The following is a 229,455-nucleotide window of genomic DNA, read 5'->3' as shown; positions in this document are numbered from 1 at the left end:
TTCCCCCTTCCTTTGCAGGACTCCCCAGCGCGGAGCACAGGGCAGCACCTGGACACGCACACCGGTTTTCCTTTACTGCGGGTGACACTTTGCCCATTTCATCTCTGGCGCTTGGGTAAATGGGGGACAGCAGCTGCGGTGGCTCTGTCTCTGCAGGCCAACACCACCCACTTCGCTCACCCTTTACGGCCCTGTCACAGAGCAAGGGCTGAGTGTAAAAGAGCTGAAAGGGACATGCAAATAGGTACAGCTGGAAAGGGTTGCACAGAGCTCACAGCCCCACTCAGGCTGCCAGCAGGGCAGGCTCCAGCAAGCAGCTGCTTGGGGCAGCCAAAGGAGAGGGGCGTCAAGTCCGGGTCTTCGGCGGCAGGTGCCTCACTCCCTCTCAGAGCGAAGGATCAGCAGCCGAATTACCGCCAGAGACTGAAGCGGCAGCAATAGAGATGCAGATTGCAATCATGGCCTTTTTTTTTTTTTGCTGCTTGGGGCAGCAAAAACCCTGGAGCTGGTCCTGGCTGCCAGTGCCTGTTGCTCTACACACTAAGGCCATGTCTACATCTAAAATTTTGCAGCGCTGGTTGTTACAGCTGTATTAGTACAGCTGTATAGGGCCAGCGCTGCAGAGTGGCCACACTTACAGCAACCAGCGCTGCAAGTGGTGTTAGATGTGGCCACACTGCAGCGCTGTTGGGCGGCTTCAAGGGGGGTTCCAGGAACGCGAGAGCAAACCGGGAAAGGAGACCAGCTTCGCAGCGGTTTGCTCTCGCGTTCCCCGAACCACCCTGCAAACCGCAGGGAAGGAGACCTGCTTGCTCGGGGTTCCGGGAACGCGAGAGCAAACCGGGAAAGGAGACCAGCTTCGCCGCGGTTTGCTCTCGCGTTCCCGGAGCCACCCTGCAAACCGCAGGGAAGGAGACCTGCTTGCTCGGGGTTCCGGGAACGCGAGAGCAAACCGGGAAAGGAGACCAGCTTCGCCGCGGTTTGCTCTCTCGTTCCCGGGGCCACCCTGCAAACCGCAGGGAAGGAGACCTGCTTGCTCGGGGTTCCGGGAATGAGAGAGCAAACCGGGAAAGGAGACCAGCTTCGCCGCGGTTTGCTCTCTCGTTCCCGGAGCCACCCTGCAAACCGCAGGGAAAGAGACCTGCTTGCTCGGGGTTCCGGGAACGAGAGAGCAAACCGGGAAAGGAGACCAGCTTCGCCGCGGTTTGCTCTCTCGTTCCCGGAGCCACCCTGCAAACCGCAGGGAAGGAGACCTGCTTGCTCGGGGTTCCGGGAACGAGAGAGCAAACCGGGAAAGGAGACCAGCTTGATTACCAGAGGCTTCCTCCTTCCACGGAGGTCAAGAAAAGCGCTGGTAAGTGTCTACATTGGATTACCAGCGCTGGATCACCAGCGCTGGATCCTCTACACCCGAGACAAAACGGGAGTACGGCCAGCGCTGCAAACAGGGAGTTGCAGCGCTGGTGATGCCCTGCAGATGTGTACACCTTCAAAGTTGCAGCGCTGTAACTCCCTCACCAGCGCTGCAACTTTCTGATGTAGACAAGCCCTAAGGCTGGATTTGCTCTGTACTTGGATGGGTGACTTTTCAAGCCATACTTTAAATGCTTCCTGTTGACAATTCAGTGGATGTCACCCTGATTTACTACAGAATCAGTAGCCCTGCCTGAGGTTAGAAGGCACTGTGCTGTCTTTTACATGAGATATATCACACAGGTCCTCATTATTTGTGGCTATTACAATTGTTGGCCAAACTGAAAGATAGATTATTACACTCTGCCACCTAAATTCCCCTTTCTTTTTTCTGTGCTAAGTTGTGTGGGTTGCTTGAGATGTTAGAAAGCTGCCATTTCACTGGTAGGTCAAATAATTGCTATACAACATATATGGATTGTGAAGTGCTTTAGAACAAGAGGTGCAGAGAAGCAACTACAAATTGAACTCCAGAGTTAGCTCCCACCAGTACAGGCTATTGCACATTACTGGCGATTGCTAGAGGCAAGGGACTTAACCTGATATGCCAATAGATAAGTGCAGCATAACAAATGCTATATATTCCTAAATGCATCATGGTACTGTAATACATCTCTGACTGCACTCTTAACAATAGAGGCAGATATCAGGTCTCTATTGTTAGATATGCTTTGCAGTGAGTCATTCCAGTAGCAAACAAGTTAGTTATCACACTGTGTACAAATTGCTTTATTATTTTTAATAAAGATTAAGTATTTTGTGAATGACTTCCACTTGAGTGCTCTGTGATTCATGTTTTATTGCTTAAATTAAAAGCAAAAGAGGGGCTATATTGGCCCTTATCCATTATGAGCCAGGTAGTCAAAGGAGCAGCAGTCCTGCATATGAATACAAGCAGCTACAATTCAGCCAGCAGTAGTGCTTTTGTCCACTAGCCAATATAAAATTACAAGCCATCGACTAGTGGTCCCTAACCTTTTTCAGATGACGAGCCAGAGGACCGTGGTGGCAGATGAGCATCTGCTGAAATGCTGCTGACAAGTGGCATCATGCAGAGGCATTGCCTTTTGGTGGCGATGCTTCTGGATGACGCTGTTTGTCTGCAGCAAGCAGCATCATCCAGAGGCATCGCCACCGAAATTTCAGCAGATTCTTGTCTGCCAGCCAGTATGCGGGTACACTTAGACATCCTGGTGGGCACTATGGTGCCCTTGGGCACCAAGTTGGGGACCCCTGCCATAGACAGTATCGAGGCTGTCACATATTAGGACTTCAATGATGAATGTTTGGTTAGGTTTTTGTTGTTTTTTTTGTAAAAAAGGCCTTGCACTTGAGAATCTGTACTCGACTTTTAGTGGCACACAAGAATTACAAAAGATCAGGGGAAGATGAAAGGTTACACTGTGAACTGGATTAAGGAAACTATAAAAGATAACAGAATAAAAGTAATTTATTTAATGTGACAAGAAGTAAAAATATATTAGGATTTTTGTAAGTATGTCAATTACCTACTGTGCATTTTTGATGTTGAATAAAGGCTTTATCCTTCTTAGATTTTCAATAACAGCTTTATAGCATTTTTCATCTGAGGATCTCAAAGTGCTTCACAATTTATGAATTCATTAGGCAGATAAATAGATAAAGTAAATGACTTGCCAAAGGTCACACAACATGTCAGTAGCATATCCAGGGATAGAAACCAGGGGGGAAATCCTGATCCCATTGAAATCAATGGCAAAACTCCCATTTAATTCAGTGGGTCCAGGATTTCACCCCATGTGCCTGATGACCAATTGCCTGGTCTTGCCCCTAGACCAACATTATTAATTTACATGCATGCCTGAGGTGCACATTTCATTGCTAGATTGAGGCCCCTTGGAAACTCAAGCCATTCCTAATTTCAGAGCTACCTGATACATGAGAGGAAAAAATAATTTAGTGTAAAAAAACCTCAGCAAATTCTAACATGCACATAACTAATTTGTTCTGTACAAACACAACTAATCAATACAGCCATGAACAGTCCAACTATGGCAACAATATCCATCAAACCAAATGACTAACGTACAGATTTATCATTTTCTCGGTGGAAGAGAAATAATGCGCTTCCATGAGAGTACTGGAGAATGTCTCCCACTTTAAAATATCTTGTCCGTAACTTGATATTTAGCTGTGACAGATGCCTGGATTTCACCTTGGTATTTATTTGGCACCAGGAAACCATTATCCTGTGAAAACATTTTATCATGTTAACATTATCTTTTAATTATTATTTCTTTTCATGTTGACTTCTTATGCACATTAGTTCATTCATATCTCCCTTTTATTTCTTATTAATGACTTTAATGTTTAGTGCTAATTAGGATTTGTTTTATTGGCTACATATGTAATTAATATTTAACTGTTCTATTTTCATATAAATTAGCTTTCAAAATTAAATTAAGAACAAATTTACACTTAGGCGACTTTTTTTAATTTATTGAATTCTGTATGTTTTTTCTTTATATACTGTTTGCTGTTAATCATGCTCATCTGAACTACATCTTTACACAGACACCTTCCACGCTTCTCAAAGCTGAAAGTTTTACTTAGTTCTCAACTTTTTCCAAAAAGTTACCTGGTGAAGGAATATCTTCCACAAATTCTGCTTAGCTATGAAATTCATTGGTTTTAGTTTTTCCTTCTGCTCTGCTCCATTCCACAGTGGTCTGCATAGCTTTTTTTTTTAAATCCCTAGAATTATCCACCAGCAGATTTGATAGCATAGAGAGGTCCTGGCAACAGTTCCCTCTTCTTTTGGTCTATCGCTTGTGGCTATAACAGTGGCATTTCTAACAGTACATACAGATCCAGTGGAGGTGGGGCAGCAGCTCTTTTGAACCACTCTAAGAACAGAACCCTCCATGAAGATGCAATTTCATACCTGCTCAGACTTGCTGGAAGTTGGTTCTTTTTAGCTTTAGCAAGGGTATGAGAGGTGGTCAATAAATACATTAACCTTGAAAAAGACAGACATTGTTAAACAAACTCCTCGGTTAGGAAGTTTTGCAATGAAGTTAACAATTCTCTACATTTCAATATGTATTTGTACTTCAGGAATTTTTTAATTATGCATTATTTGTATTGCAGTAATGCCTAGGAGTCCCAGTCATGGATCAGGCCCCATTGTGCTAGGCACTGTACAACCACACACTGTACAAAATATGGTCCCTGCTCTAAAGAGCTTACAATCTAAAGCCTCAAACACTTATGCACAAATTAACTTTACTACCACGAGTAGCCCTGTTGAAGTAAGTGGGACTATTCATGGTAGCATAACAACAACATATGTAAGTGTTTGCAGGACTGAGGCCTAAATTGTAATGAGTTCTTTTCATGTATGAAGGGAATAACTTACTGTTTAAGTAGCCCAAAATATATATCCATAGGAAATGGACTATGCAAGGATCACAGACAATGGACTTTTGGATTTCCTCCAGGCTTCAATATTCCTCTCTAAATAGAATTTAAGACAAGAGAAGTGGGAAACTACAAAGGAAGGCAAGTATAATCTCCAGTTTACACATAAGAAAAGTAAGCTACAAATAAATTAAGCTAATAAGCAATTCAGAGGCAGAGCTGGGAACATAATCTAGATCTCCTGTCTTCTAGGAGAACTGTATATACTTAGAAATAGAAACATAATGAACAGCACTGTCTGTAAAGCACTTTGGGATCCTGCAGGAAGGAGGGTGCCAGATACATGCTAAAAACAAGCAAACAGATGAATTGCAACCCAATTTGCACAGTATTCTGATGTAATTTGTCAAACTGATGTCTCTACCATCCATTCAGTTCTGCTTCTCTTGAGACACAGTGCAAGTTGAATAGTTTTGGATCACACTAGTAAAACATGGTAAAGGACTTCATTAATTACAATGTACTTGAAGGCACAGGCATATATCATGGTTGTCATCAATAACCATCAGCCTGTCTGTTCTCAAGGTTTGGTCAGTTAAACATGCTTTCAAGTCAGTAATCTAGGAAATAACTCATTTCATACTGTAAATCACAAAAGACATTAGAAGGAACAGAGGAATTATTTTGCTCACTTATGACCCCAACATTGCCAGTGTAGGCATACTCCTGTATTTGCACGGAGCCTTATCAAAGTCATTTCAGATTATATGTCTTGACTTCATCTATTGACTTCAAGGAAGCTTTGTATAAGCACAGGGGTCTATTTGCATAGATTCACTTGCATGATCTGAAATACCATTGTGATGGGATGCCTGCCCCACACTGGGCTCTATGGGGTTAATATAGCTCTTGGGAGACTGCACAGGAGGTGGCCAAAAAGAGAGAGGTTGCGAGGAACAGCCAATCTGGGCTGGCCTATATAAGAAGGGCTTCCGACTCAGGGCACAGCAGCTCCAGTTACTCCCTGGAGCTTGAGGAGGGAGGTGGATTAGCTGCGTTGCAGGCTTATAGCAGCAAGCACCCTGAACAGAGCAGTGCTGCAGGCAGAGACCCTGGGAACTAAAGGCAGCTCCTGGTGAGTTGCAGGGATTTGTAGACTGCAGCCCTGAGGCAAGGGCAAAGAATTCTGGGGCTGTGGGAAAGTGGCCTAGGGAAATCTACTGAGGAGTCGGAGGGGGTTCTGCAAGCAGTGACCATCTACAGAGTCCCTGGGCCAGGACCCAGAATAATGGATGAGTCTGGGTACTGCCACTCACTGCTGAGGAAGTGGCTGGACTAAGGGACTGTGACATTCCCTGGAAGGGGAGAGCACAGAGTGCAGTACAGGCAGAGGGCTGTATCATGAAGAGGACATTGCAGTCCTGGGAGTGATATGGGTCCCTGGAGCAGAAGTGATGGTTGCAAGATGCCACCAGAAGAGGGCACAGTGGCTAGCAAAGCTGATTCCTGGGACATCCAGTGGGAGGTGCTGCAGTGGCGAGTCCCATCCTACCATAACCATCAAAAACAATCTTCTTGTTCCTGCAGATAGAGAAAATGACTAAAATTATGCATTGTAAGAGAGATAGCACGAGTTATGACCTCCCAAAAATATAAGGATGGCCCTGCCAATATCAAATCCATTCACTCTATCCATCCAACCTCCATATTATAATAGGATATAATTATACCAGTATACTTTGATTTAACAACAATGGCATTGGAAGACCAAAATCTTTCTTGGGAGACAACATGCTTTTGAAAGCTTAATGAGTTCTATGAGAAATCATCAGCCTCTCAAACTCTCATAGTTTTAAAGTGTGGTCCTCTGGGTTTTCAGTTAGGTGCATTAAGAGGGGTTTCAACTTCATTTGAAATATCCAGGTGACTGTGTCTGAGACAGTGGTTTGATCTGTTATGACAAATTCTATAGCCTTCTGACATTTGGAACGATGTATCTCATAAACACTAATACCTACTAAAAACTATTCTTCTGTGTCACCTTCCCAACAGCCCACAAATTTTATATTTTGGAGCAACTGGGCAATCTCATAGCAGTGTCAAATTAAGAATTGTTGCAAGTGTGTAATTATTTTCACCCATTATCTCTTTTCCAGCTGGAATTTGTCTAAATTGTGTTACTTTGAATGTCTCCGAAATGCATACACAACACACAAAAAACTTCCTGCATCTACCCTGATTTCTTTAATTTTTTTTCTCACCTTTGCTTTCCAAGTTTATTCCCTCCCCTCCCCCATTCATATCATGGCTTCCCATCAGCCCAACCTTCAGTTGAGTGACAGTATGAAAATATGAAACTATTCTTGGTGGTTAGGCCTTCCTAGAATTAGAGTAAATGGTTTACCTGTCAGCCTCCAAGTAACATGCCTGCATTAGGAATCCACTGTCAGAAATGACCGTTGGATTAAACAACACCTACTGGATACAGCAGCTTATATTCATCCATCAAAACCCCATAGCAGAGCTGGGAGGTACACTAGGTAAGCACTGAAACACTCATTTTACATGAAAGAACTAAGTCAGAGAGCAGTCAAGTGTGTTATCGAAGTCACACAGCAAGCAAGTCTGTGGCAGATCCAGGAACAGAACCTAGGATTCATGGTTTCCAATTTCATTCTCTGAACACTAGATAATGCTGTCACAGTTCAGAGTAACTGCACCTGTACATTCCCTCCATCATCCAGCAAGGGCATCTACCGTGAGGCTTCTACCTCCCCAGCTGTAACCTCTCATAGGCAGAGACACTCATCTCTCTTCCTCCTGACCGGGTTAATTCCAGGCTGCACAATTCCTTGACAACACTGAATTCCCCAGCAAGATAGACTGCCTTTTCCTCAGTGGCTATAAAGAGTATAATTACCCACAGAGTTAAGTTACAACACAGCCCTTTCTGGGCAAGCATATTTATTCTAAAGACATATAAACAATAAAAACCTATAAGCATGCTAATTAGCTTATCAGAGAGATCACAGTAACTCGAATGAGCTCTGGCCTGTGAATAGTCCTTCAAACCACATGCAGGTGTTTTTCTTAGTTACAAGTTCACAACATCTTTTGCTCAGAACAAGAAGTTTAGTTCCTCTTTTATACAGCCTAAGTCTTTGATCTGGGAATAGGTAATTCATAGACCAGTGGTTCTCAAACTGTTGGTTGGGACCCCACAGCAGGTTGACACCCCATTTTAATGGCATCACCAGTCCTGGCATTGGACTTGCTGGGGCCCAGGACCGAAGCCTGAGCCCAAGCCTGATGGCTTCAGCCCTGTGTGGCAGAGCTCAGGTTACAGGTCCCCCACGCAGGGGAGTGGGGCTCGGGCTTCATGCCCCGCCCCCCCCAGGTGGTGGGGCTTGGCAGGCTCAGGCTTCGGCCCCCTCCACCCAGGGTAGTGGGACTCAGGTGGGCTCAGGCTTCAGTCCCTCCTCCTGCCATTGTGTAGTAATTTTTATTGTCAGAAAGGAGTCACAGAGCAATGAAGTTTGAGAACCCCCATCATAGACAGTGGGTTTCTCCTCAGGACGTGGCTTCAAAAGTTTGGGTCCAGGTGTCATAAACAGATAGCTAAGGGTTAATGTCTCTTTCACCTGGAAAGAAGTAACCTGAAGCACCTGACCAGAAGACCAATCAGGAAACAGGATTTTTTCAACTCAGGGTGGAGGGAAGTTTGTGTCTGAGTTCTTTGTCTTCTGGCTGTATGCTCTCTCGGATGAGAAGTGATTTCTATTTCCTGCTTTCTAATCTTCTGTTTCCCAATTGTAAGTACCAAAGATCAGATAGGGATTTATATGTTCTTTTGTATTTACATGTCTATAGTTGCTGGAGTGCTTTGAATTGTATTCTTTTTGAATAAGGCTGTTTATTCATATTTCTTTTAAGCAATTGACCCTGTATTTGTCACCTTAATACAGAGAGACCATTTGTATGTATTTTTCTTTCTTTTTTTATATAAAGCTCTCTTTTAAGACCTGTTGGAGTTTTTCTTTAGTGAGGAACTCCAGGGAATTGAGTCTGCAGCTCACCAGGGAATTGGTGGGAGGAAGAAGTCAGGGGGAGATGTGTGTGTGTTAGATTTACTAGCCTGACTTTGCATTCCCTCTGGGTGAAGAGGGAAGTGCTTTTGTTTCCAGGACTGGAATTAGAGAGAGTGGACTCCCTCTGCTTAGATTCACGGAGGTTGCTTCTGTGTATCTCTCCAGGAGCACCTGGAGGGGGGGAAGGGAAAAGATTTATTTCCCTTTGTGTGAGACTCAAGGGATTTGGGTCTTGGGGTCCCCAGGGAAGGTTTTTGGGGGGACCAGAGTGCCCCAAAACACTAATTTTTTGGGTGGTGGCAGCAGTACAAGGTCCAAGCTGGTAACTAAGCTTGGAGGTTTTCATGCTAACCCTCATATCTTGGACACTAAGGTCCAAATCTGGGACTAGGTTATTGACACCAGGAGTGGAAATTTGTATTCACTAGGAAATCCACACAACCAAAAGTTCATTCTTGTCTGGCCTATTGTTTAGAAAAGAGTCCTAACATAACATTTAAAAAGTGTTATTAAAAAGTTCGTAGCATTTCCTGTGATTTATACTAGCCATGTCTTCCCCTTAAACAAGTTACATACGACTCTACAATAAAACAAACATTTCCCTTTTTAATACATGAACGCCTATGATTCTTAAACATAACCCAATAAGGTTTGTCCAGGATATTGAAGGAAATTGTCATATCTGTCACAAACATTACCAGATTGCAGTACAAAAACTGGAAATGGAGTGATCTCAATAGACTTTATCATGCCCCTGAAACAGGTGCAGATCTCCTTTATAAAGGAAGGGGTCTAGTTAGCTGAAAAGCCTCATTTCCTTTCCTATGGGCATAGAGGAAGGTGCTTTTCAGATCTTTGTGTGGAATACTTGGGATTGGCCCTTTTTAAATTATGAGGTGTAAGAAACAGTCACAGGCTCAGGAGTTGTGTGTCCTTGAGCTCTATCAAAGGGAATTTATTGTAAAATCATCATAAATCTAGATTCTGGGATCAGATTTTTCATAGAGATAACTATGTATAAAACAGATGAAACATCTGTATAGTAAATAAATATGCTATAAGTAATATAGGGGATAAAATAGCTTTTAAGGCAATATGAAGAAAGCAATGGGTTTTTAGATTACAATAGGATATTTTTTCCATAAAGCTTTTTCATAGCACATCATTACATGAATTTCCAAAGAAGCTTTAATTAAGCTTTTAAAGAGCAACATCTTGGAAAACCATACTACTTTAATCTCTTTGATCCTGAAAGCTTTTATCTATTATGTGATGACATGATTGAGATCAGAAACCTATTTCTATGGCGTATAGAAAATGTAAATTTATTTATTTATTTCTATAATCCAGCCAGCCAGAAGATGATCTGTTTTATATAGCTCAGAAGCTGCTGTAGATTTCATACCTTAGTATTGCACACAGCTACCAGAAATGCATCGTTTGGATGCTTCTCAAAGACATCATTACTCTTCTCATAGTCTCATCTTTACTTACAAGTAGCCTAAATCTGCCTCCCTTGTTGACATTCATCTAGCCTGAAATCTTTATTTTTAAAACAATACAGCTTGATAGCACTACCTATCATTTTATGGCTTCAGGTTAGACCTCATTCTTCTTTTGAAAACTGCACTATTTCAACAAAATTTAGAATATACAAATCTCTGCTAGGGTTTATCTAAAACAGAACTATAGCCCATTTAGATTCCCTAAGATTAAGTCTCTGCTAAAGCCCCTGAGGAGACCATCTGATGAAGACAGAGTCATAAGATTTGAATTATTGCTCTACACTGTGTGACAAAGTTCCTCCTCTACCTTGGTGGGTCCTGTGCTTATTGGCAGATTTGCTCACCTCAGTGATCTTCCCCACAGTCTGGATCAACTCCTCCTGTGTCTGATCAGGAGTTGGAAGGTTTGGGGGGAACCCAGGCCCGCCTTCTACTCCAGGTTCCAGCCCAGGGCCCTATGAATTTGCAGCTGTCTATAGTGCCTCTTGTAACAGCTGTGTGACAGCTGCACCTCCCTGGGCTACTTCCCCAAGGCCTCCTCCAAACACCTTCTTTATCCTCACCACAGGACCTTCTTCCTGGTGTCTGATAACGCTTGTACTCCTTAGTCCTCCAGCAGCACACCCTCTCACTCTCAGCTCCTTGTGTCTCTTGCTCCCAGCACCTCACACACACTTCCTCTCCTCTAGTTCCTTCCCATCTGACTGGAGAGAGCTCCTTTTAAAACCCAGGTGTCCTGATTAGCCTGCCTTGATTGGCTGCAGGTGTTCTAATCAGCCTGTCTGCCTTAATTGGTTCTAGCAAGTTCCTGACTACTCTAGTGCAGACCCTGCTCTAGTCACTCAGGGAACAGAAAACTACTCACCTAGTGACCAGAATATTTGCCCTCTACCAGACTCCTGTATCCCACTGGCCTGAGTCTATCACAACTGTAAATCTCTGTTGAAAGCGAGACAGCTAAAATTGCTTCTAGTGGAATTAAATTCTTTCCAAATGAGCACAAGTTTTCAAATCAAGTGTTAATTTGCAAGTCACTTTACAAGCATGACTAGCTAGTTAATGAGGTGGTGGTATGCAAAGAAGGGAAATGGAATGAGTTTAATAAGACAAAATACATACACACACATGTGTAACCTCTGATTTATCTGTCTTCATATAGATATACATGGTCAAACCTATTTAGAAATTTATATATGTTTCTAAGGGAAAGTCAGTATCAGTCACAGTGCGATACTGCAGTCTCTAAAGCATTTTGGTATTTATTAGAATGAAAGACATGTACAGTGTACTTTTTTTACTTTTCAGACACAGAAGATGCAAAAAATAATACACAGTCAGATAAACTCAGTTAAAGTGAAATTTGCTCCACTCTTACCTCATAGTGCCTTTGCTAATGGTGAGCTATGTAATTTCTTTATTATGCATACAGAATAGGAAAAAGCTGGTGAATTAAATAAAATGCAACTTTTGTCTCCTATGTAAAATAGCTTCCTATTACTTCCTGTGCTATACATTAAAACTTAGGTGATTGATATACAGCAGGCATTGAAAATATGGTAAAATTTTGGTAAAATATTCAAAAAGGACTACTGTTTCTTAATCCAAAAGATAAGGATTAAATTCTATATTCCAGAATTCCCTTTTTCCATATAGCTTCAGATGCATTTTGTATTCAGACGGAAGTCACATACATCACACCCTTTGATCTAATCTTGGAAAAAATAAAGGGAAATGAACTTTTACAGTGCACTTCCAGCACCACCAAGAAGTGGTTTAGTAGAACCCCAATTGTATCAAACTGTGGGGAAAAAGAGATTCATTCAAATGTTTAGCCCAAACATTTTCTGAGAAAAGATTAACATGAACCACTGGAAAGATATCTAGGTACACATTACACATTTCCATGCAGTACAACATTCTCTAGAAGGGATACTACATCCCTTAAAAGATTACACTCGAAGGTCTGAGGACACTCAGGCTTATGTTGGGGAGGATATGGCTCATACATTTCAAACCAATGTAAGAATCCTATCTGAAATGTAGAAGTAACATATTAAGGCTACATGGTTGTAAAGTATAAGGCAGAATTATACATAGCAATTACTTTACTGATTTAAAGTAAACCCAATGAAAACCCAATTCAAAAAGAACACTGAGGTGCATGAATTTTCTACTACCAGCATCTCAGATAACATTTGCAATGAAAATAAGTGGTTCAGGAAAGAATATGAAGTGCTGATGAAAACGAACACAACCACACAAAGTATACACATGAAATATTTTCAGATCCATTAACGATTTATTGAAAATTGTTATTAACTTATCTTTAGATTTATAAAAATGCACCCTTCAGAATATCTCAGGGAGATGTACAGCTATTTATGCAGAAACAATATCAACATTTAATCGAGCAGTCAACATAAACAAATAAACTAGCCCATGATTGTACAGCAATATATCACATTCCATTTGGCAAAAGCCTGTGTAAACAGATGGGGTTCATACCATGTGCTAAAAGTCACCACTCTTCATAGAATCATAGACTTTAAAGTCAGAAATGACCATTTTGATCATCTAGTCTGATCTCCTGCACAATGCAGGCCACAGAATCTCACTCACCCACTCCTGTATCAAACCTATGTTTGAGCCATTGAAGTCCTCAAATCATGGTTTAAAGACTTCAAGGTGCAGAGAATCTTCCAGCAAGTGACCTGTGCCCCACGCGGTACAGGAAGCCGAAAACCCTCCTTCCTGATCCCAAATATGGTGATCAGCTAAACCCTGAGCATGTTGGCAAGACTCACCAGCCAGACACCCAGGAAAGAATTCTCTGTAGTAACTCAGATGCCACCCCATCTAACATCCCATCACAAGCCATTGAGCATATTTACCACTAGTAGCCAAAGACTAATTAATTGCCAAAATTAGGCTATCCCATTATACCATCCCCTCCATAAACTTATCAAGCTTAGTCTTGAAGCCAGATATGTCTTTTGCCCCCACTACTCCCCTTGGAAGGCTGTTCCAGAACTTCACTCCTCTGATGGTTAGAAACCTTCATCTAATTTCAAGTCTAAACTTCCTGAGAGCCAGTTTATATCCATTTGTTCTTGTGTCTACATTGGTACTGAGCTTAAATAATGCCTCTACCTCCCTGGTATTTATTTCTATGATATATTTATAGAGAGCAAACATATCTCCTCTCAGCCTTCTTTTGGTTAGGCTAAACAAGCCAAGCTCCTTTCATATGACAGGTTTTCTGTTCCTCAGATCATCCTAGTAACCCTTCTCTGAACCTGTTCCAGTTCGAACTCATCCTTCTTAAACATGGGAGACCAGAACTGCACACAGTATTCCAGATGAGGTCTCACCAGTGCCTTCTATATCGGTACTAACACTTCCTTATCTCTACTGGAAATAATTTGCCTGATGCATCCCAAGACCGCATTAGCTTTTTTCACAGCCATATCACATTGGCAGCTCATAGTCATCCTGTGATCAACCAATACTCTGAGGTCCTTCTCCTCCTCTCTTACTTCCAACTGATGCCTCCCCAGTTTATAACAATAGTTCTTGTTGTTAATCCCTAAATGCATGACCTTGCACTTTTCACTATTAAATTTCATCCTATTACTATTACTCCAGTTTACAAGTTCATCCAGATCTTCCTGTATGACATCCCAATCCTTCTCTGTATTGGCAATACCTTCCAGCTTTGTGTCATCTGCAGACTTTATTAGCACATTCTCACTTTTTGTGCCAAGGTGAGTAATAAAAAGATTAAATAAGATTCATCCCAAAACCAATCCCTGAGGAACTCCACTAGTAACCTCCCTCCAGCCTGACAGTTCACCTTGAGTGTTTCAGACCAGTAAAGGAAATTAATTCCAGAGTCAAAAATATTCCAGTTGAATTTCCCTATCAGCAGCCCACAGACATTTTAATCTAGGCATTGTTAGCTTGAACACATCAGCTGATCTCAGCTGTTGTGGCACAGCTTGGAGAGAGGTCAGCTCTCACGTAACTAGAACTTACTTCATATGAGGCATTATAGATTAATACCAACACTTTGAATTGAACCTCAAAACAACTAGGTAGCCACTGTGTAGTCAGTGGTTCCCTGCAATCAGCTCTAAGTAAATGCACCAATCATAGCTTCAGAGGTTAGCCCATTAAACTACAGAGGTGGCAAAAGTCTGAGAGAGTCAACTATGCTAACATGATTGAGAGAGTCAACTATGCTAACATGGATGCAGCTGTTATACCAAACTTTCAAGGATGTGCAATGCCTTGTATAATTTCTTTCATTGACCTGCTTTCATATGAGAATACTACAGAGTTTCAGTCCTTATTAAAGAACCTGAGGACCATGCCTATTGTGGTGAAAAAAGTGGAACTGTTTAAGAATATTTCAGAATTACATTCTTGAACAGTACTTGGCAGCCTTTTTATAGGTGGACTTTGATACTACTGGCCATGCGGTTTTGGCATTCTGCTTGCAGTCTTTGGCTGGAGTAGACAGGAGCATTCTTGAGTGATGGCTACAAGTTACATGAGATACACCCAAGAGGCTGTTAGGGAAGCTAGGGATCAGAAAGGCATACAGAAGCCATGGTAATAGGGAGAGGCACTGGTGTAGTAGCTACTACATTCCTCTATACAGCTTTAGCTTCAGAATCAAACCACACTGCAGAGCAAACTGTTCATACCACACACCAGGATCTGGGCTATGATCTCCGTGCCTCTGTTCCTCATCAGTAAAAATGAAACCTCATAGGGGTACTGTGAGGATAAATGTGTTAATGTTTGTAAAGGACTCAAATACTACAGTGATGAGAGTCTCATGAAAACTTAGATTTGGTGCACTCTCATGCAATCCAAAGTCAAAATATTTGCTCTTTGGAAGTATTTTGATGAGATAAGGAGGCTTTTCTAGTTTCCATCCAGGGGAATAGAAATTCACTACAGACAGGGAAATTCCCCCTCTCCACACTATGATCAATCTGAACGTTATTAAATAAATAAATAAAAACCCACGTTTTCCAAATATCCCAGCAAAATCTTTCTTATTGCTCAGAGGAAGGAACGGCTTATTTCATCTTAATTTTTATTCCACAGGAAATTATTTTAACAAAGACATGTGCTGATCACAGAACATGAAAGTAATACACACTCTGCATTTCTGAGGTTAATAGGCTGCGCATCATCTGAAGTACGTCAATGACCAGCAATTAGCACCCACAAATTTAGTTACCGTGATTACACCAATTCTTGTATTAACACTTGTTTAATTGCAGCTTACATCATCTTGATTAGCGGCCTGTGGTGTTTTAAGGTATCAGCAGGGGATGGATGACTTAGCTCTGTCACCTACAGGAAAGCTGAAAAATACCAGTTGGTAATACAGTTCAGCTCGCTGCCTGCTGACCCTCTGTGTTCCATAGGCTTCCATTCCTCTTCCCCACCTGCCTTCTTCTCTCTGATCCACAGGGCAGTGATAACAGTATCTATTGCTGTCTCAGAGTTAGCCATTAATTTGTGCTTACCCTATAAAGGATTAACTTCATTGTGACTAAGGGCTGCCAAATCAGATTGCAATATACACTTTATTCTCCTCCTGTGCTACTGTCACAGTGGTTCTTAGACAGAGTAGAATCAATTCATCCTTTGTGTGTGCTAGCTGGTGTCACAGAAACACAGGATGCTGCTAGGAAGTCCAGTGGGTGGGAAAGTTGCAGTGACACCAAGTATCTACACCCCCAAACTTGCTAGGTGAACTGTCAGGCCAGGACCATACAAAATGTGGTGTACCCAGACGTATGCTGATGCAGAGCATTTTCCAGGCAGTTTCCACCAATGGGCTCCTATGGGTGCTCAACAGCAAGCTGGCTATGCAGATACTGCCTACTCTCTCCCTAGTCTAATTCTCTTCCATGCACCTTCTTCCACTAACGCAGCTCGTGTTGTCTGTGACAGTGGAAATGGATCAAGCCCAGTTGCTGGAGGACCCATGAGATTGACTCAGTCTGCACAAGGTCACTAGACTTGTTCCAAATCAATCAGAATTAGTGCCACTCCCTCCTGTGTCCCACGCTCAGGTTCACCCCACGGGTTAGTCTCCCACTTATTCTATCCACACTGAATGCCAGACACAAAGGTTTTGGGAAGTATATTGGTTTGTTTGTTCCTTTTAGCAATCCTAAATAACCAACCATGCCTCTGGGGCTGCTGCGTGGAAGGCATAAAACACAACCTAACATGGGCCTATTTGTCCAGAGGTAAATTCCCTTCTCAACCCCTAAAAAAGGCATTATGGCTAAGCCCATAGCATATCCAGAGATCCACCCAGGAAACTATTCACAGTAAGAGTAAGATGGGTGGGTGCAACTCTGTGGGAGCCAAACAGCCTCCTGGTCTCAGACATGGCCCTTTATCTTCAGAGGGGACTGATGCAGGCACCAATCAGCTCCCAAGACACACACCCCCACCTCATACTGACCAATCACACACTTACTCAGGGAGACACAGCCCTAAATAATGCCCCTACTTTCATGCATGTTCTCCTCCTGCCTATAAGGATGAAAGGAAAGGGGGACAGTGGGTGACCTCCCTGCTGGCTGGCATAAAGGATGCAATATAGAAGCCTCCCATCCTTAACTGCTCATCAGGACCCCAGGGACTGTCTATCCCCTACCAATCTGACCAACTCAGCCGCTCCACTGTGATGGGGGAAGGATGGGGCAACTTATTGATTTTGACACTTTTCAGACTTTGCTTGAGAACCTTGGAAGACCTGTACCATAACTAAGGCCATAAGTAAATCACAATTTTACGGACTGAAATAAGAAATAAGCACAACACTAATTTTTCTGAAAGTAGAGAGGCAGAAGCACAAATGCCCACTTCTGTCTTCTCACACACAGTTTTGGATTTATTGAGCTAATTTGACTGCTTGCAATGAGCAAGGGGTGGCATCTCACCACATAGTACTAACCATCTGGCCCAGGCCACCACTACTGCTTCCTGTCTGGCCGGCCAGCCGTGAGAGAGGCAGCGTTGACAATGCATGGCAATTACGAAACGTGCCCTAGCCCACCCCACGGCAGACCCTTGCAGGTCCAGGGGAGACATCTCAGGAACTGAGCCTTGGATCCACTGCTTGGAGGATGAGCAGGTCTGCAAGGGGGCCCTGCCCAGCAGAGGGTCAGGAGGGTAAAGGGGGCTCTGCCCAGTAGGGAGTTGGATCCTAGTCTCACCCTTATCCCCCTGCCAGGGCAGGGCCCCCTCACACACAAGCTTGTGTTCCAAACAGTAGATAGCAGTCTGAGCTCCTGGGGTGTCTTGCCTGGGCCTGCCTGGAGAAGCTGGTGGTGGGCCAGCCTGGGGCTCCTAATTGCTGTATATTGTCAGTGCCACCCCACTCTCCCTGCTGGTCGGCCAGTCAGGAAGCAGCAGTGGTGGCCAGACCCCACCTGATGAGACACTCTCACCTGCTCCAGCCTCCTACTCCCCAAGATGGGACTGGCTCATCACCTATCCAACCAGTGCTCATATATGCAACTGGCTCACTAAAACCCAATGAGCAGCCGCAACCTCAGCAGGGAGGTGAAATCTTGAGGAAAAATCACAGCAGTTCAGGGTGTGGATTTGGGAGACTGTTCATATCCTGTGAAGTTCCAACACCTACCCTTGATGCTTCCATGATTTTCCTTAACGGGGCCTTACCAATAACACCACACAATTGTGTAACCTGAGCTGCAGCTCTCCTGCCTCCCAAGTGAAGCAGCAGAGAACACTGAGCTTAAATTTTCAGCTGTAAAAACAACCACCCTCACCCCAGCTTTTTATATTTAAATATCTGAGGCTGTTTTTGTACATTTTTTGTACATTGTAGATTGGGGCCACTGTGTGAGAAATAGCAACTTACGAGTTTTCTGCTTTACAATTCACATTCCATATTTTAAAAAATGTTGAAGTGATTTTCTCTGAAAATGTCAGAAAAAGCTCACAGTAAATGCTGAGACAAGAACAGATCATGCTCTCACTATCTTATGCTGTATGTATTTTAGGCAGGGCTGGTAGCACCACCTATTATTAAGATTGTCCGACACTTCCAATTGTAAGACTCTGTTTTCATTTGTTTATAACTTTGCCAAATTAACCATTTGCGATTAAATTTTCCATGGCAGATGTTTGCCTCAGGCTGAAGAATTTTCTAAATCTGTATCTCTATATAGTTAATGTGAGCCAAAACAAGTCAGCTGCTTCTAGGAATGACACTAATGAAAAATGTCATTTTGCCCATGTTACAAAATTCTGGCCGTCTTTCCTTTGAAAAGCTCTAGTGCCCCCCATGCTTTGAAGCACTGACTTGAAATGTGGCAGGGGTAGCCTTTGTGTCAGGGATGGGCCTTTTGCCCTCCCTGTGAAAATCCACTAAAATTTGACCAAGTTATAAACCTTTGAAAAATTGCAGCTCAAAAATGCTGAGCAGAGAGTTACTAGAACTTTACAGTTTAATTCCCCAGAGGCACAGGTAAACTTAATTCTGGCGCGCGTGGGCTTTTTATTAAGAGGTTGAGTTTTGGTGGCTGTCATGGGGTAAGATACTATTTATTTATTATGTAGACATCAGTTCAAAACAAGAGCAATTTCCATTCAACAGTCTAACCCTCTTACAAAACATAAAAAAAACCAAATTCCCCTCCCCACCAAACAAACCTGACCCACACCAAAACCTACCTTCCAGAGTAGCCCAGGCAAACAGATGCACCTTGCAATATATTTTGTTCTTGTCAGAGGCGACAAAGGTTTTGGATAAGCACCCACTTTCATTTTTTAATAAATCTAAATAATTAAATAAATATAACCTGAATGACACTGGAGCAAGACTGTCATAGAATATTTTTATCTCATTGTAAAGAATCATTCATTTATTACAAGCCCAACATCCTCCTGAGGACATCACAATTCCATATGCTGTATTTTGTATTTAAATTTCTGATTTAGCTGACAAATGTAAATCACAAGTAACTACAAACAAACTCCCTAGTGATTACAAAACTGTGGCGTCTGAAGAGAACAGGTTATTCTAGCTGCTTCAGCTTTAAGTAATGTTTAATGTTTTCCCAGATCTGTCTTTTCCGGATGGTACAATATGTTTTGGACTTGTTTTGTGCTAATTCTTTCCCTTATCTCAAGACGCTCATGCTGAGCTGGTGTTGGGTGGAGGGAGATGGTTCTTTCAGTACAAATATAAGACTTTGGAGATACCTCCCATTGTTGAGTTTCCAGTTCAGTAGATCCAGAGACTGTTCCTTATACACATACAGCCAAATTTCAGAGGTTTGCAATGCAGATTGGCCTGCTGAACTGTGAGAGGTCTGCAGCTGGATTTTGTATAAGACTTACAGACTTTACCGATAAATCAGCCTCTTTATGTTAAAGTAAAGCTATTACAGGTGGGAATTAAACTCTTAGTCCTGGTCTACCATATGAATTTAGGTTGAATTTACCAGTGTTAGATCAATTTAATCCTGCACCCGTCCACACGATGAAGCCATTTTTGTAGACTTAAAGGGCTCTTCAAATCTATTTCTGTACTCCTCCCCGACAGGATTAGCACTGTAATTGGCCCTGCTGGGTCAAATTTGGGATAGTGTGGACGCAATTCGACGGTATTGGCCTCCGGGAGCTATCCCAGACTGCTCCACTGTGACCGCTCTGGACAGCACTCTCAATGCAGATGCACTGGACAGGTAGACAGGAAAAGCCCTGCAAACTTTTGAATTTCATCTCCTGTTTGGCCAGCATTTAGAGCTGATCAGCACAGGTGACCATGGAGTCCCAGAATTGCAAAAGAGCTCCAGCATGGACCGAATGGGAGGTACTGATCTGATCGCTGTATGGGGAGATGAATCCGTGCTATCCGAACTCCTCCAAGGGCATGAAGGACAGAGGTTATAACAGAGACCCACAGCAGTGCCACGTAAAGCCTCCCAAAGAACCAGAGAGGCAAACGGCCACTCCGGGTCAGAGCCCCAGATATGCTGCTTCTATGATGAGCTGCATGCCATTCTAAGGGATGCCCCTACAACTACCCCACCCCTATGCTTCCCTCCTCCCCCACCACTCTCGGGCTACTTTGGGAGTTATCCCCCCATTTGTGTGACAAATTAATAAAGAATGCATGAATTTGAAACAATGACTTTATTGCCTCTGCAAGCGGAGATCAAAGTGGGGGGTGAGGGAGGTTGGATTACAGGGAAGTAGAGTGAACCAAGGGGACGGGTTTTCATCAAGGAGAAACAAACAGAACTTTCACACCATAGCCTGGCCAGTCATGAAACTGGTTTTCAAAGCTTCTTTGATGCACAGCGTGCTCTGCTGTGCTCTTCTAACCGCCCTGGTGCCTGTCTGCGCATAATCACCGGCCAGGCGATTTGCCTCAACCTCCCACTCTGCCATAAACATCTTCCCCCTTACTCTCACAGATATTGTGGAGCACACAGCAAGCAGTAATAACGATGGGAATACTGGTTTCACTGAGGTCTAACCAAATCAGTAAACTGCTCCAGCAAGCTTTTAAACATCCAAAGGCACATTTTAACACCATTATGCACTTGCTCAGCCTATAGTTGAACTGCTCCTTACTACTGCCTGGGCTTCATGAGCCATGGAAGCAAGAGGTAGGCTGGATCAGGTGTGACTGCACGGTGGTAGTGATTGGGAGAGCAGCCTGAGGCAGAAGCCTCCAGCTGGCATGATATTCCAGGCAGGACTGAATCTCGATTAGACGAAATTTGAAGAAAAGAATGACCTGGAGTCATTCCCATTTTTGTCCAGGCACCCCCCGACCGATCTCACCGAGGCCGGCCAGGAGAACCCATGTCTGCCTGGACGCCCCCGACCAACCTTACCAAGGTTGGCAAGAAGCACCCATGGGACGACAATGACAGTAAGCAGTCGTATTGTACTGTCTTCCATCCGCAAGGCAAGGCAAGGGAATGTTGCTGTGTAGCACTGCAGTACCACATCTGCCAGCAGCACTCAGGAAACATACAGTGACAGTGAGCTGAGCGGGCTTCATGCTTGCCATGGTATGTCGTCTGCACGGGTAACCCAGGAAAAAAGGCGAGAAACAATTTTTTGCCATTGCTTTCATGGAGGGAGGGAATGGGGCCTGATGACATGTACCCAGAACCACCCATGACAATGTTTTTGCCCCATCAGGCATTGGGAGCTCAACCCAGAATTCCAATGGGCGGTTGAGACTGCAGGAACTGTGGGATAGCTACCACAGTGCAATGCTCCAAAAGTCGACGCTAGCCTCGGTACTGTGGATGCATACCGCCGACAATGCACTTAGTGGGGACACACACAATCGACTGTATCAAATCGATTTTCAAAAAATCAATTTCTATTAAAATCCACCTAATTTCATAGTGTAGATGTACCCTTAGAATCTTTTATTGGAATTTTACCCGAGTAAGGTCTATAGGTCTAGGCCCTTTAGGCTCAAATTCATCCCTGGGCTGGTGAATTCTGAAGGCCAAATTTGCAAGGGTATTTAGGTTCTTAAAGATGCAGATAGTAGGATTTACAAAAGTGCCAATTAGGCACTTAATTCCCTTTGAAGTCAATGGAAGTTAGGCTCCTAACCCAGGTGCTTTTGAAAATCTCACTAGGTGCAGGGCCAGATTAAGATAGGGCTTTAGAGGCTGCAGCCCGGGGCCCCGGCTCAAGGGGGGGCCCCACAAAAAAAGTCATAGGCAGCAATCTCTGGGCTGCTAAAAGGTGTGCTCAGGCAGGCTGCCTGCATACTGTGGCCCCACGCCGCTCCTGGAAGCGGCTGGCTGCTGGCACATCTCTGCAGCCCTTGGCAGGGTGGGGGAGGCGGCTCTGCATGCTGCCCCGCTCGCAGCACTCATAGACTCATAGACTAATAGGTCAGAAGGGACCAATCTGATCATCTAGTCTGACCTCCTGCACAAGGCAGGCCACAGAACCCCACCCATCCAATTTTATAACAACCCCTATCCCAGGATCGAGTTATTGAAATCTTCAAAACTGGTTTGAAGACCTCAAGCTGCAGAGAAACCACCAGCAAGCGACCCGTGCCCCACGCTGCAGGGGAAGGCGAAAAACCTCCAGGGCCCCTGCCAATCCGCCCTGGAGGAAAATTCCTTCCCGACCCCAAATATGGCGATCAGCTAAACCCTGAGCATGTGGGCAAGACTCACCAGCCAGCGCCCAAGAAGGAATTCTCTGCAGTAACTCAGTTCCCATGTCATCCAACATCTCCCCGCAGATCATTGAGCAGACCTATCTGGTGGTAATCCAAGATCAATTGCCCAAATTAACAATCCTATCATAACATCCCCTCCATATACTTATCAAGCTTTGTCTTAAAGCCAGGAAAGTCTTTTGCCCCGACTACTTCCCTCGGAAGGCTGTTCCAGAACTTCACTCCCCTAATGGTTAGAAACCTTCGTCTAATTTCAAGTCTAAACTTCCTAATGTCCAGTTTATACCCATTCGTCCTCGTGCCTACATTAGTACTAAACTTAAATAATTCCTCTCCCTCCCTAACGTTAACCCCCCTGATATATTTATATAGAGCAAGCATATCCCCCCGCAGCCTTCTTTTGGCCAGGCTAAACAAGCCAAGCTCTTTGAGTCTCCTTTCATAAGGCAGTTTTTCCATTCCTCGGATCATCCTTGTAGCCCGTCTCTGAACCTGTTCCAGTTTGAATTCATCCTTCTTGTACATGGGACACCAGAACTGCACACAGTATTCCAGATGGGGTCTCACCAACGCCTTGTATAACGGTACTAACACCTCCTTATCCTTGCAGGAAATACCCCGCCTGATGCATCCCAAAATCGCATTCGCTTTTTTAACAGCCGTATCACATTGGCGACTCATAGTCATCCTGCTATCAACCAGCACCCCAAGGTCCTTCTCCTCCTCCGTCGCTTCCAACTGATGCGCCCCCAACGTATATCCAAAATTCTTATTATTAGTTCCTAAATGCATAACCTTGCACTTTTCACTATTGTATTTCATCCTGTTCCTATTACTCCAGTTAACAAGGTGGTTCAGATCTTCCTGAATAGTATCCCTGTCCTTCTCCGTGTTAGCAATACCCCCCAGCTTCGTGTCATCCGCAAACTTTATTAGCACATTCCCGCTCTTTGTGCCAAGGTCAGTAATAAAAAGGTTAAATAAGATCGGTCCCAAAACCGATCCTTGAGGGACTCCACTAGTGACCTCCTTCCAGCCTGACAATTCACCTTTCAATACGACCCTCTGGAGTCTCCCCTTTAACCAGTTCCTTATCCAACTAACAACTTTCGTATTCATTCCCATCTTTTGCAATTTGACTAACAGTTCCCCGTGCAGAACCGTGTCGAACGCCTTACTGAAATCTAGGTAAATTATATCTACCGCATTTCCTTTATCTAAGTAATCCGTCACCTTCTCAAAGAAGGAGATCAGATTGGTTTGGCACGATCTACCTTTAGTAAATCCGTGTTGCAATTCGTCCCAATTACCATTGACCTCTATGTCCTTGACTACTTTCTCCCTTAAAATTTTTTCCAAGACCTTGCATACTACAGACGTCAAGCTAACAGGCCTATAATTACCCGGATCACTTTTATTCCCTTTCTTAAAAATAGGAACTACATTAGCAATCCTCCAATCATACGGCACAACCCCCGAGTTTACCGACTGCTTAAAAATTTTCGCTAACGGGCTCGCAATTTCACGTGCCAGTTCCTTTAATATCCTCGGATGGAGATTGTCCGGGCCCTCCGACTTCGTCCCATCGAGCTGTTCAAGTACGGCCTCTACCTCAGTTGCGGTAATATCCACTTCCATATCCACATTCCCGTTTATCATCCCTCCATCATCCCAAGGTTCACTAGTCTTATTAAAAACTGAAGCAAAGTACTTGTTTAGATGTTGGGCCATGCCTAGGTTATCCTTGATCTCCATTCCATCCTCAGTGTATAGCGGCCCCACTTCTTCTTTCTTTGTTTTCTTCTTATTTATGTGGCTGTAGAACCTTTTACTATTGGTTTTGATTCCCTTTGCAAGGTCCAGTTCAATGCGGCTTTTAGCCTTCCTCACTTTATCCCTACACGTTCTGACCTCACCAAGGTAGCTTTCCTTGCTGATCCTGCCTTTCTTCCACTCCCTGTAAGTTGTCTGCTTTTGTCTAATCCCCTCTCTGAGTTGTTTGCTCATCCAGTTTGGCCTACGACTCCTGCCCATGGTTTTTTTCCGCTTTCTTGGGATGCAGGCTTCCGACAGTCTCCGCAGCTGCGACTTAAAGTAATTCCAGGCCTCCTCCGCATTCAAATCCACTAATTCCTCCATCCAATCCACTTCCCTAACTAATTTCCTTAACTCTTTAAAATTAGCCCTCGAGAAGTCAAAAACCCTAATCCCAGATCTACATTTGTTTATCCTTCCATCTAGTTTGAACTGAATCAGCTCATGATCACTCGAACCAAGTTTGTCCCCTACCACCATTTCTTCTACGAGGTCCTCACTGCTCACCAACACCAAATCTAAAATGGCATCTCCTCTCGTAGGTACTTCAACTACTTGATGAAGAAATCCATCCGCTACCACATCCAGAAAAATCTGACCCCTATTATTCTTGCAAGTACTCGTCCTCCAGTCTATATCCGGAAAGTTGAAGTCCCCCATAATCACACATTTCCCCTTTGTGTTTACTTCATTAAAGACATTAAAGAGGTCTCTATCCATATCCCAATCAGATCCCGGCGGTCTGTAACACACGCCAAGCACTATCTCAGGGGAAGCTCTAGTTGCTTTTTTACCCAATGTGATTTTCGCCCAGACAGACTCCGTCTTATCCATTCCATCGCTTCTTATTTCGCTACAGTTAATGTCATCATTGATGTACAAGGCTACTCCACCACCTTTGCCTTTCTTTCTGTCTTTCCTAAACAGCACATAGCCTTCAATACCCGTGCTCCAGTCATGAGTACTATTCCACCAGGTTTCAGTTATCCCTATAATATCCGGTTTCACTTCCTGCACTAGTAACCCCAGTTCCTCCATCTTGTTACCTAGACTCCTCGCATTAGTGTACAGGCCTTTTAATTTTTGGCGTTTTGCATCAGTGACATTCTTTCCCCCGTCGTGCAGAGACCTTTTACCACCAGCATCACCCGCTACTCTGGTTTCTCCACTATTCCTCCTTGGATCAAATCTTGGGACCACAAGGGTATCCCCTCTCACTTTGTTTACTTTTCTTTCCAGGTTACATTCCGGCGTGGAGATCTCCCGAACATCTCCCAACCATCTCCCCCAACTTCCTAGTTTAAAGCTCTCTTGATGAGGTCGGCGAGCCTCCATCCTAGAATTCTATTTCCCTCCTTGCTTAGATGAAGTCCATCCTGAGCGAACAGTCGTCTATCCGTAAACGCTTCCCAGTGACCGTACATCCCAAAGCCCTCCTTATAACACCACTCCCTAAGCCATCTGTTGATCGCCATAATCTTGTCACTCCTTCGTCGCCCCGCTCTAGGAACCGGCAGAATCCCACTGAAGATCACCTGAGCCTCGATGTCTTTGAGCCTCTTCCCCAGTCTGGCATAGTCCTCCTTGATACAGTCCAGCGAGTAACTAGCCGTATCATTCGTTCCCACATGAAGGATAATCAACGGATTCTTTCCCGCTCCCGCTAAGATCGTATTCAGCCTCAGGTCCACATCCTGTATCTTAGCCCCTGGCAGACAGCACACCCTTCTGTTCTCCCGATCAGGTCTAGTTACAGGCCTATCCACTCTTCTCAGTAAAGAGTCTCCAATCACGTAAACTTGCCTTTTCCTGGGCGACAGTGCGATTCTGCGGTCTATCCCCCACAGCAGGTGGTCGCAATTCCTTACGATTTGTATTCGCCTTCACAGTCCTCCTAGGGCTCACACTTGGTGTCGCCTCCATCGACTCTTCCCCTCTTTCTGCAGGACTAGCTGCTCGCCTCTTCTTCCTCGCCCTTTGTCCTTCAGCAGCCTGCTGTGCTCCATCTTCATTTCCCAACTCAGCAAACCTGTTCCTGAGTTCTATGTCTCCATCACTGGCCCGTCTTTTCCTCTGCCTGGTTCTCCTAGTCACATGCTGCCACCGTCCACTTTCCTCACCCAGCAGCCCCTCCTCAGAGTCCTTTGGTCTTGCTTCTATCCGCTCGTCTGAGCTTGTCCCCTGCGCCTCATCATGTCTGTGTTCCATCAACTGCTCAAATCCCCTTCTAAACTCAGCCAGAGTTTCCACTTGCATCTCCAGTCCTCTGACCTTTTCCTCCAGCAGCTCTATCAGGCGGCACTTCATGCAGGTGAAACTCCTTTCAGGTGCTCCCTCTAGGACCATGTACATGCCGCAGCTACCGCATCCAGTCATCCTCAGTGTGTCTGCACCTGCTACCTCTGCCTCCATCGTAGCGCTCCAACTGTGTGCCTGGCAATCCACGCCTCACACCACTCTGCAGGCCACCAACGAGGGTTGGGCTGCTCGCAGACCCCTGCCTCTTCCCTGGTCTGCCTTCCTGGTTCCTCTGCCTTGGTCTCCCCTGAAACCTCCCCCTGGAAACTCCCACTGAAACTCCCCTGTTAGCCGCTCTGTTCACCGCCTCCTGTGCCGCTGCAGCTGACTGTGCCGCTGCCTGAGTGCCTGGCTCCTTATATAGGACCCCTAATCAGGTAAGCCCCGCCCCCAACTCAGGGCTCAGCCTCGCTCCCAGCACACAGCCCCTAGCACCCCCTCCTGGCCGGAGCCTGCACTTTGCACCCCCTCCTCCAATTCAACCCTCTGCCCCAGGTCAGAATTCCCCTCCTGCACCAACCCCCTGCCCCAGGTCAGAATCCCCCTCCTGCACCCAAATTCCCTCCCAGACCCCACATTCCCTCCTGCATCAAACACCCTCCCAGGAAAAAGACTTGTATACAGGGGCTCCACAAAATCTAATAGCACTGGGCCCCCAGGAGAGCTAATCTTTAGCTACCTAAATTCCTTTGTAAATCTGTCAGTGCAGCTCCAGTGCATGTTAATAAAGTCCTGAGGACATCCCTAGCTTGTGTCTCAGCTGCACTGGCTCCTACAGGCTGGAGAAACCCAAAGCACTGGAATGCACCAACCATGTCTCTCCTTACCTTGGGCTGCCCCTAGAATTCCTCCTGTGCCAGTGGCTCTTGCAAGGGGTGGTCACAAGCTTGCTGTCCTGGCTCTGTGCTCACTGGGGAGGCTCCCTGAATTGGGAGTATTCCCCTGATGCGGCTTGGCAGCCACTTTTCCTTGGCATAACCAGTGCAAAGTGGCCACAGCACAGGGGTGAATCCTCCCTTCAGTCTTTCAACTATTTTGAAGTGTCCTCTTGAATATTGTAACCTAGAGGGTTAACCCACAATGTAAAAAGAAAAGAACTTTAACCCTCCCTTAAAGGAGAGTTGCAAAGGATTTTTTTTAACTTGGGCTTATGATCCTGTTTCTGATGCATAATGAAGGCATGAGCTTATTTCTGCTTGTGTTTTGTTTTTGTCAGGAAAAATATTATATAAAAATTAGTTATTTTTTAAATTTAAAAAAGGGAAACATTTTTAAAAACTGGAGCTGTATGTTTGCTTCAGATACCATCTTGGAAAAGGTGACTTGTTTGGCTAAAAGATGTCTTGCAGCATTGTTTTTTTTCATTAGCCTATGCAACCCTGGTTCTGCAATGAGCTATGTGCAGGTGTCTGTCAGGCAGACCTCAGCATAGGACTGACACTTGTATTTGCATATTTCTTCTAATACCAAGCCATATCTCTGGCTCACAAGGGTGCCTCATTTTACAATCTTAGCTCTGGTTCTAGTAAAGGATATAATCTGGAATGCAGCAATTCACTGAGCTACTCACATTATATAAAGTTAGTCATGTGCATAAATCTTTGCAGGATTAGTGCCTTGAATTTTATTTATACAATTTTTAAAAAATTTGGAAAATTATTGGGAAAATGTTAATAAAGGTTTTTTTGCAGTATTGATGTAGCATGTTGGTCCTAGGATATATGAGAGACAAGGTCGGTAAGGTAATATCTTTTATTGGACCAACTTTTTTGGAGAAAGAGACAGCTTTCAAGCTCCACAGAACTGAAGAAGAGCTCTGTGACGCTCAAAAGCCTGTCTCCTTCACCAACAGAAGTTAAAAGATTCACACAACTTATCTCTCTAGTAAATAATTTTGTTATTTTAAAGACCATTTTTAAATTGTAGGGAAATCTTATCCGTTACTGAGTTGTTTTATTTAAAATGTATCCTTTACTAGAAATAGATCTAGAATTGTGGAATGGGAGACTGAGATATAGCATGGTATTCAAATTATTATGCAAATTTTACCAGTTTAAAAATACAAGCCTGGAACCTGCATTGAGCTCTGCATCCCAGCTAATCCCTGAAGTTGCCCAGTGCAAGATTAGGGTCACACAAGTTAATGGGGGAAAAAAATCTATAAGGAGCCAAACAAGGCATCTTTTTAACACAAGCCACTCAATTCAATGAGGCTGCTCACAGTATATTAAGTTAACAATGCGTAGGATCTGTGCTGGAAAAAAAACAAACACAAAGTAAAAAAGAATATGTTCAGAAATGGATCAAATAAAGCAAATTTCAAACTGTGCAGACTACAATATGGATATTTTAGTCTTTATTTTTTAAATGGTGGAATTTTAAAGTTAAAACATTGATGAATATTCAATTATTTATAAAGAAAAATCTCATTTGTGTTCCACTTTTAGCCAAGTACTTTTTCAAGTTGAAAGGGTCGTTTGATTGTAATTAAGCCAAATGTTACTGAATAATTCACTCCTTTTTTTTTTCTTCCTTCAGCCTGTTACATCAATTAATTTGGGCCCAGAGGCTCAAACATTCATATAAATAACAAATCTTTATTCAAATAATAGTCAATCAAAGGCTGGGAGCTGTTAGAGCAGTGAATTATGAACAAAGAGACTATATTTGTCAAATAAAAACTAATAAATGAAAAATAAATTTTTCGTCAAATGATTTTCCACAAAACCAGGCCTACATAAAACATAGCTTCCACTGGAATTTTGTTAGATTTCATTTTATGGTTACAGAGATAAAATTGTCATTCTTGTAATTAATTTACAACGTTAATGCACATACAACATGGAGAAAGTAATTCATAAAGAGATTCCAAGTGCTGGACAGTAGCTTTGAAATCTTTTCTTTCTCAATGAATTGTCAGATACTCACTTATATAAGGCAACTTTGCACTTCTAGGGCTCCTTTAATCTGAAGGACTCAAAGAGCTTTCTAGACATTGGGTGGAACATTAAATCTGTAAGCTATGCTAATATTGGGCCAATTCATGAGGTTAGTCCCACCAAAGTGAAAATCATTGCAACTTGCATGAGAAAGTCAATGACAGAATTTGGTCTATTGTTATTAGAGACAGGCCAACATCAGATACTTAAGTGCAAATCCCTTTGAAAAAACATTGTTTAGGGGTATGAAAACAAAAGGCTCCATCTTAGATTCAGCCATTATTCCAGATTCCTTTTAATAGTCCAGTTTCTTGTTAGCCAGTGATGCTTTCTTTGGGTAGAAATTATATCAAAACTAAATTTAAAGTCAAACTCAGTTTATTCATTGTGGTTATAATATTTTTCTCTCTAACATTTCAGGTAAAATTTCAGGTCTGTATGGTCACTTGCTTTTGCATTTGGTAATCTGTATTATCTAGCTTGCCTGAGTATTTGAAAGTGGACACCTCTTCTCATACAGAAGTCTTCCTATGCCTCTAATTATTTCCATTGCTTATCTCTAGACCATGTTCCATTTCTGTTCTCTCTCCTGAGAGATAGGATGACCAGAACTAAGCACAGAATTCAAGATGTGGGTATGCCATTAAAAGCAGCAAAGAATCCTGTGGCACCTTATAGACTAACAGACGTTTTGGAGCATGAGCTTTCGTGGGTGAATACCCACTTCCTCAGATGCATGTATGCCATTAACTTTTCTATAATGACATTATAATATTCTAAGCATTTTCTATTCCATTCTTTACATATGATAACAGTTCATTTGTATGTTGATTCCTGCTAGGCACTGAGCAGATGTTTTCATTGAACTGACTACAATGATGCTCTTTTTTCTAATTACATATAATTTAGACCATAGCACTGTGTAGGAGTTCAGATGTTTCCTTCTAATATGCACTATTTTACATTTGTCAAATACTGAATTTCATAAATCATCATGATGCCCATTTGCTTAGTTTTGTTTCTCTGAAGTTCTCACAGGCTCCCCTCATACTGATGTACCCTAATTTAGTCATCTGCAAATGTTGCCAACCTCATTGTTCTATCCCCCCCATGCCTCCTCTCTTCCAGATTATAACGAATACATTCAACACGAAGCATACTACAGACCCTTGGGACAACCCGACATTAGCGTCCTGCCATGTTGAAAACTGACAGCCTGTTGACTTAGGCCTGGTGTACACTACAAAGTTAGAGCAATTTAAGTTGCCTTGCATCTACTTATTTATGCATGTGCCTACATTCAAATTTGTTTCTTACCCAAGCACCCCATTACTACCCAAGGTAGTAAAACCACCTCCCCAAAAGGCATTGAGCCATGGTTGACGCAGCATGAACTGCACTGCCCAGGGTCACAGAGACCCCAAACTCCTTAAAATACAGCATGTATTTTTAAAATGCTTTTCCCCAACTTCCCAGCTTGGAGAGCACATCTAGCAGCTCTCCCTTATTGTGTGCAGCTGCCCAACACACCAGGATGGTGACACACTCCAGACGCACTCTCTCCTGGAAGAGACAGGAAGTATTGGATCTCCTGGGACTGTGGGAGAAGACACTGTTCAGGCACAGCTGCAAAGCAGATGTAGAAAAGTGGACATTGTCAAAAAGATTGCACAGGGGATGCAGGCAAAAGGGTATGACAGGGAGCAGCAGCAGTACTGAGTGAAAGCGAAGGAACTGCATCAAGCATAACACTAGGCCAGGGAGGCCAACAGTTGATCTGATGCTGAGCCACAGACCTGCTGCTTTTCTGATGAGCTGCATGTCACATTTGACAGAGACCCCACCCGCACCCTGCAGGTCACCCTGGATACCTTGGTGGAGCCAGAGTCAGAGACCCCTGCTGTGAACAGTGAGGAGGAGGGATATGCCGCACAGGGTCCAGCTATGCCATGAGTCAGGACATGTTCAAGACTCTGCCACTGTCTATCCAGTCCTGTTAGTCAAGTAAAGGCGAGCCTGATTCCAGGGAAAGAACCTTAGGCATAATTAATAGTTTCAGTGAAAGATAGCATAATGGTTATAAATGTACAGCAAAACACAATAATTCATTGTATTATATGTCTAAATGCACTTCACTACACAGTTTCTACCAGCCCACAAACATTCAGGGCCAAAGTGCAGCCAAGCACAGTACATTAATATGGCTGACCATTAAAAGGCCCTTTCAAAGCCTCCCACAACCACATAGCTCCATGCTGGGCTCTTGTCATTGCTCTTGTGTCCGACTGTTCGAATTGAGCAGTCAGCCACTCTGCCTCCACCTCCATCATCCTCCCCAGTGGCAACTTTTCCACCTTAGCTTCATGTATATTACACAGCACACAACAGACAGCTATAACCACTGGGATATTTTTCTGACTGAGATCCAATCTTGTAGAAACACCACCAGCTTCCCTTCAATCTACCAAAAGCACATTCAACCATTATTCTGCACCTGTTGAGTCTGTAGCTGAATCTTTCCTTAGTGCTGTTCAAGTGGCCAGTGTATGGCTTCCTGAGCCAGGGGAGCACAGGGTAGGCTGGGTCTCCCAGGATCTCTATTGGCATTTCAATATTGCCAGTGGTAATCTGCTGGTCAGGAAAACAGGTCCATGGTTCCAGCCCTCGACCAGCCTTGTGTTCTTAAAGAAGTAAGCATCACGCATCTTCCCTGACCAGCCTACCTTGATACTGGTGAAGTGTTCCTGGTGATACATCAGTGCTTGCATAATCACAGAAAAACAGACCTTGTGACAAAGTGGACTGGTGCCAAAATAGAGATATGTATGCCCGTACCATCCATCACCCCACTCACTTCAGGAACCTCCTGGCTGTAAATCCACTCACTATGTCCTGTACGTTGCTGAGAGTCACAGTCTTGCGTAACAGGACACGATTAATGGCCCTACGCACTTACATGATAATGGCCCACAGAGTGGATTTTCCAACTCCAAAATAATTTCCTACTGACTGATGATAATTCAGCAAACTTTCTGCATGAGATTCACTTCTCAGCTAACAATGCAGCTGTCATTCTGCTATGTGTGCTCTGGAGGGCTGGGGTGAGCTTGGCATACATACCCAGGAATGCGGCCTTTCACATCCGAAAGTTCTGCAGCCACTGCTGCTAGTCCCAAACCTGCATTATGATGCAATCTCACGAGTTAGTGCTAATTTCTCCGGTCCAAAAGTGCTACTCCAGCATTTGATGCTGCTCTGTGAACACAACCACCAACTGTGAACTGTTTTTTCCTGTGTTCCTCACCAATCTGTCCTCAAAGAAATCATCATGTCTGCCACTGTTGTGGTTCTTCCTGTGGCTCTAATAATACTGGAGAATTGGGCATCCTCTATTTGCAACATTCAAGAAAACTCTACAGAATTGTGTGGGCTCCAAGCTTCTCTTGGAAATGGTGGACGCTGAACTGTGCTGCATGGGATCTTAAAAAGACAACAAATCATGGGATAGGGATGGCATTATGGGATGGAGCAAATTCCTTGATGGGCACTTGACTTCTAGCTCCCAGTGTTCCCTATACAGCTCATACTATGCCACAACACACTGCAAAAGCATCCTTGAATGCACTGTGCTGTTTGGTGGTGCATGGTACACTGGGATATCTATTCACCGTGCACCACACTTTGCATTGACACAAGCGCTTCTAGTGACCATGTGAAGTGCTGACATAGTCAAGTATGTACACATCCTAGCGATATACTAACTGCGTCAGTATATGCCAACATAACTTGTGCCAACCACAGTTTGTAGTGTAGACATGATCTCACTGGTATTTTATCTGTATGACAGTAACTGCATTGGCAGGGGAAATGCAGAATGACTGTCTCAGCTCTAACCCAGAAAGACCAACTCTGTGGGTGGTCTGACCTCTTAGTGGGGCCAAGCAAGTTCTGACTTTTATGGGAATTGTGAAAAACAGACCACTGATTTTATGTAATTTCAGGCAATTTAGTTTGGAAATTATAGCCTATACTTAAAGATGCTGAAAATACCTTAACACAAAAAAGATGAAACTATCTCCAGATTGCTCTACTTACTGCTTCATGTGCTATTTATGGAATCATTGAACTATTAAAAGACTCTTAAGGAGATTTTCTCTGAAGTTGTTATTAAAGGCTCCTTGGTAGGTAGCTGGGTGACCTTCGGAGCCTCAAAAGCCCTTTAAGGTATTTAATTTTGACAGGCCTGCAAACAGAATTTAGAGCCAATCAAGCTTGAAAGTAGAAGCTGACCCAAGTGAAATAAACTTGTAGATGCATTTCATTCATATTGTTTACTGTAGCTATTATCAGAGCTGGCAAGGAATGAGTCCTTGTCAAATTCATTTCATTCATTCTGGCCCCTGTAGAATTTCTCAAGGAAATATTTAGCATTTTGATACAAAAAGATGAGTATGCATTTCTTTAAGGGAAATATATACTTTAGGTCAAATTTATCACATGGAAAATTGTCTCTTGTCTAAAGCTGGACCCAAGCTGCAAAATTAAGATCTCAGTTTCAAATGGCCTGAAGTTTATCCATTATAATATTATATCCATTATAATATTATTATTGATAATAACTATAATTACTGTAGCACTTAGGTGCCCCAGTCATAGGCCAGGACTCCACTGTGCTAGTGCTGTACAAACAGAACAAAAAGATGGTCTCTCCCCCCAAAGATTTATAATCTAAAGTTATTGAGGCAAGCTGCAAAATCCAACTGTGTTCCAAGCTGGCATTTTCTCTCAAGGATTATCTCTACTTAAGACCATGCTGATATTCACTTACAACTAATATTGGTGATATCTGTTCCATGTTTATATCTTGAGAATTGATTTCTGTGGGAGCTGCAGGTGCTCAGCACCTTTCCAAAGTTGGCACTTTATTTGCAAAGAACTGTAAATCCGAACAAATACTAGAATGCTCATTGCTGCTATAAACCACCAGACATGGCACAGCTACTGTTAGGAGAAATTAAACTGTATCATTGCCCGAACATGAGCTATCTACACCTACTCTCCTTACAAAAACTCTTGTACAATATTTAAAACACTCAGGTGTATTTAGCTAAGTCCGATTCTCCCATCTCATCCCCTAACAAAGTCTAGCTTCTGTTCACAGGGTTCCACTAACAAAATGGCAAACATGAAAATTGAGTATAACTTATGTCTATCTCCATTTTATTTCTTCCATAAGAAGCAAAAGTTACATTCATCCTGTTCCCTTTTTTTTCTTTTGTCAAGAAGTTGCTAGGTGTCCCTTGCCTACCATCGAGCCCTATAAAAGTCAGCAGTTTAATCTCTGCATTCTGATGACACTGGAGATACTAATAAAGTGAACCTGAAATGTTTTATAAACATCAGCAGAACCTTTAGAGTATGGCTAATGTTTAAAATACATTTTACTTTAGGGTAACAGATCAGTGTGTGAAGAATTGGTATGGGTTTGAAAATTTTGTTATTAATATGAATTTTTTAAAATATGCTAACCAACATTCGCTAAACAAATGTGCCTTTGTTGTTTAAATTTCACACCAAAGAAGAGCTGAGAGAATAATGCAAAACTATTCATGAATATTCACTCAGTATTTAAATGAGTGTCCCTCAGCTATGATAGCATGGTCTTTTGTGTTTAATTTCCAAGAACATTTTGAAAGACTGAGTTTTACTGGCACAGATGTCTGCATAAAGTTAACACGAGATTTCAGTGGTTATAATATCAACATTTTAACAATTCCATACCTTCCTCGGTTTAGCCCAGTTGTGCTTTGCATAAGTCACAAGGCTGTTCGGAAAAGGTGTGTCTTTTCCATTAAGTCTTCAGTATATATCTTTTCCATCATGACTCCATCTCATATTCTGAAGTATTACAGTTTGTAAAGATGTGTCAGCAGGGGTATTTACACAAACCACTGTTTGCACAGAAAATTTCATAGAAAAATATCTACCACAATGCATAGTTACTTAAAAGGAGCATTCTCTGCTTCAATTAGGGTAAGATTTTCAAAAATGACATCAATGAGGGTTAGAAGTCTAGGCTCTTTTGAAAATTAACACTAGGCACTTATCTGAATCTAAATACCTTTACAAATCTGGCCCTAAGCGATTTAGAAACCTAAGTTTTATTTAAGTCCATAAAACTTAGGAGTCCTAATACCTAACTCACATTCAAAAATGGAATTTAAGTGTCTCAATTACTTAGGTCCACCTTCTCCAAAGGTAATTGGGTGCCTAAGTCCCACCGGAATGAGACATCTAAATATCTTTGATCTGGGCCTCACATCCTTTTGAAAATTTTGCCTTTAGGCCCAAAATTTAGGTTTTGTATTTTTTAAAAAGTGTTTTGTAAAATCTAGACTAAATAAAAATGTTTATGACATTGTAAAATGTCAGTTAAAACAGCTGTAAACGTAAATATCCCCCAAAGCGAAAACAACCAACCAGGAGTGGCTCTAGGCACCAGCTAAGCAAGAAGGTGCTTGGGGAGGCAAAATATATGGGGTGGCATAATGCTGGGGCCCCAGTTCAAACCTGAGGCAGCATCCTGGGCTGGATCCTGACTGCCCCGGGGGGTGCTAACTGGCCTGTTGCTCTGTCACCGGAGTGTAGCAGGGCAGGGTGCCTGCTAAGTGGGGAGCCTATCCCTGTCACTCTCCTGCAGGCAGCAGCCACCCTCCCTCAGGCAAGAGCTGGTAGCATGGTCCTGTCCCAGCTGCAGAGGACAGGCAGAACATGGAGCTTGGGCAGCCGCCGCCCAGGAGGGGAGGGCGGTGGGTGGCGGGGATAAGCCAACAAGGAGCGGCCCACCCGGGCCCCATGTTCCTCCCAACCTCTGCAGCCTGGGGAGGGCCACGCTACTGGCTCCCACCTGAGGAGGGGGGGATGGCCACTGCAGGAGCCAGTAGTGCGACTCTGCCCTGGCTACACAGGATGGGCGGAACATGAGGCCCAGGCTGGCCGCTCCTCCTCGGCTTGTCCCTGCCCCCTCCTCCCCTCTGCTCTGCCTCCTGCCAGGGGAGGGGAGAGGGGAGTGGAGCGGCAGCCCGGGCTAAACCGAACTCGTGCCGGTGCCAAGGCGAACACTGAGGATGAGCAGGGCTGGGATCCAGCAGCAGTCCCAACCCCCGGCTGTTGGAGTGGCGGCGAAGGGAGATCTTGGCCCACACCTGCAGCAAGGTAAGAGTTGGGCTGGGCAGGAGGGTCCCCAGGACCCCTGGGAAGCTTCTGCCTGCTGAAGTCTCAGAGGCTGCCACCTCCCTCCCCAGCCCTGCACAGCGCGCCGGTGCCTGGAGTCTCCTTCTGACTCCTCCCCCTGCAGGGGGCAAGCGACCTGGCAGAGAGGGGCAGCATCTATCCAGCAAGCCCAGCACCTCTTCCTTGGCTCCTCCAGCCCCAGAGCTCTCTCCATTGCATGCCCCTCAGGCTGCCAGCTGGGCGGCCTCAGCGCTGGAAAACACCAGGAGGGCTGGGTCTAGTGTGTATCTGAGCTTGTGGGAAGCTCTCTTACCCCAATGACTAGCGCCTTACCTATGACAAGTACAGTAGTGCAATAGGAACGTGATGTGAAAAATATTGTGTCACATTGTGACACAGTCACTCAAATCATGATTACATGTATGTACTGTGCTGCCCTATCGGCGCCATTTGCATTAATTTCCGTTTTGCATTGGTGCCAGTGGTTATAGGGCTAAAATGCGGGGACAAAAACAAAAATGACTTTCCGGTGTTGCTTACCGGCAACACAGAGAGAAATGGCAAAAAGAATTAGAAAAAACTATCTCGTACTTCAAAAAACTATTCAAAAAAAGTCAACAATCAAGGAGAAAGCTCTAAGCAATGATGAAGACCAGTCGAACCAGATTACCTTTATCAACTGATAAAGACGAACAACAATCTGACCAAAGATTATCTTCGCTAACTGATAAAGACGAACAATCACAATCCATCCAAAGATTTAGTACTTCAGCTGAAGAGTCCAGAAATGAAGAATTGTTATCCAAATCTAAAACTGAAGAACAATTATTGGAAGGTGGAGAGACATAGGGTCGGATCCAAGTACACGGCCGACAATAATTACTGATGCAATGCAAATGATTATTGTGAAAAAAGATCCTTCAAAACTAGATCCTACATTTGAATATCCATTTAATGAGTTGAATCATCGATTTATGCCATTCAGTATGAAGAAAAAAATGGAAAATGGGGAACAAATTAGTAGATTGTAGTTAGTGTATTCACAGACCAAAGATGTAGTTTTTTGTTTTTGCTGCAAACTGTTCTGTAACTTGGACATTCTTCTGGCAACTGCAGGTTTTAATGACAGGCAAAATTTGCATCAGCATTTGAAAACATGAAACATAAAAAAATCATTTACGCTCATTGACAAATTGGATTGAGCTGTCAAACAGACTACGTTCTGGTACAACAACTGATGCAGTACAGCAACGTCAACAAAATTCAGAAATTCTACATTGGCAAACTGTGTTGGAATGTTTACTGACAATCATTAATTTCCTAGCCGAACAGTGCCTTGCATTCCATGGATCCTCAGATATTTTATATGAGAATAACAATGGAAATTTCTTAAAATTGGTTGTTATTGCCAAATTTGATAATGTTATGGCTGAGCATGTACAAAGAGTGAAAGATGGAGAGATTCATACCCATTTTTTGGGTAAAAATACACAAAATGAGATAATAGTATTAATTTTTAATGGAGCGTGTAATGAAATTTTATTGAATTTGAAACATGCCAAATATTACTCAATTATAGTTGATTTTACTCAAGATCTGAGCAAAACTGAGCAAATGTGAATAGTTTTACGATTTCTGAAATTGATGAAAATGCAGAAGTGAAAATTTGTGAACACTTTCTATAATTTATACCAGTGAACAAAACTACTGGGAATGCCCTCACAGATGTAATTCTACAGAGATTGGAACACTATGGAATACCTTTGGAAATTATGCATGGCCAAGGGTACGATAGCGGCTCAAACATGCAAGGACGACATGCGGGTGTACAGCAAAGTACACTGAATTTAAACAATCGAGCTTTTTTCATTCCTTGCATTGCGCATTCGCTCTGTCTGGTTGTTAGTGATGCTGCCAAATCATCTAAAGATGCCGTTTCATATTTTACCACAGTGCAAGCAATTTACAACTTTTTTAGTGCTTCCACACACTGCTGGGCAGTCTTGAAGAAGCATCTTGAACAAAACCTCACACTTAAACTTCTAAGTCAAACTAGAGGGGAAAGCAGGATAGACATTATTAGACCATTCCGATATTCATCAGGAGAGATTTACAATGCACTATTTAAAATAAGCCAGGACTTGTCATATGATCCTTCATTTCAACATGAAGCTGAAAAAGTGGCTCAGAACATGATGCAGTTTCAATTTTCATGTTGCACAGTTATTTGGCATAATATTCTAAATCAAATTAATTTGACCAGCAAAGTTATGCAGAACATAACCACAGACATATCCGAGGCAAAGACAATTTTGAACAGAATGCTGGAATATTTAACAAATTCTGTTCAGATGAAGGATTTGAAGAAATTGTCAAAGAAGCAACAACAATAGCAGAAGATCTTGATTTTGAACCAACGTTTGCACCTCAACAATTCATTTGTCCTCAAAAAAAAAACACAAGACAGTTTTATTATGAGGCTCATGATGATCCTATTCTTGATCCAAATGAAAGGTTTAAAATTTAATGTTTCTATTGCGTTTTGGATGCAGATATAACTTCCATTGAAGAAAGATTGTCAGTTGCATGGTCACTGTGAAACTTCTGAATTTTTATATGATATTGGAAATATTAAAAATCAGTTTTCCAAATAAGACCTCATGAAGCACTGCCAAGACCTACATTTAGTGCTTCGTGCTGATATCACTGCTGACACTGATGCAGTAGAATTGTATGATGAATTAATAGCTTTATCTGAGCTAATAAGTTCTACAACATCTCCTCTAGAAGTATTAGAATTTATAGCAAGAAATGATTTTTTCACTCCAAACACTGCTATAGCATTACACATTCTTTTAACATTACCAGTATCAGTGGCTTCTGGTGAGCGCAGTTTCTCAAAACTGAAATTACTAAAAAATTTGAAGTCCACCATGTCTCAAAATCATTAGTCAGGACTTGCATTAATTTCAATTTAAAGTACTATTGCAAAAAAAATTAGACTTCACTGACTTATTAAAAGACCACACAAGTATAAATACCAGAAAAATTCAGTTCATATACATTTTTAATTTATGAGAAACTGGAAGACACTAATGTTTTTCATTACAGTGTATAGTTGAACTCAAATTGTTCGTAATTGTGTTTTTGTTAAAATTAAATGACTACACAAATATAAAAACCAGAAAAATTCAGTTAATATAAATTCTTTTAATTTATGAGAAACTGGAAGACACTAACATTTTTCATTAGTGTATAGTTGAACCCAAATTGTTTGTAATTGTGATTTTGTTAAAATTAAATGTTAAAATTACACTAGTAGGAAATTGTTTTATTTCACTAACTACAAATTCTGTTTTAATTTTTTTAAAATTTTAAACAGTCAAAACAAAACTGCAAAGTGTAAACGGTTAAAAGCAAAAAAAAAAAAAAAAGCGGGGGCTGGAGCCAATATTCTTTTGCTTGGGGCAGCAAAAAAACCTAGAGCTGGCCCTGCAAACAACAGCATCAGGCTACTGTATCAAAACCAGAAAATGAAACTGCCTAGAAACCCTGGTGAAATGAACATTTCTATTTTTATTGTCTAGTTGAATGCAATAATAAAACTAGCAGCATAACAGAGGTGAAAAGCAAATCAAGTTTAAAAATTACATTCCAGTTTAGTAATCTCTGGTGTTATTTCAATAAGAGATAAGGGACAGTTCAAATTTTTTTTTTATCATGTCTCTGCTCCTTTCAGATTCTATGGGTATGAAATGAGCGATTTTGTGTTTTTATAGGTTTCTTCCCATTCTAATATTTTAATGCACTCTAATTATTAATTTTTATTTTGTACAACAGTGTATTATTATTGTATACAGGACCCAAAATGTTCTAGAAGAAGGATGACCTTGTGGTTAATGCACCAGACCAGGACTGAGGAGATATGAGTTAATTTCCGAGCTCTCCCCCAGACCTGCTGTGAAACCTTGGACGAGTTGTTTAATTTCACTGTGTTTCAGTTCCTCATCTGCAAAATGGGGATAATAATGCTTCCATAACTGCTGTGAGAACAAATTCATTAAAATGTTTCTGACGCATGCAGATTTTATGGTGATGGGGCTACAAAAAAGAAAGATACTTTTACCAAACAGAACACTTCAGTCCTTGCCTTTAAAAGTTTACAATCTACAGTGAATCTGTGTCATTGGTATTCTTTTGTAAGCTGTTTTATGTCATTGATTCACAAACTTTTTGTACTGCAGGCAATTTTTTTGACAGACCACTTCATGACTATATGCTTTCCTGATCCTGAATGTACACCTTCCCTGCTGTAACCTGACTGGCAGCTTGGTTACATGAAAGCAACATTAAAACAGAATTAAGGAAACAAAAGAGAGATTGGCACTTTCATGCAATGGATGCATAAAAGTAATACAACAACTTCTTCCCCATATTGTACCTATGCTTTTCATTTCTGTTCCCTGGGTACAGGGATTTTTGGTGCCAAATAAGTCCTGGCTGCTCGCTTTTTTCACTGCTCTAATTTCTCCAGTTCCTTTTGCAGTATGGTTCTCTCATCCTGTCTGTGGCCTACCCCTACAATTTTGTTGTCCTCCACAAATGTAATCACAGTTAGATTTACCCCAAAAAAACACTGGCTGAAAAAAGACACAAAGCAGTTACACAGGGTACAACATTTTTTTTTTAAAGTTACTCAAGAAAGCATCTAGAAATCCTGGGTTTCAACTCCCAAAATGGACTCCTTAAATGATGGTGCACTCCTTACCACTGGGAAGCAGGTCTGTGGAACATGTAAAAATGCTATACTTATCACCAAGGGATCACACACCATAATTTTCAAACCATTGTTCTGTCAACGCAATGTTATATAATATAGGAGTAAACTATATAATGTGTTCAAGCTGTTAACATTTACTAGTTATCTTATGATAACTTAGACCCTAGAGCTGCAATGAGAACTGTGGTGGCAGATTCCTGTGTTCAGCTGAAGACTACAACTTCAAGTGGCAATTCTTCAACAAAAAAACTTCAAAAACAGACTCCAACGAGAAACTGTAGAACTGGAATTAATTTGCAAACTGGACACCATCAATTTAGGCCTGTATAAGGACTGAGAGTGGCTGGGTCACTACTAAAAGTAATTTTCCCTCCCTTGGTATTCATCCCTTCTTGTCAACTGTTGAGAATAGGCCACTTCCATCTTAATTGAATTGGCTCATTAGCACTGATCCCCCACTTGGTAAGGCAACTCATCTTTTCATGTGCTATAATATATATTCTGCTTACAGTATTTTTCACTCCATGCATCTGATGAAGTGGGTTTTAGCCCATGAAAGCTTATGCCCAAATAAATTTGTTAGTCTCTAAGGTGCCACAAGGACTCCTCATTGTTTTTTCTGATACAGACGAACACGGCTACCACGCTGAAACATCTTGACTTCAGTGTGCCTAAGTGCAAATGCCCAGGTCTACCTACACCATTCTCATTGTAGGACTTGAGCATTAGTTTTCACTACTACGCTATATACTGATATATATTGATAATTAGTTAGAAAAGAGGGGAAAAAGTGCATAAAGGGCATATTTGTCACTTTCCCAGCTCATCAAGCTATCATGTTGAGTTTATTATATTAGACTTTTTACACCTTCATTTGACTATTGAAGAATTTTGAGAACATCCCCTCAGGCTTGCAGAGATCTAATGATGGATCGACTGCAGCTATAAAACTGAGCACTGTGGTTAATTCTACCTAGCTTTTCCCAACAGGTATCTCTGCAAGGTGCTAGAGTGAAATAAATAAATCCTCATACATAAGGGATGAAGTGGATAAAAATTTAAATTATAGCATGCAGTTAATGTTAATAAGGAATGTAAATTTAGATTTACATTGGGTTTACTTTGTTTTAAATTATCCAGAAAGGAACATTCTTGATTAGCAAATCAATAAGATAGGGGCCTAATCTGCCATTCTTTGCACAGCCAAATTTCCCATTGATACCAGTGGAAGTCCTGCGTGAGTGCAAAGTATGGTGAATTAGGTCCCAAAACTTCTCTCTTTTTAATTCTATATTCTTGTCATATCAATCCATTTCACTTGCAAGAATTTCCCAGATGATGTAAAACCTTCTCAAATTATTCAGGATGTGTGTCATAATGCTGAAACTATAAAACAGGATATTATCAGATAAAAACAGATGTTTTTCACTTTCAAGTTTATCTACCTTTCCAGTGTAAATGTTACAGCTATTAAAACAGGTTGTTTATAGCTGTCCCTTTTCAAACTGTTTGGCCTTGTGCCTGTCAATGCAGATAATAGTTCACATTAATGAGCCATTCATTGAATGAATGAGTGAATGAAAGTCTCACAAGAAAGAAAGCGATTTCAAAAGACAGATATTAACATAGGAATGAGATTTTTTCCCCTTAAATCTACATAATGGAAGCTGATGAACGCCTAGGAATTCCTTACACGTTGACTGTAATTAACATTAATACATACTTACGTAAGTAGGCATATGAATTACACATTACAGTTAGTGGCATGTACACACTGGAAATTTTTAATAGGCAAATCAGGTCTGGCAATCTTGAGTCTTTCAAGTTTAACAAGAGCTGGAACTGTTTTGTTCAATCATACTTCCTAACCACCTGCATTGCACAGAATACTGCACAAAATTATATAACTAATTACTCTTACCTTTCTGAACCTACATAATTCTTCTGATTTCACGTATCTTGGCACATTCACTTGGCACTGGCAATGATCCCACAACTGTTTACAAAGTTCTTTTATTTCCATACTGGGACTGTCGGACTTTAAGAATAATGTGCCTCCATATACTAGCAATCTGTGCCTAAAATTTCAGGCTTGAAATTATTTCCATGACTTGTTTTTTAATTCTAACAAAACATTCATAACAAAATATAGCACATTGTTCAGATAGAATGGACTGAATATTAATTGTCTTATTCACATAACTAATTCCACTGATTTCAAAACTGCCTTACCATAAATGGGACTATGAGCGTGGGTAAGGCAAGTAGAATTTGGCCCAATATACAATATAGAGCAATACATACAAAACAGGCATGGTAGGGTAACACTAAGTCCCACTACTTAAGGATGTGCTTACAAAGTCCTTTGCTGGATGGGGAAATTTGCCAAATTTCAACTACAAAAACCTCAGGCTCTAGAGAGGGGGGAGGGGAGGAAGACTATGGCAAAACTGACTAAACCATTTTAAATCAAGCTTAAAAAAATAATTGTTCCTCATGAAGAGACTAAGCCTGTAAAATGTCAGCTTGAAAAGGTAAAACTCCAACCAAGTTATAAGCAACTGAAAGCTGGGAGTTATAATAAAAAGTGCTGGGCAAATGGAATATAGTTGGGAGAGCTCAGGACAGGTTACACGGTGTGCCTGTATAAATATTGTGGGGGAGATTCTGTGCTGCACCAAAACTCGTAGCCCAGGGGGAAGGGAACAGTATGATATCTTTAAGTCACCTTAACCACCTTCCCAATCCTGCGGTGCTCCAGACCTCTGGCATACAGCCCTGGAAGCTGTTCTAAGTTATAGCTGTCTCAGAGGGCTGCTTTATGGGTCAGCGCATTAATTAGCATCTCTGCAGGTAGCTGTAGCCCCACCTGCTCCCACCACATATGCTATAGACTTGCAAAGAGATCCCTCAAAGGCAGTCTTATGGCTGTCTTACTAAGCTGGGGAGATCCTCCCATAGCTGGAAGCAGGTCTTTTAGGGTCCCTCAGAGCTGCTCCAATGCTTTTACACAGCTAAAAGGGGCTGCAGAGGGAGTGAGAATCTCAATGTACACATACATCTATATAAACATTGGATTTTAAAACAAAATCTTCTACCATATTCTTGAAACCTTTTGTATTTGTCCTATAGACATCTATGTTCACAGACAGTGAATTTTAGGGCTGCACACTAGAATACTCATGGAAAGTGAACTTTAAATTTGCTTTCTGTGGGCACACCCATACTCACATGATGATAGGAGCTAAGTTCTTCCAGGCCGCGATTCAGGACAGCACTTAGCACATACTTAATAGGAGCTGAACACATGTTTAAAATTAAACATGTGCTTAGGTGTTTGGCTGAATAATGATGCTTTCCTGAATGAATCAGGGTTTCCGCGACGGAACAGAAACATAAATATAGTGCAATTTGTGATCAATCACACAACTAAGCAAGACAGCTAGCTATTTTGGATTTCAAATATTAAGCTATAAATAACCTTCACAAATCATTTCATAGACTATTTTATGATTAAATTTGAGAAAACAACACTCTAGTCTCAGGAATCCTGTGAACAATGAAAAAGGTAAACATTTTCTTATATATTATTTGTTATGACTATTCAATCAACTTAGTAATAGTGTAAATAATGGGAAGGAAGAATTTTAGTCCACTAATTGTTTTGCTATTTTTTACTCTTTACTCATCTATGCTCTGTGTTGCCACTCTTCAAGAAAAAGCATGCGGCTTGATAGTGATCTTTACCACATTATGCACTACATGGGCACATTGTATGACTACTCTTACAAGAAAACTAATTCTGACCCATACCTCACATTATAAATCCACTCAGTTTGTCCAGACTTTCACATAATAGAGAGGGGATAAGAGCTGAAGAAACTAGTTGTACCATTGACTGATCATTTATGTTCACTGCACATATTAGTTTTAGTATACATATAAGGGAAATTGCAAGTACAGAGCCGAGCCTGTTATCCGTACTTACGCAAACAGACAACTTCACTGGAAATACTCATGGCTTACAAATACACACATGCTTAACTTTAAGCACATGCACAAGTCTTCAGAAGCAGAGTTTATATGTCACATCAGCCTTTAAAATATTTAAAATATTTTTAAATATAATATATTTTTTTAAAAGACCGAAACCAGGGTGTCAAAAAGGTGAGTATGCAACTTAGATTTAAAATAAGAATGTCCCTTAATAGAACATTCCTCTAGCGAGGGACGAGGTGAACAAATGCATGATATTGAGAGAATGCAAATAGAAGAACAGGGAGGGGACAATAATAAATCATCAAAGGAACACAACAATCTGGTTGGGGTATACACCAGTATTAAGGGCCTTTAATAAGACAGATTGGAAATGCCTAAATATTAAACATGACATTCAAAATCTGATATTTAAATGTATCAGCAACCAGTGAAGGTGGAAATATGGAGGACAATGAGAAATTATCCTAGCTGAATGGTTCTGAACGGACTGGAGGTTATGGATCCAAGAATGTAAAAGAATATTTCACTTTCCTAATGGGGATATTCTGTAATCAATGGATGAACTAGGTTTTTAATACTACTACTTTGCACTTACATAGTACTTTTAATTTTTTTGGCACCTTCTAAGTATTGTTTATTGACTGATTTAGCAACCCAGCTAGACTACTAGTTGAGAGTCACAATGAACAGCTTCCCCATACATTCCATGCTGGAACCACACCTCCCATTTTAACTTCCAATTTGAAATAAACACTTGATTTAACATTATTTTAAACATACATGTGGATACAAATATACTCTACATAAATAAACATCAATCCTGAAAACAGAGTCCCATTCTTCCATGACCTCCATATACCTGCTTAAATTACTCAATAAACCATAGTATACTTGAAGATACCAGAATACCTTCCCCCACCCCCAAAAGGATATAGTACTATTTTTGTGGACTTTTACTGGAACAGGGAAAAACAAGACTAGATTTAAGTAGGTTGCCAGGCTCCTAAATTCCATGGGAATCAATGGAAATTAGAATCCTAAATTCTTTTGTGAATCTGGGCTCCAGTTCCTATCCTTGGCCATAATGTACCCAGACGAATCTCATGCGCAGAGAGATGAAGGAAGAGGTCACAATATCCCCTTTATACTCATGCAAAATAATGGGTATAACTGGAGCCCAAGCACAGCAATAGCTACCTCCACCCACCTGCTAGGGTGTGAGCCCCCAAAGTTGATAAGGAGAAGGTGGTGCCATTGCTCATTTCCCCTTAGTACTAGTTAGCAGAGGTAGCCTGTACACAAGAGGAGTATGCTGCACCATCTCACATGCTTCGAAGCTCCAGGAGGCTGAATTACAGAGGCAGAATTCCTCCTGGAGCTCTCCTTTGGAATGAAGCAAAACAAGCCTTCTGTTGGAAAACATAATTTATTCACTGAATTGCACTGGCTTCATATTCAGATATTTAGCAGTTATATTTCAAATCTGGATGCTGGGGCTTTATTGGACGTGAAAGGATTTGAGCAAATGTCTGAATATGCAATGAATGTCATTAAGAACAAGCTTCACGCAGAGCACCCATAGTCTTTGGAAGCAGGCTGCTGGCATGATGAATTCCACTCTATTTTGGTCTCAACAAGCCTCGCTCTGGCAGCATCCTCTTCTCGAGATTGGCAAGCCCCCTTTTTATGACATATTCTCCCGTGGTGTAATTACACTGAGATCAGTGGAGTTACACCAGGGATGAATCTGGTCAATTATGAGATTAAACTTTGCCAGCCTGTAGTAGGAATTGCAGCTACCTTTGATACAGCTATGAACATCTTTTAAGCCAAAAGGATACCATTCAGTATTTCTGGAAAAAATGTACTCTCCACACATATTATTGAACGGGAATATCCTCACTAGCACAGTCTGGGTTTCACACTGAGCTTCAGATATGTTAGCAAGTTTTCTGAGCCAACTGTTTGACCTAAACATTATATTAAACATATTATGGGAAACAGATCTTACAAACATCATCTTCCAGAATGAGCAGTCATTACCTGCTACCTTGTTGTTCCTCGTGTGCTGATTCAGAGACACACACACAACTAGCAAGTTATTTTGCCTTAACATTGCTGAGGTTACCATTAAGGTTTTGAACTAGAGTAAAACATTGGATAAAGCAGGGGTGCATATTTGCTTTTGTGTATCTGTTGGCAATAGAAGCAAAATCCTCATGAAGCGCTGGCATAGTAGCATTAGTGGTATATGCAACACGAAGTTTGAGAGGAATGCACATCTTTTCCTTTATTTCAAGGGTTCTCAAACAGAGGGTCAGGACTCGGGGTGGGGGGGAGGAGTCGCAAACTGTCAGTCTCCATCCCAAACCCCGCTTTGCCTACAGCATTTATAATGGTGTTAATATATAAAAAAAATTTTAATTGATGGGAGGTCGCAATCAGAGGCTTGCTATGTGAAAGGGGTCACCAATAAAAAAGTTTCAGGATCACTGCTTTATTTACATGCTTTTCAGGTTTTGGGTGGATGTGGTGTGTCCTGACGCAACCTTAACTGTCACTGCATATAACTTTGTTTGTTAAATTATAGAAACATGGAAAAATAATCCTATATTATTTAATGTTTGGGCAGTCAGAACAAGGTAGGGAATCAGGACTTCTGGATTCCTTAATGTTCTGCTGCTGACTCACTAGGACATTAGTAAATTATTTAAATTCCTCTCTGCTTCAATTTCCCCACCTGTAAAACTCAGATAATATCACCTTCCTACCTCTTAAGATTCTGGACAGGGCCACCTCCAGGGTTTTTCCTGCCCCAAACGGTGAAAAAAAAAAAGAAAAAAAGCTGCGCTCGCCATTGGAGGCAGCTCCACCGCGACACTTTCTTCTTCGGTGGCAGGTCCTTCCCTCCCAGAGGGACTGAGTGAACCACCGCCGAATTGCTGCCGAAGAGCCTGACGTGCTGCCCCTTCCCCTTGGCCGCCCCAAGCACCTGCTTGCTGAGTTGGTGCCTGGAGCCAGCCCTGCTTCTGGAATGTCTTTTTCAGAAAAATTGTTTCTCAAAATTAATAGAGATCTCTAATGGCCCAAATCTGGGTAGTGATAATTCCTCTTTTCCCATTGATTCAGTGCAAGGAGTTTCTTAAAGGCCATAATGAGTGCCAAAGGACTAATTCTACTATATAGAAATGTGAATCGACACAGATGTGAAGACTAACATTGTGATAGATATGGATAAATGTGAAAAAAATATCCCCGTGTAGTGTGACAAAATGGGACATGAATGACTGTGTGCATTGCGTTCAGAGTAAATAGCTGTGGGATTATCCTGCCACAGAGGACACAAGGGTGGGTTTGGAGGCTTAATCAAAGCTTGTAAAATGCTTTTGAGATCTACAGATGAAACTATTATTAAGAGGGGAGGCAGCATGGCCCAAACTACATCAGGAAACCTGGGCTCTGCTCCCATCCGTTTCAAAGACACACTTGTGGGTGACCCTGAGCAAGTCACTTTGGGCCTTCAAGGACTTCTGGGCACTTAGAACTCCAAATGAAGTCAACCAGAGCTGCAGGTACTCACTGCCTTTGTAAAAAAAACCAGATGCTCTGTGTCTGAGCCAGGACCGGCGCTAGGGGTTTGAGCGCCCTAGGTGGACAGCAATTTCGCCGCCCCGCACGCTGATCCCGCGGCTCCGGTGGTGCTGCCGCAATGGTGCCTGTGGAGGGTCCGGTGCTCCGCGGCTCCAGTGGAGCTGCCACAGTGGTGCCTGCGGGTGGTCCACCGGAGCCCCGCGAGGGCCGACTGTCCGCAGGCACGACTGCGGCAGCTCCACCAGAGCCACGGAGCACCGGACCCTCCGCAGGCACCACTGCAGCAGCTTCACCAGAGCTGCCTGCCGCCCCCTCCAGCAAAATGCCTCCCACCAATTATTCTGGCGCCCTAGGCAATTGCCTAGGCTGCCTAAATGGTAGCGCTGGCCCTGGTCTGAGCTTCCCCCACTAAAGTGGCACTGTGCTCACACACCGCAATTATTATGCAAAAAACCCAGGGACACCTGTCCCACTCCTAATTTAGGCCACCCCTAGATTTCCTTCCATTCCTCACTGGGATATTGCATCCAGCCTTCAAGGTTGGAAAGGTCCAACCTCCTGTGTTCCAGGAGCACCTGAAAGTGAAACAAAAACTGCCTGGTGCTGCAGGGGGTCACAGGGACTCGCTGGGGGCTGCCATGTGACAGTCTCTTTGCAGCAGCACTTGCTGCTGCTCTCCCCGCCTGCGGCTGAGCGCCCTCCCCTGAGGCACACGGCCCCTCCCCACAGCCTCAGGCCCGGTTTCCACTTCCCCGGCCGCTGACGTCCCTCGAATAGCAGCACAAGGCGGGTGATTGTGATTCTGGCGAGCTGTTCGGAGCCTCATGCAGGCGCCGCGGCCACTCCGGCGCCTCTTGGTCCCGGTGCAGCTGGCCCACACGCCGCCTGCCAGCAAGCGTTTTGCCCAGGGCTCGGCCACTTTGTAGCTGGAGGCCCGGAGACCTTTCCCCGGTTGGGGGCCTCGCATCCCGCTTGACCCCGCCGCCCCCGGGACGCAGGGAGAGACTGAGCCCCCTCCCTACCTGCAGCCGTCCCCGGTGCCCCGGGCGCGGGCAGGGAGAATGGCCCCACTCGCTGCCCCTTCGCCCTGGGCGCTGCTGCTGCTCCTACTGCTGCCGCCGCCCTTCTCCGTGGCCTCCAAGCTGAACATCCCCAAAGTGCTGCTGCCCTTCACCCGGAGCACCAGGATCAACTTCACCCTGGAAGCCAGCGAGGGCTGCTACCGCTGGTGAGTGAGCGCGGAGGCAGCCTACCCGGGCGCCCCTCTACTCTGGGGCTGCCCGTGGCGCAGGTGTGGCGCGGGCGGCGCCCGCAGGAGCCGGCCCGGAGCAGCACGTGGGGCTGGGAGCCCGGACTGCAGCCGCACGAGGGGCCTGGCAGCCTGCGGCCTCGTTCGTCCCTTTGTCTGCAGCCGCCTGCCTGGCTCTGGCCGGGCACCCCCGAGGGAAGCGTCCGCGCGCTCTCCCAATGGGGCGGCCTGGCTCTGCAGCTATTAACGCGGCTTCCGGTGGCCCCTGAGAGCTGCCGAGCCTGGGCCTGAGAGCGTCGCGCCGCTGCACCTTGCGCTCCAGCACGCCCAGGGCGGGTGAGACCTGGGCCCTGCATGCTGGCGGGGCTGAGAGGAGCGGCTGGGTCCTTGGGGAGGCTGGGCTGGGGCTGAGCGTGGTGTGAAATTTCAGCTTTGTTTGCACTGCCCTAAGGCTGGGCCCGAAGAGCCGCAGATACCAGCTCTGCCACGCGTGTTTGCACAGGGCCAGGCCTTGCTGCCCAGGGGCCCCGGTACAGGTGGGAGAAGGGCTGAGAAATCCTGGTGTATTGTAGGCAAGGCCTCAACGTGCTTACAGTGTAGTAAATGGATGTGACGGGTACGGAGTGCAATAAAAATGAGCGAGTGCAATGCAGGATAGGGGGAGGAAGAACTAAGAAAGGGGGTTGCTTGTATGCACCCTTGGATGGCACCATTGACATTTTCATATGTAAAAGCTACATCAGATATGCTCGCAAAGCAACCAGTAGTGATTTTTTTCTGATGATTTGAAAGTGTTCAGTAGCTTTTGGCTTTGAATGATACCTTTTTTTTTTTTTTTTAATTTAAAGCATACATTCATTATATTCATATTTTAACTTGGCACTTTGTCACTTAATAGTGAGAATCCAATATATGCATTGGCTAGCTCCTCCAAGGATAGCACATATGCTACATATTTTGGGAACACCAGCGATTCTCCCATCCTGTCAACACTGGGCACTCACCTGCTTTTGGGAAAATCCATAAGAGCCTGATCGTATGTAGTTTGAAAAACAAACCTCACAGTTTTCTACCATCTGCATGAAAAATTCCACACCCACCCATCACCAGATCCACAGAGGAAGTTAGGAGTTCAAATAGCTTTGTGGATCTAGATGTTGAATTCTGGGCAAGAAAAAAAGCCAAGAAAGTTTTGTATATCTAGCTGGATGAGGAATTTTTAGGTACAGAGGAATACATATGCACACTCTGCATGTGAGGTGGCTTTGTACCTATCACCAACTCATATGAGGGCATGGTAGTAAGGGTGGAGGCGAAAACTTAAGACATCTGTCCAAATACTGAGTCAGATTCACCCCTGGTTTTCTTCATTAGGGTTTATGCCAGAAACAAACCATGAGATGTAACAGCTAACCCCTTTCTCAGTCCCTCCATCAAAAAATCTAAAAATTAGACAATACCTCACTGTCATGGCTGATTTAGACAATATGCTGAGTATATAACCTCAGGAGAGACTGGATCAAAGAGGAACACTGGGTCAGATTGTTCTAAAAGGTAAAAGATGCCCCGTGTGAATAATTGTACTGGCCTCTGGTCAAGACATCAGAGTAAGGATAGAGGATATAATCAAACACTGCATGGGTGTCCTTCTTGCTGACTCCAACCCAGTCGCATTTCTGCTTTGGGAAGCCTTCTTGTTCACACGAAGCAACAGAGAAGTTAGCTAATAGGTTGGACATGTTGAACTCAGTGGGACTGCTTGCTGAATAAAGGAACACATACATGCAAGTGCTTGCAGATTCAGAGCCATGGTGTTTCATAACGATGCTAATATCGTCATGCTAAACAATGTTTAAGTAACACATCTCTCATTTGCAGTAGCAGTGAATGTGAGATGTACAGCTAAAGAAATGTTGATATTCCAAGTTTGTTCATGATTACATCTGCCCTTGTGCCACTTACACGTTTGTAGCAGATTTTTGTTGTTAAATTTGTGGTTGAAAACAATTAAAACTCATCCCAGTAGAATATATTTTTCCTTTGTATCAATGCATTTAAGCTGTCACTCTGACTTTTATGTACTTGTATATTTGCCTTGATATTAAATATTTGAGAGGCTGGTCATAAACCTTTAATATGGATACTTATAAGTTTGAGTCCCACTCCTCCCCTAGTCAGGAAGAACAGTAATCAGAGTTGCATCAAAAGTTTATTTTAATCCTAAACTGCATGTGTAGAAAAGAAAGAGGAAGCAAGTTATTAGGTACAGCCATTTTTAAATTTAAACAATAGTTCGCTGTTTGCTATGGAGCTGTTTAGTGATTGCAAATGTATTCTACAGATATGTTCTTACCATATGTTTTTAAAGTAAGCATAAAGTAAGTAAGCTGGAGTCTGTGCAGAATCAGTTTACCAGTCAGTTTGGCTCATAAAAAGAAAAAAAGTCAAAAATTAGGGATGTAAAATATTTAATGCTTACTGGTTAACCGTTTGTTTTACCGTTAACCCACCCTAACCACTAACCCCCAGCCATGCCAACCAGAGCAGCTCCAGACCCTCTCCCTTTAATCAGTTAACCAGTTAAATGATATAATTTTAATTGTTTAAACGGTTAACTTTTAAAACGATATTTACATCCGTGTCACAGATGTATCACAAAGGTACTGGGTTTGCATAGGCAATATATCTTCATTATTTCTAGTAAATATGTGAAAAATAGTAGCGAACATTCTCTCTCTCTCTCTCTCTCTCTCTCATATATTGATTAGTTTATAGGAAAAAATAATGATCAACTTTCTCTGCATCAGTCATCCATTCAGAATGTCAGTTTCTCTGTTCTGCATGATTAAAAGCTTGCAGTGGTAGTTAACGTTAATTAAGAGATGTGTGAATCAGATATTGATCACAGTGGAATTGTACCCTTACGCAGTATGGCCTAGTGCAAAGGAGACTGGACTAGGTAAAACCTGGGTTCTGTTCCCAGCTCTCCCACTGGCATTCTGGATGACCTTGGGCATGTCATCTCACCACTCTGTGCCTCAGTTTCCCCAGATGGAAAGGGGGTTGTTGATGCTGATCTCATTTTGTACGGCACTTTGAGATCTACTAATGAAAAGCACTGTATAAGAGCTAGGTTTTATTATTATTTGAAGGAGAAAGGCTCTAGATCTGGCATCAATTTAGACTTACTAAGGTGTGCCTTCATTTTCAGCCTTTGTGATATTAATCTATCTTAACTTCTCTCTTGCAGAGCAACAGGCAGGATGTGGGTGCCAGTCTGTGTATATCCATAAATCTTTTGGAGGAAGTAGCAGCTCTCTGTGAGGGGCTGAATATAAGTGATGAAGATGATTTAGCAAAACTGAAAATGTTTAGTTAATTGCATTGATTAATCCTTCTTTCCTGTCTCACAACCACCTGCCAAAAAGCCAGTCTTTAACTAGAATGCACTAGGAGGAGACCTAATATGAGGGCAGATTGTTGCACATCTGCTTATTACCAGGTTCTCCTCTGAAGCATCTGGTTCTGCCCATTGTGAGAGAGAGAAAACTGAACTGGATAGACCTGGGTTCTGGTCCAGTCTGACAATTCTTATGTTTAACTCCACGTTTGCTTCCACCCAAACCTTTCCATAAATATGCTGGTTGGAATTGCATATGCAAGAAAAAACAAAGGATCAGAATTACAAGATACAGGCACATGTGTCTGAAGGGAGGATTGAGATTGTGTAATGTGGAACAGTGCTACCAGATGTCAGAGGTAGCATAGTATAAATATTTAGTGCATTGCATCATTTTTGTCATTTCTACTCTGCAAAGATACAAAAAGCAGATAAGGGTGGCATTTGAATTTCTCCTCTTTCTAGAAGAGAAGAAACTTACATAGACTAGGAATGCATTCTAGATTATCAGATAGGTTATGGGAAATGCTTCTCTTCTGTGATGGTGAGGAGGTGTGAGAAGTCTTGTCTAGTTACTTTTTTCTTGTGCTTGTAAAGTTCCCTGGGTTTTCTCTTTCCACACCTTCAGATCTCCTGCATCAGGAGGACTTTCCTTCTGACATGTGAGTTCTGGATGGGGATTCTTCCAGAGCTTGTTGTTGTTCTAGGAAACGGAACATGGGAGAGAGGACATAATGCATTCTGCTTCCCTCCTCTGCTCATAATGATTGCAAGCTCTACTTCTGTAGCACATCCTGTCCAGGGAGTGGGGGGACTGATTTAAGTCTCAAGTTCTGGTACTTCTGTGGTAGAATAAATACCATTAGATTAAAGCATCTACCTGTTTCTTTTCTTCTTCATTCTTTTCCCAACTTCTCCATTCTCCTCTCTGAGCTCTCATCTCCGACGTCTTGCCATTGGCCTGTGACCCAGTCAAGAATTCTGCTGCAGATTTTGAGAGATTTTTTTTCTTAGTTTCTGAGGAGTCTGCTTCTTTTATCTGATGATAAACATTCAATCTGTTATAAACATCTGCATGATTTTTTTTCTTGTGTAATTTTACATGTTGTTTGATGATAGAAATTGGAAAAGTTCCAACGATACACTAATAAACTGCAGAAGTTTTACAGTGTACTACGAATGAAGACCTGTTTATATACTGATTTTTAAAAAAGGGGCCAAGGAGGGAATGAATCCTTTCTAGGATGAACCCTAACCCAGTGGCTCTCAGACTGAGGTCCATGCTAATTATCTGTTTGGGAGTGTGGTCTGGTAACATGTTGATGACTGTCCTTGCTTCTGGCTGCTAAATTTGATTAAAAGCCTGTCAAAGTATTTTATATAATTGGTTATGTTACCTGTCTATGTAAACAATTGCTGTGGTTGCCCCAGCAATGTAATGTAAATGGAAGGGGAGATGTCGCATGAGAAAATCTCTCAAACATATTTTAGTCCATGCTATGAAAATGTTTTGAGTACCCCTGAAATAGGCTGCTTCTTTCATGGTTCTCTCTTTGATCCCGGATCTGCTGACAGTTATGCACATGCATAACTCTCTTTACATGCACAGTTCCACTGAGTCGAAGTTAAACACACACATCTTTGTTGATAGGATTTGGTCCTTAGTTTGCAAAATGAAAGTTTGTCTTACATATGTCAGGAATTTCAAAGAAATGTTTGTTATAAGTAATAATTTAAGGGATATTTAACATGAGATAGAATATTGATTAACTGAGGATGGTGAGAGTTCTGACACTTCTGATCAGTTGGCCTCTGCCCCTATATGTCACTTTCTAGCTGGGGGATTACTCTTCTGAAGAGTTACTCTCATTGGAGTATAGAATTTATAACTTTTACTTTTGTTTACATCTTTGAAGATCTTGGTAGGATAACTGAGGTACCTAATGCTACGTTTTCTAGTTTGACTACATTAATGTAGTTTAATAATTTATCCTACTTTTCTGTTCTTTTAACATGAGGTATTTTGATACATAGAAGTGATTAACCATAATTGCAAAACGAGTTGTCTAGATGTTAATACACACATTTACTGTACTAAATAAATTCTCCTTTTCACATAATTACATAGAATTTCAGAACAGGGTCAATATGTACAAAATTATCTTTAATCTTAGCCTGAAAGGATACCTCTGTCAAATGAGATACATGCCAAACTTTGACCTCTGATACATGGTTTGATAGTTTGTAGCAGCTCTCTGAGAAGACATCACTGTTACATGCAAAATCCACCTACGAAACAGTTGCGTAACTCTGCTGTATGGCTGTAGATGATGCTTTCTGTGTGAAAAATTCAAGATAGGATGTTAGATTAAAACCAGTTCTTTGAAACACGCTCCCTTGAGGGTATAAATGTTGACCATTCGGTGCAGGGATCCTAAATTGCAGATCTAAGTAGATTTATTGGTTAATTGTTCAAAGTTAAATGTAGTCTTTCATATCAACCCTATGTAAATTGGTCTTTTGATGATGTCTTATCACGATCAGTGGTTCTCTTTTTTGAAGAACACCTTATTAATGCTCCTAGTACGATATTCCCAAGCATGGGGTGGGATCTGAGTTACTACAGTAAATATTTTCCAGGGTGTCTGGCTGGTGAGTCTTGCCCACATGCTCAGGCTTTAGCTGATTGCCATATTTGGGGTCGGGAAGGAATTTTTTCCCAGGGCAGACTGGCAGAGGCCCTGGGGTTTTTTTTGCCTTCTTCTGTAGCAGGGGGCACGGGTCACTTGCTGGAGGGTTCTCTGCACCTTCAAGTCTTTAAACCATGGTTTGAGGACTGCAGTGGCTCAGACATAGGATAGGGGTTTATTACAGGAGTGAGTGGGTGAGATTCTGTGGCCTGTATTGTGCAGGAGGTCGGACTAGACAATCATAATGGTCCCTTCTGACCTTAAAGTGTATGAAATTCAAAGTCCAAATATTCATGATTTGGCTTTTTTTAATTGTGGGTTCTTTTTATTTGCCATCTGTCTTTTAAGCATTTGGGTTAATCTTTTCAAGCTTTTCTCTGAAACCAGAAATGCTAGAAACTTACCATTGATATGCATTTTTTTAAAGATGAAAGCTCAGATTCTCACATAATTAAATGATTGCTAAAGCTGGGGTTTCAAGAAAAGCACAAAATATTAGGAGTCCCATAAGAAAATTATGAGAGATGACAAGACGACAAGTGTAGCTTTAAATATACTTCTAACTTTTCAGGATTCCAGTGCTTTATTGCGGTATAACTGTTGCTGTAGCAGCAAAGAATAATTTTTGTAAATGAAGTTTTGATCTAGATTTGTGATGGGTCTAGGTATAAACATCATATACAATATTGGTAACCTTTTGCAAAACACAGTACCTACAGAGAAATGAAGACAAAACTTAATTTAAAAAATGTTCCAAATTGATGGTTACTTCCTAATCATACCAGGGGGAAGGGAAGCATTCTGAAGCAGTGGTTTTAAAATAGCAGTGCTTGCTGGCTGAACTCTGTACCACACAATTACAAAACCTCCTTACATTGTAAATTATTGTGTGGAATTTATATTTATGTCCACATGTGGCATATAAATATGCTTACATTCTTGGGACACACTCATTTCTGCATCTGTTTTGTAGAAATGGCTTGCATCACAACAAAGACCTCTACAAAGTTGACTGGTAATGAAGTATTGCTGTCTTAAGTCTTAAGACAGATGACGGGTCTGATCCAGTGCCCATTAGAGATGGTGGAAAGTTTCTGTTGACTTCAGTGGGAGTCAAATTGGGTCCTAAAGACTTAGAGGAAGATTGTTTTAATAATGCTGAAATAATAACAGAGGATGGAAAACTTATCCAGACACCCCCTATGTAGAAATAGACTAAAATTGTTAGCTGATGACTGTTACAAAAGATGGGCTACATCCTGATGAGAGCCCAGTTACTGGAGTTCTACCTAGGTACTGTCACTGAACTCTGCTTAGGGTTCATTCTTTCATTCCCACTGGCAAGTGGGCATTTGATAAACTTGAAGTCTTTCTGCCCCTTACCATGATTCCAAATAGTTGCAGTAAAATTGACCAGAGTCTTGTTCATACTCTTAGAAAAGAAGACTAGGAGAATTATTATTACTATTATTCCCTAAATAGAAAGCTTAAATGACTTCAGTAGGTGTTGAAAGCACTCTGCACCTTTCAGGTTCATGCCCTTTTTTGTGTCAGGTTCCGTCATTTGTTCTTGAAGCACATTCATATCTCTGCTGCTGTACAAATAATCTTTTACAATTTTTGTCCATGATAAGAAAAAGAAATGTAGAATGAACATATGATGCATTTAAAAATTGTAAATTAAATACAATGGATGGGTCACTAGAGCATTAAATTAAAGGAATGAGCAGGGCTGGCCAAATTAATTATACCTCCTGTTGAGCATTGTGCTGTTCAGAGCACATCTGACAAGATAAACATGCTCGTTACATGGTTAACTTGGCCATGCTTGTATGTACAGTGCAACCTACCTTCTCTCCAATTACTGGTGAGAAGCGTAAGAAATAATAGCGTATCAAGGGCCAGTCCCAAGACAAGAACCCAGGAGTCTTGGTTCCAATTCCACAGTCAGTCCCTAACTCCCTAAGCTGAACTGCCTTCCAGCAAAGTCACTGAATCTGTTATCTCAATTGAAAAATGTGGGTGATAATAATTTATACTTTTCACTTGCATGGTGCTTTTACATCCCTACATCTCAAATCACTTCACAAAAATGGATAGAAACCATTATCCCCATTTTATAGTTAATCTTACTGAGTATAGAACATTAAAGCAATTTGCATGAGAGTCTCTATGGTCTAGCAGATAAGATACGGGTCTACCACCTCAGGGCAGTGCTCTCTTCCAAAAACAGTTTTACATAATTCTTCAAGCTTTGCAGAAACCTTTGCTTTTTGAGTAATCTGGCAATTTTTAGGGCAAGCTGATTTTCCAGGCCAAAATTATAGAGAACAAAGAGAGCACTTTCTACTGTAGTTGGTTGCATGCTTTACTATGGAGAGTTTATTTCAGAGGTTGACAACCTTTGGCACGCATCCCATCAGGGTAATCCACAGGCCGGCCGTGAGATGTTTTGTTTACGTTGACCATCCGCAGGCACGGTCCCCCGCAGCTCCCAGTGGCTGTGGTTCACTGTTCCCAGCCAATGGGAGCTGCGGGAAGCGGTGGACCACAGGGATGTGCTGGCCGCCTGTTCCTGAAGCTCCCATTGGCTGGGAACAGCGAACCACGGCTATGGGGAGCTGCGGGGGCCTTGCCTGCGGATGGTCAACATAAACAAAATGTCTTGCAGTCGGCCTGCAGGTTACCCTGATGGGCCGTGTGCCAAAGGTTGCTCACCCCTGGTTTTTTGCTTCCCCACATAAGGTGTGTATGCCCTTTTAAAGGTGTAGCGAGGATGTAGCTCATTCATCACCTAACGTGGGCCTGGTTGTACTTTGTGAAAAGAATGGATGGTTGTCTGTGGCAGTAAGATGTCCCGTGATTCTTTATTATAGGATTGCTGTAGGGAACATACGTTTACTAATGTGTCTAGAGCAATAAAAATCCTGGATTCAGTGCCGCTGTTGCAGTAATTACCCTGCAAAGTTTGTTTTCTTGTTCCTTATTGCAGGGTGTTCCCGGTTTTGGTATTATACGTTTATCTCACTGTTTGTACTGAGACCACCCAGCACATATGCATAGGTTTAAAATAATATATTTTAAAAAAGCATTAAACACAAAAACAGTCCAGTCAGAACAGCCAAGGATTACTATTTGGTTCTGTATTTTAGAGGTCTGCCAATCTCACCCCTCATCTTCTTTCTTTCTCCCATCCCAGAAGGTTGTGCCTGGAACAGCCCTACCTTTGTTCTCCATTGGGAACCTTGCAAGGGCCACTGAGTGTCCTTCTCCTTGCTTTGTTGATCAGGACACTCTGGTTACGTTTATCTTTCCTTCCTTTTTTTTTCCTCCCCCACTGCCCCTTCAATCATTATGCCCACCTTCCTTTCAAGACCTTTGCAGGGTGAAAGCTATAAATTCTTTTCTGGATTGGAGGGGTTAATTTTTCCCAACTCTTGGCAAACCTGTTTACTTGAAGTGAAGGTTTGAATGTGAAGGAGCCTTCTTCTGAATCCGTGATTTTTGGGGGGCGGGGGAATGAGGAAAGAGGGAATCACCACAATGGCTGGCATCGCACCAAGCTGAACAGCCATGCAATGTTCTCAGACTTGGGTGCTCCCAAGTTACAGTAGCATGAGTTCTCTCCAGGGATGCAGCCATACGTTGACTCTCCTTTTAATGATTTATACGGTCAAACTGTCATAAACAGATGGTTAAGGGTTAGTGTCTCTTTTACCTGTAAAGGGTTAAGAAGCTTAGTTAACCTGGCTGACACCTGACCAGAGGACCAATAGGAGGACAAGATACTTTCAAATCTTGGTGGAGGGAAGTCTTTGTTTGTGCTTTTTGTTTGGTTCGTTGTTCGCTCTTAGGGCTAAGAGGGACCAGACATACACCCAGACTTTCCCAATCTTTCTGAATCAGTCTTTCATGTGTCAAAATTGTAAGTAATAGCCAGGCAAGGCGGATTAGTCTTATGTTTGTTTTCTTAACTTGTAAATGTGTCTTTTTGCTGGCAGGATTTTTACCTCTGTTTGCTGTAACTTTGAATCTCAGGCTGGGGGGGCGGGTCCCTCTAGTCTATATGAATCCGAGTACCTTCTAAAGCATTTTGCATCCTGATTTTACAGAGATAATTTTTACCTTTTCTTTCTTCAGTTAAAAGCTTTCTTTTTAAGAACCTGATTGATTTTTCCTTGTTTTAGAATCCAAGGGATTGAGTCTAAACTCACCAGGGATTGGTGAGGGGGAAAGGAGAGGGGATGGTTTATTCCTCCTTGTTTTAAGATCCAAGGAGTTTAGATCTGTGTAAGCCTCTCAAGGCAACCCAGGGAGAGGAGAGTCTGGAGGGAAAAGGAGGGGGATGGTTAATTTCTCCTTGTTTTAAGACCCAAGGGGTTTGGGTCTTGGGTTCCCCAGGGAAGGTTTTGGGGGAACAGAAGTGTGCCAGACACAGACTTCTGGCTGGTGTCAGTGTACCAAATTTAAGCTAGTAATTAAGCTTAAAAGTGATCATTCACGTCCCCACTTCTTGAACCCTAAAGTTCAAAGTGGGGAAAAAACCTTGACACAAACCTTAATCTGTTTTGTTTGCATTCTAATATTTGGATTATCTAGTGATTTAAAAAATATATTAACTAGAGTAGATGGCTAACATGCCTGTAGCCTTTCTGTCTGTACTCACTTTAGCTTGTTACATGAACTTTTCAGCAGTTATAATAAAATACTTTTTGGCCACCTGTCCATGGCAGTTACTTCTGTTATCTTTCCCTTTTTTTAAATTCCAGCCAGTATTTCCAATTTGGTTGGATCAAAAACTGTTTCTTTGTGGAGAATTAACAAATTTCCTTTACCATGAATAGGTTGCTATTCATAACTGCTTGGGAATGGGCTTATCTCTTTTAGAATTTGTAAAGTTGCCTGGGAAATCTATGAGAACAGCAGCTGTAGCAGAGGAATGCCACTTTTTCAGAACAGCAAAGTGATGGTTATTGTAAAGCTTTTCTGAACACCAGGGAAGGTTCAATAGTATCTAGACAAAGTTAGGCTAACAACAGCAGGAAGGGGGGAAGTTTTGTGAAGAATCTCTGGGTGTCTGGCTGTGCGAGAACCTGGCTATTCATGTCTTTAACAAACCTAACATCCCTGTATTCTGCCTCCATTGAATATAGATTTAATGGCAAACTGGGATCCTGTTCTAATGCACATCCATCCCATACACTTTATTTATACATTTATGTAATAGCTACATACACACACCTCAAAACCCTAATTATTCATTTCAATTTTAGGTCAAGACGAGGAGAAAAGGTCCAAAATATCAGTTCAGTGAACTTACAAGGAAGCAATATATCAAATAATTGCCTGCATTTAGGAGATGCATGATGTTAATTTTGCTAATCACAATCCCAAATGTCTAGGAGAATGATTTTAATTCAACAGCTAAAATTCTGAAGCAAAACCCATTATGCTTTGGGGAATGTACATCTTGTTTGGTTATATTCTACCTAGTAAAGATAGAAGCAGAACAATCCACCAAATTAAATCACATTTTAGTTAGAGCAGTGTCCTGTAATACTCAGTGAAGGCCAAATCATGTGGGACTTACTGAGATTAAAACCCCATGGTAGGTTTTGCGTCAGAAAAAAAAAATGATAAAGATCTTTTGGCTTTAACAATGTGATAGATTTGATTTCAATTTACATTCTAGACTGGGTATGGCTACATTTGGAATTTCAAAGCGCTGCCGCGGCAGCGCTGCAGGAGCGCTTTGAAGTGTGAGTGTAGTCACAGCGGCAGCGCTGGGAGAGAGCTCTCCCAGCACTGCATGTAAACCACATCCCTTACGGGTGTAGCTCCCAGCGCTGCTGCCCTGATTACACTGACACTTTACAGCGCTGTATCTTGCAGCGCTCAGGGGGGTGTTTTTTCACACCCCAGTTGCAGCGCTGTAAAGTGTGAGTGTAGCCAAGCTTTGGTGTTCAAAAGCAGTCGCTGGTGGCTTAACTCCATTCCCATTACTGTCCATAGGTGGGCCAACCCACAGCCCTTCTGAAAACCCCACTCTGAGCAAAAGCTTCACAGCTGGCTACTCTCACTGTGTCAATCTGTTGCATTAGCCTGTAAAACATAGGATGGGATGGAAATCTGTTTGATGCTCTTTTTCTCAGTACAATGAGAATTGGCCTAAGAGAGGATAGAGTAGAGTAAAAAGGAGAGAGAATTGTCCTTCCCTGTACATTTAAATACTCATGCAAATAGAGAAATTCTGTTCCATCGTGAGGAGGACAAGGCTATGCTTCAGCTTGAACATCTTACGATTCCCTGGGAATCTATTTGGAACCATAATTTGCTGATACGGATAAAGTTGCTTCTGTGTTGTTTTGGCTGCTGTGTAGTCAGTTTGGCATATAAACAGTAAATTGTGTCCTGAGAATCACTGTGAATATAGCACCAAACATATTGTTCAGTCAAGTCTTATCAAACTGTTGAAAGGCTTTACATGCCATTTGATGGTACTGTTTCCATCTGGCTACATGTCTATAAATGTTTCTAAGTCAAGTCCTGAAACATTAGATAAGCTGATAATTATTTATCTTCAGAGAGACTTTTTTTTTTGCTAATTAGGTATTCTGTGGTACTTAAACTGTGCAGTCTGAACTTATCTATAAATTGATGCAAGCGTATTCACCAGATTATATGCTAAAGTGATGGAGAAAGAAGTATGTTTGCCAACACTTGAAAATGGATTATTAACAGCATTAAATATGGTTAGATATATTCACCCATGATACTCACTTATTTTGCTCCTCTGCCATGGCAGAGAGTTGTATATTATTCCTGTAATTTTGCAGTATTTGCTTAGGGACAAATTTAGGGCCCAATCCCGTCCCATTGACACTGATGCGAGTTTTGTTACTGACAGCAATGGGGACAAGATTGGGTCTGTAAAGCCTGAAACTTAAAAAGTTGAACGTAATGGGGTAGAAAGTACTGAAGTCAATGGGAATGCTGTGCAGTCACCTGAAAGTAGAATTTGGCTCAAAATGTAGGATTAAAACAAATGTTGGGACATAAATTACATATTTCTTTTGTTTTGCCCTCCCTCTTTGTTATTCTGCTTCTTCCCACCAGCACCACCCAAGCATTGCTTTTACTGCTAGACGCTATTAGCAGTTTTAGTATGTAATTCAAGAAGTCCTACCAGGTACATGTTGGTAGAATGTGGTGTTGAAATATTAGTAGCTCTTCTAGTATCTAATTACTGACATGCTGTCCCAGGAATTAAAAACGCGCCAGTAGTTAGGCTGTAGAATAAATTGTGGAGGTATGTGTTGCTTTCTGAAATAGTGAATTATTTACTGTCTATATCACAAAACTAAAATTAGGTCTGTGGAGGGAAGAGCATAACAGAGTACAAGACACTACTGTACCAACGTTTATTCAATTAATGTCTTATTCATCCAACCTATAATTATTACACCCTATTTATGGGCAAATATAGATGGGATTCTTATTAGTGAATACTAAAGTATAATAAAAACATTTTCTCTATTAGGACTTGACTTTCACAGTTTTAAGTACATAAGCTTAATTGTTTTCTGTTTATTTTCAGACTAAGACATTTTATCAGTTCTTAAACTGCCCATAAATAACTGCTGATAGCTGTTTGTTGTGGTTTGGTGCTTGTGTGTGCGTGGTTTGTTCTTTTGTTTTTTGAATAGGCCAAATCCTGATACTTGTTTCAGAAATATCAGTGACAGTTGCACCCCATTCTTTAAATCTAGTCCTTACTTGGGAAAAACATCTGTTGGAGGCATATTCATTAATACATTTACTTCAGTGGTGGTCATTTTGCCTGAGGAAAGCAGGGTTTGGTCAACAGATATGCAAAACCCTGTAAATCCCCACAAAAATGTATTTTCATGTGCAGTTCATATAATTGCAAACCAAGTACTTGTGTACTTCACAGATCCAGTACTTTACTCATACCTTTAGATTGTAAGCTGCTTAAAGTCTTTTTGTCGTGTGTTTATTCAGTGTCTGCTGTGGTGGAAATCTGATCCACACCTAAGGTTCTGAGGTGCAGTTCAATACAAACTGTGTACAGTGGTTACATGTCCATTTCTACAGTTACACATGTTGTGTAGTTTTGAAAATGTATTTGTAAACCTTATTGGTCCTGAAACTGATTTGTTGTTACATATTTCATTTGAGGAGCCCAACTGTAAGAATTGCAATCTCTTGAACTTCCATTGATCCTGCTTGGAGTTGATGGTGTTGAGTACGTTGTAAGGCTGGGTTCAATATTAAGATGGTGATTTTTGTTGTTTAATGTTGCAAAGGGATGAATAATCATTTATTCTACTTAATAGAACAAAGGTGGTTGTGTGTTCTCCTTGACTGGGTAGCTAACCGAAAGAAAACTGCAAGTTTGTAAAATGCAATATGGTGGTAATGTGTTTATAATAGGCATTAATTAATCACAAAGAAAGGGGCTATTTTCTTGATTTGGTTAATATCAAATGTGTGCAAGCCTCAGCTTTGGAGAGAGTTGATGAAAATCAAAACATTTCTGTTTCAGGTGATTTCCCATAGATCATTGCTTTGTGAAACTTTTCTAAAAATTGCCATTATTTGGAAATAATTCCAAAAAGAAGGTCAGTTCTTCGGCTGGTATAAATCAGTGTAGCTTTGCTGTTTCCACCAGCTCTGGCTCTCATCCATAGTTTTGATTTATTGTTTTTTATTTTTTAAGAAAACCCAATAGCCAATCAACTGCGCTTTCATCATCACCGTGAAGTAGCCTTAGAGAAATCCAGAATGGTTCTAGCTGTGACTCCACCGCCAACTCCGCTTCCATTCAGGCCCTTACAACATTTAAGAAATTAAAAATGTGGGCCCCAGGCCTGCAGTGAATTCAGTGTGGACCCAGGGGCTTGCTGGTGCAGAACTCACTACAGGATTGGGGTCTTGCTTTTTAAAGAAACACAATTTTGAGCAAAAATGGGATTGGTCAAATAATTTATAACGGTTCAAACAGCTGTGTAGATTTAAATAGCACCAAATCGTATTACACAAGCTTCTAAATCTAAACTGTATTGCATACATTAACTAGACATTATATCACATTTGAATTTCTTAATTAGAAAAATGTTATTCATCACTTTTACTATTAATGGGCTCTGCCATAGCAAATCTATTGATAATTGTAACATTTTGTAATTGGAAAAAACCTGAGTTATCATCCATACCTTCGCCATGGAAGATGCCAATTTTGATTGCAAGTGATAAATAGCATGTATCTTATGACTGGTTTCAGAGTGTAGCCATGTTAGTCTGTATCAGCAAAAAGAACGAGGAGTACTTGTGGCACCTTAGAGACTAACAAATTTATTTTGGGCATAAGCTTTTGTGGGCTAAAACCTACTTCATCACATCACTGTAATTGATAGATTTAATCTTAGGTTGCACTTCCTGTTCACATTTTATCTTACTGTCTCTGCTTCTAAGTTGTTAAAGCACAAGAGGAGGGATTTTTTGGCTTAGTAAATGCATAGGATTTTTTTTTTAAGCAAAATGATTGGCATAAGCTGGTGTTCTTATGCTGCAGTAAGGGGTATATGTGTTAATCAGTAGAAGCAGTAGGCTTAGGGCCTATTTTTTCCCAGAAGTGCTGACCAGCCTCAACTCTGGTTGAAATCCCTGATAGATGTGGGCACTCTGCATGTGGAAAAGTCAGTCCCATAGCTTATAATATGAAGACAGAGATTTTACATATGATAATAATGGTGGTGGTTTAGATAAAAAGGTTACTGTCGCTTTTAAATAAGAGTCTCTGCATTTTCCATGATAACTGGCTAACACTGCAGTAACTTTCAGTGATATTCTTGTAGGTCTTCCACAAGGCCAGAAGTTGCCAGCATAGAACCTGCAGATCAAGATGAACGCCAGTGTTCACAAAAGGCTGTTGTCCAGGCACGTTCATCGCAGCCAACACGTCTGACAAGTATCATTTTTGCTGAAGATATATGTAAGTTTTCAACTTTTTTTTGTTTGGGTTAAAAAAATTGTACAATACTGCAGGTTTATGAGCCCTATGACATCTTTAAGGGATACACACATATACACATACATTTATATGTAACAAACATCCATTGATATGTGCATTTTATTTATAAGCTTATAGGTAGAAAAGACCACATGAACCCTGTTCTGCAGAGGTCTAAAGTCAATGTGGGTAAGGCATCTGAAACCTTCAAGGGTGGGTGTAGGTGTATCTGAAACTCTCACAAATCTGGGGATTCCTAAAAGTGAATGTTTCAATTTGAATTTTACATAATTCAGTTTCAGATATTTGGGATTTGGAAAATTTGAGTTTACTTTCATGCCTTACGTCAGTGCAGGGTACCGTCTACTTGTCTACTTTTAGAAAGAAAGATATGCAAAGTAGATGAGTTAATAGACATGTATTTGTAACATAATCATTGTATAATAAATTGGTTACATTATATTGCATTTTTCATTCCAAAGGAATCTAGGGTGTTTTGTGAATGATACGTGTAGGGGGCCTTTACCCACTTCTGTCACTGAATTGGGTCCGGGGAGCTGCTATTCTGAACCAGCCACACTATACAAACATTTTCTGGACAGGAAATAAAGCAGATTTTCTTCACTGACAATATGGTGGGCATAGTAAATCCTATACCGGGATGGGCAAACTACAGATCATGGGCCACATCTGGCCTGCAGGACTGTCCTGCCTGGCCCAGGAGGCTAGCCCCTGGCCCCTCCCCTGCTGTCCTCCCTCCCCTGCAGCCTCAGCTTGCTTGCTCTTCTGCGAGTGTAATGCTCTGGGCGGCGGGGCTGTGAGCTCCTGGGGCAGCGAGCTCCTGGGGCAGCACAGCTGCAGAGCCCGGCCTGACCCAGTCTCTGTGCTGCATCGTGGTGGCAGTGGCAGCATGGCCCGGCTCCAGCTGGGTGGCGTGGCTATAGTGCCGCCAGCCACCGGTGCTCCAGGCAGTGTGGTAAGGGAGCATAGGGGGTTGGTTAGAGGGCAGGGGAGTTAGGGGTGCTGGTCAGAGGGCAGGGGTGTCAGTAGGAGTCGGGGGGGAATAGGGGGTTGAATGGGGTCAGGCATCCCGGAGTAGGGCAGTCAGGAAGAAGGGAGTGTTGGATGGAGTGGCAGAGGTTCTGGAGGCAATTGGGACAGGGAAAAGGGGTGGTTGGATGGAGTCCCCGGAGGGGGGATGTCAAGAATGAGAGGAAGGGTTGGATGGGGTGGGGGGGATACAAAGGCAGTCAGGGGACAGGGAGCCGGGGTGTGTGGTTGGGGCAGGGGTCCCAGAGACGCTGTCAGGGATCCGGGGGCATTGGATGGGGCAGGAGTCTCAGGGGGGCAGATAGGAGGTGGGGGCCAGCCCATGACCCCCTCCCCTAACCGGCCCTCCATACAATTTACGAAACCCAATGTGGCCCTCAGGCCAAAAAGTTTTCCTGTCGCTGTCCTATAGAAACACTTTTATTTTGAGCTTAAGAGGGAGGAGCTACTTCTCTTGTCTTCAGGACCTAGTTTGTTTTTCAATAGCATTCAGGATCTGGTTTCCATCCCCTGAATGGTAAAGCTTTATTCTGCCCCTAGTTTAGATCTGCCAGCTGGTTAAGATGTACTTTATCTTATTTGCTTAATCATTTTGGTGATGATCATGCTCAGTGCTACTGACTTAATGTTTTCTATTGTTTCTTTAAGTGACTGGTCAAGTGCTTCGTTGTGATGCTATAGTTGACATAATTCACGGCATCCAAATTGTGTCCACGACAAGAGAACTTTATCTTGAAGATTCACCGCTGAAGCTGAAAATTCAGGCTTTGGATTCTGAAGGTCAGAGGCTTACTATTAAGATGTGAAAGTTTTAGTGAAGTCGTGTGTGTGTGTGTGTGTGTGTGTGTGTGTAGTGTACTCTGCTCAGACTTTACCTAGGACAGGACTGGATGTTGGAGCCCAACCCAGACAATGCATAGGAGAATTGTCCTGTTGGCACACAGATACTAACCTATTATAATATTTGTGGTTAAGTATAAGAGGGCTGACAAAGAAATCCCAAACTTCCAAATGTGCCAATTGGACACTGTTTTGTATCTGACAATTCCTGTTTAATTTTTTATGGGTTGCCCAGGAATCAACTTTAGTGTTAATGGCATTTTCAAATATCAGAATCCCAAATAAACATATTTACATGTAAAAGCTCTAACTTCAGGAAAAGGGGGCGAGAGAAACAAAAAGCAGGAGGTAATAATATTTGCACTGCTGAAATGTCACATCAGTATTTGGCTGGTCTGGTCAGGGCTGCAAGGAAGATTGAAGCAGTAGCGATACAAGTCTGTGAACTGCTCTGTAGATTCTACAGGGTTTTGCTAAGCTGAGGCAAGGAGGATGCATTTTTAAGGCAAACCTGTAAAAAGACATTTTATTTAAGGTCAAACAAGTTTAATATGTCTTTTGTTCACACTTTTGTCCCTGTTGCAGCCACCAACTGCTGGGATTCATATCCCTCAAACTAATATAATCTAGAATTTTTTTTAATAGTTGTTTCCATCATCATAGTGTCTGACCCACTGGAGTCAGTAAGAGTCTTTTCAGTGACTTCAGTGGAAGATGGATTGGGTCCATCGTATCTAAGAGGAAGAGGAAACCTCTGCTTGCCGTAGCGTATGTAATAATCTGAGTGCCTTCAGGAACTTCAGACCTTGCTTCAGCAGCTAAATTCTACAGACAAAACAAAAGGTTTTAAAAATACTTAGTGAATAAAAAAGGCCAGATGATTTAAACAGCAGTAGAAGCTTGATGTTTATAATTTGGATACTAGAGGCTTAAACCACATATATCTACTTACAAATCATAAAAGCCAGGCTCTATACTGCGAAATATCAATAGGTAGAACTGTTAAACTTCTTACTGTATTTGTAATTCCAGAACCTTGGCTTGGTGTTTCTGTAGACTCTCAAACATACTCAGCTGACAAATTTGCTTTGGGAGCCATCCAAGTTAAAGTTTGAACAGAAGCTGTGGTTTAAAACCCACAAAGAGCAGTATAATCTAAATTGCTGGAACAAGATGTTCACTAGGAGCCTAAGCTTAAACTTTCAAGCTTAAAGTAATGGAAACAGTGATTGCTCGGCAGCTCTGAAAATCACTTTTTTGTAAGTGATTAACTTTAGGAACTCAACTGAAAGAATTTTGCTGGAGACTTTTAAACTGCTATGGTCTTCTCTTACAATACTTTCTACACATTCATCTCCTTTTGCAAACATTTTTCCTATACTAACAAGTGACCAAGTTTTGGAACATGAACAGAATTATTGAAGACAGTCTTTATGTTTCAGAGGTGCTCTCTTGTCATCTAAGAAAACTGAATAAATGACTTTTAGAGAGTAAATTATCAATTATTTGGCATACAAGAGGAGCAAAAATAAAGGGAAAAATAAACTTGTAATTGGTGAATAGTTGAACACTGCAAAGGGCCTGTGGCTGGCTTTTACTTTGGACTTCTGCACATATACATGGTGATATTTGGTAGATTTTGTAGTAACTTGTATATTATTTCACGTACACACATAATGGAAAGTTAGGGTATTTTTAAAAATGATGTCTTTGTTTCAGACTGACAATATACTGTGCCTCATTATTGCATCTTGTATGAAAGATCAGGTCATGCTTTACTGTGAAGCTCTGGTCCTGTGACAAAGGATGCTGTAAATAGCAGTACCTAGATATATAGTTCACAGCGGTGCTTCCCCTTACACATCCTTTTTTGGAGTTTTATCATGCACTTAACATCCTAATGTATTGTGTGCAAATTACTTTTGTTAGTGCCAGTAAAAAAAAGCAGAAGACACTTTAAACATGCACATTAAGTATGGTCTAACATGTATTTTTTCTGATGACACCAGTTATCGTGTGCTATGTAAAAAAGCATTTAGCACTTTACCCAAATAGTTTTGCATCATTGCTGAAAATATTTAGGACAATAGTTACACCATGGGGAAGTTGGCCTCATGAGTGTATGAAGAAGGGAGACGATATTCAACCAATCTTTGATACTATGAGCCAAATTAGTCTTGGTGTAAACTCAGTTATTCATTATCTCAAAATAGCTCTATATCAAGGCACTCTGTAAACATGGAGAATGTTAATGTTAAAGCCGTTATGTAAACATTTAAAAAAAGTAATCACAAAATTACTGTGCGTGTACATGTCTTCATAGCTTCTAGGCTTGATTCATTATTATACAGCGTAAAATGAATCAAAATTCTGATTCACAAGTTCTGGACAAAACTTTCTACCAAATATTTTAGAAAAGTAAAGTTATTTTGTTATGCTTGTTGTGAATTATGGAGATTTAAATACAGTGAAAGCTTGTTAAATGCTTGAAGTTCCAGTTGTTGGTGAAAGAGCAGAACTCTTAAGATTAAATTCCATCTCAACATTTTAAAAGTACCATAACATTTTTTACATTGTTTAGACAAATTAATAAATGGGACATAGCTTAGTTCACATGATTCGTCTGGAGTTCAAGAATAGTTGTTTACATTTGTAAGTATTTGTAGGACTAAGCCAAACCTGCAATTCAATGGGATTCTTATCTGGGTAGGGCCTGTGGGATCAGGACCCAAAGTAATTTCATATATAGGATTCCAAAAAGTTGCTGATACCATTGGGGCTCCTTAGTGATATATGTGAATTTCAGCAACTTAAAATAGTGGTTTGTCCTAGAAATGATGAGTGGCTCTTGACTTAGAGCACCACTAGCAGGAATCACTGTAAAATATATGTTACACCTATTTTAGTAACCCTTGGTTCTGATTCTGTGTTTTGGTCCACATGGCTGGTAACTGTGCTGTGTCTATTATAACTTTCTGATCTATGTTAATCACTATGTTGCAGTACAATTGGAACATTATTTCTTGTAATGACTTACTACTTACGTAGTGCGCTACATCAGTATATCTTTAGATTAAGTCCCTGAATTGCTGTGTTAAAGATTGCCTGTATTCTCCATGATGAGCTAAATACAAAAATTCAAGTCAAAAGTAATTTAAAGAGAGAAGAAGATTTGAAATTGGATTTTCTTATAAAACAAAACAACAATTTGCTGTTTATCACCAAACTGAGGTGTATTGAGAAACTTCCTGTCACAGTTCCCTATTCTTGAAGGCTCTCAGTACCATCTGACAAGATGATATATGTATAGTCCATTGAAAATAATAATTTTTATATTGAGGTTGTATGTTATTTTGTGGCCTAATCTGGGAATTGGGAAACTCCAGTCTTACCATAGCTCAGTGTACCAAAGAATTGGTGGGGCTGTTGCTTTAGAACTGCTGTCATAGAATTGTTAGCAAGAGCAGGATGGGGAAATAATCCCAATGTATCTAAAATGACTTTTTAAACTCCTGTCCAAACTTAATTTTTATTTGATTGCTCAGTGTTTTCTTGGCGTAAACTTTGTATAAGGATTAATGGAGGCTAATCAACTCATAGTGGGACTAAAGTACTTTCAGTTTCTAACAGGCAGGATGAAATTTAATATATTATGCCACTCCTTTAAAATTATACTTTGGGCTAAATCCTGCTACTAACTAAAGTCCAAATGGAGTTTTTCTATTGACTCCAGCGAGACTAAGATAAGACTTGCTAACATTTATTTACCTTGGATAACTCATATGCTCCAGAAGCCCTGTCCCCTTTGTCCCAGCAGGGATTTCATTGTGCTTCTGCTGAGTGTTTGCTGTGGCATTGTTCAGACATCTCTGCACTGGTACAATGTGCTTTTCTTTCCTTGCCCTGCTTGCATCTTTAGTTTGAGCAAGAATGAGGGAAGACTTGTCTTAGCTTTGCAAAGCTAAAACATCTGTTATGAGAACAGCTAATTTAGCTCTGTGCATCTTAAATAAAATATCCTCAAGCAGTTTGAAACATGCTGCCCCTGTAATAGACTGAGTTAAAGTAGTTTTAGAATGGAAGAATAGAAAGTTCCTTTTTAGAGTCACAATCTTGTTCATACAGGATACAAAGCAATTTTTATCTGTATAGTACAGATGCTCCCTGACTTATGCAAGTGTTCCATTCCAGAACGCCTTGCGTAACTCAAATTTTGTGTAAGTTGAAAACGTATACCCGACCATTTCGCGCAAAAACAAAACCCCCAAAAAACAACCACTACCTACCTCCTATCTCTAGCTTACAGAACTTTTTCCGTAAGTGTGGATTTGCGTAACCCGGGGAGGTGTCTGTATATATTTGGGAGGGAAAATATGTTTTGAATTGTATTACCACTGTTACAACATTTCTGTGGTTTAGATGATGCCATAAGCCTTTAGCTATAGGAACTTGGCAGTGAAGTTGCAGTGGTCATTATAATTGCCAATGAAAATAAGAGAGGAAAACAAAGAATATAAATGAAAATAAATTATTAATAATAATAAAAATACTAGCACAATACAAGGCTTCAGCCCTGCACACATGAATGTCAATGGGAGCTTAGTAATTGATTTCAGCGGGTGCAGCATCTCTCCCAAAGATTGTGAGATCTTTCTAAAAGACTTTCAGATTCAGCATGTGACAATTATCTGGCTCCAGTATGTTTATTCCATTTATAATCCTTTAATATCTGTTATTTCACATGTTGCAATGACTCAGGGCTTGCCTACACTTACCGGGGGGTCGACCAGCGGCGATGGATGCATCGGTGGTCGATTTAGCGGGTCTAGTCAAGACCCGCTAAATTGACCGCAAATTGCACTCACATTGACTTCTGTATTCCATCAGATCGAGAAGAGAAGGGGGAGTCAATGGGAGAGCATTTCCTGTCAACATTGCTTAGTGTGGACCCCGTGGTAAGTAGATCTAAGCTATGTCGATTTGAGTTACGCAAGTCACGTTACTCAAATTGTGTAGCTCAGATTGAATTTCCCTTGTAGTGTAGACAAGACCTAAGATCTAGCCCTCCCCCCCCCAAGTGAATAACTTGAACTGTCTGTATTACAGGTAAATCCATTTCAGGTTTTAAAAAGTCATATTGAATATATATGGAAAGTGCATTTCATTAAAGTGTGGATCCCAAATTCTCCAAAGAGTATCTCAGATCCACATGTCTCAAAGTTCTAGATTATGCGCTTGGCTCTCTGAGTTATCTGAAAGGTGTATAAAATTATATATAGGTTGTTAGTTCTTTACTGATATGTCTGAAGTGTCTCTTGTATGTGGTTTGTTTCCACTAGAATGTGAAATATATGGTACTTAGGAGATATGACTGTGACGTACACATGTTATAAAAGAGATTTGCCATTGACTTGAGGCATAGTTGGATCTGGCCTTCTGCAAATAGCTCAGGTGAAGGACTTAACCCTCTCCTTTTTTGCCAAACCACTGAGTTGTTCAAGGACTTGTATATCTGGCCTAACATACCATTAGGGAGTCAGCAACACTTTGTTATGGAGTCTGTTAGCACCCTATGATGCAAAAATGTTTCTAATTTAAGCGGCACACATATACTTTGGGATTGGAATCCATCCTGCATGTGAAAATGAGTTTGAGATAAATTATATTGTGATGCTTTCAACATTCAAACAAAGATGTCTCATATCCATATGCAACATGGCCCAAAGAAAGTGGGAGTTTCGCTGCTTACCAGGAATGGGGCCATTGTCACATCTGACTTTTGTAATAACCTGTATTGAAGGATGCATGTGTCCTATTGGTATCCAAAAAGTAGTCATGGAATCTATTCAAGGTTTAGATGGTTCTTGTTTTGAAGGGGGAAGGATGTAATTTGCTTATTCCAGCAGTGTCTTATTAAAAATTCAGCCAGTTAATTCCCTTTTCTCCAGAGCAGACATGCTGGTACACTTAGTGTGACCAGAAAATATAAATGTGTAGTTGAGCAGTGAGGGTGTATGATAATACCTTTATATACGTACTGGGATCCAAAGCATTCCAAGTGTCATATGTTGGGCATAAAGTGGAACAATTGCATTTTACCACAGACATTTATGGTTGCTACAGGCTACTGGGGCCATTGTCTGCAGATGGCGTTCTTACGCTTTTTGGATATGTCGCAAGAATGCCACAAGACATTCCGATGAGCTCCATACTACAGCTGGCTTGTAACATCCAGGATAAAGCTCCACCAACTGAGGAGTGGAGGCGGCCCAGAGGCAGAGTCCTTATTACGGGGGCACATCAGGTCTGTTCCAGTGTTGGACTCTTAGACCATCGAGCCCTTGCGGCTGCACAGGAACAGACCCAATGGTGAATGATTGTTACGGCCGACCATTCGGCTAAGCATTGAAGAAGAAGATCCAAAGCAGCACATCAAACCATCAATTGTAAACAATTCTCAATTCTATTTTGATTCTCCAAACCTTCCAGTTATCTGGCTTAACCCCCCCCCCTCGCTTTTTAACTTTAATGAAGAGCTGTCTTGTTTGAATGATTTTTGCAAATTTAGATGCTTCTGCTTCTGTTCATTGATATTTCTTGTTTGTTTGTTTCCAAGCAGCAGGAAGACTTCTGTCATTTTGAATTTTGTTACATAATTATTAATTTGATTTATAGGAAACACTTTTAGTACATTGGCAGGGTTAGCCTTTGACTGGACGATAGTAAAGGATACGGAGGCTGATGGCTTCTCAGATTCCCACAATGCATTGCGGTAAGCACAATTTACATTATTCTCAAGGGCCCCAGGTTTAGTCATGTTCTTAAAGTTAGGCATGAAAAAAAGTACCTTGTTGAATCTGGGTCTATAAACTGAAGTGATAATATCCAAAGTATCGTGTACAGGTTCATTGTTTTAGATTTCTAACTACTGCAACTGCCAATCCACAATTCTGGGCGTTTTCACACCCATTTAAAATTTGCAATAATAAAAATATAATTGATGATGTTCAGAAGCTGCGCATATAGTTCTAAACCACCAATAAAAAAATAACAATAGCCTAACTATGCCAGAGCTGGCCCCTCCCCAAACAACTGGGGAAAACAATAAGATATTAGTGCTGCAATTGATACGTAAGGATGTGGAGGTGACTGCAGAGGTCAGAGGTTAGCCTCTCATTTGGAAGTTGGGGCTATGGCCAATTCAGTACTTGGCCACTCTGCTGAGACTGACAACAAGGTGGCCAAAGTTTGGTTGAGGTGTTGTTGACTCTCGACGCCATTTACAAGGAACTGTACTGAGAAACAAATTTTCATTTTTTAAAAAGTTTTGATAAGCTTTTTGAAGCTTTCAGAGCAGGGTATTTAGCATTCTAATGGAAGATGTAGCAGATTTAGCCTCGCACCATTTTGAAAATCCAAACCACTGTGTCTTGCCTGGCACTTACAATCTGTAGGAGCCCTGCACACCACACTGGGACCTATGGTCCAATTGACTTACGAATCATAGATCATTAGGGTTGGAAGGGACCTCAGGAGATCATCTAGTCCAACCCCCTGCTCAAAGCAGGACCAATCCTCTTAGACCCTTCAGCTGTGGAGTGCATCTGCACAGCACTGCTCTCCAGCCCCATCCACGGGGTGGGCAAATTTGTTGGCCTGAGGGCTGCATCCGGTTTCCAAAATTGTATGGGGGCTGGTTAAGGGAGGCTGTGCCTCTCCAAACAGCCAGGCATGGCCCGGCCTCCGATCTGACCTCCTCCCTCCCCGCTCCCTGTCCCCTGATGGCCCCCCACCAGGACTCTTGCCCCATCCACACACCCCCACTCTCTGTCCCCTGACAGCCCCGGGACCCCCCACCACCCTGTTCAACCCCCCCCCTTCCTGATTGCCCCACTGAGACCCTTGCCTCATCCAACCACCCCTTCTCCCTGTCCCGTGACTTCCTCCGGAACCCCTGCCCCTGACTGCCCCCTGCCACCCCATCTAACCCCCTCTCTCCTTCCTGACTACCCACCCCCAAGATCCCTGCTCCCATTCAAACCCCTGTTGCCCCTGTTACCCGCCCTCTGACTGCCCTGACCCCTATCCATACCGCTGCCCCCTGACCACCACCCTGAACTCTCCTGCCCTCTGTCCAACCCCTCCTGCTCCCTGCCCCCTTACCGCACTGCCTGGAGCACCGGTGGCTGGCAGCACTACAGCCTCACCGCCCAGAGTAGCAGGACAGGCAGCTGCGCCGCCCAGCTGGAGCCAGCCATGCCACCGCGCATTACATTGCACCAGGTCAAGCCGCGGCTCTGCATCTGCATTGCACCAGGAGCTCGCTCCACCGTCCAGAACATTGTGCTGGAGGCGGGGCGAGCTGCGGCTGCAGGGGAGAGGGAGCAGCAGGGGAGGAGCCAGGGCCGAGCCTCCTGGGGCAGGAGCTCAGGGGCTGGGCAGAAGGGTCCTGTGGGCCATAGTTTGCCCACCTCTGGTCTAGCCCAAACTCTGAACTCCAGTAGAAACTTCCATCCAAAGGTCTTAGTGTTTTGCAACTTCTTAATCAATTAAGCCTTGTAACACCTCTGGAAGGTAGGGAAATACTATTATCTGTGTTTAACAGATGGGAAACTAAGACACAGCTAGGTTAAGTTCTTGCACAACATCATATTGAGAGCTTGTGACAGGGATAGGAATACTCCTAGCTTCCTGTGCTTACCCACCAACAGTCTTCCCCTCGCTTGTAGGTACTGCATAAGCTTTCACTGTACCTACTTTAGTATTCTGTCGATTTCCTTTGACTGAGAGGAGTTACGCTACAGGGATTTCAGTTTCCACTCTTATTAAAGTCATCAACTTTGAAGGCTACCCAGCATTGTTGTATCTGGTATATTTTTCATATTAGGTTCCCAACGTCCTGGTTTAGCCTTTATATTGATACTGACTGACTGGTAATAGGCCTTCAGCAAAGCAGGATTATTTTGTCTAATAGAACTCTGCTAGTATCCATCATAGTAAATGCTACAATGAGTGTTTGCTTTGCTTGATATGAGTGTCAGCTCCAGAAATGCCTGCCTGACATACTTTTGAGTTTCTGGTCATACCAGAAGCATATAAAACACTAAATCAATTTTCTTTCCTATCAAGCAGTTCCTACACACTAGCCAAGTAGAACATTAAACCGCTATTCTTGTAATATATAATCGGGATGCTAAGACACAATAGATTCATACTCAAGTGCCAGTATTTCCATTTACTTAAGAAAATAATATCCAGCAAAACTTAGTTAATAAAGAAGTGAATCAAAGCGTGAGGCAGAGGAGATAGGAAAGTATATTGTGCTTTAAGAGTCCTGCTCATTAATGTGAAATATCTGTGGTGTTGTGTCTGTAGTGCTCTGTTATATTGGGTGTTGTTTTTTTTTAATAGTAAACCAGTGTAATTTCTCTGATCAAACCTGTGTTGTTGTTTTTTCTGCCAGTATTTCCCCTGGGTTTTGCCTGTAATGGCAGAATATGCCTTTTTAGCAGCTAATATGGATAGAAACTCTTTCCGCACTAATGTGTGTGTTTTGTTTTATTTGTTTTTTTAAATGGTGCAGCTTTTGTGTGTAGACAAGCCCTGAATCATTTAGGTACTTTTGAAAATCCAACCCAGCTCTTGGAAAGACATCCCACCTTGATTTAAAAACTCCAAGGGATGGAGAATCTGCCATACTTTTAACATATAATATTTTAAATAAAGTGGTGGTGTTAACCCCTCTCCCCCTCCCCACTCCCAAAAAAGAGTTTTGAAGCAAGAAATGCAGAGTTTAAGGCTGTTTTTTAAAGAAACCCGAGGGAGTTAAGTTGCTGAACTCCCATTGAAATTTAGTGGTGCCTAACATCATTCAGCTCCTTGAAAAATTTCATCCTAAGTTTTGTTTTTGGTGTTTTTTTGCAAGCAGCCTTCAAAATTCGAACTTGTTATCAACACCTACCCAAATCCTGTCCATTTTCTCGTAATTACTATACCTCATCTAAATTTCCAACAGAGATTACAAAATACATAATTTATATACTGCACATACACACATAATCAGCACTTCCTATCCACTTCACATCAAACACCTTTCTAGTTCACTTGAGCCAAACACCATAATGTTTGTGATTAAGAGAACAGAACCTCAGTGCCTTTCCCATTTACCATACCTCACTGATCTAGAGAGTCCTCTATACGCAAACTGGAAACATCATTGGAGATACCTCGTCCATTTTTCCTGTATATCTCTAAGAAGGACCTGCCTTCTATACATAGGCTTCAGATGCACTTTTATCCCAGTCACTACACAAATTAGCCACAGAAGCCAGAGTACCACAGTGTCAGAGCACACAGATATATTGTGCACTATATGTTCATTGCAGAATACAGTGTGAAGTCTGAATTATCTTGGTACTGAGTACAATTATGCCTGAGAGTCACAGTACAGGTTAGAAAAGGGACCTGCACATAGATATTACAGCCATCTATGTTTTCCAGTGCTACACAAGCCCATACAGCACCCATAAAATCTTAATTTAACATTGATGTGTTCAGGAATATAAGTGAAAATTGAGCCTCTCCTTCCTGGCTTAAGATAAGCACCTTACATGTGTTGTGGGCATTTGTGCTAGAAGTAGACAATACTGTAGTTCTGACCTGGGTTAGCTTACATTATTCATGACTCTTGTCTCATAAAGTTCTGTTCACTTTTCAGTATACTCAAATTCTTAGAATCTACCTACATACCACCTTCCTATATATCAGAGATGGAAAAAGTTGCCAAACAAGGAGACACCGTTCTGGTGTCTGGAATGAAAACAGGGAGTTCCAAATTAAAAGCAAGAATACAGGAATCTGTTTATAAGGTAAGAAATTCACACGGTTCATTTATTTTTTGTTTTCATGGCAGAACTTCCCTGGAGCCACATTAATTTTCCCTCCCATATTACTACATACCCCACTCCAACATCTCTTCCTTTATCAGCTACTGTAGCATTGCCCCCCGTTACCAATGGGTAGATTATGTGGCTTTTCCTGAGGTGGTTGCCAATACTACTCCATTGATTTTTGCCTAGCACTCGGGATGAATAGTGCAGTTATCCTGTTGAATGAGCTCCCCAGATGATGTGGGTCCCAAAGCTAGTTTCTAAACCTGACTCGGTGACATGATGGTGTAGATATCTTGTTCCTGTGTTATTTAGTTTGTTTTACAAAGGAATGCACTCCAAATTCACAATTTCTTTTCCTTCTCTTCGATCGGTAGCTCTTCAGGGCCGAGACTGCCTTTCACTCTGTTTATATGGCACCTAGTGCAGTGGGGCTCTCATTTCTCTAATCACTGTTGTAAGACAAATACTTAATAACATGAACTTATTGTGGTGTTGTGCAAGCCAGAAATAAGACAGTTTACTTTTGAAATCCCAGATTATACAAGGCTCCCAGTTATAAAAACAGCTGTTTGCTTGTAAACTGGGCAAACTTCTACTGGAAGTTGAGAAGTGATTATGAAAAAAAAATGGCATCTTGGGATTCCAAGTTTATTGTCTTTGAATCAGAGCATAATGACACTTGGATATTTGCACAGTGCTTTGACATCATGCATTTTTAAATAAGTGCTGCTACTATTAATTTTTGTTTATTAATATCCTGGGATAACATCTGCCAGATTCTGGCCTTCACTTAATGCTGTGCAGCTTTGTGTAGCTCAACAGGGCCTTGATTCAGGAAGACACCTAAACATGTGTATCTTTAAGCATGCAAGTTGTCAGTCTGACTCAAGTGGGGGACACACAGTTAGGTACCTTGCTGAATTGGAGCCTAGATCTACTACTGCTATCAGATAGAAGCATTCCCACTGCTCGATGATTATCAGCATTCATTGTGGAATGAGATTTTGCCCTCTGTCTCCCTGTTAACAAATATTAAGGATTTGTCTGATGGATTTTTCTATGCTGCGCATTGTGTTGAATTGAGACCACTCCCTCAGTTCCTTGCATCGTACCAATCCTCATTTTGTAATCAATTCTACCTCATTAGCTTTCAGTCTCAGAAAGCAGTGAGATCAAATGCTAATAAACAAGTGTGTTTAACTATAGCATTGGCCTTTTTCACAGCTGTCCTATTGATTTATTCTATTCATTTCTTTGTAATCCACAGTAACTTGTTTTCATTTTAACCTAGTAATGAAATTGTCCTTTCTGTTAGTATAATCTACTTAACAGACATTTATTTTTTATTTTATTTTTTTAAGGGTTAGTTCTTACAGGAATGTTTTGCATGTTATTAGTATTTTAAATTTTGCAATATTTAAGAAATAAATGTTGACTTAAAGTATTTTTAAAAAATCCATCCAGTATCTGTATGCAGTTACTTAATATGTTGCCAGTTTCTCTATTAAACAAAATATATTGGTTTACATTTTTCAGGTATTGGATAAATAATCTACGTTCTCTGAAAATATTATTTAAAAGTACAAAAATAGTGCATTTTAAAGGCGTTATTTTGGTTTCAGTGATGCAATTGAAAAGTAATTCTGCTCTACTCCTTGCAATTACTCCAGATTCACATTATTACTGATGAGATCAGAGTATGGCCCGATATTAGTAATGTTTATTTTTGCTGTGGTTCTTAGCCAGTTGTAGTTGTTTTTGTTTTTTGTCTTTGTATTTATTTTTTTCTGCATTGGTTCTGGCATCATTCTATGAATGTTGATTGAAATAATAGTATGAAATAATAGTATCCTGCTCAGAACTTTATATGACTTGCATTATTACTATTGTCCTTAAATCTTTCACTGCTGCCAGACCACACGTGTTTTCAGTGCAACATCCCTCAAGCAAATAGAATAGAACAGAATTTGGTTTTGTGTAGTGTATTGCATATTCCTAATTTTATAAACAAAGGAGTTACACACAAATACCATAGCAATTTTAGAAGACATGTCAAGCAAAGGTACGTTGGACCACCCTGACAAAAATGCATTTCCAGATCTCAGATTATCCGTTGTGTGCTTGCCTCCAAAAATTGTATTCTCCACAAGATTAAGTTGAGCAGATGCTCTCCACCCCATCCTTCTGTAGCATTGCTGAACAGTGTATAATTTGGAATTGCTTCTTTGTTTGAGCTGCTGCAGGGACAAGCTTTTTGCATCTGCAGCTATTGCAGAGTGTGACAGGCAGTCAACAAATTCTAAAGGGCCACAGAATTTGTGGGCTGTGCTATGATGCAGAACATAATTTATGGCTGAATTCTTGCATTGAAATCCTGACTCCACTGAAGTCAGTAGCAAAACTCCTATTGACTTTTGTGGGCCCAGGATATCACCCAGATTCTTGGCGTTTGTCCCACTATCCAGGACAGTAAACCTGAAAGTTGGAAGAAATAGAGAGCACTAAGTTTTGCAGCTTCAGTATATTCGCTGCTGTGTGACCACTTTTATTTTTTATAAACACTTTTTGGCATGTCTTTGGGATATAACGGCAAATATAAATGACTTGCATAAAAAGGAAAGGATATAAGAGAGATCCGTCTATACATAAGTAAATTAAATTCCCTGTTAATAAAAAAATCCAAGAATTCCCTGTTACCCTGCACCTTCTTATTTTTTTCCTATTAAGAATAAACCAAAATATGAACAAACTTTCAGTGCACCAAGCCTCCTAAGTTGTTCTACCTGGATATGCAAAAGACCATAAGGAGAGAGCATCTGATCATAAGGGGAAGCATGATTTAGTGACTGAAAGCACACATGATTCATGAACTCTTCACTATGTATATTTTCCTGGCTGCAGCAGTGTGGACTAATTACTTATACACTCTATGTCTCAGTTGTCCTATGTGTGAAATGGCATTAGTATTCTGTTGTTGAGTTGTGAAGTTTATTAATGTCAGTAAAGAATTTTAAGGTTCTTGATTGAAAAATGCTATACATTTTAAATTATTATTTGCTAATTGAGATTTTTATTCACTTCTGGGTGTAACCACTATTTAGTAGACTTTTCTACTCAGTCGGTTCTCAGAGCGCTTAAAACCATGCCATAGCTAATTGGATTGAGCTGGAGGTCAGGGCCGGTGTTATTAACCTGGAAACTTTTCTTCTAGTAGTAGTGGCTATGCCAATGCACTCTGCAGCACTGATGGCACCAGTTTGTGCAAGGGATAGCTGGCAAATTACAGAGCAAGTTAATTTGTGGCAAGCCAGGGTGAATCTATAGCACACCAGCTCTCTGTGAATCAAGTTCCATGTGGACAACGCTGCGGCGCACTGAAAGTTAATGTAACACGTTAAAGCCAAGCCACACTCCAGGACTTTCAGTGCACTGTAGCAGTGTCCACACAGGATGTTACTGCATCTCAAGATGATGTGCTATAGAGTCACTCTCTGGCTTGCTGCACAGTAACTCACCCTGTAGCCTCTCACATGGCAATACATGTTACTTTACCAGTAAATTAAAACTGGCCTCTTTCAAGCTTCCTTGAGTATGTAACAGCAATTTCCTCCCCAAAGCCTCACTTTTCTGCACCTCTCCACCCTCAAGAAATGTAATTAGAACTGCAGGCTTTAACAATATGTAACGTTTTTAATCTAAGCCATAGATTGGAATATACATGGGGGGGATTTTAAACATGTGATGAGGTTAAAATTTTTTCCCAGTGCTTAAAAAATGGAGAATCCACTCTTAAGTCTATCTGGTAAATATGTAAATGCCAGTTCTTCATAAAAGTATTTTGCATCTGATACACCCAAATGTCTCCTCTGAAGCATTTCAAAACTGTCATGCAATTAAATAAGTTAAATGTTTGCTGCACTGTAGTGTAAAAAGAAAAACACTTGTAGCAAATACCTACTAAGCTTGTCCTATTCTGGGAAGTCATGTTAAAAAAAAATCTGTAACAATTTGGTATGATGCATGGTACAGTACAGACTTTTGGAGTGCTGCTACATGTAATCTGCTTGGACACTTATAAAAATGCTCCCTGCACAGCACAAACAGATACAAATGTTTAGGATACACTTACCTTTTTTCCAGTGTTGCAGAAGACATGTACATTCTTTCACTGAAATCCAGTCTTTTTCTGTCTAGTCATGTGATCTTCTTAGCCATCAATATTTATTAAATGGTACACTTCAAACAAGCCAAAAGCCCTAGAAGTGTGCCAGCATTAAGGCTTTTCAAGTTACAAAATTTTGTGAATGATTGATTGTGGAAAGCTTAATGAAAACACTGGTTGATCTTAAATAAGAGGTGTACAAGTACTATTGTAATGATGAGAGAGAAATGATTGTGACCAAAATATTTTGATTACCTTGTCCTTAACACCCTGGCCAGTTTTATATATTTATTTATTTTGCTTGTCTTCTTTCATGGTCAAATATTCCTCATCTCTGCGTATCTGAGACCTCATTTTTGTATTCATCACTTGACATTTTCCACATTAATCATTAAGTTAACTGTTGATTGGTTTGACCCTGCTCAGATATCTTCAGATGTCTCATTTTGCTTATCTCCTTTAGCATCCATTGCTGATGGTGCAAGTGAAGCTGTGCTTCTGTGCACCACTATGTGCTTTGAGTTCTATTGCCATTAGAAAAGTGGTGGTATTAAACTGTTCTTCAGGACAGAAATAACTTTAATACATATTTTTTATTTGTGGATTATGAAGCTATTTTTCAGTGAGTGCGTTGGTTACTTTAAAATGTGGCTTTTGTTTTTTCTTTTAACCAATAGAATGTATATCCAGCAGAAGTCAGGTTGCTTATTTTGGAAAACATTCTTCTAAATCCAGCTTATGATATCTACCTGCTAGTAGGAACATCACTTCAATATAAAGTTCAGAAAATAAGACAAGGCAAGATTACAGGTTTGTCTTCCTCCATTTTTCGTAATATTCCACATTCCGTGTGAATTTTTCACCTATGAGTAGAAAATTAAAATATTGTGTGTACTGATAAGGAAATGGTCTTAAATTCACCTTAGATTGTTAAACTTTCATAATCAAAATTATGATGAAATTTCCTTTATCTCCTCCCCCCTTTTCTCTCATCATGCAAACACTAATGCATATGCTTATCTTCTATGTAGGACTAGTCCTATTAAGGATTAGTCATATGCATAAATTTGAGCACATGCATAACAGTTTGCAAGTTTGGGATCCAGGTCTGTATTATTCAAACATGTTCATCTGTTTTTCATATTGGGGAAACATTTGAATTTTTAGTGCATTTGTTTTCCACAAAAAGGCCTCATTCACTTTGTGAAATGCCTGATTTAGATGTTACTCCATTTTCTTGGCAAATTAGTATGAAAATTGGAGAAGAGTTGAACTAGCTGCATACCAGTTTCAGAGAATGGGAGATTTATTTATAAGATAAAGGTACAAGTACAAGAAACTTGCAATATTGTTGATGGGAGTTATTTTAAGAAATCAGATATGAAATAATGTATTCACTTAGACCTACTTCAGCTCTCTAGCTGGCAGTATGGGATGCAGCGGTATGGATTTCAGTTGCTCATGTAAAAAGTTCCCTTTGCCAAGACCAGAAATTGGTCTGATTTCATTCTCCTTTAAGCAGGAAGGCAATTTTAGTTGGAGTCTTCAGCAATGGGAAAAAATTATTATTTTATTCATCTAGCTTAGATTATGCTTCATGCCTGGGTGTAGAAAATGCATTTTCTACAAAACTATTTAAAGCACCAATTTAACATGTGCTAGGCATCAAATAAAAAGTTAATCAGTAGTAATTAACAGGGTCCAAACAGTGACACATCAGCTTGTGTTGTTTTATGTGTCTTCTTGCTTCATGTACAGAATTAATGATGCCTTCAGATCACTATGAACTGCAGCTTCAGAACAACATCCTTGGCCCTGAGGGAGACCCAGCTCGGCCTGTTGCCAAGCTGGATCAGGCAACATCAACAGTAACTGCATTGCAGCAGGGACAAATTAACCTAGTGCTGGGGCACAAAAATATCCTTTCTATGAGGTGCTCAATGCCTGATGTCAAGAGGCAGATTTTCCACTCTCTGCCACACCAGGATAAAACTATTCATGCTTTGCCCAGTGGTCTGAAAATCAGCACTAGCTGACAGAGGTTTAGAAAGCAACATTGCTGTGAGTTCAGTCACACCACTATCTCCAGATATGTTGACATACTCCTAGAAATTAGGTCTTTAGGGCTGGAAAAGATCCATTAAATTATCTTGCCTGTTACCTTAGTGGGAAGGAGAAGGAGGGTCCGTGTGTGTGTGTGTTCATAGAATCGTAGACTTTAAGGTCAAAAGGGACCATTATGATCATCTAGTCTGACCTCTTGCACAATGCAGGCCACAGAATCTCACGCACCCACTCCTGTAACAAACCCTTAACCTATATCTGAGCCACTAAAGTCTTCAAATCACGATTTAAAGACTTCAAGGGGCAGAGAATCCTCCAGCAAGTAACCCGTGCTCCATGCTACAGAGGAAGGCGAAAAACCCCCAGGGCCTCTGCCAATCTGCCCTGGGGGAAAATTCCTTCCCGACCCCAAATATGGCGATCAGCTAAACCCTGAGCATGTGGGCAAGACTCACCAGCCAGACACTCAGGGCATATTTACTGTTAATAGTCAAAGATAAATTAATTGCCAAAATTAGGCTATCCCATCATACAATCCACTTCATAAACTTATCAAGCTTAGTCTTGAAGCCAGATACGTCTTTTGCCTCCACTACTCCCCTTGGCAGACTGTTTGTTTCAGAACTTCTAATGGTTAGAAACCTTTGTCTAATTTCAAATCTAAACTTCCTGATGGCCAGTTTATATCAATTTGTTCTTGTGTCTACATTGGTACTGAGCTTAAGTAATTCCTCTCCCTCCCTGGAATTTATTCCTCTGCTGTATTTATAGAGGGCAATCATATCTCTCATATAGCCCCAACACCTGGGCTCCCCCGAAGGCTCACGAAGATGGGGCCTGGGGACAATCCTGAGGCCTTCCTCATCACATTTGAGTGGGTGGCCACCGTTGCACACTGGCCAGAAGGACACTGGGCTACCCTGCTAGCCCCTTATTTAATGGGGCCAGCCCAGAAATGCTCACTCTCTTAAGGGAGCTAGCATTTTTTTGTCCTTCTTTTCAGGAACATGGAGTCAGTTTTAAATAGCCATGAAAGCAGTCCCAGCCAAAAGTTAGTTTTAATGTTCTTTCAAAGCCTTTTAGTTCCTTGACTGAGACTGCAGGTATTCGCATGCAAGGTGCTTCCAGATTACCAAACAGCACTATCTATGTTGTGGATCCTGGATATTTAGGTTAGTATTTGCTGTTATTCTTCAGAGTGTTTATTTCTTTAACAAATTCTCAAACTGTATACCTGTATTAATGCCTCTCTGCAGTATTGTTGCATATGGTATCTGAGGGTACATCTACTCTACAGGATTATTCTGATTTTATATAAACCGGTTTTGTACAACAGATCGTATAAAGTCGAGTGCACGCGGCCACACAAAGCACAATAATTCGGTGGTGTGCGTCTATATACCAAGGCTAGCGTCGATTTCTGGAGTGTTGTACTGTGGGTAGCTATCCTGTAGCTATCCCATAGTTCCCGCAGTCTCCCCTCCCATTGGAATTCTGGATTGAGATCCCAATGAACAATGGTGCAAAAACAGTGTCATGGGTGATTCTGGGTAAATGTCTTCACTCATTCCTTCCTCTGTGAAAGCAACGGCAGACCATCATTTCACGCCCTTTTTCGCTGAATTGCCCTGGCAGACGCCATAGCATGGCAACCATGGAGCCCGTTTTGCCTTTTGTCACTGTCACCGTATATGTACTGGATGCCGCTGACAGAGGCAATACTGCAGCGCTACACAGCAGCATTCATTTGCCTTTGCAAGATAGCAGAGATGGTTACCAGTCGTTCTGTACCGACTGCTGTGCTATTGTAAATTGACGATGAGATGACGGTTATCAGTTGTTCTGTACCATCTGCTGCTGTCATGGGTGCTCCTGGCTGACCTTCGCTGAGGTTGGCCGGGGGCGCAAAGACAAAAATGGGAATGACTCCCTGGGTCATTCCCTCCTTTATGTTGTATCTAAAAATAGAGTCAGTCCTGCTTAGAATATGGGGCAAGTATTCTAGAGAACCAGTGTACCAGAGAGCACAGCCGCTCCGTGTCAGATCTCGCAGAAATGATGAGCTGCATGCCATTCTAGGGGATGCCCCTGCAACAACCCCACCCGTTGCTTCCCTCCACCCTTAGCCCTCCTGGGCTACCGTTGCAGTGTCCCCCCATTTGTGTGATGAAATAATAAAGAATGCAGGAATAAGAAACACTGACTTTTTAGTGAGATAAAATGAGGAGGAGGCAGCCTCCAGCTGCTATGATAGTCCAGGCAGTACAGAATCTTTTCTTTAGACATGAAAGGGCGGGGGCTGACAGAGCTCAGCCCCCAGTTGCTATGATGAAGACGGTTACCAGCCGTTCTGTACCATCTGCCGGGAATAACCAGGAGTCATTCCTATTTTTACCCAGGCGCCCCTGGCCGACCTCACCTGAGGCCAGCCAGGAGCACTCACAGGATCATAAGGACGGCTACCATCCTTCTGCACTGTACCGTCTGTCACCGGGAAGGGGAAGGGAGAGGATGCTTCTGTTCAGTGCCTCAGCACCCCGTCTACCAGCAGCATGTAGTGGACATAGGGTGACATTGAAAAAAGTCAAGAAACTATTTTTTTTCCTTTTCTTTCACGGGGGAGGGGGAGGGAGGGGTAAATTGATGAGATATAGCCTGAACCACCCTCGGACAATGTGTTTGACCCTACAGGCATTGGGAGCTCAGCCAAGAATGCAAATAATTTTCGGGGACTGTGGAATAGCTGGAGTCCTCAGTCTCTCCTCCCTTTGTCCATGAGCGTCCATTTGATTCTTTGACTTTCCGTTACGCTTGTCACACAGCACTGTGCTGTGGACTCTGTATCATAGCCTGGAGATTTTTTCAAATGCTTTGGCATTTCGTCTTCTGTAACGAAGCTATGATGGAACAGATTTGTCTCCCCATACAGCGATCAGATCCAGTATCTCCCGTACAGTCCATACTGGAGCAATTTTTGGATTTGGGACTGCATCGCCACCCGTGCTGATCAGAGCTCCACGCTGGGCAAACAGGAAATGCAATTCAAAAGTTCATGGGGCTTTTCCTGTCTACCTGGCCAGTGCATCTGAGTTCAGATTGCTTTCCAGAGCGGTCACAGTGGTGCACTGTGGGATACCGCCCGGAGACCAATACCGTTGATTTGCGGCCACACTAACCCTAATCCGACATGGCAATACCAATTTCAGCGCTACTCCCCTCGTCAGGGAGGAGTACAGAAACCGGTTTTAAGAGCCCTTTATTTCGATATAAAGGGCCTCGTTTTGTGGATGGGTGCAGGGTTAAATCGGTTTAATGCTACTAAAATCAGTTTAAATGCATAGTGTAGACCAGGCCCAAGTCCCTGTACCTGCTCACCTGTATAAATTATAGTATAGTAGAAATGTCTTTTTAATAAGAAAATGTTTCATATTAAGCTATTTTGTTTCCCCACCATTAGTCTTTAGCAATTAAAGCACATCTTTAAATTTTATGAACCAAAATGTTTGTGAATATATGATACATAATAATTCATCACATAGCTGACCTTCTGGTCTATGCTGTTGAATGTTTTCTGTTTTACAGGATTTACAATTCATCCTGGTGATAGATGGGTCCTAGAAACCGGCAGACTTTATGAAATTACAATAGAAGCATATGACAAATCAAGTAATAAGGTGTATTTATCTGATGTAAGTGCAGTGTTGGTGTATGTTTCTATTCTGTGTTACTAGACGTTATGTGTCTAGCAAATCTGTAAAAATTTTTGTGCAATTAGCTAAGCAGCCCTTTACTTACACAGACTTGGAAAGTTATAAATTTTTTGTTGTAAAAAACACATGCTGGGTAGCTCCGTCGGGACACATCTTAGCACCTGTGACAGAAAAATTGAGAGAATATTGGCGGGTGTGCTGCATCTCTGCAAGTTTTATGATAGAATGAAACTTCCAAACCAATGCAGCCAGTAAGGATGAGCACCAAGTGTAGTTAGCAGACATTTTCAAGCTATTAAATCTTTTTTTGAACATCTTGTGAAAGGTGTTTCTTCTCTAGTTTTATGGAGTACATTTACGTGATTACACAGATGTAGCTGCCAGTGTAGACGCAACATATATCGACAAGAGGAGTTTTTCTTCCAGAGTAGGAGGAACACCACCATAAGTACATCAGTTACACCAACACAAGCACTCTTCTGTCGGCATAGCTGTGTATGCACTGGGGGGGAGGGTGGTTGTTGGCATAGTTATGTTGTTCAGGGTGTGGTGTTTTCACACCCCATACCACATAGCTACACCGCTGTAAGTTTTAACCCAAATTATGAAGAAATTTGTTGTTAGGGAAATAATTCATTTATTTCCTTGTATATTAAGGATGACAAAATAGAGAAATTATAAATTGGAGGTTGTAAAATCTGTTTAGCGGTAGAAGTAGTAATGTCCTTTCCTGCAACATTAGAGGTTGTTTTTGATGGAAATAAATTCTCTTAAATTATGATGATAGAAGTGTTTTTGGATGCTAGTACTCTGTCGCACAGGAAACCAATAAGATGATCTTGATGCACTGGATGATGTCTTTCTTAAAGGTGGGGAGGAACCCTCTTATATACCTGAATTTCAGATAAGCTTGTTAGAACTATATATAGTTATACAATGTAACTGTATAACATTTGTTTACATTATTTATATGTTAACATTTTCAAACTTCCGTACCTCAGGTTAGGCATCTGAATCCATATTAATTCACCTACATGAGTGATCTATTTTGGAAGCTGTCTGCTCAGCGCATCTGAAAACCTTTTTTAGCTTTCTAATCTCAAGCACCTAAACTTGGAAATTTTAGCTTAATCTTATTGATTTGTCTGAGAGCAAGGCTGGATATTAGAGGATTTGTTTGTTTGTGAGTTGACCATATTATGTGTAGTGTGACTTTTTTTCTGGTTGGATTTTCTGATTATTTTTTTTTTAACAAAATAATATTTTTTGCTGTCCTGAAATGTATTCCTCAATGTTGTTAATCCCTGGCAGTACATAAGCAATATATTTTAATTTCAGAATATCAGAATTAATACAGAATTGTCTGAAGAATATTTTGAGAGTTTGAAATCCTCTCTGAATGGATCATATCACTATGTGAAAGCAATAAAGAAGGGTCAAACTATTATCGATGCTGCTTTAACATCTGTAGTAGATCAGGTATGTCTTACTAAAAAATGTTCTCGTTTGCTCATATGCTTACAAAAATTATCAAGTACACCCACATCAGAATCTTTTTATTGGTACACTCCTCTGAGAGCAAAAATAGGAATTAAATGACTAAGCCGCACAAAAATAAGAACATATATAAAAGGACGAGGGGGCAGAGCCTGAATTTCTTTCTTGAGCAAAATGCTCGACAGTTGTTTTTGTTCTGTGTTTGTACAGTGCCTAACACAATGGGGTTCTGCTCTGTAGGTGGGACTCCTGAATGCTACAAAAATAGAAAGAATGAATAATAGATGTTTTGCCTGAGTAAGGGTTGCAAGATTGATTCCTAGCAGTGTGCCATTTACCTCTTGTTTAGAGTGATTGAAATGCACTGCTTTGAATTTCTTCCCTAGTAGCTACCCAGAATGCATGCGCATGTCTTGTAGCAGGGTGCTGACTAAGGGCCCAGTCACATACTCTGAGTAAATGTCAAGGCTTACTACTGTGTGTAGGGAAATTCTGACTCACTATGCCATGTCCTGGCCCTGCTTTGCATAACATTAAATTTGGGGACACTTTCTGTCATTTGGTAAGTAATCATTAAAAGCTCGAAAGAAGACCTGCCAAATGTACCAGCTTACAAGCCTCTTAAAATGAATATTGATTAAACTTTTCTGCTACCTGGCCACTCATCGTGGCTGCCAAGTATGCAGTCATCAGGGCACTTCAGTTTGGAAGGGTTCCTCCCCATTCAGCGATTTGGTTTTATGTCTGAAACTTGACAGGGTTCAAATACTGAGACACATTTGTTCTCAAATCTCTTCCTAGCTGCTCCTTGAAAGTGATGAACCAATTCTACCCTCTGCTTCAGGCAGTCGGCCTCTCTGTCAGCTTCTCTGAAAAGGCCTCCCCAAGGTCTGCGAGACTTGCAGTGCTTTCAGAACCCCAGCAGGAGTAACAGCAGGGGGAATTACATCTTCATTGGGAATCATAGTCATGGAAGGCTCTTGATGGCAACTTAACAGCCATTTTCAGAGTATGGTATTAAGAATCCCTTCCTTGGGCATAGATGCATTATTCTCCACCAACAATCTGCCCCTTTCCCACTGAACAGACTGTAGTAGGTAGGGGCTGAGCAGAGTATGAAGAAGGGTTATGAAGCACAGGGGTGGAGTGGAGAAGGGATAAGTGGGCTCCTTGTTACTTAATTTGCCAGTAAATTCCATGTTCATCTATGGCTCCAGAGTAATTACAGTGGTAATATTTATCTAATATAGAGTAGGCATTGTTCCAATGAGTTGCTAATTTGCTCACAGGAAGTGCAGAGCTAATAGTAAAAAAAAAATGGTGCTACATATATCCTTTTGTGTGTGTGTGTGTTTCCTCAGTAACCTATTTATTTATAAATACAGAATTTTCTTTTAACAAGTGCTATGAATGTCATTTATAATTGTACATGCTGTTACTTATTATAGGATGGAGGTGTTCATACATTGCCTGTACCTGTACGAAACCAGCAAGAAGTTGAAATTTATGTTCCCATTATCCTTTCACCGAGCATTTTGACATTTCCATGGCAGCCAAAGGCAGGAGCCTATCAGTACACAATAAAGGTATGCTAAGGAACTCATAAATGCAGGAAGTGTCACTCTGGCAGATTCAGTGAGGCCAGTAGTTGTTTGTGGAATCTGCTGCTACATATTAACTCTGGATGCTGCAGACATGTTCACATTAAAAGTCAGTTTGGTGGAATTTCACTGGAGTTCAGTTGCACTGACTGGTAACTGCTTTAAAAAGAGTTGCACCTCTGTTATTTTTGTCTCTTGTCGGTATCTTTTAAAGTAAAGCATAACCACAAAAAATCCAAACTTAATGATAATTGAGTGTGACAGATTTCAGGCAATGAGAGAGGCACTTAATTTATTGCAAATAGGTTCCCTGAATTAGTTGGCATAGTGACTGCCAAGAAGCCATCTTAAGATGAGCGAGCAGCTCCCTAGAGCATTGATGTTGGCATCCTTTGTTCCCTGCCTGTCTCCCTAGCTGTACCAATAGCATGGTTATTGGAAGGCAAAGGCCACAGCTATCTTTATAGTAGATTCAACAACAGTGTTTTTTTTAATTCTCCTCTTTCTTGTGCTCCTCCTGTCCTTCTCATGCTGCCATGCTTGCCAAAGCACTCTATTAAACCAAACCATCTTTCGAATGTGCTCCACTGGAACCTTTTTTGTATACTGCTTAAAAATCAAAATTTGAACCCTTGAGGTGGTCACTAAATGAAGATTTCCGAACACATTTGGCCTCAAAAATATTACATGTGCAGTTCCTGTCTGTCCACTTGGCATATGTGTGCGCTGAGATATGAGTCTTTTCTCTGATCAAACTGTCCAGGAAGAGATACGAAGCAGCCTACATATGGTAAAACAAGAGATTTGAATGGCTTATTTTTGCACTTCGTACAGGGCCAAATTCTGCTCTTCCACAGTGTTGTAAATCTGAAATGACACCATTGACTTCATTGGCTTCAACTGGATTTTCACCTATGAGAGGCCAGAATTCAACTCATACTCAGTTATCCTATACATAACCATGTAAAAATGCGCAGCACTGTTGCACATTTCAGTTACATTGCTGTAACTCAAGTTAGTTGTCCCCGATGGAGAGTTGAGCATTTAGCACATGCTCTTTCAAAATGTTCCTTTGTTTCTTCTTTTAATCTATTTTTTGTGTCATGGTGGTGGTTAGCACTGTATAAAATGTCCAACTGGTTACATTGATTTTCATAAAAAATAAATCTTTAGATGGTCTGCTTTTGTTTCCTTAAATTGTAAAATGGGTCTTCTGAAAAATTTTACCTAATCTACATTTACAGCAGCACTGTATTAATTTAGATGGAATAAAGGGGCCCAGAGTCACAGAGATTGCAATGACCCTAACTGTCCGACAGTAAACAAGGTTTGGGGTTTGATGTACAGAGACCTCAGCCTGCTTGGTACCATAGTAAACATGCCATGACAAATCATTGTTAACAATTTATTGAAAATACAGAAAAGAAGGAGGGGGGAAGGTTTTGAAATGTGAAGCATTTGAAATGTAAAATATTGAAAACAGCTTTCATTTTAAGCATACCCCATGTTCCCTTTCCCTTTAGCTGGAGAAAGTTGTTGTCGTCGTCTTCTTTTTCCTTTATGCAGCTATTTCTGGTGAGAGTCACGGTGGCAGCCTGGAGAGTAGGGAGGACCAGACCTCCTTTTCCTCCACAACAGGTTCCAGCTCCTCCTGGGGGGATTCTACAACGTTCCCAGGCCACTCAGGAGATATAATCCCTCCAGCGTGTCCTGGGTTGACCTCAGGGCCTCTGCCCAGTGGGACTTGCCTAGCAGATTTCCAGTGGAAGCCCCTGAGGGGGCATCCTTATTAGTGCTCGAATACCTCAGCTGGCTCCGCTTGTTCCAGAGGAGTAGCAGCTCTATTCCAAGCTCCTCCCGTATAGCCGATCTCCTCACCCTATCTCGAAGAGTAAGCCCAGCTACTGTGCGGAGAAACCTCATTTCCACCACTTGTATCCGCAATCTCGTCCTTTCGGCCATTATTCAAAGTTCACGACCATAGATGAGGATGAGGACGTAGATTGACCTGTAAACAGAGAGCTTGGATGAGAACTCAGCTCCCACTTCACCATCACGGAGAAGTACAGCGCGCGCATTGCTGCTGCACCAATCCACTGGTTGATCTCACATTCCCGTTTGCCATCACTCATGAACAAGACCCCTAGATACTTGAACTTATCCACTAGGGGAAGGTGCTCCCCTCTCATCTGGAGAGAGCAGTTAACTTTCTTCCGGGAGAGGATCATGATCTCTGATTTTGGAGGTGCTGATTCTCATCCCAACCCTTTCATACTCAGCAGCGAAACGTTCGAGTGAGCATCTGAGATCAAAGTCTGAAGAAGCAAGGACATTAGCTGCAAACAGCAGAGATGCCACCTCTTGAGTCCCTCTACCAGATGCACTCCACAGCTTGGCTGCGCCTTGATATCCTGTCCATGAAAATCATGAAGAGCAGTGGAGACGATGCATTCTTGGTGGAGTCCAACGCCCACCTTGCATGAACTCGACTTAATTCCAAAAATATGAGCGCAACTCTCCCTCCGAGAATAGAGGGACCAGATAACACGCAAAAGCGGGACTGACACCTCATGCTCCCACAGCACTTCCCACAAGACATCTCATGGAACGTGGTCATATTCTTTCTCCAGGTCTACAAAACAAAGATAAACTGGATTAGCAAATTCCTATGACCCCTCAAGTATCTGCAAGAGAGCAAAGAGCTTGTCCATTGTTCCACAGCCCGGATGGAATCCATATTGTTCCTCCTGAATCTGAGATTCAACTAATGGGTGTAATCTCCTCTCCAGCACCCTGGCATAGGCTTTGCCAGGGAGGCTGAGGAGTGTGATCCCCCTATAGTTGTAACACACGCTCTGGTCTCCTTTCTTAAAGATTGGGACCACCGCTGTGGTTTGCCAGTCCGGAGCATCTTCCATGCAACATTGAACAGGCGCATTAACCATGACAGCCCAACATTGTCTAGTGATTTCAGCATCTCCAGGCGAATATTGTCCACCCCTGCTACCTTATCACTACGAAGGCACTTTACCGCCTTAACAACCTCAGCATAAGAAATAGATCCGACCTCACCAGAGGTGTCTGGTGCTGCCTTCTGGAGGGGGAGCATGTCCATCGAATTGAGTTCCTTAAAGTGCTCCTTCCACCTCTCGACAATCTCCTTAATCGAAGTCAGTGTTTCACCACCCTTACTGAGTACAGACTTGGCAACGTCCTGCTGACCCCTTTTAAAGCGACAAATGGTTTGCCAGAACACCTTTGAGGCTATCTGGAAGTCATTATCCAAGGTCTCTCTAAACTCCTCCCAAGCCTGGGCTTTGGCTTCAACAACCACCCCAGCTGCAGCACTCTTAGCCAGCCAGTACCTCTCAGCCATATCAGGAGTCTTGTTCGTGAGCATTGCTCGGCAGGCCGCCTCCTTTGACTTGTTGGCTTCCCTCACAACTGGAGTCCATCAGCGGACCAACTGCCTTCAGGCCACAGCTTTTCATAGCTGCCTCAACGATTGAGGTCCTGAACAAGATCCTCTTGGACTCAGTGCCCAAAACCTCACCTAGAATGCAAAAGAGGTTCTTCTCCTGAAAGTATTTAGAAAGGAAAAAACACATTTGACAGTTTTAGATGGTATTAAGGATGGTAATAACTGCCCTTTTGGGGAAAAAGACGTTAGTTGAGATGGGCTGCTGTTATTGCTGTTGTGTTTAAAGCGCTGTTTCCTAAGTCAAAATAAGAAAATACACAAAAAGGGAGAGAAAAGAACAGCAAAGACAGAAAATGCAGCTTCTGTCTCTGATGTTAACTCTCACTTCTGATCTTACTGCTGGAAAAACACAGACATAGCACATGGTCTTATCAGCCACTCCAAGACCTGGCAAACTTGTTACTAGCATTGGACTGTTTAAGACATTGCTTTGAGCTGCCTCTTTCTGGTCACATGTGTACAGCAGTGTTGCAAAATATGCAGTCTTGCCGGCTAAGCCAGACTCTTATTAGACAGAAGGAAAAAGGCGAGAGATAGGAAAGAGAAGAAATAAGTTAGGGAAGGAAAAGGGCACATTTTAGGGGGGAGGAGACACAGTTTGTCATCCCAAGTGGTCATCTCTCAGGATTAGAATGAAGAAGATCCTGGGTCTCAGGAGATGGTGAGGGTGGCAGCCAGGATAGCGAAACTCACTCCAGGAAGCAATTTTTCTCCCAAAATCTCTTTCTTTAAGAACCTCAAAAGGAAGTGATGGGTGGAACTACCCAAACCCTCGGTATTTTGTCCATCAGTTAGACCTAATTTCAGACACAGGTATTTTGATTAATTGATTTCCAGTCCTCTGCTTCTCATGTTTACCAGTCACAATCTTAACACAGTCCTTGTATTATAACAGGAAGCCTTTTTTTCTTTTTACTAATTCAGTCTTTCTATCTTGCTTTGCCCATCAATGCTTGTTGTAATAGGCTATTGTGACATTTCATGAACTTTCCCTTCTCATGGCTGCCCTCACAAGTAGGGCAAATATGTATGCTTAATTATTACAACAGCAGTTAGTGCTCAGTTACAATTGGTTATTAATTACAGTAGACAGATTATTACTGCCATTCTTGTTTTCAGATTAGTCTCCACCTCTTGCTTAGTGGGTTTCAGATCAAGCCCTTTTAAGTCAATGAATAAACTCCCAGAGATTTTGGTGGGCTTTGGACTAGTCCCAAAGTTTGTTTAATCTCTGAAAAGTGTTTCTGCATCATGGGGGTTCCATGTTTATTTTATGTCACTGATTTCTTGATTTCTAAACTAGCTCTGAATACATGTAAAAAGAGAGTTTAAACATCTTTTTACTTTACTTACTTTAGAAAAACCAAGTGTCAGCTCTACAAAGCTAGGAATCTGAAAGTCAAGTTGTGTTCTTTCTGGCTTGTGCATCATCAGTCATCAATAATACAAATTGTGCAGGGTGGGCCCAGTTAACAAGTCCATGGATGATGTACAAGTCAGGATAGAATCCAGTTTATTTTCCCTGAGCTGTTCAGTAGTAACCAGTGTAAACTGTAGCAACACTTCTTTTTTGTTTGCCTGGTAAGAAGATGCATACACATAAGAAGGTAACATTTTTACAGTCAGTCTTCTGACTATTTTAAATGAAGTTCTGTTTATCCAGATAGACCTAATGTCTCCAAAGCATTTTGAATAAATAATTCTGCATTATCCTAAGGAATCTGAGCTTTCATCCTTCTCGACTGAGCCTATTTACCCTAGTCCCAGTCCAGCTGCTGCCTATTTGGCCAGTAGTTTTTTCATTTTTTTTCTGATGATTTTCTGTTAATGGGCCATGCAGAAGCCCATGAGAGAAAAGGAACTACCATATTAAATCGCCTCCTCTTTGATTCTTTGGGTAGAGTCTAATTGCATGTGTCTCAGCTGTTCCTCTTCTTAGACCTATGATTACTGCCCACATGAACCTTGTTTTTCATTGTACTTTGTTTATATTAGTTGAATCATGAAATTGTTTATAGAAAATGTTTACTATGCTACAGAAATTAACCCCCACATAATTTGAAGCTTCTTGCCGTAGGACATTATTCTCATTATGGAACATTGTCTCACAGGTCGACCATAGCATGTGGAGAGGGGCAGCTGGGTGATAGAGAAAAATATGTTTGTTTTTTTTTAAATGCAAATTATTCTCAGTACCTTTTGATGTGTAGCATGATGTTGCCACAAGATTTATTTTTTAACTTACCATAATGCTGTTTAAAAACTATGAATTCTATAGCAATGGTTTTCTTTGTATAAGAATGTTACAGATTGAGAATGACAGTGTTACTTCTGATGGGGCAAACTCAATGGTTCTTGACTTAGTGTGAGTGTGAAATTTCAGCAGATAGTATTCTGCTTTGATTTCAATAAGCTATAGAGTTACCATACTATTGAATGGGCAAGGTCATTCATCTTTCTTGCAACACAGACAGTAAGACTGAAAAATAAGTTGTTCCTCCTCACTCCACTAAACTAAAGTAAAGTTAAAGTCCTGGCAATTTATCTTAAAATCCTTCATGAACTGGAGAGGTCTGATTCTTGGGAATGGTCCCCTTTGACTTGAATATCTAGGTTTGGCAATGATTGAGTCCTTAGAGAGCCTGGCTGAGGATGTAACCTACACAGTGTACAGGCCTCTGAATTGCCCAGTGTAAGTGTGGGCAATCTGCATTGCTACCTATCACTCACTCCCTGATGGATAAATTCCTGGAGCAATATGTGTGCCAGATGTACAGATACAGAAACATCTGCTAACATACTGTTCAGGCTAAATATAAAGATGCAATGGCAGCAAAAAATCAATTTTTGTTTCCTTTTCTCTGCCCTCTTCTTTTGTTTTTTAGACTACTCGACAATTCCCGTTGGTAGAAGCCAATTGCCATAGTACAGTAGGTTAGCTGCACTGAGACCTAAAAACGTCCACTTGACTGTCTTTGGCTTTCAGCAACAGAAAATTAATCGGAGTTCTGAAAAATACAGCAATCACACACGCTGGGCCTCCGTTGTGCTGACTTGTGAAATGATATGCTGACTGCAAGTGCTATTAATCACAGGGATCTTTGAGCTTTAGAATTTTGAAGCAGTGGTAGAGAGAGGCATTTAGGTTAGCAGCAGTGATGAGCAAAATGAATATGTGTGAATAAATCTGAAATTGAATGAAGGGCAGGAATCTGCTAATCCCTGGCCTTGCTGATTTAAACTGTTGGGGCCTCAGTTTCATTGTATTTCAGTGCTAGCATTCTTAACTCTACGCAATGTGGCTAGCATTTTACGTACTATGTCTGAAGTTTTAGTAGATGGTAACCAAGAGAACAGGGAACCATATTAATACAAATTAAATATTTTTTCCTTCATGTTTTAGGCGCACGGTGGAAGTGGAAATTTCAGTTGGTCCTATTCTAACCAGGCTGTTGCTACAGTAACAGTCAAAGGAGTCATGACAACTGGAAATGATATTGGTGTCAGTGTTATACAGGCAAATGATGTTCAGAACCCACTGCACTATGGAGAAATGAAGGTAAACACTATTTTCTCTGGTCTCTTCTGAATTTGGCTTAGCAGCAGTAGAGAAGGCAGGGAGAGCTGTCAGTCAAGGAGCAGAGTGTCTCTTAAACCACAACTCCTGGTCACATGTCCCACAGAATTCTGCATCCATGCCCTGCAGCAGGCAAGCTGAGTCAGAGCTCACGCTACTAGGGGCTTCTCTCAGATTATCTCTTTAATTACTATTTTAATGTCAGTCCCAGCGATGAAATGTAGCCTGTCCCTTTACCTCCTCTTCTAGGGAAGGCTTTTCCCAGTTGAATTCTTTATGTTAAAAAAGTAACAAATACTCACTTGCTGCAGGCCAAGCAATCAGCCTGATAACCTAAGTAAAAACACTGTTGCCCTACCAGAAACAGTTAGTTTGTTTTTCCCTTATGCTGAATGATAGAAGACACCATCCAGGTGGATGGGCATTTCTCAGCAAGGATAGAAAGCCAGAATTTTACAAAATCCCACGTGACAAACCTAGTTGAGCTCCAGATCCCAAAACAAGCCAAAAATGTGTTTAGAAAAGACACCATGATTCCTTCAGTGGGTTATTGCTTCAGAAGGATACAGGAGACAAAAAAAATATACCTGAGTCAGGAGGCATTTGGAAGCATTGGCCACCTTTCTGCAAACCCACACCCACTCTTACTGCTTTTATAGAATAATTATTGCTTGTGGTAGTGACCTAGTGGGGAAAAATCTAGGAACAAGCATCGCAATCTACCTACAAGAAAATCTCTTGTGACAAGAAGTGGGGGAGCAGAAAAGTCCCTACTTGAGGCTTATGATTGAGCTCCATGAATTTAAATACTTTTTCCTAGCATTTTTGCAGCTTTGGAGGTTTTCAGTTGGGGGAACTTACATTGTGCCTTGTTCCTTAATGGAGAACTGGCCAATGCCTTTAAGTAATCCTGAACAAAAAATGGTAGAAAATAAATTTAATGGATAAAGCCTATTTTTTTATTTTATTAATTTATTTTACAAAAGAGAAGGCAGTAGCCCCAATTGTTCTGGTCAGATTCTAACTTTGATAACTGCATTCTGCCTACTTCAAAAACGGTGTTATTTTTCACTGTATTCGACTGTTGTGTAGCATTCATGATGCTCTTAGGAATACAGGCAGCCTCAATATAGCATGGCATGTAAGTATGTGCTTAACTTTTTAAGTATCAGAGGGTAGCCGTGTTAGTCTGGATCTGTAAAAGCAGCAAAGAATCCTGTGGCACCTTATAGACTAACAGACGTTTTGGAGCATGAGCTTTCGTGGGTGAATACCCACTTCCTCAGATGCATGTAATGGAAATATCCAGGGGCAGGTATATATATGTGTGCTAGCAAGCAAGCTAGAGATAACGAGGTCAGTTCAATCAGGGAGGATGAGGCCCTGTTCTAGCAGTTGAGGTGTGAAAACCAAGAGAGGAGAAACTGGTTCTGTAATTGGCAAGCCATTCACAGTCTTTGTTCAATCCTGAGCTGATGGTGTCAAATTTGCAGATGAACTGAAGCTCAGCAGTTTCTCTTTGAAGTCTGGTCCTGAAGTTTTTTTGCTGCAGGATGGCCACCTTAAGGTCTGCTATAGTGTGGCCAGGGAGGTTGAAGTGCTCTCCTACAGGTTTTTGTATATTGCCATTCCTAATGTCTGATTTGTGTCCATTTATCCTTTTTAAGATGGATTGGGGCCAAAAAGGGCATACCCTTGTCTTTATCAGCATTAGTGAAATGCAGCCTCTGAAGCATGAGCATGGCCCGAATGCAAGCTTTTGAAAAAGGCAGAGTAGAAGTACAACTTTAAAAAGCTGAGCATTGTAGAGAGAACCTGAATTGAGGGGTAAAAGCTTGCTCCTAAACTCCAGCAGTGGAAGTAAGAGATGGTGATTGAGAGCTGCAAATTTGTTTGTGATTTATTTGACTATTTTGAGACCTGGAGCAGGTATGTTTGTGTACAATATGGTCATAAATAGAGAACTTCTCACCTGGAATATGCTTATTTATGCCAAGCAATGAGAGACCCAGTCTGGCAAGCAACTTTTCACCCTTACATCAAACTGAGAGCCTTGTTAAAAAAAAAAATTGCTATCCATCTCCAAGAAAAGGTGGCAGTTGAGTTCGGAATGGTAGAAAATAAATTTAATGGATAAAGCCTATTTTTTTATTTTATTAATTTATTTAGTTTACTTAGTTGAGTTCGGAAGAGCATTTGTAGACTTGGAAGAATGCACCTGCATAACTGGTGCATGGATATAATTTAGCAGCTGATGTGGAGCAAACTGACTGAATTAAAATTACAGACACTAATGACTCAAAATGCCTAATCGCTTTTATGACTTCCCTTATTCAGCATAGCTAAAATCCTTCAGGTTCCACATTGTACCCTTGTTTGCTTCAGAGCTCCTTCTGGCAAGAGTGTGAGAGAGTATGTGTTTGTCAAACTCTCTAGTACTGTCCCGTAATGAAAAGAGAGCTATTTAAGCAGCCAGACTTTTGTTTAATATGACTGTGTTGGGGAAAAATCTTTTGAAACAAAACTTGCTGGGTCAAAGTGCATCTGCAACATCTTTGCAGGGTGCAGCAGCTTGCTTTTAATGTATTTTAAGTTAACTACATCAATTCTACAAAATGTAGTTTAAATGGACATTAAGTATAGTGTTTAAATGTGTAAACTGTGATGATCTGGCTGTTAAACCAGTGTTAATGCAAGATGGAAGCTACTTTACAATCTTTCTGTGATACTGTGCCCATATTGTCTGTGTCCCAAAGATGTCACTTTTTAGCAATATGACAGTTGCCTTCAAGAGGTTCAGAAATGATGTTTTTAATTAAAACTCTATTTCCAAATACAATTCAAAGTTTATAGACGATAATAACTCAAAAAAATGCTTCTTACCATGCAAGCTTTTAGAGCAATAGATTGAGCAAATTGAGCATCGTGTGAAGGTACTGAATATCTCTGGGAACATGTTAAACATTATGTGTTCTGTTTGGAATAAATTGAAGTGTTTGGGGTAGGAGCTTTATCTGCTGACCTTGATAAGCAAGTTATAATAATAGTCATTTATGTTCCATGAGGATTGCAGTTTTAACACCATACCATATGGTCTAACAATTTACCCTGAAGCTTTTGGCAGATGGTTTAAAAAGTTAAAGATGCTGCAAATGAAAAGCTTTGATCACAGCAACGGTTATGAAGTGTTACAATCTGTCTGTGATGGTTTCTTTAACATTAGCAAGAAGGTAACAAATCGGAGTAACAAACAAATACCATTCACGGGCCTGCTCTTCTACACTTCAGATAATGTCTTTAAACATTCTATTAATCATTTCAGACCATCTAGAGTCCTAGGATCTGATGCTGCCTCTCCTACTTACACACGTAACCCTTTTGAGGTCAGAGGTGCTTCTCACATCATGCATCTGACGAAGTGGGTGTTCACCCACGAAAGCTTATGCTTCAGTACGTCTGTTAGTCTATAAGGTGCCACAGGACTCTTTGTCCCCTCTCATGTAAGGATTACCTGCATAAATAAAAGTTTTGTCATTTTACTTACTGAGATTTTCGCTATTGTACCAAAAAACCCCAAACTATACCAAGCGCTGAGCATCCTTGACAATCTCTTATAAATACACTATTGAAAAAAGGCTCCTTTAATTAGAGTCTATTAACTAGTTATAGAAAAAAATAATATAAACCCCCACCAGCATTTCCCTCATACAGTACTGCCATCTTCTTTCTTGATTCAAAGCCCATTGAAACTGGTTGAAAGACTCCCAATGACTTCAATGGGATTGGCTCAGGTCCTTATACCAGTGGAACTTCAGCTCAGGAACTTCCTCTGTCGGAATCTGTGGTAGTGTCTTAATGGGGGGGAAAGGTCCAACATTTTAAAATAATCCCAGAATAAAATAGGCAGCAGATTATAGAGTGCATAAAAATAGGTGCAGGTTTCAATGCACTCATGAAAAGATCTCGTCTGTCAGAGCATTAAAATTTTAGGGAACACTTCTAGTCACTCTTTCGCACCTTTCCCTGGCAGTTATGGGTAACAGCATTGTTGGGGCTCTGGACAGTTGTTTCTAGCCCTCATCTCTCAGAGGGAAACTGACTGTGGTGAGGTGCCCTTGAGAGGGGTTTTTTTGGGGGAACACGTAATTACTGAGTCTTAAACTTTCTTTCTAGTTCCTTATGTAGCTGTGTCTTACCTTATTGTTTTTTCTTGTCTCTCTCAGGTATATGTAACTGAACCTAGTGGCATGGAGTTCACGCCATGTCAAGTTGAAGCACGTGTGGGTCAGATACTGGAGCTGCCCTTGAAGATTAATGGCCTAGTGAATATTGAAACCAGTGAGATGATCACACTGAGCGATTGTTCACATTTCGACTTAGTCGTGGAGGTAGAAAACCGCGGCGTCTTCAAACCGCTCCAAGGTGATAAAAAAAAAACAACAAAACCCTATGTATTCAGTTCAGGTTACAAGACAAATAGAGATGTTACAAATATAAATCATTCACCTACTTGTAATGGCCTGTTTTAGTGGATTCATGGCAGATTACTAGAGAGATGTCCAACTGCATATACAGAGACCACAGTAGTCCAGCGTTTCTGTATATTGAAGATGACTATTTTTTAATGGAATAGCATTTTTATTTCTTTCTTTTAGCATTTAAGGATACCAAAATATCTCGCAACAAATAAGCCGAATACACTGAGGAATGTTCAGACTTGCATACACGCTGCTCTACCCCAAACCTTTCCACTGTTTTTTCGAAGTCCATGCTGTAACAGACCTGATGGTTTCCTCACCAGAGATAACCAATTATGTGAGGTTTTGGGGAGTCACACTGGCTGATGTGAAGATACCAAACTCTTTCACTTATTATACCATGCCCAAATTTGCATAAAGTTCCCTTTTCAGTTCTATTAAGCCATTCACTCATCTGATTGTTTGCTTGTTTTCTGGGAGAAATGGGGGACGAGGATATTAATTTCTTAAATTCCATTCACTGCAATCATTGAAGCAGGGCCAAAGGACTGTCCTTCTGAAGCTTACCGTTTTAAGCAGTGCATTTCCTCAGGTGCTTCCCCAGCTGTTTCTGCCATTATAGCACTTGTCTGACCAGAATATGGAATGTGCAAGCTCTTCTAAATTTGCCATTTATGAATCCTTCTGCACTAACAGGCTGAGCAACTTTGTTGTCATCTGGTGTCTGCTGGATCAGATTACCTTGCACTCACAATCCTTTGTTAGCCTGCTTCTTGTTATTTAGTTCTTCCTTGTGTTGTATTATTGAGCCAGCCAAAGCAGTTATTGTTAGACTTACAGCGTCTGCTTGCTGAAGAGGCAGCTCTTTTAAATGTCATTCTACTTAGTTTGTATATGTACCTTATTTGCCATTGTTCTGTTTAAAAAAAAAAATCCAGTCAAACCCAAAAAAAGAGAGAGAAGAAAAGAAAACCCCACAAAACACCTGGGTCAGCAAACAGGCACGTGCCATGAAACTGACAACTTAATTTCCCCTAGATAAAACTTAGAACTTGATCATTAACTGGAACGTAGGTAATACATCATGCTCTGTGCAGTAAAGATTGTTTTAACCATGCATTTTATTTTGGCTTAATTACAAGCCAGTTTCAATTTAGAACAGCAAGGGAAAAATACTCTGCTAAAAAAAGAGCAAATTATATTACTCTGTATCCCAAAGAGAATACTGATGTCCTTTTAGAAAAATTTGGAAGAAAAAGAAGTTTAATAAGTTTGTATGTTTCATAAGGTGACTGTTTTGAGACTAATGACAATACATTATTCAGTAGAGATATAGGTATTGCATTTCCTCCATGCAGTCACTGAAATTATCTGTACATATTCCCTGTATATTTCTAGCACCAACGTAATACTGTCAAGAAAGCTATATTAAAATCTGTATTAAAATGTCTCGCTTATTCTCCCCAAATGTTTACTTTTTATTTGTTTGGGTTTTTTTTGACAGGGAGACTTCAGCCAAGTTCTGATTTTTGCAGTGGAGTCAGAGTGAAAGCTGAGGCTCAAGGATACACAACACTTGTTGTTAGTTACGCTCATGGTCATGTCCACCTTAGTGCTAGCATCACCATTGCTGCCTACCTACCACTAAAAGTAAGCCTGTAGTAAGATACTCTCTCTAACTGATGCTCTTAAAACAGTCTACTCTTGGAAAATTCATTTAAATTTTAACTGAGATTTGATGTTATGTGCTAATATATGAAAATGAGAGAGTCCATTGACTGGGGACATCCCAATTCAGGTAATCATGTCTCTTAAGCATGTGCTTAAGTACCAGTGGCTTAAGTACTTTTCTGAATCAGGGCCAATACTTACTGCAAGCAGTTTGATTTCTGTACCACAACTTACCTGATGTCTTAAGATGTTTCTTGGCCAAATCAGTGCCCAAAGACAAACAAAGGACTTGGTAGAATTCTGTAGTGGGTTAGTGCACTGTATTTTTGTTTCTCCCTTAGTTCAGAAATGAAAGTGAGTTTCGTGCTATCTGAAAACAATCACAGATAGACAGGACTGAAGAAAAGACATAGGACTAGAATAGCAGGGGATACTGTCAGCATGAGTGTGAATTTGCTGGAAGAGTGATGCATATAAGAACACGTAAGAACAGCCATACTGGGTCAGACCAAAGGTCCCTCTAGCCCAGTATCCTCTCTTCTGACAGTGGCCAATGCCAGGTGCCCCAGATGGAATGAATATAACAGGTAATCAAGTGATCCATCCCCTGTCACCCATTCGCAGCTTCTGGCAAACAGAAGCTAGGGACATTTCATGTGAGAGTAGGAGAACTTGGATGAACATGCTGTTCAGACTATCCCTGTTTTTAGCTAGTTTTGCTAGTCTCTAACTTTCATGAATCCTGTACTAAATTTTCCCAGGGTTATCTTCACTTCAAAAAGGAAATATAATAACCACAGTAATGAAGCAAAGGCAGTGTATTGCAGATCTCAGTAATTTAAAATCCTGGGAGATGAAGGTGCTATTAGGTGAATTAAATGGCAAAAGTATGCTGCTAGATGATAACACACAGTACAAGGTTGAAATTGAATCTTTCTGAAATCATATTCATTTTGGAGAAAAATATTTTAACTGTTGAATTAATTAGTTACTCATCAGTAAACTTTGAAGTGGTGGGAGGTTCAAAGCCTTCCTTGTATCTAACTGTCTGTTTAAAATGATTAATGATTGGCCTAATAAGCTAGTAATGAGACCAGTCACAATTGCATGGCCACAGCAGCAGGTAGAAGCAAGTGTAGCCTATTACCCCTGTAGTCAAAGCACACAAAACTATTATTTGTCATAAAAGGCAGAGTCTGGTGGCCTGTGTAGTCTGTGGAACTGAGTATTTTTTTCCTTGCAAACAATTAAAATGTGTTTCACCATTGGACAGGTTACAAAGTGAAATAAGAACCTCATTTAAAGGACAGTGTTCACAAGTCCAAGGAATGATTAAGAAGCATAGGACAGTGTGTCAGCTTCATGACTAGATACCAACAACTGAATCCGCAGAGGCTACCACTACTGCATGTCAGGATAGTAGTGTTTCAGAATCTGGAATAAATAAATTTGCATACGTCTAACGATGATTTCACATTCTGTCCAAGAGTTTTTTCTGCAGCATTGATCAGAGTAAAAGAAATCCTGTTTCACCAGTATGGAACTAAAACACTAATTTTGTATTTATGAACAAGGGCAAGTTCTGTCCAACAGTCTGAAAGTGGGAATCAATTTGGAAATACACAGTAGTCACTCTTAACCTAGTATACTTGACTAACATAGTTAAAATAAAATAAATAAATAAAATAAGAGCCTGTTTGCTTCTCTGTCCCACTCCCATCCCCTGAACTCTACTTCGCCTCTGCCAATAATCATTCCATCATCTTAATTACTAGCTATATTTATTGCAGTTTTACTTTTATAAAGTATTCTAAATTCAGCTCTGAGTACTACATAAAAAAATCTAACTCAATACAGTTTTATAGGGCAGAGATGCTGTACATTTTCAGTTCTTTATGAACTAGGTAAGCTGTTGTGTGTCTGAAGATTGAACACAGCATAGATAGTAAATTCAGAAGATTAAATTAACATGCAAGAGTTTATAAAAGTGAATATAGGTATTGTATTAACAAGGGGATGTGGAGTCCATTCGACTGGGGAAAAAAAAATATGAATTGCATCAGTTGAAGAGTGAGTGTTTCATTTCTTGGTGGTGTTAAAATACACAGATTGAGATTACAAAATGGAATGCATCAGGTTTGGGAAAATTAAATATAGCCTTTAACAGAAGACATAAATGGATTCCATATCAGATCAAAGAGGTCTTTTGAAAAAAGAGGAGATCCTTGCACATCTTTCAGATAGGAGGATGTTGAGCTATCCAGAACAGAATAAAAGATTTTCTCTCCCACTGAGTTAAGATATTATCTATTCATTAGAAGTATTACAGATATGACATCAGTGCATCCCATCTGGGAGCAACAAGGGTATATGGAAGGGGGAGGATAGATTACTTTAGGGATTACTCTGTTATCTTTTCGTTGTTGGCCAGTGCTTAGATAGCACAGTGACAGGAACTTTAGAAAGACCTTAGAACTGTGGTTTTCAAACAGTGATCTATAGTACCCTTCCTTGTTGTTGCCATCTGAAGAATGAAATAGTTTTGTGTATAAAAATGAGGGGTGAGACACTGGGAGGAGTTGCCTTGCATTAGAATGTCTCTTATGAGGTGGTCCATAGAGCGAAAAAGTGGAAGAATCCCTGCAATAAGAAGACAAATAGTTAGGCGCCAAGGACAGGGCAAAAGCACATGAATGAATAAACTTTACAGTTCTGGCAGCATGTGGATGTCTGTGCAATGAGAATAACCTATGAGGGTTGAGTGAAAATTAGTCTGTGCCCAGCATTTATAACTATGTTCCTCCAAGCAGCATACATGAATTTTCACAGAAAGAATTGAGTCATCCTATGTCCAGATCAGTGTTGGTCTGTCTTACTAACAGGTTGTGGAATACTTGAAACAGATGATTCTTTGTATATTAAAAATGTCAAACCAATTTCCGTGTTGATTTCCACTGCAGGCAATGTCAACGAGATGGGCTAGGATTTAAATCAGTGCAGAATTTGTTCCAGTATTCCTGTAGCGTTTTGAAGTGAGACCTTTGTTTCATTTAGTAGGGTAAATAAAGTCAGGGTATAAAATGCAGGTTCTGAAGAACAGCTGTACCTGGGAGATTAATCAACTCGAAGGGTTTCAAAAGATAGAGAGTACAGTCTGGCCCTATTTAAATCAATGAGAATATTGCCATTTACTTCAATGGGAACAGGATTTTACTCAGAATTTCTTCCTTCTGGAGTAACTCAGTTAACATAAGAAGGAGAGATTGGAGAATTATCATCAATAGAAGGAAAAAGAGGGTTCCTAAGGCACTGTGGTCATAGCCCTAATGAGCAAAGTTTACTTTTAATTGTTGGTAATCATTTTAGTACTGCTGCATTCTGAATTAACCATATATATAACAGTTTTGGTAGAACAGATCATCGGCTAAACAGAAATGATAATCAAACGGCTCTTCCACTGAGAATGAGAAAATTTTCACATAAAGTATGGTCACCTGATAGATTTCAGTATCATTCATATATATATATATAAAAATAAAATGCTGAAATCTGTGTATATATATGTATATGTATGTATGTTATGGTGTATATGAATGAGTGTAACTTTTGTTCATTTCCAGACTATAGATCCTTCTTCTGTTGCCTTGGTAACTTTGGGTTCTTCCAAAGAAATGTTGTTTGAAGGTGGACCAAGACCATGGGTACAAGAACCTTCAAAATTCTTTAGGAACATCACTGCTGAAGACACAGAAAGTATTGGTTTATCTTTATTTGGGCCTCCGACATCTCGGAATCATTTCCAGCACTGGGTTAGAGTATCTTGCAAAACCCTGGGAGAACAAGTAAGTGGCAGAAGTTTTTATGTTGTTCTCTGTCAAATCCTGGGCAGAGTAATTGAGAAGAGAAAGCAGATTGATGTATGATAAAGTACAGCCTCCAGATGATTAACAGCTTTTGTAATGAGCCAGTATGGAACTTGAATAAGTACATGGCTGCCTATTGCTTATGAACTCTGTTCCGTGTGGTGTCAGTCAAAAGTGAAGCATTTTTTAAATTGTTATAAAGAGGATTACAATGGCTTTATTGTAGTATGAAGCCAGTTCATAGTAACTGTATATCATGGAAGGTATTAAAACAGATACATTCAACAGCAGCTATAAGGATTTATTTACCATAAATAAGATAATTGCAAAAGGTTATTTTAAGAAGAGACTTAACGCTTTAGTCTAACTTGCAATACTGGATCAAACTAATTCTTGGTGTAGCTCCATTGACCTGAATAAATATCAATAAGGGGGCCCCAGGTTCTCTCCATGGTGTACCAGTCTGGTATGCCACTTATCCAGTCACTTATGGGAAGGTGTCCAGCTCTAATGCTCAAAGATTGAGTACACACACAGCCAAGATCCATTAGCGCTTGTTTCTGCAATATGGAGTAGAAGTGAATTCCCCTGCCTGCAGACGCTGTTCAGTTTGTATATTGCCTTGCCATTGTCTACATTTTGACCAGTTATCTAATCATCTTCCAAGGGCTATTAACTACCCATGTAGTTGGCTTCCCAAAATGTATACTGCACAAAACCCAATTGAATCTAGCAGGCCTAGTCCAAAAGAAACAGTTTCTTGCTGTTATCCCCTCCCATTGGGAACTTCTGTAAGAAAATACACCTCTAGCCTGATATAACGCGACCTGATATAATGCAGGTTCACATACAACACGGTAAAGCTCTGACATTTTGCTCTGAGCAGCATGTTAAGGGTGCCAGGCCAGGTTGTGGACGAGGGGTTCGATAAGAGGCAGAGGGTCTCGGGGGCAGTCAGGGGTTCCCCCGCCCCAGGGTCTGGGGGGGCAGGAGCTGTGGGCGGGCACTTTTGGGGGCCCTGCAGTCCCCGAGTGGCCTGGGGGATTAGTGGGGGGTGGGGGGCCGTGGGAGCAGCCCTCTCTGCTTCCCTTGCCTCGGCCTCAGCCATGTTGCTTGGGGGAGGGGGATTGGGGGGAAGGGATCCACCCCCACACTCCACAGCAGCGGTGGAAGCAGAGCAGCCCAGCCCCAGCCTGCTCCACTCTGCCAGCTCCCAGCCGCAGCGTTCCGCTTCCCGCCAATGGTGAGTACAGGGGACGTCCTTTCCCCAGCCTCCATGCACTCACCGACAGCGGGAAGCGGAGCAGCCCAGCCCCAGCCAGCTCCACTCTGCCAATTCCCAACCGTGGCACTCCACTTCCCACCGCAGGTGAGTGCAGGACCTTTCCCCAGCTGGTGCAAGGAAACTGGAGCGGGCTGGGGCTGCGTTGCTCTGTCGCTGATTCGTGGTGTGTGTGTGAGGGGGGAACCTTTCCCCAACCTCCCCGCACTCACCGGCAGCAGGAAGCAGAGCGCCGCGGCTGGGAGCTGGCGGAGTGGATCGGACTGGCTCTGGGCTGCTTCGCTTCCCACCGCTGCCAGTGAGTGCCTGTTGGGGAGGGGGAGTGGGAGTGAGAGGATAGGGGTCGGAGCAGTCTTGGGGCAGGGGGGTGGCGTAGGGGGTTAGGTCCTGGGGGTGATTGGGGTGGGGAGTCTTTGGTGGGGGCGGTCAGGGAACAAGGAATGGGAGGGGCAAAGCAAGTTTGATATAATGTGGTCTCCCCTATAACACGGTGAGATATTTTTTGTCTCCCGAGGACTGCGTTATATCGGGGTAGAGGTATATAATTTGGAACCTTCATGATACAGAAATGGTCTAATTTAAATGGCATTTTAATAATTCTCACCAATAGCTGATAGGGATTGTTCATAGGCAGCCAAGAAGGGGAAAATCCAAGGTGCCTGCCCTTAATTCAGTCTGATATTATCATCTGAGAGAGAGCTATAGGGAAAAAATGAAAAAAAACATGCCGTTTTTGAAGCTGCTGAAGTGGCTACAGGACCTCCAGCCCAGTTCCCTGTTGGCTTCCTTTCCCTCTTATGAGTGACCCCAGATGACTGTCTTTATAAGCTCTGAAAGACGCCTTCTTGTCAGTTTGGTGAGATAGTAATAACTATGAAAAGGGACTGAGAATTTGTGCTTTGGTAATGGTCTGGAACAGCGTTTAAAATGTATTCTTTTCACTTGTCTGTCTGTGGTATAGAATGTGATTGGGGCATGAACTCATGAGCCCTTCATATCATATATTATTTATTCTGTCTCGATACCAGAAAATAACTGAGATGCTTCAAGCAGGATAGTTATACCTGTAAAATATGCTTGCACTCCGTTGTTCTTTGCTTTCATCTACCTTACTGACTTTCCCAAATGTCATACAGGTGATTTCCTTAACAGTTGGAAATAAGCCCACAGTTACCAACCCTTTTCCAGCCATCGAACCTGCCGTTGTGAAATTTATCTGCGCAGCCCCTTCCCGACTCACTTTGACTCCTATTTATGCAAATCCTCAGCTTGACCTCTCCTGCCCTTTGCTGCAACAAAACAAGCAAATGGTAAGTCTTATAATGACCCAGGAGCGATCCACTCATTTCACCTCTAAAAGGCAAATTGTGCCTCCATGTGGCAGTATCCCAAAACAGGCGTGCTCACAGGCTGCAAGAGCAGCAATAATGAGCACCTATGTTCTGACTGACCAGCACTAGTTCCAACTCCACCTGTGCTAGGAACAAGAATAATCAGAATGTAGGGGTATTAAAGGGATTGTTTGAGTGTGTGTATAGGGGCCAAACCAGGTAATAGGATGTGTGTGCAAAAGCATGTGGGTCATGTCCTCTGACCTCCAAGTGGCCCTGTCAGAGAGCCTGTAGAGTGATGTCTCCTAGGATTTTATGATAAGGACAGAGGAGCTCCTCCCTTGTATGTACTCTCTGCTATGCATGAGTTTCTTGCAAAATTTGATTCTGTTCTGTTTCCTTTTTCTGACCTCCCAGTTGTTCTTGGTGTGTATTTGATAACATCCTTGTTTTGTATTTTTTGTGTGAAAACTTAATGTAAACAAAATGCAGGTCTGCTACCCTGTTTATCTGACTTTAAACAAAAATATGTCTTTAACAACTCTTTCTGGGTGCAACAGTTGTTCCTCATATCCTTTGATTCTAATCTGGATAGTCCACGTTTATTGTATCGATAGAGCCAGATTTTAAAATGCTTGCGAGTACGCACATGCGCCTAACTTGTATAGGTGCAACTCTTTGTTTGTGTACAAATATCTACGTGTGCATGAATTAGTGTGGGAGAGAGTGTTGTGCATTGAATTTGGGCGTATGTATCAAGTGCATGCTTGAAAATCTGGCCCAGAATACATAGGCAGTGTTTATTTGATGGTTATGCCTATGTTAAGGAGATATGACTCCATCATCCAAATGAGTAAAACTTTTTGTGCTCCCCTGCTAGCATGTGACATTCATGGCATCCTAGCATCAGCATTCATAAGTACAAAACATTTTAGTTTCACAAAATTAGAAGTCTTGCCTTTATGTGTAACTTTATATATTTTCTTTGTTGTCTTTTTTAATGTCTTGAGGTAGATATTTTGACATGTTGTTAAAACAGTTTTGGGTTGAACTGTTGTCACAAACTCCTCAGGCATCAGACTTGAAGTTTATGATATCATTAGTAGCCCTTTGAAAGATTTATAACCCTGAAATGCATCTTGTGTGTAATAACAAGTTAATATCTCCAGACCTCTTTCATTTTTCAGAATCCAGAGACTGCTCAAGTGTTTTATAGGTAGACTCATTGGCACACAAAAAAAAGTTGAAGTACAATCTACTATGGCTTTTCATTGGTGGCTGGTTTACCATTACTTTTTTTATGAAATGTTCTAATGACAAAACTTTATCTTAAAAATCTCATGGAACTGAACAAGGTGATGTCTTTGTTTGAAAGTTGCCATTCTGCTGCATGTAACTGTTTTTCAGGGATCAAAGGGATCCTAGCATTTCTCCAGTTTCCAGTCCAATCTTTTTTTTCCTTTGCAGGTTCCTGTTTCAAACTATCGCAATCCTGTATTGGACTTGGCTGCTTTTGACCAGCAGGGGCGTAAATTTGATAATTTCAGTTCCCTTGGTATTAACTGGGAATCAACAAAAGTTTCCTTAGCCAACATTGAGCCCAGTATGCCGATGGAGCTGTCTCTAAAAGAGGATGGAAGTGGTCAGAAGAAAATGCATGGTACAGATCAGTTAAGATTATGCACTGTGTTGTTTGGAGGAAGACTGGGTGAATTACAATTAGTGATGTTTATGCTAGTGCCAAGAAAATAAAAGTTCCATAATCTGACCTGCAAAACATTCAATCACCTTTAATTTTTTAAAGCTTGTTTTCTAACCGGATGTGAATTTTTTCCAAGAGAAATCTACATGTAAAAAAAAATATCCTTGGCTGTTTAAAAATCTATAAAAGAAAATGGAAAAGATGTTGAGCATTAATTTTAAATGGCCATAAGCTTCCCTCTCCTTCTGCCCCGCAGCTTGATTAATATGACTTCATTGGGAATGCTTTAAGCTGAAATTTAGTAAACAGCTCTTCCTGTTGTAAATCTGCCACTTTGTTTTTTTTTCAGGCTTGCAAACTGTTCTAGTTCATCGTGAGTCTGGAACAACTGCCGTCTCCGCTACTGCGACAGGATACCAGCAGTCTCATCTCAGTGCAGCTAAAGTGAATATACCGGTACTTTGAAGTATAATTTACTCTCTGCTTTTCCCATAGTGCCCTAATGAGGATTGCCCTATATATTCATTTCCTTGCTGCATTATGCTTAATTAGTTTTAAAATAGTAAGATAACCCTTTATCAGAATCTTCACGAGACAGAACCACATCAATCTATTTGTATAGTGTCCCTAGTTGTTTTATTTTTTTTATTCTTAGTTATTTACCTACCTTAAATATAACCGTTTCTTTTTTTCACAGTCTGGATAAGAGGATCATAAAGAATTTTCATACTTTATTTCACTTAATTTTCTTTGATTCAGGGTTTTTTATGGATTGATGAAGCTTTGTCGGGTTGTCCTTCACTAAAGCAAGCATTTGCTTGATACAACTGTCATTGGGGAAACGACTGTATTTAGGATTTAGTTGCAAAATAGAGCAGAAAGTTTCAGCCTTTACAACTCTGACACATTGATGATTGTCAGACTGTATCTCTGTAGTTCGACTTGACTTGCATCTGTTAGAGCAGTGAGGTTATTATTTGTATAGTACCAGCCATGTGCTAGCTAGGGGATGCATATAGATATATAAAAAGCCATAGTACCAGCCTTGAAATGCTTAACTAAGTAGACATTTTATAAACACGGGAGAGGGTGGCAGCAAAAAGCAGTCTCAATAAACGGTGAAGTCTGATTCAAATTAGTGACCTAATTTTTGAAAAATATATTTTTTTAAACTGGAGAAGGGAGGGTTATGAGCATTTCCTTGTGGGACAGCTAGGACTTGTACACAGCAAGTTACTAATTTACAAAAACCAAATCCAAACAAGCCAAAAAACCCTGCATCACATATCGTTTATCTTGGAGATCTAATTACTTGTGTAAAATAGAATAAACAGCGTTAGGACTTTCTGAAAATGTTTTTCCAAGTGGTTCTTTGAAAACTCTGCTAGGGTCGTAGGTGTATGTAGGATTCAAGCAAAGTGCAGAATTTATTGCCTGGGAGACTGAAATTATCTTAGCTTATAACATACATTTGGACAGCAGTCATGTGAATTCCTCCCTGCTTTGTCAGTATGCGCCAGCCCTGCTCTGGAGGTGAGATCCTGTAGGAGTGGGAGGATAATCAGGATTGCCATTCAGTCCTTGGCTCTGCACTGAGATTGCCAGCAAGGATCCCAATTCGTTCCAGTTGGGAAGTTGTTTTGTATCATGTGGGCATGTGCCCAACTAGGAATTAGACTGAAACCGACTCTTGGATGCCATCCATAATGATTCATTTTGTTCATGATTATGCAGAACTAGATTTAAATTGACATAGAGGGTGAATGGGTCTGTCTCTTTTTCCCCTGACCTATTCAGTCCCTCTTCTATAACTCCTGTAAGGAAAGTGGAATGTAATAGGAACATCAGTACCCTGGAATTAGTATATAATCCTTCAAATTCTACCTTATTTTAAGACAGACAAATAACAATTGCTGTATATTTTATCATTTCAACACCAAACATCAGGTAGGCAGTCCGAGAGATGGACAGATACCTAGAAATAGTGATTTTGTATAATTTTTCTTCGAGTTTGGAAAATGCTACATTTCCCCCCAAAAAATATGCAGGACTGATTTCTTGTGCTATCCTTTCCATAAAACACCCACACAAAATGACTTCACACACCTCTGAGGTACCAGGTTTTGGCTTCCATTCATTTTAAATTCCAGATGTGAGAGAAACTTGTATTTTGCCAAAGCAAAGATTGGTTACACAGCCAGTTTCTGGTATCCAGACCCATACATCAGTAATTTAAAGGACAGAAAATACTGATTTGTTTGCTCATTCCTGTTGCAGCATGAACATTATGGTAAAGAAAGCTGGCACTTTTTGTTTTGTTTTTTTTAATTTGTTTTTTCTTAAAAACAAAAAAACTCAAAACAAATATCTTGTTAATAGCTATGCTAGTTAAGATGTCTTGACTGCCTGTCCTCTCTTTAAGTAAAGCACCCAAGTGTTTCATTGTGGATGACATCCCTCTCTATATTGAGCAAAATAATTTAACGAATTGGGTTGAATGGGGATATAATACTAACTTCCCCTGAAAAGGCTGCTCTGAATTTTTCCTGCTTAACATAATGTCATTGGGATCAAATGATTAAACCAGATTCTATAGCACAATTTTGTATAGTGGTTATGTACTTGCGAGTAATTGTGGGTTGATTTTATTTTATTTGTTGATTTTTGTGGATAACTTGTGTGTAATTCTGAAAAGGAAATGTGGAAGGACAAGAAAGACTGAAAGCCTATAGTCAGAATCCTATCTGAACTTGTAACATCAGGGCCTCCAAAATGTCTCTGGTGATCTAATAAACCCTACACATGTATGTCAGTCATCATAAATTAATCCTTCCAAGCTGCTAATGTACAGGCCTGTGCTCCTTGTCTTGCATTTTGGGGCATAAGCAGAACAATGCAGCATTCATTGTGTACCTCTGCATACATAACAGATAAGCAACTCCATTGTACCTTGATCATTGGAGATGTTCTGTTACCTAATCTCCACTTCCGTTGTCCATTTACGTATCTTGGTAATCCATCCTTCCCTACATAGAGGAGTAACTGACGCGCCTTTGGCTTTTAATTGCATGCTACCCCAGTTGATCAATAATCTGCATTATTCCTTTCAGTATGAACCTCTTATCCCTGTGTCTGCCACCATTGAGCTGATACTTGTAGAAGATGTGAAAGTGAATCCTAGTGATGTTACAATCTACAATCATCCTGATGTCAAGGTAAAGAATCTTCTTACTAATTATTTTAATTTGTATCTGAGGGAGGTGGAGTGTCACAAATGCTCGGAGAGTACGTGTTTTACGGTTTTGGCAATGTACTAAAAAGATGTAATCCCGCATGCTTTTCCTTTTTGCAGGCAGAGCTGCTCATCAAAGAGGGTTCTGGGTATTTTTTCATCAACACTAGTATTATAAATGTTGTAAAAGTGGCTTATCAAGAAGCTCAAGGCATTGCTTTGGTGAGTAGAATAATGCTTCTGTGTATTTATTTTAATGATCTGAGTATGTTAATCTCAGTGTTGCCTTTTTGGTATGATGAGAGATAACAGCTTGTTATGATTCATAATAAATTGTATTGTTAACAAATTATAAAGAGAAGGGAAGCACTTACTAAGAGATTGTAAAAATCCTTTGATTTTCTTTCCTGTTGGTGCCTTTCCATTTTCTATTATCACACCACATTTGACAGCAAGATCTAGTGAGTAGTTTCTTGCACTCTTTACTGTCAAGATCTCTGTCGTCCATCCTTTTGGTTAGGAAACAGCAGGGAAGTTTACTTAGTTTTGCATGGCAAGGACATAAGAAAAGACTTGACACTAACATTTGACAGTAAATGCTCTTTCTAGATGAAGTGTTTTCTTGTAATTGTCTCTGATTGTAGAAGATTTTCCAGGTATTTTATTCGTGCTGATTTGTTTTTGTTATCATAATAAGTCTCTTCCTACAATATAAATGACTTATCCAGTACAAGCATTTTTGTCCTTTAAAACAAACAAAGTAAATTTGTCAGATTTAAATATTTATAGTTGCTGTTTAAAATCTGTTCTTCCTTTTTATAGAGCTGTTCTGAGACTTCTGTAGTGCTGTTCGTTGAGGTCTAAAGCTGAGATTTTCAGATATTCTCGGTACAGGCCCAACTCTGCTCTCGTGGAAGTCAATGACAGTTTGAGTGGTTTTGTAAATCCCAGCCTAAATGCTTCACAGATAAATGAGATCTTCATGGAGAGGTCCAGAGTTGAATTTCATGAGTGTTTTGTGCTTCTTCTTTCCGTGGTAAAACAGTCTGTGTCATGCTACATTTTGCCCATGATCTAGAAATTATTCAAGTGTTACTAAAACCAGTATTAGGTCCTGATTCAGTGAACACTCATGCAGGTGCTTCATTTCAGTACCATGAGTAGTGCCATTGATTTAAATGGAATTACTCCTGGTAGTAAAGTTAAGCATGTGCAGCGGCAGTCAAAAAAGCGAACAGAATGCTGGGAATAATTAAGAAAGGGATAGATAATAGGACAGAAAATACCGTGTTGCCTCTATATAAATCCATGGTATTGCCTACATCTTGAATACTGTGTACACATGTGGTCGCCCCGTCTCAAAAAAGATTGGGATTGGGAAAGGTTCAGAAAAGGGCAACAAAAATGCTTAGGGGTATGGTATGGCTTCCGTATGAGGAAAGATTGATAAAACTGGGACTTTTCAGCTTGGAAAATAGACGACTAAGGGGAGATATGATTGCGATCTATAAAATCATGACTGATGTAGAGAAAGTAGATAAGGAAGTATTGTTTACTACTTCTCATCACACAAGAACTAGTCACCAAATGAAATTAATAGGCAGCAAGTTTAAAACAAATAAAAGAAAGTATTTCTTCACACAATGCACAGTCAGCCTATGGAACTCCTTGCCAGAGCATGTTTTGAAGGCCAAGACCACAACAGGATTCAAAAAAGAACTAGATACATTCATGGAGGATAGGTCCATCAATGGCTATTAGCCAGGATGGGCAGGAATGGTGTCCCTAGCCTCTGTTTGTTTGCCAGAAGCTGGGAATGAGCGACAGAGGATGGATCACTTGATGATTACCTATTCTGTTCATTCCCTCTGGGGCACCTGGCACTGGCCACTGTCGGAAGACAGGATACTGGGCTAGATGAACCATTGGTCTGACCCAGCATAGCCATTCTTATGTTCTTATGTGTATAAGTGTTTGCAGGATTGGGGACTATCTCCTGAATGGCAGCATCTTCTTTCAGGGTACTTACAGGGGTCTGCAGGCAGTTGGTACATCGTGAGGGAAAATATGCCACTCTCCATTTACTTTATTATGTCAAGAATTATCCATTCAGTTTTTTAATCTGAAAATGGGAGTACAATAAATTATAACTGTATAATGCACCATGCTAGAGATACAAATGTATATTTTAAAAGGAGCAGAAGGTAGACTTGGATAACAGTAGAGAAATGCAGTTATAAATGCATTTCAACAACTTGCTTTTATTGTAATAATGAAACAAGCTACATGGCAGAGATCCTACCCTTATTTCAACACATATTGCTATAACTCTAACAGTCTGCATCTTTTTCCACGCTCTGTCAGTCCAGCTTCCTGTTATGATTTTCATTGTGTACGTCCATAAATCAGTGTTAATGTGCCTTTGGAAAGAACACATTCAGAATTACAAATGCAAATTGGTTGGATCCCTTCCTATTCTCCTAAATATTTGTATGAAATAAATATATATATTAATTGAGTGATGATAACTTGTCATAATTCCTGGCTGTTGCTCTGATGAGTTGGTCTGGATTTTTGCAGCAGATTACATGTTTGGCCCTGTAACACCGGGTCTCTTCCTCTACCCCACTTGCTGCAGCACCCTGCTGTCTCCACAATGCACTGTGAGCCTCCTGGATGTAGCACCCGTGGCTTTTTATTTACATACAGTTCCCACCACCAGTGATTCTATTTACAGGTCTTACTCTCCTCCTCCTCCTTTACAGGGAGTCTACCTGCCGTGCCTCTGGCTGTTCTCTTCTCCCCCTCCTCTGGCTGCCAGCCAGCCTTTATGGCTCTTGAGCCTGCAGGCCCACAGGTGCAGCCCGTTCAGAGGCCAGGCACCAGGCTTCTCCCCAGCCCCAATCCATTTAACCTGATTGGGGCTGTCTGAGCAGGGGCTAATTAGCTGCCTCTGCAGCAGTACCCTGCTACAGGCCCTTTTCAAGGAAGAATTAACTGTCTTTTCTTCCTTAATCTCTTACACAGGGATGATGACAATGCTCTCACCACCTCTAGTCAGATTTCTTTGTTCCCTTTCTCTCAAAGAGATCTTTAAATGACTTCCTCTGTTTTCAAGTCCTCAACACTTAGCATGTCCCCAAGGTTCTTCTTTGAGTATGTGTCAGTGTGGATCCCACTGGCGATGTGCGTCCACATGGGATTCAATTTTGTTTTGATGGGGTGCCACTGAAGCCATACTTGTGCTCTGTGTCTCTTCATGTTCCCATATAAGGGCATAAAGAGTGGGGCAGCTGCAGCCGTCCTTCAGTTTCCTCTTCCTGCCTTTGGCAGTGTGGCTGAACCTTCACATGGTGGCTGGCTCTGGTGCCAAGCTCAGGAGATCAGAGCTCTGATCATTATTTGACTGATGCAGCTGGTACTCCTCATTCCATTATCCAGCAGGGATACTTCTTGCCCTACAGCGGGAGCTGCCCTGATGCACACCCTGCAATGACGGTCGTTCTTCGAGATATTGTCATCAGAACATGACTTCCACCACTCTCCTTCCATCCCCACTTCTCAGCAGTATGGGCTGCGAATTGAGGAAACTAGGGCAGGGTCATTCCACCGTCTCTTCATAACCGCAATCGGGAACGTGAAGAGGCACAGGGTGGCCCTGAGGGACAGTGGTTTTCAAAAGAATCCAGTTCTACACGTGAGAAGCAGGTGCTTACCCAGAGTGGGATCAACACTGACTACAACTTCTCAAAGAACTCCAGTTACTGTACGGCAGTGGTTCTCAAACTGTTGTACTGGTGACCCCTTTCACACAGCAGGCCTCTGAGTGTGACCCCACCTCCCTCTTATAAATTAAAAACACATTTTTATATATTTAACACTATTATAAATGCTGGAGGCAAAGCGGGGTTTGGGATGGAGGCTGTCACCTCACGACCCCCCCCCATGTAATAATCTCGCGACCCCCTGAGGGGTCCCAACCCCCAGTTTGAGATCCCCTGCATAGGGTAAGTAACTTCCTTCTGCAGGGACTGTTGAAAGTCAGTGGACCTTGGAACCATTACATAAGGTTAAAGAGACTCATGAGGGAAGTCAGCACATGCCTCAGTATGAGTGAGACTAGAGGCTACAAATCAATATTTGGGTTGTGCAAATTTAAATTGCCACCATTGGTGGAGTAAATAGACAAATTATGATACATCATATAGGTTTGTTGTTTTGAGGAAGGGGTGGGGACGTGGTATATAGATTACAAATGCAAGCCTGAATGAGGTTTGTAAACTTTGCCAATAGTAGAAATTTGTTCTCAAATACTTTTAAGCCCAAATGAGTAATTTTGCAGAACTGTACTCATAAATACACAGAGATCTTGCAAAACTAAAGTTGCTGCACCCTGATTAAGAACACAGGCCACATAATATAAACTCCACTTGTGCTCATTTGCATGCTAATACCCTGAATGCCCTTGCAGCTCAGAGAAACTGTCCATTCTCAAGAGGTTTGAATGAAAACCACTGAAATTAGCTGAGTTGTTACCATAACCAAAATGTTGTTACATCTAACATCCCTACTTGAATAAGCAGCACTCATATAGGAATGGTCAAACAGACAGTCAGTTAATCTTAGTGACAAGATAAAGGTTTATATCTTTATACTAGACTTCAGGAAGCAGTAACCGCAAAGGATTCTAAGGTGATAAAAATATCTATAGTAAACTCTCCTATCATTAAAGTGTTCTGAAAACACAAAATTGTTCAGAAATAACACATATAAAAGATCAGTTCATTACAGCAGTGATATTATAATATTTGTTTTAGGTTAGCAAAGATGTTTGTAAAATCTTCAAATTCTTCTAGTAATGCTAAGGGAGAAAGCTGTAATATTTTCTAACTTCAAAAGGATAACAGATGGAAAAGGTCTGTTTAAGTATCAGGCCCACTTTCTACAGGGTTTGATATATTGGTAGTCACACAGAAGAAAATGCATTAAGTATTACTCTGCAGCTATGCTTGATTTCATCCATTGATGATACATTTGAATTAGGTGTTATCTGCAATGAACAATAATATATATGCATCATATTTTTATTGGGGAGAGGGGAGGAATGTTAATGCCATGACTTAACATGCAGAATTCTTTGTAAATGTCAACAAATTCAACAAAAAACTAATAGAATTAATTGAATATTAGGGATATCAGAGATGATTGTTCTTCATTGGTGGTGGTGTGTATTGATAAAAACATCTCTGTATTGCTGTAGAAAAAGGGAGTTTGCAATACTTTCACAGGGAGGCTGTCAGATAGAGGGGAAAAAAGTTTGTTATTCTAAGAAGCAGAATTTGTTTTTGAAGTTTATGCAGTTGGTCTCGGTTCTTACAGTCTCTTCAGTCAGCTCTCCCATGTGGCTACAGGAATACTATGTCTGATGTGTTCATATGAACTTCATTTCATCTTGGAATGGTAAACTTTAGGGGTGAGCAGTGAGGAGGCCTTGTGAAATAGATGAAACAAGATCTGTTCTATGAGTAGTGTCCCTGTGGGTGCTCCACTTCAGGTGCACAAATACATCTTGAGCCCTTGATTGGAGATTTTCCATTAGCAATGTCCATTCGGTCTGCAGAGGTGCTCTATACAGCCTTATGCCACATTCTGAGGGTATATAGTGTTGTGCAGGCTAACCGCTCTCAGTTCCGTCTCTGCCACCTTGGCCTGAGACAGAGCTCTAGTGTGTCCAGCTCGTGCATGCCTCAGCCTATTTTATAGTCGTTGTTTTAATTAGTTTAGTGTTTCTAGTTAGTGTTAATTGTTGTTAGGATAGAATTAGATAGTTGTGGGAGGTTTCCATTTTTCCTCTCCTCATTTTATTTCTTCCCCATTTCCCCATTATTTGGCCTGGCTGGGCATGCCTGGCTCACGAGGTTTCAAATGCTGGTGCTCTTTTTGGGAGGCTATCCCAATCAGTGACGGCCATTCTAAGTATACCTGTTGCTTGGGAGAGTCAGATCTCCCAAAAGTGTACCTTTTTTTCCTGGCTCTAAAATCTAGAGTTCAGAAGATTCAGGAGACCAAACAGCTGATGGAGTACTCCCTTAAACCTGCTTCTGAGTCAGGTCATGAGACCACCTCCCTGCCCCATATGTTGGCCTCCAGGCAGAGCCAGGATCTCTTCTACTTTGGCTAAGATCTTGCCTAAAAAGGTCTCAGGGAAGGCTTCAAAGAAGAGTGGCTGTCCCCCACCACAAGGAGCTAGCAAGTCCTGCTCTCTGTTGGGTCTATGGCATCGGAAGCCTTGACCTCTCGACTTGGTACCAGCAGAACATGGAGATCCTTAAGCACTTTGGAGAAACATGGTGCTGGTGGGGCCTTGATACCATCTGCCTCCAGATCAGGACTGTCTATTTCAGACTTACCAATAGTGTCTTCCCATTCAGCTCCATCTGTACTGACAAAATCAAAGCACCTGCCTTTGTCCCCAGTGCCTGTGTACTCCAAACCAGTGGTACAGCCCAAGTCAACTGCTGAGTTGGTACCGACCCACTTGCTACTGCAGGAATTCCATTACTCTGGGGACTTGTCAGTGTTAGATGAGCTGGAATCCTGCCTGCTTATCAGTACCAATTACTCTCTTTACCATGACCCTGGTCTCCAAATTACCAGTGCTTCCCAGTACTGCAGGATTCACCTTTCTTTTCTCCTGGGACACCTCATTGGAGCATGTTGAGGAGGATGAAGGAGACATTCAGTCTTGTCCTTGTCAGTGTGGGGTTCTCCTTCACATTATTATAGGAACTCATACTTTGACAAAGACCTTTGCCCACATTTGTCATGGTGGGATCACTCCTGGGTACTAGCCCCTCTCCTTTGTGGTCCTCCCCAGTGGCCATACTGGAATCTTGGGCAGCATATCTGCAACAATTTGCCACACCTCCAGCTCCACTGGTCCAGGAAACTAGAGCAAACAGTCTCCTTAACCAAAGACCCAACATAAGGAGACCTTTGAGGAACAGGAGGCTAGGGCAAACAGGGGCTACATCTCAAACCCCTATTTCATCTTCATCTCAATTTTAATAAATTCCAGGACCCTGTGAAGAGAGTGGCAGATTCCCTTCAGGTTAAAAACTCACATCATGCGCTCCTGACTCCATTTTGCAGTCAGCGACCCCCAGCTGGGTTGCCCTACCCTTTAATGAAGTGCTCCTGGATCCGTCAAAGACAGTGTGGCAAACTCCTGCCATCAAACCACCAACTTGTAAATGGACAGATAAGAACTATTACGTCCCCGTCCCCCCCCCCGGACTCTGAATTTTTGTTCTCCCACGCCCCACCTAATTCCCTAGTGGTGGATGCTGTAAACGAGCATTGTAGACAGCACTATGCCAGGTCTGCTCCTTTTATGACAAGGACCAGAGAAGGGTAGACCTTTTTGGATGGAAGGTCTGCTCATCCACAACCCTCCAATTTCGGATCACAATCAATCAGTCAGTCATGGCCAACAAGGACTATACAAATGAAAACAAGTTTGCATCCTTTATTGAACATCTTCCACAGGAGTATAGAGAATTTACAAGCCATCATTAAAGACAGTAATCTTTTAGCCAGAACCTCTCTCCAAGCATCCTTGGATGCCACAGATGCTGCCACTACATCAGGGGTGGGCAAACCACAGCCCTTCTGGGCTTTGGATCCAGGCCACAGGATTGCCCCCATGGCCCCGCGGGCCCTGCGCTGCTCTCAGCAGCGGCCGGCCCAATGTCCCTGCAGCCCCCGGGCCCTTGCCTCCAGGCACTGCCCCCTACAGCTTCCATTGGCCGGGTAAGGGGAACTGCGGCCAATGGGAGCTTTGGGGGAGGTACCTGGAGGTACAGCAAGGGCAGTGCACGCGGAGCCCTCTCTCCTGGGACCGCAGCACTTCCTGAAGCAGCACGGGGCTTGGGACAGGGCAGGAGTACAGGGAGCCTGCCCTGGCCCTGTTGTGCGCCACTGCCACTCCACCCCCTAACTCCCTGCCATAAGACCCTGTCTGCACCGCACACCCCTCCTGCACCCCAACTCCCTGCCCTGAGCCCTCTGCAGCACCCCTGTGCACCCTCTTGCACCCCAACTCCCTGCCCTGAGCCCTCTGCAGCACCCCTGTGCACCCTCTTGCACCCCAACCCACTTCCCTGAGCCCCCTAGTAAATTCTGCACCCCTCCTGCTCCAACCCCCTTCCCTGAACCCCCTGCTGTACCTCAAACCACTCCTGCACCCCTGCCCTGAGCCCCCCTCCTGCACTCCACTCCTCTGCTGTATCCCAACCCCCTGCCCTGAGCCCCCTCATACACCCTACACCCTCCTCTGCCCCAGTCCCTTGCCCTGAGCCCCTTCCTGCACACCGCATCCCCTCCCACATCCCACACTCCCTCCAGCACCCCAACCACCTGACCTGGCCCTGCATACAATTTCCCCACCCAGATGTGGCCCTCAGCCCAAAAGTTTGCCCATCCCTGCACTAGATCCATCCCCTCAGCAGTTTTCGTGCCCAAGGCATTGTGGCTCCAGTTGTTGGGTTTTGTGAAAGAGGAGTTCAGAATAGGTCCCAGGATCTCCTGTTTGATGGTCAGAAGCTCTTCTCAGGAATTATGAAAAAGTCCCTGCACACGCAAGACTGCAGGGCCATGTTGATATCTCTGGGAATATACAACCCTATAAGCAAGAGGAGATTTAGCAGGTCTCAAACTCCCCACAGATCACACCTAGTTCACTTCTCTGGTTTTCACAAAACCACCCTGTGATGTTGCACTCCATATGTTTATGGAAATATTCTTATGAGTATGAATATAATGTAACTGGAATATGCTTTATGCAAAAGGTCTCTTGTAAGGTATCATTACAAAGCTTATAATCTACTGAGTGTGCTCATCCTGTTTGTATGAATGTATCATTCTTGTGTCTAAAACTAGAAATATGAAGTATTACTCTGAGGTCCTATTGCAGTTATGCAAAGTGTGAGCCATTAATGGTGGCTTAGGATCTTGATGGCTCCCATTAACTGGAACAATTGCAAATGGTTCTGTTTACTTATAAGCCTTCCTGTATTCGTGGATGCTGTCCTGTGAGACTTCATTACTCATTGGCTATGTGAACAGTGTCACGTGATACTGCAATACATCTTAAACCTGATACTTTTCCATTTAGAAGGAAAGGTGAGAACCCAGAGAGAGACACAGTATTCCCGCCTTGTGCCAAAGCTATAAAAGGGGGTGGAAAAGAACAAAGGGGGCAGCAGTCATGAGAAATCCCCTAGTTACCACCTGAGCTGGAACTAACAAGGACTGTACCAGGGGAAAGGATTGGGCCCAGACTAAGAAGGAGTCTAGTCTGTGAAAGAAGCTTATTGGAACATCTCTGAGGGTGAGGTTTACCTGTATTCAGTTTCTTAATGTATTATGCATGTTTTTGCTTTATTTTCCTTGATAACTTACTTTGTTCTGTCTGTTATTGCTTGGAACCCCTTAAATCCTACTTTTTATTCTAAATAAAATCCTTTTTTTGTTTGTTGTTGAACCTAGAGTAAGTGATTAATACCTGGGAGAGCAAACAGCTATGCATATCTATCAATCACTGTTATAGAAGGTGGACAATTTATGAGTTTACCCTGTATACATTTTTACAGAGTAAAACGGATTTATTTGGGGTTTGGATTCCATTGGGAGCTGGTCATCTGGGTGCTGGAGCTAGGAGTACCTGCTGGGTGGTTTTCAGTTAAAGCCTGCATCTTTGGGGACGTGGTTCAGACCCTGGGTCTGTGTTGCAGCAGACTAATGTGTCTGGCTCAACAGAGCAGGGTTCTGGAGTCCCAAGCTGGCAGAGAAAATGGGCTCAGAGGTAGTTGCAGCATGTAAGGTGACAGTCACAAGGAGGTCTCTGTGACTTACTTGTCACTTACCCAATCTGCTAGAAAAAGACAGAGAATCCAGAGTAAACGAGCTTCCTTCCCTCCTTCAGCTAGCACCCAATCATAATCAAAACAGCAATTTTGACATATTGGTCAAGGGTTCAACTCCTCCCTTATCTTTAGTTTGTGAGCTGCAACCGTTTGGCCACCTCCCAACTTTTAGAGCAGTGATTCTCAAACTTTTGTACTGGCGACCCCTTTCACACAACAGGACCCCTCCCCTCACAGGGAGAAAGTATTTTACTTAAAATATTGTTTTGTACCAAAGAAGGATGGAGCCTGATCTTACATCTAAAACAACTAAACAAATTTACAAAGTCTCAGAAGCTCCAGATGGTGACTCTGGCAGCTATAATCCCTTCTCTAGAGGCAGGAGATTGGTTTTTGGCCCTCAGCCTACAAGTTATGGTTCCCCTCCAGGTGAAGAACTTCCTGGATTGGTGGAAAGATCAATGCAATGTCTGTGCAAGCATCCTTTCATTCGCTCCAACAATAACTGTGACAATGGAAGCATCACTGTTAGAGTGGGGAGCACATCTCAACATGCTCACAGCCCAGTGCCGATGGTCATCTTGGGAAACCACTCTGCATATCAACTTGTTGGAACTCAGGGCAGTCAAGAATGGCTGTCTTCAGTTCCTTCTCCTCGTTAAGGGCAAATCTGTCAGAATGATGATGGTCAATATGGCTTGCATGTTCTATATCAACAAACAGGAAGGAGCAAGATCCCCTCCCTCTGTGCCGAAGCTAAAAAGTTATGGAACTTGTGTGTAGCCCATCAGATTCAGATCTCAGCCATTGACGTTCCTGGATTCCAGAATGTCACAGCCGATATGCTCAGCAGGCGCTTCTCCCAAGACTACAAATGAGAGTTGGATGATCAGATCCTGCATGGGATATCCCAGAGATTGTTACTTCTATCGATGCACCTATTCCTCACTTCCAGCAACAGGTTAAACTGAGTCTATATTTTTAAAGGGTAAAATGTTTGATGTATTTAAAAAACACACTACCAGCTGTCCTTCCCCTCTGTTCTGAAATGTTCTTGTTGGATGTTCAGATAGGGCAGTTTACCCACGCAGCCCGATATACCCTGGGAGTGCAACATGAGATTGTATAGAGCAAATGTGCAGGCCAAATGAACACTGCTAACAGAAAATCTCTGCTCAAGGCCTCCAGAAGTGCATGCGTGGCTGAATGGAGCACCCATAGGGGGGCACATCTTGAACCATAGTTACTGCATGAAATAAGTAACCTTTTGTTTTAACTACTTGTATGATTAAAAATACTTGTTTTGTTAAAATACATCAGACGTTTTACCTGTTAAAAATATAGACTTAGTTCAATATGCCTGCTCTACTTCTGTGAAAAATCCATATTTCTGGATTTTCTTTCGTTTCCGGTTGCAGAACTAGCAGAATGCACTCCAGTCTTCCTAGGAAGGTGGCATTCACCAGTCTGAAATGTCAGAGTGGCTGTACTGAATATCAGTAGGGCAGGACCACGTGGAATAGTCTAATGATGCCATATAAAGTACTTTTGTAAATTAAATTCAACTTAAAAAGCTACCTGGTAATTATTGTCTTTATTTAAACATGGAATTCTTTTGCATAATGTGAAGCAAACTTAGTCAAGTGCAGTCACAATGGGAAAAATGACAGCATTTCCAACCTCAATTACAACGTAGCTCCCGTGATGATGTAAGGTAACATTCTGAATACTGTAGGTGCCGTGCTACTGATTTGAAAGTTAGTCTTCCTTCCCTCTCCACCCCAAGAAAAGTGTTTATTGCTGCAGATGATTTGTGGTTTTGGTTTTTTTTGTCCTCCTCATAGCATGGACCCCAAGCCATCCTCCACACGAGGGCTCATTACTGAAATTGTTACCAGAAGCCATTTACACTACCTCAGCAATAGGAGATTGCTTACATAAATTTTGCAGCTTTACTTTTGCTTCAGTGGGTAAAATATCTGTCTGCCTGATCCTTTGAGATAAAGAAACTTGTTTATGTCCAAGGATTCAGGGTCCAACCTGATCTTTACTATAAGGAAAATAAGTTTTGTCCTCAAGAAAACACAAATTAAAATAAAAAAAATGCATCAACTAATACTCTTTTCTTTTCGCATTTTAGGTGTATCCTTTATTTCCAGGAACCTTAACGCTAATGATTCATGACTTGTGTCTGACCTTCCCTGCTCCAGCTAACGCTGAAATCTATGTATCTGATATACAAGAACTGTACGTCCGAGTTGTTGACAAGGTTCGTATTTTTCCAACAGCCAGTATTGTTGACTGTCTCAGAATGTCATTGGCTTTTGTGCTCATTCCTAATGTAAGGCTGAGGTACACGAGAGGTAGCATGGTGTGGTAGTTACAGTGGGGGTTCTGTTCCCGTCTCTGCCACTGACCAGCTGTGTGACCTTGAACAGGTCACTTCACTCCTCTGGACCAGAGTTTCCACTCCCAAGCTTGCCTGTGTAGATTGTAAGCACATCAGGGCAGAAGCCAATTCTTACTATGTATCTGCCTAGCCCATAGCTCAATTGATCCATGATCAATTGGTGCTTCTAGGCATTACCATAATACAAATGATTATGAATAAAAATACATGAATACTTCTGGAAAAATATTAATTCACATCGTCTTGTTTTTCTGAGAGTTTGGGAGAGTGATTCATGCACTAATATATTTTTTCAAGGTACTCTTTCATGTCAGATAAAAAGCATTATCTTATACAAAATTAAGTGTTGATATTTCTGGATGTTTCAGCTGGCATGGGCATAATTCAAACACCTGAATTCATTCATTTCGCTTGACACTAATGATGCCTGGCAGTGAGGGCTGCTTAACACTAGAACCTCAGGGTCCAGTCTTAAATTTTTATTAGAGTATTAAAAGTTTATTATACATTACAGTAAAAAGACATTTATGCCAATAAATAAGAATGATGATTGAATATACCTTTTCATATACCTTTTCAAGGAAAAAGTCAATGATCGTGAATATATATTGCAGGTGGAGATTGGGAAAACCGTTAAAGCTTATGTTAGAGTATTGGATGACTCAAGGAAACCTTTTCTGGCTAAATATTTCACCGTCATGGATTTAAAACTGAGGGCAGCATCGCAGATTGTGTCGCTGGTGTAAGTTGATTCATGGTAATTTTTTCATTAATTTCTAAGCAATTCCCTAATAGGGAGAAGAAGAAAAAGTAATATTGTAGAAGTATTTTCTTACTATTTGAATGAATTTGAAGGGTGATGTTTTTAAAAAGGCCTCCATGCAGCCTCCGTGTTATTACTCCCAATCAATTGCAGGCAGAAAAGTTTACATAGTTTTTTTTTTAATTTGTCTAGAAAGAAGTCTCTCTCTGTGGGGCCTGGCTATGCTTAAGGTCCAAGTTCAGCTGAGTGCATGAGCATTTATTTAATTCCCATTCACTTTTCAGATTCAGGGCCTTAGTCGTGCGCAGTAGTACTTCATTCCATTCTGAGCATCACAAGAGCAGAGAATGTGTAAACAGTGTGAAGTGAATAAATGCCTGTCTGGAGATCAGTATGAGAGTATCCAACTCATTGTATTGTGTTTGTTACTGAGTCTCTAGAAATGACAGAACTGTATCATCTAGAAGCCCTTTATATTTTCTAAGTTGGAAATAGATGAAGGGTTAAGAACTAGTATCAGTGGAAACAGAAGCCTTCTGTACTCTGTTAGTTAGGGTTCAGGTGTCAGTGACGTATCCTTACGTGCACTGTGCTATCAGTGCTTCGTCCTGGATGTAAAGGTACGCCAGCTTCAGGCAGTTAAGAAGTCAATATTCCTGCTGCTCCATAGTGAACTGAAATCCCTACATATTATTCTGCGTAGGACTTTGTCACCTAAAACTCCTTGAGATGATAAATGAACCCCTTGTGCACTAAGTCACCCTTTTATTAATGTAATTCATTCAATGACCTCCCTAATTTAATGTGTTTTTCTTTTACTCCAGTCCTCTCGATGAAGCTCTTGATGACCATACTGCTGCTTTTCTAGTTCACGGCACGGTCATAGGTCAAACCAGCCTTACAGCAACAGTTGCTGATAAAAATGGACAAGAAATCAATTCTGCTCCCCAACAGATTGAAGTAAATAACTTCATTTCTAATTGTATGTTATCTGAAATACTCGTTATGGTGGGGCCGGAGTGGTATGAAAACAGTAATTTGGCACTGTCAAGCCTGATTCCCCACTCTGGCACGTCGAGTGCAGAAGGTGGGGCCCGCAAGGATTCTAAAAATTAATACTGGCCACTCCAGACTTGTATTAAACTCCCAGGGTTACAACTTCTCTCTGACCTTGGATGGGTAGATGCTGCTATCACCCAAGTGCAAAAAACCTCTTTGGAAACCCAGAAAGGCGCACTTGGGAATTCCTTCAACCCTCAATCCCTTTCAACCCCCTTCGGGGAGCAGCTGAGAAAGAAAACAAAGGAAATCAGCTGTTGCCACTAGCTAATTAAACAACATATGCACAAACCTCTTAAGGGACAAAAATTCAATCCTGGTCTTTAAAAAAAGGTAAATTTTATTAAAAACATAAAGAAAGAAAATACATTTGGTACTTAGGCTTTTTGCTAGATTTTTAAAAAAACAATTAAAAGGATTAAGCATCAAGATAGCTCTCTTGAGGTCCAGCTTAACGGTTACAAGCAAAACAAAAGCACCTGGTGTTAGCACAGAGGAGTCCACAAACCATAAAGATATACAAGAGATAAACCTAATTGCTTCTTCCTAGACATTTCCTGATCTACTTATCTGGGGTTTCAAATGAGTAGTTTCTAGGTATGATCTGGTGATTTTTCATACCTGGCCCAAAGCTTTTTACATCATAGTTCCAGCCCTTTCTCTGCTCTCTGGGAGAATAACACAGACATAAAGTGAAAGGTTTTTTTCCCCAATTTAAAAAAGTTCTAGCCTTCCCATTGGTTCCTTTGGTCAGCTACCCATTCCCTTCCTTTTACCTATGTAGGGATACTTTTTAACCCTTTCCAGGTAAAGCAAGTAGAGAATAACCACCAAGACGGATTTATAGCTGACTAGCTGGCTGGGTGTCCATAAAAGGGAGGTAACCCCCACACACACATGCCCACCCCCTTCCATTTATATCAGGCACAGTCTCCATTTTTTTTCCTGTAAAATACCTGAAAAAAAAATTTTATTTCCAAAAAGAATGTGTCCAAACACTAATCTCCTACAGCATTTGAGAAGTGTAGTAGTACTTCTCCGCAAACATAGCTATGGGCCTGGGTTAACAGTGCTTTCCAGAGGCTTAGTTTGCTCAGGCTAACCAAGTTGCCGCACAAACCTGTATATGCTGTTCAGGGGCATAATTCATCGTACCCAGAGAGTGGTGAGAACACAAATGTTTGTGCTTTCATTTCTAGGTCTTTCCTCCATTTAGGCTATTGCCAAGAAAAGTTACCCTGATCATAGGAGCAGTGATTCAGGTGAGGTATTTTTACATTTGTTCCACTGTAATTCCTGTTTGAGAAGTTGTTATAATACATTATTAGAGAAGTGCTAACTGCTTTGCTTCCATGATGCTATCTTAATTATTTATTTTTTTATTTTTTTATTTGTGGATGTTGATATTTAGCTTGGTATCATAGCTACATTCAGACTAGAACTCCTCTCCAGCACAGAGGCCAGTTGAATATCTTCAGCCTTGACCACTTTTTTGTTTTAGCATGTACTCAGAACAGTATTTTGATATTTATCTCACTTGAATGAAAAGCCAGCCCTCCCAGGATGAGTTGTGGTGTTCAGTAAACCTGTCACCAACATAAAACTGACAGCTGTGGGCTAAGTATGCAAAGCCAGGCACAGAGCAGAGTCACACCACCTGCAAGGAATGCAGGGAGGCAGAATTGCTCCTTAAATTCCCTGGCATGGGGATGCAGCATGTGTGCTGCAACAACCCTTTATGCGTGTAGCTTCTTGTCCCCATTTCCAGCTTCCCATGCCCCGGTCCTGCTCCATGTGCTGATATGTGGGGTAGATGGGGGTCTGGGTGCTGCTGGGGGAGTACAGATGCCCACCCATTTGTCCTCATGTAGTCTGTGCAAAGAAAGGAAGTGGTGAGTAGCCACCCCCTCTGTTGTGCAACCCTGGCCCTGTGCAAATATTAACTAGAGCAGAACTGTGATGGATGCAATCTGTTGATGAGCGCTGGTCTCTGTATAACTACAGATTACTTCAGAAGGAGGCCCTCAACCTCAGTCCAACATAATTTTCTCCATCAGTGACGAGAGGATTGCATCAGTGAACAGCACTGGCCTTGTAAGAGGAGAGGCAGTTGGAAATGGGACAGTAACTGGAGTGGTTCACGCTGTGGATGCAGAGACTGGGCAAATTGTGGTGGTGTCGCAGGTAACACTTTATCATCTCGTGTCACAGAACCAGTTAATGTTGATCTTGGGTTAGTACACGGACTGTGTCCAAAATCAAAAATAAAATCTTGTCACAATAACTTCACTAGTTCCATTGGGATAAAAATAGCAATTTCAAACTCCCCAGATTATGATTTAGTGCATTCGCTTTGGAACGTGAGAAATATCTTCAAAGATCCTTAAATTGTGCATCTGACCACCTGAAAGTTCAATTCTGCACAAAACCCAGGACGATCTCATTACATTTGTAAAAGCAGCAGAGAGTCCTGTGGCACCTTATAGACTAACAGAGGTATTAGAGCATGAGCTTTCGTGGGTGAATACCCACTTCTTCGGATGCTTTCGTGGGTGAATACCCACTTCATCGGCATGCCCTCTGATACTCATTACACTTGACATCTATAGGCTTGACTGGTAAAACTGCTGAAAGAATCCGTCCAGGCCAGCCCCACCACAGTAACAAAGATTGAGACTGCTCATACCTAGAAGTTAACTCATGGTTGCCTAGAAGGATGGGGTTTTTTTGTTTTGTTTTTTTTCATTGAGGTCCATGGCTTCCTTAGATAACAGGTCACCTTCTGGAGTATCTCAATCAGCTGCTAAGTTTGTGGGGAGTGAAGCAAGGCCAGAGTTAGTCCTCTGCTGTAGTCTATGCCATGCTGCCAGGTACAGGCCATGAAACTCAGGAACTGCTCCTGTTGGTGCCAGTAATGAGGGCAGTTGCTAAGCCTGGAGACAGGAGCAGGTAGACAGGTAGAGGCCTGCTTCTAAAGCAAAAAAAGTGCAACATTCTCTAAGGTGCTGCACATGAGACTCATAGCTCTTTGTCTTTGTGTTTGCCTGAGGTAGGGTTTGGGCAACTACTGCACAGTGGAGCCCTTTGGCCTTCTTGAGGGGCACATGGAGATTCCCAGGTGAGGCAAGCAATGGAGACAGATCAGAATTTTGTTAAAAGTATTTGCTGTGTCTGTAACTCAGGAACAGCAGTGTCTGCCTGTGGCTTCTGGAAGGCAGCAGATTGAACTAGGCAGCCAAATCTCCTACCTTGTGACCACCAGGTCTACTCCTGTCACCAGAACTGCACTTCAGTGATAAAACTCTGGAAATGACAGGAGATGTAGAGAAGAGAAATCACCAAGTTTTACATCTATCTCCCTCTCATTCTTATTCTTTCCTCTTCTCTCTCTTGTTCTTCAGTCCACCCTTCTCCCCCTAGTTCTCTTCCTCCTATTTTTCCATTTTGTGATTTTCTGGCTCCCTTACTGTCTTGCACTGTTACTCTCCCCATCTGGAATCACTCACTTCTCTTTCTCCTGGAGACCCCATCTTCTCCTTCTTAGTCCTGCTAGTCATCAACTCTGTAGTCTTGAGCAAAGACTATTTATTTTTTAAGTGGTGCTGTTAGGGTGCTATGCACATCACAGATATGTTGGAAGACATGGGCTCTTGCCCTGGTAGTTTACAATCTATCTTGCTATCAAATTGCCATAATTCAGTTTGATTGTCAATGTTTATATTGGTCTTCTGCAATAGACACATCCTCTACAGATTAGACTTCAGTACAGTAGATAAATAAACACATTCCATATTTTATCTAAGCTGAAATTAAACAGCAATCTCCAGACTACATCCATTTAAAACACCACTCCATTCTCATCAGGGTGCCTTTTAAATTAAGCAACAACTAATATGTATGTGTGACTTTGTTTTTCCCCTTCTGCCATAATGTTTTTTTCAGTCTGAGAACGTAAATCCTCTCATGTTGTTAGGGCTTTACTCAGCTGGATTTTGATGTGTCCTTTTATGGACAGGCATTCTGTACTGAGTTGACTTTGATTTGACATTGGATTTATAGTGTATTGATTTATGTCAAGTCTGTGGTTTCATCTGTTGTGTCAGAGGATTTCAGTTAAACTGCACGGATTTTTTTTCCCTTCAATTTTTTTCTGCAAATTTGTTTGTTTGATTTTTTACAGGGAGAATAAAAGAAAACAAACAAGTCATTACAGTTCATTACAGTGGTGTGGCAGGAGGGAGGGGAGAGCAGTTGGTTGGTTTTTACACTTCCATTTTAATCAGGGTCACACAAACAGAAAAATCTACAAAATCAATCATTTTGATTTCTTATTGCAAAGAGACATTTCTGTCACTCTGTCTTTTTAAAAACAATTGTCTTCTTTTAAACTTGGTGCAAGAGGCTTGGACGAGACACATGCCAGTGAGACCCACTTGTTATGGGGAGAAGCGTAATCATTGTTTCCCTTTGTCACCAACTGCATCATAAAACCAGGTTTCAGAGTAGCAGCCTTGTTAGTCTGCATTCACAAACAGAACAAGAGTACTTGTGGCATCTTAGAGACTAACAAATTTATTTGAGCATACTTCATTTGCTCAAACAAATTTATTAGTCTCTAAGGTGCCACAAGTAGTCCTGTTCTTTTATCATAAAACCAGGTGTTTTAAAGCTTGTTATCTCTGCTTGAAGTCAGCGGTTCCAGTCTTTCAGGTAACAAGATCAGTTCCCTGGACAAAGATCCTGGCTGTGCCCGTCAGTGCCCACTGCCTCCCATTTGTACCTTAGGCTGGTCCAACCCTAGCCTGGCAATTTTGAGGCAGCTGGGGTGGATCCAGGCAGCGGTTCATTACAAAGGCCCTGATCCTGCACAGAGCTTTGTGCAGACAGAAGGCTCTGCTGTGTGAACCTCAGTGTAGCCTACAGTAATCAAGGGCAAGTCTGAAGTCCCTGCTTTGATACGTGTAGTGTGGAAACTTGTCATCTAGCTGATACTAAAAATCTAGTTCACCAAAGTCATTAAATGAAATGATCTGCCTCCTACAGAGCTTTTTTTCCTTTTAGGATAAAGTGGAAGTCGAAGTAGTACGACTTGTGGCTGTTAGAATCCGTGCACCCATTACACGAATGAAAACCGGTACACAGGTTAGAGGAATTATCCTTAAGAGTTCTTTCTCTCCCACTCTTTTTGTTTTATTTTGATATTTAATTTTCAAAGGAAATGTGCTAATGAGCATTACAAAGAAAAAGTAAATAGTTTAGTTGGAAAGCATTTTCACATCAACCAACCAAAGTTCTAAGCTTGATCTTGTGGAATAAAACATTAACTCGTGATTTTTTTAAATTAATTAAATGATGATGCAAACTCTCCTTCACTCCTTGGTGTTATTCTGGGCATCTTCCTATTTAACCTAATCAGACACTATTTGTGCCACAATAAAGCATATGCTGTTACACCAGTGGTGGGCAAACTACGGCTTGGGGGCCACATCTGGCACTCCAGATGTTTTAATCCAGCCCTAGAGCTCCCACCAGGAAGCAGGGTCCAGGGCTTGACCCACTCTGGCACTCCAGCTGGGGAGTGGGGCAAGTCGAGGTCTTGCCCCACTCTGCATGGCTCCAGGAAACTGTGGCATGTCCCCTCTCCAGTTTCTACGCGTACAGGGCACACTGGGGGCTCCATGCGCTGCCCCTGCCTGCGGACAGGGCAGCGCGCAGGGCCGCCTGGCTGCACCTCCACGTGGGAGCCGGAGAATGGACATGCCACTGTATCTGGGAGCTGCTTGAGGTAAGCGCTGCCCAGAGCCTGCCTCCTTGACCCCCTCCCGTGCCCGAACCCCCTGCCCCAGCCCTGATCCCCCTCCCGCCCTCCAAACCCCTCGATCCCAGCCCAGAGCACCCTCCTGCACCACCAACTCCTCCGCCTCACCCAGAGCCTGCACACTGAGCCGGACCTCCAGCCCTCCTGCACCCCATCCCCCTCTTTCATGAGCATTCATGGCCCGACATACAATTTCCAAACCCAGATGTGGCTCTCGGGCCAAAAAGTTTGCCCACCCCTTTCTTACACTCATGCTGCTGCTGCTTCTTTTAATGCTGGCTGCTCCTTTAAGACAGTGTTTCTCCAACCGCAAGGAGACTCTGACCTCTTTCAAGAGAGGATCACGCAAATAGGGTGCAAACAAGAAGAAAAGGAATTCTATTTCTGTTCTTGCTTTGGACTTACTAGAGCCAGAACTCAATATAGAACCAAAAATTAGCAATCTGCCATGTTGGCATGACCACCAGGGAATCTTTTCATTTGGAGATGGGTTGTCTGGTCTATCCTCCTTTCAGGAAAATATGTAGTATGTCCAGTCTGGCTCTAATATTTCAAAATATGGGACCTCAACCAATTGCTTTGAGAGACTATTTCAGTCTTAGTTATGTCACTGTTAGGAAGCTGTTTCAGATATTTAGTCTAAATCATTTCCTAATTTCATCCCATTAAGCCTAGTTACGTACTTGTACCAGGTTAAATAATTACTCTCCTTGCTTGGTATTTGCACCTTTTGGATATTTATTATGTGTATATTATGTTGTCACAAACTGGGGGCAGGGGAGAAGGAGCGGGTTGGCACAAACAGCCAACCAGCACAGAAGAGAGAATGCCTAGTCAAAACAGTAGAGAATGTAAGAATGTGTACGATGCTTCAGTCGTTAAGGGGGCCACATAGGATGAGTGACTCCTCCATGTGACCAGCTGCTGAGGGTTCTGATTAAATGAATTCAGCACTTAGTTGTGGTAGGGCCTCTTACAAAAGGGAGTGGTTTAAAGATTTTTGATGCAAAAGGATATGCCATTGTGAGATTTCTGTACATGAGATCACTTTTAGAAGGTGCCCTTGGTAACCCAATATTTTAAAAAGTATTATTTCTAGAGTAATAAAACTCTTCAGTTGGCTTGGGCATTTTGTGTTGAGTTACTATGTTCCTTCCTTATTTGTATAACTAATTTCTGCCCCAAAGTTTCACCTTTTTCAATCAAAGCTCCGTTTGTCTGCTTTCAGATGCCAGTTTATGTGATGGGCATCACCAGTAATCAGACCCCTTTTTCATTTGGCAATGCATTGCCAGGGTTAACGTTTCACTGGTCTGTCACCAAGAGAGATATCCTGGACATCAAGACAAGACACAATGAGGTAAATTCTACTGTAGGCCCAGAAATGGTTAGAGGCGTGGGTGCATGCGTGCACCCCATTTTTTTGTGATGCTTAAACTTCCCCGGGATGGGAATTGAGATCCACTGCCTCCATTTGCTCAAAAGGAGGGTACCCACATCAGGCACAAAGATGGAATTCCTTTCTTGTCAACTCCAGTTAATGAGTATTTTCTATTTCAGGCTTCTCTTCAGCTTCCATCAAAATATAATTTTGCTATGGATGTTTATGGCAGAGCAAAGGGAAGAACAGGGCTGAAGGTCGTTGTGAAAGCCCTTGATCCTACTGCTGAACAGTTTCACAGTCTGGCAGGAGAGCTGTCAGATGAAATCCAAATTCAGGTAAAATGTTCTGGTCGGCTTGTCTCATTTTAAACAAGAAACTACAGTTTTAATCAATATTACAGGTCTGAATTAAATACTTTAGAGCAAGGAATGCAGATGTAAAGATGCAGTTGCAGTCTAAGCCCCACTCTAGATATTGGTGCTTAGGTGGCATCTCCCACTACTAAGAGAGAAGTTACCCATCTGTTAATTTGGGGTTAAGTGTTGGGCATTCCTTCCCTGATGGTGTCTGAATGTTATTTTGTTGAATTTTCTTTTTAGATGGGGCAGTACTGGAAGTTGGCTATGGTATTAAGGAAAAGTAGCCTTTAACATGCTATGGAAGTGGCTCTTTCAGACTACATATCAGTGGCCCCATTAAGATACAGTATAGATTAATTTTGTGTAGTGGTGATGCACAATTACTGCAAGTCATATAATGGTTTCTTCAGGTCTTCAGTGCCATTTTACCGGTGTGGTCCGATCTCAGTAACACAGATTTAGAAGGGTTTTCTTGATAGTAACCTAGATCCATATCATGCCTACTAGATCCACTCAGAGAAAGAATTTCACCTCCACCACCCTGGGGTCCACAAAGGTGGCATTTGGGGGACAAAATCCAGCTCTCAGTGGGCCAATGTGGGGAGAACATCTCCACCGCCTGGATTTTACCACAGGTGGGAATGATCTGAGCAATACATATTAAAAATAACGTGATGGAAATTTCAGTATTATCTTTTGAAACAGTGAGTAAAGTCATTGTTGCTGTGAGTCAGGAATAAATGTGGGGAGAATCCAGTGAAGAAATGTTAGAGAAGTGTACCATTTAGTCAAATGTGTAGGCTCACTGTGAAGAGAAATGAACATTATTCAAGAAATGAGACACCCAGCATTTACCCCCCTCCTCACAAGCTGTTATGTTGAAAAGCCAGCTGTGCCTGGCTTTTGACAAGAGAGACTGAATCTTCCCAAGTTTTAAAATGTAAACACCGCAGTTGCCTATTATTAAAAATCATAATTTTAAAAGTTCCTTTAAAATTACAGCCTTTGCATTTTCACCTTTGCTCCTAAGTGACAATACTTCAGATGTGTACAGTGTATTGTTACAGATAAGTTACGAACAGCAACAGTTTGTGAATTTTTTTTTCCTCAGTTTATAGCAGGAAAACATTTCAACCCTGTTTTTGCAGATATGCATGTGATTAACATTACCTTTTAAGTAGGCCCATTAAAGCCACATGATTAAAGTTATTCACATGCATAAGTGATTGCAGGATTCTGCCCTTATTACAGAAATATGTTTTACATCATATTAAAGCATAAGGTGGTGCAAGATTTAACACAATCTTTATCTACAAGTTCTTCTTCGAGTGATTGCTCACATCCATTCCAGTTAGGTGTGCGCGCCGTGCGTGCACGTTCGTCGGAAACTTTTTACCCTAGCAACTCCAGTGGGCCAGCAGGTCGCCCCCTGGAGTGGCGCCGCCATGGCGCCCAATATATATCCCTGCCGGCCCGCCCGCTCCTCAGTTCCTTCTTACCGCCGTGTCGGTCGTTGGAACTGTGGAGCGCGGCGTGGCTGTCCTCCACGTCCCTAGCTCTCCTAGTTCTCTATCGTTTATCTATCGTTCATCTCTAGTCCATTATAGTTGTTAATTAGTTGGTTAAGTAGATAGTTAAGTTAAGTAGTTGTTAAGTAGTTCTTCGCCGGGGGCTTGGCCCTTCCCGGCACCCGGCGCCAGGCTCATGCCTGTTTCGCCGGGCTTCAAGCAGTGTGCGGCCTGCAAGAAGCCCATGCCTACCAGCGATCCCCACGAAGCGTGCCTGAAGTGCCTCGGGGAATCGCACAGATCTGACAAGTGCCGCATCTGTAAGGCTTTTAAGCCAAGGACAAAGAAGGAGAGGGATCAAAGGCTCCGGACTCTCCTCATGGAGGCGGCACTTGACCCGACGGCTTCGCAGGCCGTGATCTCGGCGCCGGCACCGGATCGCACCGGCACTGAGAAGACTCCCCGGCACCGGCCCTCTCCGGCACCGGAGTCAGAACCAAGGCCGTCGAAGTCCAATACTCCGGCCAGGCAGACCCGGCTAGAGCGCCCGGCCTCGACATCGGCCGCGGCGCCGCCGGCACCGTCGACTCCGGGCCCAGCGGGTCCGTCGAGTCCGGTACCGCCGAGCTCCCCCATGAGATCTGGGGTTGAGATACTGGTCCCATCCACATCGGAGACCTTCGCCTCGGCTCGGGACCTCATAGCCCTGACTGAGCCCACTCGGCTGCCACCCCCGGTACCTCCGGTGCGGGTTGTGTCCAGAGGCAAGCCCATGATGTCGGCACCGCCCAGAAGATCTCGTTCACAATCCAGGTCCCGACGTCTTGGGCGCTCCAGATCCCGCCGCCGCTCGCAGTCCCGGCACCGCTCCCCTCAGCGGTACCGGTCGCACTCGCGGCACCGGTCGACATCGAGACGATCGCGGTCAGGTTCCAGTCGCCGAGACCGGCACCGCGATTCTAGGAGCAGGTCCCGACGCTACTCGCCGCACCGGTCGACCTCCCGGCACCGAGCCGGTGGCAGGTCCCGGTCCCGATCGACCTCCCGGCACCGAGCCGGTGGCAGGTCTCGGTCGACCTCCCGGCACCGAGCCGGTGGCAGGTCCCGGCACCGAAGCGGCGCCCGGTACCGATCAGGATCCCGGCACCGCGACAGAACTCGGTCCCGATCCAGATCCCGGCACCGTTATGACTCCCGGCACCGGTCCCCGGCACCGAGACGATCCTCCGTGCCGGCCCGCGCAGACCCTTACCATCCAGGGTCGGCCCCTCCATGGCCCTCTAGACAGCCGTCCGTATCCTCCCAGACGGACAGCGGGTATGCGCTGGGCACCGACCGGCAGACGGCGCTGTTCGGTGATCCGCCGCTGCAGGACCAAGGCCCTCAACAGTGGGGATTCTGGACACCCTGGGCATACCATCAGGCCCAGGGCCCCCAGCAGCTCCCTGCTAGGCCGGCGACTGCGGAGCGTAGGGCTCCTGAAGCCTCGTTGTCTCGCCCCCCTCCCTCCCCAGAAGGGGAGGAAGGGTCCAAGCAGCAAGACTCCGCTGTGGCTCCTGAGGCAGAGGCGAGGGCTGAGGAAGACCCTCAGTTAGACACTCTCGTGCCTGGGGTCTCCTCATCCTCCTCCCCGGATGAGGCGGTGGCGGGTACCTCCTCCAACAGTCCCCCCCCGCTGGATCTCAGGGCGCACCAAGACCTCCTCAGGCGATTGGCTCAAAATCTGAGTCTGCAGGCAGAGGAGGTCTCGGAGATAGAGGATCCAATTGTAACCATCCTCTCTTCTGATGCTCCCACCAGGGTCGCCCTGCCCTTCATACGGACCATCCAGGCCAATGCCAACACCATCTGGCAGTCCCCGGCCTCCATCCCTCCGACAGCGAAAGGCGTCGAGAGGAAGTACATGGCCCCTTCTAGGGGATACGAATATCTCCATGTACACCCGACTCCGGGTTCACTGGTGGTGCAATCAGTGAACGATAGGGAGCGTCACGGCCAGGAGGCTCCAGCCCCCAAATCCAGAGAAGCCAGGCGGATGGACCTCCTTGGCCATAAGGTGTATTCGGCTGGGGCGCTGCAGCTCAGGGTCTCCAACCAGCAGGCCCTGCTGAGCAGATATGCCTTTAATTCCTGGGTGGCAGTGGACAAATTTAAGGAGCTGCTGCCACAGGATGCTCGCCAAGAGTTTACGGCCATCTTGGACGAAGGCAAGAAGGTCGCACGCACGGCCTTACAAGCCTCCTTGGACGCTGTGGACTCGGCTGCCCGTACCCTCGCGTCAGGAGTTACGATGCGTCGCATCTCCTGGCTGCAGGTTTCCGGCCTTCCGCCGGAGCTCCAACATACTATACAGGACCTTCCTTTCGAAGGCCAGGGCCTGTTTTCTGACAAGACAGACCCCAGATTCAAGAGTCTGAAAGACAACCGGGTCATTATGCGGTCCCTCGGGATGCACACCCCCGTGACGCAGCGTAGACCCTTTAGGTCGCAGCAACAGCAACAACAACGCAGGCCGTTTTCCCAGTTCCGCCAGCGGCAGGACCTTTACAGGCACCGCGGCAGGAACGGAAGGCGCAGGCAGTCGGGGAACCAAGGGGGGCAGAACCAAGGCTCCTCAAAGCCCCCGCCGGGACCTAAGCCTTCATTTTGAAGGTGCGCCCGAGGGCGCAGTAACAGTTTCCCCTATGGATCCTTCCCCCCCGTTTTCCAACCGCCTTTCGTTTTTCCTCCCGGCGTGGTCCCAAATAACATCGGACCGCTGGGTCTTAAGCATGGTGCAGACGGGATACCGCCTTCAGTTTGTTTCATTTCCTCCTTCCCGCCCTCCTTCCTCGTCCCTCTTCAGGGACCCCTCTCATGAGCAATTCCTTTGGCAGGAGGTGCAGACGCTCCTCAGCAAAGGAGCTATAGAGGCGGTTCCGGAAAACGAGAAAGGCAAGGGGTTTTATTCCCACTACTTTCTGATCCCCAAGGCCAAGGGGGGCCTCAGGCCTATCCTCGACCTGCGAGAGCTCAACAAATACCTCATAAAGTTGAAGTTCCGCATGGTATCCCTGGGGACCATTATTCCATCCCTGGATCCGGGAGACTGGTACGCCGCCCTCGACATGCAGGACGCGTATTTCCACATTGCCATTTGGCCGCGCCACAGACGCTTTCTCCGCTTCGTTGTGGGGGCTCTTCATTATCAATTTGCAGTCCTCCCATTTGGCCTGTCCACGGCCCCGAGGGTGTTTACAAAGTGCATGGCAGTTGTCGTGGCGCATCTTCGGCGCAACCGTGTCCACGTGTTCCCTTATCTGGACGACTGGTTGATTCGGGGCACGTCGGAACAACAAGTCAACAGCCATGTCCGCGTGATCACCGGCATGTTTGCAAGTCTGGGCCTCTTGATAAACGCAGACAAGTCCACCCTGAGGCCCACTCAGAAGGTGGAATTTATCGGGGCCGTCCTGGATGCCACTGTGGGCAGGGCCTCGCTGCTCCTGCAACGGTTCCAGACCATGGTGGCGATCGTTCAACGTTTGTGGTCAGCCCCATTGACGTCAGTGAGGACATGTCTAACCCTGCTAGGCCACATGGCGGCTTGCACCTTTGTAACCGACTACGCTCGGCTCCGCATGAGGCCTCTCCAGCTGTGGCTTATCAGTCATTACAGGCCGGCAAGGCAACCGTTAGACATGCTAGTCACAATCCCCCAGAAGGTCTTAGATTCTCTCGGCTGGTGGCTAGACCAGTCCGTATTATGTGCGGGTCTTCCCTTCCACCCCTCTCAGCCCTCGGTATCCCTGACAACGGATGCCTCAGATCTAGGCTGGGGTGCCCACCTAGGGACCCTGTGGACACAGGGCCTGTGGTCCCAGGAGGAGGTGGGGCTACACATCAACATGCGGGAGTTGAGAGCGGTCCGCCTTGCTTGTCAAGCGTTCTGTCATCAGCTTCAGGGTCGTTGTGTCGCCGTGTTCACGGACAACACGACGACCATGTACTATATCAACAAGCAGGGCGGCACCAGGTCCTCCTCCCTGTGCCTCGAGGCGATACGACTCTGGGACTTTTGCGTAGCCCACTCCATTCACCTCAGAGCTTCTTTCCTCCCTGGAGTACGGAACACGCTGGCGGATCGATTGAGCAGATCCTTCCTGTCACACGAGTGGTCCCTTCGCCCGGACGTCGCTCTCTCCATTTTCCGGAGGTGGGGTTATCCCCGGGTGGACCTCTTCGCGTCCAAGGGGAACAGGAAGTGCCAAGCGTTCTGCTCCTTTCAGGGCAGGGAGCCGGGTTCGATAGCGGATGCCTTCCTCATCCAGTGGTCGACCCACCTGTACTATGCGTTTCCCTCGTTCCCTCTGGTCCACAAGGTCCTCCTGAAGGTGCGCAGAGACAGGGCTCTCGTGATCATGGTGGCCCCAGCATGGCCCAGGCAACACTGGTACACGATGCTGCTGGACTTGGCCGTAGCCGGCCCAGTTCCCCTGCCCCTTCATCCGGACCTGATTACCCAGGACCACGGGACCCTCTGTCACCCAGACCTGCAGTCGCTGCACCTGGCGGCGTGGCTCCTGCGTGGCTGACTGGTTCCGAGCTGCGCTGCTCCACGCCTGTGAGAGAGGTGCTCTTGAGCAGCAGGAAACCGTCCACAAGAGCCACATATTCGGCGAAATGGAAACGCTTCTCCTCTTGGTGCGTAGAGAGAAATCTCCGCCCTATGGAAGTTTCGGTAACCGAAATCTTAGACTATGTTTGGTCCCTCAAAGGGCAAGGTCTGGCCTTATCGTCGTTGCGAGTCCACCTAGCAGCTATCTCCACCTTTCACCCGGGTGCGGACGGTCGCTCCGTTTTTTCTCACCCGACGGTGTCGAGATTCCTTAAAGGGCTGGAACGTTTATTCCCTAACGTCCGTCCCCCTGCTCCAACCTGGGATCTTAACCTGGTGTTGTCCCGGCTCATGGGGCCCCCCTTTGAGCCGTTAGCTACTTGCTCCCTGCTTTACCTCTCTTGGAAGACTGCCTTTCTAGTAGCTATCACCTCAGCTAGACGGGTGTCGGAGCTCCGAGCTCTTGTGGTAGACCCCCCATATACGGTCTTCCACAAAGACAAGGTGCAGCTGAGACCACCCCCTGCCTTTCTACCCAAGGTGGTCTCAGCCTTCCACGTCAACCAAGAGATTTTCCTCCCGGTTTTTTTCCCGAAACCTCACTCTTCGGGCAGGGAGCAGCAGCTCCACTCGCTGGATGTCCGTAGGGCTCTCGCGTTCTACATAGAGAGGACCAAACCCTTCCGAAAATCCCCCCAGCTTTTCGTGGCGGTAGCGGACCGTATGAAAGGGCTTCCTATCTCCTCCCAGAGGGTATCCTCTTGGGTTACGTCCTGTATCAGGACCTGTTATGACTTGGCCCATGTCCCTGCGGGCCGTGTGACTGCGCATTCTACCAGGGCGCAGGCGTCGTCGCTGGCTTTCCTCGCCCGTGTGCCCACCCAGGAAATCTGTCGGGCAGCGACCTGGTCATCGGTCCACACCTTTGCTTCCCACTACGCCCTGGTCCAGCAGTCAAGGGAGGATGCGGCCTTCGGAACTGCAGTGCTCCGTGCCGCGACTTCTCACTCCGACCCCACCGCCTAGGTATGGCTTGGGAGTCACCTAACTGGAATGGATGTGAGCAATCACTCGAAGAAGAAAAGACGGTTACTCACCTTTGTAACTGTTGTTCTTCGAGATGTGTTGCTCACATCCATTCCACACCCGCCCTCCTTCCCCACTGTCGGAGTAGCCGGCAAGAAGGAACTGAGGAGCGGGCGGGCCGGCAGGGATATATATTGGGCGCCATGGCGGCGCCACTCCAGGGAGCGACCTGCCGGCCCACTGGAGTTGCTAGGGTAAAAAGTTTCCGACGAACGTGCACGCGCGGCGCGCACACCTAACTGGAATGGATGTGAGCAACACATCTCGAAGAACAACAGTTACAAAGGTGAGTAACCGTCTTTTACTATGCTTATCATTCTTAAATCTTGGCATATATTGTGGATCGTGGGCTGGCATTATTTGCCTATGGGTTTAGTGGTTAATTATGTCACCATAATCAAATTTAAAATCTCGGAGATGGGTGTAGAAAGCTATTAATATTTTAATACTGGCCTTTTTTTTTTTAAAAGGTCATTTGAGGTCTTGAGTCTAGGGCAGTGTCAGACTTATTATTGAAGTGATGTTGTTGATAATAGAGTTGGAAGTTTCATGAGTCAATTGTAATTTCTTAGCTGTATTCTTGATATTCATTGTTAGCAGCACCCTGAAATTCAAATGGTGCATTTCAAGGTCTTTAAATTGCAAACCAGTTGAATGGAAAAATAAAAAATTGTTCCTCTCTTTAGAATGAATGACTATTCTGTACAGTGGCTTACATTTTTATTCTTTAACACCACAAACTGAGTGTAATGAACACTACAAAGTATCATTCAAAAACGAGCATATTGGCAACTTCCCTCTTTAGTGATTCTTTTTTCCCCCTTGCCTGTGTAAGGGCTAAATACTGCTAACCTTAATCAAGCAGGAAGACCCAACCCTGCGAAGTGCCTTCCACTTCCTCAGAAATGCTGAGCACCCTCAGCTTTCATCATTTTTAATGAGAGCTGGGGACTCTCTGGGTCATGTGGCTGCAAGTACTACTGATTAGGATAAATATCCTACTCTGTTCTGTAAATACATTCACCTTTTTGTCCTATGATGGTTTGAGGCTCCCTGTCCCTTGCATAAAACCATCAGTTTTCACACACTATGATCCGTAGACCCCATAGGATTTGCTGATAGTCTCCAGATCTGGCTGGTGACTTGGTGCTGGCTCCTTCTCCTTGTTCCAGCTACTAAATCGCATGAAAATACCATTAAAAAGGCAGCAGAGACTTCCCCCAGTACCAGCAGGGGTCTCAGATCACCTCTACCCCTCCCCCCAGCAGTCCTGTCCCGCTGCCCAAGTTTTGGTCACAGTGGGTATTTTTAGTAAAAGTCATGGACAGGTCACAGACCTGTAAATTTTTGTTTACGACCTGTGACCTATCCATAACTTTTACTAAAAATGCCCATGACTAAAACATAGCCTTATGTATAATACACGTGCATATGTGTATACAATAAACTTACAAATGAATTGCTCCACATCTACAGACTTTCTAGCATGACATCATGTCCTTGTACTGAGAAACAATTGGGAAATACAACATATATGCTTATAGAAGTGCATTTTTTTACAAGAATAATGGGGACAAAATATACTATGTAGCATAAGTTAGAACCTCCATATGTGATATTTAATCTTGTGTGTCTTTGATTTTTCCACTACTTCATATAATAGAAATATTTAAAATCTGCTTTAAATTTTAATTTTTCAAAAGACTTTTTTAACACCTTATTGCAAATTCCTTCTAATGAATTTTATCTAAAACACAAAGCTGGGGAAACACAGAGGCAGACAATACTCTCTGCAGAGATCTAATCCATCCACAATAAATTGAGAAGCCATATTATTTCTCCTCATCTACATAAATAAAAATCTCCCACTTCAAAGGGAAACAGAGAGTTTATGTATTAAACAGATTAAAAAGGTGATTTTTATTTTCATTGCAATTTGTTCTGTTTGCCTTGATAACATTTTTTTCTTCAACTGTACATCTTTTCAGTATGCCATACATAGAATCATAGAAATCCTAGAAATGTAGGACTGGAAGAAACCTTGAGAGATGATTTAATCCAGCCTCCCTTGCTAGGCAGGACCAAGTAAAGCTAGACCATCCCTGACAGTTGTTTGTTCAAACTGTTCTTAAAAACCTCCAGTGATGGGAATTCCACAACCTTCCTTGGAAGTCTGTTCCAGAAATCAACTATTCTTATAATTAGAAAGTTTTTCCTAATATCTGACCTAAATCGCTGTTACTGCAGAATAAGCGAGTTACTTCTTGTCCTACATTTGGTGACATGGAGAACAATTGATCACAGTCCTCTTTGTGACAGACCGTAACACATGAGGACTATTATCAGGTCCCCCGTTCTGTTCTTAAGACCAAACATGCCCATGGGTTTCTTTTAAAACATTTCCTCTCAAGTCAGATTTTCTAAACCTTTTATCACTTCTGTTGTTCTCATCTGGACTGTCTCACATTTATTCACATCATTCCTAAACTAGTGAACAACTTGTTAATCCTGTATATTAAAATATAGTTAAGGGATTATCACTACGAAGCTCAAAACAGTTGTTCTTATGTCCCTCTTTTGTGTTCCTTTTCTTAATTTTGTTTTGGAAGAGGAGAAATAAATAGAAGTAAATGTTCTTCAGTAGCTAGTCGCTCGTAGAAATAAACAAGGCTAATTTTTATTTTCCAGGTATTTGATAAACTACTTCTAGTTACTCCACAAGTAGATGCAGAGCAAATCTTAATGTCACCTAACTCATTTATTAAACTTCAAACAAACAGGTAAGTAGTAATTTTTTACAGTGGGCCTATGTGTCAGCAATTTATTGTAGCTGTAAATTATAATTCTTGATATTTAAAATAACTTTTTTTTGTCTGTTTCGTTAAAAAAAAAACCAAGTCTCCCTGTACATTCTTATATTGAAGGATTTATCTTTATCTCTACGTTTGTTTTCTATCCAATCTTGTGCTTGTCTTTCCTTAGTTAGAAAGCTATACCTACACAGTTGTATAGGTCTGAGAACTTTTAGGTCTTGGTTTTAAGAGGTGCTGAGAATCTGTAGATGACTTTAACTTGAGTTGTGGGTACTCAGCACTTCTGAAAACCAGCTCCTTGATGTTCTTCTGACTGAGAGGCTGAGACTAGATTGTGAGACCAGAAAGTGTTTTACCTAAAGATCACAACTTAAATCCACTGATTTTTGGTAATGTTTTTATTTACTGAACTTTCATGTCACCATAGTAAAATCTGCATTTTGTTTCTTAAAAATAATAAATATTTATTTTTGTCTCTTGAGATTTTTTTACATGTCACGGTTACTTAAAATGATTGTATTTTGAGAAGTAGCAGTGTAAAAAATGTCTTGTCATTCCAGATGTATTATTTCTTAATGATTTCCAGCTCTAGTTTGTACAGAGTACAACTAAGAAAAGGCTATTTTTTTGTCCCAGCCAGGCTTGATCTGCAAGTCTGGTTCATGTATTATCACTAGTAAAACTCTGGTCTTGGTTACATATCTGTAACTCTGTCTTCAATAGGATTACAGAGGTGTAACTGGGGGTGGGTAGGGGGTGGAGACAGCAGGACAGGATTTTGCCATTTGGAACTTAGTTAATAGCTCTCATGATGGCTTGTGAGTCTGAAAAGAAACCTGCTTTCACTCCCAATTGCTAACACTGGCTATACAGAGCTATTGGGATTGAAAAAAGCAGAAACATTTTTCCTGCCAAAGTCAGGGAATGGATCTGCTAAATAAGGAGGTGCCATTTTTATATTGTCACTTTTCAAAGAATTGTTCTTTAAACTTATTTCAGGCTTGATATAGTTTGTCTTAGTGGCTGAAAATTTCAAGCCCAGTGCTAGAAAGGGGCAGCTACTTTCCACAGGGGTTTTACCCATGGGGTCAGGACAAATGGTGTTTGCACCACTGCTTTCTCCAGGGGAGGAAAGCTTTAAAATTTGACTATGTCTCCATTGGCTGCATCATCCTTTGGCTGCCTGAGGCATGATGCATTGAATTCATTCATGTGTCTTAATGGTGAATACATTAATCAAAATCCAGTCCTGGTGCTGTAAACACCATGCAATAAAGGATCTCCTCCACTCCACCCCAAAAAACCCCAGCAGAGCTAACATACTTGAACAATCCCATGAGTTTAATTGTAATCCTTGTTTTCCCTCCCCAAGCTTCCCTCTGTTACTCTCATATTATCAGCTGTGGTGCTATTTCTGACACCTAGCGTATTGTTTCTAAACCTCATATCCTTGCTCATACTGAATAGTACCTTACTCAACATATAGCACTATTGGAGATGAGACTCCTCATGACATAAAGTGAGCAAGAGTATCATAATCTGCCATTTAGCCTATAAGTTATCGGGGCAAGGACGGTGTGTCTTGTTCTGGAAATGGTCTGGCACACTTGGTATGGTCAATAAATTAAAATAATCCTTATGGCTCCCTGGCCTCTCCTCTTAAGGCTTTTTGTGATTACTCTGAGCAGTTGAGGGCCCAACCAATGGAGAATAATTTGCATGCTCCTTTTCACTGTACACGTCCCACAATGGTCAGACCATTCCCACTATCCTGGGATATTCCTGTCACAGTTCAGGGCAACTGCACATGTATTCTCCCCTCGTGGTCCCCCAAAGGAATCTTATCTAGGCTCCTGACTCCTCAGCCTTCATCTCTTTTGGGTAGAGACCCTCATCTCTCTCCTTCCTCCTGACTGGGAGTTTTCCAGACTCCACTGTTCCTTCCTTACACAAGGATATTGCCAGCAAACGAAACTGCCGAACCAGGCCAGCGTCTGTGCTTGGCTTTCTTGCCAAAGGCTTTGAACAGCGAAATTGACCGCAGGTACATGTTACCACACAGCTCTTTCTAAGCAAGCACATTTATTCTTAAAGTGAAAACGTTACAGAGTAGACATATAAAAACAATAAAAGAACCTACAGACATGCTAAAAGCTTACCACAGTTCATCCATCAGTCTTAGGGGGCCATACTAGATCAAGTCTTTCCAACTCTTCTGCAAATATCGAGGCTCCCCTTGGACAGAAAGTTCTGACTGTTGACTGAATCAGAAAGAAGGCTTTGAGTCAGTTTAAACTCAGGCTGTTTATCCAAAAGTCCTTTTGTCTGTTGGCCTCAGGAGAATCTAGTTTGAACTCGTATATGTAAGCCTCTCTGGAAAGTGATACCTCGGGGAGGGGCTGAGGAGGGAGATATAGCAACCAGGCTGATTCCCTTTAATCACCGCTCACAGCTTCAGCTCCTAGAGGAGTTGTGGTAGTCCTTCTGCGTGAAGAATGACATAATCATACACAAACCATTCATTTAAAACAATGGACCCTAAAGATGCTCTGTGGGGTTGCAATATCTGTCACATCTCCCCGAGAGAGGTTACATACAATCCCAGCCCACAATAACACACAAACTAAGGCCTTTCAAGGAGAGTGCTGGAAGTTGCCATATTTGTCACAATGCCACCAGAAACAGTTTATCCTGTGGTGTAATCCAGCCTGGCACCTTCACTATTTGACCAGCCATGAAGGGCCATCGGGATACAGTTTCCGTGTTGGGTTCCACAGAAGGAAAATGCTGTATTCTCAGCTGAATGGGAAAGTGCATGGGAGTGGGGAGAGAGAAGAGAAGGTTGTTTATATGTATGGTAGAACATGTGTAAGTGGTTCTTTAAAATATCCAATGAGTCAGAATGCCTGCTAATTAGAGTTTATACGTTTGCTCACTTTACTTATTAATATGCTAATACCATGGAGTGTTTTATTCCAAAAATTAACCTTGTGTACAAACAATTTCCAGGAAACTAATGAGAACTACTTAGTCATGTTCCTGTCTTTATCTTTATCTTTAATACCGGTGTTGACCCTGGTAGACTAATCTGCTACTGAATACTGATGACGGAAAATGTCTGTGAAAGCCACATGCTGTACCCTTATACACTAATATTCTGAATGAAGTTCACATCAGTGAATTATGACACTGTAAGGTAGTGGACAGCAAGTGGATTTTAATATGTGCCCAAGCATAGATAAGACTTCTTCCAGGAAGGCTTGAATCAGGATCTGAACAGTTGAATCTTAGATTAGATTACAGCACTTTGTGGCTTTATAGCAAAAACACGGTAAATGCACATATCAATAGCACTAGTTTACGCTTGCTTTAAATAAATCTGGTTGTAAATGTAGATTTTGTTTTTTAAAGCTTTCTGTTTTTGCTTTATCAAGGGACAGAGTAGCTTCCCTGAGTTACCATGTCCTGGATGGGCCCAATAAAGTTCCCGTTGTACAGATTGATGAGAGAGGCTTTCTGAACTCGGGGTCCTTGATAGGATCATCAACAATTGAAATAATTTCCCAGGAGCCATTTGGAATCAACCAGACCATTGTAGTTGCTGTTAAGGTAGTATTTTTCTCTTTATCTTCACTAGGGTCAGAATACAATTAAGGCTAATGCTGTTCCATCCGTTAAAAACATACGCTCCTATGACACCAACTGAGTAAAGTTAATTTCGCCTTTAAATTCTGCGAAGTATAAAATGCACAGCTAAATGGACAGTTCAGTGTTCTTTTTAACAAGGTGTTGGAGTACCAGTTTGGTGGCGTAATGAAGTTTTAAAATGTGCATCTCCTCACATCAGAGAATTCTCATCTGTAGCACAGTTCACCAAAAATGTGCCTGTGGATTGCATGTACACGTGTAAGCTAGAAAAATATTGTCCTAAAAAAAAATCTCTTCAGAAATGTTTTCTTTTAGACACATTTGATACTCTGTAGCTACTGACATCTATCATAGGTGGTTCATGTCTCAAGGAGAGGAAAGGGATAAAGCCAGCTAGAGTGATTAATACAGTGTCAGCTACAAGGTGACTAACAATGGTGTTTGAATTTTCAGCATGTCTGTGTTGTGCAGAAATCTCATTATCTATCTTCAGCTTCCAAGTACTGTAGCTCTTAACAGACTCTTTCTACAGGGAATCAAAACAGGAGAGTGACTACCCTCAGGTTCAAATTTAGCTGCTGTCCAATGTACTTAGTAAGCTGGGCAAGAAGCTTGTCCAATGTTGGTGCATGTTGCTTGTAGTGCTAAAGTTCTCGGAAGTGCCTTCACTTCAGAGAAGGCACAAAAGTTATAGTAGGAACCAGCAGCGAAGGGATTATTAAATTGTCACCCTGATTAATGCTCTTTCATATGATTATCATTATTAAATTACATGGACTTCTGCTTGGGTATAATCATGCATGTTTCTGTTTCACCACTTTGGGCACTGATGGCTCATCTGTATGTCCTGCACAGTCTAAACCAAAGTAATACGGAAGAGTGTATGAGTACTTTCCACATCCCTCAGGCCATAGCTTGCTTCCCCCTCCCTAGTACTTAGCCTAGACTCTGCTGGGTCCTGATCCAGTGTTCGTTATAACCACGGAAAAGACTCCTGTTGATTTTCTTGGGAGCTGGATCAGATACCCTGGCCTGCATGTTGGGGTGGTGGAGCCACGCTCTCTCCAGTCATTTATTCATTCTGTCTGTTCATGGAACCAGCAAACTGCAGGACTGAGGATTTAAGACTGTAAGCTCTTTGGGGTAGGGGCTGTCTTTTTATTTCACATCCATACAGCTTCTGCCGTGACCTGTCTACTTATCTTAGGTACTTATTTGGCCCTGTTGCCATCTGAACACCTCATATCTTGGCTGTCTTTGTCCTCACAATGTCCCTATGAAGTAGAAAAATTATATTAGCCGCATTTTACAAATGGGGAATTGAGGCACAGAGAAACCAGGTGACTTGTCCAAGATCACAAAGGGAGGCAGAGCAGGACATGAACCCCGGTCTCCTGAGTCACAGTAGGCTAATCCTCTAATCACTGGACCTTCCTTCCTCTGTCTAGCTGTATATACCAATCTGAGTATTTTGGCAGTCTTTGCTCAGGAGAGGCTGTATTACTGAAACAGCAGGAGGCAATGAAAGTAAGGAGTGATGTACTATACCAGAGCTTTGTGAGGAGGTAAACTCAGCACTTGCTCACATGCCGTCTGGGCTCTAGTCAACCCAAACATCAAAACATTAATGCTAGAAATATTCAGAAAGCTGAGATGTTCTTAAAAAATAAATAGCTGCTTTCATCAATATTAGATTTAGCAGTTGTCTCTTGCAGACCGTGTTTTGAGACTGTTAAGTAAAACAGGCTTGAAAGTCTCTCATGGAAATGGCATTTTTGTTATCTTGTTACATCAGTTAGTTGGGCAGATGGCCTTATGCACTGATGTTTTAGCTTATTACATCAGCTAGTGGAGCAGACAGCTGTACATACTGATATTTTAGCTACAGTTTTCAGACTCACCAAAGATGCAGTTTCCTTGAGGCCAAAGCCGTTCTTTCCTTTTCAAGTTTTGACATGTACATTTTGAGATAAAATGTAAAACTCTGTTATCTGAGCCTCTTGGCTCAGAAGAAAAGTATCCTTGAGGGAGGCATTTAAAGTACTGTTCTTTATACAGTTGAAGTTTTTTTTTTTCTTCCTTTATCCTTCCATTGTTTATTTTCCAAAAGCTGTATCAGAGAAAACTCACATTGTCCCTTTACTTTTGATAGCTTGCCTAGATAAGTCAAACAGGTTTTCCTTTTATTAATTAATAGTGGAACTACATTTCCACAACAAAACATTTGTGAATTCATCATCGTAAGAACGATTCCCTGCAGGTAAGTGTTGCTGCAAAAATTGTCTTTATTTTTGCACAAACGCTTGTTTCTTTAAACAGCTTGAAGAATGGGAGCAGGGATTGCAAACCCATTCTGTTTTTCTTGGGCAGGGAGCCATTAAACCAGCAGAATGCAGCTTGCTGACCAATCTGGTCTTAACAGATGCAAGGTAGGCCCAAGCAGTCAAGCCATAGGACAGTTTATTTCAGAGTGGCCTGATCCCTTCTGCAACATGGGCATTCCCTTTGAATGTCCTGACTGAGATTCTGTGCTGTGCCTCTTAGAGATGCAATACAGAACTCGCAGCCCAGTGGAAGTTATGTAGCTAAAGTGGCTTAGTCCTGGGCAACTCCTGCAGCACCAATATAATAGACACAACCCAAGGGAGCTGTCTGAATTGCAGCAGCCTCTCCCTGGCTGCCCATAATCTCCACAGTGCTGGAGCCACACCCCCCTATAGCAGGTCTTGAGAGGTGGCCATTGGAGGGCAGCCTTACAGCTGTCTTCCACTGTTCCTGCACTGGGGGAAATCTTCCCCCTGCCAGATCTTGGGCTTTTAGAGTCCCTTTATGCCTGGGGTAGAGGTACTGAAGCAGATGTTAGAATCTCATCCCTGGTTTATATGTAGCTCATGCACCACTCACCCAGGGGCTGATCTTTGGGACTGTATAATCTTTGTATATCCACCTTGCCTGGGGAGAAGCCTGCAGGTTATTAGTTGAGTTGTGTATCTGTTGAGTTTTCTGGTTTTGTTTTACAGGATAAACACATTGTCTCTGTAATTTTGTGCATTTGTTACATGTCATTATTGCTTCTCCGCTCCTGGTGCTATACGAGCAGGAGATGCTTTGCAAGGACTTTATGAAACATAATAAATCCTGTCTGAAATTAAATGCTCCATCTCTCAATTCTGTTGTAATGTCCAGACTAAAAATATGTGTGATTCATAAAGAACTCTTCACATATCTGTGTCTGAAAATTATTTAAATAGCTTTATTTAATAGGTACCCCATAGTCAAGGGAAAAAAGCACTTTACAGAATATCATCTTTTATTAATGTCATATAGGTGTCTCCTGTTTCCTACCTGAGAATCTCCATTAGTCCTGTTCTGCACACTCAAAACAAAGAGGCTCTGTTGGCTCTACCATTGGGTGTGACATTAACCTTCACAGTCCATTTCCATGATAACTCTGGAGATACCTTCCATTCGCACAATTCTGTGCTAAACCTTGCAACCAACAGGTAAGTGTCTACATCATAGTGTTAATTATAGGGGCAGCAAAGAAATGTAAAAGACATTGTATTATACCAGTCATGATAACTGCCCAGGGGGTAAAGCTATGTCAGCAAGAGTGTGCTGTACTTCTGGTGGCAGATTGGGATCACAGGCTTGGGATCATTGATTGACTCCTGAAGTATGTAGAGCCTTCAGAGTTGCCAGAAAAAAGGGCACCAGTTAGTCACCAGTATTGACCTGACAAAATGAAGTCATGCCTAGGCAGAGGGTCAGTGGGAATGGGGGGTGTATGGGTGTATATGCTTCCAATGATTCTGAATCATTAAGTTGTACACATTGTTGGCTTATGTAACAAGTTGATCTTATTAGTGTTGGCCTTACCCTTCCTCTCCTTCCTCCCTCCTGCCGTTTGTCACACTCATTGCAGCTTGTCTTAAACTTAGGGAATTTGGAGTGGGGACTGTGTCTTCAGATATGTTTGTACAGTCTTTAGTACAATGGGGATGCGATCCTGACTGCAGCTTTTGGGCACCACCAGGATACAATAAAAAAATCACATTTGGTCAGTGGGATGTTCATCAAATTCCCCAACGATTACTGCACAAAGTTTGTCTTCCACAGAATTCCTTGTGTAAATGCTTGGGTGAGAGTCATGAGGAAAAGAGAGATATGGGTTGGGTTTTTTTTAAAGCTATCTTGTCTTTCCCCCACTCATATAGATATATCTTGGTATTAGTATGGTCAGGGGAGGCTGCAGGCCCCAGCACGCAAAGCGCATGCTTGAGCGGTATGCTATGGGGGGCGCTCTGCCGGTGCCGCGAGGGTGGCAGGCTGGCTGCCTCCGGCAGCTTGCCTGCGGAGGCTCCGCTGATCCCGCAGCTTCGGTGGACCTCCCACAGGCATGCCTGCTGTGCTTGGGGCAGCAAAGTCCCTAGAGCCGCCCCTGAGCATGGTCAGGAGTGTGCAGTGTTGGGGAGAGTGCATATCTCAGTAGCAGTTTGAAGATACTGACCTAGTAGAGTTAACAAATTTTGGCTGACCAGCTGTATTTAGTGCTAGACCCATTCATAGAGTTTCATTTTATTCCTCCTTTCCTCTGTGCAAAAGTGAAAGTAGAGGCAGGCAAAAAAGGAGTCAGGCAAAGTGAGAAGTTTTTTAAAAACTGAATAAATACCTATCAGACAGGAGGAGAGTAAAGGGAATAGCAGAATTTTCTGAAAACCAAAGCATTTTTTTCCTTTTATTTACAGAGATGATTTTGTGCAGATTGGGAAAGGAACCACGAACAACACATTTGTAATTCGAACTGTAAATGTAGGCTTGACTTTGCTTATGGTTTGGGATACAGAGCACAGTGGAATTGCAGATTATGTCCCTCTTCCTGTGCAACATGCCATTTTCCCAGAGCTCAGAGACATGGTAGTAGGTGATGTCGTCTGTTTTAGTACTACACTGATAAATCAAGAAGGTAAGAAACACTAGCTGTTTAAATGCATTTCAATGCTGGCTCTGAATTACCATGGAAACTTTGTAGTGCTATGCATTGTGACAGTCTAGGGAAACTAAATACATTATTTATGATGATGATCAGAATCAAATGACACTCGATATTCTTTTGAACACCACAAATAAGTTTGATCAACTGCAGCTTTCAAAAATTTCACTTGTGTTGAGCTCTTGGGCATCAAACATCTGCAGTTTCCAATTCAATTGTTCCTAAAATATAAAACATTCTGGAAAAGGCTTAGTTAAAAAAATGAACAGGGATAATACTACAAAGACACAGTCTTGAGGCCTTTACTCAATCCTTTAATTAGTTCTTTGGCCTTAATGGGATTTTTACAAGAGTGGAATTTCTGCTGGTGTAACTGAGAGCAGAATGTGACTCTGAGGCAAGGACCTCAGAATCTAGCCCCCACACATCGGATAGCATAGCTGATAATATGCGCACACGCACACAGAGTGGTGAGAATTGGTGCATATAATGGTGGGTACCTATTGTTACAGGGTCAGGCCAGATGGCTACAGAAGAGTGATAGAAGGCAGATATATTAGCCCTAGGTTAAGTAGGTCCCCTTTCCCTGGGTAAGGTAACAGAGAAGGTTCCAGAACAATCAGGAATTTTCTGGAAACAAGGCAGACAGGCTGATTAGAACATCTGCAGCCAGTCAAGAAGCTGCTAGAATCAATTAAGGCAGGCTAATCAGCACACCTGGGTTTAAAAAGGACCTCACTTCAGTTTGTGATGTGTGTGTGAGGAGCTGGGAACAAGAGGTGCAAGGAGCTGAGAGTGAGAGAGTGTGCTGCTGGAGGATTGAGGAGTACAAGAGTTATCAGACACCAGGAGGAAGGTCCTGTGGTGAGGATAAAGAAGGTGTTTGGAGGAGGCCATGGGGAAGTAGCCCAGGGAGTTGTAGCTGTCATGCAGCTGTTACAGGAGGCACTATAGACAGCTGCAATCCACAGGGCCCTGGGCTGGAACCCAGAGTAGAGCGCAGGCCCGGGTTCCCCTCAAACCTCCCAACTCCTGATCAAACACAAGAGGAGTTGACCCAGACTGTGGGTTCCACCAGAGGGGAAGATCACTGAGGCGAGCAAATCCGCCAATAAGGGCAGGACCCACCAAGGTAGAGGAGGAACTTTGTCACACTATAGATAACATACTCCAGTTTGAAAACACACATGGCTAGCATATGGGAACCCTGTTAAGCAGTTAATTTACAAATAGTCTTTTCTCATAGGCTTGTCAGGAGTCTGGAGCTCTTCACTGAGCAGTGTTCTTCAGGTTGACCCAAGGACAGGTGTAGCTGTGGCAAGGGATTCAGGAGTTGTCACTGTTTATTATGAGATTCCTGGACTACTTAAAACATACAGGGAGGTGAGAGACTTTTAACTTCCACTAGTGCTGTTGAGGTTTGTTTGCTGTCTGTTGAGAACATATTTCTACCTACAGTTAATGTTAAGCTTCTGTTACTGTCCTTATTTAATTTTTTTTCTTGGAAATGTATAAATTTGTTCCTATATCTGTACTGTTTATCTTGAGCAGAAAATGAATTGATGGGGAAAACGTTTGGTGTACTTCCAAAGACATCATGGTTATATTTTGTGTTTAAGAAGGCAATTAAACTTAATAGTTTGTATTTTGAGCCTGCATTATTTTTATATGGCACACTTCATTTCTTTGCTTGACTAGGTTGGTTTCAGATGCTGAACAACTTTTGGTTAAGGCAGTGTATCTCAAACAGGGGTTGCCGCTTGTGTAGTGAAAGCCCCTGGTGGGCCAGGCTGGTTTGTTTACCTGCCCCATCCGCAGGTCCAGCCGATTGCAGCTCCCACTGGCCGCAAATCGCTGCTCTGAGCCAATGGGAGCGGTTGGAAGCAGCAGCCAGTACGTCCCTTGGCCCGCGGCGCTTCCAGCAGCTGCCATTGGCCTGCAGTGGCAAACAGGGCAGGTAAACAAACGGCCCGGCCCACCAGGGGCTTTCCCTGCACAAACAGCGACCCCAGTTTGAGAAACACTGGATTAAGGCTCTGCTTTTCTGAATGAAGTTTCACTGTTTGAATGAGATACCAACCAGAATTTTTTTTCATATGGTACCATATGTACTGTACATCAGCCAGTCGGTATTACTGAATTTAAAGGGAATTGCATTTATTTGATCTTCAGTGAAATAGTTCTGTCTACACTGAAATCACAGTATCAGCAGACATAAGAGCACCAGACATTATTTTTAATTAAATTAAATCCAGCTTTTTTGTGCCTGTTTTTGTGCTGATTTATGAGGGATTAATAGAAATAGTAAAATGTTTTTCTAACTTAAGTTGCCTAAAAGAGCAACTTCTAAAATTAGAGAAATGCAGCTTTTCTTAAAAAAAAAAAGCATCTTTTGTCTGGTGTGTGTGAGAGAGAGGAGTATCCATTTTTGACTTACTAAAATCCATTCCTGCCTTAATTTGTGTTCATTTAACAGTCTTGTGTAACAGGGTTCTTCGGTGTCTTTTTTTTAGGTATTGATCAGTATTCCTCAAAGGATTATAGCAATGCATGTAACTGGAGTGAAAACAAACTTACAAGGAGTTCCAGCTTCAAAAGTTTTAGTTACAACTGGGGACAGAAGCAAAAATTTGAAAGGTACTGTGCTGAATCTTCTCCTGCTTGCCTGTTCATTACTTAACCACACATGCATGATGCACTGTCTCTCCTCTAGCATCTAGGAGTGCAGCAAGAAAGGAGCCTGCACTAGTGCTTCACCACTGCCTCGCAAGTTATGTGGCGGGAGTCATGGTCATGTTGTGAGTTTGTAGGGACTTACTGGCTTTTCCCTTTCCCTGCCAAAATCTCAGAGTGAGAAGATCATGGGCATGCTCCTGAGTCACCACACCCAGTGATGGGGGAATGGACAGCCAGTGAGAGCTTTCGAGCAGCTGGGCTAGAACCAAGAGGCAGGGGAGAAAAAGCCCAACTTTTCCCTCCCAATAGCCATGAAAGATGGGGCAGCAAGAGCTGAGACTCCCTGATGCTCTCACAACTGTGTTATGTGAGTGAGATGTTCACAACACTGTGTGGTGAATTGAGCCAGGAGGTTGCATAGTGTGAAGATACTGAATTGCAGTGGGGCATCATCATATAGTGATACACCATTGTGATGCCAGTATTGCCACATACTCTCAGGAAGTCAGAATGTGATTCTTTTGTGGCCAAGGAGCTGTCCAGCTGTTAATATGGGAGTTCTGCTGTCCTATGCTGTGAGCTCTTCATAATGATTTTAAGGCCTCAGTATATGACTATACTAAAAAAACCCAAAAGCCTATGGCAATGAGTCTCAGAACCCTGGCTGGGTTTCAGAATCCAAGCAGGAATATATGTGTGGCTATTTTTAACTCCCGCTCTGAGACTCACTGCTGTGGCGGTTTTACTCAATGTAGATGTACTCTTAGTGCTTTGAGCCACAATACTGCCACAACCACAAGGAACTCAGAACAAAGTTCTGATATGTTTACAATGGAAAAAGATAGTATCAGAGGGGTAGCCCTGTTAGTCTGAATCTGTAAAAAGCGACAAAGAGTCCTGTGGCACCTTATAGACCAGGGGTTCTCAGACTTTTGTACTGGTGACCCCTTTCACATAGCAAGCCTCTGAGTGTGACCCCCCCCCAATACATTAAAAATACTTTTTTATATATTTAACACTATTATAAATGCTGGAGGCAAAGCAAGATTTGGGGTGGAGGCTGACAGCTTGCGACTCCCCCCATGTAATAACCTCATGACCACCTGAGGGGTCTCAACCCTCAGTTTGAAAACCCCTGTTATAGACTAACAGAAGTATTGGAGCGTAAACTTTTGTGGATGAATACCCACTTCATCAGACACATGGAAAAAGAGATGAATTTATTTTTTGAACTGTCCTCGGGAGCCAAAAAATCTTACCAATTATAGGTGAAACCGCGTTATATCGAACTTGATTTGATCCGTGGGAGCGTGCAGCCCTGTCCCCCTGGAGCGCTGCTTTACTGTGTTGTATCCAAATTTGTGTTATATTGGGTGGCATTATAGCAGGGTACAGGTGTAATATAAGCATCTCTAAAACACTCTTTCATACAAATGACTGATTTGTAATACGTGTACAGGAATCATTCTGTATTTTTTTGAGGGTGGTGGAGGAATTTGAGCCATTGTTTAAGTATGGGTTTTAAAATATTTTCAGTTAACGAACTCAAAATAGCTCAGTGAATTTTCATCAACTTTCCTAAGAGATTTAACCTTTGGGTTTCCAAAAAGGAAAAATGTTGACAAAGTTGATCAGTAGAGCTGATTTTTAAAATGTTCACAGTTTGGGGATAAAAATGGAGAGAATTTCAGTGGTTTTAGCAAAAAAGAATAATAATGAAAATAACAATCCCCCCACTTTTCAACCAGCTGTTCGAAGGCTGTTTAAAATTTTGAATTTTCAAATTAAATAAATGGGTGAGGTTTCAGAAATAAAACTAGTGTAATTTTCCCCTTTGCTCGCAACAAATGAAGGAAAAAAGATGTACAAGGAAAGTGTACTTGAACCTGACTGTCACATTAATTGTCATAGGCCATTAAAATATAGTCTGCTTGTATTTAGTGCCCATGACCTGTACCAGAGTCAGGGCCTTGCAGGCCAACTCCCTCTTTCTGCAGGATAGATACAGCACAGACTTCAAGCCTTCTATACATTATCTCAAATTTGTGTGGGAGGAACCACTTTCAGAGTGAGAGAACAGATTAGTCTCCAGGCCTGTTCAGTTCTTGATATCTCTTTGTGATCTAGACACTTTTCTGCTAGCACATGGAATGATGCTATCACTTAACTCTCACAGGCCATGTCAGAAGCCTTTCAGTCAGTGTTGACAGACTGGATTTGAATGGGAAACCTAGTGAAGAAAGGCTCTGTATCTAATTACCGGTTCCCTGAGCCATCCAATTTGCAGTTTTGTCCTTATTTGCCTAACAAATTTTAAAATCACTCCGGTTTCTTCTATTTAAATACTGAATGGTTGCAGCTTCTCTTCAGATGCAAACAGAATATTTTAGGATACTCCAGAAAGATTTTTAACTGAGCACCAATTGGCACAACTGCAAAAACCCAATTTTCAGCTTTAATGGGAATGCTGTCATTTGAAAATTTGTTCTTCTGTACTTAGAGAAAGCAGAAATGCTTGTAAAGTTTGCTTTATCTTGATAAAGGTCAAGTCAGACCCAGATCATCATTTTTCTGCAGATATATCTGAAGGCAAAGCAAGTGTTTGTTTTCAGAAGTTCCAGGCTTGAAATTTGTTTTTTTTAAATTGGGTTTTTGTTTTTCATGCAATGGACATGGAGTAGTATGGACCTTCTGTTAACACTTTTGTACAGAGCTCTTTTGGAACTACTTTGATTCATTATTTTTGTGAATTATGGATACTATCATGATTTTTGAAACCAAAGAGATCAATAAATTTGTGTGTCTGTTTTTCTTGTGGATGAAAAGGAGCTAGTAGTCAACCAACAACTTGATTGGTTCACTGTTAGAATGTAATTGACTTTTTAAAGTAATATATTTAGCATTAAGCATGCTTATGCTCACCATTACTGTGCTTGACAATTGCACCAAAAATATTTGTTTTTAGAACCACTTTACAAGTGACATTAAATATCATATTTTATCTTCTGATTAATAAGCCATACTTGATTTAATCACAGTGCCTTTTTGTTAATATTGAACAGTCTTAACATTCAGCACTTGTTGAAATTATATTTTTAGTATAATTTTGTGTGAACTGTTTGCCTGTTCAAATCGAATAATAAGTTACATCATTTTTCCTCTTGAACAACTACTGAAAAATACCTTTTAGTGGGACTTTCAGAGTTTGCCTAACTTGTGAGGTACAAGCTATAGAAAAAAAGTATAAATGTGCTGAAATCTATGATTTAATATGACTCACTGACTGACAAAAAAATTCTTTTTTGCTTATCTAAACTACCATTATAAAACTTTCAGGTATACGTACTCTTTCAGGCTACATGTGAGATAAGACAACTGCATTACTTGTAAGACATTTTTATAGTATGTCTGAGATTATAATGAGGGTGGCAAAATGACTTGAAATTTCCTCTCAGAAATGATGTTGAGCCATCCTTTTGTGTTAGCAAAGTGCACTTTTTATCTTACACGCCTGTTTTTTCCCCCCTTAGGGGACTGTTCACCTGTTCAGATTGAAGCCATTAAAGAACTACAACCAGAGTCCAATATCGGCTGCCACCTTCATTTTAATAAGGATGCATTTGATTTCCCAGCACATGATATTTTTACAGCAGAACCTGGATTTGATGCAGTTTCAGGTAAAATGGGGAAAGAAACTGGGATTGCAAATGCAGAGCTACAGTACTACTGCAATTTGTTCTAACATTTCTTGTGCATCCAGAACTCCCTGTTCAAGCCAGTGGGAGTCTTGAATGCATAAAGAATTAAGGAGTGGATCCCAAGCGTAACTTAAAGGTTTTTAATGTTAGTTTGTTACTTATGTGTAGTTGTCTGACATTTATATAATCTCTGTTACTGTTTGCTCCATATAGCAGTCAAGATCTTAATGTTTTCAAACAAGTCCAGAACCAGTGCGGGGTTCATTAATTTCCACATGTCCTCCTACCTATATAGTGCTGTTTTGAGAAATCTTATATGATACAACCCTGCGTGATTTAATGATGCACTTGGTAGAATTTTAGGCTGCACATTATTCAAGCCTTTAATGCTAAGAAACCACTACCTAGATCACTTCCGGAAAGGTTAAAGGTACAAATTAAGGTCCTGATTCTGCAAACCCGTATGAATAACTTCACACATATGAGTCTTTCCACTGCAGCTTGAAATGGATGGGAAGCGAGTGCCATCTGTGGAACAGAAACATAATGTGCTCATGCTGATCCACTTCACAAAGCTAGTGGGGTGCCATATTTTGCTCTAGCTGAATTGTATAAAGGTAGCCCCAGCTAGCCTGCATTGCAGTGGCCTAGTCTGGATGTGGAAAAGACACAGATGACTGTATCTGGCCTGCTTCTATGAGGAAAGGCTTTAGTTTGTTAGCTAACTGCAGATGACAAAACAAAAAGTACAAGCCACCACTGCTACCTGAGAATGCATGAGTACTCAGGTGTCAAGAAATACCCTGACATTGGGAACCTCTTCAGCAATGGAAGGGCCTAACCCATCAACAGGTGAAATAATTACAATTCACGTCAATTACCCTAGCTGCTTCCCCTGCCAGGCACCAACGCCTTTGTCTTCTATGTAGAGTCAGTCTCAGATTCATAGAGTTTATGCTCAGATGGGACCATTAAATCACCTAGTCTGACCTGTATAGCACAGGCCATTAAATTTCACCCAGATAACCCTGTATTGAGCCCAATAACTTGTGTTGGGCTAAAGCCAATCTTCTCAGTCTGTTCACTGTCCCTGTCTTGTGCAGGTATTGCAGTATCATCAACCCCAAGGATTCAAAAATCACAAGAATGGCTTAAAAATTATATGTTTTTTTTTAACCTAATGCATTTGAAGTTCTTTATTTAGTTTGTGAACATTTTAGGGATCCATGTTTTCAGGCTTTCCCCTGCAACTGTGAGAGCTAGAAACTTTTATTTTAATGAAAGCTAAGATTCTCTTCTGATCCCATGACATCAGGAGCTGGGGCTTTAAGACCAAAACATCGTGAGACTTGCGATAAAATCATGAGAGTTGGCAACACTGTGAGAGCAGAGGAGAGGTGTACATGAGTCACAATATGATTTTTAAAAAGCACAGATTATGTGGAGAGAGCATTCTTATGATAGTCCAGTAGACCTGCTGCTCTGGATAATGGAGGTTACCTTTGTTGCACAGTGCTGCAGAAAGTATGCCATCAGGAGTAAGATGTGTGCAGTTTGCTTATGCAGAAAAAAGGGGCATGTTTTTATCCTTGCTTCAGATCTGTGTTTAAACACATGGTCAGCCAAACCTTCCAAGGTGCGAGAGTGTGGTTACTCCTTCCCCCTCAAATTCTTCTTGAGAAAAGCATCTGTCTTGTGATATAGAAAACGAGTGGCGGAGAAAATGGCAGGGAAACTGACGTGTATGAGAAAATCAGCTTGTACTGATAATATCCACTCAGCTCACTTTGGGATTATTTTATTTATTTACTTTATTAATCTTTAGTCATCAATTGGGATGACTTTTAAGAGGTTGTAGGGAATCACTGAATATCTGAGCAGTAATGGAGCAGTGCACAATAAGGCAGTATGCAGGATGGATTTCTATAGAACAAATCATACCAGACAAAGTTGATTTATGATGGTTTTTGGCTAGATGGATGAAGAGAACAGAGTGTATGTTGTTATATTTGGATTGGAATAATGCATTTGATCCAGTGTTCCCAGAAATCATGCACTCAAAATGTGGTTCAAACCAGCTGGGCACATGAACAATTTTACATAAAGCAAGTCTTCTAGTTCAGTATCCAGGGGAATTATTGCTAGGCCCCATCTTAGGGTCTTATTTGTTCACTGCACTTTCATGCCTTTTCCCACTCTTGGGACACCCTGTCCATTGTGGTTTGTCAGGGCACCGCCTTCCCCTTGTTCCATTCCCCTCTGAAGTCTCCCTTCCACAAGGAACGTTCTTGGGTGTGAAGAGAAAAACCATAAAGAAACACAAGTAAATTAACAAAGGTTGAACTGTTTTCATCTTTATAGGACACTATACCTGTTCCATCACAATGCACAGACTTACTGACAAGCAGCTAAAGCATCTGAGCATGAGCAAAACTGCTCTCCTAGTTACAGCTTCGTTCCAGGGCGGCAGCCATTTCTCTGGAGAGCAGATCAGCGCTGAAGTGCCGTTCAATCCAGGGTTTTATGCTGATCAGACTGAAATTCTCTTAAGTAACCATTACATGAGTTCTGATGTGAAAATATTTGGAGCCACTGAAATTCTTGACAAACTTGAGGTGAGTATGTCACTGCAAATTCTCATTACATATTTAAGGCTGTATTGAGCTGTTGGGTGCATTTGTGAGCAAGGGGCCAGTGTGTAAACTTCCTCACCCTGGGAGTACTTCCAGGAGGTAATGTGACTCTCTCATCCCTCTGATGCATAATATCCTCCATGCTTTCCCCTTGCTCCAGGAGACGAGTCATTTATGGCTGGCTTATACCTATAGCAAATTACCACACACACACACACACACACACACACACACACACACACACACACACACACACACACACACACACACACACACACCTACCTAACCACCTACCTACCTGACTACCTACCTAACCACCTACCTACCTAACCTGCTCAGCGGTGCGGACAAGTTTGTCATGGGAACTGGTGCCTGCCCGGTCTGGGGAATGTTTGCTCATCTGTGTGGCCAGGCCCAGGTAGCCTATGCAAGTATGTAAGGAGGGGCTCTTCCTTTCCCATGTGTGGAGGTGCCATGCAAGTCACAGAGTAGCCTATAGTGTAAATATACATGGCACTTTACAAAAATATAACAAAAGCATACAGTCAGGGTATGTGTACGATGATAGCCCCAGGAGGTGGGGAGTGAATTAATGAGGTGGCTCAGAAGAAATCAAGCAGCTGTAATTGGCAGGATTTTTCAGCAGGGTAAAACTTTTTTTTTTCTCAGCATAAATCAGAACAAATGGACCTGAGCAAAACACGGGAGGGAGATTTCTCAACCTGAGGTTCACCCAGCACTCCCAGTAGCTGTGCTAGCATGGAGGCTTCCCAGAGCCATTCTCTCTTTCCAGCAGTCCTGCTCCTAATTCTTCCCCTAGGCACCTATGCAAGGGGAGGAGAAAGAGTGTAGCTGGAATTTAACTCCCTATGTACTAGGGAGAAGTTAGTTCCCCTACACCTCGTCACAACCAGCTGTAACCTGCTGCCCATTGTTATATGTGTGTGGATTGTTAGATCCATTCTTAGTAGCGATTGTGAGAGGTCCAAACAGACTTGTTGTGGATAAAAATGAAGTGTCATGTTTGCTAGTTTAACATCTGTCCTGAGACCATATGCTGCACTTTCTGTGGACTGACTCAATGCTTTGCCATCTCTAACGGCTATGATTCTCTGGTTTTATGTACTGATACATGCATGACCTTTAAAATTCAAAAATGTCTTCTGATAGTACCTGCTGTGGTGTGAACTGCAGATGTTTATAATCTCTTCAGAGGGGAAAGATTAAAACACTAGTTTTTGTAATTGTGCACATACAGTTGTGTGTATTTTCTCCAGCTAAGTAAACCATATTTGATTTATTTTGGGATAGTTTTTCTTCTCACCCGAGGGACTAAATGCAGAAACTCATCATGAAGTTTGAGAGCTGATGTTAAAATAATAATAATCTGTGTTCATCAACCTTGCTAAGTTTTTTTTTAAAGCATTTTAGTGTTTGACTCATTGTATTGATGTTACCCGACAGTAGAACGATTAATTTGTAGAAGGATAGGAGGATCTTTTAAGTACTGTAGTCAACGTTAACATTCTTGTGTCTTAGAGATTCCACCAACTTGAGAAGCCAGGATCGGCAGGAATGGTGTCCCTAGTCTCTGTTTGCCAGAAGCTGGGAATGAGTGACAGGGTGGATCACTTGATGATTACCTGTTATATTCATTCCCTCTGGGGCACCTGGCATTGGCCACTGTCAGGAGACAGGATACTGGGCTAGATGGACCTGTGGTCTGACCCAGTACGGCTGTATTTATATTAAGAATCACATTTCTATGTGGAAATATACTGTTAAATTTATTGTATTGTAAAGTATTATTACAAGTAACCCTGGAGGTTATGCAACAGGTAAGGAGCAGGGAGTGAAAACATTTTTTTCTGTTTTCACTTTGTTTCCGAATGGTACAGTTAGTTTTAGTGTTTAGCTGATGGTCACTCACATGTTTGTTTCATGCCCTGGCAGGATGATATTGCTTTCATGTGCTACTGTGTGGGGAGTTCACATGCATGCTCTTCTCCAGGCTTGCAAGAGATGGTAGCAAAACTGGCAGCAGCAATACTCAAACTAAATAGGCAACAGATAGTTGTGCAAGCAGAGCGGGAGAGTGAATCTGAGGAAGTTTAGTGGTATAGCTCTATAGTTACAACATATGCTCCTCTTTGAAGCAAATTTTCCTTCCAAGAGAGTAGTAATTCTTATGCATCTCTTTGGCATTGAACCAGGAAAAGAGGGTGTGCACAGTGCTTGTTGGGACAGTATGTTTGTCTTGCAGGTGAAATGTGGGTCACCAATGGTGAAGGCCTTTGAGAAGGAGAAATCGTATGGACTGCCTAGTTATGTAATCTACACTGTGAGTGTATATGATCCAGGAGTTCCAAGCCAGGGGTCCTTATCAACCACTCTTACCATATCCAGCCCAGTGACTGACCAGTCGATCACTGTTCCGGTGACAGTGATTTATGTAGCTGAGAGAAGCGAGCCAATGAGACGTAAGTGTATCTATCTGTATATTTCATGTGTCATAATAAATCTCCAACATTCATTAGTGTTCAGGGTGGTGGTGTAGAACTTAGTGTGGTTTAGATTTGAGCCAGGGTAACAGTCAGCTTAAAAAGTTGTCTGATATGTAAGATAAACACTAATATTCTGACAGCAAGGTTTGCACGCAAATGCTCCTTGTGGCTGAAGCTGAACAGATTTCCCTTTCTGGGTCAGTCCAATTACTGTCTTTGGAATGTGCTCTCCTAACGGCTGCTTGCCCGTCCCAGCTGGCATAAATTCCATAATTCTATAGTATCCAACAGTACTTGTTCCTTTAATTTTTACATACTCTCAAACACGGCTTTGGCATTTCCAAAACTGATTAGTGGGTTGATGTGGGAACAATGTGTGTGACATTTCAATCTATTTTGAGTTATCACCGACAAGCACATTTTGAACATTATAGTGGAAATTGCCATTGTAATCTAAGTCAGTCATGTTATTTAAACTAATAAAATGTATCTTGCACAAATAAATATTCAAAATGAAATAGAAAAAAAGCTAGGAAAAGAGCCCAGTTGTCATTAGAGAGGATTAGAAAGATACAGTGCTATTTATAACATCATGTGATATTTCTCCTTTTCAATCGGTTCCACAGACGGAGCCAGCTTATTCCAACACTTCCTTGATTCCTATCAAGTAATGTTCTTCACGCTTTTTGCACTGCTGGCGGGGACAGCTGTTGTGATCATAGGTAAGGAAGTAAAAACCTGAAGTCATATTTTCCTAACTTTCAAACATTTTTAGCTGTGCTTTTAAAAGAATAGTTTCCACTCTGAAATGTTTTTGATAATGTCTTTCAGCCTACCATGCAGTTTTCTCCCCAAAAGAACAGAACACTTATCCAGCATTTACCCCAAGGACAACACCTCAGCAGAGCTATAACAGTAAGCAGCTGTTACCCAGTTATAAATAAAATTAATTGGTTACCCTAGGTATTGCATCTGAATTATTGCAAGGAGGTTGCACTAAGAGAACCCTGTATCCTGAAATAAATTACAAGGCTGGCATCTAAGCAGTATACAACTTTTAGTGTTCCTGATTCTGATTTCACACACACCTGTCCTATACTGCTTTGACTCCTTAGACCTGAATGGAAATACTTGTGCTTTACATTTTTGTGATGGAGACTAGAATCAGGATCATTAAATGGTATTTTGCAAGAAATATTTTGGGGGAGGGAAGAAATAACTGCAGTAGTGAGAAAACTAAGGTCCCGTTCCTGCTCCTATGGAATCTAATGACAAAAACTCCCATAGCTCAGTATGTACCTTCTATGGATGTTACTTTGCCTTTTATGTAACATGCACATCAGAAATCCCAGTGTTACACAGGTACATACTTAGGTTTGATCAGAAACATAAGAAAAAATCAGAATTATTTGATTCTCAGTAGTTTCACTCTTGATTGAGAGAGAAATTTTTAACATCTTGTCTTAGTTATGATCTTTGGAAAATCCCACTAAGAGAGTTTCAGTGAAGTTTCCTATGCTGTAATGGAGATTTCAGTCCCTCTGTGGCAGAACAGACACATCTTTTATTTATTTATTTGTTTGGTTGTTTATTTGTAAAGCAGCCTTGGTGGAATGAAGGTTAGCCAAAAGAGTGTGCTGGGAGAAAGGATTTAGTAATGCTTCAGGCTCCGTTGTTGAAAAGCCCATGGAAAGTAGTGACATGTTCCTGTCTTTAAAAAGAAAAACAATGAGCAGGGAGTCTATTTAACTTTAATTTGGAAATCAATCCCAGCATAACTGGGAAATACTCAAAATTCTTATGTTGTTATAATTAGTAAAATGTGCTTAGGGTTTCTTTCCTCCTCCTTGGTATTACGTTACCCTTTATTAAAGTCTGAGCAAGGGCCTGCAAGGAATCAGAATTAATTACCTGGATTTCACTTCTTAGTGATCATCTCAACAGTACTTTCTACAATGTTTCATGTATTAAATGAATCTTGTGAGGTACAGTAACTCTCCATTTAATGGCCTTTCACTTAACGTTGTTTCGATCTTAGGTCCCTGCTCAATTACAGAACAAGCTCCATTTAAAGTTGTGCAGTGCTTTGCTAGAACATCGCTTGGCTGCTTTGTCCACAGCTGGCAGCACCCCTAACAGCTCCCCTATGCCCCCCCACAGCACCTCCTGCCTGCCAGCAGACCCCGTGGATCAGCACCTTCCCCTTCCTCCGCCTCCTGCCCACTGCAATCAGCTCGTTTGTGGCATTCAGGAGGGAGGGCGGAGGAGCGAGGACTTGGCGCACAGGCTTCCCCTCCCTCCTCTGCCTCCTGAACGCTGCAAGCCAGCTGACTGCCATGGGCAGAGGCAGAGGAGGGAGTGGGGAGGAGCAAGGACGCGGCCTGCGGAGTAAATGAGGATGGGGGGAGGAAGAAGAGGCGGATTAAGGGTGGGGGCTTCGGGGAAGGGGTGGCGTGGGCAGGTCGAGGTTTGAGCCCCCCCGCTCCTGGTGCTTGCAGAGTAGGGGAAGCTGCTGCTGCGCAACATGCTTCTCCTAGCCTACAGCACCTTCAGCCTCCTTGCCTGCCTCATTGTCTCCAGTGCCAGTGGGCTGTGCCTGTGTGGAGTAAGGCAGGGGCACCTCCCAACTATAGTACTGTACTATATGGCAAAAAAAAAAAATTATCTGGAACCTAACCCCCCATTTACATTCATTCTTATGGGGAAATTGAATTTGCTTAACATAATTTCACTTAAAGTCGCATTTTTCAGGAACATAACTACAATGTTAAGTAGGGAGTTACTGTATCCAGCTCACTGCACTGGGAAACTTCCATCCTCTGCATAGTCTACATAGAGCAGAGAAGAAAACTTCTTTGCCTTCAATTACAGTGAAAGTCCCAGTATTAGATACCTGGGAACAGAGTGCAGAAGGGCTGGAAGCTTCTCTAGCTACAAAAAATTGCTGGAAAAAATGGAAGATCTTATCTGATCTGGGATGAAGCAAGTGATTAAGAAAGCCAGGTGCAAGGAAAACTGGATGAGCCTTTCACTTGCTTTTTGTAGTCTCCTGCTTTCCCATACCACTGAAAATCTAAGGAAAAAAAGAATTGGCCTAAGCATCATTAAACTATGCCAGGGGTCGGAGAACAGAAGGTAACGTACAGGGAATACAATTACCAGATTTCCAAAGAAATTCTTACTCCCACTACACCTGCAGGGCCTCCCATTTTGCCTTGTTCCTTTTTTCCCCTTGACCAGAAAAAGCAAGTATTTAAACACCTGAGTTAATGAATTCAGACTTGATAGAACTATTCTGTCGATGCTGTTAGGGCCAGAGCTCCAACTAGTGCACATTCAGACTTATCCAAAATTGAGACCTCAGGTGCTAAAGTGCTGTTTATTCTGTTTGGACAAAACAGAAAGTAGGTAAAACCACTACAGCTGGGTGACATTTTTGTACCTAAATCTTTTCTTGACATGTGCCTGGTTTGGAGTTTGCAAAGAGTTCAATTTTACTACAATTTGAAATTATTTGGGGGAAATAGATCTAGCTGTCAAGAGACTTGTATTCTAATAATGTTTCTGACACGGACTTGATGTGTGAAGTTGAATGCAACTATGCACCTTACGTTTCCCTATTAACTAGTAATACAGAGATTTACCTACTTCCAATAGAGGCCTAAATTTGCTTGTAACATGTTAAGGTGAGTCATTGGTTGAGAAGAGAAGAGAATTCACAAACCCCTCACTCCCACTAAGCAGGATTAGTTTTGCAAACCCCACCACCTACTCATCCTCCTCTTTTACTTTTTGCAACAATGTCCAATTTCTTTGTTTTCCTTGCAGTGACTTTTTGTGTGAATTTGAGTTTCCAGGTACCTGCCCATGACAAATGTTCAGTTTCTTGAACTGCCATGGAGAATCAAAACATGAGGTGGTCAATAACCACATAAACTTAATTATTGGAAAAAATCGCATTAACTTTCACAAAAAAAAAAATCAATCAATTTCACACAGTCCTACAAAGGAGTCACTGAATACCTATTACAGTGTAGGACCCTGAGCCAGCAACACACATAAGTACATTAATAATCCAATTTACTTCAGTTGGGACTATTTGCTTATAGTTAGGCACATGCTTGAGTATTTTGCTGAACTGGAGCCTCACTTCATATGAATGACTTTGGGGTATTCGGAGTGAGGTAAAACAAACCCAGATTATTAGTTTCTGTCATTATTTACTGAAATAAAATAAATGTGTGGGCCTCAGGGGTTTTATCAATGCATTAATTCATGTTGCTTGTGAGAAGAAATACAGAAGTTCCATCATCTTCATTTGATTAAAATGTACCTGAAAATATAAAGGCGGAGCTTTATTTTCAGTGAGTCCTTAGACTCCCTTCCAGTGTTAATCCAATCTAAGAGCAGCTGTTGGTTTTTTCCTCCCTCGCTTCCCTGCCCTTAATATAATTGTTTCCTCTCTTTCTCCACAACTGTAGGTTTTTCTGTTTCATCTGCAGCTTCTCTCAGTCCTTCGTACTCAGATAGAAAAAACAGTCCTCCCTCCAGGCTATGGAGTACTGGTTATGCTTCACATTAAAGAAAGACTACAGGACTCATCTGCACCAGGACATATACTTGGGCTGGAAAAAGAATCAATGCTAGCAAAATCATTTCACTCTGGAAAATTCTCAGCTAGGCTAAAAAACTTTCAAATGCCAGTGTAATGCAAGTCATCTTAAAAATGCGGTGTAATATACTGTGCAACACCTTTTTTAATGCATAATGCTCTTTAAATTTTTAAGGGGATGCTTTCAATCCTATAAAATCCATTCTTGTGTCTTTTATGTTATGGTCAGTTGACAAAGATGACTGGACAATTAGCTCTCTTTGTGCTAAGCTAGCTTTCCTGCAAGCGTCACGCAATTAGAAGATACATTTAGAAGGAAGTGCTTAAGTGTTAGGGGTTTTTTTTATTTGCTTTCTGTGGAAATTAACTTTCTTTTAACATGGTTTTCAAAGAAGGGAAATAGTAAAACAGGTAAAATGTGAGACAAAAATGTGAAGGAGTCTGTGTTTCAAAGGACTAACGTTTTCTTTGGGCTCCAGTATTATCATCATGAGACTCAGGAATGTATTGCACTGATGTGTTCTTATATTTTAGCCTTACAATGTGATTTATCTTCATTAGTTGCCAGTAAAAATAGGAAATGCTGTAATAACTGTGAATAGATTGGTCTGTTTATTTTTTACAGAAAATTATAAATATGGCTCCCTCCACATAGGTACAATTGCAGTATATTTATGGTTACTGTACTCTCCTGCCTTGAATGACCGAGAATGCTAAAAAGCATGTGCCTTTCTTGAGTAACCATAATTTACGAATGAAGATTTCTAGAACTGTTACAAAGGAGTATGCAAATCTTTTTGAGTGAAGGCAGTTATTTTTGGCTTTCTATTAATACAAACATGACAAACAGTGTGTTTTATTGATTGTTTTAGAACTATAGGTACCTCAGCAGACACTGAGCCTCCATGCATCACCACTGCCCCCATTACTGCATTGTGAACTAAGTGGCACGTTATATGATAAAAACAAAGTATGAATGTCAGTTAGTTTAACCTGTTTGTCTCTGGTACAATATGGGCACCCTAAAAATGTTGACTTTTACTACTAGCTATTAATGGTGTGTACAAGCAGGGCACAGTATAATTAATATTTTACTTAATAGTAAAAAGAGTGCTTACCTTATATCAGCTATGTGTAATAAAATAAGTGTATGCAGCATATTGCATAGGTAGTAAATGATTTCAGTTTTTGTTCTGGGGTTTTTTTTTTAAGTTTTGATTGGCTAGAAGAGGCCCATATGACTCAAACTGCATTATTGACCAAAAAAAAAAAAATCAGAATCTACTTTACTAAACTGGGAGGTAGATCACTGCACATGCTCAGACATGCTGAGCTTTTCAGAAGACTGCCAACAAAGTACACACGAGTGAGATTTTTACACATTTATTTTAAAACATGAGAAGAGAGTGGTTTTCAAGCCCTAGCTTTAAAATATCGCTCCTAGGAGGGAAAAATTACCTCAGTTGTGGTATATTAAATCCTTCGATGATTAAAATTGAAATATTGGTCATTTTCTTTCACCCTGTGGGCTTTGTTTTCAAGCTTTGTTTACATATATGTAATACTGTCAGAGGGACAATTGTGAATAATTTCCTTAGTTGTGAAGTGTCAAACAACAAGTAGTAGTAGTTCAGTGAAGGTGATCTGATCTGTTATAAGGAACATAATATTGTGTCATTACAGTGAGAGCCAGTAAAACACTGAGCTCTTCTTGTGAGAAATAGATGAAATATGCAAGATTATACAGGCAAATATTCAAAAGACATGAATGTATACACAGACAAATTCGATGGCATGTAGGTTTTTTTACATGGAACTACTGGAAAATGCCACATTGTTCAATAGTATTCCTTCTGTGAGATTTTGTGTAATTTATTTACTAGTGCTTGATAAATACAGATGTGCCTTACATGCTGGTGTTCCTTAAAATTGACAGTTTGAATGTAAATATGACCATTTATACTTGTTTTATTTAATAAAGCTTTATAAGATTTTTTTTTATGTCTTGGCTGCTTAATAGCTAAAATTACATTACAAACTGTTTGCCTCTTATTTGTATCCCATGCTATACCTTTGTTGTCATGTTGCAAAGTGACTGTAAACTTGTCACGTTTATTGGCTCTAATGATTAACAGGCATATCAAATTTGCTTTCAGTGAAAGTAAAACACTGTTGTTGTTGTTTTTTCTCATTGTCAGTCCTGAAAACTCACCATACGATTTGACAGTCAAGACAGGCTGTTCTCTTCTCACTCACCACCACCACAAAGAAAGATTCTGCACACCAGGTTATGCCCTTAGTGACACCTGTGCAATTTCATTGTCTCCAAACTATGCCCCTCAATTACATCGGTACAATTGCTTTTACTTTTATTATAACTGGTGTAATTTGGAGACAGTAGGGTTATGCAAGTGCCACTGAAAGTGTAATTTGCCCTACAGGATTTTACAGGCGATGTGAGAAAAATAATCTATCTTGACTGTCCAAACCAAGAGTAAGTGTGTAAATTTACCAATTGAAGTGTTTTTTAAAAAAAACCTTTTACTTGTAAACTGAGCAAATTTGACATGGAATGACTGAAATACAGGTAAGCTGGAACCCCGTGATGCCATTTTTACTAAGACACTTTGCAGAGTTGAACTGCTCTGTAAAGAAAACCAAATGTTTTGCTTTATTCTGTAGTTAAGCCCCTGAACAGCAATGTTAAATGCTGTCACCTACACTTATATCTCGCAGCTGATTTCTTCTGATATATCCAGCTGAGGTGTCCAGAATCTGGACACCTTTGATTCTTCTTCAAGAGTTGTTCACGTCCATTCCACATGAGGTGTGTGCGCACTGCATGTACTAACGTAGGAAACTTTTCCCTTAGTGGTAACCATCAGGCTGGCAGGGCCCTGCCGGCGCAGCAGCGCTGCGCCATGCATATATACCCCTGCTGGCCCGACCCCCTCCAGTCTTCTTATCATCTGTGGCAGCATTGGAACAACCTCTTGCTCTCGTAGAAGAAGCAATCCCTTAGCTTTAGAGTACTTAGCTGCTGTCAGTTCTTTAGCATTCTCTTGTTGTGGACACTTGATAGATTAGGTGCTTGGAGGCTTCCAGCACTCACCGTGGGGCAAGCCGCAGGGCCACAGGTTTAAAGCTTGCGCCACATGCCGCAAGCCTATGCCAGTTAGTGACCCCCACGACTCCTGTCTACGTTGCCTGGGGGAAGCACACCAAACAGGTGTAAGATTTGCAAGGCGTTTAAGCCTAAAACAGAGAGACTTTCACTTGAAGCAGTTGTTGGTGGAGGCAGCTCTGCAGCCATCGGGCCCGGAGCACCTGACGCCAGCTCCTGCCTCCTTGGTGCAGAGTACCCCGGAGTCGTCGAGAGACCCGGTGCCAGACAAGCACAAGAAAAGTAGGCCCCAGCACCACTCATCCTCCCCGGTGCAGCCCAAGGCCACACCAAAAGAAGGGCACGGATGTTCCCCGCAAAGGACACCAGCGCCATCTAAGGGCCCGGGCACTGGAAAAAGCAGGATGGACATTGTACCAGCACCAGTGCCATAAGTCCCCCTGAGTCCAGTCATAAGTGAACTCAGTGAGGACGATGGGCTTGAGGGAGTAATGGATCAACCCTCCATGCCTGACACCTTTTGAGTCGCAAAGAACCTCATTGGGTTGTCGGCGGTGAGCCCTCTCCTGATCAGGGAGAAGCCTCCAGAACCCGGGCCTCCTGTGCCGTTGAGGGGAAAGCCAGCAATGGTGCGCCATTTGAGGTTACTGTCCCGGCATCGCTTCCGGCGTTAGTCCCAGTCAAGCGTCGATTCTGCGGACTCTGTTACCCCTACGCAGAAGGAAACTTTGGTACCAGTGGTGAGTCAGCACACAAGGTTGGTGCAAGGGACCGACGCTCTCTGACACCCTCCAGAGACCGGCACCAGGAGAAGGCGAGCTGACCATCACCGAAGGCTTCCGAAAGTCACCGGTCCCAGTCCGACGAGCAGCGGGGAATCGGTCCCGTTCCCGATCGGCAAGAAGCTGCTCGTCGACCTCCCGCCAGCACAGATCGACGGCACTGCCATGGCCTTCATGCTCAGCGTCGGCAGAATCTGGCACAGTTACCCACACCGGACACCAGACAGCAGAGAACATCTGGCTGGATGGCAACCCCAATGGGGACCCCCAGGACACTGGCCTTTCTGCACCCCCTGGGCCTACCACCAGCGGCAAGGGGCTCCCTCCAGGACCAGCTACTCGGTGCACTGGTCCTGGTCCCCGCACCAACGATCCTCCATGCGGGAAGCTACGGCATCCAGACCGTCTGCACTGTTGCCAGGCAGGAGACTGGAGAAATCAGCATCAAGTCTGGTGCTGCCCCAGGGTCAGCTACCCGGGCCTGAGATGGAAGACTCTCCTTTGGGGCAGGGGGGGGCCAAGAGGACCAGCAGGAGTCAGAGGAGCAGCTGCTGACCTCTTCGTCATTCCTGGATGAAATGATAGCAGGCACAGCGGTATCGGGACCTCCACCAGTAGACCACAGAGCCCACCGAGAGCTGCTGTGTAAGGTTGCTCATAACTTGGGGTTACAGGCCGAGGAGATGGTGGAGCTGGAGGACCCCATGGTGGATAATATCCTGAGCCTAGAAGGTCCATCTAGAATAGTGCTTCTGCTTATTAAGGCCATACAGTCAAAATATAAGACTATATGGGAGACCCCGGCCTCCAGCATCCCAACAGCCAAAGATGTGGAACGCAAGTAGTGTGCCCCATCAAAGGGGTATGACTTCTTGTTTTGCCACCCAAGCCTGTGTTCCCTGGTAATCTCAAAAGGCCCAGACCCCTAAGGCCAAGGAAATGATGCACATGGATCTGTTTGGCAGGAAGTTGTATTCCTCAGGGGGCCTCCAGTTGAGGACTGCTAACCAACAGGCCATCCTCAACAGACATAACTTCAACTCCTGGGCAGCAGTGGGGAAGTTTAAGGACAGCCTCCCGCAGAGTTCCCAACAGGACTTTACAGCACTGGTGGATGAAGGCAAGGCCGTAGCGAAGACCTCTCTCTTGGCGTCAGTTCTCCTTCCTGCCTACCCTCCATCCCCCTTCCCCGTCCCTCTCCAGGAACCTTTCTCACGATCACTTCCTGGAAAACGAGGTTCGCGCACTCCTGGAGGCAGGGGCAGTATAGCTGGTACCAAAGGACCTAAGAGGGAAAGGGTTCTACTCCCGCTACTTCCTCATTCTGGACCTGTGCGGGCTCAACAAGTTCCTCATCAAAGCCCAATGCCGCATGGTCTCTCTCGGCACTATCATCCCTTCCCTGGATCTGGGGGACTGGTACACTGCCCTCAACAGGAAGGATGCATGCTTTCATATCGCCATTGTCATAAACAGATAGTCAAGGGTTAATGTCACTTTTACCTGTAAAAGGTTAAGAAGCTCAGTAAACCTGGCTAACACCTGACCAGAGGACCAATAGGGGGACAAGATACTTTAAAATCTTGGTAGAGGGAAGTCTTTGTTTGTGCTCTTTGTTTGGGCGTTGTTCGTTCTTGGGATTAGAGGGACCAGACTTACATCCAGGCTCTCCAAATCTTTCTGAATCAGTCTTTCATGTTTCAAAATTGTAAGTAATAGCCAGGCAAGGCGAATTAGTCTTATGTTTGTTTTCTCAACTTGTGAATGTTTCTTTTTGCTGGAAGGATTTTGCCTCTGTTTGCTGTAACTTTGAACCTAAGGCTAGAGGGGTTTCCTCTGGGCTATATGACTCTGAGTACTCTGTAAAGCATTCTCCATCCTGATTTTACAGAGATAATTTTTACTTTTCTTTCTTTAATTAAAAGCTTTCTTTTTAAGAACCTCATTGATTTTTCCTTGTTTTAAGATCCAAGGGGACGGGTCTGAACTCACCAGGGATTGGTGGGGGGAAGGAGGGGGGATGGTTAATTCCTCCTTGTTTTAAGATCCAAGGAGTTTAAATCTGTGTTCACCAGGGAATTGGTGAAGCCTCTCAAGGCAACCCAGGGAGGGGAAAGTCTGGAGGGGGGAGGGACAGGGAGTGCGCCAGACACTGATTTTCTGGCTGATGGCAGCATTACCAGATCTAAGCTAGTAATTAAGCTTAGAAGTGTTCATGCAGGTCCCCACATTTGTACTCTAAAGTGGGGAAAGAAACCTTGACAGCCATCCACTCGGTGCATTGCCAATTCCTGCGCTTCACTGTGAACGAAGAACATTACCAGTTCACAAGTTCTCCTGTTTGGCCTAGCTGCAGCCCCACGGGCATGGCGGTGGTGGCAGCTTTCTTATGGAGGCAGAGGGTTCGAGTTTACCCATACCTCAATGACTGGCTCCTGGCGGGCCGGGCCAAAGAGGAGGTTGGGTACCACGTGCAAGTGGCCTTGAGACTATTCCGCACGCTTGGGCTCCTGGTCAACGTCCCCAAGTCCACCCTCATTCCAACGCAGAGAGTGGAATTCATAGGGGTGGTCCTAGATGCGGTACAAGCAAAGGTGAGCCTCCCAGTATCATGTTCTTGGCCATCCAGCAAGCAGTGAACTCCCTTTGCCAGTTTCCTGCTACACCGGCCAGATGCTGCCTGAGGCTGCTGGGCCACATGGCAGCATGCACCCATGTGGTCAAGCATGCCAGACTGAGACTCAGGACGCTGGAGGCTTGGCTCACCCATGTATACCACCCAGGCAGGGACCCCCTGGACTTGGTAGTGACTGCCCCAGGGGGCGTATTAGACTCCCTGCAGTGGTGGCTGTCCCAGACCGTGGTTTGCAAAGGCATCCCCTTTGCTGCACAACAGCCAGAACTGATGCTTGTGACGGACACATCAGGCCTCAGATGGGGTGCTCACCTAGGAGACCTCAGGACTCAGGAGTTGTGGTTGGGAGCAGAGTAGTTGCTCCATATCAATGTGAAAGAGCTCAGGGCAGTTCATTTAGCCTGCCAGACTTTTCACCCCACGTTGAGTTGTCACAGGGTGACAGTTCTGACAGACAACACGACCGCCATGTTTTACATAAACAAGCAGAGCTGAGCCCGTTCCTCGCCACTCTGCCACGAGGCTCTCCTCCTCTGGAAATTCTGCATAGCCCATGCCATTCACCTCGAGGCATCACATTTCCTGGGGGTGTGGAACGAACTAGTGGACCACCTCAGCAGGTTGTACTGTATACATGAGTGGACGCTCAGAGCAGGTGTCATTTATTCACTCTTCTGCAAGTGGGGGTTTCCCCAGGTAGACCTGTTTGCTGCCAGGGGCAATGCCCAGTGCCCGCAGTTCTGCTCATTCCAGGGCCGCAGCCCGGGCTCAATAGCAGATGTGTTCACTCTCCCGTGGGGAGGGGAATTAAAATACACCTTCCCCCTGTTTCCTCTGGTGCACAAGGTCCTGCTCAAGGTGCGCAGGGACAGGGCGGCAGTCATCCTCATCGCCCTGACCTGGCCCCGCCAGCACTGGTTCACCACGCTGTTGGAGCTATCAGTGGAAGCCCTGGTAACTCTGCCCCTACACCGGGACCTTATTACAAAGGGCAGCTCTTCCACCCTGACCTGCAACCACTGCATCTGACGGCGTGGAAGCTCTGTGACTGAACACTTTGGAGAGCCAGTGCTTCCTCCCTGTGCATCAGGTTCTACTTGGTAGTAGGAAGCCCTCTACTAGGGCAAGTTACCTGGCCAAGTGGAAAAGGTTCTCGTGCTGGTGTGGGTCCCAGTAGGTCCAGCCACGCCAGGCTCTGGTGCCCACCATTCTAGAGTATCTACTGCACCTCAAGCAACAAGGGCTGGCCCCATCCTCGATTAGAGTGCATCTGGCAGCCATCTCCACCTTCTACCCGGGGCTTTCAGGGGGCTCAGTGTTCTCCCACCCAATGGTGGGGCAGTTGCTTAAAGGACTGGAGAGGGTATTCCCTTACTCACACCCACCAGTTCCCCTGTGGAATCTCAACTTAGTCCTTTCTAAGATCACGGGGCTCCCGTTTGAGCCCCTTGCTACCTGCTCCCTCCTCTACCTTTCCTGGAAGGTGGCATTCCTGGTGGCCATTATTTCGGCCAGAAGGGTATCTGAGCAGAGGGCACTTACCTCAGAGTCGCCATATACAGTATTTCATAAAGGCAAGGTGCAGCTCTTCCCACACTCTAAGTTCCTCCCAGAGGTGGTCTCACAATTCCATCTAGGCCAGGACATTTGTCTGCCGGTGTTTTTTCAAAGACCCCATGCGGACCCAGGTCACCACAGTCTGCACTCCCTGGATGTCCGCCGAGCATTGGCGTTCTACTCAGAGCGCACCAAGCCCTTTTGTGAATCCAAGCAGTTGTTCGTCGCCGTGGTGTAAAGGAGGAGAGGCCTCCTGGTGTTGGTGCAGTGAATCTTCTCCAGGATTACGGACTGCATTCAGGCGTGTTATGACCTCGCAGGTGTTCCAGCCCCAGCAGTCACGGCCCACTCGACCAGGGCGCAAGCAGCTACAGCGGCTTTCCTGGCACAGGTGCCAGTCCAGGAGATCTGCAGAGCAGCCACCTGGTTGTCAGTGCATACCTTTATGACCCACTACGCGGTCAACCAGCAAGCTTGAGAGGACGCAGCGGTTGGCATGGCAGTCCTCCGATCAATTGCTCTGTGACTCCTACCCTCCTCCGAAGGTAAGCTTGTGATTCACCTAATGTGGAATGGATGCAAACAAGCACTCGAAGAAGAAAAAATGGTTACCTACCTATTCGTAACTGTCATTCTTCGATATGTGTTGTTCCACCACCTGCCCTCCTATCCCTCTGTTGGAATCACCAGCAAGGAGGAACTGGTGGGGGTCGGGCCAGCGGGGGTGTATATGCACGGTGCAGTAGCGCCGCTCAGGCGGGGGCCCCGCCGGGCCGATGGGTACCGCTAAGGGAAAAGTTTCCGATGCTAGTGCACGCAGCACACGCCCACCTAATGTAGAATGCACATGAACAACACATCTCGAAGAACAACAGTTACGAAAAGGTAGGTAGCCATTTTTTCTGTTCTTAATGAACTTGACAGGGAGTGGCTGAGAGTGCTCATCTGAAATAGGTGAGGAGTTCTATAAATCTTCTGTGATTGAAATGGTAGGGAACGTTCTGGGCCCTTTCCATTGGGTTCCTCAACGTTAGAATTGGTCAACATTTTCCAGATTTTGAGAGGTTGTTTGTTAAATCTTTCCTCAAAATTATAGTTTTCTATTTAAATATTTTTGTCAAATTTTCATCTAAAATGCGTAGCAAATCTCCTCCTGGATTACAGACTGCATTCAGGCATGTTATGATCTCACAGGTGTTCCAGCCCTGGCAGTCACGGCCCACTCGACCAGGGCGCAAGCAGCTTCAGCGGCTTTCCTGGCACAGGTGCCAGTCCAGGAGATCCACGTCCTCTCAGGCTTGCTGGTTGACCAGGTAGTGGGTCATAAAGGTATGCACTGACGACCAGGTGGCTGCTCTCTTTCTTTTTTTTTTTTCCAGTCAGCTCTGCTGATCATCTCAACTCCCTTGTGTTCAGTGATGGTAAAAGATGCCTTAGTTTCCACAACTCTAACTTTGGTTTTTCAGAAAAATGGCTTTTTTTTCCCACTTAGAGCTAAAGAGATTGAGAGATACTGAGTTGCTATGGTGATAAGTACTCGAGAAATGCTTATAGACGTGTTTATTCTCCTCAACATACAAATATCTCCTCTGTTCCAGTACTTAGTTCCTTCCTAGTCTAGGCCACCAGTCCTGTGTTGCATATATTTAATTAAGTGAACTGCTCTAAATATTAAGTGACTTGGGTGAAGTGCTTTGGGAACAGTTTGTTGTATATTGCACCTTTTTGGGGCCACTAGATTTACTTTCTTGGCATGCATCCAGCTGCCCTAATGGTGATTTACCTTAAACTGCTGGTTCTGAGGGTCAGGGAGGGGTGAGGGAACTCTCTAAAAGCAAGATGGCTTGGTTCATGAAGTGGCGTGCCACAAGAGGAAAGAAAGCTTTTGAGTTAAAGCCCTGCATGGTCGCATCAAACCACTGGTGCTCTGAAGGGTTATTTGGGGATGTAAGTGCTCTTTGTCTAAACAAATTGCTGCCACTGTAAACTCAAATCTTTCCTTAAAAGAGCAGTTTGAGTAGAATAAGGTTCAGACCTTCTGGACCTAGTGCTGAGATTTCTTTCTCATACATTTATTGTAAGCTGATGAATTTGCAGCTATGATGAGTACTTTCCAGTGGGGTCATATAAACATTGTGCATGAGTTAATTGAGTCTTGTACTGTGATGCTATGACCAAATGTCAATGGCGCACATAAGGCCAAGTCCTGGTCCGTTAATACTTAGTCCTGCCATGAGTGCAAAGAACTGGACTAGAAGACCTCTCGGGGTCCCTTCCAGTCCTGTGATTCTATGATTTAAGTTCTATAGGAATTTTGTCATTGCCTTCAGTGGGATCATGATTCAATCTTGTTTGCATTGGCTTTTGGTTTAATCAGCAAAATTATTTCATAGTGTTGGTTCTCACAGTGAATGGATTCCTTCATTGGTTGACATAGAACTGGTTGAATATTGCAGGGGAGGGACCGGAATCAAAACCCAAATTTGTGAATATTCAAATTTCTGAACAAATGAGTTTGTTCTGTTTGCAACCTTGTGTTTTCTTCTCTGAATATCCAGTTGAATGAGCTCGCTGGCTTGCAACAGCGAGTGGTAAGTGACTACTGCAGGAAATGTCCAGGAAGCAAATAGTTTAAATTGATAATTGCACATATTTGTATTGGCAACCTGATTTTAAGAGTTATGCTCATGTAGCAAGGGAACAGAAATGTCCCCTGAAAAAATTTGGCCAGTCTAAGCAGCTATTACTTTGGGTTGTCTATACTTGAAAGTTAATTCAGATTAAAGTAGGATGTGAATTTAAAGCACAATAGCTAATCCTGAATAACTCCATGCGCAGATGCTCTTATTCCAGAATAAAAGCCCCTGTCACAGGCTGGCTGATCTTTCCTTTAAGGGAAACAGGCTCAGCCTTGACTGTGGCATAGCAGTTATCCCCAGCTGATCCTGATGGTGTGACTTAAATACAACTAGTGATCCTAGCTGTTAAAGGGTCAGGGTGGACCATATAGAGAGGGAAGAGAACTGAGTGAGAGAGGAGACCCAGGAGAGAGGAGCAAGGGGAGTTCTTTTTCTCTGGGAGGGGCCTTTTGAAGGCAGGCCTGAGAGGACCACAAAGAGCAGGTCAGGCTCCTGTGGGAGACCTGACAATAGGGCCTGTGAGAAGCATAGAGTCCCTGGGAGGAAGCTTCCAGAGTCCCAGGAGAGGGGAAGCTGTGAGGAAACAAGCTAGGAAGAAAAGGCCTCAGACAAAGGAGCAAAGAGGGAACTCTTCAGGGCCTGGGAGTAGGGGTGAAGAGCAGGGAACTTTAATATAGCCTGAGCAAGGGAGAAGGATCTTCTGTTTGGATGTTGGTCTGGATTTTTTAGTTGGACTTTTGTTACCCTGGTAGGAGACAGAACTGGAAAGAGGTGAGCTGATTGGAAGACTGGCATGGAAGATGTAGCCAGACAGTCCATTTCTGGGCAAAAGAAATGGTCAGCGGGTGCTGGAGATGAAGACCCCTGTAATACCATGATCTGATGCTGGGGCCACTAAAGTGGTGAGTGGAACAATTTACAGTGTCCTGTTCCAGTTTAGCGTAATCCGCTTTCATAACTCCACGTGTAGATCAAGCCCTTAGAATATCTAATAATTGTAATGTATTGCTCAGGAGTGAGCTACAGACCAGAAATTTATTCAACAATCAAGAAAACCATATTCTGCTTGCAGATAACTCTCAAACCAAAAAATCAGTGTTGCAGTGTGACAAACTCAGATTTGTTTTGGGCTTATTGCAGTACATTGAGTGTGTAGATTATTTAGTTCCTCTTCTTGTGCATGCAAAATGTTTTGGAGGCCACACAACATTTTTACACTCTGCTTCTATTACCTGAGTAGCTCCTGGGCTAATGATTTTAGAAGGTTACAAAGTACTTTTGTTCTTCTGTGCCTTTTAAAGCATAGCAAGAAAGACTTAGCATAAGCCATTTCTTAATAAAATATATGGGCAACAGATTTTTGAGATCTTTGATTCTTTTAAAGAGCGAGGTAATTTTAGCTAACAGTTCAGTAATGGAAACCAACATTTTTAAAAAATTGGTTTTATTAAATTTCTAACCCAAGAGCCTTGCAAAAATGAGTGTAGATTTTTCTGACTTTGTTCTAAGAATAGGTTCAGACAGTTCTGTCTGGAAAGGATCATGGTAAATATATGTCAATTATAAAGATCCTTTTTCCTATAATATTTTTTAAAATGGTGTTGGGCATAAAAGTAAAAAATGACTCAAGCAGGAAACTGTCAGCAAGGCTGAAAGTCACAGACTGTGATCAACTGACCTGTAAGATACAGCTGCACTCTGTATTTGCTCAGCCTTTAGCATTAGCAAGGATTGGAAAAGGAATTGGCCATGCTTGTTTTAAAGTAAATTATCATTAAGTTCTACTCAGTTGTGGCTTCTGTCATTAATGGAACACTTTCCTCAATGGGAAGGACATATCATGCTAACAAAGCAGATGATGGTTGTCAGACTTTAAAGTACTGAACATAGGAATAGCCATACTGGGTCAGACCAAAGGTCCATCTAGCCCAGTATCCTATCTTCCAACAGTAACCAGTGCCAGGTGACCCAGAGGGAATGAACAGAATAGATAGTCATCAAGTGATCCATCCCCTGTCACCCATTCCTAGCTTCTGGCAAACAGGTGCTAGGGACACCATCCCTGCCCATCCTGACTAATAGCCATTGATGGGCCTATCCTCCATGAATTTATCTAGTTCTTTTCTTATCTAGTACTAGGGTGAAAGAAAGTTAGTAAATTGATTTCAAAGAAATAATTTAGGGAATAACACCAGAATAGAGAACTTAACATAACAGGTATCTCTCCCCACTTACTGAAATTCATACAGTACTGTTACATTTCTGAAATCTTTTTCTAAAATTAAGTTGGCCTTGGGTCTTCTGTGCCTTTCATTTACATATCAAGACATGCTCTTTGCTAAGTAGCTTAGATTTGTCTTCAAGCCATATCCCCAAATTACAACTGGGAAGCTGCTTACTTGCGGCAATAAGTGTGCAGTCCTCATAAAGATGTGATCAGTTGTAATTTGCATAATAATATATTATGCACTTTTATTTTATTTTTTTTAAATGGAGAAACCCTGTATCATGCTGTTGCCCCAGAGAATGAGGCAAGAAAGGGCTTAGCTGAAGCAGGGTCATTTAGCAGCATCCTTGTGTATGTTAGCTTTGTACTGCAACAAAACAAGGATGCCTAGTGCACAGATGGCTCATCAAACTGGTAATGGGATAAAGAGCCTTTTGGTCTCAGCTCTAGGTTGGTGCATTGCATCCAGACCACTTGCTGCCCACCAGTGGTTGTTTAATAGCCCAAATGAAAAGAATGATGTTCTTGCACTAATCTCTAATGTACAGCTTTTAGGTCAGTCTGGTTCTTAGTGCAACATCATAAACCCTACCATTGTTCAGTGGTGTGCTTTTTGGGAGTCTCCCCTACAAAGTGAGGTCAACTAGAGGTTGTTCTTCCAGGCTAAGCACGGTGATGATTGCTGTAGGGGAAGCTTCTCCTGCCAGTGCCTCTGCTCTTCTTTTTATGTTGATAAATAAAGAATATCAGTCTCTTGGGCTGTCTAGCTAGCACCTTTCCTGAGCTCTACATTTACTTAAAAACAGGGAGGTAGATTTTCTGCCCTGTCTGGCTCCCTTCACATCCCTCAAGAGATACTGTTGGAGTGGAAATCACCCATACATTCCTTGCTGAGGATTCCCCCAGCAATGGGCACAGAGCCAGTGTAGCCAGCCCACACCTCCCTTCCTGCAACCCCAACACAGAGGTATGCCTGGAGGCAGTGGGGGCGGGTAGCAAGAACATGCTGCCATCTGGCTGTCTCTTGCTGGTAGAGAGTGTCCTTTTGGAGACTATAGCCAGCTAGAGCAGCCCACAGACTGATCTAATGTGTGCCAAGGTGAGTGCTGGGTCAGAACCAAGGAGCTCCTTGACAGTCACTCTAGTCTGCTGTGACAAGCAAAAACTGAGTATAACAAGGCCAAACATAATATTAACAAACATTCAATAGGCTGGACAGAAGTAAATTCCTGGGCAGAAAACTACGGGAGAAATAAACAGTGTCAATACAAGTGTGAAAGTTAAACCTTCCTCTGGGTTGTATCAGTGCTTTGAGGGAGTAGCAAAATACCACAGGAAGCTTCTATTCTTCACTCTCACGCTGCATTCAAGTGCACCAGTGAGACCAGGTGCCTCCTAGCTCTTCACTGGGCTGTAGAAGCCTGGTTTTCTGATGTTACACCCATTGCACGAGTTGAATGAATCTGACATTGATGTAGCCTTGTGGAGCTGTAGGTTCTTGAGTTGGTGTGATGTTAGTAATGCATCTACCAATAAAGTTAAACCCCCAGGGCACAGTCTGCTGGCTTGAATGTGATTAGATCCCTGTGATCCTAGGATATGTGCTACAGTCAGCAACTTGAACTAAAGGCACAAACAGCCTCCTGTTAGAGGAGGAAAAGTGTGCACAGCAGAACGAATCGTATGTCTGGCTTCCCTCAGATACTCTCCCCTTTGCTAGCAGGATGGCTCCAGAGGCCCACTGTACAGCTGGCAGCATTCCTTTTTTTCCCATGCTCCATTTTTTAGCCCCTGAGTGAGGGCAAGTTTTGGACCCTAGTTTTATGCTCTGAGCTGCCTTGTTACTAGTCATAACCGCGGCATTAGGCTCATGGCTACATTAATCAGATGTCCCATCATTGCATTGAAATTGCAATGAAATCTCATGATGTGTGCGCTACACCGGAGATGTCATTTGTTCACTGAGCCAGGTACATCAGTGAAACAATGTGTTGTTTTAAAATCCGTTGCAGTGTTTTAAATGTTTTTTTTTCCAGAAAGAAATGTGGCTTGTTCATGTTTTAATAATAACATAGCTTACGTTCATAGTCACGTGACTAGGTTAATCATGATCTAAATCACCTACAAACATTCCTCTTGCTTCAGAGTCGTAGATGTTAAGGTCACAAGGAACCGTTGTGACTCTGTAATCTGAGCTACTGCACAGACTGTAGCATTTCACGTAACAATCCCTGCATCAGGCCCATAACATCCGGCTGAGCAGGACCATATCGTTTAACAAGCTTTGGCTCTCTGAATTAAAGACTTCAAATGACATGGAATCTTCCCTAGGTATTTTGCTTTAATGATTAAGAAGACTCACTTAAAACTTTGTGCTTAATTTCTAGTCCGAATTCGTCTAGCTTCAGTTTCCAGCTATTGACTTCAATGGAACTACATGTGTGCTTAAAGTTAGGCCCAGGCTTACATGGGGGTTTAGTTTCTCAGGTTCTTCTCTTCCGGCTTTGAAGCTCAAAATTAACAGCAAGAGTATCAAGCTGATTTTTTCATTCTTTTTATTCAGCATCATTATATTTGAGTTATGAATTCCTCACTTCCACTCACAATAAACCCAGCAACATTTTCTATACTTTCCCCATTACTGCTCGGCCTTTACATCTGCAGGGTTATTTTTATTGCAGGTGGTGACTAGTACTGTTTACCACTGCAGGTGGCCTGCTCCAGAGCTTTTTGTATTTATAGTCCTGTTCCTGCAATTTATAATGTCTCATAACAATCCAACACAGCATTGTTTCTCCTGTATGTTGTTTTGCTTGGGTGTCAATGTTTCAGGATCTGTGCAGTTTGTACTAATTACTAAATGGTTTGCAGAGAGTAGTTGGCCATTTCCATTTAGCAGCAGATGCATCTGTTTATAATTCACTCTGATTGTTTCTTTCTCTCTCTTTCGATCCAGCTTCATCTTTTAGTGTTGTTTCTACTCTGCTCTATCCAAAATGGCTGTGTGGTCACTCTGGATCTTACATTTTATTGATGTATTTAGCATTGATAACTATATTTCCAGGGCGCAGTAGCTGCTGTTGTATAAGTAGTGGCACTGTTATGACTCACTAAATTTTTCATGCTTCCCGAATACTTTTGGCCTAACTGCTTTTTCCCATGGAAGAGGGTCTTTACTGAAGACATTTCATTGTCCCAGTAACCTTGAACAATGTGTAGTTGCAATCAACCGGATTGTTACACGCTCTTTTTTCCAACGCTTCTTAAAGAAATGGGACTGTTAAAACACAGCACTGCCGGCAAGGAGCCTCATAACTCACAAGATCCCACTGTGAAGTTAGAATTTGTACCTCTTTGGCTGTAGTGAAAGCAGCCTAGCCCTCTTAATATGGATGCAGTTATATCAGTATAAAGGTGGATTTTGAACTAGTACAACTGTTCCTGTACAGGCAGGTGAAGAAGTTATACCAATATAAGGCCCCTTTCTACAGTTCCAACTGCAGCCACATGGGATGGGCTGTGGGATATTTTGATGTGAGTCTGTCTCTTGATCTCCTGTTCAAGCTGTTCCACTGTGGATAAATAAAACAAGAAGACTGGACTCTGGGTCTCCCACCTTCCAGGAGAGTGCCCTGCCTACCAGGTTACAGAGTCTGTGTGTGCGTGTGTGTGTCTCTCTCTCTCTCTCTCTGGCCTCGTGACTATTTAAATATTTATCCAAAGTGGAAAGGCTTCAACAGGAGAGATTGAAAGAGAATGTCATCAGAATATCCAATAGGCTAGTGCAGGAATGTCCAACCTGTGGCTCCGGAACCACACGCAACTCTTCAGAAGTTAATATGTGGCTCCTTGTATAGGCACTGACTCCAGAGCTGGAACTACAGGTGCCAACTTTCCAATATGCCGAGGAGTTCTCACTGCTCAATCCCTGGCTCTGCCCCAGGCCCTGCCCCTACTCCACCCCTTCTCACCCCCTCCTCTCAGCCTGCCATGCCCTCACTCCTCCCCTCCCCCCCAGAGCCTCCTGCACGCCACAAAACAGCTGATCGGGGGGAGGGGGAGGCGCTGATCAGTTGGGCTGCCGGTGGGTTGGGGACCGGATGCAGGGTGGGGGCTGCTAACATATTATGTGGCTCTTTGGCAATGTACATTGGTAAATTCTGGCTCCTTCTTGGGCTCAGGTTGGCCACCCCTGGCCTAGTGGTTAGGGCACTCTCCTGAAAGTGGGGAGACCCATGTTCAATTCTTTTTTCCTCATCAGGCAGAGAAGGGAATTGAATTCAGGTATCCCACATCTCAGGGGAGTGCTCTAACCACTGGATAAGAAGTAAGACTGCTACTTAGGTGCCTGGCTCCAGGAGAGGGTTCATGGCTGTGGATTCCAAGCAGAGAGAGGGACCTCCATCCAGCCCAGACTGGGGCATCTAAATCTAATCTGAGTTGGCTATATCAAATCCAAGACAGGGAAGCAATTTACTAATCACAAATTGTTAAAAGTTCCTGGACTAGCTGAAAATACATTTTGTGTGCCAAATGTACTAGTCTTTGGGGCGGGGGGGGGAACCAGAGGGAGGAGATACTTTCACTTTGTTTAATGTAAAAGGGGACTGGCAAATAATTTTGCTTGGAGAGTCGAATTCTGAGAAGCTGTGAAGTAATAAGAAACTGCCCCTCAGCAGAAATATTGTAAACTGTCATCTTTTAACTAAAGGAAGAAAAAAGGCTTGTTTACTTTAGGAAAGAGTCGCTCATAATTTGATAGCATGAGTCACTCAGGAATTGAGTTCATAAAAAGAAGAGGCACTGAAAATGTTATTTTAAAAACCTACTTGGGATAATCTGTAGCTCACAAAATGTCAGTGGGAGGGGAGTCAGCAATTGTAGGGTCTGATCCAAAGGATCTGATCCTTGGAAATCAGTGGGAGTCTTTCCATTGACTCCAGTAACATTGGATCAAACCCCAGATCTGATCATACAATCTTTAAATCTCCCAGTTGCTAGCCTTTGGTAATTACTCAGACACAGGATGTTCACTTTTGTGAGTGATTTTACCATCTGTAGATAATAATTGTATAGCAGAGAGGAACAAAGCGATCAGGACAGAGGGGGGGGGAAGACAAATGGAATGGAAAGAAAATAGTGAAATTTAAAAATAAGAGGAAGTGTGGGGGGAAATAAAAGAATTAATGTGAGGAGAACAAAAATGTGTGTGTGACATTTATTTTGCTATGTCCTAAATTTGGATCAAATATTGTGCTATAGAAATACTGTGGAATCATACATCATCTGAGTTAGAGTTAGACTTGCTACATGATATTTCTACATAGGTTTTAGAAAGTCTATTAAAATGGATTGCAATTGCTCTTAATTGTGTAAAGAAATTGTTCCTGGAAAGGTCAAAAAAAGGAAACTCTTGAAAAGATTGGTAAATTGATATGGTGGAAATTTGCTTCATATGAACATCTTTTAAGATGCTGTTGAATTTCACATCACCATTGTTATGACTAAATTGTGCCATCACATCCACACTGCATATGTTCAGAGGACCTGACAGGACCTCAAATGCCCAGATCACCCAAACCTTCTTTCTCCCTTCCGTGATGGTAGATTCCCTCAAAAGGCGTGGTTTGGTCCCAGGAGCTAGATTTAGCAAAAAGTATACAATCCTTTCCATACTGTCATCTGAAATAGGCCAGTTTTAAGATTAATGGCAAAACTGAAGACTGTCGTGATATGAGAGGAATTTATGTCTCAGCTAAAAAAAAAGATGTGAAAAGTCTGTAATTTTGTTAGGAAAGTGTCACAAGGTGGGTGAAGTGTAATAATTCAGACTTTTTTGTTTCCAAGTTAACTTGTCCATTTTTTATTATGTACAGGTTTTTTTGAAATCAATAGACATTGTAAAAATAAATAAATGAAAAAACTGTGTTTTCAATTTTTTTTTTCTACATAGCCTAGCAACCATGGAGCCTGATCCTAATTCCATAATAGTCAATCAAAAGACTCTCTGACTTCAATAAAAGTTAGAAGAGACCCATAATTAGGAAAATACTTAAAGATCTTGAGTTTCTATACTGAGGGCCTGGTCCTACAAACAGATGCACCAGTGTGGACTCTTTTATGCCCCTGTGGAGTTTGATTAAAGTCAATGTCAGCCACAGCGCCTCTGTTAACAATATTTGGACCTAATTATGTAATCATAGTACCTTGAGAGATCACTTAGTCCATCCCCCTGTGCTGGGGCAGGATTAAATAGAAGTTTGAACAGAAGTTTGTCTAACGCATTCTGAAAAACCTCTAATGATGGAGGTTCCACAGCCTCACTAGGCAGCCTGTTGCAGTCCTAACTATCCTTAGGCTTAGAAAGTTTTTCCTAATATCTAACCAGAATCTCCCTTGCTGTAGATTCAGCTGATTATATTTGTTCTACCCTTGGTGAATATGGAGAACAATTCATCACCATCTTCTCTGAACTAAACATTCCGTAATCATTTTTTGTGGACAGCCTTTGGTCTTTCTCCAGACAGCAATAGTTTGAGTTTGGGAGGGGTGGCACATTTCTGAATAGCAGCAAAGATAGTTTTCTTCCCATAATGAGGAAGGAAGACAACAAATAAAATGATGGCATCACTTAACATTTGATTATACTGACATAAATCTTCCAGAGCACATGGAGATGAGTTTTGTGTACACTGTGAAGTGAATAAAAGAAAAGGCAGTAAATCAAGATAAAAATACCACGTAAGATGACTGTCATGCAATATAGAGATGCATTCACAGAAAGAAAACTGTGGATTAACTTGCACCTTTTTTGTCCCATTAAAATTGATCAAGTGGAAAGATGACAACTAGCTTCTTTCAGCTGATCTACATCCTTTACTAGACTTCATCATTTGCTTTAGTTACTTGCACATGGTATAAACAATAAATCTGCAACAATGGCAAGCACAAAATCAATTGTCAAATAGAAAAGATTGGTCTTTAACAACAGATGCTGTTATGAGAAGGAAAAAAAATGCAAGTAACTTGTGGGTGAGTTTGAGTTAGTGAAGAAAAGAACAGCCATAGCCTATTGTACAGAATTAAACATTCATAGCATTCTTGCCACTTACTACTAAATAAGGGCACAGCAATGCTAACACCTAATCCAGGTTTCTGAACTCTTTTGAGTTTAGAAGTCTGCCTGCAGATTTTTCTGTAATTCAATGCATTCTAAGTTTTCCATCCATTTATTACATTCCTTGCCTTTCTAATTAGTAAGACCAGGTCTGCACTACACACCTATACCAGCATAACCACATCACTCAAGGGTATGAAAAATCCACACACCCTGAGTGATATATTTATACCAATCTATTCTCCCATGTAGACAGCACTGTGTTGGTGGGAGAGCTTCTCCCATCGACATAGCTACCACCTCTCAGGGAAGTGGATTAACTATGCTGATGGGAGAAGCTTTCCTGTCAGTGTAGGAACGTCTTCACTAAAGCACTACAGTAGTGAAGCCGTGCTGCTGTAGCACTCAACGTGATGACAATCCCTAAGGTGGCAAATCAGTGCACTGCGGTCCTCCTGAGTCTGCTGTTAGAGGAAGTAAATCAATTGTGAGCTCTTCCTCTAACGGAAATAATTGCAGGAGAGGCAATGTGGTCTAGTGAACAGGGCACTGGACTAGGAATCAACAAGCTTGAATCTGTTCCCAACTGTTCCACCTATTATTTGTGTGACCATGGGTGAGTCATCGCTCCATGTCTGTGTGTCTGCACCCACACTTTGCCTATCTTGTCTGTTTAGATCATTCCTGGCTTGACGAGCTTACAGTCTCTCATGAGGTGTTTGAATGCAGCCTAGCATAATCTTGTTGGTGCCTATGGATATTGCCATTGTGCTAGGAATAATTTTAGAACTGCTTCTAAAATCTTAGGGCCAAATTCTGCCCTTTAAATATTCATCCACAAGCTCCATTAACTTCCACGTGAGTTGCAAGCATGTATCTGAGGGCCGATTGGATGTTGTTTGTATTTCATCTGTGCTCATATTATTGCTTTGATAATGTCTTTCATTCCATTTCAAATGGTCGGGCAGCACCCAAATGCCTGGGCAAGGATGTGGAGTATATTACTTCATTACTCTATTATATAAGTGCAAAGGATCATTGTTCTTATTTTCCCTTGCATGGTGTGTTCTGGAATGGTTAAATTGGATTAGACTTGGGTTCCTTATTAAATGAACCTACACATATATTTGGATGAGTTTAATCCATTTACTGGTTGACTTATCCAAAGACTTCTGGGAAATGTACAAATCCACCTGCTTTCTCTGATTGCTAGATATGGTATAATGATTTCTGATTGAGCTGAAAACTAGATAAAAAACATTTAGCAACAGAGCCATCTGTTGGCTACATTTCTCAGGAGACCCAGGAGTGTGCACTATCCCACATAAGGGTAGCAGTAATGTTCCATAAACTAGCTCCAAACTGGCCTATTTCGGATGACAGTATGGAAAGGATTGTATACTTTTTGCTAAATCTAGCTCCTGGGACCAATCCACGCCTTTTGAGGGAATCTACCATCACGGAAGGGAGAAAGGAGGTTTGGGTGATCTGAGCATTTGAGGTCCTGTCAGGTCCTCTGAACATATGCAGTGTGGATGTGATGGCACAATTTAGTCATAACAATGGTGATGTGAAATTCAACAGCACCAGAAAAGAAATGGCTGACTTGGCAAATTCTAAACCAGTAAAAAACAAGGAAACATAATTAGAGAGAAGTTTACTGTGTGTATTACCTGTGGATATGGTGTAAACTACCCCCCACACTATCCCGATCTTTCAGCCAAAACGCCTATGTCCAAGGACTGTAATCTACTTATGTAGACCTAAACTGTGAATTGAGTGGGTGGCTGGGTTTGGTTGTGTCCTCCCAGCACATGTTTTCTGCCCTGTTCTCCAACAATCTATAGCTTGGCCCATTAATGTCTCCTTATCACTTAGAAGCTGGGAGAGTGAGATCCTCAGCTGGCGTGTTCCATTAAAATCAACGGAGATAGGCCAATTTACACCATCTGAAGATATGGTTCTTAGAGAATAAACAGCATAAAGCTGCAACACAGTATTTCCTGGGGAGAGAAAGAGAATCTCCATTATTTTCTAAGTGTGGCCCCTCCAGGATCATTCTCACTGCCAGCTGTAGGGGGGAAAAGGGAACAAAGTGGTCCAAAACCAGGGATCATCTTCAGTTACTATCCAAATGTTTAGGGCTGAATTATCCCTCAAGAGCCACAGGAACTGATTTTCAGACAAGTAGTTGAACTGAAGGATTATCTTGACAGCAATGCGGATATGAGGAGCCACTGAAAGGGTCCATATGTCAGAGAGGGACTTTCTATGTCTGGCACCATTTTCTTCTGCATTTTGGATGTGGCATTTGCGCAGGATGCACTAAGTGCCCAGCTACTGGGATTCATAACTATGTTACCCAGATTATTGCAACTACTGACATTTTACATCCCCGTCTGCAAGGAAAAACCTGTGAAAATACAACAAGAGATTTGGATCTTAGTCTCCGATTCTCTAACAGTAAATTGGATTCAATCATATGAATTTACCCAGAGCCATTTTGAAAAAGGTCATTCAGAAACCAAGTCAATCCCTCCCTTTTAAAAGCAAAACATCAACAGAAGCTTCCTTTTTCTTCCAGCTACACTTATATTTGCATCCCTTAAAGCCACTCATATTTTTTTTAAAACGTTTCATTGTGTGATAACGGTGCTACAAATATCCCAGCCTCTTAAAACACAAACCTATGAGCAAGGTTAAGAGCTGGATCCTGGCAGGTGCTGAGCACTTGGGCCCTGATCCATCAAAGCGCTTAAGCACATGCTTCAGTTCAAGCACATAACCAGAGTGTCCACCAACACTTGGTGGGACCAAGTCAGGCCTCAAAACATTCTTTGTCCATATTCACCCGCTGAAAATGCTGTAATAAGAAATTCAGTTCAAAGGGGGACATTATATTCCGGCAGCCAATGCTTTCTGTGGGGCTCTTCCAACAGGTCCACCTACTTCTGCGTGATGAGTTATGGTAAGGATCATGTAGTTATAGAAGTTTAAGGTGTATTCTGTATTTGTTGTCCTGTGTGTGGCTCATTTACCAAAGGTCAGTGAAAGATGCCAGATTTCTGATTTGTGTGAATAACTGCTTAGCGTTTACATCAGTTTTAATTATTTCCTGAAAGACTGACATGAAATTCATCTAGCCCTTCTCCCATTTGCTACATAGTTTGTCTTTCCACTGTAAGTTAGTTTTCTTCATGAGCATTACAGTATTTTCTATATATGCACAAGGGCTTACTTCCCACTCTATTAAAATAGGCATTGTATTGCCAACTGTGGTATCATTTAGATTAAATTAAATTAAGTGTGTTTTTGTTGGAGGGAATGAAATGTAACCATATGGATTCTGCCAGGACCTTAATCATACATAGCCACTTAACTCTCAAAGCAAGTATGCAAGGCATACATTTTTAGAGACAATATAATGGCTTATAAATGTGTTTTCTCAACATGTGTGTGGAGCCCCGAAGATTTCTGAGTTTTTCCTACAGTTAGTCCCCTTCTCCAGCCTTGTGGAGGCTTTCCGCAAGGGCAGGTAGCTGATTGTGCGTTGCAACTTGCAGTACAGGAACCCACTGAATGCCATGAACTACACTGCATCAGAAAACAAGTTATCTGTGCAACCCAAAGAACTAGAAACTTTAAAAAACAAAAAAGAGAGCTTGTTTTCTGCAGCATCTGAGACTGTAGTAAGGGCCAGATATATTTGTCAAGTAGGCTGAATCTGACCTGGGTGAACAAAAGTAGGATAGTCCTGGCTGAATTACTCACATTCTCACTGCAACTGATTTTGAGGGCAAGACTAAAGTGTTTTTTTTTTGTTTTTAAATCAAGCCCTTCATGATGCATTCAAATATGGCAGTTGTGGCATTTTCACTTACATTGAGGGGCCTGTGACAACAACATGCAATACGTTCATCTCAAGGCCTGAGTCACTAGTAAGACTTAAACTTAAGGGCCTTTTCACCCAAGTGTCCTGTTGTTAGTTTAAAATAGCAGCTCTGCTGTTTCAGCTAAGCTATCACAGACACTGCTGTACTTCACCTCCATCCAGGACACTTTATTTTTAGTTGGTTAAATAGCTAACAAAAGGTTTCTGTCACCGGATAACTGGACCCTTTAAGTAGAGATGGATACTGCTCCACCTCTGATTAATCAGCTGCTGCCCAGCTAAGCCTGTGGGACAAGGGCTGAACAGCACCTGGTCCTTACATAGAGCTCAGATCAGTGGGTGAAATGCAGGGAAAGAACTTATCTAGTAGTTGACTTTCAGGCAGATGGTCCAGGCAAGGTGAACTGTAGGGAGCAGGTGAACTCGGGTCAGGCTGAGAGACATGAGGAGAAAGTCTCTGGGAACTGTAGCCCCTCTTGAGCAGAGGAACTGCTTTATTTTGGTATTTTGTTTGTTTAACCAATTAATTGTGCCCTGAGGCAAGGGTGTGAAGCAGACTTTGCCATGGCATTGGTCTTTCCTGGGCAGGTAAGAGCACCCACCAGCTTACAGTTCCCTAACACACAAAACATATGGAAAATGTTCAGCTTGACTAAGGAACGATCAGTCTGAAGATAACAGATTGTAAATACATGAAGGACTCTTTAAACTGTCTGCTATTTTAAAGTGCAATTTATGAAACATATGTGCAGCATATTCTGAAATGAAAGTAATTTCATTTGGATCTGTGGAAGCCAGACTAATGTTTAGCATTGTATTATTGTGTTATTGAATGAGTCCCATGATCACTCACCATAAAAAGCAAGCACATGGTTCTCCTGCACTGTAGTTGAATACATTTTATACTTGGTATTAATCACAGGTTAGATTGAGAAACAGGAGAATTGCCCTGTATAATAAGCTTGATCTTGAAACTATTTTACTCGGTGCAGGTAGGGATATAAATCACATTTGTTATCCTATAGGACACTGCTTTACCTTAGGTACTGAAGTATGTATTTATATAAAAACAATGGAGGAAGCCATTTTCAGGATGTATACAAATACATAAAGAGAAAAGATGGGGAATTATCTGTGAAAGTTTTAGCTTAATTCATTTTGTAAGTGAATTAAGATAAACTGAACTAAGGCCATTTTAATTCTGAATGAGAGTGTCCACTTTAACTAATCCACTTTAAATTAACTAAAGGTGTGAATTTAGATTAACTTTCCTGATTATCACTGTATAGACAAGTCCTTGGTCTCTGCTTTGTATTTTGGTTTAACTCTGGTGAACCATTATTTGATTTATTCTTGGGGAAGGAGGATAGAATGCTTATTTTATAAAATGAAAAAATGAGAATTACTGTATAATCCATTCTATATTAAAAGACACTTCTACTCTGAAAAATGACTATGTAAAATACAACCTACCTAATCAACTGATCTTTGTGTGTATTAAGAGACATATCTGCTCAGTAGACAATAAATTGACTGTTTAGGATGTTTTTGTATCTGTTAGCACTGCAGAATGAGCACAGGTAAAACTGAATATACAGTAGATTCTGATCCATCTTGTGTATCTTCGACAGAACAGAAGTTCCATTCAGTGACACTTGTGTAAGCCTATTGGATGCGGTGGGGGTCACACTACAGCATAATTGGAAGACAGTGGCATTGCATAGTGTGATGAAGTAGGGACTGTTTGTGTGGGAGCGAGAGAGCCAGAGAGGACTTCAGGTGAGGGACAGGATCTAGTCCTGTAACCTGAGCCAGGTAGGGGGGGAGGGGTGTCAGCACCTTTTGCCCGGGAAGCTGGACAAAGGAAGGGGCCAGCTGTAGGGGAGTTAGGTCAGTTTCGGTTTAGGGCGGGGTGGTGGGAATTCAGGGAATTCTAAGCTGGGATCCGAGCAGCCTGAACCCCCAGAAGGACTCAATTGAGGGGTCCTGACTGTGCCAACAAGCTCTACTGTAACCTGCATTCCTGTTGTCCAATAAACCTTCTGTTTTACTGGCTGGCTGAGAGTCATTGTGAGTCCCAGGAAGAGGGGTGCAGGACCGGACTCCCCCACACTCCGTGACACACAGGTTTAATAGAGGGCCTGCAGAACCTTTATTGCTAGGTACAGTGTATTAGAACAAAGTTGGCCCCTTCGATCCCAAAGGGAGTGTGCAGAGGTGAAAGTTAGGAAAAACACCTCATGTTTTTATTTGTCAGCTGAGCACATTGGCTATGGAAATCATAGAGACACCAACATACAGCCCTCCTGATGCCATTTTACAATCACTTGAACTACACTCTGAAAGTCTTTTGTTTTTAATTTTTAATCGTTGGCTATTTCTGAGTGACATTTGTACTGATAAAACAGAGAAATGTTTCCAGATAAGAGGGTGTGTAATTGTTGTGGTGCCCACTAGCCATAGTGCATCCTGTGCCCAGGGGGAAGCAGCCCTACTGAGCCACATGCTGGCTTCATACCACCATCTGAGGTAATCAAGGGCAGCTGAGCCTAGTTAGGGTCAGCATCCTTTCTGAGATGGGAGGAGGGGAATATTCAGGACACGGAACCCTGTGGATCTGAGCTGCCTTGCTTTAGAAAGTATTGTATGGTGTGTGTACTGATAAGCTATGTGCAGGAAACATGGTAAGAGGTTTTCTTGGTTAGTGGTGATGTGATTAAACCAGGGGGAAAAAATTAGTAAAAAACAAACTTGAAGCACATGGAGGATTTTTGCTGGCTAGCTTGTGACTTGGGCTGAGTGTGTTCACCTGTGAGGTTAACATGGCCCATCTCCTGTCTGGTTCTGGTTACTGAACACCTTGCTTTCCACAAGATTAGCTGGAGTGCCATTAAACCTGCTTGGAAATTGTCCATCTGTTGGGCTGCCATCATAAAGAATCTCCTAGCTACCACCTGAGCTGGAACAAGAGCTGTACAAGGGGAAAGAATTGTGCCCAGGCCTGGAAGGTGTCCAGTCTGAGGAAAAAACTTACTGAAGCATCTCTGAGGGGCTGCGTTCTCGAGGCCATAAGGGTCAACCTGCCTGCACCACTCCTGTGCTGATTATAAACCTGTGTGAAAAGCACATGCTGCAGTGGAATGTCAATACTACCTGCCGGATCGACGGGTAGAGATCAATCTGTCAGGGATCTTTTTATCACGTCTTGTCTAGACACGATAAATCAATCCTCGAACGCACTTCCCGTTTACTCCGGAACTCCACCAAGGTAAGAGGCGGAAGTGGAGTTGACGGGGGAGCCATGGCCATCAATCCCATGCCGTGAGGATGGGAGGACCAAGAGCTACGTGGGAGGACGCACACATGTAGCTTTATAAATTGTCTTATCCCTCATTCTAATATCCCTCCTCCACCATTCTCTTCTATTTTCCTCCTTCCTGCATATTCTTTCATTCTTCCCATCTGTCTCCTCCCTTATTCAAAAATACTTCAGGACCAGACTTCAAAGAGAAACTGCTGAGCTTCAGTTCATCTGCAAATTTGACACCATCAGCTCAGGATTAAACAAAGACTGTGAATGGCTTGCCAACTACAAAACCAGTTTCTCCTCCCTTGGTTTTCACACCTCAACTGCTAGAACAGGGCCTCATCCTTCCTGATTGAACTACCCCATTATCTCTAGCTTGCTTGCATATATATACCTGCCCCTGGAAATTTCCACTACATGCATCTCACGAAGTGGGTATTCACCCACGAAAGCTCATGCTCCAAAACGTCTGTTAGTCTATAAGGTGCCACAGGACTCTTTGCTGCTTTTACAGATCCAGACTAACACGGCTACCCCTCTGATACTTTTTTTAAGTAACACATTCCTGTTGTCCAGTATAGGTATTAAGAGTTTGACCCTTAACTGCAGGTCTCACACAGCCATAATGCACCTATAACTAAAGCACAGGTGCTGGAACTAGGGGTGCTGGAGGTGTTGCCACACCCCTGGCTTGGAATGGTTTCCATTATATGCAGGTTTTACTGTTTGGTTCAGTGGCTCTCGGCATCCCCACTATACAAATTTACCACATAAATTTTTATATAACATGGAAAAGAAAGATCTATGTTATGTGTGATCACTAAAGTTCAGGCTCCATAAAGATAGAAAATCTTTGATTTTGCATGGTGGTGATGAGACAGAGCAGACCCCATATCATTCAAAGAAGATGTCATGGATTCATTTACCAACAGTCTGTGCAACCCTAGCAGATTGAACTCCAAGGCTGCATTAAAGAATGAGGAGGAAATAAATTAAAATGGAATAGTGCTCTACATGAGGCATTAAAGCATTAAAATTTCCTGAGCTAAAATAGCCCCATAGAAAGTATATGGAGATCAAGGACAGAGCCTGACTGTGAACTTTTCAATAAAAAACCTTCTCTACCCATATTGTCATCTTACCAAATGTACAACATTGTTGACTTGTTGGATAGTCCTAGACGAGCATAAATACAAAGGAAAACCTACCCTTCACCAGATATCCTCAGAGCATTCACTAACATTTCCCTCCCTAAATAGGATGTCGAGGACATGCCCAGAATCACAATTGCCACTGTTCCTAATTGGACAATGCAGCTGCTGTGCAAATACCTGAAAATGTTGAATGCCGGAACTCCCCTGCCATAAGGTTTTACCCGGAAAAGGGAGAGGATAGCCCGAGGTTGGATTTAGTCTAAAGATGTTTGAGCCAATGTTGTAGCTTTTTCTAGTCTTCTGAATGGATTGTAGAGAGTCTCTGTGTTTAAATTGAATGCAACTTGGTGCCTCAATGGGATTTGTACAGCATTGCCAGTTTATTCATTAAATTAAATCAAGAGAAGCATTAACAGTAACACTTCTATCCGTGCTAGGCACTTGTGATTGTATATGGGAGTAATGGTTCTGTGATGAGGATGGTTTCTTTCCCATTTATTTTATTTTATTTTTTTCTCTGGGAATATAGTGACCGTCTCCATCTTTGGGCTCTGTGGTGCTGTGGTCATGTAGAGCAGGTTGGGAATTTTTCACCAAAATCTGTTTTTTTCATCATGAAATGCTGAGTCATCAAAATTAAAGCTTTTTGTGGGAATGTATCTGTTCTGATAAAAATGTTAGTAAGGATTCTGAGGTCTGGGATGGATTTCTCTCTCTGTGTGTGACATTGTCACCAGCAAAACTGGTGAGGGCACTCAACTGAGGTGTCAGGGTCCCTTGTTTAAGTCCCTGCTCTGTCTGATATGGAGCAGGGGCTTGAACCTGGGTCTCCCACATTCCATGTGAGTGCCCTACCTATGGGCTATGCTGTGGGAGGGAGGGTGCTCTCTCTTCCTCTTTCTGGAAATGTTTCAGGAGGGAAAGAAAACTCTAGTTTTAGACTGAAAACAAGCTTAAAAACCTGAACTTCTCATGAGAGAGAAATCTTGTTTCCCAGCCAGCCTAGGCACCAGTTGTGACACAGATATTGCAATCCCATGAAGTATCTTTGGGGAAACATATTGTATTAAGGTTATGAATGGTTTATGTATCACTGTGGGCCAAGGACTGTATACAACTCCATAGGGGGAGGGTTACTAGGAGGGAGGGTTGTGTGCAACTCCAGGAGGGCAGGGTGGATTTATGGTATTTTCTCTGTAATGTTCTTACCTTAAGAATGAAGATGCATGCTTAGAAAGAGCTGGGTGGTAATGTGTAACTTCTGGCAATCAGCTGTTCATAGCCCTTGGGGAGAAAGCAAAGCACAAGTGCTGACCATTAGGCAGAATGGCTTGCTGGGGATATCACAGTGGATGGCACGGGATTGTGCAGCCTTAAAACTCCCTGGTCAGAAGTATGGGACAAGGGTCCCTGCCCAGAGACAGGTGGTGGCTGGAGATCTGAGACCTGTCTGGGCACATCTGGAGTGGACCATGGAGAGATGGCATACAGGTGCAATTATCTTGAAACCAGTCTCTGTTTTGAAATGATCCTTGGGAGCATCCATTTTATATATCACAGCTCAGGCAAGCACTGCGGGCTCTGCTGCTCCTAGGACTCTATATAGTCTAGCACCTGGGGGGTCCCAGTCCTCGCTCCCCAACTGCCTTCAACACTGCACTCCTCCCTGAGCCCCAGATATCTTGCCTCTGTGACCCCTGCCCAGTGAGTGCCACACAGCCTTCCCCTGTTATCTTGAGCAGGAAGAAAAGAGCAGCAGCAGCTTCACCTCATTGTCCTCTGCTGACCCATTATGGCTTAATTGATTCATGTGATGATATGCAAAACTTCATCTTCTGGGCAACCCCAGCACTGATTTTCCCTTCTCTGTGTGTACACAGTGGTTGGTTGGTTTTTTTTGTTTTAAGTGCAGTAAAGTTTTCCATAACTTTAAAATCTGTGTTGAGTTACATGGCTCTTGGATAAATGATGTGGGTATCTAGGATACAAGGTGAGTGAGGGCAGGATGTGAGCCATAACTCTATAATGGTCTGAGTTTATAATTTCCTAAATGTGAGTTACAACTTTGTTTTTTTAAAAAAAAAAGTTATCCTAGATAATAAGGTTGGGAGTGGACGGTTTGGTTCTGGGTCATCTAACTTGATCCCTCCCATGGATCAAGCAGGATCTGACGCTACTCAACTCTTGCCATAAACTTAGTTTACCTTGTCATAAAATTATCTAACCTTGTGGTAATTTTAAAGACATTATTGTTGTGCTGTGTAATCTCTGATCAGTTCCTCTCTTGGGGACAGTGGAAGGACCAGATGCCCAGTAGGAATTCACTCTCCTGTAATGAGGTCAGTTGCTGCTAACCAAGCTGCTTGCTGGTGTTAAAACTGTATACATTTGTCATCTTGACTCCTTCAAATTTTTACACTTTGTTTTTGGCTTTATTTAAAATGTCTGTAGTCTCATCCCATCATTAACTTCTCCTTGCCTACTTCATTGTCTCAGTTGAATAGAAATTAGCCCAAACAATCTACTTCTAACATCTGGTGGCTACTTAGAACTACATGCCTCTTGGCCCATTTCTATTTCTATCTAGACATAGTTCAAATCCTAATGAGAATGAAGCTTGTACAAATCAATCACTGTCTCCCCATAGCAAGTAATTAATCGCTGTCAGTCTGAATTCCATCCACTTCACTCAGCTAGTGCTGCTCTTGTGGGTATACTAGCTCTCATCCGCTCAGCTCTCATAGTCACTATTCATCACTATGCAAGGTACTGGGCAGTCTTTCATCATTTCTCTTATGCTTTTGGCATAGTTTTACTGGCCAAACTGGGAAAATAAAATCTACTCTTTATGGTTTTTCTTCCCTTGCTGTTCCTCCAGAGTAAAACCCGTTAGAGTAAGTGGTTTTCTCTGAACCCTTTTCTTTGTCTCAGGATGGTATTTCTAGGGTAATGCTCAGTAAATTTTATCAATGACATACTGTAGCTAAGTGATAGTTTGGTGTATTGATTATTGATTAATTTCTTAGACCACCGTGATCAATAAAGGTTCAGCCTCCTGAACGGCTACAGCATCAGGAAGATTATTGCCAACGTTGTTAGAATGAGAGACCTGAGGAGCACGAAAGAGAGAGAATTGTGATTTGTCACAAGTCCCTTCATTAACAATTCCATTAAACAGATAAATAATCCCACCAACACAGAGGTATGAGAGCAGATTGAGTGCAAAGTGATTAGCCCTATGACTGCCATCACTCACATCTCCTCAGGGTAACCCTGGAGTGTCAGTCATTATCTTCCGCTTCTTCATCTTCATTGTCACCATCATTATCAGTGGGTGTCATCTTGGCATCTCAAAAGTCACGCAGGCCCAGATACAGCTTTCATAATGTGTTTATGCTGACACCCACTGGGCTTCATACCTGTTTAGGAGTGCTTCAGTTTCCTTATCTGAACTTCCACACCCCATGACTTCTGAGGTGCTCATTTTTCATAGCCCAATTGCTTAGTTTCACGTATGCTCATGAACACGTATATCACTCAATCACTATAACAACTTGTGGTTAGCACATTGCTAACACCTTACGTCTGCAAAAGTCCCAACAATATTCTAGCTGACTAACTGGAACATGGCAATATATATATTTCCTAAATATTAGCAGTGTAGCAACACTTAATGCAGCATTCTATTGCATGACACCTTGTGATATAAGATCATTGCTATCTTGTGACAACTTACATTCTAGGGCAGAGGCTGGCATCAGTTTTGTAAATTACATGGAGGGCCGGTTAGGGGAGGAGGTCATGGCTTGGCCCCCACCTCCTATCTGTTCCCCCCAAGAATCCTGCCCCATTCAACCCACTGATAATGATGGTGACAATGAAGACGAAGAAGCGGAAGATAATGACTGACACTCCAGGGTTACCCTGAGGAGACGTGAGTGATGGCAGTCATAGGGCTAATCACTTTGCACTCTATCTACCTCATCCACACACCCCTGTTCCCTGTCCCCTGACTGCCCCTGCACCCCGCTGCCCCATCCGATCCCTCCTCTCATTCCTGATGCCCCCCCGGGACCCCTGCCCCATCTAACCATCCCTTCTCCCTGTCCCCTGACTACCCCCAGAACCCCTGCCCCTGACTGCTCCCTGCTGCCCCATCCAACCCCCACTCCTTCCTGACTGCCCCCCCCAGGACCCCTGCTTCCATTCAACCCCCCTTTCGCCCCAGACCATCCTGACCCCTATCCACACCCTGACCACCACCCTGAACTCCTCTGTCCTCTATCCAACCCCCCTCCCCCTACTCCCTGCTACCTTACCGTGCTGCCTGGAGCACTGGTGGCTGGCGGCACTACAGCCGCACCGCCTGCCTGGAGCTGGGCCATACTGCCATCACCACCATACAGCACAGAGCACTGGGTCAGGCTGGGCTCTGCAGCTGCACTGTCCCAGGAGCTCACAGCCCCGCCACACAGAGGATTGTGCTGGTGGCAAAGCAAGTGAGCTGAGGTTGCGGGGGAGAGGGGACAGCAGGCGAGGGGTTGGGGGCTAGCCTCTCAGGCCAGGAGCTTGGGGCCCAGGCAGGACGGTCCTATAAGCCAGATGTGGCCTACCTCTGTGTGCTCACCCCTGTTCTAGGGTCACTTAATGATTAGTTGCTTATGTCAAGTCTTTAGGCCTTAAGCCTTGTTTGGCTAAGCTAAATATCTTACAAGCCTGTAGGACTCATGTTAGAACATTAAGTAAGACTTATATTTCACCTCTATATCCTAAATATGCCTAATATTGTTTATTGTTGGCAGCAATACCAAATGTGTTTATACAGCTCAGGTGAGATGGGAGTATAGAGACCCAGCCCTGAAGTTGGCAGAGACTGGAGCAGTCTTTCTCCTGGAGCTGGGCAGAAGCCCTGAGTTGCCTGCCGTGCGTATAGGGACTTGTGAGGTAGCAATGATGGGCTAGCTGTGGAGAACTAATTAATTTTCCAACACACACTATCAGAGGGATATGCTATGAGGAGCTGAGTTTGAATTCAAGTAGTGAGAGTCACAGAAGTGGGAAGTATTGGACAATGGAGAATCAGGAGTTTCTCTTCACCCTTCTGTTTTGGCAAGGAAATACTGGACTTCACTATATGTCATGGCTATCGGGGTATTGGCTGAAGTAAGTCATCATTTATAACATAGCTCTGGGGCTTAGGCTATTTGCCTGGGCCCTTTAAAGATAAGATGTTCTTTGGGTACATCTACGCCTCAGGCTGGATGCATAAATTCCAGCTCAAGGAGACATACTCTTGCTCGCTATGATTGAAGAAGAAGAGTAGCTACAGCAGCGCAAGTTACAGGAGGGACTAGCCATCCTGACTATGTATCCATTCAAGATACTGGGTGCATACTCCAGTGGCTAGCCTCTCATGCTGCCGTGGCTACACTTCTATTTCTAGCACACTAGCTCAGTCGGAGCTAGCACAGGTATGTCTGCTGGAGCTGGAATTTACACCTTCAGTTCCAAGTGTAGCTGTACTCTTTGTGTTACAACAAATCATGCCATGCCAGTATCTAAACTCTACTTCCAACTCGCCATCTTTGTGTACAGAAATGTGTTATTCCCTCTGCTGCCCTTAATGTCTGCTGTCACTTTTTCCTTTGTGGTAGCTCACAATGTGAATGGACTTATTGATACGCAGCACCTGACTTTCAACCTTGAAAACACTGTAGCTTTGCTGCTTTCTGGTGAAAGGCCAGTCCATGTAATAATCCTAGAATATTAGTTTGGTGGCTTCACTGTGACCTACATGTTATGTTTACCCACATGCCTCTGCAGTCTTGTGTGACATGCCTCTGCGGTCTCATCGTTCAGTAAACACTGATGGCATGACATCTAACATTTTGCCTAATGAAACTTTTTGTACAGGTTCAAGAATTGCTCCAGGACTGATTCATCCAGCACCTAATATCATGTGGAACCTCCATTATTTTAATATGGTTGGTCTATACTGTGATGTACACACAATTTGATCAAATCTGTCAAACGGCACTTTGAAGCCATTAAATGTGCTCCTAAACAAAGCAGCCAGAACTACAGTGCGATGTTACTCTTGTGAATGCTAACGTAAATGCGTCAGAATTCATTTTGGCAATTTAACAGTTTTTCTTTGAATAGCATCTTGCTGTTACAGTTAGTAATTGCTGTCATCAATAAACACTCACTCTGGTTTCAGTAGTAAAACCAGCCTGTTTATATACAGTACCCAAAAGCGAATAGTACCTTAAATATCTATTCCCCTGTATTGTTGCCAGGCAGGCTGCAAGGCTAAGTCTTCCTTTAACTAAGGAAGGCATCCAAACAGTGAAACACAGAACTTCAAACTGCCACACAAATTAAAGCCAGTGAATATTAAGGTAGGGAGCAAGATGGCTGTCTTTCAGGCATACTGTAAATGCCTGCTTCTGAGGAACTGCCATACTTTCCCCACCCATACCCAACAACCCTCAAGTTCACACCCAGGCTCTTTCCCACCAATTTACTTCCCTCTCCCTCAGCTGCTCCATTACCTCTGACTCCCCTAAGCTTTTGCCCTGCTTCTGAGGGATGTGGGAAATACGGTTCTGTGCTGTAATTGAAATAAATTATTAGTCAGAGTTCTGTATTAATATGCCTCGTAAGGAATCTATTTGTCAAAAAACATTTCCTGAATCTTTTTTGTTGTCTATATTGTTACAGACATACTTGCTGACAGGTATTTTGAAATAAATGACCAAAAATAATGGAAACTGGTGTGATTATATTGTATGTTGACAAATAAAATGTTCATAATTTTAAAATATTGTGTGCAGAATTTTTATTTTTTTGGTGCAGAATTCCCCAAGAAGTAAAATATGTATAAATGTAATAGCTATTCTATTCCTGGATAATATGGAGGCTGGGGCCATACAGTGTATGAATAGGGCAGATGTATTTTTAACTTTAAAAAATCTATCCAAGAAGACAGACGGTTGTGGGAGATACATATACATGGGTGATCAAAGAGAGCCTCATTGGCAGAACAGAGGGAGTGTGGAGCAATGCAGTGAGAAGGAAGGATAGATGAATAGGCAGGGACTGCGTTATGCAGGAGAAGAGGGGAGCCATTGACAGGATATGGTGTAGAGTTTGGCCCCAAGATTTCTTCAGCACCAGATCAAAATATTGCATTGTTTTAAAAAGTTCAGTTGTGCTTCAATGATTCAAGTAGCTAGTCATTCTAACTTTCTCTACCTCTTTATGTAACTAATGCCCACTATGCAGGTTAATTAGCACATGCGTGCGAGTGAGTGACAGAGAACATGTGGGTCTGTGCCAGGTCAGCTGTTAACATTTTTGGGTTGTTCTTCTCCAAGTAAATAAAATATTTAAATTATCTGCTGATACTTAAAGTTACCCAGATACATAATACAGAACAGGCAAGTAAACTCAAGCAGTTAAAAACAAACACCTGGTTACATTAAAATCTCTTGCAGTCTTTGTGTTGCTGTAGGAATTCTGTATTGCTCCAAGATCTGATAATTTCTCAGTGACCATTCTGATACCTCTGTGTACCATAGCTTGGTGTCCCATGGCTTGTGCTACGTCCTTAATATGAAACAAGCCAGGCATCCATTTTTCAAAAGAACTTTGAGGTATTTATTCTCTTCTCCCTCAAATCATTGCAGAATTCCTAAACTGTGACTCCTTGTCTGGTTTGATAATGAAACTGAAAGAGCCCATAAATCGTGGTAGAGCACCCAAAATATATAAACTACTTTGTATTCAACCTGATAATAAATGAGTCTCATTTTCCTATTGTATTCATTGGTAGCTGACAGCTTTTCATAAAGCTAAAACATTTTAGTTCCACTGATATTGAATTTGTAATGAATGTAGTAATGACTTCGTTCATGTTCTCCTCCTACGCTAAACTATTTAATTTATGCATGTCAAAACTTATCAGGTAAATGTAACATTACAGACGTATCTTTCAAATTATACTGCTTATCCATAGATTACACAGAATGTGGTTTTGAGTATTAGAAGTGTACTTCCTCCCTAAAGAATCTAATGTAAAAACCTGCACACAATTGCTGTGCAACTCTGGGCTATTATCTCTTCAAATCTTAGATGTTAGGTCTGGATGGTATGTACATAGAAGAGCCTAAATTCAATAGGAATTGGTGTTGCCGACATAGTAGACAACCCACCTCCCCTTGAGGGTACCCTTGAATATTGAGTCATGTGTTATATGTATTAACTAATAGGATTCTAAAATCTGCTGTAATCAGCACACAAATATTTACTAGTCACGTTTTCTGGTCTGCATACGGTAAAAATTACCATTGTGTTAAAATACGACTAAAAATTCAAGTGTAGTTCTACTTGATCGAATGTCAACATATGCCTCAAAATAATAGTAGAGGATGCTATGCCGTCCAATTCCTGTTCTAAATAGTTAAATCATTATGCAGCATTGCTTTCAGCAGCAAGCGTTCAAGTACAGACGTGGGGAATGAACTGGAGTGGGGGGTAGCACAAACAGGTTCATTTTCATCATGGACCCTGTGCATCCATTCTAGTTCCTGAGCCTCTTGCCTTCTCCCCATCGTGACACTGGAGTCTGAACTTCCCCTTAATGGAAGGATTTCTTGGAACGGTGGCTGTGCAAAAAAGCAGTACAGCCTGAGGCTACCATCTTCTTAGCAGGTTGCCCTAGGGTATGGGGGAAAGGACAATGCACACAGAGTCTTTGTGAGTTACAGTATCTAGCAAGCTGGGGTCCTGATCTCCGTCTCAGACCTGTTCCTGTACTCTCAGCCGGCTGTTGTGGAACAATTGACAAGTATGGACCTAAAATAAAAGCACTCCTCAAAATGCAACATGAGGAAAATCTTTTTGTAATGATTCACAACCAGAAGGTTGGACTTGGGGTGAAAAAGTCCCTGAAAACCATGTTTAAAGAAATATTCACACGGCTGAGTGACATACCTGTGCTGCTCTAATCCCCAGCGTAGACACGGCTAGCTCGATGGAAGAATGTTTCTGTTGACCTAGATACTGTCAGTCAGGGAGGTGATGGAAAACCCCCTTTCATCATTGTAGCAAGCATCTACGCTACAGCAGCAAAGCTACAGGGCCATAGCTGTGCCACTGTAGCGCCTGAAGTATAGACATGGTCTAGATATTTAATAACCTTCCCTCCCAAACTCCAGTGTGTTATTCACTCACCGTGTGCTCATCTTTCACTATTTCTATCATTGTTACTTGCATTGATTTTCTAATTTTGTTATTTAAAAATTATCTGTTCATGTAATCAGTTCTGCAGCAACTAAATAACAGAGATGGATTATCTATCTAATGTGCTTATATGGCCCCCATTACCACAGAATCTGAGCACCTCACAACACCCCTTCAAGGTAGGGCAGTGCTATTCTTTTCTCCTGCCCCCTGCCACATTTTTACAGACGTGAAACTAAAGCACAGAGAGGGCCAGATTTTAAAGGTATTTAGGAACTTAACTTCCATTCAGTTAAATGGAAGCTATGCACCTAAATATCTTAAAACTCAGGCCTAAATGCCCAAGGTCACACAGGAAGCCTGTGTCAGAGCAGAGAATGTAAAGCAGGTCTCCTGTGTCCTGGGCTATTGTCCTAGCCATTGAACCATTCATCCATTTTTTCCAGTGTACTCTTCATTTTCACAACAAAGTATGAAGTTCCAAGGTAGTGTTCCACAAGACTCATCAGGCTAGTGTCGTGTCTTGCCAGTTTCTCACGTTTCCTATCAAGGTAACTTTCAATTTATTTGATATAAAAGAGAAAATATTGACTAGCTGAATTAATGACATTCCATAACTTATATAAATACAGCAAATCTACTATTTTATCGTATCTACTGTGATTCTATGCATTTCTGTCACCCATTTGTTTCACTCGGCTAAGTCAGTGACATTTAGGACCCAATTCAGGAAATCCTCCCTATTTAGGAAAGCACTTGAGTCCAGCTGAAGTCAGGGGGACTTGAGTATTGCTTGAAGTTCCATGTGCTTTCCCAAACTGGACCTTAAAGAGGTCAAAGGGTTGTAGGATGGGTTGTAGATCCTTGATGATGCGTTGGAGGGGTTTTAGCTGGGGGCTGTATGTGATGGCCAGTGGAGTCCTGTTGGTTTCTTTCTTGGGTTTGTCTTGCAGTAGGAGGCTTCTGGGTACATGTCTGGCTCTGTTGATCTGTTTCCTTATTTCCTCGTGCGGGTATTGTAGTTTTGAGAAGGTTTGGTGGAGATTTTGTAGGTGTTGGTCTCTGTCTGAGCGGTTAGAGCAGATGCGGTTGTACCTCAGTGCTTGGCTGTAGACAATGGATCGTGTGATGTGTCCAGGATGGAAGCTGGAGGCATGAAGGTAGGCATAGCTGTTGGTAGGTTTTCGATATAGGGTGGTGTTAATGTGACCATCACTTATTTGCACCGTGGTGTCTAGAAAGTGGACCTCCCATGTAGATTGGTCCAGGCTAAGGTTGATGGTGGGGTGGAAGCTGTTGAAATCGTGGTGGAATTTTTCCAGAGTCTCCTTCCCATGGGTCCAGATGATGAGGATGTCATCAATGTAGCCCCCAACTCCCAGCTAAAACCCCTCCAACGCATCATCAAGGATCTACAACCCATCCTGGACAATGATCCCACACTTTCACAGGTCTTGGGTGGCAGGCCAGTCCTTGCCCACAGACAACCTGCCAACCTGAAACATATTCTCACCAGTAACTGCACACCGCACCATAATAACTCTAGCTCAACCATTATCCATGCAACACCAATCCATGCAACAAACCTCGATGCCAACTCTGCTCACATATCTACACCAGCAACACCATCACAGGACCTAACCAGATCAGCCACATCATCACCGGTTCATTCACCTGCACATCCACCAATGTAATATACGCCATCATATGCCAGCAATGCCCCTCTGCTATGTACATCGGCCAAACTGGACAGTCTCTATGGAAAAGGATAAATGGACACAAATCAGACATTAGGAATGGCAATATACAAAAACCTGTAGGAGAGCACTTCAACCTCCCTGGCCACACTATAGCAGACCTTAAGGTGGCCATCCTGCAGCAAAAAAACTTCAGGACCAGACTTCAAAGAGAAACTGCTGAGCTTCAGTTCATCTGCAAATTTGACACCATCAGCTCAGGATTAAACAAAGACTGTGAATGGCTTGCCAACTACAGAACCAGTTTCTCCTCTCTTGGTTTTCACACCTCAACTGCTAGAACAGGGCCCCATCCTCCCTGATTGAACTGATCTCGTTATCTCTAGCTTGCTTGCTAGCATATATATACCTGCCCCTGGAAATTTCCACTACATGCATCTGAATAAGTGGGTATTCACCCACGAAAGCTCATGCTCCAAAACGTCTGTTAGTCTATAAGGTGCCACAGGATTCTTTGCTGCTTTTGTATTTGTTATATGTTTGCTTCAATGTCTTATATACACATAATAGACATCCGGCAAAGCACTATCTCTTTATGGCTAAAAAGGCATACATTATGCATCCCTCATGTTCACTAAAAATTAATAGTGCTACATTAAAAGTGCATGTGCAGGATCAAGGCAACATGTTCCTGCAACCAAGTCATTACTAATACACCTGAAGAAAAGAAGCTCTCCATGTAAACTAGGACACTAGCTACATCAAGCATTTCAGTGCTGCTGGGAGGCAGATGGGAATAACCTTGGACAAATACTTCTTAAGGAATAACTTAATTGGCTAATTTGCCTCTTTCTTTTTTTAAGTTTTCATTAATTTTTCCAAATACACCAAAACACCAGATTCATCATGTCATGCTGTCTGAAGCGGCTCACAGCTGCGAATGCCAATCTCAGGTCATACTGCTGGAAAACAGGGCAAATTGGTGGTATAATCTATAATTAGATTTCATCAAGTCAATAACAAATGTTCACTACTGGATCACTATACTAGCTTTACCATGGAGTCACAGACAGTCCCCTTAGGCTCTGCAGCTCATCTTGCCACCCAGACAAACTGGACTTTGTGATACTGGTTGCTGTACCAAATATCGCATCACATTAGGTTACTCCCAACTCTAAAGGGTTAGTCACTTACCTCCAGGTCAATTGATACTCTTGATCTTGCACCAAAGACAGTGCTGGCAGCCAATTTCTCTAGTATACTAACCAAAGGTTTATTAGCTAAGAAAAGGAAATGAGAGTTATTGAGAAGTTAAAGCAGGTAACACATTAACACATGAGTCAGACTTTGTAAGTCCAAATGATAGCAGAGATGTAGTAATTTGGTAGTTTTCCATAAGTCTCTTAGGGTTATTTTGGGGGATCTCTGTCTGGCATCTGGAATGCTTCCCTATGAGTATTCAAATAATTCAAAGATTCAGGATCATCCCCTTAAGCCAGTATTTATAGCTCCTGCTCACAGAAGACATTCTGACCAGTGCCTTCACACACGTGGGTTTTGATGAGTAGCAACTGCCAGACTGAATCAGTGAATTTCTATTTGTTGAACACAAGGATGCTTGCTTTGAAGTTAGTATTCTACTTCCTTTGCATTCAAAAGTAATTTAGTTACAGTGATCTACATAATGCAATTGCCTGCCTTTACATTATAATAGGGATAGTTAAGTGAAAACAATACAAGTAACATTTTTAGGGCTGTCAAGCGATTAAAAAAATTAATCGTGATTAATCACATGATTAAAAAAATTGAGATTAGTCACACTGTTAATAATAGAATACCATTTCTTTAAATATTTTCAGATGTTTTGTACATTTTCAAATGTATTGTTTTCAATTAGAACACAGAATACAAAGTGTACAGTGCTCATTTTATACTTTTTTTATTACAGCCTAATACAAGTACAGTAGTGCAATCTCTTTATAATGAAAGTTAAACTTACAAATGTAGAATTATGTACAAAAAAACCTGTCATTTTTAATGCAATGTAAAACTTTAGAACCTACAAGTCCATTCAGTCCTACTTCAGTTAATTGCTCCGACAAACAAGTTTGGTTACAATTTACAGGAGATGATGCTGCCCATGTCTTGTTTACAATATCATCTGAAAGTGAGAACAGGCTTTTGCATGGCACTGTTGTAGCTGGCATCACAAGATATTTAGGTGCCAAATGCGCTAAAGATTCATATATCCCTTCATGCTTCAACCACCATTTCAGAAGATATGTCTATGCTAATAACGGGTTCTGCTCGATAACAATACAGAGCAGAGTGGACTGATGCATGTTCATCACCAGCAGAAGGTTGATTTTCTTTTTTGGTGGTTCGTGTTCTGTAGTTTCTGCATCAGAGTGTTGCTCTTTTAAGACTTCTGAAAGCATTCTCCACACCTCATCCCTCTCAGATTTTGGAAGACGCTTCAGATTCTTAAAACTTGGGTCAACTGCTGTAGCTATTTTTAGGAATTTCAGATCAGTACCTTCTTCACCTTTTGTCAAATCTGCTTTGAAAGTTTTCTTAAAATAAACAAGTGCTGGGTCATCATCCAAGACTGCTATAATTTGAAATATATGGCAGAATGTGGGTAAAAAAGAATAGGAGACATACAATTCTCCCTCAAGGAGTTCAGTCACAGATTTAATTAACACTTTTTTTTAACGAGCATCATCAGCATGGAAATGTCCTCTGGAATGATGGCCGAAGCATGAAGGGGCATATGAATGTTTAGCAGATCTGGCATGGTAAATACCTTTCATTGCCAGCTACAAAAGTGCCATGCGAATGCCTGTTCTCACTTTCAGGTGATGTAATTAAGAAGAGGGCATCATTATCTCCTGTAAATGTAAACAAACTTGTTTGTCTTAGGAATTGGCTGAACAAGAAGTAGGACTGAGTGGACTTGTAGGCTTTAGAGTTTTACATTGTTTTGTTATTAAGTGGAGTAATGTAACAAACCCCTCCTACATTTGTAAGTTACACTTTCAGGATAAAGAGATTGTGCTACAGTACTTGTATTAGGTGAACTGAAAAATACTATTTCTTCTATCATTTTTACAGTGCAAATATTTAATAAAAATAATATAAAGTGACCACTGTACACTTTGTATTGTGTTGTAATAGAAATCAATGTATTTGAAAATGTAGAAAAATATCCACAAATATTTATTTTTATCGCAGTTAATTTTTTTGTTACTTGTAATTAATCGACAGCCCTAAACTTTTCATTAGTTTTCATGCAGTTTACACATCAAACATCTTCTCATTTTAGTACTAACACACTTTGGTCTAGGGATATCTAATGTAATATGATAGTAATCAACTTATAGATAAGTGAAGACAATATCATTCACATTTCCTTGAAATAAACTAACACTGGAGTAGATTAGCACACTTACCATTTCTTTGATATTCACACACAAGTGAATTGTCCTGAGATTCTGGCAGGCACTGACGTCCGGCCTGTAGCACATCATACTACACAAAGTAAATAAAGAGGGTTAGGATTAAGGGGGAAGGGCAAGCAACATATCTATCTTCAGGGTGTACGTTAATCAGGGACCGTGACAGAGGCAGCTCACATTGCTTTGAATCTTTTGGGCATTCCCTTTCTACAGAATGCCAGTTGTTTGTTAGGTTCAAGTTTAGCCATATCACTGAGCCAGGCATCAATATTTGCTGGGAATCAACTTTTCCGTTTTCGCAGGATTAATTTTTTTAGCAACCAAAGCTGCACAATGAAACTATGCAGCCAGGTAATCTCCAGGTATCCAGAATATATCCAATGTAATGAGTGAAATGTAAGGTTACACTCATTCTCATTCAATCTGAATCCAAAGGGGGGGTGTGATGTCATATCTAATAGCCACAAAGATGCCATGGTTAACAAGTTGGGGAGATGATAATTTTTTTAAGTTGGGAAAATGAAATCCTCCCAGATATAGGAGGAGCTATAATTTGTTCAGTCTTGGTTTCTTACCTGTGCCCCAAAGAAATGTTCTGAAAATATTATTGAATTTCTTTAAAAAGTTTGAGGAATAGAAATAGGGAGACCTGTGAGGATGTACAAAATTCTGAGGAGGACATTCATTTTCAGTACATTATTTTATGCCACAAGCTGAGGGATAACCAACTCCATCTCCCCCACGTCATTAGTCACTTGGACAGTAATTGGTTCTAAATTATCTTAGGGATGTCCTGAATAATTTTGGGAATCAGTATTCCTAAATATTTCATATAAGAGGGTTGCCACCGAAAGTCCCAATTTGAGAAAGAATAGTATTTGGTAGAATTTAGTAAAGAATACAATTGTCAGACACATAGGAGAACATAAATTGTTGAGCAAAAGTCAACATGGTTTCTGTAAAGGGAAATCATGTCTTACTAATCTATTAGAGTTCTTTGAAGGGGTCAACAAACGTGGACAAGGGGGATCCAGTGGACGGAGTGTACTTAGATTTCCAGAAAGCCTTTGACAAGGTCTCTCACCAAAGGCTCTTATGTAAATAAAGTTGTAATGGGATAAGAGGGAAAATCCTTTCATGGACTGAGAATTGGTTAAAAGACAGGGAACAAAGGGTAGGAATAAATGGTAAATTTTCAGAATGGAGAGGGGTTAACTAGTGGTGTTCCCCAAGGGTCAGTCCTAGGACCAGTCATATTCAACTTATTCATAAATGATCTGGAGTGAAGTGGCAAAGTTTGCAAATGATACTAAACTGCTCAAGATAGTTAAGACCAAAGCAGACTGTGAAGAACTTCAAAAAGATCTCACAAAACTAAATGATTGGGTAACAAAATGGCAAATGAAATGTAATGTGAATAAATGTAAAGTAATGCATATTGGAAAAAATAACCCCAACCATAGATACAATATGATGGGGGCTAATTTAGATACAACTAATCAGGAAAGAGATCTTGGAGTCATCATGGATAGTTCTCTGAAGACGTCCACGCAGTGTGCAGTGGCAGTCAAAAAAGCAAACAGGATGTTAGGAATCATTAAAAAAGGGATAGAGAATACGATGGAGAATATCTTATTGCCCGTATACAAATCCATGGTACACACATCTTGAATACTGCATACAGATGTGGTCTCCTCATCTCCAAAAAGATATGCTGGTATTACAAAAGGTTCAGAGAAGGGCAACTAAAATGATTAGAGGTTTGGAATGGGTCCCATATGAGGAGAGATTAAAGAGGCTAGGACTTTTCAGCTTGGAAAAGAGGAGACTAAGGGGGAGATATGATAGAGGTATATCAAATCATGAGTGGTGTGGAGAAAGTGAATACGGAAAAGTTATTTACTTGTTCCCATAATATAAGAACTAGGAGCCACCAAATGAAATTAATGGGCAGCAGGTTTAAAACAAATAAAAGGAAGTTATTCGCACAGCGTGGTCAACCCTGTGGAACTCATTGCCTGAGGAGGTTGTGAAGGCTAGGACTATAACAGGGTTTAAAAGAGAACTAGATAAATTCATGTAGGTTAAGTCCATTAATGCCTACTAGTCAGGATGGGTAAGGAATGGTGTTCCTAGCCTCTGTTTGTCAGAGGATGGAGATAGATGGCAGGGGAGAGATCACTTGATCATTGCCTGTTAGGTTCACTCCCTCTGGGGCTCCCGGCATTGGCTACTGTCAGCAGACAGGATGCTGGGTTGGATGGACCTTTGGTCTAACCCAGTATGGCCATTCTTAGGTTCTCATGTTCTTATGAGAAAAGGTGCGTGTGGCAGAGACAGTCCACTAAAAAAAGTTATCTAGGGTATCTGTACTGATTCCCTTTTCAGCTAAATATAGTTTTTAATAAACTGTTGAAATTTGTTAATATCTATGTTGTATATAATGTATTTCTACTAATGTGAAGAGCACCAATCTTATTTCTGGTCGCCTTTTGTGTAAGTCTGTATGCCAACAGCTTGCCAGCTTTCTCACCAGATTCCTAGTAGTTTTGCTTTAAACAGAATAAAGCAAACTCAGCCTTTTGGGACAGAAGTTTGTTGATTTCATAGCTTAGATTGATGAGAGTTCTTAGTTTCTCTGTGGAGGGGGCAGAAGCATAGTCTACATCCAACGTCTTAATTTCCTTCAAAAGGGTGTCGATTCTATGTTCTCTTCATTTCTTTTTAAAGGTGGCATAAAAGATGATACAGCCTCTGATGGAGGCCTCAGAGGTTTCCTAAAGTGTGGCAGCTGATGAAGCAGTGGGGGCTTTTGTTTTTAAAAACAGTTCTAACTCCTGCTGGATAAAGTTAACAAATGATGTATCAAACCGCGGAGAGGTATTCAATTGCCACATTTTAGTTGGGGGTACATATACCCTGAGGGCCTAAAAGACATATATCTATGAGCATTGTCACATATAACAATAGTACCAGTACCACAATCAGTGACAGAATTGATCAAGCCATGTGATACTAAGAAATAGTCTAATCTTCAATATGTTGAATAAGCTGCAAAAAGAAAAAAAAATCCTGTAGTCTCTGGCCATAGGATTACCCAATCTTTATACATTTTATAAACCTAAATCAGACATGTATATAATGCAGATCTCCCCTGTTTTTCCAGTGCTTTCAGATTTGGAGAGAAGGATGCAGAGCTACAGGGCATCTTTGGGGTTTCAGTAGTCAGGTGCAATATTTCTTGCAACTGGATGGTAGAGTTTAGGGGATGATGTTTGGGGATTACCTGTGGGCTGCTTCTGAGTCCAAGCAATCTGCCTCTGCATTGGTCGCAGCACCCTCTGGTGTCCACAGTTTTGCCTCTTTCTGTTTCTGGGACTGAATTACAATTCTCTCATATTCATTGTTCATATAATTTCTCTGAATAAGTCTTAGACAATAGGTTGCAAATGGGCAGTTCACTGTCACTATTAGCTATTCAAAACCTGTTTGCTCACAGAGGGGGAGTATATTCTTAGTGGAGCTGTGAGACATTTTTGGATGAACAGTTTATTTGATGAAAAATTCAGTTTCAGTCAATCCCAAACTATTTGTGAGTTCAGCATGTGTAGTTTTGGCCATTCACAAAATGGTCAGAGGAAATGATAGTGGTGTTACTAACCCCACATTTGTAACCTTTAACTCAGTGGCTAAGGTGTTCACCTGGGATGTAAGAGACCCAGTTCAAATCCTTACTCTGGAGCAAACCCCATACTGACTTTTTTGATTCACCAAAAAATTTCAGATTTGGTTTGACCCAAACAATATGACTTAAAATGTAGAAAGGACATGAAAAATGACATTATGAACTTGAAGCTCATAGTAGAAAGATCAATTCAAATGGGGAAAATAGTATATTTGTGTTTCATTGACTTAAAAAAAAATTTGACAGAATCAACAAATTGCTCACTATATTAAAATCTGTAAGGATTGATGGATACAGACTCTGAATAATAAAACAATTATACTGGAATCAGGAGATGATTATAACTGGAGATGAAAATGAAAATCTAATAGAGCTCAAGAGAGGAGTGAGATAAGGTTGTATAATGTCACCTACTTTATTCAATATTTATAGCAAGAGTTTGATGAAATTCATTGATGGAACAGAGGAAGGAATTAAAAAGAATGGAAAATGGGTGAATAACGTTCACTATGCGGATGCAACAGTGTTGTTGGCTGATTCAGAAGAAGGTTTGATTAAGTTAGTGGAGATTATATATGAATATGTCCAAGAATATGGTCTAGAATTGAATGTGGACATGACAAAAACTATGGTAGTATGCAAGGACCCTGGGAAAACATGCAAGATTCCAGTGAACGACACAGCCTTACAGCAAATGAGAAATTATTGATATACTTATGAAATATCATTACAGACAATAGAAGATTAGATACTGAAGTCAGCCACAGAATAGCAACAGCAAAAGAGACATTCTGGAAGAATATGCATCTGATGAGAAGGGACATAAATCTGAAGACTAAATTCTGACTCTTAAAGACTTAAATTTGGTGGTCTATGTTAAATTATGGCTGTGAAACTTGGATGTTCGAGCAATTGATAATAAGGAAACTAACATCCTTTGAATTATGGTGTTATGAGAGAATTCTGAAAATATCATGGCTAGAGCGCAGAACCAACAAAAAATATTGGGAATGAGTGGAACTCAGCAAACAGAGATCTCATGAACAGAGACTTCAACTGGCGGGGCACATTTTAAGAGGTTACAGGGTAATGTATGTTTATGGGCATTGGAAGGGAAAGCTGGTGGTAGAAGAAGATGAGCAGAAAAAGATTTTGGATGGATGATGTGGTACCTTGGGTGGATTAAAAGGAACTGTTAAAGATTAGCAGAGGAATGTACAGAAATGGCTAACATATTTGCAAACCTCCATTAATGGAAATGCCACACAGGGCCAGTGCAAGGATGTTTTGCGCCCTAGGCAAAACTTCCACCTTGCTCCCTCCCTCCCCACGCCCCTGCCCTGAGGCGCCCCCCCCAGTGGCAGCTCCCCCCTCCGCCCTGAGGCATCCCCCCTGTCCCAGCTCACCCCGCCCCGCCTCCTCCCCGAGCACACTGTGGCCGCTTCACTTCTCCTGCCTCCCAGGCTTGCGGCACCTACTTGCCATGCCTCCACCCCGAGCATGCCATTGCTGCTTCACTTCTCCCATTTCTCAGGCTTGTGGCACCAATCAACTTAGGCGCCGCAAGCTTGAGAGGCGGGAGAAGTGAAGCAGCCACGGTGTGCTCAGGGAAGAGGCAGGGCGGGGGCGAGCTGGGGTGGGGAGTTCCCCTGTGTGCCGTGCCCCCTCTTACTTGCTGCAGGAGGCCCTCCCCGTGCTCCCCTGCCCCAGCTCCCTCCGCCTAAATGCTGGTGGCGACTGGGGCAGCCAAAGATCTGGCCGCCGTAGTCACTGCCGAAGAAAATGGCGCCCCCCAAATCCTAGTGCCCTAGGCGACTGCCTAGGTCACCTAAATGGTTGCACCGGCCTTGATGCCACACAAGAAGAACAACTGGTGGGTTTTTCTTTTCAGAACTACCACCAAACTGAAAAATCAGTTATTTGACCAGCACCACTCTTAGTTTTTCAGTGCAAGTATTTGGGTTTCTGAGGTAAAAAATGACTCTCCGTGATTATTCCCCAGTGCATGCTTAGAATTCTGTTGTTGCTTTACAAGTCACACAAGTAATTGCCGGCTGGGTATGGAAAGTGTCCTAACAGATGTATCCACTAGACTTACCTCTCCAGCAAAAAGTAGCTGTCATTTAAGACTGCATTCTGCAATCTTATAATAATATAGCTGCTGAAGTGCAGGTGATTGTGGATCAAAGTGCCATTCTAGCATGTGCCTTTAACTAGCCTATGTGATCATTCCATTTGGTGATTAAGGTTCGTTGTATGTTCTTTTGCACATGCGAATCCAAAGTAGTGCCTGGGCATAAGGTAAACTAGTACACCTGCAAACACCTAATTGGTATGTACATTGGGCATTGAGTGTGTACTCTTGTGAAAATTCAGATGCATTTACTTAATGTTTGCAAAGTGCTTATCATTTAATGAAGAATGATGAGAACATGAACCCACTGGAACCCATTTAATAAAGGTGTCCAAAGCAACAATCAAACACAACCCTTAGAAACAAGGTACAGAATATTGTAACCCCCTGTGCCACCTAATTGTTTGGATGTTCTTGCTTGGTCTACTCAGCTTGAAAGATGATGCCACATGTGTGGCATTCTTCCTCTGGTTTAGCAGTTCATTTAAACTGGTTTCTTAATAGAACGCTTATGTCTACAAGAAAGTTATTAACTAGATTCACTTAGTATCAAGCACTGGGGCTTTGCCTAGTTAACCATCTCTCTAATCTGTTGTGCATTACCTTTCATGCTTCCTAATTGCCTGACCTTTTCATTCTGGCAGTTGTCCTCCCCTAATTGAAGTGCTTTGCATATTTTTCTAATCCTATCAATTGTGTTTGATTTCTGTATGAAACATTTGAACCTATAAAACTTGTTTGTTAATCAAGAAAACTTTTCTATTTTTTTTCTTTTCTGTTTGCTTTCCAAAGCTTATAGAGAAAGCTAGTTCAATATTTTGCTTTTTCTAACAGGGCTGGCACAAATGAATCTAGAGTTTCACATGAAGCCACTTGATTAAGCCTCAGAATCGAATGTGTGTCAGTTTCCCTTGTTACCCAATTCCAATTCCAGGTGGGAAGGAGGGGAGTTAGTTTCATGAGATGGGGATTAGAAGGGGGAATGTGTTCAGAACTGGTGTGTGTGTGTGAGAGAGAGACACTGTGTGTGTGTGTGTGTGTGTGTGTGTGTGTGTGTGTGTGTGTGTGTGTGTGTGTGTGTGTGTGTGAGAGAGAGACTCCATGGAGAGAGTTAGGGGAATGTTTATCTTTATGCAGGAGGAGAGGAGAAGCTGTGTTGAGCCCCATTTCCACTCATGATCACTGGAGAGGTGAAGTCCCCATTCCCCAAGGGCTTAGCTATTGATACAAGATGTTCTCTCTCAGTACAAAGCAGCTTGTACATCACACTATATGACACAGGAAGAAATTACATCCATCAATCTCTGTTGCAGTAGGGACTCCTGGGCTTAGGCACTTACAGCTGCAGGTTTGGCAACAATGCTCAGACCAGTCCTGCTTTTTTACTGTGGATCCACTATTTGATTCCCCTGTTCCAGCTAGGCTCATTTACCAAGGAAGCCAGCACCAAATGGGGAAAGAGTGTTGTGGTTAAAGCAAAAGTCAAAGAGATGGGAGAACTGGATTTGGTCCCCAGATCTGGCAGAGACTTGTATGACCTTTAGGCTGGTCTCTTATCCTCTTTCTGTGTCATTCTCTCCATCTGTAGCATGAGTTTAATAATGCTTTGGGTAAGGAGAGGGCATTTGATTCATCACTATTTGCAAAAGTGCTTTGAAATGCTTACCTAACAGGTGCTGCAGACGTCCAAAGTATTTGGAATACTATGTGCAGCACCAGTCAGCCCTTATGAAAAAGATTATTGCAGAATTAGAACAGGTTCAGGGAACAGCAGTGAGAATGATTAAATGGATAGAAAAACTCTCACTTGAAGAAAGACTGGCAATGGGACTGTTTACTTTAGAAAGGAGATGAATAGGAGAGAACACAATAGTATATAAAATGAAAGAGGTTGTAGAGAAGGTAGATCAGGAACTTCAGAACAAGGGGACATGCAGTGAAAATGAAAGGTGGCAAATTCAAAACCGACCAAAGGAAATATTTTTTCACACACTATGTGAGTGTGGAACTCATTTCCACAGGATGCCCCCAATGACCAGAATTTAGCAAGATCCAGAAAGGGACTGGGCAGTTATATGGACAACCAGAATATCCAGAGTTACTATAGTTAATGCTAAGAAAAAAATTGGAAAGGATATACTACTGCTTTGGGGTTTAAATCTATCTCTAACTATTGGGCATCAGGAGAAGACCTTCATGGAGGACAGATTATCCCACATCTGCCTCCTGAGGAGTTTCTTGCACTTTCCTCTGTAACTGCTAGTGCTGACCACTGCCAGTGATAGAATACTGGGCTAGATCGATGTTTGGTCTGATGCAGACTGTCTGACAATGCCAATTGTTCTGTCTCCTCAGACCATAAGGAGAACTTCTGTGCCTATCCTTTGTCCATCCATTAGCTGTTCATATCCAAAATAAATTAAGATGGAGACAATAATACTGAGCATGTAGATGCTATGGTGATGGGCACTCTGCAGTTATGAAATCTGGATAAAATGCTTACCCTACCTCATGGGATCGTTGAGAATTAGTGACTATTTGTACAGAGCTTTGAATCTGTAAAGCACAGCATTATAATAACATGTAGATCTTATGCAACATTTCACGATTAGATCTCAACGTGCTTTTCAAAAGAGGTCAGGATCATTAGCTGCATTTTATAGTTGGGGAAACTGAAGCACACAGCTAACTGACTTGTTCAGGCCACTGGCAGAACCAGGAATAAGACTCAGGTCTTTTGAGTCACAGGCCAGTGCTCTGTCCATTAGATGAAGAGAAACCAGAGCATAAGTGGAAAGGATTATTACGTGATATAGCCAAAGTGACATGCAGTCCTTTTACATTTCTGAGGCTGCAACCTGCTAACTTTATAGAAAATGATTTGCTTGCCATGCTAAAAGAATAAAGCTGTTAACTGAAGAAACAGCCTGTGAGGCTATGGCAGATATGAGCAATGTTTCACCAAGCTCATTTTAAATAATACTGTACTTGATAAAGTAAGAAGACTGCCTCTGTTTTTAGTGCGTTACTCAAGATGATATTGTGTTTCTCAAAATCAATCAAATTTCTGCTTTCATGATGATTAGTCATGCATGAGAAGGTAATCTAAGGCTCTGAAATAGAAGAGATGTGCTGGTTGACTACCTGTATTTTTTTTTTTTACTTGTAACTCTTTCTAGCTGCTTTCCTTCTGCTTGAATTCAATGAATCCTATGTATGTTTTGTTAATAGACTCATTTCAGTTTGACCATAAATTCAGTGCTGCGTTTCAAGGGAAGGGTCTAGTTACCTCCAGTGAAGTTACTAAGCTGTGAAGGGCTTTGGTGTCTTTAAAGGAACAAACAAACCATATGATTTCTCTGGAATGTCCATGGATTGAGGAAAATCCAGGACTGGGCGTGTATTGGGGTTGCCCTGCATGTAGTAATCCAGGCTGGTGGATGCCAGAGTGGGACTGTAGACAGGTGCTGGGGTCAGAGCTGCGGAACTAGGCCGCCTGGCACACACAAACTCAGGGGGTGACCAGCATGCTGGTAGGCTGGTTGTGAGTGGCCCAGGTTGGGAGCTACAACAGCAAAGCATTGTGAGGCACCGGTGGTTACAGGGAAGATGGTGTGACAGACCCAAACCAGTGGGGTACAGGAGTCTAGTCCTGTTGGTATCCAGGAAGTGAGCGGCAGGCAGGCAAATATCTCTCTGCTGGAGAACTGTGCAGCTTTGGAATTGTTTGGCTGCAGTACAGATAAATATGCTTAACAGCGGTAATGCCTGCCAGTTAAAAGCATTGTGTTATAGGGATTGCTTCTTCAGTCTCACTCTTTCAATATGAAATAAATATATTGGGCCCCGATTCAGCAAGGTACTTAACTATGCTTATAACTGTGCACGCATACACCTCTGCCCCGATATAATGCTGTCCTCGGGAGCCAAAAAATCTTATAGGTGAAACCATGTTATGTCGAACTTGCTTTGATCTGCCAGAGTGCGCAGCCTCTCCCCTTACCCCCCCCCCGGAGCACTGCTTTATTGCGTTATATCCGAATTCATGTTATATCGGGTTGCATTATATCGGGGTAGAGGCGTAGTTAGCCCCATTCAGGTTTGGACTACTCACATGTTTAGAGTTACTCACTTGCTTAAGTAATTTGCTGAATCTGGGTCTTTGAAAGAGAAGGGGAACAGAATCTGATGGAAATGATCGTACTGGATAGAATCCCTAGCTATAATACAAAATAAGTACTGTTAAACGTTTGGACTTTAAGGACCTGACTTATCAGAGCACTAACCCCCCATTGACTTCAGTGGAATTTGAACAAGTGCTTAAGTATACCAGGGGTAAATCTGGACTAATTCAAAAATGCAGGAGCTTTTATATACTGCTTCTCTGTTTATAAAAGCAGGCGGCAAAGAGTTTTAAGACATTTGGCTGAAAGAAAATGATACCTATTGGAATAAGGTAGAAATCCATGATAGAACTTTCATTATTGTTTATTATCATTATTCACAACATTTTAAAATTAGACAAGAATAAATTAAATGGAGTCATATAATTCCATGATATTTGGAAGGAAGTTACTTTCCCATGTACTGAACGGATTTTTTTAGTGCATTGCAATTGCACTGGCATTTTTTTCTTTTAGCAAGGAAAAGTTACTCACTGTAGATAGTTACCTCAGTATTTGCAACATTTCTCTGGTTTCCTTATTCTTATTACGGCATAGGAAGTAATTACTGAGGTACTTCCAATTGGTATGAGTACTTCCACCTTTTCATGTTCTCTGTATGTATAAATATCTCCTGTCTGTGTGTTCCATTCTATGCATCCGAAGAAGTGAGCTATAGCCCACGAAAGCTTATGCTGAAATAAATTTGTTAGTCTCTAATGTGCCACAAGTACTCCTGTTCCTTTTGAGGTAACATTGTTGACTTATCTAAGGCAATTGGCAAGTTCCTGTGGATCACAAGGGCATACAGATTGTGTGCTTAGTGTTACAAAGGGGTTAATACAATGTGTGTGAGAGCTTGTTGTTTGTTTTTAATGGCATTGGCAGAGCATTCACCTAGAGCCTTAGCAATAATGTCCCTCCACAGTTAAACATTTTTGTTGGTACCATGATGCTATGAGTGTGCACGACCATGTGTGTGCGGTGGCCTCCAGATGGAGATTACTGGAGGCCACTTTATGGCCCAGAAAATCATGACAAGCACTGAACGTTGCATAATGCTTCTTTGAACTAACATTGTTTTATTGCTGCAGTGATTTTGAAAGGGATGATGTTGGTTTTATTTTTTTTTCCATTTGACTTAAGTTAGACAAAAGGACAACAATAGGGCAATGAAATTGTTCCAAAAGCCATGACAAGTGGATGGTTTAGAGCAGCTTTAGATGTGCTGAATGAAGTGGCTGCATAGAAAAAGAACGAAAATTAAAATGAACTCAAAATGATTAGTGGGCTTGTTTAATAAATCTAAAACTAGTGTAATCTGAGTGTTTATCAACAGTTTTTGGTTATTAAAAAAATCAGTTACAGGTAAATTAGCTACAGCAATTTAAATTTAATAGGTAGGAGCACTATGTGTGCAGCTTATACTGTGCATTTAAACAAGGAGCAGCATAGAATGTGTGGAGGTTTACGGTTTGCATGAAGTGGCAGCAGAGGGCTTTACATGGCCCATGGCTTTGTCTTTATTGCCCCCAAAGGAGAGTGTTGAATGGGGGATAACTAATGCAAGTTATCTATCTTGTTGTATAGTCCTAGTTGCACCTATAGTTTCACTGTGAGGTCAGCAACAGGTTGTCATGTAGGGCTGACCTTGCCTAGCTACTTCATGGTAAACACTACAGGGACCTTGTGTCCATTAGGAGTTTATAGCAGGATTGCACTGCACATTAGTTATTCTATTGTAAAAGATCAGCTTTTTTTTACAGTGAACATATTTCTGCAGAATGCTCCTGTGTCTCCACACCTCTACCCCCATTGTCTCGTCCTCCACTCTCCAAAGCATTCCAGAGAAGAAAATCCACATGCAAAACATGCATTTGTGCTGGAAACTGGCTGTCACGATTACAGGGCTTGTTTTCATTTAGACACAGAGCTGTGCAGGGCTATGAGCAGCACTACACTCTTACCATTTGGGTGAGGCCTTCTAGATCCCTTCTCTCCTGCCCAGGGCCAACGGGAAGGGGGAGGGAGGGAGGGAGTCGGCACAAATTACCGGGGCCCAGCGGTCCGGAAGGGGGCCCGGGGCCTGGTTTCGTCAGCCCTGTTTAGCCAGCCTGCCCTTGCTGGGGGGCCCGAAAAAAAATTTTCACCGGGGCCCGAACCCGTTCTCGGCGGCCCTGCCTGCTGGTACACTGGTGCATTGAACCAGAGCACAGCACTGGTGCAGTGTGTCTAAACTAAAGCTGGGTGAAAAAATTTTTGACTAATACTTTATTTGATCAAAAATGCAGGATGGGTCAACTTGAAACTATTTAAATTTGACATGAATAGTTTGGGCCATTTACTCAATAGCTGGAGGGGGCAATAGTGCTATCATGGACACCTTAACCCTTAGCACCAAGGTTAGGGTGCTTACCTAGAAGGTTCAATACCTGCTCTATTCCTGAACCACTGGCTTGTAAGAGCAGAGCAGGGTGGATAAAAATCAATTAAAAATAAAAAAAATCTGATTTTTTTATTTAATTTAAATTGGATTTTTTTTGATAAAATGCTTTTTGAGGAAAAAACCTATCTAAAGATAGTTTTAATTAAGATACATTATAGCTCAAAGATATCTCATCGTGGACTAGGGATTATAAATTCTAATTCTATAGTATGAGACAATATATTCATGTAATGTTTAAGAAAAGTTTTGTAAATAAATTCCAATAGTTCATGGATTAGGGACCCAATCTTACAGAGATCCAGAGGCTTCTGTACAGATTACTTAGGTTAATCTTTCTATCTACCCAATGGGACTCAGTGCTCAGTCTAGAGCAGTGGTTCTCAAACTAGGGCCTCCGCTTGTTCAGGGAAAGCCCCTGGTGGGCTGGGCCAGTTTGTTTACCTGCCAGGTCCACAGATTCGGCAGATCGTGGCTTTCACTAGCCATGGTTCACTGTTCCAGGCCAATGGGGGCTGCAGGAAGCGACGCGGGCC

General features: G+C 42.3%; 1 protein-coding gene across 1 annotated transcript; it reads left to right on the top strand.

Annotated features, from left to right (window-relative positions):
* Positions 1-49,751: 49,751 nt before the first annotated feature.
* On the top strand, positions 49,752-175,655 carry NUP210 (nucleoporin 210). Its single transcript, XM_030568114.1, has 40 exons — positions 49,752-50,595; positions 66,585-66,721; positions 68,438-68,569; positions 75,305-75,401; positions 79,347-79,497; positions 84,361-84,493; positions 85,442-85,600; positions 86,851-86,919; positions 89,330-89,436; positions 90,796-90,936; positions 92,403-92,540; positions 99,440-99,595; positions 103,837-104,035; positions 105,596-105,741; positions 109,383-109,604; positions 112,044-112,217; positions 113,706-113,898; positions 114,290-114,396; positions 117,051-117,155; positions 117,293-117,394; positions 129,239-129,367; positions 130,123-130,250; positions 131,096-131,231; positions 132,530-132,592; positions 133,335-133,514; positions 136,392-136,472; positions 138,377-138,508; positions 138,709-138,867; positions 148,771-148,862; positions 152,330-152,504; positions 155,871-156,046; positions 157,292-157,509; positions 158,783-158,919; positions 160,050-160,173; positions 163,743-163,889; positions 166,272-166,525; positions 168,807-169,023; positions 169,674-169,769; positions 169,879-169,962; positions 173,529-175,655. Exons 1-40 carry the CDS (start codon positions 50,429-50,431, stop codon positions 173,627-173,629), a joined length of 5,664 nt encoding a protein of 1,887 aa, XP_030423974.1. The 5' UTR covers positions 49,752-50,428; the 3' UTR covers positions 173,630-175,655.
* The last annotated feature ends 53,800 nt before the right edge of the window (positions 175,656-229,455 follow it).

Source organism: Gopherus evgoodei, chromosome 7 (assembly GCF_007399415.2).
Source record: "Gopherus evgoodei ecotype Sinaloan lineage chromosome 7, rGopEvg1_v1.p, whole genome shotgun sequence".
In the NCBI taxonomy this organism is placed as follows: domain Eukaryota; kingdom Metazoa; phylum Chordata; order Testudines; family Testudinidae; genus Gopherus; species Gopherus evgoodei.
Note: the sequence above shows the minus strand (reverse complement) of the source record. Positions and strands in the feature narration are given on the sequence as shown.

Coding starts and splice junctions, on each gene's coding strand:
- NUP210 (XM_030568114.1), top strand. CDS start 50,429: ATGGCCCCACTCGCTGCCCCTTCGCCCTGGGCGCTGCTGCTGCTCCTA. Junction 112,218..113,705: donor TGCAACAAAACAAGCAAATG/GTAAGTCTTATA, acceptor TTTCCTTTGCAG/GTTCCTGTTTCAAACTATCG. Junction 132,593..133,334: donor TCATAGGAGCAGTGATTCAG/GTGAGGTATTTT, acceptor GTATAACTACAG/ATTACTTCAGAAGGAGGCCC.